General features: G+C 35.0%; 24 protein-coding genes, 2 long non-coding RNA genes and 20 other non-coding genes across 56 annotated transcripts; 18 read left to right on the top strand and 28 right to left on the bottom strand.

The window, feature by feature from the left end:
* Window positions 1-1,925: 1,925 nt before the first annotated feature.
* Window positions 1,926-5,080, bottom strand: LOC106713622 (store-operated calcium entry regulator STIMATE). Its single transcript, XM_014506458.2, has 6 exons — window positions 4,924-5,080; window positions 4,393-4,537; window positions 4,084-4,205; window positions 3,342-3,541; window positions 3,103-3,177; window positions 1,926-2,114 (listed from the first exon to the last, which is right to left on the bottom strand). The coding sequence occupies exons 1-6, from the start codon at window positions 5,045-5,047 to the stop codon at window positions 2,025-2,027; spliced, it is 756 nt and encodes a 251-aa protein (XP_014361944.1). The 5' UTR covers window positions 5,048-5,080; the 3' UTR covers window positions 1,926-2,024.
* Window positions 5,081-6,272: 1,192 nt separating this feature from the next.
* Window positions 6,273-29,132, top strand: LOC106713644 (heterogeneous nuclear ribonucleoprotein K). 2 transcript variants are annotated; one of them, XM_045681432.1, is made up of 11 exons: window positions 6,273-6,454; window positions 14,881-14,920; window positions 18,695-18,795; window positions 19,072-19,128; window positions 19,963-20,006; window positions 20,455-20,530; window positions 20,608-20,718; window positions 26,016-26,144; window positions 26,389-26,709; window positions 27,198-27,367; window positions 29,069-29,132. In XM_045681432.1, exons 3-11 carry the CDS (start codon window positions 18,706-18,708, stop codon window positions 29,109-29,111), a joined length of 1,041 nt encoding a protein of 346 aa, XP_045537388.1. In that variant the 5' UTR covers window positions 6,273-6,454; window positions 14,881-14,920; window positions 18,695-18,705; the 3' UTR covers window positions 29,112-29,132. The 2 variants fall into 2 exon arrangements, with proteins under 2 accessions (XP_045537388.1, XP_045537389.1); XM_045681433.1 differs by lacking the exon at window positions 14,881-14,920.
* A 1,605-nt stretch (window positions 29,133-30,737) lies between these two features.
* LOC106713613 (lysM and putative peptidoglycan-binding domain-containing protein 3) lies at window positions 30,738-32,028 on the bottom strand. Of its 3 annotated transcripts, none has more exons than XM_014506449.2 (3): window positions 31,932-32,028; window positions 31,594-31,774; window positions 30,738-31,396 (listed from the first exon to the last, which is right to left on the bottom strand). In XM_014506449.2, the coding sequence occupies exons 2-3, from the start codon at window positions 31,762-31,764 to the stop codon at window positions 30,836-30,838; spliced, it is 732 nt and encodes a 243-aa protein (XP_014361935.2). In that variant the 5' UTR covers window positions 31,765-31,774; window positions 31,932-32,028; the 3' UTR covers window positions 30,738-30,835. The 3 variants fall into 3 exon arrangements, with proteins under 3 accessions (XP_014361935.2, XP_014361933.2, XP_014361934.2); XM_014506447.2 differs by having other exon boundaries at window positions 31,860-32,027; XM_014506448.2 differs by having other exon boundaries at window positions 31,594-31,790; window positions 31,860-32,027.
* A 3,897-nt stretch (window positions 32,029-35,925) lies between these two features.
* Window positions 35,926-52,961, bottom strand: LOC106713635 (protein disabled). The gene is made up of 19 exons (XM_045681423.1): window positions 52,386-52,961; window positions 50,031-50,245; window positions 48,532-48,675; window positions 45,846-45,992; window positions 42,984-43,169; window positions 42,431-42,601; window positions 41,418-41,996; window positions 41,129-41,344; window positions 40,465-40,622; window positions 39,895-39,988; window positions 38,866-39,814; window positions 38,522-38,533; window positions 38,315-38,437; window positions 37,970-38,075; window positions 37,518-37,886; window positions 37,314-37,387; window positions 36,921-37,002; window positions 36,484-36,834; window positions 35,926-36,313 (listed from the first exon to the last, which is right to left on the bottom strand). The coding sequence occupies exons 1-19, from the start codon at window positions 52,453-52,455 to the stop codon at window positions 35,926-35,928; spliced, it is 4,434 nt and encodes a 1,477-aa protein (XP_045537379.1). The 5' UTR covers window positions 52,456-52,961.
* Window positions 52,962-59,485: 6,524 nt separating this feature from the next.
* LOC106713577 (N(6)-adenine-specific methyltransferase METTL4) lies at window positions 59,486-61,397 on the top strand. The gene is made up of 5 exons (XM_045681424.1): window positions 59,486-59,725; window positions 59,792-60,027; window positions 60,369-60,497; window positions 60,715-61,055; window positions 61,213-61,397. Exons 1-5 carry the CDS (start codon window positions 59,513-59,515, stop codon window positions 61,395-61,397), a joined length of 1,104 nt encoding a protein of 367 aa, XP_045537380.1. The 5' UTR covers window positions 59,486-59,512.
* Window positions 61,398-61,772: 375 nt separating this feature from the next.
* LOC106713598 (UDP-glucose 4-epimerase) lies at window positions 61,773-68,369 on the bottom strand. Its single transcript, XM_045681422.1, has 8 exons — window positions 68,196-68,369; window positions 65,372-65,625; window positions 64,933-65,046; window positions 64,002-64,178; window positions 63,116-63,296; window positions 62,675-62,763; window positions 62,220-62,412; window positions 61,773-61,881 (listed from the first exon to the last, which is right to left on the bottom strand). Exons 2-8 carry the CDS (start codon window positions 65,609-65,611, stop codon window positions 61,790-61,792), a joined length of 1,086 nt encoding a protein of 361 aa, XP_045537378.1. The 5' UTR covers window positions 65,612-65,625; window positions 68,196-68,369; the 3' UTR covers window positions 61,773-61,789.
* A 1,225-nt stretch (window positions 68,370-69,594) lies between these two features.
* Window positions 69,595-74,239, bottom strand: LOC106713602 (ruvB-like 2). Its single transcript, XM_045681536.1, has 12 exons — window positions 74,081-74,239; window positions 73,761-73,947; window positions 73,449-73,565; window positions 73,254-73,335; window positions 72,987-73,149; window positions 72,414-72,510; window positions 72,087-72,218; window positions 71,727-71,839; window positions 71,408-71,628; window positions 70,581-70,719; window positions 69,832-69,943; window positions 69,595-69,707 (listed from the first exon to the last, which is right to left on the bottom strand). The coding sequence occupies exons 1-12, from the start codon at window positions 74,084-74,086 to the stop codon at window positions 69,676-69,678; spliced, it is 1,401 nt and encodes a 466-aa protein (XP_045537492.1). The 5' UTR covers window positions 74,087-74,239; the 3' UTR covers window positions 69,595-69,675.
* Window positions 74,240-75,445: 1,206 nt separating this feature from the next.
* Window positions 75,446-79,967, bottom strand: LOC106713599 (trimeric intracellular cation channel type 1B.1). The gene is made up of 7 exons (XM_014506430.2): window positions 79,714-79,967; window positions 77,784-77,940; window positions 77,418-77,590; window positions 77,185-77,284; window positions 76,795-76,915; window positions 76,430-76,594; window positions 75,446-75,849 (listed from the first exon to the last, which is right to left on the bottom strand). Exons 1-6 carry the CDS (start codon window positions 79,832-79,834, stop codon window positions 76,439-76,441), a joined length of 828 nt encoding a protein of 275 aa, XP_014361916.2. The 5' UTR covers window positions 79,835-79,967; the 3' UTR covers window positions 75,446-75,849; window positions 76,430-76,438.
* Window positions 78,996-79,067, top strand: Trnap-cgg. The gene has a single exon. It is a non-coding gene; the product is annotated as a tRNA-Pro (tRNA).
* A 216-nt stretch (window positions 79,968-80,183) lies between the features above and the next one.
* Trnav-cac lies at window positions 80,184-80,256 on the top strand. The gene has a single exon. It is a non-coding gene; the product is annotated as a tRNA-Val (tRNA).
* A 1,676-nt stretch (window positions 80,257-81,932) lies between these two features.
* Window positions 81,933-88,548, bottom strand: LOC106713576. 3 transcript variants are annotated; one of them, XM_045681543.1, is made up of 9 exons: window positions 88,409-88,548; window positions 85,897-86,002; window positions 84,875-85,115; window positions 84,369-84,520; window positions 83,735-83,938; window positions 83,507-83,644; window positions 82,656-82,959; window positions 82,392-82,433; window positions 81,933-82,017 (listed from the first exon to the last, which is right to left on the bottom strand). In XM_045681543.1, exons 3-9 carry the CDS (start codon window positions 85,020-85,022, stop codon window positions 82,001-82,003), a joined length of 1,005 nt encoding a protein of 334 aa, XP_045537499.1. In that variant the 5' UTR covers window positions 85,023-85,115; window positions 85,897-86,002; window positions 88,409-88,548; the 3' UTR covers window positions 81,933-82,000. The 3 variants fall into 3 exon arrangements, with proteins under 3 accessions (XP_045537499.1, XP_045537496.1, XP_045537498.1); XM_045681540.1 differs by having other exon boundaries at window positions 82,650-82,959; XM_045681542.1 differs by lacking the exon at window positions 85,897-86,002 and having other exon boundaries at window positions 82,650-82,959.
* A 666-nt stretch (window positions 88,549-89,214) lies between these two features.
* On the top strand, window positions 89,215-94,130 carry LOC106716538. The gene is made up of 7 exons (XM_014510062.2): window positions 89,215-90,370; window positions 90,704-91,080; window positions 91,201-91,356; window positions 91,818-91,949; window positions 92,117-92,660; window positions 93,095-93,270; window positions 93,481-94,130. The coding sequence occupies exons 1-7, from the start codon at window positions 89,291-89,293 to the stop codon at window positions 93,899-93,901; spliced, it is 2,886 nt and encodes a 961-aa protein (XP_014365548.2). The 5' UTR covers window positions 89,215-89,290; the 3' UTR covers window positions 93,902-94,130.
* Window positions 94,131-95,592: 1,462 nt separating this feature from the next.
* On the top strand, window positions 95,593-98,940 carry LOC106716648 (calcium and integrin-binding protein 1). Of its 3 annotated transcripts, none has more exons than XM_014510201.2 (5): window positions 95,593-95,725; window positions 95,930-96,032; window positions 96,265-96,412; window positions 96,944-97,068; window positions 98,826-98,940. In XM_014510201.2, the coding sequence occupies exons 1-5, from the start codon at window positions 95,634-95,636 to the stop codon at window positions 98,934-98,936; spliced, it is 579 nt and encodes a 192-aa protein (XP_014365687.2). In that variant the 5' UTR covers window positions 95,593-95,633; the 3' UTR covers window positions 98,937-98,940. The 3 variants fall into 3 exon arrangements, with proteins under 3 accessions (XP_014365687.2, XP_014365688.2, XP_014365689.2); XM_014510202.2 differs by having other exon boundaries at window positions 96,974-97,068; XM_014510203.2 differs by having other exon boundaries at window positions 95,656-95,729.
* A 100-nt stretch (window positions 98,941-99,040) lies between these two features.
* On the bottom strand, window positions 99,041-99,811 carry LOC106716649. Its single transcript, XM_014510204.2, has 3 exons — window positions 99,728-99,811; window positions 99,453-99,562; window positions 99,041-99,238 (listed from the first exon to the last, which is right to left on the bottom strand). The coding sequence occupies exons 1-3, from the start codon at window positions 99,782-99,784 to the stop codon at window positions 99,085-99,087; spliced, it is 321 nt and encodes a 106-aa protein (XP_014365690.2). The 5' UTR covers window positions 99,785-99,811; the 3' UTR covers window positions 99,041-99,084.
* Window positions 99,812-100,107: 296 nt separating this feature from the next.
* On the bottom strand, window positions 100,108-100,947 carry LOC106716701. The gene is made up of 3 exons (XM_014510266.2): window positions 100,885-100,947; window positions 100,591-100,700; window positions 100,108-100,505 (listed from the first exon to the last, which is right to left on the bottom strand). Exons 1-3 carry the CDS (start codon window positions 100,945-100,947, stop codon window positions 100,352-100,354), a joined length of 327 nt encoding a protein of 108 aa, XP_014365752.2. The 3' UTR covers window positions 100,108-100,351.
* A 338-nt stretch (window positions 100,948-101,285) lies between these two features.
* LOC106711184 lies at window positions 101,286-107,169 on the top strand. The gene is made up of 7 exons (XM_045681479.1): window positions 101,286-101,458; window positions 102,634-102,810; window positions 103,693-103,892; window positions 104,586-104,771; window positions 105,002-105,146; window positions 105,289-106,512; window positions 106,632-107,169. Exons 2-7 carry the CDS (start codon window positions 102,663-102,665, stop codon window positions 107,018-107,020), a joined length of 2,292 nt encoding a protein of 763 aa, XP_045537435.1. The 5' UTR covers window positions 101,286-101,458; window positions 102,634-102,662; the 3' UTR covers window positions 107,021-107,169.
* A 2,663-nt stretch (window positions 107,170-109,832) lies between these two features.
* On the bottom strand, window positions 109,833-110,965 carry LOC106711186 (glycine-rich protein 23). The gene is made up of 3 exons (XM_014503436.2): window positions 110,951-110,965; window positions 110,466-110,508; window positions 109,833-110,161 (listed from the first exon to the last, which is right to left on the bottom strand). Exons 1-3 carry the CDS (start codon window positions 110,963-110,965, stop codon window positions 109,833-109,835), a joined length of 387 nt encoding a protein of 128 aa, XP_014358922.2.
* Window positions 110,966-115,257: 4,292 nt separating this feature from the next.
* LOC106711171 (glycine-rich cell wall structural protein 1.8) lies at window positions 115,258-117,021 on the bottom strand. Its single transcript, XM_014503414.2, has 3 exons — window positions 117,007-117,021; window positions 116,849-116,891; window positions 115,258-115,997 (listed from the first exon to the last, which is right to left on the bottom strand). The coding sequence occupies exons 1-3, from the start codon at window positions 117,019-117,021 to the stop codon at window positions 115,258-115,260; spliced, it is 798 nt and encodes a 265-aa protein (XP_014358900.2).
* A 5,606-nt stretch (window positions 117,022-122,627) lies between these two features.
* LOC106711180 lies at window positions 122,628-126,523 on the top strand. Its single transcript, XR_006756313.1, has 5 exons — window positions 122,628-122,662; window positions 124,660-124,855; window positions 125,201-125,322; window positions 126,114-126,232; window positions 126,388-126,523. It is a non-coding gene; the product is annotated as an uncharacterized LOC106711180 (long non-coding RNA).
* A 1,585-nt stretch (window positions 126,524-128,108) lies between these two features.
* On the top strand, window positions 128,109-129,403 carry LOC123721805 (shematrin-like protein 2). Its single transcript, XM_045681657.1, has 3 exons — window positions 128,109-128,198; window positions 128,310-128,352; window positions 128,438-129,403. The coding sequence occupies exons 1-3, from the start codon at window positions 128,109-128,111 to the stop codon at window positions 129,253-129,255; spliced, it is 951 nt and encodes a 316-aa protein (XP_045537613.1). The 3' UTR covers window positions 129,256-129,403.
* Window positions 129,404-131,764: 2,361 nt separating this feature from the next.
* LOC106711165 lies at window positions 131,765-132,075 on the top strand. Its single transcript, XR_006756307.1, has 2 exons — window positions 131,765-131,844; window positions 131,876-132,075. It is a non-coding gene; the product is annotated as an uncharacterized LOC106711165 (transcript).
* Window positions 132,076-133,330: 1,255 nt separating this feature from the next.
* On the top strand, window positions 133,331-134,772 carry LOC106711141 (tol-Pal system protein TolA). The gene is made up of 3 exons (XM_045681566.1): window positions 133,331-133,418; window positions 133,542-133,584; window positions 133,888-134,772. Exons 1-3 carry the CDS (start codon window positions 133,404-133,406, stop codon window positions 134,640-134,642), a joined length of 813 nt encoding a protein of 270 aa, XP_045537522.1. The 5' UTR covers window positions 133,331-133,403; the 3' UTR covers window positions 134,643-134,772.
* A 4,635-nt stretch (window positions 134,773-139,407) lies between these two features.
* Window positions 139,408-143,472, bottom strand: LOC106711157. 4 transcript variants are annotated; one of them, XM_014503394.2, is made up of 13 exons: window positions 143,377-143,472; window positions 141,954-141,993; window positions 141,669-141,698; window positions 141,359-141,388; window positions 141,253-141,282; window positions 141,116-141,145; window positions 141,000-141,029; window positions 140,838-140,864; window positions 140,383-140,406; window positions 140,129-140,164; window positions 139,812-139,838; window positions 139,655-139,708; window positions 139,408-139,486 (listed from the first exon to the last, which is right to left on the bottom strand). In XM_014503394.2, exons 1-13 carry the CDS (start codon window positions 143,389-143,391, stop codon window positions 139,455-139,457), a joined length of 405 nt encoding a protein of 134 aa, XP_014358880.2. In that variant the 5' UTR covers window positions 143,392-143,472; the 3' UTR covers window positions 139,408-139,454. The 4 variants fall into 4 exon arrangements, with proteins under 4 accessions (XP_014358880.2, XP_014358882.2, XP_014358881.2 ...); XM_014503396.2 differs by lacking the exon at window positions 141,669-141,698; XM_014503395.2 differs by lacking the exon at window positions 141,359-141,388.
* A 1,671-nt stretch (window positions 143,473-145,143) lies between these two features.
* LOC106711142 (probable Ufm1-specific protease) lies at window positions 145,144-146,586 on the top strand. Its single transcript, XM_014503378.2, has 4 exons — window positions 145,144-145,288; window positions 145,393-145,563; window positions 145,701-145,910; window positions 146,404-146,586. The coding sequence occupies exons 1-4, from the start codon at window positions 145,154-145,156 to the stop codon at window positions 146,545-146,547; spliced, it is 660 nt and encodes a 219-aa protein (XP_014358864.2). The 5' UTR covers window positions 145,144-145,153; the 3' UTR covers window positions 146,548-146,586.
* Window positions 146,587-146,992: 406 nt separating this feature from the next.
* LOC106711143 (dynein axonemal heavy chain 10) lies at window positions 146,993-188,048 on the bottom strand. Its single transcript, XM_045681658.1, has 80 exons — window positions 187,973-188,048; window positions 187,448-187,594; window positions 187,198-187,290; window positions 186,908-187,098; window positions 186,492-186,690; window positions 186,126-186,373; window positions 185,864-186,008; window positions 185,673-185,786; window positions 185,153-185,333; window positions 184,749-184,871; window positions 184,564-184,646; window positions 184,286-184,412; window positions 183,915-184,157; window positions 183,393-183,562; window positions 182,885-183,072; window positions 182,571-182,732; window positions 182,161-182,361; window positions 181,567-181,858; window positions 181,200-181,358; window positions 180,444-180,680; window positions 180,045-180,298; window positions 179,781-179,929; window positions 179,579-179,688; window positions 179,230-179,408; window positions 178,748-178,943; window positions 178,395-178,492; window positions 178,164-178,299; window positions 177,895-177,981; window positions 177,518-177,660; window positions 177,091-177,269; window positions 176,708-176,890; window positions 176,460-176,585; window positions 175,946-176,199; window positions 175,668-175,856; window positions 175,356-175,528; window positions 174,847-175,012; window positions 174,562-174,720; window positions 174,311-174,405; window positions 173,579-173,836; window positions 173,234-173,393; window positions 172,994-173,089; window positions 169,841-169,964; window positions 169,512-169,696; window positions 169,139-169,231; window positions 168,498-168,650; window positions 167,923-168,078; window positions 167,633-167,803; window positions 166,717-166,905; window positions 166,330-166,462; window positions 166,053-166,207; window positions 165,768-165,893; window positions 165,413-165,590; window positions 165,084-165,214; window positions 164,862-165,004; window positions 164,484-164,679; window positions 164,047-164,244; window positions 163,750-163,894; window positions 163,317-163,534; window positions 162,985-163,190; window positions 154,222-154,740; window positions 153,996-154,143; window positions 153,750-153,885; window positions 153,523-153,677; window positions 152,990-153,208; window positions 152,713-152,877; window positions 152,219-152,327; window positions 151,965-152,128; window positions 151,781-151,876; window positions 151,527-151,705; window positions 151,221-151,380; window positions 150,931-151,132; window positions 150,678-150,820; window positions 150,366-150,515; window positions 150,022-150,193; window positions 149,557-149,688; window positions 148,762-148,921; window positions 148,313-148,532; window positions 147,962-148,141; window positions 147,557-147,703; window positions 146,993-147,222 (listed from the first exon to the last, which is right to left on the bottom strand). Exons 1-80 carry the CDS (start codon window positions 188,018-188,020, stop codon window positions 147,076-147,078), a joined length of 13,344 nt encoding a protein of 4,447 aa, XP_045537614.1. The 5' UTR covers window positions 188,021-188,048; the 3' UTR covers window positions 146,993-147,075.
* On the bottom strand, window positions 167,415-167,487 carry Trnaa-agc. Its single transcript has one exon. It is a non-coding gene; the product is annotated as a tRNA-Ala (tRNA).
* On the bottom strand, window positions 168,792-168,864 carry Trnaa-agc. Its single transcript has one exon. It is a non-coding gene; the product is annotated as a tRNA-Ala (tRNA).
* On the bottom strand, window positions 170,032-170,104 carry Trnaa-agc. The gene has a single exon. It is a non-coding gene; the product is annotated as a tRNA-Ala (tRNA).
* Window positions 170,186-170,258, bottom strand: Trnaa-agc. The gene has a single exon. It is a non-coding gene; the product is annotated as a tRNA-Ala (tRNA).
* Trnaa-agc lies at window positions 170,339-170,411 on the bottom strand. The gene has a single exon. It is a non-coding gene; the product is annotated as a tRNA-Ala (tRNA).
* Trnaa-agc lies at window positions 170,492-170,564 on the bottom strand. Its single transcript has one exon. It is a non-coding gene; the product is annotated as a tRNA-Ala (tRNA).
* Trnaa-agc lies at window positions 170,645-170,717 on the bottom strand. Its single transcript has one exon. It is a non-coding gene; the product is annotated as a tRNA-Ala (tRNA).
* Trnaa-agc lies at window positions 170,798-170,870 on the bottom strand. Its single transcript has one exon. It is a non-coding gene; the product is annotated as a tRNA-Ala (tRNA).
* Window positions 170,951-171,023, bottom strand: Trnaa-agc. The gene has a single exon. It is a non-coding gene; the product is annotated as a tRNA-Ala (tRNA).
* Window positions 172,025-172,097, top strand: Trnaa-agc. The gene has a single exon. It is a non-coding gene; the product is annotated as a tRNA-Ala (tRNA).
* Trnaa-agc lies at window positions 172,176-172,248 on the top strand. The gene has a single exon. It is a non-coding gene; the product is annotated as a tRNA-Ala (tRNA).
* Trnaa-agc lies at window positions 172,327-172,399 on the top strand. The gene has a single exon. It is a non-coding gene; the product is annotated as a tRNA-Ala (tRNA).
* Trnaa-agc lies at window positions 172,477-172,549 on the top strand. The gene has a single exon. It is a non-coding gene; the product is annotated as a tRNA-Ala (tRNA).
* Trnaa-agc lies at window positions 172,627-172,699 on the top strand. Its single transcript has one exon. It is a non-coding gene; the product is annotated as a tRNA-Ala (tRNA).
* Trnaa-agc lies at window positions 172,778-172,850 on the top strand. Its single transcript has one exon. It is a non-coding gene; the product is annotated as a tRNA-Ala (tRNA).
* On the bottom strand, window positions 174,072-174,144 carry Trnaa-agc. Its single transcript has one exon. It is a non-coding gene; the product is annotated as a tRNA-Ala (tRNA).
* A 1,887-nt stretch (window positions 188,049-189,935) lies between the features above and the next one.
* Window positions 189,936-190,458, bottom strand: LOC123721784. The gene is made up of 3 exons (XR_006756309.1): window positions 190,385-190,458; window positions 190,237-190,297; window positions 189,936-190,035 (listed from the first exon to the last, which is right to left on the bottom strand). It is a non-coding gene; the product is annotated as an uncharacterized LOC123721784 (long non-coding RNA).
* A 4,877-nt stretch (window positions 190,459-195,335) lies between these two features.
* On the bottom strand, window positions 195,336-202,708 carry LOC106711145 (probable cyclin-dependent serine/threonine-protein kinase DDB_G0292550). The gene is made up of 4 exons (XM_045681659.1): window positions 202,594-202,708; window positions 198,945-199,115; window positions 197,835-198,805; window positions 195,336-196,598 (listed from the first exon to the last, which is right to left on the bottom strand). Exons 1-4 carry the CDS (start codon window positions 202,628-202,630, stop codon window positions 195,336-195,338), a joined length of 2,442 nt encoding a protein of 813 aa, XP_045537615.1. The 5' UTR covers window positions 202,631-202,708.
* A 10,902-nt stretch (window positions 202,709-213,610) lies between these two features.
* LOC106711179 lies at window positions 213,611-215,163 on the bottom strand. The gene is made up of 3 exons (XM_045681660.1): window positions 214,863-215,163; window positions 214,146-214,381; window positions 213,611-214,004 (listed from the first exon to the last, which is right to left on the bottom strand). Exons 1-3 carry the CDS (start codon window positions 215,067-215,069, stop codon window positions 213,611-213,613), a joined length of 837 nt encoding a protein of 278 aa, XP_045537616.1. The 5' UTR covers window positions 215,070-215,163.
* Window positions 215,164-216,198: 1,035 nt separating this feature from the next.
* On the bottom strand, window positions 216,199-217,631 carry LOC106711175. Its single transcript, XM_045681581.1, has 3 exons — window positions 217,427-217,631; window positions 216,908-217,143; window positions 216,199-216,607 (listed from the first exon to the last, which is right to left on the bottom strand). The coding sequence occupies exons 1-3, from the start codon at window positions 217,625-217,627 to the stop codon at window positions 216,208-216,210; spliced, it is 837 nt and encodes a 278-aa protein (XP_045537537.1). The 5' UTR covers window positions 217,628-217,631; the 3' UTR covers window positions 216,199-216,207.
* Window positions 217,632-241,223: 23,592 nt separating this feature from the next.
* On the bottom strand, window positions 241,224-246,184 carry LOC106711196. Its single transcript, XR_006756304.1, has 4 exons — window positions 246,160-246,184; window positions 242,128-242,246; window positions 241,645-241,732; window positions 241,224-241,300 (listed from the first exon to the last, which is right to left on the bottom strand). It is a non-coding gene; the product is annotated as an uncharacterized LOC106711196 (transcript).
* Between the last annotated feature and the right edge of the window lie 23,245 nt (window positions 246,185-269,429).

Below are 269,429 nucleotides of genomic sequence, written 5' to 3' on the forward strand. Positions count from 1 at the left end.
GAATTTAATGGGCCTTGCATAAATGTTTGTGACAATTGCCTTTGTATCGTCATCTTCAGTTATGTCAAAATTGGTATGAGATTTTTGGTATACTTTACAAATTTTAATACAAATTTTGACGATGATGATTTTTTTATATTACAAGGTGGCAAACGAGCAAGCGACCACATGAATTCGCCGAACGCGAGACGCACAAAAAGAGAATATTTAACCTTCCTATGCATCTCATCCTCGATCAAATCCACCTCTTCTTCCCATCCTTTCCTAATAAGAAAAGGGATGTGAAGGGAAAGAGGACTAAAATTAGGCACCACACTCATCACACGAAACGCGGGATTACTTCCACTTCGCGTTTGTCTTCTGTGGGGTCGTGGTATTTCACAAGTCAATTCGTGCAACAGATGTTGTTGTTGCTGGCATCTACCACTGTTAAAGTTGTCATAAATAATCGTGCTAGACCCAATGTTGCAATTCTTTATATTTGTGAAATATTAAAGATCTTCATTGAAATAATTATTTTCAACACTAAAATATGTTAGAATTATATATACCACTAATTCAAAATTAATATCACATAAGATTTAGTATAAGGAATGTAAAGTTTATAAAACATTTTTGGTATCTTTTATCATAGACAATGAGGTCCAAAATAATAAACATGGTTTTACATAAAATAGTTGAATACGAGAAAGCACTTCCTGTTTTCTGACTACCGCAGTTTTTTCACTTGTAAATCAATAAATTACTGTTTTTAACATACTTGGAAAGAATAATTTTCTACCTACTTAACTGTCCACAATTCCGAAACATCTGTACAACATAAAAAACCGTCTCTGTTTATATGGATGATAAGTTTGAGACTAAGTAAGTATTTGAACCATTGTTTAAACTGTTTGCTTGGTTATTTAGTTTTCCATATTTATTGTTAGTTTCCTCCATAGACATATGACATTGTGAGGAGTAGACTTTCAAAAGGAGACATCTTCATTTTCATGTTAATTTGGATAATTCTTTTTTTGCACTTATTTCACTCAGTCTTTATTCGATGTTACACTTTTATTGAAACAAATGGCACTCTAAATGGACATGTATTGAACACTTACTAATGTAAGTACACGCCATTTTAGGAACAATACCAAATACCCACAATAAAAAAAAGCATTACAAAAATATTTTATGTATTATATATGAAGCTGTGGCCCATTTGTACATAATTATATTTATATACATTTTCTAGCATTAAATGAGTATACAATTGTGAATATAAGATCCAATTTTCATTTAGCGTCTGACCGCGAGAGGTCGCTCTATATACACGAGTATTTGTATTTCCACTGGCGCTAAGTGGAAATAGTCACTAAGTTCTTTAATAGCATAACCAAATAACACAATTAAAAAGAAACCCATATTACTTATTATCCTAACTTATGTAGATATGCTTATATAAAAATAAACATACCAATTTGGGTATTTGATTATTCAGCAACATTAACAACTTATTACAAGATTACAGATTAAAAACGCTTACACATCTTAATATAACGGTGTTTTTTATTACACAATATCTTATAATCTTTGATATAGGATTTATAAAGATCCACTAACTTGCCCTAATAATTATTAAAAATAGCTGCAATGACTTGAGATGTAAAATATTTAACTTAATGAAAATCCCTTTGATAAAAATTACTAAGGAAAAATAAAAAAAATCCTTTGTTTAAATTTAATTCGGATACCTTTGCGATATGTTTAGTGATTCTTCGATATACATATATAAAAAGCGTTTTCTTTTCAATCGAATCTATTATTGTAGTTCGAATCGAATACAACTTTTTTGGAAACTAAATAATAATTGAATAGACTAAATTAAAAATCAATAGCAGTATCAAAAATACCCAAATATATTAAAAATTAAAATAGGAAAAATATTATGCAAAAAGGAACAAAGGCAAGTCAGTAATTTCGAGTACATAAGATAAGGAGATTGCCAATTAAGCCCGGAACATAATGGGCCTGTTATTGGGTCATACGTTGGCACCAAGCAGTCTCTCATCTGCAGATTGCTCCTCGTCTTCTGATCCAGACTTATCTTTCTTTATTGATTGATATCGTACCTGTTTAAATGCATTCCTTATAAGTTTCAACTCATTGACTTTGGAGGGGGAGGGGTAAGGAAAAAATAGTAAAATAAAAATTCAATAAAAATAAAAATATCAATTTTAGTTGTTTAAATGTAGTTTAAATTTTACTTCAAATAAACGTTTAACAGTTATTAAGATAATAAGTTAATTAATAATAATTAACTTATTAAGTTAATTAGTTAGTTAATAACAATTAACTTGTTAAGTTAATTAGTTAGTTAATAATAAGTAACTTACTAAGTTAATTTGTTAGTTAATAATAATTAACTTATTAAGTTAATTAGTTAGTTACTAATTATAAAAAGTAGCATAAAATAGATCAGGAAATATGTTCATGGAGATAGTGAATTAAACAAAATTAAATCATAAATAAATACATTTACAAGAAGACTTGTATAATGATGAATATTCAGTGTCATTCTTTTTGGAACAAACAGAGATAGCAATAGTGTTTCTAATACAACAGTCACGTCATTTGAAATTTAACAATACAAAGGACTAAGGTCCTTCGTACACAAGGCAATGGAAATCGTTAAAACTAATATTGTAAAGTTGCGTCGTACAAATCGCGTTGCGCGCACACAATGTTGAAGCATCGACGCGAGTCGTGTATTCGGTCATTACAGAGAGCGACTACATTTCAACTGTATAGATTTGGTCTGCCATTTTGAAAATAGCAGCGACTTTTTTTACGATCTTGAAAAAAATTGCTTTGTAAGTAATTGTCTTTGGCGATGACAGATAGAAATGTCGTTGACGCGCGCTGTGTATGAACCTTTAAGATATTCTATTACGTAAGTCGCTTAACGACTTAAATCGCCGGGTTTCAAAGATTTAGGTTGCCTTGTGTACGTAATAAAATGGCTTCAGTAAATTCTAATAGAATTTATCGAAGTTTATCTGCTAAAAGGTCAAGGAGTTGAAACTTGTAAACATAATTATATATGTTAATAGTACATACCTTAGTCTTTATCTTAGAACTCACTCCTCTCGGATGATACATTAGGAAATTATCCGTAACCCAGAATATCAATATCTGAAATAAAGCAAACCGTAATACATGTAACAAATTTAATTTCATTTTAATTTATTTTTAACTAAGTATATACAATTATGATTAACTTGTACAAATACAGTAATAATATATTTGTAATTCTACAATACATCTGTGTACAACAAGTAGAAGTTTAAAAAACTTACATTAACAAAGAAAGGAATGATGAGCATAACAACAGCGAGCTCCAAACGTGGATCGGAAACTGGCGAGAGTCGAAGTGTTGAGAGTACGGCTACCACGGGCGGAAGTCGAAGTACTAGAGCTAGTACAGATTTGGCAAATGTCGCCAATGCCGCATATAGAATACACTGGCATATCCATGCTGCACACATTGGGGGTTTGCCTGGAAAGAAATAAAAGTGAATAAAAACAATTTTAATTATTTTAAATCTAAACTAAGGGGCTCCCTTAGTGACTAAACACCAATCATAGTCATGGGGTAACTAAATATTAGTAACTTTAACCTCATATGTTTACATATATTTTGAAATTATTATAAATGTTAATTTTCTATTATTATAAATGTGAATATTTGGATGGTTGTATGGATGTTTGTTTGAAGATATCTCCAGAATGGCTCCATGGATCTAGCATAAATTTGGCATATAAGTAGAATAAAGTCTGGAAGAACACAGGTTACTAATTATGTTTTTTTAATCCTGCACAGGAGTCGCGGGTGACAGCTAGTCTTTATATATAAAGGAAAGTCATGTTAGTTACAATATTTATAATTCAAGAATGGTTGAACCAGTTTGGCTGAAAATTAAAGGGGAGGTAGGTTATGAACCAGGAGATGGACATAGAATATTTTTATCCCATTTTTATTTTTCTTTATTTTTTTATTTGTCCCGGTCAAAAGCTAATTTAAGATAAATATTGACTCACCATATTCTCCAAAATTTATAAGTGGAATATCATAAGTCCTGGCGCAATACTGAGCCAGTCTTATTCCAGCCCATATTATAAGCAAACCTAATGTTGAGTCCAACATAAAGTTCACTATATACCTGTAAGAATAAAATATTTTAAACAATAAATCACTTATGTAAAATGGATTAAACATATAAATATAATTAGCATATCTACTTAGTGCAAGTAAACAAAGTTAAGAATTAGTTGTTTTTGCTAGATAAAAATACATTTACAAATATACATTTGTCTAAAATGTATTTTGCAATTATATTGTATTCTTACCATGTGCATGGATTTCCTGTGAGATGTGGTGATAACCATACATTAGCTGCATGTATGATGAGGGCACCTAAACCTTGCTTTGATGTATCATAGAACCAGATCAACCATGGTCTTCTAGCATAGCGGGGTTCACAAAATCTTTTACCTAAACAAAACATCACTTATTAAAGACTAAATAAAGTTTATTTAGGATTTACAAGAAAAATACTGTTTTTAAATTAAGGCAAAGTTATTGTATTGCATTTATTTATTTATTAAAGAAATACATTTATTGTTATTATATTCCTGCTCTTAGTGACGTCTTAAAGTTAAATGTAGTTTAGGTTTTGAAAAAAAAAAATTCTGGAGAATTGTGAAAATGTTCTCATAGTTATGAGTAATTATGAATTTCAGCGATTCTATTTTTAAAGCATTTCAAGAAATTGAATTAAGAAAATTGGGTAAATTTATGAATTTAAGATTATGACATTGGCTCATTGGCAATATGTTGAACTTCGCAACAAGTAAAGGACAAAAGTGTCGCAATCTTACCAATTAGGCATGTAAAAGCCAAAACAGCTAGCAAAAACTGCATAAACCATCCATAAGTATCAGTTAGTGCGTCTTTGGAGCAATGAAGCTCCGACCAATAAATATAATCGGAACTGTTATTCATTTTTCATTTCTTATTAAAATATCGATGAAAAGAATCAAGAAGATTTTTTAGACAACAAAAAAATTTAACATATTTACACCAACGAGTAACTCTAAAAACTTCACATAAAATGATGTACAGTACAAATTTTTTCAGCGTTTCATTTAATTTCAAAATAAAAAAAGTCGTAAATTCGATTCGCTATTTAACTTTAACACCTGACATTTGACATTTGAAGTTTGGACATTTGTCAAACATAAACAATTCATTTATGCTTATATTTTAGCAAGGCATGCACACTAAAGTTTTCGCCGTGCAGCGGAAAATATTAAAATTTTAAATTGTAGAACAAAAAAATTGTAATTGTGTTCTGATTTAGGCGAATTTCAAATTCAAGAGTATGTTCTGCGTTTACCCTTAAATAATTATCACCACTACTGCTTCCAGTATAAATATTTTGTTAAATATTTGTATAGTCTAATAATAGCTTGCGGTAAAAGGGTTGACATATGTTTAAGCATAAAATAATGGAAAATGGGACACTGTATTAGTATTTTATGGTCAGGCCCTTAAAGTCCAAGTAAATGTAGGAAACATTAACATAGTCTATTAGAGCTTTTTATTCGGTGTCAGAAGTATGAAGTACCACGGGGAGTGTTCCGAAGAACTGTTTGGAACGATTCCTGCCGCCGAGTTTCGTCATCGGACGACCCGACAGACCGCCAGGTACCATCCATACCATCTGGATGGCTGGCATTCCACAACAGTGCGGTTCTCGCGAAATTTCTTGCCGCGCACGGCCGCGTTGTGGAATGGTCTGTCCTCGGCGGTATTTCCAAACCAGTACGACTTAGGGTCCTTCAAGAAGCGAGCGTATCACCATCTCAAAGGCCGGCAACGCATTTGCGATTCCTCTGGTATTGCAGATGTCCATGGGCGTCGATGAACACCTTGGTGTTCCCGCTGCTCGTTTGCCCCCTTCTCTTATAAAAAAAAAAAATCTTTTAATTAAGTCTATAAATTAAATAAAAATTTATGTTAAAAAAATCGATTAGTGAAAGCACAATACGTAACTTACAAATATTTTGAACATTAAAAATTAAAACTTTAACTCGAGAACTTCTCAAAAAAACAATTTAATGGTTAATTTTTTTCGAGCAATATTAATTATAACATTCCTAACATTCAACCATTCAACATTCAAAATTACCAAAAAATATTCTCGTTCTTCGTTCGTTCTTTTTGCTACCCTTTCCTTTTCTACCACTTGCTACCGTTGCCATTTTTCTCCCATTGCCGCCATTTTTATTATTTTGTGAATGTGAATCATATACCTATATCTAGTATATATGATATTTATCACGGTAAACTGAAAAAAAGAACTCAATATTGTTTAATTAAAGAACCAGGATACTAATAATAAGATTGGTAAGTATTTTTAATTGTAATTTTTAGGCGTTATTTTTTGTATAAATTGTGTTTTATTTCACGTCAAGGTATTGATTAATTTGAACCGGCTTTTTAGTCCTTATTATGGTTATGTTATGGGTACTATTCAATACTGTTTTATAAAATCATAACTCGTTCATGAAACAAAATACATAACGTTAACATTTTGTTGGTTATGTTGATTTGTAAGTTGTTCTGTACTTATTACTTTTTACCAAAACAATTTTATGGTTTTTACATTATTATAGGCATATATTATTTCGTTTAAATATAAAAATTTACTATGCAGAGTTTTACTTGTACGTTAACATTTAAAACATCCATAAAGAAATTTCATGTATTCACCCTCTATTTAAAAAGTACTTTTTAAAAATTTTACTTCAATAATTACAATTGAAAATGTTAATTTGAAATGAAAATGAATTACTTAATTTTAACAAACGTTTTGTCAACAAAACAAATTAATTATCATGCACTGTAATTTAGCTATGTAGTTTCATACAATTATAAAGTTGTACCAGCAAGTGCAAATCTTCATTTTGTTAGAAATTAACAAGCTACGAGAACATAGAAAATTAAGATTATACTTAAATTGTTTTGCTGTACCATATTATAATTTATTTTTGTTTTAAAACTAACCAAAAGACTGAGGATTAGTAAAGAAATTTGTATTCTTATCTTTAGTAGTAGTAGTATGTGAGATTCTTTTTATTTAGCTAAAAGTATGTTTTTCTATGATTCAATATTGTATGAATTGTTAAGTGTGAATGTAATTTTGTGTAATTATTTTTAAACAATTAAGTCTTTTTTGATCCAAAATATTGAATTAATTATAGTAAGTTAAGTGACCAATATCAGTTGTGTTTGTTTTGCTATTACCAGCAATTATAAATCACTGAATCCACTATAATTTATAACTTAAAGTTTGCTAGTTTGTATACTTAAGAAAGGAGAAAAAAAAACATAACTAGGCAATTACTTTTATAATTATAGCAGTTACTTTTAATATTAATCTTAACCAAGCTTTTTTAGTTAAAGTAAGCAATTGATATCCACTCTTTAGCAAAATCCATTGTACTATTTGTTTGACATCTGCTCACACCAAGGCGCTTCAGTCGACACTAAATTGAGGATGATTAAGCCTCCATCAACCACATTGGTTTAGTGTGGATTGATTCATACACATCTTTTAATTTGTTTATAGATATGTGTGGATTTCCTTACAATGTTTTCCTTCATAACATGAACATCAGATAAATTTATAATATATGAAAATAGGAATACACATTGGTACCTGGAGGTGATCACCCCAAGACCATGTATGGTCCAGCACTTAACCCGAGACTCAATATATAATGATATATGCAAACATATGGTAACAATACACACATAGTAATAATTATAAAAACGCATAAAACATTTTATATATTTTATTCAATAATCCATCAAACAAAGAACGTTGTCTGTGGGGACAATAAATACTGTCGCGTTATTTATTGGCTCGCGTGTGTTCATCGCACTTATGACTGCTTTTACGGTGTCCGCCATTTAATTTGAGCTTACATGCAATACACACCACATGGCCATTACATGCGGGCTATTGGAGAAAAAGTGGAGTCTAATTGCCGCCTCATCCCTTTCACCCTTGGGGGTGGCCGGGAGGTCCCAACAGCTCACCGGAATCGAAAGTAGAACGAAATAATTATAGGTGGTGGGTCTGTGGGGTGAGCGATGGTGGCCGTTCCCGCGCACCTAGGCCGACCGACAACAAACCGTCGCGCGGCAACTACTCATGACATATGCATGAGAGTGGCTCCGGCTAAGCCGAAGCTTGAATACACAAGGACGGGGAAATTACTAGAGACGAATATATAACGTAGACGAGATGTCTCGCCGCCCGCGACTGCCGTGCGCTGCGGCCCTGCACAATTACGATCACGAAATGTCCGATGCCTTCCCAGTTGGTACTATTTTTGCCTACTAACCACCACCACGGTCTTCATAAGTCATGAAGACCACCCCACAGTGGTTGTGCATCATTGTAAATTCCCTTTAATTCTTTACCTATCACGCAAAACATACCATTATGTGTAGATGCTTATGTCCTCGTCTATACGTATATAGTACAGACTATGTGGATGTTTCTAATTCTAGTTACCTATCCGTAAAAGACTATAAATCTGACATTTTAATTTAAACATTTTATTAATTTAAGAACTTTTATTTAATCGCAAAGCAAAAACTTCTTATTTAGTAATTTTATAGAAACTAGATTGCAACTTTACCGCCGACTGACTTAATATAAAAATCGAATCGTTGCTAAAATGATTGACTAACAATAATTTTAGCAATGATTTGATTTTAATTAATTCCTATGCATCGTATTTTCATTTATACGTTATAACTCGAATTAAGTTGTACATTAAATCCAAGAAAATATAAAACGAATTATAAGTACATAGAAGTAATATTGTATGATACATAAGTATCATCGGTTCAATGCACGATTCATCGCCGTGAAGAAGTTATGATCGATATAGCCATCAAATATTCACGCGGCAGCGGCTAGCAAGGAAACGGAATAGTTAACAGTTGTCAGAAAGGCCACGAGGGGTGAACATACCCCCTTTATCCTAATTGCATAACTACCTCATCAAATAGAAAAACTAATCTAGAAATTGTCCGATATTAATGAGCTGTTGACCTGAAGTATGGGCCGATAAAGGATAATATATATTTATTCCTTATAAAACCCTTATACAACCGATTAGTTTATCCTATTGACTGGTATGCAAATATCTTAAGTATTGTTTTTCATAAACAGTACAAATAAAAGGCGTCTTTTGTCCTTAATAGAAAACAATTCTCAACTGACTTTAGATATTATTCAAACTTTCGTGAGACATTATCGCTCACTGATTCTCGTCACTAGAGTCACTAGAGCTAGAGTGAGCGACGGGCCGCGTCCGCGATATAATACCAGTCTCATGCCCGAATACTGAAACGTCACTTAAATATGTAAGAGCGTCTTAAATTATAAGACCACGCTTAAACTCCAATATGCAATTTTCGTAAGTCAGTTAAAGACGCATCTCAACTTTGATGCCAATCAAATCGTACCATGCTTAAAGGCCACTCAATATCACATTTCTTATACTGGATCGTCACTCAACGACATTTTGCTGTCAAAAGAACTGTCATGTCGACTTAAGTACGCCAACAATTTAAGAGTGGTCGCGGGCTATCTTAAAAGTGAAAATCTAAGGTGTTAATATGTCTGCTTCATCATAATCATCGCATTCGGACAAATAAAATTCTCATGTCACAATGTTCGTTCCCGTATTCCTCCGAAATGGCTTGACCGATTCTCATGAAATTTTGTGAGCATATTCAGTAGGTCTGAGAATCGGCCAAAATGTATTATTCATACCCCTATAAAGTTTTTTTTAACTGCGCACGAACGGAGTCGCGGGCGACAGCTAGTATTTATATAAAAATGCCGACTGAACGAGAATATATCGAAATCGCAAATAGGTTTGTAGCGACATCTGTCTGCGCCCGCTTAAACTGCTTAAAAAGTGTCTTGATGATATTATGATTTATTAAAATTTTATTAATTTAAACTTGTCAAAACATAACGCCAGATGCTTTCCATTCTACAAAAGTATGGTCAAATTTTTTTAATTTTTTTTATTTAAAAATACTTTAAACAGAAAGGATATTTTTTAACAACCTTCTTTGATTTTTGATTATTTAGTATTTTTATTTTAAATTTCTTTACTATTTGGGAATGAACACGTCTTACAACTATAGGTTGTCAAAGCCATGCTGCGTGAAACGGATACGTAAAGTGAATTTTAAGAAAACGTAATCGAGAACAAGTATTTTTTATACACTCTTTGACAGAAAACAAAGGATGTTGCCATGACGTAAAAATAATACGTCTACTTACGGAATCACGCGCTTACATGTCTTGATTTGCGTTTGTGTATACCACTTAAATTTTGACGTCTGTTAAATTGTAAGCAATGCTTACGAAAGGAGATATTTAAGTAACGTTTCAGTATTCGGGTATCAGTCACCCTGATGAAGGGCTCCCGATGGGCTCGAAACTAGTCGGTGCCGACACTGGACATAATATGTGGTTGGCCGCTCGGGTTTTTGTCCTCCACTTGATTCTTCATGTTGATTTCATAACTGCTCAGCGAATATGAATAATTAAAAAAGACAGTTTATTTTTTATTCACTAAAGAAAAATCAATAGTATTCCTTAAAGAAATACGACTCACTACTTAGACGACGTAATAGCACGCGCGTATGTTACCGACTGTAGGCTTTCCTGCGTTATATCACACATTCTTTGTGGATAGCAAGCTTTATTTTAATTTATTTATTAATCGGTCAACTTACAGCTATCTTAAAATGACATTTTGATACTAATATAAACTTAAGGTTACCTAAAAGTTGTCACAGATAGGTAGAAATGCAGGTAATGAAATTCAATTATTATGTGGCCGAAACATAACCTCTACTAATGTTTAACATATCGATGTACTTTTATGCCCTTAGATAATTAATTCGTTTTAGATTCTCTAGTTGATGGCAGTTTTCTTTTTATATAACCGTGATTAGAAATTTCTGTATGATTTTAAAATGTATTTCCAATCCTTTGTGCAATTTTGTATTGTTTGATTCCAATATTGAAAATTCAGCGTTACATAATACATTCAGATTCCGTTTTGGTTATTGAAGGATTTTATTAAAAATAAGATACATATCGTGACAAAAATGATTCAATACAATGTGACACAAAAGCGAGTTTTTATTATTGACCATCATGATTTCCATTATTATACGTATTCCTTTATGACCCATAACGGCAAATAGAAAGATTTCGTAGACTTCTATATTGTAAATGTACGTTATATAAATATACGTTATTTATCGTAGTAATAATATCAATGCGAAAGTTTAGAAGAATGGATGGATGGATCAACTGATCTTGACGAAATTTGGCACAGATGTGGCATGGTCTAGAAGAACACATTGGCTTCTTTTTAAGTTTTTTTTAATATCCACGCGGAAGTAGTCGCAGGCGACGGCTAGTGCTGTAATTTTGGGAGTTGTTGTTCATCATCTCGCACATCATAAATAAAAAACTTGTCCCCGTTTAAAGGATAGGCAGAGATTCATTTTCAGATCTTCATTTCGTACTTCTTCGACGATTACGTAACTGAACATTTTAAGGTTAATTTTAACATACTTAATGGCCTATGTCCCCGTAGTGGGGCAGAGAACGTCCACAGTGCGTCCACTCGCTCTATCTTGGGATTTAATTTTAAGCCTTATTTAATACATTGCCAGAAAATAATAGTGCTATTTTTTAAATTTGCCATAAAATATTAAAGCACTAGGGAAAAATTTATCGGTTAAAACAAATGTTAGAAATTTTATTTAACAGATCAATTTATGATACCGTTGTTAGATATTTTGATATAGTCAGATATAAAGAGTTTATAAATTATTTACAAAGCTGAAAATTCCTGGAACAGTAAGTATTTTGTAGCAACTAGACATCTGTTGGTTCTCTGTCATTTGCGCGGAGTCGGGGGGTTTGCGTGCCACGGCGGACCTATTGAGACAGCCCACTCGTCTTAAGGGATACCACAAATTTTGTTTTTTTAAGGAAACTGCTTTGTGCGCAATTAGCATGAAATATCCTTTATGGTTTTTTTACAATGCATCTTTGCGCCTTTACTTTTAGTGACAGAAAAATCACGACTGTTGTAAAGATACATAAATAAATAGTACTCTTGTTGCTAGAGTAAGTGACAATTCTAAAATTTGTTTGATCCCTATCGCGATATTGTAATATGGTTATTAATTCGAGTTATCGGTAAACAGCATTCTCAGTAAATTGCGATTAACAAAGGGAAATTTAGTTCTATGGAAATGTACTTCTAGGCACCTTAGTCCATACGAGTCTAACCAGCCTGGTCTTCGTAGTCCAGTCCGGCTGTCGTGAACCGATTCTTTCTCACCGATCGCTGAATATTTCAGCAGCTGGCTAAGACAAAATTACAGGCTTGACTCGGTCCTTTGCCTGCTATTAATATACTTGATAAGGAAAAGTCGGTCTACAATTAGGTGAGGTTTGATTGCTGATACAAGTTGTGTTGTTCTCACGTTTCAATACTGCAGCATTTGTCACCTGCACGTTCACACAGCATATATTATGCCACATATGATTTTCATGAGTATTTCAAGCGACCTACTTTCCAAGATATTTTGACGCTCTCTTGGCCCTATTGTTTTCGGCATAGTACCCGCCTTATTACTTTTGTATTTATATCAATATGCATATTTTCATTTTGTTTGTTATCTTTAGAATGTGTTTTTCGTATTTTCGAGCTGCTATTTTTAATGCATGATTAAACTGATTTAGTTTCAATGCATTTAATTTTCCTTAGTGATACAAGCAGGTTGGTTGTTGAAATGAAAAGAAGTGATTAATATTACACAAGGATATTGTTTTGGTTAATGGCGAGAAATAATCGTTAATATTTTATACTGTTCCCTTTTATTTTCCCAGGAAGTGTGAGGGACAACATTATATATATTTTCTTTTATAAATGATTCAACATTGGAAACCCACCCTAACAAGAAGATAGACAACATAGTTTTAGTAATAAGGCTAAGTGGGCATTCCGTGTGACGGTCTCGTCGTAATATTGCCAATTACAATTTACTCTACTGGGGGACTTTTATGTTATGCAAATTCAACAGCTTTTTTATTTTAAAGGAAATAGTTAGGGTTTTTGACGCACTGTTGCTTCAATTAGCAATTGGATACTTCTTTACTCTACTACAAATGTCGTCTATCCAGTAGTATTTTTTTTTTTAATAAAAACGTCCAATAAATATAATGTCAAAGCATTTTGCGCGTAGAGCATGATATGGCGAAAGAACTGTGAGGGTTCTGCAAAATGGACATCTCTTAATACTGCCACATAACTATGAGGCAGACATGATGTTCATTGTACTAACTAGTTTACTATTCAACTTTTATACATGTTTCCTTAATTCAAATTAAATCTGATCCAATTTCAAAGACAGGAATATTAAAATCTTATAATTTCACTTTATGTTTTTGTTGACGGTCTGTTGCCTGGGTGACGATTGTCTTTGACGTCGTCGCCTCATCGGCGGGCCATTAGCTATTGACAAATAGATGCCCACATAGAACTCGTCGGTCAACATACAAATGTATGTACATACCCTTAACGTACATAGGCTTATGTGAGTTAAGCTTTAACCATTAAGTTGAACCCCGTCCTGACTGATCTTAGAAACATGTTGAACGTAATTAAAATAATTATGATTTATATTTTCTTTGTTTTCATCATTTAGACATTAATAATACGTTTTGTATTTCTGTTGATACATACATATACGTATATCTATAATCTATACGATTAATGTATCTCCACATTGATTGTTACAAATTTCGGTGATGAAGCTTTATTTTCGTAGAGATTTAGGTTTAAGCTAAACAAATTTCAAACCGTAGATTTAAAATTAAATACGTGTTGATGATGAGTCTAAACAACTTTGACCAGTGTAGTACATTATAGCAATTTATTCGAATGTTAATTTTGTAAGATGTAGTTGTAATTGTTTGTAAAGGCTTGACATATAAAATAGCGATCACGCTTGTCGTGATCAATGCATAAGTTGTCGCTATTTTACTGAGGTTTTAACTTTTAAGAATTTAATAAAACGAAGAAATGTATAAATTCTATAACAGCGACATATTCAAATGAAAGAAATATAACTCGGGTTTTCGTCAAGTTTTTGCGCGGCTTTAACAACCTTATATGTTTACTTAAGGCGATATTCTAAACGAGGCAAGATTTATTTAACCTGGCTCTCATTCCCGGCACCGAAGTGGATACAGTACCTCTCTCGGTGCTTTGAAATCGAAAGCAACAAAGTTTGCCGCTGTGTAAGAGCGGGGGTCGTCGAGAGCTATGTAGGTTGCTCGAGACATGGAACAGGGTGTCGTCTTGCGGTGTGACTCGTTAAGTCGTCGTTTCCGGGGCACAATGAGAGGCAGAGAGGCAGGGGTGGTATCGACGGGGCGGCGGCGCTGCGCATGTGCGACGCCGGCGCCCCGGAGTCTCGCGCGCCCTTACTAACGCTTGTGCGGAGCCCGACTGCTGCCAGTCGAAGCGCGCACGCCTCGCGGGCCGGTCACCTGCCCACCTGCCAACCTGCCCACTGGTGCTCAATCATGATACATTACGCGCTACTCACTTACAGTCATCACCATGTACGTGAGCGTCCATTAAATCATTCCAATAGGACAAAATGCGTCGATCTAATCGGCATATCTCTTGTTCTAGGTGCGATCAGCCCAGTTTAGGCGGCAGAATTGAATCATAGGTGAGTACTCTTTGCCCGCTCTTTTTGAATGTTTCCGAAATATTTTAGAGACCGTTTAGTCCCGCAATTAATTTATAAAACCTTCATAAAAAAATTAAATAACTTTATATTGACTTCACAACTTACGTATGTATATTTTGGAGGGGGAAAATTTTCAAGTGTTGAGAACGACAGATGTGTAATGACGAGCTCGGCTGGGTCGCAACGGTCGCCTCGGTAAGAAACGGTCGCAGGTGAGACAGATGGTAGTGACATTTGGCATACAGGAGCACATGAGTTTTTTTTATGCTTGTTCCCGAGGTTCGCCTTTGTGTCATGCCATGCACCTGTCGGCTCGTCTGGAACCCAATTTTATGTTCCAATCCTATAAAATCTTAAGTTGTATAAATGAAATGTTAATTTAAATTAAACTATTACGCTCGTAGTAGTGGAAGAGTCAGTTGACGTGACTGGCGATTTAATTATTGAGATGTATAGTGGCATGCGCGTGCTTACCGGCGTCGTACTCGAGCCAGTTTGGTCATTGTGGCAATAGGTGGTCCTTTGTGTCGGCGCTCCCGATGTCGCGGCTTCGATGGGCGTGCACCTGTGGGAGCCACTGACCTCTTTCACCTGCCACTAACTCTACCACATCGTTTCTGACATGTTTACATTGTGATAACATAGTCCATGTCTATTTCTAGACTAAGCCGCCTTCTTGTCTACGCGTTTTTAACCTCAAGTATTAAGAGTGATACATTTATAGTTTGTTTGGTGGATAGGAATTATGTTCCGTAGTACGAAGTCGTGACTCCCTTTCTTATAAATATTCTACTTTATGTTACCTATACTTATTTCATTTATGTTTTCTCTGTAAAATGCTTTTGCAACTTAGTTTTTTAATTTGTCTTCATTTAAAACAGTTTTATTCTCAACAGACACTCCAATTACACCCTTACCATGTTTCTGATTTTCTTCACGTGGAAGAATCCGATTTTATTTTCGGCAAAAATGAAACTGATAATAAAATTAAGTATCATTAAATGAGTTCATCTTTACGATGTTAATTGATTTTGTATATATTTATCTTACTTTCGTATTCATTCTTTTTATCTTTTCTTATCTCTAAAGACTATGAAAAAAGACACATAGGCTACTAATTATGTTTTTTGTTATTCGGCCAGAACAGAGTCGCGGACGACAGTTAGTATTTGTGTAAAATTATTGCATTTTAGGTAATATAAGAAAAGTGATTGAATTTCTTTAATGTAGCGTTTACAAACCTTTTAAGGAAATGCTATACATGCGCGCTCGTTTCGTGGCAGTTTCGTCGTAAAGTTTTCTGTCGTCAAATTGCTCGCTGTATACAGTACGGTATTATGTTGGTTTTTTAAATTACCAGACTACATATAAATTAGAAAATTACTTCGTAAAAATATAAGTTAATCCATATTTCTATATTAATCTGGTAATATTTTATGATTTTTTTAACCTAAAATATAAAGAATTATTGAAACCGATATACTTTACTGCATTTGAAATTAATTGAAAACTTCAATTCTGACTTATTTATCTTCATGTGCTGTATACGACTTATTGAAAAGGAAGTAATACATTTTCAGGACAAAAAATACAATCTGGGATAACTGTAGTTGATCAAATAATTTTGGGTATCCAAAGACAACAAAGGGACGCAGTTTATGGCTTCCCTTTTACGACATACGGGAAGTATGTTTTCACATAATATGTACTTAAAACAATTTTTTTTAATAAGTATACAAAATATTAATAAATTGTAAGGTAAATAATAAACCTTATGTAATACTTAATGTACTGAAAATAATGTTATAACGACTGAAGGAATTACAAAGGTATATTTTATACATTAGGTTGATTGTATCATAAAATGTGTATTACAAATTACTTAGGACAGGGATGACGAACCAATGGCACGCGACTCAATATTTTGGACTCAAAACGCCACGCGACACAATATTTTGGACTCGTAATTGATCAAAAAAATCATTATGCACTACGGAAAAATGTGTGACGTAGGTATATCATGAAAAGCGGACGCGAGTTATCCCTACGTTACGGAATGTTCCCTATAATAACATAGTCAAAATTATTTCATTTCACGTCTATAACCTAATAAACAATTTGTTAGAAAAAATGCATTTCGATACGTAAAGCTCATCGGACGTATCGCATCATACGGATTTTAATATACTTTGTTTCCTTAGTTCTAAATTACTTAACTTCATTTTAAAATAAAAATAGATTCTGTACATGCTTCTAGTAGCTTATTTCCTGATAGCTTTTTTAAAAAAACCTTAAAAAAGGTTCATAAATTTGATCCGTAAACAGATGAATTCTAACTTGGCTAGAAACTACGTTGTAGTGAATTATTAAATTTAAATATTATCGTATAATTTAATTATCGTATAATTTAATGATTATTAATAATATCTATATTACGCTGTTTCAACCCTAAAAGTTAACGGGCGGTTATATCAATACAATATTCATTTAGCAGTACTGGCTGTTTGGAAGTGCGCTGTTAACACGCTAGCCTCTGTGCCACTTTATAAGAAATATTTGACTAGATGGCCGGAATATAGTACAAAAGTATGCAAACCTTGGTTTTTAAAATAATTTGCGTAATTTGTTATTTTTACTGTTAATTTTGTTGCGTAAGCCTCTATGGCTCGTTGTACGCAACGTAACTCGTTGAAACTAATATTGTATGGTCGCGTCTTTGCGACTATTCTCGCGACAATCTTGTCAAACAGGTTGCGAGCGACTGTTTTTGGCGATGACAGATAGAAAGGTCGGCGACGCGCGCTGTGTACAAACCTCTACGACACGCGCGTGTCGCGGTTTTCGAAGATTTACGTTTCCTTGTGTAAGATGCGCCTACTAATTAGTCACGATAGACTGTGCAGAACAAAAAGTTGAGAAATCAATTTTATTCACGACTCTATTTAGTAAACAGGAAAAGTCTCTGAATTTTCCGTAAGCTTGTGAAATTTGTAAATTCTAAGAACGTCGGGAAAAACTAAAATCGATTTATAAAATATAGCTTTTTTTGCAAAATTATATTATACCTAGACAGGTATAATATAATTTTATAAAGAATTAAACCTTTCATTAAATAGATATTTTCCAAACAAAATATAATAGGATTACTTAATAATGGAGTTAATTTAAAATCCGTAATCCAAATTAATCTGTGATTACTTAAAAATGTATTATTAGAAAAAAAAATCAGTGTGAGTCAACAAAGTTTCCGAGTTGTGAGTATAATGAGGATCGCGCTTTATAATTGTTTGGCGGTAAACAATGAGGATCGATAGAGGCGCGCCCCACCGCCGCCGGCAACGCTCCCGCTCACGGCATTACTTGACTTTATTTCTATATTTTATAACTGCATGTGTTTGTACTGAAGATCATTCTCCAAGCCTCAATGTGAAAAGAAACTAATTGTCCTACGCGAGATAGAGGTATAAAAATGGAAATCAAAACAAGACATATGCTGAAAATAGGTACTTTTACGTCGAATTACCTATAGTTAAATTCATGCCATCTAGATCAACTCGCCATCTTGATTTGATTTATTAAAATAAGATATTTTAAATAAATTCTATGGTCCTTTAATTAAGTGTGTTGGCTAACACTATTTGTAGACACATTAACGACGTAGCGTATCTGGTGCAGAACACTTTAGTCCTTTTTTTTTCTTCCAAACTTCAACTTTGTGGCAAAATCCATTGTTTATGTCTGTGTTATTTGCAGCAGGCGGTGATATGAAGCGCGACGCGTACAGTGAAGACGGGCCGGTGCACAAACGGCAACGGCAGACAGACGATGAAGTCACCTTCCTCATACCTAGCAAGGTAACGTTTCTTTACTAGCAAATTTAGTATACGGTTTCTGTAAAAAACTACTGAAATTCACATAATTTTCTTATGTAATTTTCAATGGCTTGCATATAGCATGATTCGAAAGTAAAATTTCTTTAACATATGCTTTGTTTTCATTATATTGAATTGATTAATTTCCCTTAAGAATTAAAATAAAATAAATCAAATTAAAATGTAGTAGAAATACCTATGTATCTTAATATTGTTTGAATTTAAATGAATTTTAGCTTAATGTGTGGCAATCGACAGGTGGCGGGGTCTATTATCGGAAAAGGTGGCTCCAACATCTCCAAGTTAAGGAACGAGGTCAGTATAATCAGTATAACGAAATGAATTGATTTCCATTATTCGGTTTAAAAGAAGACAGTATCGATAGTAATTCAACGAAAAACCCTGATTTTTATTTTAAATATTTGCTTAAACACGCTTTTATGTACTTACCTTTTTATTTTAATCTAATTCCATTCCTTTTTTAATGTCTCTAGAGATGGTATCAATTTACCATGTACTAAACATTTTATTTTGTCTAGGGTCTTGAAGTAAGTGTATTGGTATAAGTATTTGAGTGTAACGTGATTTAATAGAATAACGATTTTCCGCCACAGGTTCAATGTTCCACCAAACTAAATGAGTAAAAGTATGGCTCGCTGGTTCCGATGGTTCGAACAGGCAACATTACTTATCCAACTTTTTTTATATCCTTGTCATAGAACAACTGTTATGTTTTAAAAGTAATGTAGAGCGTGCGCTGTGTCCTTTGGGGGTCACAGCGCCATGTGCCAGCGGCCACTGCCTAGGCTGTAGACAGAATAACCCCCCGGCAGCCAGTTACAGGTCTTTAACGCCCCCGAGAAACCTCTGTGGCTATTTATGCGACGTGCCCCGCGCCTCCTTACGCGCCTCTCGCCCATACCCGGATTGCGATTGATTTATTAACTATAAAAAGAAAGTATTAGATCCTTGAAGTATATGTTGTACTTACAAAATAAAAGAAACCTCGGTAGTCGCGATTCGTAATCCGGGCCTAGGGCGTAGGGCGCGGAACGGAGACGCGTGGCGCGCCGCTACAGCAAGTCTCGGTTGCCGGTCCCGCCCCGCCGCCGCCGCCGCCCCGCCGCCCCCCGCCGACCCGCCACGCAGTACAAAGCCTCTATAACAGTCCCCGATTGCCCCGGCCCCGAACGGTAAACCGACAAACTACTCTCAAACTTTGTACCCCAACTTGACACACCTTTATACAACCGTCAACAGTCAGGAGTTTGAGCAACCATCCGGCGTTAGATGCTTCACACGCCCCGTACCTAGCCATCACACAGCGGAGCTGCACGCGAGTTCTCTTTCAGCGATGCTTCCCAGTTCTGTGCCGTCTGACCTCACGCGCCGCGACTACTCCGCTACCACTAATCTTACGGAATCATTTATAGATATGTTTTCTCCTTGTTCAGGAAAACATCTTGACCTTCCTACTGTCGAAGTTGTACTCTCATCACCATCATGCTTTAATTTATATTTCGTAGCCCGGACACAGACCTCCCTGACCGTTGATATGTTATTTCGTTTATTATATTTATGCTAAGATTTTAATAAACGAAATATAGTCGGGTTTTTTGTAATGCTGTATTTATTTTTCAGAGTTCTGTCGATAAGTGCATCTGATATCGACACTATTTTGGAAATCGTGAAAGACATATTGCCCAATTTGGCCGATGTAAGTATTGTTATAAAGCAACTCCTCATAATCCTTTTTTCCTTTTACTTAATTCTAATACACTGTTAATTTATTAGGGAGGTTTGAAGGGTGGAAACGAGGATCTGGACATCCGTCTACTAATACATCAGAGCCGTGCAGGTTGCGTCATAGGCAAAGCCGGTGCCAAGATCAAAGAATTACGTGAGGTAAGTTCATAATATGTTACCATTCTAGATTACAATTTTTACGGACGGCCCCGTTTTTCTAGTTATTTTCGGTACCTATATTTGACTTGGAAATTTCATTTATTAACTGTAAAACTCTTACATAACGGAATTTTGTGAACGATTTCAGTCTTTATAATTTACGTTTTACGTGTAACCTAAAAGTAACAAAATATGTAAGAAGTATTTCATGTAAAGCTGGCCTTACTTTAAATGAACACATAAAGAAACGAAGTTACGTTTTTAATTGAGGATTCTCTTTATATATAATACATAAGGGCATATGTATCTCTTAAGCGGCACTCGGCACGGGGCACAGGTAACGAAAGGTGGTAAGCAGATGGTGTGCCGGGCCGCTAATCATCCGTCGAGCGATGCACTGTTACATGGAACGTTTTTTTCTATATACATAATGTAGCCACGTGTCCGTCGGGGATGAGGGGCAGATGTGAAAGCAGCTGCCATCATCCGCGTCTTATCTACATCGACGGATGTTGCTTAGGAATAACACGCTCTAAACAAAAATTGTATGAAGATTATTGAAGCTTACTAAAAGTCTTAGCTTGCGTTTCGAGTAGCGTCGTAGCCGACAAATCAAAATCTCTTTTATAGTCTTTTCCCTCATATCAGTCTCAGTATAAAAAGGCACAGACGTTAAATCGCTAATAATATCTACCTACCTCGTTTACGTTGCTCTTTGGATATAATATCATGTGGTTTTTTTTAAACATTTTGACATTTCTATTAGAGATATAGCTATTCGAATATGACTGTCTACTGGGATAGGTCTTTAAAAAAGCCTTTTACTAAATTTCCTACCTCATAATCATATAATTTATATATTTCTACAATGTAATTTTTATCCTTCTTAAATAATATATATATTTTTTTAATATTACACACTTTTTTTTGCTTTGGCTTGAATTCAGAATAAGTACAGGGCAGCGTAACTGCTAGTTCCTATGAATGTGATTTATCCGTCTACCATCTCATTTAGTAGAATGTCTCTGCGACGAATAGTTATGTCTCCTTCAAATTTGGCGCCGTGTCAAATACTAGATTGTTATGGCGATGAAACAACGGCTTTAAAGTCGGATTTATAAAGTTTTTTTTTTTTGTTTAATGTTAATTTAGTATAGTTTATTAATTATATTGATAGTTTATTTCATGATTTAGTTTTGCACTACTAACAAGACAGCGAATTTTCTGTTTCTGTATTTTCGTTCCATTGTAACTGCCTGTAGCATACGATACCGAGGGTTAAAGTTATTCTTGATTTCGTTTTAAGTTAATTACTAGTTTTATGTCTTGACTATGGCATGTTGTTAAAAAAAACAATAAATAATGGAACCCAAACTTTAGATATCTATAGAGTTTTTTGCTAGAGATAATTTGCGAGTTGATTTGATATAAATTGTAATATCACATGTTAAGGCAGCTTAAACCGTATTATATAAAGACAAAACATTAACGTGGCTTAAGTCCAAAACTCGGGCAATTTGTCATCGCGCTACTTTACCGAACAAACAGCATTAGACATCCGACTAACAAAGTGCAGGCCCCAGTGCGGATCAATTACCGAAAGCCAGACTACTACGGAAGTTTTTAAGTCGACCGTCTCCCTCGCAAAGTCTCGACGTTTTATTACGTAATCGTACTATCCGCCTATTGTCCTTGAAATTTTGATATAACCTTTCTATTTTAAGGATACAATAAGATTGGTTATGTCCTAAAATAAATAGTTTACGTAATAGGTACCACGGTTATTTCACACTGATTCAATAACTAAACATAAAGGTTTTTGTGATATGTCGCTCATTGAGAAGTTTCCTTTTGTTGTCCGATCAGCTGTTCACGTTTGATCTCTTTGTTCGATTGTATCCCATCACAAGAATTTTTCTCCTAAAAGAACAATGTCACTGAATTTACCTGCGAATCGTATATAACATAACAATATATTTTTACAACAAAACATAAGACGAAATGTAGTTTTTGGCTCATTTTACCAAGGTAACAAAAAATATTCTTAATATAAAAAGCTTTCATGATAAAACCTTAAAATCTCGTTTGTTTGAGATGATGAAATAAAAAGCTCTCGTAGTGTTTTGGTAAAATATGTCATATTTCTTGTCTTAGTAATAAAGTCAACGACTTTATCGGAGATTGCTATCATTCGGTCGTTTTTGGGGAACTATAATTAAACCATCAGAATTGTAGCAACTTAATTCGTGGCACGTTCTTATGTCGTTGCACAAGACCGCGCGTGTAGAGCTGTGTGCTGCCTACCCCGCGCGTGTCGGGCGCGGTGAAGCATTCGTGCGAGCGACGCGTGCGCCAGCTGCGGCGGCGCGGCGGGCGGCAGGTGCGCGAGCAGCCGCCGGAAGGCCGCACAAAAACGCGCGCACCTGGGCCCTACCCACTTGCACAATGCTCCGCCATGAGGGCTCCTCTATACAACGTTAAATAGACATTTCGAACATATGCCCCGCGGACTCAAAACTACCTACTACCGCTCGCTTGCAGGTAACAAGGTCCCAGTCGATCTGTTGTTTGCTCCACTTTTTGTCCAGCTTCCACCTAAGGCTTTGTTTATATTGGAGAAATCTTTGGTTTAGTCCTTAGCACTTTGGATTTAAATTACGAGAGCTAAATTAAATCAAAGAAGTACTTATCTTCTATCCGGTGTTTCAAAGGCACACTGTCACAATCAAATCTAGGTCTGGGCTCTGGGAACTATTATGGAAAAATTTAAATTGCATTAGCAACACCAACAAAGGACTTGTAAACTTGGCCAATTACTCAACAAGCTAAGTTAGTCCTTGAATGCTTAACTGTTTCAAGGCTTCTTGACAAGTTACGAAATGTGTATAGAACAAAAGTTGTTTGTGCTTTGTGTCGTAAAGGGTGGTAACACGTGTTGGTGGGGTTTCGAACGGAAGCGCGGCGCCGAGTTCCGGGCTCCGATTACTGGGAGACCACGTGATGGGAGGGGACTTTTTTATGGACCTCCTTCCACATCCTCTCAACTGTTGAGCAAAAAAAAAAACTACGGAAATGCACACAGATTGTGATTATTAAAAGGAAAATGTAGATTTAAAACAAATTAACATGCGCACATTTAAAGCATAGCATTTAACTGCAGGTACGATCGTAAATCGCATAATTTGTGATACTACAACATTTAATTAATAATTAGACCAAATTATATTTTGGATTTCACTAGTGACATAAGCAATAAATATAGTGTGTTAATTTCTACTCAAACGCGATCTATTATTTACTATTCTATTTTGTATTGAAATTCTCGATTTATTAAATATATATTTTAAAAATACATATAGAACTAATATATTTAAATAGGCTTGTATGTTTGTCGTAATGATCGAAGGGGACAGAGGACCGACGTCGCACTGACACCGGCAATTACAGGAGCACGCGAGCCGCTTCCGTTTCCGATCGACGCCGATACCGGCAGCTATATGGCTTCACATGACACCGCTCAGAAATACTTTTATATCGACAATATGAATATGTTATTAAACCACAATTAATACTTATACATCCGATCTATATTTTATGAACAACTCCTGATTTCTTGGTGATTTCTTACATATTTATTTTATGCGCAGAATAAAAAAAAAACGTAACAAATACCGAACAACACGTTCGGTATCAAGACTATTTCTACATCTGTGTCAAATTTCATCGAGATCTATTGAGCTGTTCAGGAGATAACTTCAAACAAACATCCATCCATCAATCCATCGAATCATTCGCGTTTAAATTGTTAGTAAGATGTCTTCTGACGTAAATATATGTTTTGTATTCAAAAAATATTTGAGAAAATGGAACAATATCTCTAGCTATCTAACATCTGCCTTTGTGCTAATTAAAACTTATTGAATAAGACATTCCGAAAACATTCGCTTCAAGCTTTCGCCTCAGCTGTCTGTTGCATTCTTAGGTACTTCAACCTTAGTGAAAAACCGCTACGTTCGAGTGTGGGTGTTGTCGGCGTAGGCGTGCTGCCTTACAAGTGTGGGGGTGGGGGTTATCACAGGTGTTCGCTATGACATCGTACCCTCACCTCATTCCGTCTCCGGCCACCTTCAGGGTCGAACGTGCTTTCGGTTCAGTGACGTGTTTCGTGAAATATATCGCGTGTTAGTCCGTGATATTTCTGTGATGGTTTTATATCATCGAATAAATTTAGTTTATTTCTTAAAGATTAGTTATCAAAAGTGAGTGTTGAATTTCTTAAAGTTTTAATAATACTTTTTAGTGTAGTTCGTTAGAGATTTTTAAATAGCGTTTTCTAATTATTCTAGTTAAACCTACCTCTCGATTGGAAGAGTATATTCCTTTGTCATTTCCCTAAACTTAGATTTTTGTAGTCCTCAATATCAATTGATTTATTTTTATGTTACGTAGTGTTCGTAAGTTTAGAAAAATTATCGAAATTTTTACCATTTTCATATATTTTTATAAATGTGTTTTAAGATAGAATGTTTAGCGATTACTTCGCTACAATATTTTAAAATAATAATGCATACAAAGTATATTAGGTAGTGATATTATTTTTTTTTTACTGTCGATTCATCCTTGAAGAAATTTGTTTTGTGTAGTATTGTTTGGAGTGTTTGTACGTGCCGTGTGTCGGTCGGGCCACGTGCTTCGGTCGATGGATCAACGCTTGCGCTCTTCAAACAACGACGTCACACGACTTACTCTTTATTACCTTCCAATTAATTATTATAACCTGCCAGTAGTACATTTGAAAAAACATTTTTACCGGCCAGTGTTTTGTACTTCTAATTAGTACAAACTTTTTGCTCAATTCGTGTCAGTCGCAAAGGGAGTCGTTGACCTCGGTGACCTAATTTCATTGGCGTTACCCAATAACGGATATTGTCCGCAAATTTCCAACTAACCCTTGATAGCTTTTGTACGTCTGACATCGTAATATATTATTGGATAGTTTTTGGAGACATTAATATTAAATAGATTGAATTTCAGCTGTCTGATTTTTTGTTATTGGTATTTGGATTTGAATCGGGCAGTTGTATTTCTTCATTATTATTTATTGTTTATGATATTTTAATTTCATAAAAGAAGACACAATGACATTTTTATATTTAAAGCTGCGCTTTGTGCTTCTATGTAAAAACGCATATGACTTTATTGAAATTATCGAAAGTTTGTAATTTTTTTTTTGTAAACAACAATTTTTACATATTCATGTTTCATTTAGATTAATCTGTATTCTTGTGTAATTGCAGAAGACGGGCGCCCGACTGAAGATATTCTCCAGCACGGCGCCGCAGAGCACGGAGCGTGTGGTGCAGCTGGTGGGCGGCAAGGACGCCGTCGCCGCCGGAGTGCGCGAAGTGCTCGACCTCATACGACAGGCGCGTACATACTGCTCATGTCTCACATTTAACATAAGGCAGTTTATTCCGAGGATTCGAATTTGTTTCGTACAAGGAAGGATCATAAAAAAAAACACTAAAGAGTAGGAAAATAATTTTGAGTTCTCTTTCTTCTTCGGTTATTTTGGTGTCGATTTCGACTGAGGTAGATAGATGGTGATACATACCTGAATGCATACTTATTTAAGAGTTGTATGAAAGTAGTTTTTATATAAAATTTCAGGTGCCAATAAAGGGTGCGATACAGAACTACGACCCGCACAACTACGACGACTACTACGCGGACGAGTACGGCGGGTTCGGGGGCGGAGCGGGCGCGGCGGGGCGCGGCGGGCGCGGCGGACCCCCCCGCACCCCCCGCGCCGGCCCGCCGCGCGCCCCGCGCCCCCCCGCACCGCGCGCCGCGCCGCCCGGCCCCCGAGGTGCGTTCAACGATTACGGCGGCCCCCCGCGCGGCTTCGGCGGACCTCCCCCCCGCGCCAACTTCCCGGGACACACATTCCCCGGACAGGAGACGAGCACGCAAGTTACCATACCCAAAGATGTGAGTGTCCGTCGCTAGCGGTCGTCCCGCAGTCTCGCCCGCAGACTTTACCGTCGACTTCAGCAACTACCTGTACCAGTACGACGTCTCTGCAACACACACTACACTGTCAATTTCTTTGTCATCTAATTATAATCATTTATACCTACAATTAGCAAATTCAACCTTAGTAATTATTTCTATTGTCTCGCTCTAAGGCATACAAATACACTAAAAACTTATCTACATAGGACAAGTTCAGGAAACTTCGACATAGAGCTTGATCAGTCATGAGTCAAAAATGTAGAAATTAACTCCAGCACAAAGCAAGTAACATTAGTATCCCCTCAGTCTGCATTCACGAGCACAGACCTCCCCCCACCCTGAACACAACATGCCCCTCCCCTTGCAGGATACCGGGCGATGTTCATCAGGTACGGTGAGTCACAAACAACCATAACAAGATGTAGTATAATAATATTGTAAGACGATGTTTGTATCGCCTGCAGTTGGCCGGCGCGATTATCGGGAAAGCCGGGTCCCGTATCAGAAAGATTCGCGCGGAGAGCGGCGCCGGCATTGAGATCGCGGAGCCACTGCCCGGCTCCAGCGACCGCATCATCACCATCACCGGCACGCCGCAGCGCATACAGATGGCGCAGTACCTGCTGCAGCAGAGGTCAGTTACACCTCACACCTCATACACACACACATACATACATACATACAAGTTGGATAATGGAAGCTGTAATGAGCCAATTTCATATCAAATGTCTTGATCTAACATACATAATTTAAATTTAAATGTACCATAAAAAAGCTATTTAGTCGCTACGTAATTACGTTGGTTTTTGGTCATTTGAATGTTAAATATTGTGGAAAGCGAAATATGTATATGCTTTTTTGTATGTTAAAGCACTTTGCATGTAATGCATGATGTGTGTATGTCTTACCATAAATGTTATAGCTCTTGAACACTTGTTTAATATGTATCTAATGCTTTTGTATTAGATATAGAATGCAAAACATATCGGCTGATCAAATATTCACGAAATTAAATTATTTTTTGACTAATTTTTCAATAGATAACTTCAAAATGTATGGTGGCACAGATTATGTTAGGATTATTACGAGTGAATTTCTTTATTTTTATATGTAATCACTTGTATTCCAAAATGTTAATTTTGTGAGGTAAATTAAAGGGACAAATGCATGAGTTCAAAAGTTATTGCTTTGTCTCTCTTACGTTATTAATTTTGGTGGTAACTCATCAGAAATATGTAAAGATGTTTATTTTAAAAGTATATCTTCAAAAACTATTTACAAAGTGATGTCCTAAATATTTAAGAGCAATAATGTACTGGAAAAAAATCTATAAATTATACTAGCTGTCGCTCGCGACTCCGTCCGCGCGCAGTAAAAAAAAATGAAAAATAGATATTGGCCGATTCTCAGACCTACTGAATATGCTCACAAAATTTCATAACAATCGGTCAAGCCGTTTCGGAGGAGTACGTTAACGAAAACTGTGACACGAGAATTTTATATATTAGATTTTACTTTATAATCTGTAGAAGGTATCAAGTGTGCCAACATACATATGTTTCAATATCCAATGGTAATTGTCATCATAACTAACACGTTGTTTTGGCAATAGAATGTTCCAAGAGTTCCCCGACTTGGCTCCAAACCGCACTAAAATTAATAGAGTTAATTGATGAGCTAATGTTTCAAATGGATCCAATGCTCAGGTAAAACTGTACACAAGTTTGTTGCTAGATATTTGTTTAGTAGATTATATGAAGAATATAGTATAGATATAGACTATTTAATTGGGAATCTAGACTTAAGTATATAGAGAACATTTAATTGGGAACCTAATCTGAATTTTTTACTAATTTATCCCAACCTAAGGCCTTAAATTTTTAATACCTAATTATAATTTATACTTACCGCTAACAAATAATTCACACAAAATTAAAATATAAATTTGTGTAAAACGGGATATTTGTTTACAAATTTTAGGCCTTGATTTGGAATTATATTGTTTGTTATAAATGTGTGCATAATTTTTGTATATTAACAATTTACTTGGTGAATAACAAATGTTTTAGGTGTGTTGCGTGTTTGTTGGGCGGCGAGCGACGTCGGCGGCCGAGCGTTGTATGGAAGACTAGTGATTTTGTTGTTTGTATGAATTAACAAGGAATCACTAATCTGCCTACAAAGCGACGGTACTCACTACGATCCGAATTGCAACATTCTGTCATATTTCATTCTTGTGTTACTAACTTGTGTTGTGGATTTATTTTATTTTAAAAATGTACTTAGTTTTTTTATGATTTAGTTTTTTTAATATTTAATTTGTTTTTTATTACAGTGTTCATGAGAGCAACCCGAATCTCGGTCGTGGCAACTTCTAATATTTAAAGAATATTAACAATTCATAAAATAAATTCAACTGATTTAATTTACAATTGTAAAATAATGAAATGCGGTCGTTTATTCTCTGCGGGTGAAACAGAGTTGAGGCTCATTTACAATATATTTTGTTTGTAATAAAACTAATTATTTTTAATATGATTTCTATAAAGCATTAAGAAATGTCTAAGAATAATATTTTTGAATTCATTCGTAAGAAAGAAGCATTTATAATAATTATTCAAGTTAATTGTAAGAACGTGTCAGTGGTCAATGGTTTTGTTACATTGATCTTCGTTAAGAAATAGATAATAGAATTTAAAATAAATAGTTTATTTTATGATTTTAGTATTTTCATTTTTAATGTATCCTGTTACTTTTATATAAAAACACTATTCTTGTGATCTAAACATCAAGTTCATCTACATATAGAGACGAAAACTTAAAAATTAGTTGCATGGAAAGTGTTCAATAATTAAAAAAAATCTACACGAACATTTACAGTTCGTCAATGTTAACAGATTCAAGTAATGCATATAAAAACAAATTGAATTTTGTTTTATTTTTAATAGGTCAGTAAAATTATAAGCAAAAACGAGGGATCGTCGTCAGATGGGCCTTGGTTGGTGATTGCTGGATTCGGAAATCGGAGAACCGTACTGTAGATGTGCCTATGTCCAGTAATTGATGACACAGGCTGATGTAGAGGAATTTAATTAAAAATTAGGTTACATTGTGGTTGCACTGTGACAACTGAGGTTGTCTGTTGAATTCCAATACTTATGTCCTTCTCATCTCATTGAAGTTTTCAAATACCAAGACATGTCGTTTTGCAAAGTAGGGTTACATGTTTTCTACTTAATTACTCATCTTCTTAAATTCCATTCTTTGATTATCAATGCAAACAAAATAGTCTTACAACATAGAACAATAGTACCCTTTGTAACTTCAAAGGCATGTATGATACTAGCCATTGCAATGGGTTATTTTCCCATAATAAAACATGTAATACCACATATTTCACATTCCAGTGACCTACTAAATGAAAATATATTTCTATCAGTTAGAATAAAGCTTTTTTTTTGTTTTAAAAGCCTTACATTAATTGAATTAAATATTATAGATGGTAATATTATTTTAATTGACCCATTAAGAAACTAATTATACAATGTTTCTCGCGATTTCGTCATGTAATTTATACCAGATTATATAAAATTCCAGTCAACTTCCTTAATTTCTTTTTCATAACATCCTTCTTCATCAACATACCCTGCTCCCTACTGTACTATTCAATGCATCTCTATCAGCCGTCATATTTGAATTCACATGCTTTTTATACAATCAATCCATCCATACTTTCTTTGGTCTTCCTTTACCTTTGTATACACATTTACATTACTTTCTTATTTATGTGATCATCTCTACAGATATGTCCATACCACTGACAAAACTTTAAAACATCTTCTAAATACACATTCTAATACTTTCTTGTCACATTTAAAAAACAAAAAATAACTATATCAAGTTTTGGTAATCTCAAACTTTTGATGGGTGTTTACAGATTAAGTAATAGGTTTTTTTAAATGAAACCAACAAGTCTTATAAATACTTTATAAGAATAAGGTTACCTTATTATATACATACATAGAATGTTAATGTTAAAATGTTTACTAAAATATATCCACAACTTAAAGCTTTTGATCAGATCAGGTCCAAAGTGCAGTCATCATGTGGGATGTAGAGATGTGTCTGTGTGCTTGTCTAGATAAAACATGACATATACAAGTGGTATCACAACACCAAGAATCAGCATGCAGCCAACCAAATGGAACCATTTCAACCCAAAGTCAGCACCATGTGACGTCAACTCCTTCACGACAACGGCCTCTACTGATATCTTTGGTTTGTTATTCGGTAACAACTGAGTATCTTCAGATATTGCATCATTTTGTTCAGAGTCCATATAAGGTATAACGGATGGGGTCAATGTACTGTTCAAAATTACAGCATTACAGTCTATAGCACAGTCATTTTCTTTAGAATCTGTTTTAGGTACATCTTTTAAAATTTCACTAGTGAGGCCATTAACAGAAGTGTGTTGTAGAATATTAGGTAAGTTAAGGTTTGGTAGTAATTGCTTTGATGTTGACGGTACTGGCTGACTCTCCTCTCCTGCTGGTATAAGCTCAGTGAGAACAGAGTATGGTGTCACAGGTACTTTTATTGTCCGTTTTGCAAATATCTCATTATCTTTGTGAATATGATTGATTCTTTTTAATTCTGAAATCTAACAACAAATTGCTTTTGAAATAGATGATACTTGAATATAAAAAGGTTGTTGTTTATAGATAATGTTATCATTATAATGTTCAAGAATTAAGTGAATGATAATTAAACATCTGAGACAAGATAAGCAACTTAAAAAGTGAAAGTGTCAGTCTCTGACTAAATTGAATATAATTATATATATGTTATATATCTTACCGAACAATAAAATCGTAGGGCGATCGCTTGCAGTGTATCTCCTTCTTGAACTTGAGCTTCAATAAAATGGTCTTGAGGCTTTATTCTGTGCAGTTGAATTTCACTATTGTATGAATCAATTGACCTGTTCATATTTACGTTATGTCCAAGTAATTCATCTCCATTGAGCATTTGGCGAGTTCTAAAATAAGGAGATACTAAATATTTTTTTAATAACTAGAATAAAGAAAGAAAAGCATTTAATAACATATTCTACTAATGCTTACCTTTGTTTCATTTTTTAAAACTACTATATAGCTAATGATAACTAACATTACCCGATATGAAAAATATTATACCTTAAGATTCCCAAATACTGATATTATTGTTATAAAATAATAAATAAATCAAGGAAAACAGCTGTTAATTTCAGTGGCGAAACATTTATGACAAAGAAAATTTTGACATTTGCCACATTGACAAGATAACTTCAACAGATAATATAGCACGCAGATCTATTAGTCTACACCAAACTGAACATTTTTAATTCCACGCCAAAAGTCAGTGATCCACCGACACTTTTTGATAATGCTATTTCTCAAATTTTTTAATACAATTTTAAACGGTTTTATCATCCAAATTGAATAGCATCAGTTACGAATTTATAAAAAAAATACTGCCAAATGCGCAATAAAACTTGGCAATACTTGTCTTTCCCTTGAATGAAATAATTATTTAAGGCTTAAACTGGAACAATATAGGTTTAATGGTAACTCTACAGTTAAGCTGGGGTTAATAATTTGCAGAAACGTATACGTAGCCGTTCTAACTTACATTCAGGGTTCCAGTTCCCGAATTCAATTTATGTGGCTTGATGGATACTCTCTTCCAGTTCACAGTTTAAAATCTCCTAATTAAAAAAGGCTCTTTTGTATATTTTTACTACAAACCGTAGTAAAGTAAAGAATTACACAATATACTTTAAACCCATAGGTACGCAATGTGCAAAGCGAAACGTTACCCTCTCTTTACCAATAAGTATTTTTTTTTTAATTTTGAGGTCTATGTATATTTCTCATAAGGCCAAACGAATAGACTAGCCCAAATGTTTTTTTTTACCTTAATTCTTTAACCAGTATAGTAACCAAAGGAAGGTTGATAGTTATAATTTAAATTGTACATTTATGTTGTTACAATTTTATTAAATTTTGAGTATTTTACACAAGTAAGGTACAGAAGATATAATACCTTTGGAACTGCGTCATAGAGGTGGTAATAATTGCACATTGTCTTTATTTTTCCTCTAGCTATACATTATGTACAAAAAATATTTATTAATATAAAAACTGATTTTATTACAATCACTAGTTTATAGGTAACATGAGGTTAATGCACACATTGTTACTATTCTTGTTATATGTGAATATGAGTCAGTTGAAATAATATATCAATATCGACGTACAATGTAAACAATATGACAAATATTTTATTATGATAAAATACTTCAAGTATAAAGTAAAATAAAACAAAATAATCCTTTGTAATAAAACATTACAAATAAATTAGTTTAAAATAAAATAACAAGTAATGATTTCATATAATAAAATAAAATTAAAGCAAATAGTGGCAAAATTATAACAAAATAAATATCACAGAAAATTATTTCTTTTTTACAATTGAGTATCATACATATTTTCCGCTTGGTGATAATGAGTTTTCGAGTGCCGCTACACTTATTAGGTTGTTACACATGAAGCATTAAAAAAATTAGGTATGTTTTTTTTTCAAAGATAATGGGATGGTAGAAAATTTTGTTAGTATTTCTATAGTTGTTACACACTTTAAGATCCGTCGATTGTCAAGTATCGTTTAATTTAAATCGAATGGCGTCGCAACTGTCAACGAAATTTTTCACAAAAGTTGGTCACACTGTCTCAAAAAATATTAAAACTGAATTAATTAAATGACGTCAGAACTGTGCATTACTTAAAATGAAGTGTACATTAGCTAGTAATATTTACAAAAGCGACAATTTAAAGCAACAAATTATTTACAATGATAATTAAATACGTATGTAGCTTTTAAATTATTTGTGCCCTAAAACTAGGTTCGTTACAGCAAACAGGTCACGCAAGAAAAAAGTAATTACTATAAAACATTATAATTATAAATTGTTATTTAATATATTTTTAATTATCTTGAATTATAAATGTATTTTCGTCGAATAGCTAATTGGAGCGAAACTGAAGTAAATTAATTTAATTATGAACGATTAATTTCTGCAATTCCAAATAAAGTCGTTGATGTTTTTTTTTTTATTATTAATACTAAAAAATATCATTTGCTTTAAATTTCTGATTTTAATTTAGTTGCTTTTTAATATTAAAGTACAATTAAATAAGTTTAATATGATGACACATGACACAAATACATTAATTTCGAAATTAGAACAAAAATATATAAAAACAAAAAGAGAAATCATAAAAATGGTAGGGCGTTGTTTTTTTTTATCACAGGTTGCGTCTATACTAGTGATGCAACGGAAGTGTCTTACCGGAACCAGAAACGGAAACAGATGTCAAAAACAAATTTTAGCAGAAACGGAAACGGAAACGGATGCGGAAACAGAAGTGTAAATAATAATAAAAAACATATTTACAAAAATATTTTTTTCGGTAAAAACAGTTTGTATTCGTTTTTAATTTATTAAGGCATTGGATATCGGTGTCCTTTAGGCTTCAATGTATGTATTTTTACTGCGCTGCAATAAGTTAAAATACGCGTTTTTTTTAATTTATTTTCAGGAAACAAAATTACACTATTTACAAATTAAATTTCGCCAAACCACTCGTGTTGACAAACGACAAATATATTCTAACTATATAATGATGATGATATATTACATGGTTATCACTTATTCAAAAGTACATCTAATAACTCGTAAGTATAAAATAGTCACATTTTGCCCCTTATCAAATTTTATATGGACAACAACTAGACAGTTTACTCCAGCAAGAGAAACTGATTATTTCAAACAGTAGCAGAAAATATTACGCGCTTAAATTCACAAAATAGTACGTAAACAAACAAATGCGACAAGTGCCGAAAGGCCGCGCACGGACTGCCCGTCTCGCGCCGCGCATTTGGATCTCTCACCCGTCATAAAGTTCTGTTTTATCTCCGTTATAAAAGTTGCGGAAACAGAAGCAGAAACGGATGTTGAAAAGCACGCGGAACTTCCGCACTTGCGGAAACGGAAACAGACATCCGTTGCATCACTAGTCTATACAGGTTACATTTTTTCATTATATATTTTGTGCCTAGCCTTAATAAAAATATTGTATATTAACGTTTAGCGAGTGTGTGAACTGGCTAAATATTCACATAAAAATGTTGCATGTCTCCTTATTAAGATTTTAATACTGTTAGTAATACAAATAAATGTGTAAAAAAAACTATTATTTTTTTAAATGACAAAATCAGTTTTATAAAATCCAATAATAAATAATAAACAAAATTAGAAATTAATTATTATTGTATATGTTTTTTCAAACATCTTGAACAGCTCAAGGTCATATGCGACGACGCAACGTCATCGCAACGACTCGTGCGATGTTCCGAGTCACGTACCGAGATATTTGAAAACCTCTATACCTAAAATTTATAAAATATCTAAAATTGTAGCCCTGATTTAGACTCTGTACCTGGCAATATTTTTATAAATATGAATTTAATACTATAGTGGTTGTATATCGTTCGCAATATTTTTATTATTATTTTATAATGACAGTTTACAAATAGAATAAGATAATTCAATATACAATATTGATGTAATTATTATCTTAACATATAAATATTATACTACATAACGAGATCCAAAAGTTATATAACCTAGATAACTGACATTATATTGAGATAAAAGATAAATAGTAAATTATAGGACATAAAATTCACAATTTTCTTTTTTATTTTCTCAGAAACTTTTTATGTTTATCAATTTTCGCGTACTTTATTTAAAATTGTCATTTACAATATGAAATTATATTTAATCTTCAGATATTATTTGGTATCAAACATGGGTCAGAAGTAATGGTTGACTCCAAATGGCATCTTGGAGTTAAGTCTAATTTAATATAAGTATTGGCAAGTATTACACGGTGCCTATTGAATTTTACTTATTAGTAGCAATGATATACGGTTGGCAAATTATCAATTGCACCGATTTTTATCTCCACAATGGTTCAGATTTGAACCAAAGTGCGGTTTAAACTCGTTTACCTAATGTAAACTGTGTGTTTACTGGTTTCAATGATTACGTACGATAGGGTTTCTAAGCGAAGATGTCGGGAGATTTCACGCATTGTCGAAGCCCTGGAAGTCTCCGGGCCAGTTCTCACGGCGAGCTGCGCGGTCCGAGCCCGTGCAAGCGAAGAACGCGTCACCTTCGAACGGATCCGATTCCCGGGTGAATATATTAACCGATTCCGATTTTTTTATGTCTCGATTCGATTGTGTCGGTGGTTTTGCACGCAGAGGTGGTATTTCACCTTCGTCTTCCTCAGCTATAGATGCGGTCCGACCTCTCGGCGTCGAAAGCGTCGCGAAATCGTCCTCGAACATGGATCTCGGCGACATCGAGTCGGAGTCGAATCGGAATCGTGTTGCGGGCGAGTCGCCGTCGCGCCGCGCGCTGCTCGCAGACACCGGCGATGCGGTCGTCTCCTCCGGCTCAAACGCGAATCTGTAATTTATAACTCAACTTTCATTACATCGATTTTACCGAAAAAAAATGATAAGCCAGAAAATGTGCTAGGAATGACAAATAAGATTTCTAAATAATACATTTAGTAGGAAACATCTAGCGTCCAGCGATTTAAATAAAAACTAAGCTGTTTTTTACGTCAAACTCACCTCGCCGCCTCTAAGTTGGAATACGGCGTCCTCTTCTTTGCGACGGGTGTGGGCGTGTCTTGGAAGTCGTTGTCAAACGGTGACGTGTGCTCGCGCTCGCGGGGAGAGAAGTCATTGGAGAATCGGTAGTCCCGACGAGCACGCTCCTCACGGCGAGCTCGGCGCCGGGAGTCGCGCGAGTCACGGCCCGACTCGCGCCCCGAGTCGCGGGAATCGCGGCCCGTGTCACGCGAGTCGCGGCCCGAGTCACGCGGGTCACGGCCCGGGTCACGCGTGTCACGTTCTGATTCACGGCGCGACACGCTGCCCGTAGCCGGCCTACGTCCCGGCCAGCCTAGTGTTGATCCATATCTGTAAATAATGCATCAACATTTAAAACATTTTTGTATGCAATTTTTCGGAACAATCAATTTTGTAAAATAATAATCTTTATTTACCTCCGGTCGTTTGGATCTTCGCTCTGTCTCATTTCTTGTCGTCTTCTTGTCTCCCTCCATCCTAACGACCCGTAGTTCCTTTCTGTAACGGAAGTAAATGTTTGTGTATCAATTTATAAATCGTAGAAAATGAGTTAGTTCATCTATTACCTCAGATCAGATACTTGTGTACGTCAACTCACGGCCTCGGCATACATATGGAGTTAATCTCTTTAATCATAATTATTGTCGGCGTGATTGTAGCTTACACAGGATGTTAGAATTTTCACAGGAAGAAAACTTGGACATCTATTACCCTTTGGGGTTATATTTCAGAGTGAATATATATAATAACACAAGAAAATTAATTACTACTGTGACATAGCAATGACATATTTGTATGTAGTTGCTCACCATCTCTCCGCCAGCGCTGCTCCGTCCAGCGAGCCCGCGGCGAGGAGCGTCCAGACCCACACCCGTCACTGTAACTGTAGTGACGTCATCAGTTACATTATTGACAGGCTCGAGTCACATAGCAATTATGTCATGGATTTTAACTAAAAGACATTACAAGTAAAAGACTAGAACATTCAATAAACCAACAAAAAAATTGCTTACTCTTCGTCCTCGTCATACGAGTGCCGCGCTTTTCTATGTCTATCTCTTTCTTTCTCCCTGTAATCCTTCGTCGGTCTCTCTCTACTTCGAGAATCCCTGTAGCTTCTTTCTCTACTATATGTTCTGTCTCTGTCCCACGTGTCGTCTCTTTCCCTGCTTCTGCGATCCCTCCTGTGTTCCCTGTGATCCCGCTCCTTGCTCACATCACGTCTGTCCCTTCCGCTACCCGAGTCTCTCCTGTCTCTAGCTGAATCTCTCCCATCTCTACTTATTTCTCTATCTCTCGCTCTATCCCGTTTGTCTCGTACTTTCTCCTTCTCACGCCCGCTGCCGGAGTCGAGACATTCTCGGGAACCTGATGAATTTTGCCTGGAAATAAAAAGGTTATTTGAATTACAAGTTATCACAATAATGACATTTCCTTATTTAGGTATAAACGAACTGAATAAAACCTTGAATCTCTGTCTCTATGCTTGGAACCCGGACGCTGCAAGCGGCTCACTGGAGGTGGCTCCTCATCCCAGGGAGACACGTCACGGGATGAGGATGACGTTTGCACTAAAAGTTATTATCAAATGATATAGTCAGTACAGGAATCTCAACTATATCTTAAAATCCTAGTGTCAACTTGTCAAGCTATGACAGAATTTAAAACTCTGAAGTAATGAATAAAAACCCTTATAAACCAAAAGGTGCCCTTATTGCCAAAATAATTCTGCTGTCCGGTATTTCGTCAGGATGGTTGTTTGATTTGCTTATATGTGCGTGTTCGTATATGTAAGTGTGTATATGCTGACCTATATGAGTGCGTGTATCATGATGGTGCCTGCGACGTGTGCGCGCGTGTGGCTCGGAGTCGCGACTGTCGGAGGACCACGGGGAGGCGCCCGCGCCCAGCACCGCCCAGCGACCGGCGCGCGCTCCGCCCCCACCGCCCGCCCCGACCACACCGCCCGCCCCACCAGCAGACACCACGCCCGTACCCACCACAGACACGCTAACGCTCCCACACTTTTCTACACAGTTACCAAAATAAAGGTTTAAACTAAATGTACGCATGTTATAGTTTCGAAGTTGTTATAAAGAGTGATTAGAATCATTCCAGATCTACTGAAAATTGACAATAAGCGAAATAATCGAAAAGCAATAATCGAAAAGTTAACTTCGTTAATCACTAATTCTTTAATTTAAAAGTTAACTTCGTTAATCATTAAAACGTTACTTTCTCGAAAATTTTACGCAAGTTAAAGTTAATCGTTAAAAGTTAACTATACCAAAATTATACCGCTTTTGGGGTCGAGAGAAATAGGTAAAATAAGCAGCTGTGGTCACACATCTTAGTCCTTACCTTTAGTATCTGGCGAAGATCCGCTGACGACGTCGCTGATGGAACCCGCAGATAGACGAGCGGACGGCTGTATATCTCTAACAGGTATGGTCTCCACAGGAGATTCCTTCTTCTCTTCAATTATCTTCTCTTCTTCTTTTTCTTTCACAATAGGACTCTTTCTGAATGCATCTTCCACGTGCGTAAACGATAGAGAGCTATTATCGATACAATCAAAGAAATCAGAATTGTCAAACCCGTCAGATCTCTCATCTGATTTCTTTCTTTCTTTTGGTACTTCAGGAGGTAATGATTCGAATTCATCTTGTGTTTGTTCTATGATAGTTATTTCACGCAATGCAGCGTATTTGTCGCTAGAACTTTCATGTTTGGGTTCGGCCACACCGTTGTCCCGGGGAGACACGCTACGTCTCATGTTTTCGTTTATTTGTAAGTTTTTCATTACTGTCTTAATATCCTCTATTTTAGCGTCGATCGGCTTAGGACTGACGGAATTTCTAAACATATTAAACGAATCCAATGTCAATTCATCTAGAGTTTTAAGAGGGCTTTTAGCTGGTTCTTTTTTTATATCCTCTAGTTCTTGATCAGCTTGCAGCAAATCGTCAATTCCTGTTTTTTCCTCTTTTCCGTCCGTTTCCGTCTGATTGGTTTCGCTTTCTACGGGGTCTAGAATAGATTTAGCTTTTAATTCTTGCGCTTGTATCTCTCTGAACACTGCATATCTATCGTATGACGGATTTGCTTTCTTCTCGAAGTCGTCAAAGTTAGCGACAAATGTCTCAGTGGATTCTGTAGGTGCGAAATTGTCTTCGAACTGAGGCTTAAACTCAGCAGCTATTGAGGTCAGAGATAAAACCGGTTTTTCTGCGGACGGCGCTGAAGGGGTAGGAATTAACGATACCGATTTTTCTTTCTCCACTCTTATTGACGGATCTACATGAATATGCTGTAATATTTATTTTTATTTTATTTTTCTATGAGATAATTCAAAAGTTAAAATAAACATATATTTATTAATATGCTTACCGCTCTCTCATTATCCGCTGCTAAATATGACCGAAGGTAATCTGTGAGCTGTGGCAAAGTCATGGAGGAGAGTGTGACGGCTGGCACACGAAGTCTGAAAGATTAGTTTACACGTTATTAGATTCATAATATATAGAATCGAAAAAAATTCTTTGCATTAGTTATAAAACCATAACCTTAAAAATTTACCGCCATGTTTAAAAATCAACATAATTTTGTCTAGAATGGGCTGACATCTGTCAAACTTTTCTGCTTCATTTTAGGGTTTTTGCATTCCTTTTTTAATTTTTTTTTATAAATAATAATGATTTAAAAAATACTTATTTTTGTTTTTTTTTTTTTTACTGAAATTTGACGGTAGTGTACGTGTATGTAGACTACAGTCCACAGAGTAATTTTATAATTTGTACATTGTACATAAAATAAAGTATTTTTTGTTTATCTGACTTATATTTAGTGTTACTTTCACTATTAACCATGCTATAGTGAGCAAAAGGCAATTTTTCTTCCTGGTAAAAAACTTTGACTTATCGAGCTGTAATTGTGTGTCAGTAGTGGGGGGGAGGGTACCTGGCGGCGAGGTCGTCCATGGAGCAGGTGAGGAGCTGGCTGAGGGTGATGTCGAAGCGGCGCGCGGCTGGCAGCGGCGGAGGCGCCGGCGTCAGGTACTCGTCCTCACTGCTGTTGGTCGCCGCAGACGACAACCGCGGCTTCGTGCTGCGGTCCGCCTGTACGCAACAAATATTACAATAACCTGGGAAACCATCTTATTTTTTTATTAAACTTGTTTGATCAATGTGTCAAATGATGACCTACACTTTTTATGAATGTAACAAACCTAATCTTAATAATCAGCCTCTTTGGAAACGTATGCTGTTGTTTTATTCTATGTTAACATTTCATTGCAAATGCGAAGGCAGTAACGCGTCGAATATATTTATTTTATAGGTTCATTGTTAAGTATATTTTATTTATAAAGAAGAAATATCAATTAAAAGAGCCAAGATTTTTAAATAATAGAGACATAATATCTTGAGCTCTTTACGGCTGGCTCATTATTTGCAGAGCGGATATAATGTTATCGTATTACATTTGACGATCATATGTCACTTCCACTTGGTCACATATACGATAAAGAAAAATCACATTAAAAATCGTTGGAATTTATGAATGACAATTGTAATTGTTTGATAAAACTCATACGTAACGCAATAATATATCACGAAGGAGTTACCAAAGGTTCTCTTTTCCGTGCGGGTCGAGGCAGGGGCGGGCCGGTCTCCGAGTCCTCGGCGTCCAGGTCATGTTCGTGTGGCGGACGCGGCGGAGGACGCGCCAGGCACACCTCGATCATCTTCTTGGGAGGCAGGGGTGGCGGCGGCGAGGGGTTCTCGCCGGTCAGCTTCGAGCTCGGCTGCGGCCGCTGACGTACCGCGCTCGTGTCCGTTGCCTGGAAATGTTTCATACTTTGTAAGAGTACATTTATACAATAAATTGTAGTAAAGGATTAAGCCTCGACGTACCTGTCTCTGCAGCCGGGGCGACTTGGGCGACGGCTCGGGCGGCAGCGTGACCTGCAGCGGCCCGTTGAACACGTTCTTCGCCGGTTGGGCGACCTCCCTCTCCATGGCGAGCTCCCTGATCAACTTCTGCTTCGTCTCGTCGATGAGCAGCAAGCTAGACTTCGGAAACTCCTGCATGCTCGTGAACGGGTCATCTTTGAAAGTATCCGAAAAGGGATCTGTGCTATCAAAGGGATCGGTCTCCGCGAAGGGGTCTGATGTGAAAAAGGCCCCGGAATACAAGGGCGGCTGGGGGGGCTTGGCGATCGCGACCGAGCCGCCCGAGTGGCGCGTCAGTGACGTCATCGTGGTGGGGGGGCCGTAGCCCTCGCCCTTGGCCTCGCTCGTCACCGGCACTATATCGGATAGGAGCGAGTGCGACGGTACGAGGTCTTTGAGCACTTTCTTTGGCGGATTTTTGAGCTCCTGAAAGAAGAGTTTTTTGTCAACGTAAGGTTTACTCCGGCCGGTGCCGAGTGGGTCTAGTTCGGTGAATACGTCGTAAGTGATCGAGGTGTCCGACGTTGCGGGCTGGGTCACCTGTAACACAGGTATTCTCATGACAATAACCGGCACTGCTCTGCCGCTCGCTCCCACTTTGTTAGTACTACGACGGCAGCAACGGGGACGTGGCATGCTTGTACACGGAAGCGACCGAGGGAGAGTGTGGGTTTACTTAGTCACATTAGGCGGTTCTTGACCTTCACTACGGAAAGCACATAGTTCTATGACGGTTCTAAAGATACAGAAACATACATCGTAATCAGTGGTCATGTGATAAGTCATGGAGCATGGAGCATAACAGTGCACTGGACTAAGCTACGGATGGAGAAGTTGACAGCATCATGCAGCAGACATCATCCCGTAGGAATAAATAAATACGTAGTTTTGACACACCTTTAATCCATGTATTTATTTATTCCATATACACATATAAACTACACAATTACATTGATATATTTTATGTTACTTACTGGTGGTTCGGGCAAGTTGTCGACGAGCGAGGCGGGTTTGGGTTCGAAGTCGCCGACGACGGCGCTGAGGTCGAAGGACATGGCGGGCGGCTTGTTGGGGCTGAAGGCGGCTCTGGCGGGAGTGCTGCGGCCGCGGCTGCTAGCGCCAGGCGGAGGCGGCAACAGCCCCTTCTGGAAAACGGTGATAACACAAATTTGACAAATCTTCACAAACCGACTGTTTAAAATTTAAAATCCAAATACTGTAATGACGGATACGGCCACGCTTCAACGCTAAAATTCCATTGAAATTTTAACGTCTGTCAGATTGCAAGCGGCGCTTACTATAATCTGACAGACGAGTGGGATAAAAAGTGGGTATTTCTATTTCTGTAAAGTATTTTTTTTTATTATTTTTCAATTACTAAGGAAGATCACACTACGAAGCAATAATGTTGTAAACCGCATAAAAACTGGAACTAAATTTACAACAATTTAAAGTGTAGGTAAAATCAAATTTCTTGCGACATATTGGTTTACATTTTAATTCATCATTGGCAAGTTCCCAACTTACCGTCGAAGGTGCCAAGAAGGAGTCGCCGAAGGGGTCGGTGGAGGGGGTGAGACCCTCGACCTGTGTCAGACCTCGCCGCAGCGAGCACAGCTCTTGTTCAAGGTCCACCAGCTCCGCCACTCCGCCCTCCGCACCGCTCTCACCCCCCTTCGCCGCACCACTAGTCTCCCCCGCTGATGATACACTCTGCGAATATTACATCAAATCAATTTTATTTCAATTTAAATATAGGTACATCTTGATGGTATAATGTTATTTAGATTCAGTAAAGATTTCAGATGTATGGATTTACGATAAAGAGGTACAAATTGTACATCCGGTTGTAATCAAATATCCCCGTCACAAGGTAGGCCTCCGAAAAGGCCATAGAAAATGTATTAATAGTTTACACCTAACTCTTTTTAGATGCTAAGCAATAAACAGACAAATTCAAACAAAAATAAACATTGATTTTCGAGAGCTGTAATGTTGCCGTAGTCCAGAGATTGAAATTGGCGCTGTTTCACAATTGGAAAAGTAAACTCAAACTGCAATAAATAGCGTAGTATTCAGTGCTGTGTAATTGAGCCTTTCTTTCTATCGTTGGACTGGAATAATTTAAAGTGGGCATACGAACGGCAACATCAGAACTTCCGAAAATCGATATTTACGTCTACATTGGCAAAGACATAATACAATTGTTTAATACTTAATATTATAGTTTATAAAACATGCCACGACGAATAGGAGCGGAGTAAAAATAAAAACTTCAATTACAAGTGCTATAATAGTGTTTAGCTAGTAAATACAGCAATTAGTTTACGCCTACTATAAGTACAATCAACTGCATAACTACGTTTACGTTTACATAGATTAAGAAACTTGTATACGTCTAAGGTTTCAAAAATATGTATACATGTATCCGTTCGTATACTACCGACTATGTAACTAACGTACATACAAATGTGTTTCTGAAATCGAAAGCCTATACAAGTTTTTGAAGTTTTTTAAATGTATAAATACTTATGCAGCTGACTGTACATATTGTAAATACAAATTGTTTTATCGATGTCAGGGCCGGTTTTAGTATTTCCTGCGCCCTGGGCGAGATTTTTGGATTCCCTTCCCTTTGATATCGGGGGTAGTCTTCCAAAGATATAGTATCTTAGAGGGACCGCAGGCGCGCCTTTATATCCAACTATGACGCCTGCAACGCATCCTTTATCCCGGAGCCCTGGGTGGTCGCCTCACCTGCACCCTACCCTAAGACCGCTACTGATCCATATTAAAGACAAAACTGTAGTGCATCGACCATACGTGAGTGGGATGAGAACAGGAAGGAAGACGATGGTGAAAATAGACGCGGGTTTCGTGAATTAAATCGTGCGAAAAAATACATAACACACTTTGAATACTGCAACAAACATTGTTTAAATTATTGAACAATGTTACTGCTCACGTAAGAAAATGTGAGAATTTATCAATTGAAGATATATAAGCAAATTAATAAATATGAAAACTGTCTTGAAAACGCCGCCCAGTATTTTTAGCCGACTTCAAAAAGAAGGAGGTTATCAATTCGACTGAATTTTTTTATTTATCAGGAAGAGCGAAGTGAACCCTACATTATTCCACTATGTTTACAATATTGTGGTGCACTTTACTAAAAAACTATTACACTTTCAGATTTAGGTCTTGGCACAGTAATATTAATTTAGTTCTAATTGTGTTATTAATCGTAAAAATTCTATTTCATACGCAAAAAAAAGACTATTTAGAAAATTAATGAAAAAATGAACAAATATACGTATAATATTTCAAATTAAAAATCTATACATTAATAGATATTATTATTTTAATTAAATTTGACAAAAAAATACATGATGATAATAACTTTATTTTATTAGGTGGAAGAAATTTTGACTATAAAATAGTGAAATTCTGTGGAACACTCAGTTTAAAACAGTCCTATACGAGTCTCCTCTCATTTCTTGGGAATTATTAATTTTCGTGAAATTAAAAAAACAAATCCTAGTAGATCTCACCTTATCTCGACTAAAAAATGAAAACTTCGGCGATTGAAGCAGCTTTTTTCTTGACATCTTCTATATTTTAACGTACTATATCACAGACAAGTTGTCACATTCGCACACCACACGTCGGCACAATGATAGCTTACTGTTTAATGTATTGACACTCATCATCCCACCGTCCGTACAAACAAATTCCTTTAAACCGTTGTCATACTGCTTTCAGCACTGTGACGCGACTTAAACACTACAATGTCGAACGTTTCGTTACGTCATCGTACATCGCTGGTCGGCGCTTGCGTGTTATATCGAACAGTTTCATTGCCAGCGGTCAATGGAACAAAAACGAATCGAAAACTTCTCAAACTTTGTTAAGCAGAATATGATATCATCGATGAAATCTGATGCTAAAGAATTAGATACGTCCCCATCGTCTTTATTAACTAGTCTATATTTTCTGTTTGCGTAAATCAATTATTATATTACAATACATGTAATTGTTACCTCAATTTATAGTTTTTTTTTTTAGATAATTACATGTTCTTAAGACTACAGAATCCAACTATTCAGATACATTCAGGCAGATTCATTTCTAGGTTTCTATTTTTTTTTTAATTATTATAGAAATGCTCTGAGATTCAGGTTATCATGACGTCACTATTGATGGATTGGGTATATAACTGTCGAAATCGATTATAACAACATCGAAAGGACTGGCAAGGGACAGTCGTTATCCGATTTTCATTTCAATCGATACTGTAATTGTTGATAAGCAATTTAGTTGGGACCTAAGGATTTGGTAGCCAAAGCCGATAAGTTAATTTAGTTGATGGAGGAAGAAATGGAAACATACCTTAACTTTAGTCTCAGCAGCTGTACTTGTATGTCTAAGAAGACTATTTGTCACAGATTTGCCTTCCAGCTGTTGTTTCGCCATTTCTACTTCTTTTTTCTTGAGTTCAAACACCACTTGAAATAGATCCCTCATAGCTATAACTACCTGTAACCAACCTCAATATGTCAATCTTACTAATATTATAAATCCGAAAGTTTAGATGGATGTTTGTTTGAAGATATCTCCGGAACGGCTCAACGATACTTGATAAAATTTGGTAAATGTAGAACATAGTCTAGAAGAACACATGGGCTATTTATTAAGTTTTTTTTTTATTTAATTCCGCGCGGACAGTCGCGGGCGATAGCTAGTTCAATATATTTAAATAACAAAGGCAGTTTATACAACATGTTAATATAAAGTAGTGATGCAACGGATGTCTGTTTCCGTTTCCGCAAGTGCGGAAGTTCCGCATGCTTTTCAACATCCGTTTCTGCTTCTGTTTCCGCAACTTTTATAACGGAGATAAAACGGAACTTTACGACGGCTGAGAGATACAAATGCGCGGCGCGAGACGGGCAGTCAATGCGCGGCCTTTCGGCACTTGTCGCATTTGTTTGTTTACGTACTTTTTCGTGAATTTAAGCGCGTAATATTTTCTGCTGCTGTTTGAAACAATTAGTTTCTCTTGCTGGAGTAAACTGTCTAGTTGTAGTCCATATAAAATTTGACAACTGGCAAAATGTGACTATTTCATACTTACGAGTTATTAAATGTACTTTTGAATAAGTGATAACCATGTAATATATCATCATCATTATTATCATCAGCTCACTATACATCCCCACTGAGGAGCTCGGAGCCTACCCCAAATTAGGGGTGACTAGGCCATAGTCAACCACGCTGGCCCAGAGAGGGTTGACTTCACACATATCATTAAATTTTTTCTCAGATATGTGCAGGCAGCATCACTATGTTTTCCTTCACCGTAGGAACGTCGGATAAATGTACATATCTAAATCGAAAAACACATTGGTACATAGCGGGATTCGAACCCAGGCCCTGCAGATTGCAAGTCAAGTGCTTAATAATTATATCGTTTTCTAATCTAGATTTGGTGTTTTTGATACTTAACACATTCACTGTTTACAAAATAAAAAAGGTAACAGCTGGGAGCCAAAACTTTTTATGGTGAATTTTTAATTAGTACTAGCTTTTACCCGCGACTCCGTCTGCGCGGAATAAAAAATAGAAAACGGGTTAAAAATTATCCTATGTCCGTTTCCTGGTTCTAAGCTACCTGCCCACCAATTTTCAGTCAAATCAATTCAGCCGTTCTTGAGTTATAAATAGTGTAACTAACACGACTTTCTTTTATACATATAGAAGATATCTGGGAGTGTTAAATTAATAATGTTTTTTGCATTTGAGCGCTAGGGATCATCATTTTGAGCGCTAGTGATGGCAATGGTTTGGTTCACTAATATGTAGATATTTTTTTCACGATCGCATTTCTGTGTACTAATATGTTACAAGATTTTGACAAAGTGAAGTTTTTCATCAAATTCCAGAATATTGAGTAAAACATGTAAGGATACTAATCAAAACCAGCTTTTATCTTCTCGGTTCAAGATCTTGTAACATTTCATACACACCCACACATACACACACTCATGCACACACATACAGAACATACATATGTTTAAATAATATACATACATAACATAAAGTTCAGCCTTAGCTTCATGTGATACAAGATATTTGTATGTTTGCCTTCGTACGACCGTGGTACTAATCACTACAACATTGTAAGAATTAAACTAATACTCTTTTTCGTTAGTTGACTATATTGCCAGAGTGGCCACACAAAGCAACATGGACTTGTTTCAAACGCCGGCGGCTTACTGGCTACTATAAAGTGAACGGGCGCCTCGGATCCGAGGGGAGACGCCGCTACTAATAACTCAGCCCACTCGGATCCGAGTGGTCAGCAGTGAATGTATTAATAAATAAATATATTTGTCGTTTATCAACACGAGTGGTTTGGCGAACATTAATTTGTAAATAGTGTAATTTTGTTTCCTGAAAATAAATTAAAAAAAACGTATTTTAACTTATTGCAGCACAGTACGAGTAAAAATACATATATTGAAGGCTAAAGGACACCGATATCCAATGCCCTAATAAATTAAAAACGAATACAAACTGTTCTTACCAAAAAAAAATTTTGTAAATATGTTTTTTTTTTAAATATTTACACTTCTGTTTCCGCTTCCGTTTCTGTTTCCGTTTCTGCTAAAATTTATTTTTGACATCTGTTTCCGTTTCTGGTTCCGGTAAGACACTTCCGTTGCATCACTAATATAAAGTAATCTATATTTATAAAATAGTATTGATCATCGTACAATTAACTTTGTCTATGCAAAGTGAAACTTAAATAGTAGTACTAGTAAACATAGAGTAAAGTTTTCTTTTTGTCTTTATTTGTCCACATTATCAGTTTTTTTTAGCGAAGACAATTTGTCTATGGCCTAGTGTATACTGCAATTATTCTTTGTTAATTGTAATACGTAGTGTATATTAGACAACCAAATTAAAAAGAGACGGACTTATAAATCTCATTCGTTTCGATTGGTTCAAAATAAATTTGACGTAATATTCTGGACCCTTTTAATTTTTTTTTTTAAATTACACGACAACTTACTTGACTAGCCGCTTTATCAGTCTTGATACCGAAGAACCGATGCCCTGTATCAGGGGAGCCAAAAATGTATCCAAAAGCACGGGAGTCCGTCATATCTTGCGCGATGAATGATATCTTGTGTACCGGGTGGTGATACAACGAGTCCTGGGAAAAATATTGTGCTAAATAAACTGGTAGTTAACACATTAAGTGCCACTATTTGTAAACACGCAAGGGTAGTCGGTGGCATTGAAAGTGTTAATAAAAAGACCCAATTGCCTATTTAGATACTCCGAATGACACATTACACTACATACCGTTGAAAACCAATTAAACTCCTGTCAGTCGGTTAATTATTGTAATTTCATTTGAAATGAAAAGGTTGAAAACCAAATTTGAAACGCCGCTGTCGTATCTTATTCTATAAAGTTAGCAAGTGTGTTAATTATTTGTAAACTTATTAGCGAAGTTTAAATGAAGTTTGGAAGGTCCGAGGTCGAGACGAAATTATATTATGAATATTATCTCATTCTGTCTAACAAAAAGCCGTTATTCGTCAGTAGTAACACAATATTATTTCACAACATTCACAAGTTTGTCGCCTGTTTTAATGTTACTATAATATTATTAATGCGGAAATTCAAATGGATGGATGTTTATTAGAACGTATCTCCAGAACGGCTTAACGGATCTCGGTGAAATTTAGTGAAGATGTAGAAACCTGGCAGACCTCATAGGCTATTAATTAAGTTTTTTCTCATTTCCGCGCGGACGGAGTCGAGGGCGACAGCTCGTATTAACAGCGACAGTAATTATAAATATACAGTATGGGTAAGAACATGAAACGATAATGTCTTGGCTAACAAAACAAAAGAATAAGATTGAAATAATTTACGAAGGGTAAATAATCTTATTTCCGTGTTCATTGGACATTGTGCAGTGATGACCTGCGAGGGAGCTCCGAACTTTATGAATATCCTTGTCACCTTGACGCTGCGCCGGCCACCGACCGAGGACAACCGTATTCTTTATTTATCACACAATTTCATTCAGAATACAATTATAAATGTGTTAAAATAAATTCGCTTCTTCTTCAGTAAAATCTATTAAAACAATATAAAATTATAACCTCTTAAATTTGTATCGAGTTCGTATCTTCATATCGTTAATGGAAACCACCTTAACCGACAGTAAAATGTTCTACAACCGATCATTGCCCAGAGCCGAGACAGTGCAAGCTGCATTACCTGCTTTAATCACCGATGACTTTCGAAAAAGACACGAATTAGGCCTGTAGCACACTGCCGCGAATGATAATCGAAACTGGAACTAAAGTGAAACGTAAAATAACATGAAAATGCAGCGAAAATGCAATGAAATGTTTGCTCTACCTTATATTCGATTTCGTACTTAAAGCTTAAAGGGAACCAAGGTTCGTTTCGGCTCAGTTTTGCCCTCGCGGAGTTCTAGACACTTTAAGAAAAACTGAAATGTTATCTTAATTTAGTAAGTTAAATTACCCCAGTTTTATCATCGCGCAGTCTCAATCCGTCGATGGCGACGTGGACCTGTATCCGCTGTTTGTGCTCGCCGGCAGCGCGGATAGCCATCTTGAGGTCGGCCAGCGCCTCTTGGCACATCCTGTCACCGCGCGCCTCCGGCACCTCCAGCACGCCGATCAGCTTCGCACGGAACGACACGCCCTCGCCCAGGAACCGGCCGGGCTCGTTCTTGTCTACGAAAAACATTACCTTTGTAAATACTTGTCACGGCTCTGAGTGTGGCTAAATACAAGTAAAACAGTAGAAGTTTATTAAAGATACAGTATTAATTTAAATCTAACATTGAGTTAATCTAACGTAGTAATATTAACATAATATTATCTTTAATCATTGTAATTAGATGTCATAAAACATCTTAAAAAACATGAATGTTCTTTAAATAAATTCTAGATTATTTTAACAATACAATAGTTTAATGTTCTTGAAAAATATTTCTTTGTAGATTATAAAAAAATAAATTAGAAAGTTATAAAATTATTTTTATACTTAAAACTTAATTTAAATTAAATTGGTTTTTTATTTGTATTACAAATACACAAAAAAAACACGTGCACGTGAAAAAGCATTCTGAGTAGGATAAAAGCATTGGTATAAGCCAAGCGTATAGACATACAGTATTAGATATTTATAAAAAAATTGTTACAATAACAATTTTTGTAATACCTTTGCTGAGAAGGCATCTAGATTCCGCCTTTTTAGGTGTCATTTTTTTTTAATTTCCTAACACTCGCATAGATGTCAAACCAAACGTAACGGCTGGTTGGAGTGCGAAATAAAACTGGCAAGGTATGTCCTATTTTGGTTCCTATTTACGGTGCATCATTGCCGCTTTAATTGAATATCCTGTTTTTAAATTTAGTATCTCCTGAGCTGGGGAACGATCCGGCAACTGTTTTGTAACACTCGTGACCTTTTGTTTTAAAGACTACAATTGCTCCTTTAATGTCGGCACAATAGCCAACACATTACACCACCCATGGACGGATAGAAAAATCAAGAAGATGACGTAGGTTATCCTAGATCCTAATCTAGGATTAGGATTAGGATTCTAGGATCTACGAGCTAGGATTATTCCTAGCTCCTCCTAATTTTCCCTCCACAATTAAATCAGAAATAAATATTAACACGTTCATTGCCACCGAGTGGCCTGGCGAGTTCACCTTCATACGGTATAATTCGTACCTTGGAACTTGTTAGAGTTTACAGCCACAAAAAGTTATTTTTAAATATAACTAATCTATTCAACCGGGTTATTATATTTCGGGAAAGAATACGCATCTAATGAGGCTTAAATCGGTTGAGAAGTTTAGGCTGCAATATACGTTTCATTGTGACCCCCTGTAACCTAAGATCATAAGCTGTAAACGGCTTGAATTCAAGGGTATTATTGATTGTACAAAATGTTTGAACGGAACAGAATATAGGATAATGTAAATGAATTTTGTCATATTTTAATCGAGACAAAAGTTTGTGTTGATAGGGAAATAGTTACAAATACTGAAACATTTCGTTTGTATAATAGATAAGAGATCTGATAAAGATAACACTTGAAAAACAATTAAGGTTTTTACTGCGTCGTTTGAACGGTTTCGACTCTACTATCATTTATCAGGATTTTCATGATGCTTTGTCCACATTTACTGTGGACTATCAGAGAAAAGGTCGGCGACCGAAATGATCACCGAGGCCAGACCACGGAGATAAACGCACAACGTACATTAAGACAATAAAATACCTCCTACGTTCATACAAATACTTCATTGTACTTTTGATATACGCACACACTTACAATTAATTTTCAGATATATACCAAACTACAACACAATGTTATATACATACATGTTATTGAAATACATATATAAGCGAACAGAGAGACTACGTGAAGGTGATGTACTCACCGAACTGCCGCAAAAGATGTTGGAAATGACACACCTGCATTATTCGATGTACAATCGTATTTACAAAGTGGCGCCCGCCGCACGGCACCGCCGCCCCTGGCCTCACAACACACCCTCTGTCCAAAACACCACTAATTATGACATGGCTCTAGCTCGATCCGTCCCCGCGGTGATTAGCGGCAACAAATGGACATTACGAGGCTAATGTTGCAGCCGAAACATGCACACAACAGAAATTAATATGCAAATAATAGGAAAAAAATACATATAATTCAAAAGCCGGGATGCGTCAACGCATTTATTACATTTAGCTCTAACTAATAACACCTCATGACCAAGGTAAAATGATGTGAAATTATATATGTAATACAGTTGAAAGTGTAAATAGCACATCGTAAGAATTGTACGGACTCACATTTGCAAGGGCTGGTTTTCTTACGAAGGGTTTGCATTGGAAAGTCAGTCGGTAACTTGTGATTGAACATCGGAAAGTCGACGGCGTTATCGTCGCGTCGATATCACTGAAATATAAAATAGGATCGTACACTGCACATGGCCGTGATTCTGCACGTAGCAAACACTGTCAGAAGACGTATGAAACATTCGATCTCCGCGACGCTTATTGATTTTCAGTGCGCCGTAATAGCCGCCCTAGGAACGTTCGCGTCACGATTTACATTTCTTTGAGACTGAACATTGTAACAACGTCCTCGTTAACTATTTTAATTATTAGCTAGTTGGTTACGTATTACATTAACAATTGCTTCTGTGGGCACAGGAACACAAGGCACCGGGCGCGCGGCCGGCACATGGGCACTAGGCGAACAGACACGCACACAGGCGCGCGCACCGCCTCTTTCAAGAGGGGTGACCGCACACACGCGCAACTCACGAACCCTTAATCAATATTCGCCCTCGAACACTAGTTTATGCAACTTTTTGTTACTACGAGAATGAAACTGCGTCTTTTAGGTGTACGTTCGAAATTGCAGTCGCCAGACATTTATTACGTAATATGATTATTTGACAAAAGATTCAAACAATAATGTAGATGGATACAAATTCATATTGGTCTAGAATATGTACTGGAACAAGTTATTTGAACCGGTACATATTCAAACTTGCTACTATAGTATTACTATATTACATTCCCTAAAAAAAATATTAATTAAGTATTATTATATACCTGCATGTTATAAAGTGACTGTGATAGTGATTTTTGATAGAAAAACATTATTTAATTTAATAATAATAATTTAGGTAGGTAGACATTGTGGTAGTGGTTGGACATTCATCTGAGGCATCATTATAAGTAGTGTTTTCAGGTTTATATAAAATTACATGTATGTATGGTTATATCATATGTAATCCTTTGATACAATTGCAAATTGGTGAATGGATAATAGAGATTTGTAACAATCTTCATTGTCTTGGTAAGGTTATAATCAAAGGTGGGCATTAACTCGTTAATCCGTTAATCGTTAATTAACGAAGTTAAAATTTTCTTTAACGGATTAACTTTTAAGTTAAATTCAAAAAGTGTTAACGCTCTTGTTAACTTCCGTTAAATTCTACTTCCGTTAATTTAGTCCGTTAATTGTTACAATAGACACTTATTGACGTGTTGTCATTTTATTTAAATTATGCATCAGGCTACATTCGTAAGTTCGGCTATGTTCGGCGACCGTCGGCGAGTTGAATGGTGAACGAGAACGAGAGAGAACAAGAACGAGCGAGTGTGATGCATGTTATACAATCAAGTCTATGACACGGTAATAATAATACCGTGAGTGAGAGAGATACAGTTATACACAATTCCTGTGACGTGACAAAGACAGGGATAACTATCTTCCGTCCCTTTCTGCGTACCAGGGTTTGGGGTTTGTTTGGAACAAAGGTTGTCCCCTACAAACAACCTAGGTTGTCCCTAACAAAGTTTGACATTCGTGCTATTTTTCGAAAATTGTGAGTACTTAGTGGCTGTAATTGTGCAAAAATATTTTGATATTACAGTTTTAGTAAGGTAAAGTTTATAAAACATGGTATACTGCTGTATCGTCGGTTGTAAAAGCCGTAGTCAGCGAAAAGAGAAAAACATAACCTTTCACTCGTAAGTACTGAAACTACGCACTTATTCACATGTATTCATACAAAATAAGGAAGAAAATACAAACTAGTTGTTCTTTACAGTCTTTGTAATAACTAATATGTTAAAATACGGGTAAAATCAGCTAAAATAAAATAGTATTTTTCGAACATTATGCGCCCAAACGCAGATGTCATTTGTGTCAAATAATATACTGTAGATCTGGGAAACTAACGGCCATATTAAACTTCTTTTCAAATTGGTTGGTTATTACCCGTAAAAATAATACCACCATCTTGTTGTAAAAATTACCCTGAATTTAGGGGAAATAAATTATAGTATGTATAATGTATATAAATGAAACAATTCACATTTTTTATACTATTTTCAACAGATTTCAAAAGGAGTTTTTAATTCTGGTGTATGCTGTGTTTTTAAATATTTGATACTTTCTTATCCCGTTGATTTTAAAGAATATGCTTTTTAATTTGTCCCATGTAAATTTTGTTTCTTAGAAATTACATTCAAAATAGTTTAATATTAAGTAGTTTTACATGTAGTGTTCACTGTAATGATATACAGAGTAATTTAAAATTATATGACTATAATATTGGTATGTTTTTGTAGCTTTTTATGAAGACTTAGGGCTTCGTGCATATCGAAGAAAAATAGGACATCGTTTGAATGCTCGTCTAATGGACCTAAGACTGAAGAGATGCCGCGCTTTGTTGAAGCAGTACGCGGGAAAAAAATATCGGGAAATTCTTTTTTTGGAGTCACTCAAGACATCCTTGATTAAGGCAGCCGCCGATATTGACATGGACCTCGTTCGTGCTGTGATAGACGACTGGCCGAGCAGATTGAAGGCCTGTATTCAAAATCACGGAGATCATTTTGAGTAAACTTTAGTGTCATAAGAATCTATGTTTTGTTAAGTTCATTTTGGTATATAAATGGTCACATAATGAATAAACTTGTTTCAATTATTTTATATTAAACATGTAACAGAATTTATGACCTGACTAAGTATTACTAAAAAAATCTGTTTACGTAATCTTAGTCACATAAACAAAAACTACGCATTGTTTTTTATATTTATTACGTTTATTAATTACAATTTAATTGGGAATATATAAATTGGTCTATATTAAATTATATCGTAATTATTCATTTTCGGGACAAAACAAATAACTGGTAACCCCAATCCTTTTACTTATATATAGGTATAGTCTAAGTACTCTCTATCTGTCCCTTACGGGTGAACGCGCATGCCATATCTATATAATTCTTCATCTGAGTATACAATACACCGAGCGGTCGGGATAGACGTGATCAAAAGAGTACCACAGAATCCTTGTTAGAAAATAGTGACGATTTAAACAAACTTACCTCTATCAAATATTGCGAAGTTTAGGCGCTAGACACCTTCAAAGTTTAATAATTATTTCAAATTTACACAAATATCTCTAAAAGTCTTTATTACATTTTATTCACATTAAAACTGGTTTTCATTTATTTAAAATCACTTTTTTTAGAAAAAGACTTTGTTATAAACTCTACATAAGGTTCGAAAACACTTTACTCTTAATACAATAATTGTTATACGTGAGACGCAAAATCTATTAAAAGAGATAAACTCTGCGTTGAATTGCAATCAAAATAATCGAGATTACTCTTCAACGTCGTACCAAAAATACAACTAAACTTTGTTGCAGACAAAAATGTTTATTTTAATGTTGGAGTTTAAAGACAACAAAAAATATAAAAAAAATAGTTTATGGTTCATTTGAAAAAGCATACAAATAGAATTTTTTTGTCATTGCGTAGATAAGAAACAAACAATGAAAAATAAATTTAAAAATTCGAAAGACGAAATGTGCACGCAATAAACGTTCCTCAAAAACAAAAGGGATTTAGGTGTTTATTACCGTCGTTTGTTTTTTTGGGGCTTGTTCATAGTCAACGAAAAATAATTTTAAAAACAACAAAAATATGAACAAAGGATCAAATGGACAGCCGCACAGAGAATGCGATAACGAACTCGATGGATTTATGGCCCCAACCCTTCTAATGGTCGGGGATGCACGTGCGCTGCGCAAAGACAATAGCGAAGATAATTTGTTTGTTTACAAAAAAAAGTATACGACAAAACGAGAAGGAATGAGGAAAAAGATAAAATAATTATGTTAGTGAAATAATGTTAAACTGTGTTATACTAAATTTAATATATGAAATGTTGCCACAAGTGACCTTTACAAAAAGACATCGATTTTATTACGTACTAGCTTTTACCCGCGACTTCGTCCGCGCGGAAAAAAAAATAGAAAACTGGGTAAAAATTATCCTATGTCCGTTTCCTGGTTCTAAGCTACTTGCCCACCAATTTTCAGTCAAATCGATTCAGCCGTTCTTGAGTTATAAATAGTGTAACTAAGGCCCACTGTCCACGGAGGCGTAGCTGCATAGACGCTTCAAAATACGCCGTGCAGCTTAAGCAGCCCAGCGTACTGATCTCTATCCACGAAGTGTATTGCAAGCGTACATTGTCAATCATTTGTGAGAGTGCAGACGGACGACGAAGACGTTATTTTGGCTTATTTCTACATTTGAAGTCGACGAAAAAGACGATTTTATTAGACCCATCCAATATAGAAAGAAATATCAACTGTAGATTTCTTTCGCCACCTCACTCCAAGCCTTTTCAGTTAAATCTTTTCTAGCATATTCAGCAAGATTAGTGTTATACAAACACGGATATTTTTCTATGATCTGAACAAATTTGGCAGCCGTTCCCGCCATTTTTTACAATAAAAATCACGTGCGCTCACTCCTTGTACGCGGAGGCGTACGACAGCCAGTACGGCAGGCGTCATGAAGCTTGCGTGCAGCGACGCGAGCGCGACGCTGCCGCTCCGTCGACAGAGTTACATTGTTTTGTATGTAAGCTGCAAGCAAGCGTACACCAAGCGTATAATGACGAATACGCGTCTATGAAGCTACGCCGCCGTGGACAGTGGCCCTAACACGACTTTCTTTTATATATATAGATATCGAAAGTTTATTTTAAAACTAATCGAATGTCGTTGAAAATAATTCAAAACCATATTCTTACTAATTAACTATAACGATTTTATAGGTGATAAGAAAGAGAGAAGACATCACCCGCGATCGTTTGTTTTCGTTATGTCGTGTAACTTATGCTCTATACACTGAGAGTAATTTAACTTGATTTAACATATAACAATAGATCGGACGATAGATCATTAGATGATAGAAGTTATCGAAGGCATCTCAGTTGTATGGTTTGATGCGTTGACATGTATCACTGGATTGGTTATACAGTTTATTTATCAATGTTATAATAAGTTTCCTCTGATGTTAGAAGTTTTAGTAATAAATCTATATTAATAAATAAAAAGTACGTAAAAAATGATAAGTCTGTTCGTGGGTCCTTAGCTAAAATAAAATAAAAAAATATTACCAAATTATACATAAAAATAAATGTTCAGTTGTTGGAGTATGAGCAAATGAATATCCGGGTGCAAATAATAACAGATAAATGTAAATACTGCACAAAAGTTTTGATTGTTTTCTTTTGAATATTATCACATGTCTTACTGTTTAATAGAAAATTTGTGTTGTCTAAATTTAGTTAGCTCTCTAATTCCGTGACGTCGGATTGTCGATAAAAAAATTGACTGAAAAAGTCCATCATTGTCAGTGTAGTATATAAGTGTGTGTAACTAGTGCATGCTATGTCATTATTATGGTACAGGCATTAGTACATCGCTCCTATTGTCTAAATTATATTTTAGTATTATATAACTAAATTATAGATAGGATTAGCGATCTCCCGAGATTTCGTTAGGGCAGTAAAAAAATAGCCTAAGTTCTATTGAAAGTCTCGACAAAATCGGTCCATACGATTCGGACATTATTCATATGGCCATTTCCCGCTTGCGCCTTATACTCGTAATATAAACAAAAATTAACTTTAACTGTTAACTTTAACTTGCGTTACATTTTCGTAAATTAAACGCTTTAACGATTAACGAAGTTAAATTTTTATTTAACGAATTAACGATTAACGAAGTTAACTTTTTGATTAACTGTGCCCACCTATGGTTATAATTAAAAAAATGTTAATCTTTGTTATTTAAATTTCACTAAGTAACTTTCTTAAAAAATAAAAAATAAAAATATAATGGAGTTTACATAAGACAGAAAAGATAAAATATTTTGGTGTTATCAATTCATAGAGGACACATTATGAACATTTCCAATAAGACATTGCTATGTGATATATATTTTTAACAGATAATATGTACAGTTAAGACCCGCAACCACATTAAGGGACATTAATTTTAATATTTATATATTTACTTCACACTGTTACATATTAAAACAAATTTAATAGAAAATATTAACAATGAAAATTATTATATAAACTTAAAAAAATACATAAAAACCTTACCATGTTTTCCTAAATATTTTTTATATAATTAATAAAGTTGAGTTTAATTTACACACAAAGAACGAAGTTAAGAATATTTGAGTAAATGATAATTGAAAAAATGAAAGGATATGTCAATAGAATGTGCATCAAATGTTTTCTTATTTATATATTAAAACATATCATAATTAAACGATATCGTAAAGAAAAATAAACAAAGGAAGACTATGAATAATGTTCAATGCTAGAAACAAATTTGGTCTTTAACTTGATTCTTTGCCTTGAGTTAACTTATGTATAAACTGTTACTTATTAAATATTAATTTAAGTATTATTTAGTGCCATACCTGATTTAAAATTCATCACTATTTATTCAAGTATTCAAACGTATTCATTAACACTTCTCACAAATAAATCGTTAGTTTTGTGTCGTTAAATCGGTCACTGAATAAACAAGTCTATCACTAAATGTTTCTGTTAATTTGTAAATAATTGATGTGATTTCAATGTATATAAATTAAATACAAATAAAAAATGGTTTCTGAGTGGTTGCTGTGTTTAATAAATAACTAATAAATATATGAATAAGCCGCACAACTTTACTCTCGATCGCTTCAAAATATATTCGATTTGATTTGACTTGAATGACGTTGACAGAACAGTTTTTCTGAAGTCTTTACTTAAGTCCACAGCTTGGAAGTCATACTGCTATTGTTGGTTTGACAAAGCAGTTTTCAGAATTGTGTTGGGAATTAAAAAACCTCTTCTAAATTCCATATGTACTCAAGCGTCACGAAAAAATCTTACATAGATTGACCGTATTGTTAATTTAAAACCAAATCATAAAATCAAGACTCATATATGTAACTTTTATGCATTTGCCATCAGCCATTGTCAAATCAAATGTCAAAGTCATACATTTCATTGACAAATCAAAACAACACAGCTCGCACTTTGCCCACTTTTTTTAAAAATTAATGTGAAGTTTTATACATTAAATAAAATGAGTGTCCTTTTTAAAAAGGAAAATTTCTGTGCACTCGATCACCAGGGTTATATTTCAAAAACATACGAGAAAGTAATTATTACACCCGATAAGTTTAAATCTTATGCTCTTGCAGGATCAATATTTTCAATATCTAATAATTTTACAAGCGATCTCAAAAGTGGAAATTCTAGAAAACGAAAAAAAGACAAAAGTATTATTAATCAAGAGGTACGAAAAATTAAATAGCTATAATTATTGTTACTTCATTTTTTCGATATATCTTTTTGTACTTAGGCATCGTCGGTACAAATAAAGTTTGAGAAATTTCTACAATTTATATCAATAGATGTTATTGAACATTTCAAACAGAACTACAATTTGGTAGATACTTCATCTGTAAGAAATATTGCAAAGAAATACTTTGAATCTACTATTTTTGAACATGCAAACATAAGTGGAGGAAATGATTCAAATTTGCCAGTTAAATGTAAAATTTGTGATGATTATTTCCTAATACCTCAAAATTCACGGTGGGTATCATTTTTATTAATATATTCAATTTGATACAGTTTAGAATATGTTATGGCCCAAACACAGAAAGGGCCACTTGAAATCGTCTATTTTAATATCTGACCATGAATATAGCACATTGTGACAATAGCAAGCAACTATGATACTCTGCTGGTGCAGCAACCCAAAGTAGTTAAACTTACTAATATTATAAACTCAACAGATCTTGATGAAATTTGGTATAGGTGAAGAGCATAGTCTGGAACAAAACATAGGCTACTTATAAAGTTTTTTTTAATTCTGCACGGACAGAATCGCAGACGACAACTTGTATCTATATAAAATTCTGTCTTTCTTTTAGATTTTTGTGTGGAGATATTAAAGATGGTTGTAAAAAACTTCATGGTAATAAATATAATATTGTGATAGCAGATCCTCCTTGGTGGAACAAATATATTAGACGGTTGAAAGCTGCAAACTCTAAGTTAAGGTTAGACGATTCACATTCAATTTTTAAGAAGAGGTATGGCAGGTCTATGCCAAATTGAATTTTGTATCTCTGTCAGCTCTGTATGCATAAGGATTTAATTGTATGTTATATTAAAGCATAACACTACAAAAATGCATTAAAATATTTCTATATATTAATAATTTGATGTTAAATAAGCTCTCAGGGAATGTTTATCACTACAGTAGTTTATTTACAGTTATTCTATGATGTATAATGAAGATATAGCAACAATACCAGTTACAAACCTTTTTGCTGATAACTGCCTTGTTGCAGTTTGGTGCACCAACTCACCAAGTAATGTGACTGCCTTGAAAGAGTTAATATTCCCTAATTGGGGTGTAGAGTATGTGACAACGTGGTATTGGCTCAAAGTGACCAGAGATTTGAAACCACTCTGTGAATTTAACACTGGATGTAAAAAACAGCCGTATGAGAGATTAATTATAGGGAAGGTTGGTGATGTGAAGAATATTCCAGAAGAAAATTTGATTGTGAGTGTACCAAGTGCATTACATTCACACAAACCACCATTGTTAGGTTGGTATGTTTTTTATATTTATAAAATTCAACACATTCAATGATTGTTGTATGTAAGTGAATGTGTTGGGTGAGTTGGTGGCTGTGAATGTGTTAAGTTTTGTTTACAGTTTATTTAAAATGATAAAATTTACTTATACATGTAATATATTTGCAGATATTTTATCCTCATACATAGCACCAGAGAAGCCTCAAGCTTTGGAACTATTTGCAAGATACTTACTTCCAAATACAACTAGTATAGGATATGAACCACTCAAGTGGCAACATATTTCACTGTTTGAAGTTTTAGATCAAAACAAAACAGATTTATGTGCTCTCAATGAGCAAAATTTGACATAAAATATCTATATATATAAAAGAAAGTCGTGTTAGTTACACTATTTATAACTCGAGAACGGCTGAATCGATTTGACTGAAAATTGGTGGGCAGGTAGCTTAGAACTAGGAAACGGACATAGGATAATTTTTACCCCGTTTTCTATTTTTTTTATCCCGCGCGGATGGAGTCGCGGGTAAAAGCTAGTTTTTATTAAATATCAAAAAGTGTGTCCATTCAGATAATAACAATTTAAATATGAAATAATACAATTTATAATAAATCTAAAATAAAAAATATAGATTAATACAATTTTTCAAAGTTAAAAATTAAGTCGGAAATATGTTAGGCATAAGATATAAAAGATAATTAAACATAATTATAAATAAATCATTTTATTATTTAAATATTAATTTTAGCTGTTTCCATTGGAAATGATGACAGTAGTTTTCGTATTTTTGGGATATCCATCCGGGTTCATTGTCTGCCATCGCCAGAAATCGGTGCCTGAAATTATTTTTATTTACTAAATTATCTATAACAACCAACACACAGTGACCATTTATAAATTAAGCTGACTTTAGTTTTTAACTTAATATTTGTTGATAATTGGCGACACACTGATCTTCATTATTAGACTGTATTTTTAATGCACAAACGACATTGTGAAAATTTAAATTTTATTGTACTTTAATCGGTATTTATTAGTTGGTTAACAGGGTTACGTGAGACTGTCCAGCGTCCTGGACTGTCTCCCAACCGGACCCTACACTAACGCCGGTACTGACTTTAGTATCTCGAAATACATGCAATCTAGACTGAGTCTTGGCTGTCAATATACTTACACATCTCTTCAATAGTATACTTTGTGGTCCAGCCGAGCTCATCCCTGGCGAGCGTGGCGTCCGCCCACATTGCGGTGATGTCGCCGAGTCGCCGCGACACATACTGTAGGGGGATTTTGGTATCCGTCACTCGCTCGAACACGTCCACTAGTTCCTTCACTGATACACCCTTACCTGTCCCTAAGTTGTATACCTGTGTACGAACATATTTATTTTTTACGATACAATGACACCTCAGATTGTGTCCGTTAGATGGAGAGCGAGTTGACACTTAAGGAATTCAATAGATGAATTAACTTGTAGCCAACAAATGAGGTCACGGAGTCTGTCATGCGAAGTCTATTTGTGACGATCGAAAAGTTTTTATTTTCAAAAATTTGTAGAAACGTTTTGATTCTAGATATTTATTATTCAAAAATAAAATTTATAACTCCGAAAGATGTATTTGCACAAACCTTTAAACCAACTTGATTATCATTCAATAACTTCAATGCAGCGACGTGACCGTTGGCTAAATCCATCACGTGAATGTAGTCACGGATACCTATTATACAAAGAACATTTTTAATACTTTCATTGACAACAACAACATAATCATGCCCGTAACCCAGAGGTATAGGCAGAGACCACGGACCATTTAATTTTTTTCATTTACTTTATGGCAATTATAAGTAAAGGGCGATTGTCAATAGGTAAATCTAACTACAAAATATTCTAGATTATCCATTTATTTTATAGGTATTCTGTAGTATGTACTTGTTTACTCTACCCTGTTACTTCGCACTTTAAAATCTTCAAATAGCTATTTCATAAATAAGAGTTTCAGGTTCATGTTTTGTTATTTCATTGCTGCCAAAGATAAAATGTATTTAAAAAAAAACTATATTGACATTTACCAGTGCCATCGGGTGTATTATAATCGTTGCCGAACACAGTGAGTACGGGTTTCTTGCCTAAAGCCACTTGGGCCATGAAGGGCATGAGGTTTGTGAACTCCTTGGTGGGGTCCTCGCCGATGAGCCCTGAGGGATGCGCCCCCACCGGGTTGAAGTACCTCAGTGATATAATGTTCCATCTCTATTCACAAAAAAAATACATTGGTCTGCGAAAAACGAAAGTTCTACTAGCATTTTTCTAAGTCTTAACAATTTAGAAAAGGAGAGAGAAACTTAGAGAAATACAGTCGAAAGATAATAATTTCGAAATTTTGATGCTTCTTTTTAGCGTATTTAAATATCAATCAAATGCGAAAAATCTTGTCTATCGAAGCATATTCGCTTGTCAATTTAATTTTCATACTAGATATATCACGGAAACAAAATATCCTTGACCTTAAAATGATCTACGGAACCGGTATTAATTTGTGTCTTTGGTCTGATTCCAATTCTTTACCTAAATATTAGTCGATTTGGAAAGCGTCGGAAACTTGTTTGATGAGTATTCTAAAGATGCCGAAAGATAAATCATTTTAATTGTGAAAGTAATTCTTATCATTTTATATCGATTTTTTATTAATAAAGATTTAAAAATCAGAATATTTTATACATGTATATAATTAACTTATTCAAAAACATAAACTTCAAAGGTGCGCTAATAACTAAATCTTTTGAAATAGTTACGACATAAGAATACGAAAATCTTACTCTTTTACTAAAGACATTATTTTTCTATAGTTAAAGGTAACAAACGAGCAAATGGTCACCCGACTTCGCTAACATAGCGAAGTGACCGTTGACAAGTTAAATGGTAAATGGTACGTTGACCTTTAATAGACAGAGATACCTTTTCAGCAGCGCTAAGATCTTTAAGCATCTCCTCGATGAAGTACTTTGTCCTGCCGTACACGTTGGTGATCTTCCCCGTGGGATGTGTCTCGGTGATAGGCAGATGCTCCGGCTCCCCATACACCGTGCAAGATGATGAGAACACCATTTGAAAACAGTTGTGAGACCTCATCACCTGTTAAACGAACAAGACATACAGACTCCGATAGTTTTTATAATTAATACTGTATAATGAACTAAATAATAACGATATTAACTTATTGATAGTTCGTCGACACCGACTAGTTTCAGGATCAACGGGGGTACTTTAGTGATCACAGGGCTAAAGTCTTGAGTGCTTTACGCCTTGATTTAATGTCTCATAAAAGTTGAAACACTTTTATTGATAATGTGTCGTCTTTTAGTTATACGACATTCAGCCGAGATTTATTGAATACTTATAACTCATTAAAATATTGTAAGATTCGCAATTATCCTAAAGAAACTTAAAATCACCGAAACGGCTTAAGGCTGTCAATATCGCCGCAAAACTATGTCAAGTACTTTATCGCCATGATTTTGAATTTCGAGTGTTTATTGTATGTGTAGGGATATATCACGTCATATTTCGTGAGTTTTACACAAAAAAAAACTATTAAAATCTAGTAGAGGTCATAGGATTCATGTGTACTAGTTAGTGGTGAGGTCAAATATTCAATGTTCAATTCCAATAAGAAAAATAATTAACAGAGTACATTTTGCAACTGAATGAGATGCTAAACACTAGTCGATGCCCTAAAAAGTTATTAATGAAGTAAAATCTTGATATTCGCTTTTAATAGATTTCTCAACTTTTTCACTTTCCGTTATGATGTATTGTAGTTGCGGCAGAGGTTTCTAATAGAATGTAATTAAAATTGGTGAGATTAGAAACTGTTGTTATATATTACCTCTAATAAGTTAAGCATTCCCAATAGATTGTTCTGATAGTAGAGAAGTGGCTGCTGCATTGACTCCCCGACTGCTTTCAAAGCCGCGAAGTGTATGACACAGTCCACTTCATGCTGGAATTATAAAAATATTTAATACAATCTTACCAATATTACAAATGCGAATGTTTAGATGGATGGTTGGATGGATTTTTGTTTGAACGTATCTCCGGAACGGCTCAACGGATCTTGATGAAATTTGGCACGGTTATAGAACACAGTCTGGAAGAACACCAAGGTTACTTATAAAGTTTTTTTTAATGCCGCGCGGACAGAGTCCCGCCGAAAACTAGTTAGGAGCACTTGTGCAATTACTAATAATAATTAATTTGCTATTTTTTTCCTAATAAAGTTGAATTTTTAACATACTTTATTTATATATTTTATTTTAACTTTGTACCTTGTCGAAGATGTCATTTATTTGCGGTTTGTCCAGTAGATCGGCTTTGTAGAAGGTGATGGTCTTGCCAGTAATCTGTTCAGCTCGCTGCAACGCAGGGGAACCTTGGTCGTCGCCTACCGCGTTTGCGAAGTTGTCTATCGCGACCACTTCATACCCGGCTTCGAGGAGGTCCACCACGCAGTGACTTCCGATGTACCCCGCGCCCCCAGTCACCAATATTGTCTTGAACCGCGTCATTATGTTTCCTTTTTCTAAAATACAATTTAATATTATGATTAAAAAAAAATAGAAAATGCCTTTCATCCTTCCCAAACTTTTGACGGCTATTAATAACGATCACAGAGGTCGATCCGAAATTATTCGATCGTCTTCTAAACAATAGATCGCGTTTTTCAATTACTGTTGCGAATAAAATACCGCTGATTAGCTAAAACGGTTCAAGATCGAATATTTAACGAAATATAATGTAACGAAACCTCAATCTTTTGTTTCTTTACTTTAAAATATTTAATGAGTACAGTCACCGACTTAAATGTTACGTCGCATTCGTATTAGCAAATTTAATATGCAAGCCGCTACTGATCGGCCGTTCTAAAGCAAAAAACAATGTACCATTTATTCGGCGGTAACCCTGAAGTATTTGTCACGTCCAAATATTGCAGACGCTAAGACGTTCACAGAAACGACTAATTAATAAACGTATGTATGTTATATGTTCGTCTCGTACCGATGAAGGGAACATTTGAATTTAATTGGTGAAACAACAAAACATATTGGAGTTTGTGTTCGGTTTAAAATTACGTGTATATAAATTTACAAAAATATCACTTAAAACAAAATCAATAAATTATCAAAGATAAAGTCATAACCAAGTTATTTTTCCTTAGTAGGATTAGTCACTGATTATTAAAATTTATCACAAGATATTAATTCAAATTATGAATAAAATCATAATAGGAGGTCATTTATCACTATTCATTGTTGTTTGTTAGGGAAAATCGTATTTTATTACGCACTGGTTGTGCACGCATTGATTGTTGTCGTTTCTCCAGCCGCTCTGTCTAGTTTTAACTATATGAGTGTTTTTTCGAAAGATTTCAATATAAAGTCTGTATTAAAATGTAGGCAAAGAGAAGTTGATGAAACACGTATGTTTAATCGTTTTATTAATGAGTAGTACAAATATGTATAACCTCAGATTCGTGATTCAAACGTCATGATTTGATCACACGTATCGTCGGTTCAAACTATGTCATCATTTACTTAGCACTAGAACAAGGTTACGTGACGATAGACACTAACAGGTGGACCGGATAAGCACTAGAAGGCTGATATAGACTAAATCGTAAATAGAAATTCTCACGTGTCGAAATTTTAACACACTTATTAGGTCTGGACTGGATCAGGTGAAAGAGTGTTATCGTTGTACACTAGTATTAGCATTCCTTTAAAGAATTCATACAGTCATTTAAAGTAAAAAGTTCTTAATATTATGCTTTTTAGTTCTTATTCCTTTGTAAGCTTTTGATCTACACATGTTGCAAGAAAATATATCCGCAAAACAAAAAACAGCCCGTCAGTGTTAAAGAAACTTTTATAGGATATTTTAGTCTGTTGTAGTCCTAATACGAAAACATTACCTTGAGTACACTTTATGTATAGCTAAGCATAAGATGTGATGCGGTTTCCAAGTATTATGGAGCTAGCATCCGCCATATTTAATTATTATTATTTGTTAAGTTTCTGGGAAACTATGCGAGCTAACTGGAATCGTCCGGTTTGTAAACGGGATCTCACGGTTACTAAGGTTTTTATACTTATTTCATATCCTCCCGTGTAGGACAATAACCTCAAAGATCATTAATTTTGTATCATGTATCTTTAAAACGATAGATTGTCCGGTCGCATAGCAAATCACCGTCAACATATTGATATAAAAATTAATATTTTTTTTTAAGTTACTTCACGAAATCATTTTTTTCATTATAATAAGGTATCAGATTATGTTCAGTTATTATGTAAATCTTATAATTTTAGAAAATAAGCTATTTCTAAGTTTATCGAAAATATAGATAACGATTCGTTTAAATCAGTTGCGCTTTTAAGTAATAACAACCTCTTCAAAACAGTATTTAATAATTTAAAATTCTACGTAATAATTAGATTACCATTAGAAATAACTTATAACTTAAGATCTTCTCCTTTATTGCAAATTTATGTCTAATAATGCCAGTGATTTCCTTCCATCAAATTCCGAAAGCTGCATTAACTAAGGTTTTAATAAAAATGATTCATTGTCTGAATCATGCTATAAACCCTTGCGACGTTGAATAAGGATATTTTTTTAAATATAAACGCAATAAAAATAAAACTAGTTATACCGATATTATGATCTCTTAAGTATTCGTTATGTGAATAGTGAGCTAAGTAGCACATTATCGCGTAGATTCCCAGTTACAATTATTATTTGTTAATAAAACCAGTAAGGAAATTGCATGGTTGTAATATTTGACTTTTATGAGACCATAGTAACAACGACCTGTTGTGTATTTATGAGGAATACTGCAGTCATCAACATTGTAATGGTAGAGTAACTTTGTTTCAAGAATGAAGAGAAATTAACAAAGTAAAAGGTGTAACATTTCCAAATAAAGTAAAAAAACATGATTTATAATTAAATTAGTCTACTTAAACAGTTAATTGACATATATTTTTTTATAAACCCTCGCATCGCATGGGAGATCAACAAACAAATCAAGCATAACTGTTTTCACACAATACTACCGTTCACTTTCATAGAACCGTTATCTTATAAACTCACCTATCTAATTTGATTTCCCATTAACGTCGTCGGAGTGCACTAACACTGAATTATTTGGAAATAATTAAAATAAATTGAATTTGTGTAGCGGCGTTAGGATGGCACGCACCGCGGACACGTCTGCCGCCGAGGACAACCGAGACGCGACGCGAGCTAGCGATGGCGTGATGACCGCAACGACGACGGTGACCACAGCTATTGCAAACTCGCGGAATGCATCACACCGAAAGATATTAGCGAACTTGAACATGGTTAACTTAAATTAGTAGTGTTGCAATTTCATTATTTTTTGCAGCTAGAAAATTGACGTTAATTATTTATTGGTTGGATCATTTTTTGTTATATTTCAGTGACAAAAATAGAACCTTCGTGGACTTACAAAAATTGCTGAATTGGTTATTGGAGATTTTTGTAGTACTAGTAGAAGTAAGTTCGTTTCTATGTAAGTGACGTCCGACACAGCCTCGGGATGACAGTGACCTCGCTTGTGTGTCTTTTCTAAGCTTAGCGCTCTGACTGTAGTTACTGACTGAAATACCGCAAGACATCTTCGATACGGCGACGCTGTTGGCCGGCCATACGTATATCGACTGAAAATAATTTTCTTATTACCTAAATGTTTCTAAAAGTAAGTGTTTTGTAACTTGGAAAATATTAATTACAACCTAATTCATATTTTTCTGTAAATGTAAGAAATGATAAATAAATAAAACGTTTGGTTTAACACAATACGGTTATTTAAAATTTTTGTTCAACCTATGGAAGATGTTACACTAAGTTAGCTGCAAGAAGGTATCGTACCGGACCTTGATTGTTTGCAGTTATTATACGCAGAATCGCGGCTTCATCGGAAGTTACTATCGCATTACACGTTATCTGATTATTGATTGGGTTTTTATTAAACCAAAGTTATTCATGTACTCTAAAACGTATTCCGATGGTATTTTTTGAAGATGGCGACAAAAAATCAGGCTACAGAAAAGATAACTATGAGTACAAAACTTAATAGGGGAAGGCAAAATACAGGATATAAGCAAATAAGATTTCTATTCTTTTTTTATTTGTTGTCATATGAAAAAAATAATAGAGGTAAAAGTTTTATTCAATGAACTTAAGAAAACTTAGCTACGAACAGTAATTGAGTAAAAAATGTTCGTTCCGTTAGTCGTTTAATATGTTAGTGGGTGAAGTTTCTGTTAACGATGTTAACTCTTTTTTTAATTTTTGCTAAGAATCATGTATGTAGTTATATAGATCGAAAGACGTTCTTGTACTAAATGAGTTCTATTACTGTTTGCCTGCGGGAGAAACGTGCGAGTAAATATAATAAATCAATGAAACAATTTTGTTATAATGAGTTTTTATTACATGTAAATCTTAACCGAAGAACTTAAATTTAAAACAAAATCATCCTTCCTGGAAAATTAAAATATTCTCCGTCGTACTTCACACTTGACAGACTTTTTCATATGGCAACATTTTATTGTGACACTTCCATTTGCTGCGGCGCGTCTGAAACAGATACAAAATAAATCGAAATACGAATTGATAAAAAAAAATTAAGTTAACTATAGTACGTTATTTGATCTAGCAGGGGATTAAAATTAATTATTATTTTATAAAAAAATATACGCACCACCTGCTCCATCATCAAACATGAACTCATCCTGGTATTCCTTCAAGAACTGCTCCGATCTGTGCTCATCCAGGAACAACGAGTACACCTTCTTCACATCCTCCATGCTTACCTGGACATATAATTTTACAATAGTACATATTTTTTTCCAATTACCATATAAGAGGAACATCAAATTCCATACACGACCGTTATGATATATCATGTTTTCAGTTTGTGTAAAAATTTTGAGATAGAGTTCAACAGACGCCAGAAACTACATCAGTTGTACGAATTGGTCGACTTGCCCGGTGAAATACCACAACCACACAGTAGACAGGAGAGAAGTGGAAATAATTCCGCGTACAGTCTGATGTCTGTGGTGCCAGAGGCCTAATTTTAGTCCTCTCTCCCTTCCCACCCGTTTTCTTATAAGGAAAGGATGGGACGGGGAGATGAATTTGATGGAGGAGATGCATAGGAAGGTTAAATGTTCTCTTTTTGTGCGTCTCCTCCTTCGTCGATTGAGGGTAGGCAATGCATCTGAAATTGCGAATGTTTATGGGCAGCGGTCGTTTCGCCATTTCGGCAAATTCGTGTGGCCGTTTGCTAGTTTGCCACCTTGTAATATATATAAAAAATATTTTGTAAAATGAGGGTAGCTAGATGTTGTAAAATAAAATGATGTAAAAAAAGTATTTCAACCAATTTTTTTTAGCATAATGTGAAGTTTGTTTACGGTTAAGAATTTCTGTTGGAAGAAGCTATACCTCAGTGGCCTTCCTGCGCTTGGCAACGAGAGAAGCGGTGGTGATGAGCTGTATGGCGTATCGCAGCGAGGTCTCTGTGGCTACTCGCGTTAGCACTGTCAGCGCGTCCCCGGACATCTGACAGTCCTCTTCCTCACATCTGACATATACAATTAAAGATGAGTTAATCTCTCAAGGTAGATACAGAGGCCATAACGTGTCATTTAAGTCAGTGTTACGGCATACAGTACTCATGACAAAAATTGTATTTCTAAATGAGCTTATTGCTTATATCAAATACTATTTCCAAGAAAGAAAGAAAGATAGAGAGGGAGACAAAAATACTATATGCAACTATTCTTGAATACTTTGATAGACAATTGACACTATGTTACTAATATTATAAACTAGCTTTTACCCGCGACTCCGTCCGCGCGGAATAAAAAAAATGCCCACAAGATAAAAAAGTTCCTATGTCCGTCTCCTAGTTCTAAGCTACCTCCCCATCAATTTTCAGCTTAATCAGTTCGACCGATCTTGAGTTATACATAGTATAACTAACACGACTTTCTTTTATATATATATAAGAGATAGATGCTAATGGTTGAATGTATGGATGGATGTTTGTTCAAAGGTATCTCCAGAACAGCTCAATGTATCTTAATGAAATTTGTATAGTTGTAGTCTAGAACACATAGGATACTTATAAAGTTTATTTTTAATGTAGCGCCGATAGAGTCGCGGGCGACGGCTAGAAATAAATAAATAAAAAAATTATTTGATATTGCAAAAGTTGTTTGTGTTTAGTTAGAAAGTTTTGTAGATTTTTTTTGGTGTTAGAAAATAACCTGATATTAAGTATCTCCTTAAGTTCCTGTTGTGAGTACGGCGTGGTCGGCACTATGATCATCCTGTCCAACAGATCAAGTGGTATGCCGTGTGGGCTCTTGTAGTTTGTGCCTCTGATCCTGGTGATGCCGCGGTTAGTCGCCATCATCACAATAGGTGCAGTCTCCTGCTCTAATGCACGGTTCAGGAAAGAGAAGCACTCTATATCCAGCATGTGTGCCTGAAAAGGATGGTTATATTTATCTCTGTTGCTATATGTAACTTGATTTGATAGTGGAAAAATGGCTAGTCAATCTGATACTAATTTTAGGAACTTACTTCGTCAATAAATAGTACTCCAGGTATCATCTCCGCCTTGCCCTCTTCTCTCCACTCCGCCACCTTGCTGTTGATCTGCTCGCGGATCTCAGACTTGATCTCGCCCGTATCACCTGAGAAAAGTTGGCCTAGTCATTTTCCAACTTTTGAAATAACACCGTCAAATTTCACCTTACGACATTACGATTCTTAGTAACCGATCAAAATTAAGATCATGTACCGCGCAAGATCTGACATAAAATGGTTAGGGCTGCTCACAATATTCCGTCAGATTATATAACTTGAGAGTTGACTTATATAAATAGTCTATTGCATGTAATATTTATTATATTATTTATATGTTGTGCATTATTAACATACCAGAGAATAAAGCCAGGAATCCATGTGTTCTTGAATTAATGACATCAACCTCATGCAAGGTCACTGTGTGAACAACTTCTTTACGCTTCTGCAACTCTCCTTCTGGGCATTGAACAAAGCGAGCTTGGTGACCTGGAGACAAAAAAATACAAATAAACTAAAAGCAGGTGTTTTGCGACAAGATATTAGTGACACACCCTGACATTGGTAAGTAGTCACAGATATTGAAGACAAATGGCAATTAAAGTTTTCCCAGATGTTAGCTTTAGCTTTTTTAAATAAAACATAATGACACTAGCATTTAACATAGATATGAGACATATATACCTGTAGCATCATAATCTCTGGCACGAGCAAAGCTTCTGCCGAGCTTGTTTATCTTGCCGGTTGCTTTGTCTATGGTAATGACATCACCTGCTTGTACCTACAATGATGATAAAAGAAATAAAAAGAGATAATAAGAGCGTTGGCGGCTCTGGGGTTAAGCACTTGACTTGCAATCTGCAGGTCCTGGGTTCGAATCCCGCCATGTACCAATGTGTTTTTCGATTTTCGATTTACATATGTCCATTTATCCGAAGTTCTTACGGTGAAGGAAAACATCGTTTAGCAACCTGCACATATCTGAGAAGAAATTCAATGATATGTGTGAAGTAAACCAACCCGCACTTGGCCAGCATAGTTGACTATGGCCTAGTCACTCCTAACTTGGGGTAAGCTCCGAGCCCCTAAGTGTTTGCCAAGTGTGTGTGGTTTTTATAATTTGTGATATTGAGGTTTTCATATATATTGGCAGCTTAGAGTACTTGCACAGAACACAATGTAAGCACAGATGACCTTGAGCACAAATAGATTTAAATGGCCCCTACATAATTTCTTCATGTAAGTACATATTGTTACCTTTTCTTTAAGCAGTGAGTCAATCATTTTGGTGCCCATGTCATAGTTAGTCTCCATGTCAGTTGTCTTGAGGGTGAGCCGACCAACACGAGCGCCTCCTGTGCCCACAGCTCTTTCGATCACTACTTCCACCACTTCCCCCTCTATAATCTCTGATTCTTCTCTGGAAATAGAGTTATTGATTTTATATTGTGAGTTTAATTTTTTGTAAGAAATAAAAATAGTATTTTTTATTAGGAAAAGTAGTTGTAATGAGGGAAGTCATACTTGATTCTTATGCCAATTGATTTTCTAATAGCCTGTGTCAATGCCTCTGTTTTACTCATTTCTAGAGAATAAATTTCTGAACCTGTAAAAAAAATTTTTAGTTTTTAAAAATAAATATAAAGCCAAAACTGCTATTTATCACAACTTAATTGCCTGTTGGCATGTTTATTATTAAATTAGATGCAGAAAACTTACCAGCCATACTAGTAAATGGTGTGTCAGGACCTAAGGCCTGCGCAAGGCCCATTGCAATAGCTGTCTTACCAGTTCCAGGTTGACCGGCTAAGAGAACAGCTCGCCCTGCTATTTTGCCTACAAACGAAAGTAATTTCATAACTTAAGCCTTTTTTATGTAGCTTAACAATTGAATTTTAATTATTCTTACTCAAAAACAAGTGAAACAAATGTAAATTACACATATTGTCTCACTTTTATAATAAGTGTCTAAAACATAACCTATAAATTACTGGTTTCTATAGTAACCTTTTTTGTTTATTCAATAAATACCTTCTCGAATCATCTGCAAAATAACACCGGCGGCTTTCCTCGCCATCTTCTGGCCCACCATTCCTTGAGACACTGCTCTTGGTTCCAAGGAATCATCTAAACCGAGTCCTCTTATGTGAGAATGGGCGCCAATTCTTTCAATGCGAGTTATGGAACGCACTTCTTGTACTTGGGCTGCTGCAATCGACTGTAACAATAATTCATAATTTGGCTTAATCCATACAAATGGGGCTTTTAATTTAAAATCTTTACATGATTTTAAAAATAAGGGGTTAGGATAATATTTAAAAGCCTGATTGCTGATCATCATTTAAACTTACCGCCATGTTGACTTTTATTTTTGTAACCAGTAAATGATATCTCCAAAACAACTACACAGTTACTTATTTTTAATTTTATTAAAACTTTATTTCAACTTTGAATTGATCAAACACTGCGAACCGCGACCAAAAAACAAAAACACATTGTGACACAAGTGACACCTTGTTTCAAATATAAGGTATAATCTATGAATGACACAATGCAATGTTGCCATTTGTTAATTTAGGGATGTGCGTCAAAGAGTTAATAACCGATGGATCATGAATGAAGCCGGTTTTGTGATTCGCCTAGGCAAATTGCATGTCGAACTTTTTGACAAAAGTGTTTTATTAATCACTTCATACGAGTACGACACAATTTGAGCTCCGGAATTTTACACATCGAATATTCGTCCAGATTCCATCCCTCGAAAGCCTCCAAAAATTTAAACCTACGTTTATACTTCGTTATTGTAGTCCTAAAAGGGCTATGCGGTAATAAGCGAGCGAGTAATTCAGTAAAAATGATATAAGAGAATTATTATCCAGCAAAACGTGATCAATGTGATATATGACGTCAACCTCATCCAAGGTTACCGTGAATAACTTCACGATAATATAATTGTGTTTGTTATTCGAGTAAAATTGGGTATCCTTGTAACTAAATAAAAAGGGCTACACTCAATTACACCTTATCCGGTGTCAGCATCGACTGATTTCGAGCCCATCGGTGGTTCTTTAGGATGAGTCTGGTATTACTTCGCGGCAGTCGTGGCCCATCTATCACTGAGAGTCTCAAAAGTCAAGAATAGCCCCCGATGGGTTCAAAATTTGTGTCGACACCCGATGAAGTGTACTTGAGTGAAGCCGTTTTTATTTAGTTATAATAACGTCTCACGAAAGTTAAACCGTTTAATGGTATCAATGTGTTCGGATATTATTTTTATAGCTGAAATAAAACTTATTCTTTAATAAAAACAGTTTAATACTTCCTTTGTAATTATTTAAATCAATACTGTCATTTAAAAATTTATACATTCTCGTAAATTATTTAGGTATTAGTCACATTTAAATTTTACATTATTTAACGAAACTCATGTCTCTCACTGCTTGCACCCATGCAGATTGATCAGGAGTTTCATTATTACAGATAATAAATAAAAAATCATGTTTACGGTACTAGGATTATTAATGTTGGTATAAATTTATAACAGACTTTAATAATCCTAAGATATTGAAAAGGAAGTCGAAAATATCGTAATTCGGTCGAATATTAAAACTTAACTTAAAATTATAAATTCAATGCTCGAAATTATAAACACAATATTTAAATATACAATAAATAAATCTATTTTACCATATCAGAAAATTGTAAGCAATTTCAAATCATTTACGTCATTATAAGATATTGCATTTTATTATTTAATACTAATTTGGCGTTTTTTTAACACTGGCAAGCTGTGCTTTTGGCTTTAAAAAATAAACCTTTGGACAATCAGGAACTAAAAAACACACACAAAGTTAAAATCGTACGATATCCCTCGTATAACTTAAGTAACAATCATATGACTAGTCAAACTTAAAATTAATAAAATTTAACATTGGTCGTTGTGCCATTTTTTTAAATGTTTTAAATATTTTTTCAATTTTTTTAACACTTTTATATTTTCTTGTTCTGGTGCCGATCCAATACAATAACGTGGTATAACCAACGCAATTGTATTTGATCGTGCAGAAAAATAGTCGCGATCTGTATTGTCGGTGTCAATTGAAGGCGTATTTTCATCGATCTGCGAACAAAAAGAAAACAATAAGTATAGCCTGTCCTGGAATATAAAAAACCCTCGCCGTATTGCACAGAAACATGTAACTAATTGCATTGCGCACATATGGAAAGTATATATCCTCAAAGGAAACGCTTGAAGCGTGTCTAAGCTGAGTTTTTTATATTCTTTGTCAAGCTGTAAGGATAATTTGTTTTATTCAGCTTACATAGCTATTTTATGTTATATATAACCATCATCAACCTGCCCTTATCCCTATGGAGGGTCGACACAGTATGTACTACTCCTCCATACATCTCCATCAGCCGTCATATCTGAATTTACCCCCTTCTTACATTCGTTTATCTAATATATAAAGTTCTCGTGTCACGGGGTTCGAACTTGAACTCCTCCGAAACGGCTTGACCGATTCTTATGAAATTTTGTGAGCATATTCAGTAGGTCTGAGAATCGGCCAACATCTATTTTTCATTTTTTTTTAACTGCGCGCGGACGGAGTTGCGGGCGACAGCTAGTGTTATATATAACCGTTAATTGTTATCAAGGTCTTATAGACATAAGATCATAAATTATTGAAGCAACTTACTGATAACCACTAATTAGTTTTCTTAGTATCCTTTGTTTCCTCCTTGGGCTGTCCCTTGCCGAGCAGCTTGGCCAGCGAGTCCCAGATACCGCCCATAAACAGTGCGCAGAACAGATTCTCGAACGGCACGAACGGATCGTGTATGCCAAGCAGAATTGATGACAACTACAAGAAGATGAAGAATTAAAAAACCATAGACCCGACTGATTGTACACCTTTTACACCCAGGGTAAAAATAGGAGTCGAATAACAACTCTCTCGTCAAAATTGTTTCAATCGTTTAAGCGGAGGACAAAAAATTCAGTTTAACCTATGCTCTTTATCAAATGTAATTCTTTATGTATATTCAAAAGAAATATCTATACCTTAAAGTAGACGAAGAATATAACAATGCCAAAGTAGACGAGGGCGTGAGGCGCTGAGATCAGATCCGTCTTTTTGTCCAGGACGAAGATCACTGAAGCCACCAAAGACGCCTTCGTGTAGCTAAAGTTAAACAAATTAACAAAAATATTTAATGCATCAAGAAATACTTTTTTTTTGTGACGGACGAGTCACTGTTTGCCTTGAAAAGGCATTTACAGTTTCATCGGGCTTGAGGTGGCCGGGCGCAGATGGCGCTTAGCCTAAACCTCGTTTAAGAGTAACTAGACTCGAGGGCTCCCTCAGGTGCCTCGGCTCGGGCTGTTACTTTATTGTTATTACCGGATTGGGAGAAATAGTATTAAATTAAACATTATTAATATATCACTTACAAGCTAGGCTGCATAGTTTCCATAGCGGTGGGGGTCCACGCCCCGCGCACCAAGCGCTCGAACAGCTTGGTAAAGCCAGCTCCATTGCCCTTCAATGTTCCTGCAATTGATGACAAAATCGTAAATTATGTTTTGTTTAATATAAATGCCACTATAATTTATTGGTAATTAATTTTCGGGTCAGTAAATGTTTACCAAATACAGTATTTTTTAATATTAAATTTGTAACATACCGACAATAACCATAATGATGTACGCGTTGGGGTAAAGTTTGGCGGCGTGGCTGACACCGTCGTAAACTTTCTTCGCGCGGTAGATCTCCTTCATGGCGGACGCTGTTATCTTCACTGGCAAGAACTTCGCCACTTTATAGCCCACGTCGAACGGCGTGTAGAATACAAAATACCTTTAAATAATAAAAAAACATACTATATTTTTTTTTTCAAGATCTTCCACATATTATGTACCATAAATAAGATAGGTTTGTCTCCGCTATTTGCCTACTACCATAGCAAATTTTAGTTTAAGTAAAGTAGTAGATAAGTAAGAAATGTAAAATTTATATTTTTAAATGTTATATTTAGTGCACGAAAGTTTACCATGTGACTGTTCCAATGAGAAGTTGTGGAGTGTTCTTAAGTGGGGCAAGGATAGGCTCACCGAGCAGGCCATTGGCCACCATCCCACCCGCGAAAATCACCAGCATCGTCGATAGCCAGCAGGCCAAAGGATGCTTACGGGAAAACGCTTGAGCCCCTGCAACAATGTTATTTTATGTCGACACTAAAGAAAAGAAAGTTATAGTACTATTTTTTTTCTAACAAAGAAAGCTACAGTCTTTAAAATTTCTTCATATTGCATAAAACCGATTTCACTTGTTGGCGTAATAAATCAACAAATCTTGTCGATTTTGTTACAGAATATGACTTGAGACAGAACCGGCAAGGTTGTTCGAATGAATCTTGCGATCAGTCAAGTGTTGAAATGATTGATGTTTTTTGGGCAGCGAAATAAAAAAGATAGTCTTTCTTGAAACAGAAATCATTTTAGTATTAAAACATATGCATTATTCGCGCCACGCATCCTTCATTTCGCGCCCAGTGGCTACGTGCTATTCAACTTTGACATTGCGTGGTAGCGCTAGGCCAGGCCTACATATTACTTACGATTTAATTATCAGGTATCTGTTTTTCCCCAAAACACATACACATATTATCTTGAAACTCATCGTCTTATTTAATTTATCTACTTCTATCTAAACTAATATTATAAAGAGTAAAGATTGATAACTTGAGTGCTACTAAAAACCATCTATAACATTTCTCAATCTTTAACGGGTTTCTCAGAATAACTCAATAGTTATTGACTTTAAGAAATACAATTAAAAATCGCACGTTATTTGCGACGTTATTTTTTGGTTTTAATATTATAAGTTAATTAAATAAATAGGCTTCGTTATCGGGAGAGTTTCATGTTGATTTAAATTGCCTTCTACAATATATAAATCTGACAAATAGTTTAGAAGATATCACTTTCTCAAACAACATAAATCATCAGCTCGCAGGAAGGGCGCTTCTGTTTTTACAAGATAAAAAAAAAACGGGACATCAACGGGAAGGGTATTGATAAGACAGAAAAGAGATTAGACGTATATTCTTTGCCACCCGGCCAAAGCCGGATCGCTAGTATTATTTAATGTGGGAAAAGTTACTAATTTTAGTGGAAAATGTCAGCTACCTAAAAGATACAATTTGGATGATTTCATAAATCTTTTAAATAAATAATTGGTAAATTCGTACTATACGACAACCGGCTCGTTGGTCTAGGGGTATGATTCTCGCTTCGGGTGCGAGAGGTCCCGGGTTCAAATCCCGGACGAGCCCAAGATAAGATTATTTTTATTCCACCAATTAAAAATTACTAATTAACGGGTTATTTTTGTGCCTCTACAATCTGTGGATCGAGACACTCGCACGAGAATTTTTTTTCATCGTTTAGTGTTTTAAACAACTATTTTAGTTATGCGCCATCTATCCCCCATAAGGAAAATTTGCACAGAGATAATTTTCATACAGTTATATTTCGAGAAAGGTTCTTATCTTAAACCTAACCTCTCATGATTAAAAATTTTATCAAATTTATAAATACAATCTAGGTATACCTAAATTATCAGATAAATTTAAACCGATTATTTCTTTATTTCGATACAGTAAGCGGTAAAACAATTTAAATGGTAAATTATATATTACTACTTCTTATTTAAGTCATCTGTTTATTAAATTGTAACAAAAATTCAAATAATGGATTTTATGATATTATAAGTAATGCTATTGACCACCGAGATCCTAAACTATTACAGTATTTAAGACGCGGGGAACAAATCTATTTTTAAACTGAATCGGTGCTTTTATTTTTGTATAGCGCTGCCACAGTACAAATTTACTTTCACATAGTAGCTATTTATTATACCAGGATGCGGAAGTTAATTGTATCGGCGGGATAGTTTAAAATAAATAAATGTACACTTACCAGACCCTAAATCTTCTCTGACTGCTAAGGCGCACAGTAATGAATGTGCAACATCAAAATAAGGATACATTTTCAACTTTATGACCTGGTTGGCCAAATCTAAGAAGGCTTCGGGATCCATGGTGCTTGATTTTTCGCAATCACACTATTTCTAATTAATTTTGGTACAATTTAACACCGACAATAAAGCGACACGAAACAACCGTGTCCGCGACACTTCGCGGGCGTTGTAGCCGCGAGACTGGCGAGGTGAGTTGGCGGGGGACGAAGATAGCGAACGAAATATTAATTTAATGCCTGCTTTGCCTGTTTTCTGGTATTGTTTTAATTGCTGGAGCAAGCAGCACTTATTTTTATTTTAGGTTATGTATTAATTTGACATAATATCTTCATTTATAAAATCTGTCAATTATTTTTTTAATGTTTAGGTCCTTCTGTAATAAATTTTACATTTGCGACCCTGGCAGTAAGTTTCCGTAGTGTAGCGGTTATCACGTGTGCTTCACACGCACAAGGTCCCCGGTTCGATCCCGGGCGGAAACAGCGTTTATTTTTAATTTTGCATTATTTTAACTGTTAGCAAAACTAAAAACGTTATTATATGACATTTCTTACCTCAAAAGCTTAATGATTTTTATTTTTAATATATAATGGAGCTTTGTTATAAATTGTTACTTTTAAACCAATCAAAATTTATAACAATTTGTTTCTTGTAATAAATGAAAACAATAAACAACACATCAAATAAAAAATAAATTAATAAACGTTACGTTTTCAATTTGTTCACTTTTAATTTACCTCATTGTAATAGTGGTGTAATTTATCAAAAAGGAATTTTTGGTATATTTCCTATCGATATATTTCCATTATCTGGCAAACTTTTTACTTCCCTAGTCCTTAAATCGTACTGGTTATATATAACTAAAATAAAAGCCGTTGATATGTATATAATATATTTTGTATTTTGAATACACAACATGCTTCGTAAAACAAATTTATTAAACAATATTTATATCTAAATGAAACATATAATGTGGACATATTTAAGCATACATAAATAAGGACGACTTGCACATAATTTCTCTTCAGTCTTCGTTTATTCGAAACACAGCCAAATAACTTTGGGAAAAGATGCGAAATGTATAAATTTTAAATGTCTTAGCATTAAAAAAATTATACGCAAACATACAAAAAAATCACATTATATATAAGGCACATTGGATTCAGACCTTGGATGCTGTATGAACATAAAAAAAATAACTCTCGTTAGATTAATAACTCTAATGCCACTAAATAAAATAAAAATATAAGAGATTCCTTTAAATATTGTATTTTAAAACATTTTGTCGACTCGGAACTTCTCAGATAAAAATGTAAGGTGTGGGACTGCACCTCAAGGTCAGCCAACAAAAATATTGAAACGCTCTACACTTGACTTGGCTATTTATTCAAGAAAATGTATAACTATATAATCATATGGCTATTAAAATATTTTTATAATGCATTGAATTGATTTTAGGAACAAAAAAGTTCAGTGCTTTAAATGTTTTATAAAAAACTTAAAAATTAAACTTAAGCTTAAAAATAGGAACACCAAACTTTAATATAAATTTATATGTCTAAGATAGATTTACATTGATATAGCCTTTAAAAATAACCAATCTACTTAACTAATAATGAATATGAGATATGAGCCGATACTTAAAAATCTTAAAAAACAATGATCCTTATAACTATATAAAAACAGTTCAATGCGACGGTGAAATCTCACTGTTGCAATAAGAATGAGGGAGAAAACAATATTTTTACATATAAAAATGTTTGTGCAGTGGAAACGCACCGTAAAAATACAAAAGCACATTATTTGTACAGATGTTTAGGATGTACAAGAGAACAAACATAACATCGAATTTTGTAATAAACGATGCTTAATAGTCACAATTAAAATTCTTAAATATAATATTTTAAACTACGTCAGTTTATAATCCCACTGATCATTTTAAAAACTATTCGTGAACATAGTGGACAATTTGATATATAATGTCAAGCCAAATAAAATAAATAATGTCCATTTCATTTGTAAGCTTTAATCTGAAAAAATTTAGCATTTTTTTAAGAATAAATAATTCGAATTGCAGTCTTTTAAATTATCTGTTTCTTGTTCATTCATGTGGTCAATTTCTTAAGTTACTAAAAAATATTATATCAATTGCTGCCAAATCCCAATAATGTTTAGTAAAAAAACTCTTACTTATTAAAATGTAAAATGTGTTGTGCTTCAAGGATTTCAAGGGCTTTCGTTTTCTGTAAATAAAAATAAAATAATATTAAATCATAGATATATAACTCACAGATACCTAATCCGGAGCATAAAAAAAAGCCAAAAAAAATATCTTTATTGGGATGAATTTCGAAAATCGATTCTCAAACATCAAACTTGTATGAAACACTACATTTATACTCTATACTATAGTCTAAACGTTAATTAGAAATAAAATTAATAATTGATGTAGCAACATTTATGCGATTTTGGTGTTACTACGATATTAAAAAATTTTACATTTATTTTGTCAATTAAATCTTTTGTTAATTAAAAAGTTTTTTACACAAAAAGTGTTGCCTATTTTAAATAATGATTTTAATGACATTTTATAAAAAAATACCATAAAATAAAATACCTTTATCTGAGCTCGGTGTGGTGTACAATTTCTTACCGTTGGCTGGAACAAAACATTAGACAGTTAATAACTTTCCTTCTGATTGCATCACCATTTTGACATTTTATATTTGTGGTTAAGAAGTACTGATATATGTAATTTTGTTTACAAATATTTATTTTTTCAAAATATATTTAGGAATACATAAGAATTAGTTTGACTTTGTCTTAATTTACATTTCTATTGCAATTTAAAAGTTTGTAAAAAATAAGCACTTACCCATACCAGACTTAAGTGTCGTAAGCCCTTCTTTATTATTGTGCTCCAAGCTTCTTTCACTTTGAAGTAATCGAAAACTTTCATCCTTTACCGACATTTCCGATGGTACCAAATTATCTTCTTCACATTTGCCCTCCTCATTTGTCGCAGTATCTCTATGGTTCAACTTGTCTATGTTATTATCATTGTTTGACGTATTACTTTGACAGCTGTCATTTTGATGTTTGCTATTATTGGTAATGTCATTTTGCACTACTTCTTGCTCGAAATCCGCATCGTCTGTGGACTGGTCGCTTTTTGGATTTGTCAACTGTAATATATAAACATATTTACGTATTAAAACACTCACTGACATACTTTCTTACACAAAAAAAAGGTTTAGTTACTGTTTCATGAGACATATATACATTTTAGTGGGATTAAAGGTCGGAAATAAAACTTACTACTAAATAAAATCTTACTAATAGTATAAATGCGAAAGTTTACATGGATGGATGGATGGATGTTTGTTTGAAAGTATCTCCGGAACGGCTCAACGGATCTTGATGAAATTTGGCACAGATGTAGAACATAGTCTGGAAGAACACATAACACACAACAAGAACACACTAATAAAGTTTTTTTTAATCCCGCGCGGACGGAGTCGCGGGCGATCCTTAGTATTTTATAGGGTCGTTAAACAAAAGTCTATTTTCTAGCTAGCAGGAAAATTCAAGGCACAGACCATAAAAATGAATACGTAGACATATAAATGAAGACACTTTCCCAACATAGTGTATGTGTGTCAAAAATGTTTTCAGTAGAAAGTGGACAAAATTGTTTTTTTTTTTGTTTCGTTTATTAATTAATAAATTCACCGTGTAGTAGCTGGAGTCATCATCGGAGTCAGCCTGCAGGTCGACCATCATCTTCTCAATGAGCCTCTCCATAGTCGTCTCGCTGGTGGTGGTCACCAGGCTCGCTTCCTGTCCACCATCCTTGTTGCGTTTCACAACCTCGAAGAATACATATTTAGCTATACACCTTCATCTTATTTACACTTAAAATTAAGCAAAAAAAAAACCTAGTTCTTAAAATGGTTTTACCAGGACTTCATCATTGTTGCTGACTCGCGCTGTATTATTATTATCGTAGTTGTGACGCCGTCGGAAGCACATGGTGAACTCAAAGAGCGACTGCACGCTGCTGTACCAGGAGGTGGGCTGGGCGGCGCTGCGCGAGCGTATCGCTCTGCTGCCCTGGTACTTCAGGGTCCGCAGGTAGCGACGCTTGCCTTGGATATATGTCACCTGGTAAGACGTTCAACAGTGGTAGACGCCAGTAGCAATAACAGATGTTGCACGAATCGGCCGCCTAACCCGGTGAAATACCACAACCACACAGAAAATAGGCGTGAAGTGGAAACAATTACACGTTTCGTCCAATGAATGTGTGTGTCAGCCTAGCTTTAGTTCTCTTTCCACCTTTTTCTTATAAGAAAACGATGGGAAGGGAATTGGATTTGACGGAAGGGAGACGTAATAGGAAATATCATCTTTCTGCGCGTCTCCTCCATCGATTAAAGGTAGACTCGTTGTCTTGCTTGCTTGTTTGACACCATATGAAATAAAATTTGTAATAACCACAAATTATGTTAAATCTATCCATTATCTTAAAAAACAAAGGTCTAAGATATTATTAATTCAAAACTAAATATGTTGATATCCGAACATATCTTACCACATCGGCTGATCTCAAAGGCGGTTTGCCCAACACCAAATTGATGAGAGAGATTGACTCCCTAGTGACTCGGAGTGCAACAAGCAGCAACAGGAAGAACACCCAGGGTAGGGGACGAATCAATTCTGGCTGTGGACCTTCATCTTGATCCACTGAAATTAAACGTAATAACAAGCTTCAGTCGTTTATAATTTGGTTTCACGGATCCTAAAATATTTTCGTTGTCTTGAAGCGCCACATAGATTACCTTACCTAATCAGTAGAATGAAATAAATTGCAAAAAACAGAAAAGTCACTTAAAAATTACCTTTATAAAAAAGACGTGAAAAGTAAAATTAAACTATGTTTCAATCACATAAATCTCAATTTTATTTGTAATTAAAATCTGCTCTATTCTTCGGCTTGTCTGTATTCAACACATTCTCGTATGATTTTTTCGTATGAAAGTGAGACCGCCAAACGATTGGCTCTAAAGGTATTAAAGAAAAAAAGGAAAAAATACTTACAGGGTGGCGGTACTGCCCATCGCGCGGTCTTCTCTATAGTCCACAGCAGTCTGTCGGCCTGACGGAGCAGGCTTTGTCCGAGACGGTAGCTGGCTGCGTATTCAGCTACATTGTGTAGCATTTCCTGTATAAATCCTAACACCTCCATAGTTTCTATTCAGTTGTGGTAAAGCGTGAAAGCTGAGAAACGCGATCCTAAGTATTTCGAATGTTGACCATCACAGCAATCAATATCTTACAGCTGGAAAAAAAGAATATCATTTTAATATTAATTTTTTTAATGAAAATGGTTTATATTCGAAATGAAATCCTGTAAAAAAAGTAGCTGAATAAGGTAATCTAATATTACTGGCGTGTAAGAAAAAACTACAACAAATTTGTTAGTGTAATGATTTTTAAAGCACTTTGCGGCAAATTATTGCGAGCGTGTATACAACTCGTAAAATTGTTGCTGCTACCAATCACTATTTCCCACCCCTTAACAAAAAAATAATTTGGAAAGATAAACATTTTAAAAATTGTTTTTTTTTCGACATTACATAGAGATTCCATTTTATGTATAGATAACGAGTAACTACGAAAACTAAAAAAAAAATTAAGCTAGTATATAGGTTGTAAAACCCGTTTTATATTTAAAAATTATTAAACTAGCTTTTGCCCGCGACTCCGTTCGCGTTAAATAAAAAAAATGATTAGTAACATTCTTCCAGACTATATTTTACATCTAAGCCAAATTTCAGCGAGATCTATTTAGCAATTCTGGAGATACCTTCTAACAAACGAACACCCATCTATCCATCCACTTAAACATTCGCATTTATAATGTTAGTAAGAAGTAAGATAATAAAATTACTGTTCATAAATTATTTTGAATAAATTTAATATTACGGAGTTAGTACTTACTATAACTTAACAAACAAATACGATAACATACCAAAGTACAAAAAGTCAATTATGAACCTTCAGATATTGACTGACCACTTAAATTAAATAGTAATTGTGCAAAATTGAATGTTACTCACAATTCAAGTGCGTGTCCGACGAAGAAAAAAACAGAGAGTGCATCGTTATCATTTATTTTTATTCCAATAATTCATCAGGGTTACCACTTTAGAGTAATAAAAAAAACTAAAAGCAAACAAAAAAAAACGTAATAAGGCAGAATGACTTCACAATAAATAGTGCGTCTTTACTATTGCTATAAATAAGCCACATACATGCACTAATATCATAAGAAAATTAAAAAATAGTTTGGTTATTGCTTCATTATAAGATCTGAAATACTCACTATGATTCAATATCTTTGATAAATAAGATACTACAAGATACAGTAATATAATACGTAAAAACTCGTATATCGACTTGGTAGTGTGCTTTTAATGCGAGCAAACGGCACAATTGACGCGGCAAAGGGCACAAAGTACTCGCAGCCACTTACCGAATGAATGACTCTATTTGATAATAACAAGTTTATCGTTTACCTATCTTTTGTACACATTGTCGTGCGATTTACTTATTTGAGGAGCAAAGGTTGAACTTTAGTTTACTTAACTGTCATACAAGTATTAAATTCGATTTTTGAAATTTTAATACTCGATTTTACTGTCAAAATATTAAACTGGTTAAAACAATAGTTAACACATTAAATGCCACTGTTAACTCGATCTGTAGCATTCAACATGTTAATAAAATACGTCTTTTTCGTTTGTTTCGAGTACTACAAAAATAATTATTTGCCGTCTATACGTCGTTTTTCGTTTACAACAATCAATCCCATGAGGTACTACGACATTTGTGGTACTGTGAATTAGGGGGAAAAAAATCGGAACCTTACATTGTTGATTATTCAAACAACCCTAGTCAAAGCACTAATGAGTGCAGGAGACATAAATATGTCGTTTTGACTTCTTTATACCTCGTTGATAATATAAGTAGCAAGGGGCATAGGTCGTTGCAATCATACAGAGATATCACCAAAGGAACATAATATACTAAATATAATTAATAAACACCATTCAAATATACATTGCGATCCGCACCTCATCTGTTATTCAAATTTTATATAACAAAAAACTGTCGTCATTGAAATTAAAATATGACTTATGTTTTGAATAACCTTTATTTATGTAAATTGGCAAAGATTAGAAAATTAACATTTTCTCGTAACGGTTGTCCGTAACATTGAATCTTTTGAAAATATCATAAATTTTGAAATGAAATTATTTATGTACTTATTTTTAATTTTCATATTTATAGTCTGTTCTTTTGCCATTCGTAATTCTTTAGCTTTTAAATATTAAATTTGTCCCTGCAACACTGGAGATAAATTACCAGCTGTATACATAAAACTACATTATAATGCCCAGCAAACTGCCTTAACTTTACCGGGGTAGTTAAATAAATAAAAATATATATATATATATATATATATCTTTTAAAATAGACTGGTAAAAGAAATTACTACCAATGAAAATGTTTTTAAATTTCTTTATGCCAAAATATTTTTTTACTTCTACTAGAATAAACAATTCAATATCTTTCTTTTAAATTATAGTACAAAGTATTACAATTCAGATGATTTTTAAAAAAAGAAATACAACAATTTCTTGTATAATTCAAGGTCATGTTACATAAAATTATAAGGTTGTATGTAGAATAACAAAAATATTTGATCATTGCAAATATTACAAAAAACAATTATATGATTTACATATAATGTAAAAATGATGAGACCTATTAGTTTGTCATTTATCACACCTTGACCAAGTCAGAGGCCAAAGTTGTAGTGGAATTATATACAACATTGAAATTACACATTTTGCTGTAAGCAATATAATATTTTTCAATTATTACTCCAAGTTTTGGATGAAAATAATTTTGATTTTTGGAAAAAGTTAATTTTTACAAATTCTTAATACTAATCCATCCTACTGTAGTATTTTAGATGTGGTTAGAAAACAAACATTCAAAGTTCAAGAATAAACTATTTCAGCCATATCTCACTCAAAAAATAACAAACAGAAACCATGACTTTATATTTATTACATTTGCTTGGGGCCTTACAAAGGTTCAGGAAATAGAATGTAACCAATTTTTACAATTCTAAAGAGGGTTAGGCAGTTTTAAATTAGGGCAAAGCCATTAAAGTTGTTCTATATGAATGTTATTTAAACTGTACGTACAAAACATAAATTAATGTATGTTTTTTAAACAGGAAATTACTGGAAAAAATCTAATTCGAAATTATACTTATTTTTGTCTGGATTTTAAAACGATTATTACTAAATTTCAAAGTTTTCACAATGATTTTTTAATATAAAACGACAGTACGGTTCATTAAAAAATATTTTATTAATTATTATACACCGGCACATTTAGACACCGGCATATTAGTACCATGCGTTACACGTAGAGAAAATACAAATGGAAGAGGAATTTTCAATTTTTAATGAAAGCAAACGGTTGTTAATTATGGAAACAGCTAAACAATTTAATACGAAATAAATAATTGATTAAACAAGTTACAAATCTCACCTGTCCACTTGTTGCGTGAACTGCTTTCTCGAAAAATATCTTAATGCATGTGTTATGTAAATAAGCTAAATTTTAACTAGATCCAAATGAAATGAGATAAAAGCGCAGTTTAAGAAAAATTAATCGAATAAATGTATATATGCAAAATTGTAATTGGAAAGCAAATTACAGAAAATCGTCTTCACTCTTCATAAAGTGCAAAATCCAAAGATTAAGTAAATAAACATTTTTTTAGATGACATAGAATGTCAAACTTTTTCACAGAAAATACAAATTGAAGGTCCTTGAAAGTTAAAGTTAAAGTTAAAAAATTCCTATAAATTTAATTGAAACTCTAGAAATAAATGTATGTTGCACCTATGAGTAAACCAAAAAAAACCTTTTTCTCCATTCATACTTTAACTGGCAAGTTCCTTTCAACACCGATTTCTAAGTCCTCCCAATTATTTTAAGTATTGATTCTTGTTTCATGTAAGATAATAGGTACCTTTTTTAATTTTATCGTAGACTTCATTGAGCAAAGAGAGCAAATCTCAAGAGTTTTACTATTCATTTTTTTTTCAATGTGCAAATTAATTATCTGTATTTCTGGCTCACTCGCGCCAAACAGCGATAAGCGCCAATTCCACTTCGAAGTATTATCATATACAATTACATACTCTTTGCTCTTTAGCAATCCCAAGCATTTTTTTTATTTTAATTTTCTTTTAAAGGGGGAACATGGCAGTGGCATAATAGAAAAGGTCATTTTGTTAGAAATTAGTGCTATGATAAACATGTGTAATTTTAAAGAATTATAATTTAAGAATAGCTAAATTATTGTTAGTTTTTTGTTTGACATAAAAATAATTTTGGTATTTACAATTGTACAATGTAGTGGTAATGGAATCCTTAGAAGACTCTAATTGTCCCTCAGTGAGTGATGGTTTATCCTTATATGAACGATATATGCGAAGTTTCAACGTGGTAGACAAATTTGTGGAAGAAAACAATCATTTAGAGCAAGCCGAAGCTCGGTCATCAAGCACTTACGATTACGAAAATTCCAACAGTGGGGGTAACATTGACTTGTCAGCTGCTATTCAAGCTGATGTAGATAAACATTGTCTAGGACTAGAAGTGGATTGCAATTCCTTGCAACGCCTGAATGATATTGATAGTTTCGCAAACAAGCCGAATTTCGGTTCTGTAGGTGATCGTCCTAAAGCGGAATCGTCCTGTACTTCTTTGTCGGGGTCATTGGTCGAGACCTCATCCGCGACAGCAGAACTTTGTCTTTTGAATGAAAAATCGGACCTCGTTGAGACCGACGGTCGCATTTCTGAAGACTCCAAATCTGAGAGTTTTAAACACTCCGTGTTTATAACCTCCACGATGGAAAATAGTAACAATGCAGTAGATAGCGTGCCAATGTTTCGTGATATAAGACATACTGAAAGTATTTTTAAATTACCAATAAGTGAGCTTTCATTTAATGGTACAATTAAGCATGTTCAAAAGTTGAAGCCCATTGTGGATCCCTTGACAGCCCTGAGCACTGTCAATACTGGGTTGGTGGGTTTGTCAGATAATAATGGGGCAGATAATACAGAATGTCTAGCAAGCGTTAGTGCAAGTGATCAATCTGCAGATAAATGCAGTTACCAGCAAACCAGTGATGTAAGTGATGACAGGCATGTATGTTATGCTGAGAAAATTGATAAAACAGCTGAAAGTAGTCGAGATTCTCAGTATGAAGATGCCAATTATAAAAAAGATTGTGATGCTTTTGAAGAGGGAAGCAATGCTAAATGGAATTTAGAACAAAGCTACTCATCTATAGAGACATCCTTTGACAGTGGGGTTAGGTCACCTGATATATTCACTGATGACGAAGAAGAGCCTAGTCCAGCTCCTGAACCATTCTGGAATTTTATCAAAGATTTTGAAACTTATGACAAAAAGAAAGTTAGAAAGATTGAGGTAATTCTGTTACAAAATTTTACAGTTATTATCAAAACAAAATAGGTCAACTTGTGTGTTTTATTTATCTATATGTAGCTAGTAGTGGGTAACAAATTATTAATATCTGTAATTGTAGTATGTTTTTTATTTCTTAACACTTTACTAAATGAAGACTGAAAGATAACACACTTCACATTTTATACCAAAATTCTTATATTCTAATTTACATTGACCAAAAACTTAAACTTTTTAAATACATTTATATTATATAGTTTGTCCTGTATTACTGTAAAAAGATAATTTAACCTAAAATTATAAATAAAACATTTTAATATTATTTTACTGTTATAGGAGACACTTCAAGGAATTTTACCACCTCCATCAGTGACAACATTAAAAACAGATGTCACAGAAATGCTTAAAAAGTATTACTGCTTCCTTCCCGCCTTTAATGATGATAATAAAATTAACACTTTGGAAGTTAATTCAATGACACCAACCAAGAAGGTTTCTTTCGTCCACATTCCAACAACTTCTACTGAATCTGATGAAATACAAGAAAATTCTTCCAACATAAATTCAAGGAAATGTAATAATAGTAACATAGAGACTTCTGAATTAAATACAAGTGTTAATGACAAAAGCATTGAATTGAAAATGTGCATGGAAATTGAAGTAAAAGAGACACTATGGCCAGATGTTATGAAGTGTAGATATTTTGATGTATAGTAAGTTTTATATTTTTATTTATGTACATAATAATTCATATAAATTTACAAATCTTTATAACCTTAATATTTATCCTAAATGTTGTAAGCAAGGATTCAATATAATTATTGTTATTACAGTTACAATGTCTCAAGCTATAGAGAAAAGTATGAACTTTTACTTCAACGCTACATGGAGAGGTTTGTTGGAGGTGAAACTGATACCAGTGTCAATATTTATTCCGGTGGATTGCAGTCCCCTAGTAGTGCGAGCAAGCGGAAAGCACTAAGACTTAAGTATGTTATTTGAAACACAAAATTTTTTATTAAACTATAATTTTGTAGCATGTTTTGAAAACAGTTTTTTAATTTAATGAGTTAATGAACTGAACAGTTCAAGTCGTTAACTACAACTGTAAATTAAGTAGTTATTACTAAATCACTCATTTGCATTAAATTTTAACTGATAAATTATTTTGTGAACCAAATTGTCTTGTAATAATGCTTAAGTTAAATTCTTTATGTTGTAGAATGTAGATTGTATGTTAAAACTAGCTGTAGCTCGTGTCTTCGTGCGGAATTAAAAAAATAATTAGTAGCCCATGTGTTCTTCCGGACTATGTTGTACCACTATATCAAATGTCATCGAGATTCATGCAGCAGATCTGGATATACCTTCTAACAAAAATCCATCCATTCTTCTAAACATTCACATTTATAATATTACTAAGATAATTGTTATATTTTAAACTATACAGAATGGCCCAGTTGAAGTCACCAGGACGTAGGCTCTCGCACTTGGCTCGTCGCCGGCAGGCATTCTGTAGTGCTGCCACAATCAATGAGAAAGCCCAGGCTTCCTCAGCTAAGATGGTGCTCATCGATAAGAAGTAAGTATCTTAATCTCTCTATTTCTTTTATCTCATTTTCCATTTTCATATTACCTTGAAGTTAATCCAAAACAAAATTGACTCAATGAATATTAAAAATTCTATCTAACATATAAGTATAACATATTTTCATCAACATCACAATAACTAAACAAATATCTTTGAAGTTTCTTCCCACACAGGAAGCTGATAAATTCCGCCGAAAGGAAAACACGACGTACGCCGAATAAAAAGACACCGACTCGCAGGACACCAGGCAAAAAGACATCAGCGGCGACCCCAAAGACCAAAAGTGGAGGGTCCAGTAAGAAGAAAGCCATGAGAAGGCTATTAATGGATACGGAAAGCTTATCCCGTTCCCAGCCAACAAGAGAAACATTGAAGAGGGCTCTGTTTGTTAGTCCTGAGAATAGAAAAACTATACCAAACACAGCTAGCTCTTCTGTACCGCACCAAACAAATAGATTCAGACGCGTACTATTTAGCTCCCCGGACCGTGCTGAGACTAAAAGTATGGATGGTACCATCAGCGATCATTTCCTTAAGCGTAAGTGTGAAGATGAACTGGACAATGGTAGGAGTAAGATAGCTAAGAGCTTGTCGTTTGGTGGCGATTCCTTCAGCGCAACACAACCCGTCCCGTTCGATCGTAGAGTGTCCGAAATATTGACCACGAGGAATTCAACTGAATTGAACGAGATACATAAAAAGGTTTGTATTCAACTTTAATTTTAATAATATATTATTAACTCGTTCACACTCAAGGGAAATATTTTTCCCTTCTACAAAAATCGTTCTCGATCGTTCTATTATTATTTAATAAGATACTTTTTTTATTGAATGTCAAAATAAAACGTATGTCCAAAGCAGCAAATGTGTTTCTGAATGAATAAAAAAGAACTGTGCTAAGTTATTGTAGCTAAAATATTGTGTTGTATTGGCATATTTAGTCTTGGAAATCTTATAGTCCTGTAAGGGTTAAACTGCCATAATGGTACCTCAACTAAATTACTAACTGATGAAGCGTTACTAATTTTTTTTTTTTATATTAAGTTATTAAGAATTTTACTTAAGTTACTGTGAGTGTTGTGTTAGTACAAATTTTATAGTTATTAGGTATAATACATATTTTTGGTATGTTTTAGAAACTTTTATGGGCGGTGTCGGAGGCGTTGCGAGCGCGAGGCTGGCGTATGTCATCGCCCGGCTTCCGCGAAAAGGCGGCGGCGCTGGCGAGGCTCACGAAGCGTCTCCTCACGCTGCCGCCGCATGCAGCCAGGCTCGCTGCACCAGCACTCTCCACATCCGAGACCATGCTCAAGTGAGTCCCTTTAATTATAATATACTACACATATTATAACAGGGACTGGACTGATAAAACAATGCACAGCCCAAATTACTTAGGCTTAGACTTGAAATTTTGTAGTTATCTTGTTACTTGATTTTTAGAGTAAATTTCCTTAAATTAATTTTCATCTATAGATTTTTACGCTAGTTTAGAATCTTTTGGATAAAAAACATATGTTTACAGATTAGCGCGTCAATATGTGTACGCTATAATCCAGGGTCGGACTGTGGAAGAATGTTTCCAAGACGAACAGATAAAGTTAGCAAATGAATCAAATAAAATATCCGGATACATTTCACCTAAAGCATATCATCAGATGAAGACGAGACAGGTGTCGGCCTCTGCCACGCTTACTTCGCAAATCAAAGAGAATACTTGCACGAGCTTGTCTATGAGACAAGAACAGCCAAAGAGCTCCTCGAAGAATATTTTGCAAGACAAATTAGTTAATATAGATTCCAATTCGAATAGCAGCATCGGTATCAGCATGCTTGATAAAGTTGGCTTATATAAATCTAATTCGATGCCATCATTCGAAGACGCCGCTAAGATGAGAGCAAGAAGACAAATTAGTTTTGACAGTGTTGATTTTCCAAAGAGGTGATGCGTCTAATGTGATATAAAATATATTTAAGATGTTTTTTAAGTGTGTTTATAAAATTGAGTGTTGTCGACTATTAATGTGGTAGTATGAAAACATTGACTTATGTTTAGTTATATTAATTTATTTGAAGCCATTCATTTTGGACACTTCAACATTTTTTTTTCGCTCTAGTGTTTATTGCCACATTGACTTTGTGGCCATAGCCAAATATATGTACTATTCCTTCGCACCTAAAAATTTTAGTAAATATGTATTGAGGAAAATATACAAAGATAATTTAATTCCATTACAAATTAATATATGTTTCAATATGATGAAATTATTTCCCAAAGCTTTTGTCTGTAGTTTGGTCATTTTGTGTCTTTAAAGTTTGACAATATATTGTTAATAATTATTGATATTTATACAATATCTATTTATACAATATATATTACCACTCATTCTATATCATTTTATTGTGCTCTGCTGTGTTGATTATTTATGTCATAGATTAATAATACTTCCAAAACATTAAGTACAAACCACTTATTCTTTGACATTTTATAAAAAAAATTGATCCACAAATTGTGTTATTGTGGAAAAGAGCTTTCTGCATGGAATCTAACATATTTAGAATGTGTTACTATTATTTTACTTTTAATATACGTGGAAAATATTCACATATTCAAAGTTTTTGAAATATAATTATTCAGCTTTTTTTATCTGTAAGTTTTGACATGACTCAATGACGAAGTTAATTAATGTAATTTTATGTTTCGTGCGTAAATAGCGCTTCCTTTTGTTGTATTTTCTTCAAAGTTTAATTTGTTTAATGCACAGACAATTGTCATTAATTTTGCACTTGCAACACTGTTTTAAGTTGTGATAAGATGGTATTCACTGTATTAGTACATATTAATGTGAACTGAAATATAATTTTAGTGTGAACTTGTAAACTTTTACGATGTAACTTCTTGCTACCACTGGGTGTGATCTCAGTTTTTTTTGTAAATGTTGTAGCTATAAATTATTTTTCTCGAAAATCATTTGTTTCACTTTATTTTCTTACAGTCGGTTTCCATTGTCGTAACACTTGTATGAAAACGAATTGCCATCACTTTCATTACCTTTGAAAGAAATAAATATTATAGAGGAATTTCACTGTTACTTGTGCTCGCGCTTTATATTACTGGATGGCAGTAATCAAAATCTTTTAATAGTTACTAATTCTACTAATCTTACTAATATTATAAATGCAAAAATTGGATGGAAGGATGGATGTTTGAATGTATCTTCGGAAGTGCTCAACGAATCTTAATGAAATTTGGCACAGCTGTAGAACATAGTCTGAAAGAACACATAGGCTACTTAGTAAGTTTTTTTTAATTGCGCGTGGATGGAGTCGTGGGCGACAGCTAGTTAATAATAATTAGCGTTAATTAGTTATAGTTCGTGGCTTGGTTATTGTATTAATTAATAATATTTCCTCAATGGATCCAAAAATATATATTTATTAATAAATTAATTTATTGCGCTAAAATTATTTGACAATTTTACCTACTAAGTCCTTGTTTTTAAAGTGTTCATTTAAAATATATAATGTGAAATTCTCAATGTAATATCTAATCGAATTCCTATTAAACAATCATCCGTAGTAATTGTTGATAAGATTTGCGATACGACGTAATAATAATTGTTCAATTCTGAGTAACGTACGACTTTTGTTCTTTGTTTTTTTTTTATGTAAACAAATATGGGTATCGGAGAGTCATATCCCGGTTTAACAGAAGATGTCTTAGAAGATTATACGACTTTAACGTATTTAAATAAGGGAGAAATTCTATAGTAAGTATGTAAGAATATTTAGGTTAAAGTCAATTATGCTACTTATAAATATAGTACATATAAAAAAAATATTTCGAACTGTATTTGTGGTTAGAAAGACTGAGATAGAATATTTTAAATTTAATAATAAAACCGTGAAAATGAATATTTAAATAATATTAGTATGTTTCGAATTGATTATTTAAATTGTAATTACGTTTTCAGTTTAATGAAAAAGTTTTATTCTATAGATCCAAATAAAATTCAGAACAATTATCATCACAGATTCGAAAAGGACCTTATTATCAAGAAGTTTGATGTTTTACAGGTAAGGCTGACCGGACGTTTTGTTGGAAATGATAAAAAGAATTAGAGAATTTTAAACGATTACATGTAATTAAATAGTGGCAAATAAGCAAAAGCAATGGTTCATAAAGCGACCACTACCCATAAACAAATGAACTTTGTTATAAAAATGTTTAAAAAAAAAATCCGCTATATTACCAACTGCCAGTTTTATCAATTGATAATTAGACAACCAAGTAATATTTTGCCCTCAGAATAACCCGTTCCAGGACCGCATATTTCACGTATTCTCCTCCAAAAATGATGATTGTTTCTCGTTTGAAGATTTGTTAGATCTGTGCTCGGCGATGAGTGCCGATTGCCCTACAGAGGTGAAGGCGGCTTGGGCGTTTAGAATATTTGGTGAGTTTTGGGCATATATTTTTTAATTGGGATTATTAGATAACTTAAAACACTAATAACTTCATCTTTGCAATTATAACTACATTTGTGTTTTCTTTCGTGCTTATAGTATAGAGGACATTTGTATATAGTTTTATAATATATTGACAGAATTGAAAAAAAACCTTAGTAAGTAGCCCTATGTGTTCTTCCAGATAGTGTTCTACATCAATAACAAATTTCTTCCAGATCCAGGCAGCCGTTCTGGAGATACCTACTAAGAAACATTCATACACTTAAACTTTTTAGTATTAAAAATATTAGTAAGAAGATATATTACTTATTTAATACATCATACATTAGCATTTAGTGCCAAATATATTAATACCTGAGAAAGTTGAGTGATCGCGATGAAGATGTTGCGTTCACTCATGTAACCTTTTAATAAAACTATTTTACAAAGATTAAGATCCGATGACATCATAAAGTTTCAAAAGTAATATGTTTTATTAGTTGAGTAGCTTATTTTAATATCAAATTTCTATTGAACAGATCTAGATGGAGATGGTCAAATATCATCAGGTGATATAAGTGAAATTCTCGATCGTTTGACGGGGTGCTCGAAGGACCGTTTTTATCGTCTCGACGCTGAATCAAAAACGAAGATTGCTAACGTTGTAAGTAATCTAACAAAGTCAGATTTTGAGATGTAACGTGGTAAGTGACGACTCGTAGGTTATAGTGGTGCACTTTATTGACTGGTTAAATATTAGAGTTCAAAGGCGCATTAAAAAACAACATACACACATCAAAAAAGTCTAAGCAACACATACTATTTCAAGTTATTAATCAATTATTTTATCATTTTTTACTAAGTAGGTAATACTTATGTAAACTTTTATGATCTATAGGACATACTGGCTGGTTGTGAAAAAAAAATCGAGTATCATTTGTTTTTTTTTTCAGAAATTCAAAAGCGAATGCATTTGTTCGAATTTTACAGCGTTTTCTTTGCTTGTTAAAATTTAGTATTCGGTATCAATTTTAAGATTCAAACAATAATTAAAAAAGTATTGAACAAATTTGAATTTTGAGACATTTTTTACGTTATGGAGCGACGTCATTTGAACGCAGATGAAATGCAGAGAGCTGTAGGGATGTTGCAAGCAGGAAGAACTCAATCTCAGGTATCTCGGTATTTTGGTATCAACAGAAGCGTTATTTGCCGTGTTCATCAGCGTTAAACTAACACGGGAGATCCTGCTGAGCAGCACCCATGTCGAGGAAGGTGTACAACAACACGGCAAGATCGATACATACAACTGACTGAAAGACGTCAGCCGATGTTAACCGCCCGAGAGATAGGTTTGAGGCTACAAAATTCAAGTAGTGTTGTTGTTAGCTGCCAAACTGTGTGAAATCGATTGCATGAGTATGGCCTACGAGCACGACGGCCAATTAGGTGCCCACCGATACGTCACGGGAATCGCGCTCGTCGAAATGAATGGTTTAGGGAACACATTATATGGACCCGGAAACAATGGGATAAAATTTTATTTTGCGGTGAGTCTCGATTTGGGTTCTAGTCTGATACTAGAAGGGTAAGAGTGTACCGTTGTCCTGGAAATACTGAAAGACTGAGGTGGCTTCAGGAAGTGGATCCGTACAACGACTTAACAGTTATGGTATGGGCGGGTATTATGAAGAAACGAAGAACAGAGCTCGTTTTTGTAAATGGTAACATGAACGCTGTAAATTACGTTGAGGATGTTCTAAGACCTTATGTCCGTCCATTCGCACAAGCGCTTGGCTTCGATTTCACCTTGATGCATGACAATGCGCGTTCGCATACAGCTTTGCACACACGGGAGTACTTGGCAAGGGAAAACTTCCTGGTATTGCCTTGGCCTGCACAATCGCCAGACCTCAACCCAATCGAGCATGCACGGGACATGCTCCAGAGACGTGTTTTAAATGACTTGGATGGAGTGACAACAACCCAACAACTGATGGACTTACTAAAATTTCATTGGGAGCAAGTACCGTAGGATCACATTAACAGTCTCATCGATTCTATCAATAATCAGTGCCAGCAAGTTCTCCATAACAGAGGATACACTTTGTATTAATTTATGCAATTTTTGTACAACCATTAAATTTTACTTTAAGTTTAGTTGATTAGGGCACCTTACTTTGTACTACGTACAAACATTCCTATCTCGTATTTATTGGTAATTAAGATTATTAAAAAGTAAAAAAAAAAAACAATTGTTGTTTAATATCAAAAAAGCATTAATAAATAATAAAAGTACGAAAATACTAAGGATTTAATCCGAAAACACATTGTAAAATTGAAATTTATATGTGTTGCTTAGACTTTTTTGATGTGTATACTATGTAATGAGATGTTAATTTCTATATAATTTAATTTCAGATACTTGACGAAATTAAGCTGGACAACACAGGCGGTATAGGTTTAAATGAGTTCAAAATCATCATGTCTCGAATCCCTGAATTCCACTCTTCCTTTTACTTCAGAGTATAAGCGTATCTATGTATATTTTTGTATTATCATTCATAATATTTTACTTATTAAAGTAAGATGTTATTAAACAAAAAAAAAATCCAAATAAAAATATCTTATCTGTAGTTATGATTTATGTGTGTAATAATTTGATTCGTTATTGTCAATTTTATCTGATGAAAGCTTTACAGGCCGCTTTATTGTAGCGGCCAGCGAGAGTGCGTCCGGGCAGGGAGGGGAAGCCGCTCGTGCGACCTCTATCTCCCGGCAGCACCACCGGCTGCTTGTACCTCACATGGCTTGATGGGAAGCCGAGGTACGTGCTGCAAGTGTAAACGAAGGTTATAGCTAACCACACGACCGCGCGGTGCGCAGAGGTGTATCTAATAAACGATGACCTTACAATATTTGTGCAATTATCGTCGACTAAACATCACTTTTATAGACATACACGAGAACTTTCATTTTCTCTGTGGGTCCAGAAAAGATAATTTCATCGTAAAGTAAGAAAAATTACAATAAAAATATTGTACGTACGGTGTCATTTCTGGAGGACATTGCCACATATACTGTGGGTCATTGAAATAAACGAGAGGATGACGAGAACTGGCTTCGCCTTTGTAAAAGCTTCTATGTCGCTGGCATGCCTATATTACAAAAGAAATAGAATAGTGTGTTAAGAATTCAATAGTATTTATCAAGTAAATCTTTATCTTCCCTAAGTGAACTAACGGTTTTATATCGAACATGTAAGGGCTCAAAGTGTCCCAGATTTAATAGAAAGAAAGTAATAAAAACGTGTGGATATTTACTTCATAAAAAGTTTCGATTTCATCCTGTCGTCTATTATCAACAAATAAAATGTCCATAGCTTAGCTTGAATTTGTAATTTTAAAATATTTGTATTTTGAAAAAAAAAAATGAAATTTTGAATCGTGTGCGCAAAGCCAGTTTGAGTATTGTGTCATGTCAATGTCAAAATTCAACCTTAGATTATATATTTATTATTTTTAAGGAGTTCCTTTGTTGAGCTATATATAATGAATCTATTCAAATGAGGTTCCATAAAATAGTATCTTCTCTTCAAGACCTAACCTAGTAGACGTTTGACTGATATGTGAAGTCTAGTTTCCTTTCCGCGAACAATTCATTTGAAGTAAAACTTCTTTGTTTATAAATGTAGATAGACAGAGTACTAAAATCGACATAATGTAACATATAATAAACTTAAATCTTACATAAAACATAGGCCCGTAACCGAGAGGTGGTATAGTAGATTTTTAGTTTTGTTTAATTCCTTTCGTAATAAAACGAATAAATAATCCATAAAAGTTTATTCAAATAGTGAGTACAAGCGAATTTTGACTACTTATGAAGACATGTCATGAGCACCGATGAATAATGACTTCTGATAAAATAAGCAATGAGCAGAACATTTATCTTATATATGCCTTGCATGACGGTTTATTATACCGTGCAGCGAGAGAACGTTCAGGAAGAGCTGGTATACCAGAAGTCCGTCCAGTTGAATGGGGTAAAACAGTGGGCTGTTTGTATCTTACATGATAATACGGATATGTTAAGTACGATCTGCGAAAGTAAAAACAAGATTGATGGTCCATAAATAGGGCTAGTATAATATTATTTTAATTAGTGGAACTTATTAGTAACTTACGTTGTCATTTCAGAAGGACATTGCCATCTGTACTCTCGTTCTTCGAAGTATGTTAATGGGTGATAGTTTTGAGGATTGCCTTTATAATAATTTCGATGTTTTTGGCAAGCCTGCACATTAAAGTCATAAATTAAGAAGCAATAATATAAGTTACCACATATAGCATAGCTCTTCGATTTGCCTCAATGCAGGTGCATGAAATTTTCTAAGATGTAGAGGTAATTTGAAATTGAGGAAATAGATGTTTGCAATAATGCACCGAAGCAAATATTAATAAAACAGTAAAATATGAACCTGAAAAAATGTATCAATCTCCTGTTGTCGTATATAATCCATGAACAATATATATTTCACCATGACGGTTTATCGTTTTGTATATTGTTCAAAATACTAAACTATAAAATAAATTACTGAATAAATTAATATAAAATTGACGTTAGATATTTTTTTTATACTCGTATTTAAAGTATTTGGCGGATGGTATGAATTTTGATGTTGCCAAGCTTTCCCATGGAAAGCTTGGCAACATCAATTTTGGTCTATGCCTATAAAATATTTCTTCTGTTTTATCTTGGTGTTATCTATATTTTTAATTATTGTCTATGGATTTACGTATTGTGTACGAAACGTCAAAACAAAATTCTTGATTTTGTTTTAATTTATTTATTGATATAACTTCAAGTCTAATTATCTTCTGTAATTCGCGGAGCGATATTTTGGAAAGTTGAATTTTTTAAAATTTATTTGCTATTCATAATTTGGGTCACTCGTTACTCTTCATATTTTGGGTGAACTATTTTTGTCCGTTCGTTCTACATTCGTGCGGTGCAATTTATTTTGACACCTAGGAAAAGTATGTTCCTGTATGGTGAGTCCCGTATCATTTTAATTGCTATCCTTCTCTGGTTAATTTAACGATGCGATCAATACAATATCCTCACTGTATTATGAAAAAAGTTGTAAATGAATTATCTGGCGATGTTTTCGTATTTGAAATGAATTTTAGTTCTTGTAATAAATACTACATTAACATCACGTAAATCTTCGTATTATACTGTAGATATAAATGTTTAATATGAACAACCTTTGATTTTGCTATATGAATCATTACTTTTACTATCTTATCAGAAAACATTCAGATATGTTGTGGCGCCATAGCAATAAAATGATACAAAAGTAAACTTATATAGGATTGCAAACTTTAAAAAATAATATAGCTTTATAGTTAAATTTATGTTATGATATTCCTCTAGTAAATGATGTTAAAAAACATTAGATTTAAGCAAATTACTGAATATAATTAAATTTCAGTTCTGTGTATTTGCAATAGGCAACCAGGATGTTTTAGAAGACCTGGCAATAAAACACAACATTCACAATCATTCATATAAGAATCCCATTAAATTTGAGTCACTATGTTATTGTATGTGATGTTTCATATTTATGTATCCCAACTATTGTATTTGCACAATGGATTTTATTGTTTGATTACAAATTCAGTTGTTATAGTGATTATAGTTGTAATTTTTAATCTTTTAGATCATTCACTGACTAATAAGTAAATTGATACATGATTGAATAGTTAAGCGACTTTCATTAAAATATTAATTACCAAAGGAACAGAGAAAACCCTTTTATGGTTAAATAATTTAAGAACTAACTAATTGAAAGCAGTGTTAAAATGTAGTCATTTTTGTAAATAAATAATCATCAATAATTTTATCACAGAATTCTGTTAATTAAGAGTATTTGACTCTCTCGGGATCTGCAAATGGATTATAATATTATACTGTTAGTAAATCATCACTATTATGTACTTAAATTTAATCTCTGCTTACCCCTCTACGTTATGTAGACAACCTAACCATGAATTCCTTCTCTTCTTATTATGGTCATGTGTTATTTTTGTTGTGACACTATAACAGTTTTAGAGACTGCAGCAGCATAAGCTATTCAATATGTCTTGGGGCAATGGTCACTATGCTATATTAGATAGCAGCTCATTTACCACTTTGTGCTAAAAAAAAAATTATCTTGTTTCAGTGTTTTTTCTATAACTGGGTGTTTGGGTGATGGTGATGAATGTTATGGCGGGCATGGGGGACACGGCGGTGGGCGACGTTGTGCCAACGTTGTGGCACCGCATAAAGGCTGTGCACATTCAATATATTGAAATGGAAGACTGCCCGGAGAAAATTACGTTAAAGAAAAAATTGGAAGGTAAGGTGTCTAAGTTGTAAACTGTGAAGTGTATAGTTGAAGCGACTGTTAATAATTTTTTATTAAGGAGACCTTATGAAAAGACTTATCTTTCCTTTTGCTATTATATGATAGTTTAATCACTGATCTTTAATTATCGTTTAGTATATAATAGGTCCTTAATTTTCTACATTTGCCTTCTACAGTGAGCGTCAAGTATGTCTGTCTTGTACAGAATTTTGTTCTGTGCTTATATGGATGGTGGTGTTCTCTAAACACTGGAGACTATTCTGTCTTCTTTAAGAAATTGTACTTATTTATAAAAAAAACTAATCATTGAGCAGAGTAAATCTAAGTGACAAGATATTAAATAATAGTGATATAATTCATTTTTTGTTTGTTGTATAAACAAGTTATATTTGTAAATATTTTATTGTTGTTGGCATTATTATGAATCACATGTATTGGTAATGTGTTACTTGGTAAAAATGTTTTGTATTGTTTGAAATGAAAAATTTCCAATGTTACTTATTTTTCACATTAGCAAATGCATAAAAAAAGGCTTGATACTTATTAGTAGATTACCTAAGTATTGTCCAAATTTATTATAGTATAATTACATAATGGTGAAGAATACAGAAATAAGAGAATTAACCAACATTAAATAATTTTTCTGTCAGTAACAAGCAACAGTAGTAAAGAAAGTTGGCTCGAGTGTTGGTGGCTCGGGGGTTAAGCACTTAATTTATAATTTTTTCGATTTACATAACCAGTACATTTATCCGACGTTCATATGATGATGATATGCGTTAAGTCAACCAACCCTCACTGGGCTACCTAGGTTGACTAAGGCCTAGTCTCCTGGTGGTGATGAAGCAGCTAACTTTGAATAATTTATTTCAGATTACATCATGGAATACCTATCGCTAGTACCACCGGAGTCTAAATTCAGTCTGGCTGCGACTGAAAGGGTGTTCCAGCGGACGTTAAATGAAATGTCTGACTTCAGTGCGTACCGCGCTGGTGTCGGCTGGGCGGCGATAGAGCGGTACGCTAACAACATCTGTACGCAGCCGTGGCGGAACGAGTTTAAAGTTATCAGAGTAAGTTGGTTCTCTGTACACTATTGTTCTATGACAGTTTATTACATTATGTGTGTTTTAAAATTGGCTTCTGAGACCAAAATTGCTGTATAAAACATATGGTCGTCCCTATTGCGATAACAATATGTCAGTGGTACTGCTGATGTACCACTGTTGAAGTGAGATGTGAGCATTACTTTGTTTCAATACAATAAGGTACTGTCGTGGTAGAAACTGATTAAATATTTAAAATAAAATAAAATAAAATTCATAAAAGTTATAATAAATCAAATTCTCGTGTCAAAATATTCGTTCCCGTACTCCTCCGAAACGAAACGTACTTGACCGATTCTCATGAAATTTTGTGAGCATATTGAGTAGGTCTGAGAATCGGCCAACATCTATTTTTCATACCCCTTTTAAGTTTTTTTAACTGCGCGTGGACGGAGTCGCGGGCGACAGCTAGTATTTTATAAAAATGTCCAAAAAGTCTAGAGGTACCAAAGCCTTAATTGTGGTTTAGGAAATCACCATCAAAGCTCTCACATAAAAACCTATAAATAACTAATTTTGTATCAACATTTAGGCTGATGTTTGAATATGTAAGGATACATATATATGAATAGATATTACCTTTATTTGGTGAATTTGTTTAGGTTTGAAGAGCTGATTAAAACTTCAAGTATAACTCATTTGTAAACATTCCGCGCGCAGCTGTACTCTGGTTTCTACAAGCACGATGTGGAGGCGAACCTAGTGGGTGCGGACGGCATGCTGCTTGCGATGGGCTACCGGCCCGATGAGCGATGCGCTGCGCGGCTTAAGATCGAAGAGCCGATTTCTCAAGCGGGGGCCTTCGCCGTCTCTATAGACGCCATTATTGCACACTGCGAGTGTCAGGTATGAACTTATATACAGGTTGGTATTGCCACACTGATGAGAGCTTTAACTGGGGGACAAAATGCTATGGGGCATCAACATCAATTCAAACAGCCCTCTCTATGCAATTTTTTGTACATTGATGAGGGTGAATTGTTTTGCGGGTAAATGTCTTTTATTATATTTGACTTGTACTAATAATCGATTTAGAAGAAAAAAGTGAGTTAATTCATTGTAATGTTATTTGTCAGATAATGGCGCAAGTGTTGGAGGATCTGCTGGGACGCGGCGTGCGCGCCAGCTGGCAGGATGTGGTGTACCAGCGCAAGGCACAGCTGGCCCAAGTGCATTCTGCGCCACTCGTTGCCCCTGTCGTAGCGGGATACTATGGTGACGGTGAGAATACTGACCTCCAAGGTCAAAAACAATTAGGCTAACAGACTATAGAATGTAAATAAAAAAAAATCTCCAATAACACGAATATTAAGTTGCTCCTAAGAAACTCAGACGAAATAATAGGATTCTATGTGTTTGCTAGATTCGGAACTCTACTCGAATATGGCCGTCACAGTAACGGCTGACACGCACCGCATCAACATGGCCGAGGCCCAGTACAATCCCAGTTTACCGCAGAGTAACAACATTTGTACAGACGTGTCGCCTATCGAGGAGCCGATGCCACCAATGTTACACCCTCCGTACATGATGTCTCCGCACATGGTGTACCCCGCGCCGCATCACATTAACGAAATGCCCGTCGCGGTGCCCGCATGCGGTGCCGTCATGACCCCGTACGGCCCGGTGCAATACTTCCCGGTGCAGGCGCCTTACATGATCCCCATGCCCGTGTACGCACCCATCAAACACGCCACCAACGTCCCCGTCAATGGCTACCCTCCCATACCGCAGTGCAGGTATCCCGCGGGGCCCACTGTACCCACCGCACAACTCATAGAACTGGACACGCCTTCCATTTATGAGAACGGCAAGTTTGAGAGACATCGAGATGAAGAAAGAAGTAACAAGAAGAGCGGCTTGCATCTCGATACACCTAAACGAACGTCGTCGAGATCGGGCTTCAGTGACGTCACGTTACCGAGTCTGCCGCGCTCCGACACGCAGCCCAATTTGAGCAAAGCCAAAGAGGACGGCATGGGCACTTACGAGAGCTGGGATTACGTGTTTAGGAATTTGTCGAGTAAGAATAACGATGGGGATAGCAAAAGTGGCTTTTCGCAGTCGCTCGATAGAGATTCGAGGACGTTAGATAGATTGGAGAGAGAGGAAAGGAGATCGAAGTATCAACCGACCACGTTGGATTTGGAAGACGGATTGCAAGCACTCAACCTCGATCGAACTTACGACGAGGAGATGTACAGGACGGCGAAAGTTAACGAGAATCTCATGCGGTTGAAGCAGGAACAGGAATCGAAGCGGGCGAAGCAGCTCGGCAAGAAACATGCGGACGACAAGAAGAAACGTCACTCGGCGGAGGCCATCGGCAATCCGAAAGCGGACGGCCTCATACCCACCAAAGTGCCTTCGGATAAAGTTAAGTTACTGTCAAAGAAGGAAATAAAAGACAGGAAGGAGGTTTTAAAGCAGCAGAACTCTATCAATGGGTCCGGATCGAACAATGCTGAAGTTAAAAGAGTGAAGAAACCAACAAAATTGGTGGCCGCCGAGGTCGAGAGGAATAACAAGAGCAAACCTTTAGAGAATGGTGTGGACAGAGCTCCACACCTAACGAAAACTGCTGCAAGTTAGTATATTAATACTTAAAAAAAATATTTTTTCGTGATTCTCATAGTTTCTAATTTAAAAATCATATTTCTATAGCTAATGAGTTTAAGTAAGGTAATTTCTATTATTATTTTACAGCATCCAGTACGCATCCGAGTTACGATTTAAAGGCTCAACTAGTCGTCACATTAGATGAGCCTGATAACATTCGTCGTTCCCCACCGAAGTATATCCATCAGAACGGAGATAGAGAAAGTGGAAACCTACACAATAACGAGAAAGATAGACCAAATACGGCAGAGAGCGAGTCAAAGAGAGACAAATGGCAGTGCTCAACATGTACGTATTTAAATAAATTATCTTTACAAGCTTGTGAAATGTGTGGTAAATCCAAACGTGGTCCAGAGATACAGCCTCTGACGTCCGGAGGGCGGGAGTGTCCCGCGTGCACTCTGGTCAACACTCGCAATGCCACCGTGTGCGATGCGTGCGGAACTAGCTTGCAACATTGTCCCACATACATTTAGAGTTACAAATTCTATGATAATGATTTTGAACCTGTTGCCAAGTTTATTCTAGTTCAAACCTCGCCCTTGAAGCAAATATAATAAAAAAAAAGTTACATTTAAATACGCTTGTAAATGATTCAAAATATTTAATGTTAACTGCTGTTAATTAACTGTTATGTTTTTAAATTATGCCTGAGGTTGGATCAAGACTGGTGATTTTTTTATCGCATTTCTTTATTTTATATTCAATGAACGCAGCTCTCTCAGCAGACATTTTATGGAAAAGGGCGGGGTAATTTATTATTTATTATTTTATATAATTTTTAAATCTAGTTTTATTTAGTTGCAACCCTGTATTTTAACAGATGGGGTTCCTGTTAGGCCTCAGGTTATCTGTTTTTATTTATTATAATTTTATAGGTTTCACACTTTAATGTAATAGTGTATCCCAACTTAAGACTCAAACTTTGTAACTAAATAAAATATTTTCTATTTCGATTGAATATTAATATATGTACTTTTATTAGTTGAAAGTGTGAAAAAATTGCAGCTAATATTTTGGTATTTATGAATTTTAATTTTGGTCATATTGACCAAAATATTGTTGGCGTTGTTGGACCAATTTGGTTGAGGACAATTCTTTTGCAAAGTTTGTGTATTTAGTTGGAATATACTTTACATAACTTCGAATATGTTGACATTAAATTTATGATATATTAAAGTTGTATCGAGTCATTTAAATATATTTTCTCGTTATTGTTAAATTTGCTCATGATTTTGTTTGTCTTGTAAAATATAATAAAAAATTATTAATTTATTTGATTACTGCAGCTTAGTGAGACAGGGTAATTGAAGGCGTAAAGAGTTATATGGGAAATTACTTTTACATATTTATTAATCGAGAACTATTAGCTGTTTTCAAAAATATAACTAAATTGATAATTGCTAATGTAGTAATAACGTTTATTTCGCCTTCGTAAATGCTTTAACATTGGTTGAAACTTAGATGGTAAAGTTTTTTTTAAATTATACGATCTGTGTATATAGTTGATAGAATCTGTAAATAATATAGTTTTATCTGTGGATTAATGCCCACATAGCACAGTGGAGCGCCTAACGACACGGTCATGCGTTTGAATTCAACTGATGAAAAATATTTGTGTAACGTATAAAAAATAAAAAATATTTGAATTCGGTTTGATCATATTCCCTTGTTATTCGGTTATATTTCTAAATAAGTTTTGTATAAATTTGATATCGATATCTCTTACCACCAATTTAAAAAAAAAATAATATAATTTTAAACTTGTATATACTGGCAATGTTTGAAATATATTAAGGGTTTTTTTTTAATAATTGATAAAACCAGTATTGTTTTTAAAATGGTGCATTTGTTAAAAATTTACGTATTATTACAAAACATAGTGCACATTAGCGGACATAGTGTAGACAATCAAAGCACTGAGGACGTGTATTTTTCTAATAATATAGATTTTTTTTCAATGGAAATTTATATAAAGTCGCTTCGTATTGATTTGCCTTCGGCTAGTCAGGTGAGGATTTTGTCAACGTTGAAATCATGGAATTATTCGGTTAGAAAGTAATGTCATAAAATAAATGCTATTGTTTTATCATACCGTAGTTTTATTTCTTTTATACATCGGCATTTAACAGAACGTAACCTAAATTTATTTATTTTCGTGATTGGCGAATACATTGTGTCATAATTTCGGTTTAAGTTTTGTAATATTAAGTATATAAATTAAATCCTTCTTTAAAACTACCGAAAGTGGCCATAAAAAGTTATGTTAATATTTATTTAATTCCATTTAATAATAATAATAAACTTATTTAATCCATTCAGAATGCTAACTTTGTACATTTATTACAAAATTGGTAGAATAATGAAAAAAAGAGGAAAACACTAGTTGATATAAAAAATACGGCTACAAACTGAATGTTTATATGTATTTGTATATATGTATACAAGATATACAGCTAATATATCTTATATATAAAATGTCCATGTCATAATGTTAGTTACCGTACTCCTCCGAAACAGTACTACCGATTTTTACCAAATTTTATATGTGCATTCAGTAGATCTGAGAATCGGCTACTGTCTATTTTTCATACCCCTATTAAGTTTATTTTTAACTGCGCGCGGACGGAGTCGCGGGCGACATCTAGTAATATCATAAAAACGTTAGGATGATTCATTTTGTTTATGAAACGAATGGAAAATTACTGAATTTTACTTTTTATGTTTTTATGCAAATTATATAATTTGACCTTTACATTACTTTTAATTAATTTTTTTATACATAATATAAACTTAATCTTAGTTTATTACGATAGAAGTATTATTTTTAGTTTATATATTATGAATTGTGACCTTTATAATATGACTAGACTCCGTCCGCGCGGAATTAAAAAAAGCTTTCTTCGTAACCAGACTATGTTACATCTATGCCGAATAACATCAAGATCTGTTGAGCCGTTCCTGATATACCTTCAAATAAACATCCATCCATCTAAACATTCGCATTAATAATATTAGTAAGAAGTAAGATTCATGGATAGTTTTAAATTTTTCATTGTTTTACTTATTATTTGTTGTTTCATGACAACATGACAGGGATGGCTATATCTGGTTATTTCATCTAGATTATTAAATTCTAAATATATAGATATAAGGTTATAACTTACACTTAAAAATAATAATTCCAATTTCTTATTAAAAGATGTATTATTAATCAGAGGTTAGAAATGTATAACATGTAGGGCATAAACATTATCTGTACAAAACAATGTTGAAACAACTTCTTTATTAATGACCGTGACCGTAACCGAATCCGCTGCCACCACCTAATCCTCCATGACCTCCATGGCCACTTCCTATTCCGCCACCGAGACCGCCGGAGTGGCCACCTCCTATTCCGCCACCGAAACCGCCGGAGTGACCACCTCCTATTCCGCTACCGAAACCGCTGGAGTGGCCCCCGCTATGTCCACCACCGTATCCACTGCCGATCCCTTGACCGCCAAAGCCACTTTGGCCATGTCCGCCTCCGCCACCCTGGAGACCGGAGTGACCGCCGAAGCCACTGCTTGAGCCGCCAAATCCACCGCTGCCGCCCCCGATTCCGCCGCCATAGCCTGAAAAATATTCTAATGTTAGTGTCGGTTTGTCTGCAGTGGCTCTTGTAGTGACTGTTAAGTCTAAAATAATGAGGGTTGGCAATATTAATAAAGTTTGAGTGTTGTTGAGTTCTACTTAGCTACGAGTTATCAACAACATACATAAACTTATATAATAACTAACTCCAGTCAAATTCAATCTTTAGCGAACTTTTGAAACGCCTAGCGGTGAATTGATGTATCCCAATACAGGTTTTTCGATTTAATTAATAAGACATTTGAATTTTATGTGATGTAAATAAATTAACGAAAAGGAACGTACCTGGTCGTGCTGATACCGCGGCTACTAAAACCAGGGCGACAATCTGAAAAATGAATAATAAATTATATAAGAAACTATCAAAGGAGTTATATTACAAATTAACTGACAATTTAATTATTGTTAAGGTTTGGTAATTATAGTAATAAGATTTTTGTTAAACTATTTCGTTCTTAAATAAAAAAAAAATGATAATCTATGGAAGTGTGAGATTTAATTTAATAGAAGAATTACTGAATCCACTTTTAGCTGTAAAGTTCTCGAGTATATGAGAAAAAATTATTAGTAGGTACTTTTTTATCTTTATTGCTTTTCAAACTTTATTTTTATTTTAATTTATTTAAAGGAAAACATTTACAAAATAACTTTATTTTAATACTCTAAAATGTTAAAAAATTGTTTGCACTTGATAACATTTTTTATGTAATGTATTTTTTTTTTACATAATTTTGATGCTTTTAATATTCTAAATAAATAAATGAACTTACCAAAATTTTTGCCATATTTATTTTATGATAACAAATTTGTATGTGTTAGACGAAGTACGGTCGCGAATGATGTAAATCTAAGGACCACTCGATGCTTATATACTGAAATGAGCTCTACCGACGATCTCCTGGTAACCTCGAGCGTCGCCAAAATAAAGTCTTTGTTGCTCAAATCACACGATTATTACGTTTCATTTTTAATTACATTTTTTTTGTCGTCAAAAAGATTATATGCCAATATTGTAGTAGACGTTATAGGAACATATTAACGGTTCATATTGTTGGCAATTGTGAATCACACACAATGTGTACCATAAATTGTAACCAAAGATTTTTTCATTGTCTTTTAATTAGAAATAGCTTTATGTACTTCTTTACCACGTTAACTTTAAGTGTATTAAATTTCATTCCTTACCGTTTATACTGTAGTTTGGTTTATTATTATTTTGACCGAAATTGTGAAGCGATCTCTGTCGATAAACATTCTTAGAAGGAGAATAGATATGGGAACATTCCTCCGTCAAATTTACTTCCCCTTCCCATCCTACCTTAAAATAAAAGTGTGGGGAGGTAAAGAAGAAATTAGGCCTCTAGCAGGCGTACTCGTTAGACGACGCGGAATTACTTCCACTTGACGCCTGTCTTCTCTGTGGTCGTGATATACCGGGTGAGCCGGCCTATTCGTGCAACAAATGTTGTTGCTGGCGTCTACCACTGTTGTTATTATGTTATTAAATAAATGTTGGACAAAAGGTTCATCTGTCATTTTTGGGACACAAATACGCGATAAAATTACAACAGCATGAATACAATATCTGCTTATTACTACTGTGTTGTTTTCTACTTAACTATTAAATAATTATAAAAAAAAGATAAGATTCATTCGATAATCGTAAAGGAGACGATCAACTTTTTCTAAGTGTATCGTACACCAAAGAAATAGGTATTGGATTTGTTTTGTAGTTGTGATTAATACATAAATTACACGCGTTGCAGGTAAGTAAATTATTTGAATAATTGTTTAAATTTGTGACCTTACTTCTTCTTCCTAGAGACCTCCATACGGTTAAACACATTATCTTACTAACATTATAAAAGCGAATGTTTAGATGGATGTTTGTTGAAGGTATCTCCGGAACGGCTCAAAGAATATTGATGAAATTTGGCACACATGTAGAACATAGTCTGGTAAAATACATAGGCTACTCATTATTTTTTTTAATTCTGTGCGGACGGAGTTTCAGAGACAGCTAGTGGTATATAAAAAGCATGTTTTTTTTCAGTTATTCAAGGATATAAAATGTATGGATAAGATTTTTTTTAAATTACCTATTTCATGATCAAAATCTTATCCGAGTTCAGATCACGATATGATCTTTAGATGATATGAACTTGTTTAATATAGGCTAATATAGGCTTTTCTTGAAGATCTTAATACTCATAAAGCTGACTTATTCCTTTCGGAGGGTCGGCACAATATGTACTAATCTTCCATACATTTCTATCAGCAGAATTCACTCATTTATTACGCAATTTCTCCATCCGTACTCTCATCTGCCTTCCTCTACATTTGTAGCTATCGAGCTTCAATCTTATTACTTTCTTGTTTATGTGATCTCAACAAAACGGAAAACAGGAATTATTTGCAATTCATCATAACATTTTTGCCTATGACGTAATACACTTTCTCTTAATTGGGGATAACAAAACATTTCACCAAGTCGAAGACTACGGTCTAATTTTTTTCAAGAGACATCAAGCTTTCAGAGTTGATAAATAAATATGTAGATTAATGTTTGCATATTACGTTCAGATATAATAAAGAAAAATATATATAGGACCCTTATAAAACTTAAATTAATTACATAGATTTTCTATGTAATACATACAAGTGCAAAATTGGTTTGTTGAATGACTACGTATATTTATCAAATGCCATAAATAAAATGGACCAAAAAACTATGAGATCACAGTTGCTGTGAACCATATCGTTTATTCAACCGTACTATTATTATTTAGTCGCTTAGTGGGTCTTAATCTCAGCAAGCATAGCAATTATCAATAGTTCTAACGTTTACAAGTTTTATGGTATTCGTATAAATATCCTTGAACCCAGAGATCCAAGACAAATTCGCAAATAAAAAAATAAAAATTTACCTGGTCGACCGGTTTTCTTCCGATCGTCTTAAAAGTAATTAAGCATTTAAAAGTAATAATATGAAAGAAACCTTTTAGCTGAGAATTATTGTTTTTTTTTTATTAGCATTAGGTGCCAAGAGCGACAAGCCTGATCTAAAACTGGATAGCGAAGTAAACGTTGTCCTGTCCATAGTTATCTTCTATAAGTTAGAAGGTGTTACCATGCATTGCCTACTCTAAAAGTACAGAGGAGAGGAGTTACAGGAAATATTTTCCTATCCTTTACAACTCCTTCCCGCCAATTCCACTTCCCCCTTTCCTTCTTACACCCTGTAGTGACCAACTAGCAATTATATGCTCTAGAAAGCACAGGAAAAAATATAGAAGTGTATTTTTATCTAGTTCCTTCATATTGGACAACTTTATAAATGTTAAAGAGGAATAGTAAAAATGCTTCGATAAGTAATAATGTCAAATCTCCTTGTACTCGTATTAGTGCCATACAAAGCACCATAAGACTTTTATCTTGAAGTCACGAAGAAAAGCCTTCTTTTATTTTTAAACTATCTTTACTGTAATAATCTGCGTATCGCCGTTTTAATTTGTGTCCTTTATTGAAGTACCCGAATTAGTTATATGACTCACTTGGGGGTTTTTTCCCCAGCATTGTTAAATGAATCAAAATTACGAAAAATAACAATTTTTCACACAAAAAATGTGTTCTTATTTCTTTCGTCAAACAACATAAGCACGTATCAGAGACAACCGGTATAAAAATAAAAAGATTGTTTTACAGTTAAACATTTTGTTCCAGAACCGAAGATAAGTGACATAACAGATCATCTATTGAAGAGGCTTTTGCCCAGTGCTTCACATAATTTGGAAAAGTTTTGTGGGTAAATACTGTAAAATTAGGTTACAATGGTATTTTAATGGTATAGAAATTCTCTATAAAGCAGGCTACAGATCTTCAGTTTTACTGTGGGTGTCGACTGAAGTCACACTTGTTATCCCTTACATTGTCTTTGAAGAGACGAGGACAACAATATGTATGGTTATATCACTACAGTCGAAACAGTAAAGAATAAGTATGTGTAGTAACAATTTTAGCTCTATTACCACCCCGGGAGAGATTTTTTTACCATCCCTTTTAAGGGGGAGGGGTTAACAGAGTATTATGAGTAATCCGCAGACCTGTGGCGTCTCTTCTATCCGGTGCCCTTGGCGGTTGTCAAACTGCGTCCTAACATCGACACTGTCAATGTTTTTTGATTCAAGTTTCATTATACATTAAACTGATATTCTGGGGTAAAGTGAACAATCTGTCAGTTCAGTTAAAGCACAAAGACGTTGTTGACTGACGCCTACACACGTAGGCGAAACTGTAACAATACAGTGGGGTGGGTCTAGCATGAATATTTGTGTCAATCGCCTTCATATCGTCATCGTCAATTGTGTCAAAATCAGTACGAGATTTTTGGAGATTGTTGTACAGTATGACAAATTTTGTCGATGACAATACGAAGGCGATAGTCGCAAATATTCGTGCTAGGCCGACAGTTCTCGTCAACAGCAGACGCAGTCATTAAGCTTTCTTCATCAACGTAAATCTTGATATTCTTTTAATTTATTGAACAATTGTGAACGAAATAAAAAAAGCTCAACCTTGGGGATATTTCGTAAACTTCCAAACGTTAAAATTGTAAAGTAAGCTTAGGTCTTATTTTTTAAGTGTCCTCGAAACTTGAAAGTGTAATTAGGGTACACTTTCATTTTACTTGTGTTTGGTATGTATCATTCATTAGCCTGTTAGGCATGTCCAGCTTCTCAATAGCTAATTTGAGCTTCTTATTTCAAATCTTTTATCAATGAAAAATAAAAAGTAATGGAGTTCAAACGTAATCTTAGCCTAAGATATCTTAAGGTGCTGTCGGCGTGCATGTTGGCCGTGGAATACACACAAACGGACCGACGAGTTATTAATAGTAGGTACTAATATTGGAACGATCCATCTTTTGGCTAAAACGTCTGGGATAATGACTAAAATTTTACATAATTATTACGTTAGTTTTAATGTCATTGAATTTAACATTGTTATTATTAAATTCTAACAGTTCCATTTTTTCTTATATACTATGCATTTTTGTACCTTAACATAATTCTGTTATTTAATAACGTTCATGGGCCCCGTGATTTTCTTCGCCACTATCACCGAAGTCTTCACCGCTGTACCCCGTGTTTTGACCAAAATAGCCACCGTGTTCGTATCTTTGCCCATGTCCGTGATCGAATCCGTGGCCCGATCCGTATCCGTGTCCATGTCCATGACTTGATCCCTTTTCAAATCCATGCTCCGATACTTGTTTAGATCCTTGCTCAGATCCATGACCGAAGGCGTGCGTGGAATGTCCGGTGCTGCTGCCGTGAGTTGATCCACGATCGGTTCCGAAACTGTGGCCGCGTTGTTCAACACCGCTGCCGTGCTCATCGCCCGCTGCCCTTGTGGCTTTGTGGGTACTACCTCTGGACATTGCGACTCCTATGCTGGTGCCGCTGTGCCTGTGGGGTCCGTGTCCATATCCCAATCCGTTAGGTTTGCGGCGTCCGCCTTTAGCGAGCGCCATGCCTACGCTGGTGCCGCCGCTGTAAACACTGTGTACTGCCCCGCTGCCCACTGGTGTCTGTCTTACACTGGTGCTTGCATGCTCGGTGCCGACGCCGACGCCGCTGCTACCTTGCCCTACGCTCACTCCACTACCACCGTGCTGCTGTCCAGTTTCAGCATGTTCCGTCACTGCACCGGCGACGTGTCCCACCCCGTAGCCGACGTGCCAGTCCACGTGTCCCTCGTGCTTACTACCGTATTCCTCGTGACTGATGTCTGAGTCTTCACTACTACTTCCATATTCTGTAAAAAATTACCTGTTAAGTGTATAAACTACATGTGTAGATAAAATTCTTCAAGAGATGGATACAGAAAAGTACTCATAATGTGTCGGGGCCTCGGTTTGAAAATGAGATAGCAAAAGACAAATCGGTTAAAACCGATCTTTCATTTCATGTGCTGTTTCATTACAATAATCCACGCCTTTTTGATCGTTTTAAAATACTATAACTTACTATTATGATTAATAAGATCTATGTATCAATTTATCTATTATTTTAATCTATGAATATAAATGCACGAGAGAGAGATGGTAAAAACACCAAACATCAAAGTATAAAATTTGGTTTGACAGCAAAAACTGCGTCCTATTGTACAGTTTATAATTTAAAATTTTGTTTTATAAATAATAAACATAATAAAGGAAAGGTAATTAATTTGAAACTGAAATGTTAAATAAATTGAAACAGCATTAAAATTAAAAATTGATAAAGTAATTGCTGTTGTAGATCTTCAAAAAGTAATCCCAAATTAAGTGACTGAATTAAGGCCAATATATATAATATATCATCATCATCATCATCATCAGCTCACTATACGTCCCCACCGAGGGGCTCGGAGCCTACCCCAAGTTAGGGGTGATTAGGCCATAGTCAACCACGCTGGCCAAGTGCGGGTTGGTTGACTTCACACATATCATTGAATTTCTTCTCAGATATATATCTAACTAATATTATAAAATGCAAATAATATATATAAAAGTTCTTCGTAATCTATTTGGTTAACCGCAATGTTGTTGAAATCGTATACTAAGATGTTTTTTCTGCATTTATTTCAAGTGTACACACTTTGAAATAAATAATTAAATGACTCACCAGGCCGAGCCGCTACCACTGAAACTATTGTTAATGCGAGTATCTGTAAAAAATCGCATTGTTTTTTAAATAATAATAAAATAATAACATATCCCAATTGCTAGCCGAAGAAATATATTTCCCTAGTTTATTGCAAGTAAACGTATTGATAAACTTACCAGAAACTTGGTCATTTTTATAAAAAATATCTTATGAAGTTAATGGTTACCTAACTGCAAGTAATCCCGAACCTATTGCCTCTCGGTTTATATAGTGAAGAAGCTGGAAATCCATCTATATGACTTGACCTCATGCGTTCTGGATTTTATAAATATACTGTCAACAATCCATGTTGCAGACAATATTGAAACTTGGCGAAAAATGAAATTGCCGTTTATTTTAATTGTTAATATATCTTTCATTCATGTAGTAAGTATTAATTAATAATACATGTACAATTGATAATGTGAGGTCGAAAATACTTAGAAACACTTATATTTTTACTCGAATGTAGATAAGATTGTCACTTCGTTCCATATAATATATTAATATATATTGTAAAAGTAGAGCTTGATTTGCTAAAATTTTATTGACCACAGCAGAACAAAAATGTGTAGAAACGAAATTTCTTTAACTAGTACTATATTTTTACAAGATGTGCGAATATGTACAGGAAGATAATAATAATCTATCTAATCTAATAAAATAAAGGTTCTTTTTGATAATTTTCCAAATTACGGTATTTCTATGAGAATTATACAATTTTATTGTTTTTAAAGTAAAGCCTTTTTTCATTGTAATCAAATTTCAAGTTTCGCTGCGACATGAAAAGTTGACAATTGCGACGTCAAGTATTGATATATTTAAAAACAAGATGCTGTGAGAACTGGTCCCTTGTTTTTAATTTACTATCAAAATAAATCAAATGAAAGCCGGTTTTTATACAGCGTTGGGGTTTTATAGTTCAATCAAGACTTCGGGATAGTAACATGCGTCAGAAGAAGTTTTTATAACATTTTTTATGAATGTGAATTTGTATCATTTAGTTTTTGTTATTAGAGATCTATAAACTTATCTGACCCGGTGGGTAAAAGTAACGCTAAATTATTATAGCTCATTAGCGTCCCTTTGTCGATGACAAAAAACTGTCACACGATCCTAACGTACGTAACTGGTAGGTGTGTCGTGTCATTTTTGTAATATCATTTTCTACTCCTAAGTACGAATATTTTACGTGTTTTCTAATACTAATTGCGAATTCAGTGCCTTTCACCGGGCCAGATATGTTTGTTGGACTACAATAGTTATTCATTACGTGTAGCATTTAGCTGCCAAGCATAGATCAAAATGCTTAAAAAATGGGACGCTCTGAGTGATATCGTCTTTCGTTTCTGCGGCTTCGCATTTGTTATTCTGATTTAATATTATAATTTTAGAATTTCGGATGATTTTGTTTAATTTGTAACATTTTGAAAGAATTTACCTTCGCATCTTTATAAGTGTTTTGTCAGTGGAAACCAGCACTAATTAATGACAATGATGCATATTTGTACTTCTTATATAAAAAGTATATTGTGAAACGTACATAGTCTGTAAGTTCAATAACCTTTGTTTTTGTTAACTCAGCTCCAATTACTGTTGGAGTTAATAATCGTTTGCTTTTTTAGAAATGATAAAGTTGTTTAAACTTTTACATTTGTTATCACGAATTCAATGGACATAATATATATTACGTTATATGTATTCTTCAAACGTGAGGAATGGTAATATTGTTGCGATACAGGTGGTGTTATAGAACTCTCTGTTGTGCGAAACTCGTAACATCAATTTTGTTCGGTGTAGGAAGGGGATAAATCCAGTGGTGTGCCTTTCTCGATACCAGGTTTTTTAGACCCGGTACTGCAAACTAAGGCAGTGGAGACACACCAATATACTAAGTGTATTCCGTACATTTCAAATTATTTTCTCAGTACTAAATCTAAACGAAAAAGAAACATTGGATGACCGTAGTACCAGAGTTTACATATTGTTCACAGAAAATTATTTCGTATTAAAATATTAGTATATAAAACTATTATAGTTATAATTAATTCTTTGCATGCGTCATAAAAAAACATATCTTGTTGGCTTTCCCAAGATATTATACTTTTCATCAATCAAACAAAACCATTGGTATTTCCTAACATATTAAATTATTATTATCATTAAATTGTTATTTATTTAAATCTTTTCTTTATAATAAGAATATTATTCTTTGATTATAAATAGGTTATAAGAACTTTATAATGTAAATAAAATACCGCTTGAACATAAGACTATCTGTTATTAAATTATACAACTATATAGTGATAAAATTGTACTTCTTTAGTAATCTTGTTTTCTGTTTATAATTTACATATTATAAACTAACTTGCTGTCGAACGAAACTTAATAAGTAGCCTATATGTTCTTGCAGACTATGTTATACATCTGTGCCAAATTTAATCCAGATCCGCTGAGCCGTTCCGGAGATACCTTCAAACAAACATTGGATGAAAACATTGGATGATTGTCCATCCATTAAATTGTCCTTCGGATGGCAACTGTATAAACTTATAAGTAATTTAGTGAAATAATATATTTATTACTACTGACAAAAACTAATAAAGTAAATACAAAAAGAATATAAAATTTTATATGTATTTATTTATACAATCAGTCTTATATCTAACACTATTTAATGATTCCATTGTTTGCGACTTGACTCATTAATAGCATTTCTTCTTATGTTGTTCTGTTGTGGATAATATGGGAAATAAGAGCCTAATTTTCTGTTATAAACCAAGTATGGTGGTAGACCTTGGGGTGCGTAACTTGATAGTTTTGTCGACCAGTTTCTATCGTATGCACCGGATGATGATCTGAGATTATTTGAGTTACTATTTCGTGTCCTGTGATCGTACACTTCGTTCGACATGCCATTTCTATACTTATAGTTATTCTTCGTTGCTGCTATCACAATGTTGAATAACACTGCCGACAGGATTATCTGAAATACGATAAAGATTTCAAATTATACATGTTTCTTTACAATAGTCTATTGTTGTTAAATTGGCGTGGCGTTTTTTTCAGTCGGAATATTAGAAGGGTAAAAAACATACGTCTGGATTATAAATTCAGACGTGTTAGGTTACCTGAATTTAATATAGACTTATTTAGTCATCGGAACGAGTAGAACTGGTAACCGTAACAATATACATATAATGTTCTTATACTTAACTGTGTTTTTATAGTTTTCGTAAATGGACAGTTAAAAATAACAGTATCAAAATTACAAAGAGAATAAGAAACAATTAATAAAGAGAAGGGAAGTATAAAAATAATTTAAAAAGTAAAAAATAATAATTTAATAAGTAAAAATTTAAAAAATAATAAAAAAAACAAATTAAAAAAAAAACAACAATAGTAATGCTAGTTTTTGGTACACCAGATATTGCCAAACATATTTTTTTCTAAAATACTTTTTCAAAATTTTTAGTGCTTTTGGTGAACATTCTGCTTTATTTATTCTTGAACTTACGAATCATCAACTCTATTTCTTGCTATCTTACACCACCTCCAGGTCTTCCGTGTACCCCAGGAGGTCCACCTAGAGAGCTTTGGGAATCACTAACGCTCCCATATTAATTTATTAATATTATATTAATAATTTTTAGAAGGAAAACTATTTACCTTAAGCAAGAAGAGTTTAATGGAATCCATTGTTCACGATGAATCACAATTAATTAGATTATATTGAAAATAAAACATTATAGTACGACATTGACGTGGTATCGGTGAAATGTTGAAGTAAGATGAACTTGTTCCTGGTCTTTTCATTTATATTGTCAATGTATAAACGGTCTACTTTTTTCGGAACAAAGTATAATGGAGTCTTCTATAATTTTTTTACTAGTAATTTAAATAATAAATAGGATAGCCATAACTGTGTTAATAAAAAAATTAGGGGATTTTGGATTTTCCATTATTTTACGAGCACACGTTTTCCTTCACAATTTTTTCACGTGTTAATTATAAATTATTATATATATTAGAATTATAAAAAACATCTTTGCGAAGCTATTGTTGTTTGGGTTTAGTTTTTAATTTTATTTTCATGTTATATATTTTTTGTTGATGGAATTTAAAATATCTTATATTAACTTATGCAGTTTAAAAACTGATTAGTTTCTTAAAATCAAGTAAAATATAAAATTACTGTAAATAACTTTAAACTACTCCACAGTTTTCTATTATCTTTATGTAGAGCGAGAAAATTAGAGCTTATTTTGAACGTTTACATTTGTGACACTAACATCATTCTGAAGCATCATTTCTATTGCTTTTTAACTTAAGAAAGCAAAACCTACTGGATCAATCGATGCCGAGTATTTGTGACCATTATATTATATTATTATAATTATATAAATAGATATATGGGCTCAATAATAATATCCTTTTGATCTTGATATAATTTTGAGGTAAAATAATGTAAGTATGGTTACTGAAAATTCGTATTATTATTTATATTTACATTCATTAGACATGGGCAATAAAGCAAGTTGTGAATTTAACATTTTGAATCAACTAGGAATCCAATTGTATATTGTTAGTTTTGCATGTAAATTGCAATTAACATCAAGGTTAATAACTACAAAACCAACAAGATAATGTTATCAATAGAAAAACAAAGAATTCTCACAAGATACAAGCGAGTGCAGCTGAGTCATTGCACCGTGGCCTATTGAACTCGGGTAATGTCACAGTTATGTCTGTTTGTGCATGTTCGCTAATTGAATAACAGTATGGGTGGACTAAATAATATTGTGCGATGAATTCTAGTTTAATTTGTCATATTTTCAAAGGTTCAGGTTCAGTTATATAGAAAATTGTTACGCAACAATTGGTTTTACAAGACCTTGTTGGAAAGTGGGAAAACAAACGTGTGAGAGAAACAATTCAATAATGTCGAAACAACGTTGTTGGAAAAGGTTTGTGTCCAACTTTTAACAAATATAGGCTAACTTACTTTCGTCAGAACCAAAAGCCTCTTGTTCTTTCTACATATTTTTAGAACTCCTTGGAAAATATATTTGCAATAATTCTTAAAAAGTCTATTAATTATCCTGTGTAAGAAGTTACCAAGCTATAAAAAGCTAAAAAATACTTAATTGCAGATTTGCACTTGAATGATAATAATAATAACTCCATTGTTTATTATTTCCTTATCTAACAAAAAACAACTAACAAAAAACGCCTGATATATTTGATCCGCAAATGTTTTAATGTCCTCAAATAAAACAACCAACAAGACCTACTGCCACCTGCTGCCGACACCTACGTCACCAACAATGTAGTAAACTGCAAATCTACCATCGCTTCATTGTAACAATCCTATCGTATTCAGGGAATCTGCTGGTATATTGTACAATGCGCAAAATTGTGTCTTGCAAAAAAACCTCTTTAGTTTTCTGTAACTAATTACTACATTTACCTGCAGGCACTTTACTTAACTTTTCTATTTTTTTATTCCTACTTACAATATCTCTTGCGATCTCAAAAAGGCACACGTAATTTACTACGTTCGAAAATGATTGAGTAACATTTCGTTGCGTTGATCTCGTAACGCGGGCCCCACCCGTGCTCTTGAGCTCAGACTTGTGCTGATGATGATCAAACGTTCAAAGAATATCAATTCGTCAAGTCCGCTAGTGTAACATTTTAGTGACTTAAACTAGTGCTGACTGTGTTTATTTGCCTATTTTTAAGTGACTTTACATTTTAGTGACATTGCATCTAATTGCAAGTGACTTTAAGGTACATTGTTGGTATACTCTCTAATTATATTTTCTATTTCCTAATAACATTAAATAAAGCTAAAAACAAAAGTAATGTGGCCTACATGCTTCAGAGATTATAACATCTAGCTTTAGCGAAAAGAATTCTGGATTCTTTTCACATCAAAGCAAATGTTTTACAAATTTACTTTTTTTGTAATATATTTTTCGTATAAAAAAATTTAACATTAAGACGATGTAATTGCTCTTAATATTATAGTAATTGAAAATTGCAAATAATTTATAAATTAATTTTCTATTATGGTAGCTGGAATGTTTCACATCCATATATTTTCCAAAGGTAAGTAGGTACCCACAATACTTCGGATTTTTTATTACTTACATTCGTAAATACTAGACCATCGACAAAATTAAATAAGGAATGTACTCTCACGAGTTATTCAGACAGTGCTACTAAAGTATGGAATGAAGTAATTTTTCATAAGAAAGCGGCAACGACGTCTATCCATATTAAATGATAGATTTCAATCTGATTTCACTATAAATCCGTATTGAGTATAACATGTATTACCGAGGGTTTCCATTAAAAACACTTGTACAAAAACCTACTGTTATTTAAATCTTGACCAGGAAAATAGAAAGCCTATCAGAAAACGCCTCACTCGTCTCCTTTATCACCTTTTATAAATTATGCAAAGAAATTAGTCCGGAAAAATATCCGCAACATGTGAGATGTTTTAAATTTCTGGTAAGTCTATACATTAAAAAAATGAGAGAAATTACTGCATATGTTTATACAAGTATTTTGAAAATGGAAATCTACGGCATTTTCCTCCTATATTTATTAGTTGTTAATTTGGATTTATTACAGGTAAGATGGAGTTCAGGGTTGCCATTCTTGTGGTAAGTCGTATATTAAGTTGTATTACATTATTATAAGTCTATAAAATTGATGTTTGTGAACACGAAATTTTGTAACATATTTATGTAACTACTCTTAAAGGTCAGTAAAAGTCATGTTGAAATGCGGATAATAATGCTTGGGGCATTCATAGATTAATACGAATTGAGAAATGTATAACTTGGCACATTTAAATATATTATTTATTACTTTTTCTCATAAGTTATGTTTGTTAAATATCGTAATATTATGACATCTTCGTTGTTTCCATGACTCACCCTATTTATTGTATACATTATACATAAATTAATTTAAAAAATTAGGATTTATTTAAAATAAATATAAAAAAATCTCGCTATTAATATAAAATTATATAGAGTGCAATTATCAATTTTTGCAATCCCCCAACTATTACTGGTTGAATCGTTTAAACAATTTTAACATGACTCAACATATTTGTTGAACACACAAATTCTTTCTTCATACATCTGACTCATTATTTTCATTACGAGTGTCAGAGTTGCCGACTGACCCATTGCTAGAGGCTTCTATTTGATCGACATACATCATGTTATTTCTCGGTTATTACGTTCACCGGCGCATGGCGTATATTAGAGATTATCAAACTTATTTTTCTCGTAGACGTAGAATTTGATTGGTTTCGGTAAATCCCCTTCTTTCTTTTTTTCCCCAAGTTTATTTCACGTTACTGTGTTTTCCGTGGACCCCCATGGGCCCAACTGGACCATTTTGGAAATCACTGGCATATATTATTTCAACCAAAGACGTGCAAATAAACAAATATAAAGAGGGATGTGTACGAGAAATAAATTAAGAAATTTTCGTGCCTACACGCCTTAAATCATTAAGCATAATTATTACTAAACACTTTATGAATAATTCATTTTGAATTGTGAAATGCTATTTTAAATTCGTTAAATTGAAAGTTTGAAGGCGGCTTATAAGGTAGCTGTATAAGTATAAGACATAATTTATAACTTAACTAACCTAGAAACCTTTTTAGTGAATAATAAAAAGCTAGAAGAAAATCACAAAGAGTGCGGTTGTTAGAAAGAAGATTTGCGAATATCTCAAAATTCATTTACTTTTTCCAGGTGGCGTGCTTATCGAGTGTGGTACCGAGCGTGCAGCCAGTGCCGGTGGTAAAGGTGGCAGTCGTGGGGGGAGCCTTCGGGGCCATTAAGGGCGCCATTAAGGGCGCGGGCGCCGCCAGCGCCGGAGCCCTGCTTATTCAAAAAGTCACCACCGCACTGAAAGGCGCTCTAGCAGCTAAAGGAGCCTTTCTTAAAAGTAAGGAACTCGTAATACTGATCCTCCCGAAGTCAATCCCCACAAACCACATACTTGATGCCGGAGGTCAATTCTAGTCCTTTGAAGGGATGGAAAGGGTAAGTGGATTGGGCGGGGAGGGGATAAACGGGATAGGGAAATGTACTTTTACCGTATGTTCTTTCCTCTGTTGTTTAAAGTCAGGCAATGCATCTACAACCTTTTAACTTATTGCTGATGTCACTTCGCTATTTTAGCGAATTCAGTGCACTTACACTTTCAACATCTTATACTTACTCTAAAAATAATTAAGTAACCACAAATGAATAGTTGTAATTGCTATCAGTATTCTGTGTAATGTTTCAGATGTAGCTTTAAAGACGGCAGCTCATGGGGTGACTTTCGGCGCAGGCGCAGCACTCGGCGCCGCGGTGGTCGCGCACAATCCACACGCTGAATACGAGGAGTCTTACATCGAACAACCACATGTAAGAATTGATTTTGACCAAGAACCCAATAGATTATCAATTTGGCAAATGATCCACCATCGAAGAGTTTTTTTGTAATGTTACTGTTGTACAGTAGTAGTTTAATGACATATTGTTCAAATTGGATCGAAGGCATTTTCGGAATTACTTTTTTCTATAGTTTACGTATAAAATTAAAAAATCTATTTCGTTGAGTTAAGATTTCAGTACTTATTTTTTCTTTATTTATGTTATCACTAACGTTGTTATGATTTAGTAAATCTTATCTCGATATTGTCGTGACTGGCAACTACATAAGCTAGGTCGGCGCCCTCATTATATAAATTATTCCATAAGTTTGTTATGATAAATTGATGTTCAGGAAAAATAAATACAAGTAAACAACAAGAAATATTAACTATAAATATGTCTGACAAAATAACATTCATTTACTTATTAACAGATTGTTGGAAAAATTGTCTAAAAATAAACGTTCATATACGTAGCATGTATAGGAACTCTATTATTTTTCTATATTAAAAAGTGGCAGAGTAAGCGGCCACCTCATTCGCCGAAATAGCGCAGCGACCGCTGCCTATATATTCGCAATTGCAGATGTGTTGCTTAGCTTTAATCGACGGAGACAAAAGAACGCAAAAAGAGAATTTGCCCCCTTCCTGTACGTCCCGTCCTTCGTCCAATTTCCGTAAACAATATTGCGGATGTTTATAGGCAGTGGTCGCTTCGCTATTTCGTCGAATTCATGGGTCTGCTTGCTCGTTTCCAAAAAACAAAATATTTTATACTTATAGGTTTCGCAAATTGACCACGGTTATTACTACGACCATCCGCATTCAGTCGAAACTCCACATGAGCCAATATACCATCAACAAGCCCATGCACCTTCATATCATGAGCCAACTTACCACGAGTACGTATAAACAGTGTTTGTTTCCCTGAATTTCCAGTTGTCCAAACATTTAATTTAAACCTAAACTCTAACTAAAGTTGCCTCAGTTTTTACTAAAGTGAATATTAGATATCACAATATTTTGTACCTAATTTTTTTATAACCTATTTTTCCAGGTATCTTCCCTTACAACATTACCATCATGAATCTTACTCCGAACCACATTACAGGTGAAAAAAATGTGTGACTTTCTTATATAAAAGTATTCTTAAGTTGTTAATTTGTGAACAATTATTACTAAGTCATATTAAATTGTTAAGAAAATTATTTTTTCTTTATTATCCTTTAGTATAATACACTAGAAGCTGCCCGCGACTTCGTCTGAACGGAATTGAAAAAAAAATCTAGTAATAAACATATCACTCGGGGTTTGTAAATCGGTTCAGTAGTTTAGGAGCCTTTTTAATGCAAACAAATAAACAATCAAATCTTTCCTTTTTATGATATTAGTATGGATAAATTATAGAACATAATGATATACAAAAAATATATCAAACGAACAACTACCTATATATAAAACATAGAAATGGTTATTATACAATATGATCATTGAATATCAAATACCTATAAACTTACAAATCTAGGAACATAAGCATAAAGGTATTACTAGTACTAAATATTATAATCTGTAGTCCCTCGCTGGGTACGAATTTGAGGCGAGCGATAAATACGATAAAAATTAAACGCCTATTGAAAGCAAATAGCAAAAATATTAAAACTAACAGCCGCTATATATAACACACATAAAAAAATACAGTCGAATTGATAACCTCCTTCTTTTTGAAGTCGGCTAAAAATTAATACAACAGTTATGGTTTTGTCGTCGTATTACCTGTGTTAAGAAAGTATCAGAATTGCTTTCATACTTCGGCCATAGGATGCGCTGAGGAGACGACAGTTTACAGAAATTTACTGTGGTTGGTAACACTGAAAGCAAAAGATTCAGCAGCCATTCATAGGCTAGACCAAGAAAAAGACCAGATTACCACCCAATTCTACATAGATGTGTGAGACACGCTGGAAGAAGTTCATTTATAACGATCCTGATGCACGAGGCATCGATCCGAGAAAATAAAAATACTGCTTTCTCGGTTAATACGAAATATGCACAATATATTAAGAAATAATTTGTAGCTAACATTATTTATTATTGAATAATGGAATGCAAGCGACACGCAACGCAATCACCGGTTTAACGTATAAATTCATTTTTTTTAAATTGTAGGCGTAATAAGTCTTGTCGACATGCAGTTTTCCTACTACATTTGTATTAAAGTAGGTCGATTTACAAATGCAGATTTACATTAAACAAATCCTTTGACCATGTACACGATGCATTAATTTGACTGTTTAATTTTTAAAAATTAGCAAAAAACGTAGGTACTAAAAGAAACAGACAATCAATACAAAGTATGAGAAGTTGAGAATAGTTAGTAGTAAGGTAGTTTGATTTGTTCCAAGTCGTTTCCTTACCCAAACTTTATTTCTTTTCAAACAGTTATAGAGTTCGGTGGTTCATTATAAAAAAAATTGTCAAAGCTAAATAAAGAAGAAATATTCTATGCATGTAGAGATTACCAAGCCAATAGCAAGTACAATCTTTACCTTAATTACTAAATAAGTATTTGAATGTAAAACTTTCCAAGTAAAGGATTCCGTTTTCAGTTTGTGAAGGCCACGATTGCCGTTAAGGGATGTGAACTATTGTCGGATGCATATGTGGTTTCTGTTCCGACCGCGCCGATTCTTACACCGGCTAATCATATTCAAATAGGACGCCCGTTTAGAATTGTTAATCGATTGTAATAATTTTTCAGCGAGGTATAAAAGCGCTTACATGCACGATAAAGGCATAATTGAAATCAACTTTATCCAGTGCACATCGCAGGCAGCCGAAACACAGCCCGAAGACATGTCTCGACTTACGGTTAGAACATTTTAATAACAAATTAAATGAGATACTGTTATATTTCCTCACATGTTTCTTTGTGGTTTCACGGTGAGTTGAAAATCTCCTAATTTAAAATTTGATTTCCAGATTTTCTTTATCCTCGCCCTGACGTACGAAGTTTTTGGAGATGGTAAGTGTAAGAGTATACAGTAGTTTTTGGCTGTAAGATGTTATTTTTTCTTTGTTGTATATCTGTGTTTTTCTTTCTGGTGTAGCTAAAGGTGCCAAAGATTCAAACGCTGCCGCGTCCGGGCTGTACTCGAGCATTATTGGTGGCGGCCTCGGCGGCCTGGGCGGCGGTATCGCGCCTGCCGTCGTAGCGGGCTCCGCCATAGGGGGCGGTTCCGGGCTCGGAGGTATCGGCAACGGTCTCGGAGGAGGAGCGGCACTGAACAATGCCGCCGCCGTGGGCGCCGCTCAGCTCAGCGCCATCCAAAACGCACAGGCCGTGCAGGCCGCCCAGATCGCCAACGCCGCGGCCGCCGCTATTCAGGGTGCCCGTGTCGCTGAGGCCGACGCCCGTGGCAGACAGGCAAACGCCATTCAAAACGCTCAGGCGTTGGACGCCGCACGTATCGCCAACTTGCAGCGGGCACAGGCCGCTGCCATTGAAAACGCCAGGGCTACGGAGGCAGCGAGAAGAGCGGCGGCCGCGGCCGGCCTTGAATTAGCCCGCGCCGCGGAGGCTGACCGCGTCGCTAACGCAGCACGTGTGCAAGCCATCGCTTACGCCAATACCAGGGCTGTTGAAGCCTCCCGTATCGCCAACGCCGCCCGCGCTCAGTCTGCTGCGGTGGCCACTAGCGCGGCGCAAGCGCAGGCGGTGGCTGATGCCGTGGCTAGGAACGCTCAGGAGGGTCTTCTTCTCAGCGGTGGCGGCAATACCGCTGTGGTGGGTGTAGCCCCAGCTTCGGCCGGTGTGGTGATCAGCTCCAGCGGTCTCGGTGGTCTTGGCGGTCTTGGCGGCTACGGCGGATCCTGGGGACTCGGCGGCGGTTACGGCGGCGGCTACGGCGGATATGGAAAACACTAAAATACTGTAGTGATATAGTACTCGATAATAAGATGTTAAGATTTCTACATCCATTTCGTCACGTCACTGAGAAATGGTTAGCGGCAGATACATTACAACTGGTTGTGTAAATATTATTAGAACTTAATAAATACAACAATTGCATCCATTACTCCATATGTCTTTATTTTTTACGGAAAATGCTGTAGAAGTAGTTGGGTCATTCGTGGTGTGGGAAAATTCGGAATGAATCACCTGTAAATTATATTAACAAAGCAGCTCATATACTATTGACTGTGAGCCTAGCACAGATTATTTGTTACAATAGCCTTCGTATCCTCATCTTCAATTACGTTAAAATTAGTATGAGATTTTCGGTGCTCAAATTTCAATACAAATGTAGTCGATATGATGACGATTAGTACTATTCGTGGTAGGTCCACAGAAATAGGAAATGCAATGATTAAAACACGTTCTAAAACAAACCGAATAAGAAAGGAATTGTTAAGTATTTATATATCGAAAATGGTTTAAAAACGTGAAAAACGAGGAAGAATATGGGATGAAACAATCGAAAAGTAAACAGTAAATTTACATCGACTCTGGTAATTTACAGTTTTGCATCAGTATTTTATTACCTTCAAAGCGAATTGCTCTAGACACACAAAAGTACTTTTTGTAACAAGCACTAAATATTACGGAATCATACAGACAATATAGTAAACAAAAAACAATAATGTAGCGTAAAGATGAAAGGGGAAAGGTCGAGATGCCAGCGCGCGGGAGATAAATCCCTCTATAAAAGGTGTACTCATCAACAAGTACTGTCATATTTTATTTACAATTCGAATCATTTACACTTTACAAATATGGCGTTTAAAGTGAGTATTAATAAGAAAATATTAATTTGACCTACCAAAGCGAATACCACGAAAATGGTTGTTAGTCATTTTATGTTTTGTGAAATGTGGTATTTAGATAATCCTTCACGAACCTTGGTAGCGTAGTCGCTTCGGGTCGCGGAGTATCGTGTCGCGTTGTAATACTTCACGTTTATCTTTAACTTAGGGCAGTATCTTCTATTAAATGAGGATTCATGTAATTTGTTCATATAATAAAGTAACTGTTTGTTAGCAACTCTAGAACATTTAAATTGAGCGATGTTTTCGATACAGGCGAGGAGACGCGAATCTAAGTATTATGACCCATTCAATAAGTATTTCATATATTTTAATTTTAATAACATCAGGGTTTTGTAATGTTTATAAAAAACTGTCCCTGCAACTCCGTCCGCGCGGAATATAAGTAAAACTTAACAAGTAGTCTATGTGTTCTTCCATACATCAAGATCCGTTGAGCCGTTCTTGAGATGCCTTGAACAAAAATTCATCCATCCATCCACCTATCTACTTAAACATTCGCATCTATATATATAAAAGAAAGTTGTGTTAGTTACACCATTTATAACTCAAGAACGGCTGAATCGATTTGACTGAAAATTGGTGGGCAGGTAGCTTAGAACCAGGAATAGGACATAGGATAATTTTTACCCGGTTTTCTTTTTTTTTTTTATTCCGCGCGGACGGAGTCGCGGGAAAAAGCTAGTTTATAATATTAGTTAGATGCTACCAGAAAAGACTCACCACTCCTAATAAAAAAGGCTTTATCAAAGCGCCTATTGAAAATTTGAATATTCCGAAGAATCACATTACTTGACTTTTTGGTATTATAAAAATATAATGTGCTATATATAAATAGCCTAGCTATTTATATTTACTATATTTTTTATTTTCTTTTACAGATTGTCTGCTTACTAGCTATGGTAGTTCTCATTAACGGTGAGTTAACATTAACATAAAACTGTAAACTGTAACAAATTTTTACAACTGAAGAATACAAATGAAGTAGATTTTAATAATTTTTGCCCATCATATCGGAAAATATCCTTTACGATTATTAATTGCGATATACAAGAGACTGTTATAGACATTAACTTCATAACCTTTGAACTATTATAAACTATCAGATAAACATATTATAATATGATGTAATGATAAACGTATGATGCAAATATTTTATAACAAAACAATGACTCATTACTTAGTATTTAAGTTATTAGATATTAGTGCTCATCTAATAGTTAACAAGTTACTTTTTGCAGTATCGAATATGTTAGTGTTTTAATTTTCTTGTGCTAGTTCTTTCAAGTTAGCCGATATATTTTTGAGTTTAGCTTTTAGATAATCTTTGTGTTTAGTTTAGTTTTTCGAAATAGGTCTTCAACTACTTATTGCAGTTGTTGCTAACTTATATATAAAATTCATTTCAGCATTTGCAATTTAATAAAAAAAATGTCTCATTTCCATTCAATCAAAAAATAAGGTTATTTTGCTGATTCAATTCAGATTTTTTTATGATATTGATATTTGTTGCGGTATTTCTTTAGTTTTTCTGATAATTTTAGCTCTATGGACCTTAACAACAAACATTTTTTTTAAGGTGCCCCATATCGTTATGGAGAAGATCAAGGTAACTACGGCAGTGGTCAAGGCAGACACAGTGGTAACTTTGGCCCCGGCGGCCAAGGCGGCTTTGGTCCAGGGCAAGGGGGTCAAGGCGGCTTTGGTCCAGGGCAAGGCAGCCAACAAGGATTTGGACCTAGCCATCAACAAGGATTTGGTCCTGGAGGTCAAGGGGGTTTCGGCCCTGACAACCAGGGCGGGTTTGGACACGGCGGTCAGGGAGCTTTTGGCGGTCAAGGTGGTCACGGACACGGTGGTCCGGGGAACTTAGGTGGACACCGCGGCGGTTACCAGGAGTACGGATATTAAATTATTATTATTTAAAAATAATTTCTTAAAATCATGTCGTACTATCATTTTGTATATGTTGTAACTTACTTAATTCTTTTTAAATAAAATTGTTGTACCAACTGCAAATATCTCTGTTTATAATCCTAAGTCCTCATTTTAATCCAAGAAACAATGTTTCCAAATAATAAGTAACACAGTGATGAAATAACGTTAAATTAGGACCATTGTGCGATCATTAAGTTTTTATAATTGTACAATCTTGTTCACAGTAACACACGTTGTAAATGCTATCAAATGCTTCACTAGTTTAGTTATGAAATTGTATATTAAATTGCATATTGCATATTAATGATTCAATTTGTGTTTAGTAAATGAATTGGGACAGTATATTCACGGTTCATTGCAATAATATTACATGTGCGTAACAACAGTTCGTGCAATTCAGATTATGCGCATTAATTGCCTTAGATAACTGAAACTAAGTCACTTATCCAGTCGACTGTCCTGTTCCTCTGCCGTAATGCCGCAACTTAATGATTTATTTATTTGTTTATTTAAGTATTTAGTTATTTATAGTACAGTTGATTAAGCAAAACTCATAAACGACCAGAGAACAGTCTTATATAAAATTGAATAGCCAAGACATTATTTTTAATTTCTAAAAGTCATTTATAAGATCTTAGACTTTAGTGTTGTCATCCCTAGTTAACATAGTCTCTGACCAACCACGTCAAAGAAATAAAAATTATTATTTTTTTAACAAAGAAGCTTTTATTATGTTCTTGTAAGTTAAAACAACGAAAAATAATAAAAGATTGTCAGATGTTAGATCAATTCAAACGAGCCCAAACTTAATGATGTTGTGTCGTATCTTTGCGTAGTTTTTATGGACACATTCCAGCTCCATTATCAGATTAGCACAAAGTCATCATAATATTACATTGTCATGGGATTTACACATGTATGCAAAATATCTGCTCAATCCATAACCGGGAAGTGGATCAAATTTAATTTGCAAGATTTGATAATAGACATTGAGACAAGTTAAACTAAATAAAAGTTTGTAAAAAAAGTAAAACCCTACACAAGTCGAGCTTTCGCTGCATATCGTATGACAATTCCTCGAACTGTACCATGTCATATTGCCACAAAGTTTTCAGATTTCCACGTGATGGTGAGAGAGGGATGAAAAGAATTAAAACAGGTAAAGCAGCATCTTGTTTGAAACTGCTCCGGTTGCCTGTTTGTAATTGCTAATTTAGTTTTCAGTGTGGTATAAAAGCGAAAACATTATTGAGGAAGGCATAAGCAACCAGCCTCACTCGGTGGCGCAACGTGTTACAACAACAAACCACGATGTACCGTCTCACGGTGAGAATATAAAAAAATATAATAATTCAACATCAAATAACCAAAGTGATACTATCACAAATTTCAAGTTGAATTTATTTTATTTGCCATGTAAAATGAAATAAAAATCTATTTATTTGACAGATCTTCTTTGTCGTCGCTGTGGCGTACGGAGTTCTTGGAGATGGTAAGAGTGACACAGTGAAATCATTTAGTTTATGCAAAACATCTAATAACAGTTAAATCGTGTTAAAACAACCTAAGCTCCGAGATAAATATCATTTGTATTCAGATTTATTGTAACCGATGAATGCCTGTTGCCTCTACTCAACAGCAACAAGTAGGTATTTTGGGGTGCTAAGTTTGAATAATAAGTAGTTACAAGTCAATATATCTTACAATATTTTTAAAACAGTAAAAAAGGTACACAGCAAAATCAATGTCTCTTCCGGGTTGTTGTTGTTATAACATTTTACTTTACTTTGCTCAGGGCATGGATTGGGCGGTGGAGCAATTATCGGTGGCCTTGCGCCAGCCGGCATCATCGCCGGACCCGCCGTTGTAGCCGCTCCTGCCACGGCTGTGACGAGTGGCGCCGGGCTCGGCAGCGGCACGGCTCTGAATAACGCGGCCGCCGTCGGTGTCGCCCAACTCTCCGCGTTGCAGAATGCCCAGGCCGTGCAGGCCGCCCAGATCGCTAACGCCGCCGCCGCCGGTATACAGGCCGCCCGCGCCGCCGAGGCCGACGCCCGCGCCCGTCAGGCTAACGCTATTCAAAACGCTCAGGCCCTAGATGCGGCCCGCGTCGCTAACCTGCAGCGCGCCCAGGCCGCCGCACTTGAGAACGCCAGGGCTACGGAGGCAGCGAGACGAGCAGCGGCTGCGGTCGGCCTTGAATTAGCCCGCGCCGCGGAAGCTGACCGCGTCGCTAACGCAGCACGTGTGCAAGCCATCGCTTATGCCAACACCAGGGCTGTGGAAGCCTCCCGTATCGCCAACGCCGCCCGCGCTCAGTCCGCTGCGGTCGCCACCAGCGCGGCGCAGGCGCAGGCGGTAGCCGACGCAGTAGCTAGAAACGCTCAAGATGGCGTGGTCCTAGGCGGCGGCAATGCGGCCGTGGTGGGTGTGGCACCTGCGGCGGCGGGTATCGTGGTGGAATCCGCGGGTCTGGGCGGCTACGCCGGCGGCTGGGGTCACGGCGGCGCCGGTTGGCAAGGTGGTGCTCTGCTGGTAGGCAAGCACTAGATGGACACAGGTCCGTACATAATGATAGAAAAAGCATAAGATTTCTACATCCATTTCTTAACTTCTCATAGAAATGGTTAGCGGACAAAATAAGACTGGTTTGTAAATATTTTTTATCTTTTAAATAAATTTTTAAAGAAATCATATCTATTATTAATTTGGAATTTGAAAGGTTACTGAACATTTAAAGATAGTTAATGTCCTTATATAATTATAAAATCTTTATAATATACTATTACCTATACATACCTTGCTCAGAAAAAAGAAAAAAATCAAGAGGGTAGTATATACAGAGTGCTGACATATGCAGAAACTTTAAATTATTAATAACTAAACCAAGAAAAAATGTGTTGAATTGCAAGCAACATATTCATTTATTAAGAGATACATAATTTAATTGCCGAAGTCATATATTTAATTCTTTTGTTCGTTATGGCCCATTGTGGCTGGCGGCTGTGGTTTGCCGTCTAGAGGCTTTGGGGGAGCTGACACCTTGGGAAGGTCGTGGGGTTTGGGCATCTCGGATTCGGGCATCTTCTGATGCTTTGCGCCATCCTCGTGTCCAGGCTCGTGCCCATCGTTGGGCATCGCGGCCGCCAGCACGAAAAGGCACATTACAATCTAAAAAAAACGAAATAAAATCACAAAAATCTACTATTTACTATTTATCGTACTAAACGTAAACGCAAGAAAAAATTATAACTAAAACGCGAAAACACAATATAAGTTTACTGCTTTTATTATATACATAACAAAGATGGATTGAATTACAAAAAAAGAATAACTCACTACGATACGAGACATGGCGGTGCTAGTGTCCTGTGATCGAACCTCGAATTAATTATCACACATATCCTGCTTCTTCTTTTATATAGCGCCCTGTCATCTTGTTCATTGTCACATTAATTACTACATTGATAATTACCAAAGAAGATGGACACATAAATAAAACAATCGTATTAATTAGCAGGGTGTGTGAAAATGCTATTGCAAGTTGCAAGTTTCACAATCAATTTATTTTTAATCTGTCTATTGTCATGAAGTTCTTTAGAAAAAAATCTAACGTAAATAAGTAGTTGAATTTGCTTTTTGTAAAAAATCGAAGTAGATTTAGATTTATTGTTAATTATAAGTACTTTTTAAATACGACATTTAAGCTGTTTAATTTCCTGCAATAAATATTACTTGGAAATCAAATATTACCAATGGTTCACGAACACATGGCGCCTACCAAAAAATTATACAACAAGCAAAATATAAATGACTAGCAATTCACCGGGATGTTGTCTGCGGAGAATTAAAAAAATCCAGTAAGTAATATATATAGTCTTTGTCACCTGGGGATAGTGTACCCATATGATAGTGTGTACCTATAGTGAATCCCAACAGTGAAAGACTTTAAAATCGGTTCAATACTATCGTAGCCTACTCAATGCAAACAAAGTATAGATTCTCTTAATAATATTAGAATATTGTCTATACGTCTGTATGTAATCATTACATATTGGCTTTGTCTTAGTATATATTAAAAAAAAAAAACATAATATACACAGAGTTCTGATAAAATATAGAAATATATAAATATCTGTCCGAGTGTACTATCTACTTGGCGTAGAGTTAAAGGCTTAAAATTTCTATTACTACGTTGGTGAGCACACTGATTACAGACTTGCTTAAAATATAATAAGATAATCAAACATGTGAAAGTGAATATTAATCGCTATTTCTGTTATGTGTAAATATCATAATGATATTTGGGAACTTAAAATATTTATGAATAAAACGCACTATACATTCTGATATATTTATTTATTGCGAATATACACATGGACTATAATGAACACATTTTGTATTCTTCATGTTAATTATTTCTTTACAGTTCTTACTCGTTTAATTATTTACCTCCACGCAAGTACGGCGAATCGTCTGTAATTAAATAAAATGGTTCAGTTCTCAAGTTCTCAACAGAATCTAAATTGAATGTTATATACTATGTTATGCTTCAATCATCTTTCCTATACAGATCAATCGATATTATCTCCGATGGTTATGTAATGTTATAAATGTTTATCGATTAAGTTCTTACATTTTTTGTACGGATAAGGTGGTATTTGGACTGAATCGTCGACCAAAGCGGGCCCAATATCTGCAAGAATTTGAAAAATGTTATCATATGTAAAACTATTCGTAAATCACATTAGGACTCTTATAATAATTATAATCAATTTAGTAACTAGTGGAAAGTACTCACCGATTTCTTCATAATCAGCGGGTGCAGCTGTAACAAGAAAATTAATGCATCTGTCATCAATTACTGTTATTCCCACCGAGGATATCGGAGATTACCTAAGTCAGAGGTGACTAGGCCATAGTCAACTATGCTGACCCAGTGCGGGTTGGTTGATTTCTCACATATCTTTCTTCTCAGATATATGCAGGTTGCATCGGACGTCGACAGAACGTCGGATAGTACATATGTAAATCTAAAATCGAAAAACACCTGGCGGGATTCGAACCCAGGACATTTAGATTGTAAGTCAAAAGTCACCCTGAGCCACTGACGCCTTAAAGATAATGTTGATCAATCTTAATTTTTGAACTCTTATTTTAGTTTTCAGATATCTCGGCAGCTATCTGCGGCGCGAGTCGCTGCGCAGAACACAATTTTATGTGTAGCAGGGCGTAGCGGTATGCGGTGTTCATTATCCTCTGGTCAGTCGAACAAATAGTGTACTAAACGATGTGAAGTCGGGACATGTTACTACTCGTAATATATTAATTAAATTTAATTAATGAATATTTATAATTTTTACTACAACTTACAAGTTGCCGCTTTATAGAAGTATTCATCCACTACAACTGAAACAAAAATATAATGGATTGTACATACTAGCAATTTTCAGCTTTTTTTACCTTGTCATAGAAAGTATAAGTATTCGAAAAAAAAACGAGTTAAATATTTTTATGTAAAAAGTTCATTTTGAAGATAACTTTTTCATCTAAATTGACTGCGCACGCGTTAAATCAATGTTGTTGTTATCGTAAATGTACTTACAGTTGTCGGGGTTATCGTTGATGACTTGATCTGAAAGAAGATACAAACGATTATTTTTATTTCGGAAAAACATGCATACATTTTTACCATCTATTTTTTAAAACACTAATTTAAAACATATACCTACAAATTTACCACACCGTTAATGACTTGGGTGGACAAAGAACACAATCCTTTTTTCTTTTTTTTTTGAGTTACATCAATTATTGAAAGATTAATTATTAAATGGTGATCTCGCTTGCAAAAAAACATTTGTTGAAGCCATCTATTTCACTAACATTATAAATGCGAACGTTTGTTTGTATAGTTCGATGAATGGATGGATGTTTGTTAGAAGGTCTCTCCAAAACAGCTCAACGGATCTCGATTAAATTTTTCTGGATGTAGAACATAGTCTGAAAGTACACATAGGCTTACTAATCAAGTTTATTTTATAATCCCGCGCGGACGGAATCGCGGGCGACAGCTTGCATTTTATATGTTCGATATAAGGGTCGATAAACGATAGTCTATTTTTTAGCTGGAAAATTCAAGGCATAGGCACATATAGGTATAGGACAAACGTAAATATAGTTACATTAAAACTTACCTACGAAAGGGTTGTGGTCCACTATGTGAACTGCAACACAAAGAAGTAGAAAGAATAAGAAGTCACAGTCACAGAAATAGACAGAAAATGTGAAGAAAGACAGAAATCTTTATACAGTTTTTAGGAATATAAATCTAGAATTTGTTTAGAAATATCGATAACATAACGTTTATACTGATTATTTTTATTTTATTTAGTATTTATTCACGACGAAAATAATTAAAAATTTTTAAAATTCCGCGAAACCATTCATTAGGTTCTTTATTTTTTCTTATTCCCATTTATTGTTTTTATTAACAACAAAACAATAGGGACAATTTTTTTTTTTATTATTTATTTTATTTCAATATTGTATGCGAAATTGGATCCAAGTGGAGGCAGACAATTAAAATTACTACGAATAGAGGAGCAGGTTTCAATTCTTATTGCAGGTAAGGTATGACTAAATGCTAATTACTAACTACAATTGCATTTTTCCATCACCTTCCATCACCATGTATCAAAAGAGGACCAATCGGTTTTATTCAACCTTATAATTTTTTGACATCAGTTAGAATTGCAGTGAAATTACACACATATTTATATTGTTTTAAAAGTTGCCTACCTCCTTGGCAGTTAGCCATAGCTAGTACAGCTAGCAGAACAATCTGGAATATCACGAGCTTCATGATTTTACTGTTTAAAACACACTGTTATTATGTATTGTTGGTGAACTGACTGATTTTGGTATAGATGTTAAGCTTTCAACGTTATCTATCTCGTGATAACGTTATCTGAATTTCACTTGAAACATGTTGATGCGTATCGATTTGATAAAACGGATTTAAACATAATAGGATGTAAAAAAGAATGATTGTTGTAAATTTAATTTTATATCTTTTTTGTCTAATAGATGGCGCTCTGCCAAATCTTTGAGTTTTTAAATCCCGATGGTAAGAAGTTTCTTTTTCAAAGTTCCACCTTTCGAACCTTTATTCATATTCTCTTTTACTTTTATATTTGATCTAGGTTGTAAATAATACACAGGAAATAAGTAAATCGTTTTAATGTTTTATAACAAAGTAACGGAGTTTTACAGTAACTGGTAAGTTATTTAACATTGTAAAAAAATATTTCTTTAACTTATTTATATTTTGAAGATGTTATAGTGCGTAAGGCTCGAGGTTGTCTACTTTCCTCCGCGAAGGTTGGGGTTGTCGTCTGAAAACATATAATAAGGTATTGAGAAATACCTAAGGATAATTAGATATTAAGAAAGCTCGCTCCCTTCAATTTGTCTACGGATATCGACACACCGTACGAAAAGATATCTCTAGAATGATAATTAAAAATAGAATATAGTTTTTATATGCATATCATCGAACTTACAATGTTTGCCAGCGGACGGGCGGTTTCCGAAGTCAACGTATGCTGGTCCATTGCCTAAAAAACAAAAAACAAAAATAAGTTAAACATTTTATATAACAGCTTGTTGTAAAACATGACTATGAAGTATACTGAGAATAAGATGAATAGATAAACTTACTTATTTGTTCATAGCCACCGTTGGGAGCTGGAAAATTAAGGACAAAAATATTATTACTTCAATATTAATTTATTACAATGATACTAATTATGTTTTTATATAATATATATTGTTATATTTAAAGTATGTAAATAAAGGAATATTAATAATATAAAAATAAATAATAATTATCCAATTTTTCTTATACTGAAAAGATAAAACGTTTGTCAGCGTTGTCTATAAAGTTAATTTACAAACTACATAATGTCAACTTGTTCAATCCGTTCTAAACGTAGTAGGTTCATTATTGTTATTTTACAGTATATGTAGTTACTTACGGTTGCTTGGTCTGTAGAAACCTTGGTCAACGACGACTGAAAAATTAAACAAAAATAATAATTTAAAAATTATTGAATCCATTACCTAACTTATTACATTCTCTAACTACTGAAAAAATATGAAAGTCGAAGAAAGACGTAAGATTTAAGAGGCGCCTGTAAGTAAGTAAGCGGCAAATCTTTCTTCGTACTGAATGATTAATTTTATGAAGAAGTAACTCAAATAAATATTTTTTGTACAAAAGCATACTTACAGCCATCGGGGTTGTTGAGTCCATCTGAAAATAATATTAATGTGAATATTAAAAGCCCAACAATGTTAAGCGAAGAGTTATTTAGATTTTTATTAGAATATTAATTATAGAAGTAATAGATATTATAAGTAAGTACATAAAACAAACATATTTTCAAATCATTTGCTTGTTTGGTTGAAGAGATTAAAGATGTTTGAGGTTTGATTTCGTTTGGACCGGTAAATTGTCTAGAAATTACATTTTTTTTTTAGTAATTCAACGAATATTGTCATGATCATTATGGGCTCACTACATACATGGACATAGGCAACCATAGACAACCACGCTGACCTAGTGCGGGTTGGTTGTCTTTACTCTTTACACACATCTTTGAATTTCTTCGCAGATATGTGCATGTTTCATCGTGATACTCTACATTCTCTAATTGTGTACTAACAACAACTTGTCAAACATACCTGACGGATTGTGATCCACAAAATGCACTGAAAGCAAATAGTTTTATTTTTAAACCACGTTTTACCTTTAGTTTATTAATTTTTGTTTTAAATTTATAGTATCTTTTAGTGTAAAAAATATAACTTTATTCATTTATATATTTTATTTGTTTAGTTACGAACCTTGCGAAGGGTCGTGATCTACCACGTGAACTGTAAAAAATATTAAAATTTAGATTTTACAGTTTGTAATTATTATGGTGTCTTTATTTGATTTATTCAAAAAAATTTAAGTATACCTTCACTAGGGTTATTGTCGACCACATGTACTGCAAAAAAATATATCTTTCATTTAGTTTTAAGAAATTTGTTTATTATTTTTTAATAAACTATAAATGTAGTATGTTTTACGAATATTGCTTAATTAATTACGAACCTTCTGATGGATTGCGATCTACAACGTGTACTGGAATAAAAAGGAAACTATTATGCATTTTATGAAAAAGAAAAAAAAGAAGTACGTGTAAATTACGATTAAATACCTTCGTAGGGGTTACGGTCGACCACGTGGACTGTAAATGAGAGAATGTTTGTGTAATAGACAGAACAAAAAGAAGAAATATATTTAAGAAAACACTATTAAATGTCTAGTTAAATACAAAATATTGTCACAGTATAAAAATTTTGATTTAATTAGGAAAGAATTGAATTACAATATTTTTCGAATGAACAATTTTTTTTTGTATTAAATCGTTGTTATTATGTATTTGTTTTTCTATGTAAGTAAATGTACCTATAATTATATACAACTAAGACTACAACATATGTAACTATAAGTATGTAACTATGTACCTTCTGACGGATTATGATCCACGACATGAACTGCAAATAAAAGAAATGTGTGTGAATGTCATCAGAATGTGAATAAATAAATGTGTTAAATATTGAACATTGTGTATCAAAACATTTTTCTCTTTAACATCTTTTTATGAAGCAATTTTATCGAAGGTTTTATTTATATTATTATTGTTAAATAATGGTAATATAGGTAAAACATTTGAATATATGTTTGTTATGTACTTTTTATATTATAAATTCTAAAGAATAGGAATGAAATGTCTTCGTAAAATTAAATACCTTGGGCTGCGGCAATGGCAACCAAAGCCAATAAAACGATCTGAAAAAAAAAAAGTTTTTTAATCTGTTATTTTTTTATATCTGTACCGATTGAATATATTCGTACGTGAAAACAAAAGATAAGGAGGTTACAAGTAAGTTATAGTGTTATCACTTAGATAAAATTATTTCGTTCCGTTATGAGGTCAGTCTGGGTCAACCTAAGAAATCAGTAAAAATAAACAAAAGTTAATTATAGTTAGATGTAGTCTTAATATGTTTAGATAACCTCACTAAAAAGGTCTGTCAACAATCATGAAGGTGCTTGTGTTCTCGTTTTTGTCTTTATTTAAATAACTGATCAAATACCGTGATGTTTCATTACAGAATAGTGTTATCTACAATTTTTTTTTTACCGTCAGTTTTCAATGACGAAACACCTTTATAAAACCAACATACTTTATAAAACCATGTTGTCATTCTTTGCAAATCTAAGAAATGTATACTAGTATATTGATTTTTTTCCAATTTCGGGAAAATGCAGTGTTAGGAAAGGTTAAATATGCTAAACTATTTGTTAAATTATTGCCATTTCTTAAAAAAAAAATTAATAATAATCCAAACATTTTTTACAAGCACAATACTGTGTTTTGTTTGTTGTTACAATAATTTGTTAAATGTCACGATTAATTAACTGTAACATTATTAAACTTGACTAAAAATTAAGAAATAAATAACAAACAAAAAGAAAAAGAGGTGATATACAATTTTACGTATAGGTAAATATTACCTATATTGTAAATTACTCCGGAGGCCTTTAAACTTTTAATTTTTGTGTATCTATATTTATTATCTATGTTTCGACAGATATTTCGGAATTGGAAATTCGCGGTAAAATTGATTGCAAATGTTTCATACAAGTAACTACTTGTATGTGTGTGTGACCTACGCATCTACTCGGTCAGAAATCGCCGGAGATGATTTCATATTCCAGACAAGACCTTATTCAATTAATCTTAAACCTCTCATAACCAATCTCTAATTTTATTTGTGAAAGCAATATGAAAATTCGCTCTTTGATTTTTCAGTTTCACATACAAAACTAACCATGAAGTCTTTTTCTTAATTCAACTATAATAATTAATACTAACGAAAATAATTTAAATAAATTTAGTAAATTGTAGATTAGTGAGTAAAAATTACGAATTAAAAATTAGGACATTAAGTGCGTTATTTAATATTTTTCATACGTTTATATTTCATTTGTATAATACGAAATATTTTTATAATAAAAAAATAAACCAAACATTGGAAAATATGAAAAAAAATCTATAGAAAAATCTCATGTATTTCACAAAATCAACTTGTCTGAAAAAAATAAATTTGAAGCACGGTATTAATAAAACCGTTTAAAAATAATCGGTAAAAAAATTAATGTACGTACCAAAGCGGTTTTCATTTTGGATAATTAAAAAAAATGCAGTACTGGATGAAATCTGATCACAAATTATATGTGTTTTATTTTGAACGATGTCTTTTATAAAGCTGCAAACCCCTCCGCCCCGCTCCGCCCGCGTCCCGCCTCAGTTCAAGGTCAATATTAGGTAAGTAATGATTAAATATCTCAAACAAATAATATTATTTTTCCTGTTCAATTACTGCTAAATTAACAGACGATCATTTTCCATGTATTTGGCAGTAGATAATATTTGTTTACGTGAAGTACAATTAATGCTACATAAACAATATTATTAACTAAAAACATGCTCTAATTAAGGACTGTCTAATTGTATTTAAGTTATTGTTACGAAACATTATATACTCATTTTATCCGAACAAAAAATAATAAGTAGTAATGTTTCGGTAACGAAAACCCTTAGTAATAGGTGAATTTATTTGGACGATATATTTGTAATGTATGTTTGTTACTAGAAAATTATTATTTATTTCAAATAATAATTTTTAATCAATCATAGTAAACAGAATTAGTAAAATATTAATATAAAATAAAATTCTGTTTACTATGATTGAGTCATTGAGAGTACGAATACCTATAATTATTCAAGCTGTATCCGGGATTCAGCATAGTATTGCTCAAACAAAGTCATCTTCGAATTGTTATCTTAAATATTGAATTAATTAACGAGCAAACGCAAACTTTACAACCCAAAATAAAATTACATAACAATGTAGGGACTTAAGTTGTTTTGTAATTGTGTGTATACGTGTGAAGTCATAACTTTGTGATAGTTGAATTTATAACAATTTTTATCTCAATAGTGGCATCGAAAACTTCTGAGAAATTTATTGTTATACAACAGTTGGACAAACAGGAATATTTTGTTAATTACGTAACATATGATACGAAGTTTTATCGGTTTGTATACCAAAATATAGTTTTTTTTTAATCTTTTAACGTCAATAAATTTTTTGTCTGTCCATGTATTACATTAATTTTACGTTTTCAGTTTTCGCTAGTTTCTTTTTTCTGCACATTTAGTATTGTAGGGCTTTATAGTTTGAGACATAAACATGAAGGTAACTTAAGTAAGTACAATCCAATAATAAAATATTAGTACTATTAAACCTTTAGTGATAAACGATTTAATAAATGCTAAGATGATTTACGACTCGCGATCTGCAGGAAAACCAGTTGACATTTAAATATTCTCACTTTAAACATCTTAAAATAGTTGTGCAGTGTGTGCATATTTAAGACATTAAATCTTGACCCGAACTCAAGTAGTTTTTTTACGGTAATCAATAAATCACATTTTTGTATCTAGAACCGGATTATATAATGCTCAATGTAATCAGCTTTAAATTTAATATTCTATGGATGATGACGTTAACAAGCTAGAATGACTGAGCACGAATGAACTTAATTTATATTTACTTTCATCCTAATTTAATATTTACTGTCCGCGCCATCGCCAATCGTTTGTATCGGATCTTATCCTTCTAATAAGGCTAGAAAATAAGAAGAGGGAAATTTACCACTTACGAAACACATGTACAATGAAATGTGTGTGATCCACCCTTTTTCGTTCAAGTATTTCGATTCATTTAAATTCAATGATAAAACAAAGATTATCTTTAAGGATTAACATAATTAAAGTAACATAAATTCAGATTAAACTAAAAACCCTAAAATTATAAAGCCGGACCGATTGTTAACTTCCTTTGCTTTTTAAAACTTAGTGTCGAGAAGTCAACGTCAAATGTCGACAAAAATGACAACAAATTTATTGACAAATGTTCATAATGTTTTGTCCAGGGAATCGGATAAGAACTGTTATTTAGTGCAAGGCAATTACCAATATTATCATTATGGTTGTGACGGTTTTGACGATAGGGTAACCTAAAATTTGACTATTCAATTCAAGCTAACTTTTACACGGAAATGAAGGAAGTAAGTGAGGTTAGGTTTGATTAAAATGATGGAATTATATTATTTTAGGGCTGGGGATGTGGGTACAGAACATTACAAACACTATGTTCCTGGCTAAATCTAAACTATAAGAATATAAATACAGTACCATCTATAAAAGAAATTCAAGAAATCCTAGTTGAATTAGAAGATAAACCTAAAAGCTTTTTGGGATCGAGACAATGGATTGGTAGTTTTGAGGTAAATTTAGATTTATTTTAAAGAAATACATAAACGGCTAAATTGTCTCCATTATATTGTTTTGCCGAAATGTGCTAAAAAGTTAAATGAAAATAAGAAATAAATTATTTAGCTCTATGAAAAACTATTATTTTTAGGTCTGTCTTGTTATTGACAAGCTGTATGATGTTCCATGCAAAATTGTTCATGTTAATAAAGGCGATGAACTGGAAAAAATAACAGATATTTTGAAGGTTCATTTTACTACTTTTGGGAGTCCTATTATGATGGGAGGAGATGTAGACTGTTCATCGAAAGGTGTCATGGGAGTGAAAGTCTCTGAAAGAAACAGCAGCCTTTTAATAGTGGTAATATTACCATTATTTTATTTATTTAGACTGGTTTAGGTGATGTTTGGATGAATTGATACTTTTGGAGAGTAAAAAATCAATAGATTTATTTACCAAGAGTGATCACATTCCATCATTTAGAATATAAATTATATTTTCAGTTTTTAAAATTACTAGCTGTCGCCCGCGACTCTGTCTGCGCAGAATTAAAAAAAAACTTAATAACTAGCCTGTGTTCTTCCAGACTATGTTCTACAACTGTGCCAAATTTTATGAAGATCTGTTGGGCCGTTCTGGAGATACCTTCTAACAAAGATCCATCCATCGAAACATTCGAATTTATATTAGTATGACAGCTTTTCCACAACTATGTCCACATAGAATTTTAAAAATTTAGTAATAAATTTAGCCTATGTTACTCAGTAATAGTGTTTGTATCTAATGGCAAAATAATTTTTGAGACCAGTCCAGTAGGAGTTTATTCATAATATACAAAATAATTTTATAACAGGATCCACATTATTTTGGAAAAGAGCAGTCAAAGGAATTCCTGAAGAACAAAGACTGGGTGAAATGGCAGCCATTGAATGACTTTTTGAGTACATCTTTCTATAATCTATGCTTGCCACAAGTAAAGGCAAATAAACAGATTTGAACAACTAAAATTTACAGAAAAATTATGAAGAAACAAAATAAAACATGTAATACAAAAATCAGTCTTTATTTCATCTCTATGAATATACAATTAATAAATTTATCAACAAATATTAGTTGTTAAGTTGGTAGTATTGACAATACTGTATTGACTAACGGTTGTTGTCTTTGTTATTCTTTTTGCAGAAATAAATAACTACATTTCTTTATATGGACATTAACAAGACAAGTAGTGACTTACAAATAACAAAACTTAAAGATATTTTACATATCGAGGGGTGAAAAGCCTTAGGTAAAAGCCTTAGGTGAAATAGCCTTTCACCCCTCGATATTATCATTTCATCACATTTTTAAGCTAACGGATGGTACAATGAAGTATGTATCGTTTTTGTTGGAATATAGTTTTTCTTTGTTATTAAACTGTCGTCTATGCGTTTTAACTCGTCATGCACGCGTTTACGACGCGCGTGTTGACACTACGCGGATATCGTTCCGGCCGCAGTGAACTTTTGTAGCTATGTGTAACTGTTCAGTCAGTGTTCATGATGAGGCAGACACCCTGCAGCACCCAGTGGCTAATGTGCTCAGCGGTCCACAGGTCCGACTCAAATACCAGACCCACACCCATAGCGTTACGTCGCTGCGAGGTTGTATACACCGGTGTGCGCAGTGTGTTCTGCAATATTAAGCTTACTTTTGAATTTTATTGATAGTAATAGCTAAGTAAATACTTCTTGTGTGTTAATAAATACTGCATTTCGTGACTCAGGTAACCGAAACGTTTTATTTACATTAGTGTTAAATTATACAAGGTCATTTTTTTTGAAGAAGTCAACGCGGTCAAGTGAACTCATCTTAAAGACAAATAGTACTTGATAGTTTGCTTAACATTAAGTATTTCAAGAAAACCTTTTATGAATTTGACACATTCCATGCCTCCATATATTTTTCGTATGAAAGTGAACTCGTCAGGTGAATGTCACAGCATGTGTTAAGTGCTCAGTGCTCACCTGCAGCTTGACCTTGTGCGCCTCAATGGGTATGATGTGCATGAAGGGCAGCTCCGTCACCAGCACCTTGGGGTGCGAGCGTCTCAGGCAGCCGTCCTCCAGGTCCCAGCGCGCGCCCTCCAGGTACAGCCCGCGAACGTAACAGCCCTGCACAAAAATTTTCCGATCTAAATATAATTAAGTAAAATATTAATTAATTAAATACGACAAACCAAATAACTTCAATTCATTACATTTTAATTTCATTGAAACGATAGTGTAGTGCCAACTGTCTTAAAAATACCAGCACTGAAAATCGTAACCGCGATTTTTGGTACCTCTTTATTTATACACAAATAATTGATAATTTAGTTTTGTAAAAGATGAGATAGTCACCAAAAGGTTCAGTATGAATGTTGTACTAACGGAGTCGGGACGCTGCTCTATGTCGGGCACGGCGGTGTACTTGGTGACGCGCGTGTACTGCGTGGAGCGGTCGAGCGGCCACACGCGCGCGCGGCACGTCGTCTGCACGTGCGCGATCAGGTACGACTCCGGCACGTGCAGACCCGATAGCCACATCACTATCGGCTCCTCCATCGTCGCCTGCACACAAAACAACAGATTATATAGTTAGGGCCAACAAGTACACTGTAGTTATCTTTGCTTAATTATTTATTGTTGTATCGATAATTTTGTTTTAAAAGCTGTCAGAATCACTTGTATATGGTCAACGAGTAAGGCGTGTGTATGTCTGTGGGGGGGAGGTATACTCACCCAGTCAGTGTATTGTTTGGTGCGCTCCATGAAGTGGTCCATCCAGCCGCCGAGACCCTTGCAGGTGGCGGGGGCGAGAGCGCGCCATACATTCGGTAGCTGCCCGTTGAACAGGCTGGAGGCCACGTTGTCCAGCACCGCGTCCATGCCGATCTCCCCGGCCAGTGCCTTGCGCAGCAGCGACAGAGTGCTGTGCATCTTGCTGATCAGACGGTTGAACCTGAACACAAACATGACTACATTCAGCTAGTAATCAAACTAAAGAACTGAATCCCTGGTCACCCAAAGAATTAAATTTGTTTCCCATTTAATTATCGATCGACAGAATACTTAATTAAGCACGCATGTATGTTATTCTGACAAGTTTCCGACTAAATAGCGTTGTGAGCGTCAAACGTCAAACGTCCTCGACTGTAAATGTATATCAGGATAGAGACACATGAGGCAACCTCTCGAGCTCCTGCAGCAGCACGACGACGGCTGGCGTGATGTTCATCTCGAACTGCTTGCGCACGCGCCACACCTCGTACTGCGCCGGCAGTTTGGCCAGCACGTCTACTGCTATGGAGTCGATGAAGTCTTCGCGGCTCATCGCACCCCCGCCCTCGCCTGCAACGTGCACACAGAATACCATTACAGTAAGAGAGAGGAGAGAAAAAGAGCAATCTCTTACAATAGTGTTATCAAGTCAGGACTATCATAATGGCCTCCATAAATATAAAGTAATGTTAAAAATATAACTATTACCTTCACTTTTCACTTGCAGCATGAAAATGATTTTATAAATAAGATTTATATAACAAAAAAAAAAAATTGTTACATCTATAAATTCCAATACTTACAATCTCGCTTTGTGACTGGCAGCACAAAAAAAAGTATTAAATATATAAAAGAGCACCGAAATAACTCATGTATAGTTTACTAATCGTTGGTTTCCGAGACCAAAATCCATGTATAAGATATATTATTATCTCAGATTTGTCAAAGATAATGCGAGGGACGACAAGGCAGAAATGTTGGTCTCAGAAAGCAATAATAAGTACTATTTAAGATATGGCTTCCAAAAAGAATAAATAAACAATTTATAAAATAAATTATTTATTTATTGGCAACGCTTAAAGTTTGAAGAGTGATAAGTGTTTTGCAATTCGTGTTCGTATACTTCGAGTGTCGAAAAGATATGTTAATGTGATTCCATATATGAATTGTTTTATTTGAGAAATGCAATGATTAAATATACTGACTTGTCTGCGGCTGCAGCTCGATAAGATGCGACCACATGTCGCGCACGGCCTGGCTGAAGTATCCGATCTCCGCATTGGGATGCAGCCCGAACACCTCCGGTGTGTTCGCCAGCGGCAGCGAGTCCACGAACTCTGATAAAAAAGTGAAACACACGAGTTCAATCAAACTTCTTTTGGGTAGATACTAAGTCAGTTATCTACACTTGCTAGAGTTCACTTGAAACATGCAAACAATTCTGACTTGAATTATAACCTCTTTAAAAGTCAAAAACAACATTTAACAAAAAAATTAGCCAAAATTTTTCTTATAATAAAGTTTAACAAGTAAAAAAGTTACGTGATTAGAAACGCTAAACTACTTTATTCCAGATATAGAGACTAAACGCCAACACTGTTTGGTTTTAAAGGATTATTTTTCGTGAAACAACTTCACCACTATTCCCTGTCTCTAACACGTTTACTGACCGATATATTCCTCTCGCTCGCCGTCGGGCGGTATGTAGTAGTCGAAGACGTCGTCGTGGTAGAAGTGGAAGGGCTGGAACTTGTCGAAGAGAAACTCGCCCAAGTACTCGTCCATGTAAGTGCCCACCACACGCCGGTCAAAGTCGTCTATCACTCGTCCGCCGTACATCACCTGCCAACATGTTACATGATGCCACCCGAGAGGGACAGAAAATGTTCTATTTGGCATAATCCTTACTAACTATACAATAAATGGTATTAAATTGAACTGTACTTTCTGTTTATTGTATGGTGTGTGAAATTTTATTAAAAATCTATTATTATTTTTTAATTATGGAGTTAACCTCTCCAAAGAGGTACTTGAGCGTGGCCCAGGGCACGACGCCGGTGGTGCGGTCGAGGTAGCACTGCAGGATCTGCATGCACACCACGAAGTCCGACTCGCTGAAGTCGTATGATATGTTCCACCCGATCTTGTCGTATTTGCGGCGCTCCTAGACGTAGTAGCATAAAATCTTTATAATATGTCATTCAAGTTGTATGAATATGATTAATGAGGTGCAATAAAGTTGTCTAAGTTATTAAATTGCAATGCTTCTCTTTAATATGAAGTATTTCAAATAATTATAGAATTCTTTATGGATTAGATGACTTACTTGTACGACAGCGTGGAAGAACGCCAGCACGTAGACGAGCTTCTTGAACTGTGGATGCGCGCACTCCTCCAGCGCGTGAGGTCGCATCTTGAAGTACGTGTTGCGAAGGTTCAACTTCAAGCCGTTAGGGGGCTCTGTCACCACTGATAGTCAACAAAACATTAAACAATGCCGTGAACTTACCTAGACCTATATATCAATTCATGCCTAACTAAAATAAAGTATTGTCAGTGTAACCACTTCTTCAGATTACCTTTAAGCGACCTCTGCAGTATGCCAATGGGGAAGGTTGGCGTGGGGTCTGTGGTGAGCCAGAGCCGGTACTCCGGGTGAGGCTTGGTCAGCAGCTCCAGTTGCTTCTCCAGCTCGCGCAGGAACGACACCAGCAGGTGGCAGTTCTGTAGGATCAGCCATTGTCCGTGCGATATCGCGCCTTCAAGAAGCGCTAGTGCTGCCTGTACATAATTATAAAAATACCCACATGTCCACATTAAAGAAAGAAAGAACCATGACATATCGATGTTAAAACATAGTTTGACTCACGCCCTCCTGCCCCTGTCCTAGAGAGAGGTACTTAAACTTGCCGCCGCCGAAGCCGCAGCGGTCGGCCAGCTTCATGAGGTCGGCCGTGGGGTCCGAGCCGGGGCTCAGAATGAATACCACCGGCGTGAACGGCGTCGTCTGCTCGAATATCATGTCGAGGCTGTCACAATAATGATCCAACTATATATTTTTTTAATTGATTTTTATTTCAACATCTTTGTTCTTCAATGTGAGGTGACAGAGTATAACCAGGTTACGCAAAATGTAGAATTATGATGTTAGTGATGGTGACAACTGGTGCCGCACCTGATGACAGGCGGCGTGATGTACTCCTCGCCGAGCGTGGCGGTGATGTAGTCGGTGAGGGCGAGGTAGATGCGGTCGACGCGGAAGCAGCGCAGCAGCATCAGCAGTTCAAACGGCTTCAATCGCTCCCGGTAACCATTCGGGATCTCGTTCGTCTCCGGCGTGTCGCTGTCGAACCACTGCGGGTAGTTGAAATTTCTTTTATTAATATATGTTGACTTCTATTTCAAATTTACTTAATAACAATAATGTACCTCTCGCCAATCTTCAAGCTTGGTGCGAATTTGGTCCGGCAGCATTGCAAACACTTCTGAGAAGTCTGTGCTCAGTTTCATTATGTCTTGCCATCCCTACAAAATTATAAGTACAACCGAAAAAAAAAACCTTTGCGTACATTTTTTCAATTTAATAAACCGAAATGCATAGGTATATATATACCTGTGACGGTATCCAGGAGGCTGGGCAAACAGTGGCGGCCTTTTCCAACGCGACGTTGCCCTTGATGAAGAAGTCGAGTTGAGCCTGACTTACGTTGCCCTCATTCTGCTCCAATTTTATGTTCATTTGGAAAGAATACAGCAGCTTATGACGCTCAAATATACCTGAATTATTTTCATATAAAATTTCTGTAGTCGCTTTAGAAAATAAAAGATAAAAAGACAAAAAAAACAAAACAGTTTCAGAGTACACACCGGTGCAGCCGTAGTCGTACACGTTTTTGGTGAGCATGTCGATGATATTCTTCAAACGTTTCGCGAGAATCACATTGGGCATGGCTTTTCTAAGCGAAAACGAAAACACCTGAAAATATTTTATAGTACCGATTCGATAGTTTAAGATAAAAAACTGTCGTAACAAAATAATGTTATGAAAACCCTCGAAAGTAAGAAAGTTCTCTTCTTTTTTCTAACATGTCTATATTGTATAATTATTGTTATTTCGCATTCGGTGTCGGCTGAAGTAAATAAGTGTCATTTTATATTTGAGATGAATTAGACATAGTTTCGTTTATGTCCCGTCCCTACTTAGGCCGAACCCGATTCCAGAATAACCATAATTATAAAGATTAAATTTTTTTTAATCAAAATCGGAGCATCAGGGGCGGGGCTTCGCTGTAAAACACATAAAAAAATACAGTGTAATAGATAACCTACTCCTTTTTGAAGTCGGCTAAAAATAAACTTACTTCAAGGTATGAAGAAAGTGAATACTGGTACATAGAATTGACGACTGCCATGTCTGATAACACAAAGAAGAGAATGGAGCCTCGCTTCGCCACAGGTCTGTATCCGTCTCGAAGTTTCTCAATGTCTTTTGTTGTTACTTCTGCCAGTTCCAATTTCTCCATTACCTGCAACGAAAGCATCATACTTTGTATGTATAAAATGTAGTCACTATTTTAAACATTTCACAAGTATTTCATAAACGTATCGATACGCCTTTTTTGCTAGAATCAGTGTTACCTCTGCAGCTTTGGCCTTAGTATTTTCGAGGGTATCGACTAGTTCTACATTATCCAGCATGTTGCCAGTCGACGTTGCCAGCTCTCTCAGCAGAGAGTCCTCCAGACCTGACAGAAGACTCTTGTTGGCACTCGTCTCCATGATGAGACTTTCTCGCTGTTCCTCTAAATCCGATCTTTCTGCGCGTACTACCACACTGAGGAGCTGGTCTTCTAAGCCCTGGAAAAAAGGGATAAAATGGAAATAAAATCAGCCGACTTATTGATTGCAAAAATCTGTTTATCAATCCAAACAGTCCTGACAAAACTAGACAGCTAATAGTTATTGCTAAACTCAAACTAAAACGGTTCACATTGGTGAATATCTGGGAAGGAAGAGCATATATATCTACCCCTTGGTAGATATACTAAAGAGAGAAATTAACAGTATCAGGACCCTTTATAAGCGTTTGCTGAACAAGATAATACAACCAAATAAATGCTGAAGATTTAATTGAAGAGAAACATAGAATTTTAGAATTGATATAGATTTACCTGCACAGTGACGGTGTAGTTGATGACGACTGCCTTAGCGTATGCGGCAGGATTGAACTGTGGGTTGGCGAGCTTCGTGGTCAGGTACAGTCGGAAATTGGGGTCGTAATCCACCTCCGAGCTGCCCAGCAACACGAATGTACGCCCGCCCTCCACTGACAATATCATAAACGTATGCAATTATAAACATCATTCTGTTTATATCATTTCGAAATAATTCAATTTACCTTTAATATTTTTCTCAAGAACATTATCGACTACTGGATCTATGTATTCATTAACATCTTGGAACAAAACTGGTATTCCGTATTTAATTGCCATCTCCAAGTGCCTCACGAATTGTGGGTCGTTAAATGAGAGAACCTGAAAATACATCAATAATTCTCAAAAGCGTTGAAATTAATATTCACATAAAACCCATATTTTCTTATATTAAAAAAAGATTAATTCTTAATATTTTTCCAGATATGTACCTTAAGGTTGTTCTTAGCTTCTTTTCTTTTGATCCAGGTGAGTGCTTGTGTCTGCGGGTCGATACAGAGCGGGAAGCGCGACGCTCGCGTTGTCAGAATACCGTTCTGCACTGACAGCTCGTCCGGAGGCAATCCTTCCGAATTCCAGCTACAATAAACAACAACGTTCTCTGTCTATATCAGAAAGAGACGATATAAAAAATTTAAACGAAGGAAAGTATCGTACCCGCTAATCTCCACTTCATTGGTTAAATTCTTTTCAATCGTGAAAGGCTCCGTGAGAGGTATGCCTCGCTCCTTGACATCCCCGAGCCAGTCCTCGTATATCATTGTTTGCCTAAAGGAGAAGGAGAACGGCCCGGCGTAGCTCAGGAACGACGCCGCTAGCAAGCAGTTACCGATCAATCTAGACTGCTCCACGTGCAGAGCCTTCAAGTCCTCCGTCCATCGCTTCTGTTCACTGGATAGACCTGACATCAGCTTATCGGCAGCCACCAGCCGTCTCATCATTATGTCGGTCTCCTCTTGCAACTCTTGTCTTCTCAACATCGCCGTATCATATCTCTGGTTAAGACCGTCCAAAGTTCTTTGCAGTCGGTCGATCTCTCTGTTCAAGGAGGCTAAATAATTCACGGCTTCCGTGTACTCCTTTTCGAGGGCTTCCACTTTGTCCTTTTTGGGTTTTACTTCCTTATAGACTGCGCAGTAACCCAGTACGGCTATAACAAACTTCAAAAGACCATACCTGCACAATATTATATTATTTTAACTAAAATTATGTTTCTAAAATAGCCTCCAGTACGGAGAGAGTAGAATAGATTCTGTTGATGAGAATACCTTGACTTCTGGAACTTTCCTCTTCGGTTACAACGGACGGCCGTCCGCTGTAAGAACTTTTGGGCGAGTGACCCCGACACCCCGCACAGTGTGCAGGCGCATCCTCCCCGCACTTCAGACCCCTTCGCCGCATTAGTCGCATAATAATATAATCCTACCAGATCAAACTGGCGGCTCGGAGTATGGCGCGTTTGCAACTACTATTATTACTATTACTAATATTTAATATTAACATTAACATACTCCCCCCCATTGAAAGTTTAACTTTCAATAGTTTCTTGGGTTAATAATGGGCATATTTTCATTATAGCCCGTCGTAGAATTCCTTTTGTTGTTTGGACATCTACAACTCTGCAGACACCGTCAGCTCCAGGATGCAGTTGCTTAATGCGACCGACGATCCATTTCATAGGTGGCATGTTGTCTTCCTTGATAACGACGAGATCACCGACCTTATATTGCTTGTTGTGAGTTTGCCATTTGACTCTTCTTTGCAGCTCAGATAAGTATTCAGTACTCCAACGTTTCCAAAAATGTTGTCGCAATTGTTCTAGAAGCTGGTAGCGATTAAGAGTAATCCTCTCCGTCACAGGTGAGGGAAGCGACGTTAGCGATCGTCCAATCAGGAAGTGGCCTGGCGTAAGTGGATTTAGATCCGATGGATCAGCTGACAAAGGGGTCAAAGGACGCGAGTTTAAAATTGCCTCTATTTGGGAAAATAACGTAGATAATTCTTCAAATGTTAAATTGGTATTACCAGCAATTCTTTGTAAATGGAATTTTGCTGCCTTTACACCTGCCTCCCAAATACCACCAAAGTTCGGGGCATAAGGCGGGATGAACTTAAAGGTGATACCTTCTTCCCGCGCAAATTCGCTAACTGACTGGTTACAGGCTTGGGTCATTCTGTTCAGTTCACCTTTTGCGCCTACAAAATTTTTGCCATTGTCGCAACAAATCAATTTGGGTTTTCCACGGCGTGAAATAAACCGACGGAGACAAAGTATAAAAGCATTAGTTGTTAAATCACTAACGACCTCTAGGTGTATTGCCTTCGTTGAAAGACAAACGAATAAACATAAATAACATTTAGATGATTTAGCACCGCGACCTTTGCGATTTATGATTGAAAAGGGCCCTGCAAAGTCAGCACCACAGTTCTCAAATGGAGCAGCAGGAGTCACTCTAAATTGAGGTAAGTTACCCATTATTTGTTGCAATGGTTTTGCTTTTAATTTTGTACAAGTTATACATTTGTTTACAGTAATTTTAGCTAATACACGGCCACCTGTGGGCCAAAATTGTTCACGCACTGAACTTAATAATTGTTGGGGACCACAATGAAGTAGTCGATTATGTTCATGCATGAAAAGAAGTTTGGTAAAATTATGTTTAGAATTGATCAAGATTGGATGAATCTGACTGTATGAACAATGAGATGCATTTTGAATACGTCCTCCAACACGGAGAACTCCTTCCTTATCTAAAAAAGGGTTAAGTGACACTATATTTGACTTACGATTTAATGAATTTGTATTTTTTAAAGTATGAATGTCGTTTGGAAAAGATTCTCTTTGGGACAATTTTGCTAAAATTATTAACGAATTTTGTACTTCATCGGTTGTAAGTTCACCAGTCTGACGTGCTGAAGGAATAACTTTACAATTTTTTATAAAACGAAACACATATGCAGTTACTCTTTGTAATTTAGACAATTTGGAATAATGTTGAAATGGTATTACACTTTGTTGAATTTGTACACTACATGCAACCTTTGTTTCAGGTAAATTTAATTCAAATTTAGTTGGAGGCCAATCAACTTCATCTTTGGATAGAAACTTGGGACCGTTCCACCAAAGTTCACTATTGCTGAGTACTTGAGTGCTGACTCCCCGAGATGATAAATCTGCAGGGTTCTCAGTAGTAGGGACGTGTCTCCAAGAGCAATCATTTTTTGTTAACTCACGTATTTCTTGAATTCGATTACAAACAAATAATTTTAACGTTTTAGGTTTAGTTTGTATCCACCCTAACACTATTGTTGAATCAGTCCAAAATACTGATTTATTTATTTTGACTCTAAGTGAATTATTGACTTTATTGTACAATCTAGCACCTAATAAAGCGCCCATCAATTCTAAACGAGGAATAGTTAGTTCTGGTTTTAAAGGAGCTACTCTAGCCTTTGCACAGAGTAAATTTACTGAACAATTTCCGAATTTGTCTATGGATTTTAAATAAATACAAGCACTATATGCAACTTGAGATGCATCTGTAAAGCAATGAACTTCTATAGAAATTGGAGATGGACACAAAACATGCCTTGGTATTTCAATATTAGCAATATTCCCAATATGTGATTCAAAATCAGTCCAAGCTTTGTTTATATCTACTGGAATCACTTCATCCCAGTCTAATTTTAGTTGCCAAAGTTTTTGAAGAATAATTTTGGGAATTATAGTGCAAGCTGAAAGTAAACCTAAAGGATCAAAGATTTTACAAGATTTGGATAAGATTGTTCTTTTAGTTATTTTTGTATTTACATCTTTACTTGTAGAAAATTGTAATATATCTTTGTCCGGAGACCAATTAAGACCTAATACGGTTGCTTGTTTAGAAAAATCTTTGGTTTCATATGTAATATTTAAATTATCAAAAATGTCTGGTGCATTTGTACGAAATTTTCGGAGAGGAAAACAAGCCTTATTTAATGTTTGGATAACACCTGTTATAATATGTTCTAATTGTACCTTTGAATCGGACCCAGTGTTCAAATCATCAACGTAGAAGTCATGCTTTAAAACTTCTGCTACTGCCAAATCAGAACACTCTTCACCGAGTTGCACTAAGCATCGGGTACTTAAGAAGGGTGCCGAAGCTGTCCCATAGGTCACTGTGTTTAGTTGTAATGTTTTTAAAGGCTGATTTTCCTCATCTCTCCAGAGAATAAGCTGAAGATGGCGCTGAGACTCATCAACAAGAATTTGGCGGTACATCTTTTCAATGTCTCCTGTAACAACATAAGTATACACATCAAAAAAGTCTAAGCAACACATATAAATTTCAATTTTACAATGTGTTTTCGCATTAAATCCTTAGTATTTTCGTACTTTTATTATTTATTTATGCTTTTTTAATATTAAACAACAATTATTTTTTTTATTTACTTTTTAATAATCTTAATAACCAATAATTACGAGTAAGGAATGTTTGTACGTAGTACAAAGTAAGGTGCCTAATCAACTAAATTTAAAGTAAAATTAAATGGTTGTACAAAAATTGCATAAATTAATACAAAGTGTGGTCTCCTCTGTTATGGAGAACTTGCTGGCACCGATTATTCATAGAATCGATGAGACTGTTAATGTGATCCTACGGTAATTGCTCCCAATGAAATTTTAGTAAGTCCATCAGTTGTTGGGTTGTTGTCACTCCATCCAAGTCATTTAAAACACGTCTCTGGAGCATGTCCCGTGCATGCTCGATGGGGTTGAGGTCTGGCGATTGTGCAGGCCAAGGCAATACCAGGAAGTTTTCCCTTGCCAAGTACTCCCGTGTGTGCAAAGCTGTATGCGAACGCGCATTGTCATGCATCAAGGTGAAATCGAAGCCAAGCGCTTGTGCGAATGGATGGACATAAAGTCTTAGAACATCCTCAACGTAATTTACAGCGTTCATGTTACCATTTACAAAAACGAGCTCTGTTCGTATGTTCTTCATAATACCCGCCCATACCATAACTGTTAAGTCGTTGTATGGATGCACTTCCTGAAGCCACCTCAGTCTTTCAGTATTTCCAGGACAACGGTACACTCTTACCCTTCTAGTATCAGGCTAGAACCCAAATCGAGACTCATCGCAAAATAAAATTTTATCCCATTATTTCCGGGTCCATATAATGTGTTGACTAAACCATTCATTTCGACGAGCGCGATTCCCGTGACGTATCGGTGGGCACCTAATTGGCCGTCGTGCTCGTAGGCCATACTCATGCAATCGATTTCACACAGTTTGGCAGCTAACAACAACAGTACTTGAATTTTGTAGCCTCAAACCTATCTCTCGGGCGGTTAACATCGGCTGGCGTCTTTCAGTCAGTTGTATGTATCGATCTTTCCGTGTTGTTGTACACCTTCCTCGACCTGGGTGCTGCTCAGCAGGATCTCCCGTGTTAGTTTAATGCTGATGAAGACGGCAAATAACGCTTCTGTTGAACCAAAATACCGAGATACCTGAGATTGAGTTCTTCCCGCTTGCAACATCTCTACAGCTCTCTGCATTTCATCTGCGTTCAAATGACGTCGCTCCATAACGTAAAAAATGTCTCAAAATTCATATTTGTTCAAAACTTTTTTTAATTATTGTTTGAATCTTAAAATTGATACCGAATACTAAATTTTAATAAGCAAAGAAAACGCTGTAAAATTCGAACAAATGCATTCGCTTTTAAATTTGTGAAAAAAAAAAACAAATGATACTCGATTTTTTTTCACAACCAGCCAGTATGTCCTATACATCAAAAAAGTTTACATAAGTATTACCTACTTGGTAAAAAATGATAAAATAATTGATTAATAACTTGAAATAGTATGTGTTGCTTAGACTTTTTTGATGTGTGTATTTTGGCGAAAACGTAAAAGAATCGAAAGCAAATCATCTTGCACTACTGGTCCAACTAATTGTATATCATTAAATGATTTGCCGGATGAGGTTTTACAGGAGGCATCGAAGACCACTCTTAATTTTGTGCTTTCACTCTGTTCACGTATAACAGCGTGATGTGGTAAATAGTAACCGAATTTTGGACTTTGAATTTCTGTTAAATGACCTAACCTTTCATACTCATGAATAAAATCAGCATAGTCTTTTTTAACATTAGACAATTTGGTCAATTTTCTTTCTAAATTTGTAAAACGCCTTTTAGCAATGGCATATGAATCACCTAAAGCATCTTCAGGTTTTTCAGATAAAGGAATTGTTACAGAGAATCTACCATTTGGTAATCTTTTAGTAGTTTGTATAAAATGAGATTCACATAATTCCTCATCTTTGGATAAAACATTAGAGTGGGAGGATATTTCTTCCATTTCCCAAAATTTGGCAAGAGATTTTCTAATCTCTTGAGAAAAGTTACACTTAACATTAGCTGATAGTTGTGTTGAGCCGGTTGGACCAGCAACGAGCCAGCCCAACTTTGAACTTTGGAGAGTGGGTTTGTTTCGCCCCGTTTTAATTAAATTGGACTCAACGATATCCCAAAACACATCTGCACCTAACAGAATATGTATTTCAGAAGGACGGAAAAAGTTTGGATCAGCTAAAGTAATATTGGACGGTAAGTTAATTTTAGTTGTATCTACTTCTACACTAGGAAGAACACTAGTTATTTGTGGTATAATGAAACATGACACATCTATAGTAAATGGGCTAGATCTAGACTTTATTGTAATATTACACGATTCAGAAACTTTGCTTACAGTATCATTAATACCAGAAATCAATATTTGGTTTTTATTAGAACATGATAAATTCATTTTATTTTTGGCACTTTCAGTGAGAAAAGATGATTGACTACCACTGTCAAGAAGAGCCTTGCCAAGGTAAGTTTTATTTGTTTTAGAATCAATGATTTCTACTTCAGCGGTACAAAGTAACACTTGATTTGATATCCTGGTAGATAATGAAACTGGAGTTGAAACAGAACTAGAAGTATTAGGATACTCATTGGATGAATTTGAAGGTAAGTTACTATTATTAATAGAAGGTAAATTATTTTTTGTATTCTTACTATTTGGATTATTATTTGCATTATATCTGTGTAACAATGAATTATGTTTTTTCTTACAAATTCTACAAGGCCCCAATTTACATTGAGAATGATGATGACCTTGACGGAAACAATTTAGACATAATTTAAACTTAGTAACTTCTTTAAATCTATCTTCTAGGGTCATCCCTTTGAATTTATCACATTCATAGAGAAGATGACTTTGTTTGCATAAAATACATGATTTATTATAAGCAACGCCAGAAGATGAACTTACAAACGACTTAGTATATTTATTTTCCTTTGGAATTTGTCTTTCAAGTTTGGAGACATCACCCTTAAATTGTACAGTTTCCAGAAAGTCTGCACGGTTCCTCAAGAATTGGAAAAAATCTTTGAGCGTGGGAGAAGTAGTTGACTCACCCCTACTTTCCTCCCATTTGCGAGCTGTGACACTATCTAATTTTGAAGTCATGATATAAATTACTAAAGTGTCCCAAAACTCAGTAGGCTCCTTTAAATTATTTAATGACTTTAAATTTTTTGAATATGTATCAATCATAAATCTTATAGCTTTGTAGGATTCTTTTGGTAAAGGTTCAAATTGAAATATGGCCTTTAAATGATTGTTTACTAAAATTCTTTGGTTGTTGTACCGATCACAAAGAAGATCCCATGCTAACTTATAATTGTCTCCGGAAAACTCAATTGACTGTATTACAACAGCAGCGGCTCCCTTTAGAGAATTACGCAAGTAATGGAATTTATTTATTTGGGGAATCATGTCTACTTGGTTAATAAGAGAATCAAAAGTGTCTCTAAATTCTAACCATTGTAAATAGTTTCCATCAAACACTGGTAAATTAATAGTCGGCAGTTTAATATTTAAATTGTTATGAACACAAGAACTCTGAACTGAGCCTTCATGGCTGCATGAACGATTAGCATTAGATGTACTATCTATAATCATCTGTGTTGTTGCAATTAGACTACAAAAGGAATTTTCTATTTTTTCTCTTTCTTTAATTTGAATTTCTAAATTATCATCGCTAAGTGTTTCTATTTTATTTTGAACATCATCAAACAAATCAAATAAATTTCTAAATCTTTCTAATCTTAATTGCAATTCCGAACACATAACCGCAGTAATTTTTTTTGGTTCTATGAGTTTCATTGGTTCCAAATAATTTTGATAAATAGTTATTCTTGCTCTTATTTTTGACCGACTTGAAATTAACGTTCTTAAATCTTCTGCCATTGTAATTTAAATATTTTGGAAACAATAATAAAAAAAAATAAAAGGTGAACAGAACGGAAATAAATAAAAATCCCAAACCGTGCTGGCCGCGCGTATATGTTACGCAGCGGCTCGACCTGCAACCAGCAGCAGCTCTGCAGCAGCTGCACCAGCGCAGCCCGAACTCCGGTGATTTCAAAAGGCGGTGCGCAAGCAGCGAAGCCTGGAATTGTCCGTCAAATAAAATTTAAATTGAGTTGACCTTTGTGGACTTTAAAGGAATAGAGATCGACTAGCAAAAAAAATAGTTTGGTTACGCTTTACGACGAAATAAACAGCAATACAAAGTGCAATTAGTACGAATTATTTAGTATTCAAATAAGTAATATAAACTTTTAAATGGACTAATTGTTATTTGCTTTTGGAAAATGTGACATTTCGGAAATCAACTTACGAATTTGGAAATTAATTAATCGATTCGGCAATTTATGCACTTTAATTTATAAAAAAAGGAAGGTAGAAAAATGCGTCGTAACAATGGAAAGTCTAGAAACTTCTTCTAAAATATTTTCTAATACGACGGTAGGAAAAGAATTACGTCTGGTTAGAATATTCCAATACTACGATGTTACGATATTTTTTGCCTAAAGCAAGAAAATAAATTATTTGCACAAATAAAACATTTGTTAAAACGCGTGTTAAAATTTAGAAAAAAGACCACTTCCCTTTATGGCTCGCGTCGTCGATGTTCCTTTGGCTGTTTGAATCGTCGTTACCGTTTCGTCCCTTCGCGATGTAAATTGATTTACTTTTGTTTGTCCATTGCGACGAAGGGGTCACTTTCTGCCGTCGATCACGTCGGGGTCACCATAAATGTTGATGAGAATACCTTGACTTCTGGAACTTTCCTCTTCGGTTACAACGGACGGCCGTCCGCTGTAAGAACTTTTGGGCGAGTGACCCCGACACCCCGCACAGTGTGCAGGCGCATCCTCCCCGCACTTCAGACCCCTTCGCCGCATTAGTCGCATAATAATATAATCCTACCAGATCAAACTGGCGGCTCGGAGTATGGCGCGTTTGCAACTACTATTATTACTATTACTAATATTTAATATTAACATTAACAGATTCATAAAACAGCTCACCCAGCTTTACTGATCTGCTGCATGGTGTCGAGCTTTTTGCTCTTTTTCATGTGTGCCTTGACGGCCTTGACTTGAGCCTGCGTGATCAGATCGCAGTTCATCTCCTGCAGGTTGCGCAGGAAGTTGGGATCCGCCATCATGCCCTTGGCGCCCTTCCAGCTCACGTCCTTAATGCCACGGATGATCACGACACATTCACACACCACCTGACCATGGCCACAAAAATTGTTCATTATTTAAACATAGTAGAAAAGAGAAACTGATGTTTAAGTTAAGAAAACTTAAACTGCTAAAATCCTATTTAGTAGATGGGATAGACAGGCACAGTTCACCTGCACGGCCTCCGGTGGGGTGGCGAAGGAGCGGATCTCAGTGATGTCGTTCTTGTCGAGGTCGGCGAGGGCGAGGCGCGCTGCCTCGAGCGCGGGCAGTGCGGCCGACAGCGCCTCCTCCGCCTCCGCCTTCTCCTCTGCGATCACCTCGCTCTGCTGCGAGATCTCCGCGCTCTTCTCCGCTGCCACCTGCTGCTTGCCCACAGCCGCCTCCGTCGCTGCGATATGTCAAACAACTTGTCGATTTGTGTCTCAACTGTGTCCACTAAAGGTTATCTACGTGAAGGATCACTAAAATAATAACATTATAACTGATATATTATAGCATTGGAAGGTGAATTAAATACTATACATTCTGAAAAGTTGTGAAAATCATAATTAAGAAGAACACCATGAAATCGACAAATACAAAAAAAAAAAACAGAAGTTTTACCAGTTGATATCTCCTTGAGCAGAATCTCACACTCGTGCGTCTGCTCGGCGACGATGACTTTCTGCACGGCTAGCTTGGCGTTCAGGTCCTCTAACTGAATATTGGCTTCCTCTATCTTCAACAGGCCGCCTTTCAAACGTTCGCACTGCAAGAATCAAGAAACTATTGTAATCTATTGATGCATGTTTTGGAGAATAGACGATAACAGACAAGAAAACTATAGAAACATTTCTTGATATATACAGCAAGATATAGCAAACAATTGTACAATTTGTACCATTTATATAGTGAGGTAACCTGTGCGACAATGAAGGCGTCCTTCTCTCCGAGCAGCGCGATGTAGCTGGTGAGGAAGTCCATGTAGTGCTTGGGCGTGACGTAGTTGTTCCTGCGCAAACGTGCGAGGAACTCCGCGGAGTAGACCGCCACAGAGAGGTGCACGTGCACCACGTGCTCCACTATGATGCTGCGGAACTCGTCCGGGATCTTTTGCACCTGTATGTACTTACATTTCAATACTGACCTTGTATCAGTCTTTCCTCGATGAGGCTACACAGCAGCTTAAAAGTGGTCAGATTCGTAAAGATACGGAGAGAAAAAACACAATTTAGAAGAAGAATGCAGAAAGACCAGTAAGCTGTATAAAGACAGAAATATCTTAAAATAGTCATGTAAGAAAAGTTAAAATATTTCATCTGACAATTTCATTACATTTAACATATTTTTTTACTTACATCAGCTAGGAAGACATTAGCGACGGCGAGCAGAGCCTGCTTGGGCCAGGGGAACTGCCAGTCTATGGTGGTGTTGTTGACGAGGCCGGGGAAACTGCGGCACCGGTTGCGCAGCACATCTCCACTTGGTGACATCGAGAGCACAACATGCAGGTTCTGCAGGCATTTGCTGCAGAAGTAGTTCCACACCGCGTCTCTACCAACACAAATTAAATTATAAATTCCTGAGAAAAAAAGAGCAGTTAATATTTCTACTGTTGTACTGATGTGTCCCTTAGTGTAGATTTAGTATGAGAAATCTAAAAAAGTAATTCTGAGTACTAAAAATTCGATCTGTATAACACAACTAGTTTGGGAAGACATGATGTATGTACTGACTTGCCGACCCCGTAGCCAGCGTCATTACTCTCGTTGCGCAGCGCGTTGATGATGGCGTCTTTCTCGTCGTCACCGAAAAGCGCGGGGATCATACCAATCATAAGAATGTTGTTGATGAACTCCAGGAAACCTTCCTCCAATATCTACACAAGAATTTTATAACTTACATTAAGATGCCAAATCACTAGACTCTAAAACTATAAATCACAAAAATCATTATACTTGTGCCGCTGTGAAGAGGAAGACAGTCGGCTTGCCGTCCACGCCGAGCTGGTTGTAGAGACGTTTCATATCATCCTTGAATGTGTTCTCATTGTAGCTGCGAGTTATTACGATCTCAAAAACATCGCAACCTGCACAGGGTACACAAAGAAATCAACAAAAAGCATCACTAAAATTTCAAAACTTTTCTCGGAGACTTCTAGTTAATTCTGGTATCGAACTCAGATAAGAAAGCTCCCAGATAAGAAAGCGTTGCTTGACAAGTTTTGAGTATACCATGAGGCGACTGAAGGTTTAAGAGTTTGGGGTCAGGGTGGAGACAGACGTACCTGCTGCGAAGGCGGCGAGGCGGCAGATGGACTTCTTGCCGGAGCCGCCGACGCCGACCAGCATGACGTGCCCGCGCTCCATGCGCAGCACGCGGTGGGTGCGCGTCAGGTGCTCCAGGCAGTCCTCGAACAGCACCACCGACATCTTACCCACGCGCTCGCTGTACTCGTCCAGTATCTGGGTCACACACAAACATACACGATCTACTGGCGAATTCCAACTTAATTAATCACCCTATATTATGAACATTCATTTCGAATTCAAAGTCATCAATAAGACGAATTCTGAGCCACTAGCTGCTAGAGCAATAATATCTGCCACCTTTCTCTCATTTCAACCTGAAAGTAGACGTACCTCTTGGAACAAGAAGTAGACGGCCTCGTAATCCAGCAGGTCCTCGTAGTAGCGAATCTCCTCCTCGTCCAGTGCGTTGCGGTAGTCGCCGAATAGCATTGGGTCGCGCAGTACGTACTCCTCCAGCTAACATATGTACTGTTTATTTATTTGTTGACCGCAATTCTCAGCTATGGTTTAACTAAAAAACTAACTGACATTTTTCAACCTGTTACAAGTTAACTAAATCTAAGTTATATTGTATTTTAACAAGTATTTTCTTTGATGATATATTTATCACGTTACCGTCAACATATGCTCCTGTTCCTCCTGCTCTTCTTCCATAACCTCGGTCTCTTCAGGCACCGCATCGGACTTAGCAGGTTTTTCTGACATGAATTCTACAAGAAAAGATATTTCTGGTATTGAACAATATGGTCGTTTTTGTAAACGATACAGAACTACAACAATAACGCCAATATGTTAAAGTTTAAGGTTACCGATTACCTATCAAGAGATACGAGCTTGGGAGTTACCTAGACTGATTAAAAGAAATATTAGTTATTTAAAACAGCGACGTTACCATCTTCCTCCTCTTCCTCGGGATGTCTCTCCTCCTCCTCGGGCACCACAATTTCCTCAAGCACGACTGGCTCCGCCTCGGGGAAATATTTCACAATGTGCTCTTGAACGTGCGACCGCATCAACTCGTTCTCCTGTTGTTTTCGTAATTTTACTTTTAAGATTTTAAATCATAACAAGAATCTAATCGGGTAAGGATGGTACTTAGTACCAATTTATAACTAGTACAGCAGTTACATCTTCATCTGTTTGGTGTGAATGACTTGACTGACTACAGCATAAACTTCTGTTTGTTGCGAATCTCAGCGCAGCCTCTGTCTATCAAACAGATGCTGCAAATTGTCATGGTGCAGTAGATGACATTGCGGCACCGGGAGGCAGTACTTACCTCGGTGCTGATGAGGCGGTCGCAGATGACGCGGGTGAACTCGTTGCGCCAGCAGCGCAGCACGGCGCGCGGCTCGGCGAACATCGGCGGCCGCGTGAGACACAGCCCGGCCGCGATACGGGACAGGTCGCGCAGGTTGAAGATGTAGTGGAACTTGGCCGGCGTCGGCGGTAGCTCTACTATTATAATCTATAAGGACGCAATAGCTTTGATGAACACTTCGTAAATAAACTTTGACATTTAATAAAGCGGAACTGGTGGCATTTAGCCGACTAATTGTGTGAGAAATATTTTTAGTGGTGCACTTCGCCGACAGCTCACATACGTGAGCACCGACCTTTTTTTTCACAGGAGAATGTTTTATGCATACTGCCCCGGGGGGGACGCGATAGTGATTTTAAATTCTCTTTCGGATGGGAAGCATACCCACTAAACCCCTCTGTTCCTCCTACGCATTGTGGTGAGGTCAGGGGCACCCTTGCGCTTTCGTCTACACCGACATGGCCAATTGAGGTTAAGTACTCAACTTAAAGCGCTTGTTTACACGAAACATCTAACCCTCTCTAAATCTTAACTAAGTTAGCTGCTAGCTACACTAGATACATAAATATTAAACTTACTTTTAAATATAATAATATTTTTTAAATGTAAATGAATATTTGTAATATAATAAATAAACAATAAATAAAAGTTAGGTTTGGAGGCGCCGGGTATCGATCCCGGTACCTCTCGCATGCTAAGCGAGCGCTCTACCATCTGAGCTACGCCCCCTATGTGAATGGTACATATAAACTAGTTTTGGTACAGCCTTAAAAAAACCTTCAAGCAACTTTAAAGAAAAGAAAGGCTTCAATGAAACAGTATAATAAACAAGCTCTTGACACAATCTTTGTGTCAGTACTAAACCGAGGGCAACCTTATATAAATCCAGTGTCATCTGCACGATCTTATCGACGATGTCCCGGATCTCGTCTGCGAAGATCTCGAAGTGTCCGGAGAGGATGGACACGTAAATGTGCTGCAGCGTGCTCTCCGACGGAAACTGCAGGTTGTACACTGAGAACATCGAGATGAAACGCGGATCTACCTGCGAAACGAATAAATACCTATAACTTTCTTCAAATAAAAAAAAAAACAAAGGAAATATCAAAAAAGAATATTTTATAATTTGTGTGTAGACAGTGGAAATCCACTATAAATACTAACGTCGTTCCTTCCGCCGCCAGCCTTGCCCATGGAAGCAAGGAAGCCGATGTCCTTGAGGTTCTTCCAGTTGAGGTCCTTACCCCGGTCGTAGAATCCCTTCCTCTCAAACAAGAGCTTCAGCAGTGCTATCGGTTGCTGAGTGCCGTATGTGTCCACCTAAAAATGGTACCAATATAAATTACAAGCAGACTTAATAGATAATAATGTCAAAGGAAAATTCGTAATATTTGTAGCTAACTTAAATCAATATCACAGAGAAACTTTTCTGACAAATAATTCATTGTCATTTTATATAAGAAAAACTAGCTGTTGCCCGCGACTTCGTCCGCGCGGAATTAAAAAACTTAGCGTATGTGTACTTTCAGACTATGTTCTACATCTGTGCCAAATTAGATCAAGATCGTTGAGCCATTCTGGAGATACCTTCAAACAAACGTCCATCCATCTCAACATTCGCATTTATAATAATGAGCTAAGATTCGTCTTAAATTGATCGGTGAATGTAAAAGTTCTGTTTGTATAACACTTAACAAGCTTTTTAATATTGCATTATAAGTAAAGGTATTACAACTTACAATAGGCATATTCATGTCGTCTATAAAAACCAGCATCTTTTTGCCCACAGGTGGGCCAAAGGTGTCCTTTGTACGTTTCTCTACTACCGATTCTAAGTTCCGTTGCACGTCCATTGAAGATGTGCGCGATGAGAAATTCATTTGTTGAATAATCTAGTAAACACACAAAAGAAAACCAATAGATACTGTGTATTTTGCTCAAAGGTACTAAGATCATATTATGAAAGGAATTTTTTTTATTCCAAGTCCCACCCAAGTCTTTAATTTGTTTTGCAAAATAAAAAAAGAAAGAATTGGAGGCGCCGGGTATCGATCCCGGTACCTCTCGCATGCTAAGCGAGCGCTCTACCATCTGAGCTACGCCCCCCGTGTGAAAGTATAAGAAAAAAAACTACAACTCGAACAATAACTATTTAAAGGTCATTTTGACGTCGACTTTCAACTGTCACATTTCAAATCCGACGACGAGATATACAACCAGCGTATTCAATTACCGAATACATGTACCTAAAATCCTTTTTTATATATTCTAATACGTACAGTAAAATGCCATTTAATACCGGTAATAAATAATTTAGATTACAAAGTATTGACTTATCGTAAAGATCAACAACGACATGAAGATTATAGAACATGCTCACGTATTTATCTGCGGGAAGGCCGTGCAGATAGTTAGTGATAATAGCGGTCTTGGACGTGCCAGTTTCGCCCACTAATAGAACTGGACGTTCCACCTGCAAGGCAATTAATATTCCTATAATTCGAGCTAAACATTTCCTAAAACATCAAAATTCTAAGTAAACAAATTATTATTTCTGCATCAATAAAAATAAACAAATAGACAATTCATTGTAATGTTTTATTCTCAATCTATACAAAATGAATCCTTTTTGTTTTTAAATCTACTTTCAAGAGAGGCAATTTTACCCAGATAGGGGGCCACCAGTTCGTAATCCTATTTCGTTCCTATGAAGATAGAACGGTGCGAGTTTTTGTAATGTAAGGTATACTTACGCTCTCCATGATCTTAATGAGCCAGGTGAGCCTCAATGTGTCCACGGTAGGCACCAGGATATTGGGGAACTTCATCTCCCGGTCGTGCACGTACGCGGGCACCAGCCACTCCCACGCCTCCCAAGTTTTCGTCGACAATTCCAAGCAGTAATCATATAGCGACGGGAAACCCATCGGGAAATGTTCTGTTTAAACAATTTATTTTAAATTCATTTAATATGAACAAGTTTTTTATTTTGCTTTTTATTGGTTTTATCTCATACATCCACATAATAAGTTTTAAAATCATTGTAACTGTAATTTGATTTATTTTCATAAAATAATCGTACTTGTTGTAGCCTTTTTCTCAGGATTGTCTTCTACTAACATCATCGGACAGGCTTTCTTGACGTATCCATCGAAATCAAACCTCCCATTGTCCACTATACACGCACCCAAACTGTTGTACATTGACTGTGGAAAATATTGTTATAAGAACGTACCTAAGACTCAAAAAAAATTATAAAATGTATAAAAATTTTGGAGGCGCCGGGTATCGATCCCGGTACCTCTCGCATGCTAAGCGAGCGCTCTACCATCTGAGCTACGCCCCCCGTGTGAAAGTATCCTTATAAATGAACAACATAGTGCAACCTGAACCTTTTTGTGTTTTGTAAAATATAAAAAGAAAACTTTGGAGGCGCCGGGTATCGATCCCGGTACCTCTCGCATGCTAAGCGAGCGCTCTACCATCTGAGCTACGCCCCCGTGTGAAAGTATCCTTATAAATGAACAACATAGTGCAACCTGAACCTTTTTGTGTTTTGTAAAATATAAAAAGAAAACTTTGGAGGCGCCGGGTATCGATCCCGGTACCTCTCGCATGCTAAGCGAGCGCTCTACCATCTGAGCTACGCCCCCGTGTGAAAGTATCCTTATAAATGAACAATATAGTGCAACCTGAACCTTTTTGTGTTTTGTAAAATATAAAAAGAAAACTTTGGAGGCGCCGGGTATCGATCCCGGTACCTCTCGCATGCTAAGCGAGCGCTCTACCATCTGAGCTACGCCCCCGTGTGAAAGTATCCTTATAAATGAACAACATAGTGCAACCTGAACCTTTTTGTGTTTTGTAAAATATAAAAAGAAAACTTTGGAGGCGCCGGGTATCGATCCCGGTACCTCTCGCATGCTAAGCGAGCGCTCTACCATCTGAGCTACGCCCCCGTGTGAAAGTATCCTTATAAATGAACAATATAGTGCAACCTGAACCTTTTTGTGTTTTGTAAAATATAAAAAGAAAACTTTGGAGGCGCCGGGTATCGATCCCGGTACCTCTCGCATGCTAAGCGAGCGCTTTACCATCTGAGCTACGCCCCCGTGTGAAAGTATCCTTATAAATGAACAACATAGTGCAACCTGAACCTTTTTGTGTTTTGTAAAATATAAAAAGAAAACTTTGGAGGCGCCGGGTATCGATCCCGGTACCTCTCGCATGCTAAGCGAGCGCTCTACCATCTGAGCTACGCCCCCTATACATAAAATGTACAATTTCAAGTACTCACACGTATAAAATAAAATCAGTGATACTTTCACTTCAGTTGTGTTACTGCCGAGGTTAATAACAAATGTATATACGCACTATTTGGTTCATTTAGACTACACATCTTATATATATAAAAGAAAGTCATGTTAGTTACACTATTTATAACTCAAGAACGGCTGAATCGATTTAACTGAAAATTGGTGGGCATGTAGCTTAGAATCAGGAAACGGACATAGGATAATTTTTACCCCGTTTTGTTTTTTATTCCGCGCGGACGGAGTCGCGGGTAAAAGCTAGTTTATAATATTCTCTATATATTTATAACTAGCTGTTGCCCGCGACTCCGTCCGTGCGGAATTAAAAAAAACTTAATAAGTAGCCTAAGTGTTTCATCAAGACCCGTTGAGCCGCTCCGGAGATACCTTCAAAAAACTGTAAGAGGCAGATATAATTCGCTTTAATATCACTGCATGTAATAAGAATCATAACAAAGCGAAATTATTTAAGGGATAAAATGAAAAGGGAAAGACGACCAGACTATTAATGAAAGAGTTTTTTTCTGTTTACCCTATTATGCATTATTTCTGTAACAAATGACTATGTTTTTGTTGACCCACTGTTAAAAGTCAACGAAAAATTACTGAAATTACAGATTTTTTTAAACGTGATCAATTTGTAAACTCTGTTAGGTAAACCAGTTACGTGCAAGTTCAATGAAAGTATGTGCGTAATATTGCGGTAGCGCCCGAGGCGTGCTGTGCGATGAATGTCAACTCAGCAGTGCCCCAGTTCGAGCACGCACTGATTTTACACAAGGAGAATGTAATCGTGAGTTTCCACTGTCGAATATCTGCACAAAAACAAATTGTTCTCTTATTTAAGTTCATGAGCGGGATGGATGTGTTTTTGTAAATGTTTAGATAACATTCTCATTACAATAAGTACGCACTGGTTTTATACTATTGCCTTTTCGAATAAGGCTTCATATGGGGGCGTAGCTCAGATGGTAGAGCGCTCGCTTAGCATGCGAGAGGTACCGGGATCGATACCCGGCGCCTCCAAACCTACTTTTTAATATTTTGTATTTGACAATAAGGTTCAGGTACTATACTGTTCATTTATAAGGGTACTTTTACACGGGGGGCGTATCTCAGATGGTAGAGCGCTCGCTTAGCATGCGAGAGGTACCGGGATCGATACCCGGCGCCTCCAAACCTACTTTTTAATATTTTGTATTTGACAATAAGGTTCAGGTACTATACTGTTCATTTATAAGGGTACTTTTACACGGGGGGCGTAGCTCAGATGGTAGAGCGCTCGCTTAGCATGCGAGAGGTACCGGGATCGATACCCGGCGCCTCCAAACCTACTTTTTAATATTTTGTATTTGACAATAAGGTTCAGGTACTATACTGTTCATTTATAAGGGTACTTTTACACGGGGGCGTATCTCAGATGGTAGAGCGCTCGCTTAGCATGCGAGAGGTACCGGGATCGATACCCGGCGCCTCCAAACCTACTTTTTAATATTTTGTATTTGACAATAAGGTTCAGGTACTATACTGTTCATTTATAAGGGTACTTTTACACGGGGGCGTATCTCAGATGGTAGAGCGCTCGCTTAGCATGCGAGAGGTACCGGGATCGATACCCGGCGCCTCCAAACCTACTTTTTAATATTTTGTATTTGACAATAAGGTTCAGGTACTATACTGTTCATTTATAAGGGTACTTTTACACGGGGGGCGTAGCTCAGATGGTAGAGCGCTCGCTTAGCATGCGAGAGGTACCGGGATCGATACCCGGCGCCTCCAAACTCATTTTTTACGCAAAAAACAAATTGAAAGGAATTTTTACGTCGACTCGTTTCTAACGTTAACGTTCAGGGATTCATGACTTTCTTACAATTTTTTTGATATCTTTAAATATATAAGTGCATATAAGATCATTTACTTACCACCATGAAGACGCATTCGACGACCGTTCTGTCAATCTCTTCATTGACCTCAGTGTTGGGAAGCAGTCCGCTAATCATGTAGCACAGCTGTACCACCTAATGACAATGTCAAGTGATATGGCGATGAAAGCCTACTCTTTGGATGGATCGAAATGTCTAAATGTTTAATAAGATTTTTGTGGGATGAGTTTTGTATGGAGGAAAATTAAGTTTGTGGCTATTCCCTACGGGTAATGTTACCAGATTTAACGGCGTCTGAGGCACGATGGTGGCGAGCGGTGTCTGCTGCTGCAGGCCGAAGAGACCGAACACAATATAGTTGATGGCGCCCGGCACATAGTGCTCGAACAGACCTGACAGCTGTTCGCGCTCCTCGTCATTGCTGCGTCCGCGCAGCCACCTTACATGCAACATAAGTAATGCTACATAGTGGAAGACCAGTCAGGACTCATGTCCTGATCGGAGCTAATCTTGTACATTAAAGGGTTACTTTAACATTAAATTTTTGATTAACATTAAACCTCTCATCAATCGGTCTTTCCAGCAAAACTTTCAATATTAATTAGTTCCATGATAGGCTCTAACCTCTCCCAGTAGGGCACATAGCCCAAGTTCTTGGGGTCGACGAAGACCATGCCGGCCCGGGAGACGGTGGCGGGCGAGGCGTAGTTGAGGTCTCCGACTTCGAAGAGCAGCGAGCAGTATGGCGCGAGGCGGATGCGCTCGCCGTTGGCCAGCGTCAGCAGCCGGTTGTCGTCCATCACAGAGTTCATGTTCTCTATCCACAGCGCGTCCACGTCGCCGTCGAACAACGAGTACCGACGCTCATCTTTTTCTGCCGGCCTACAGACACCAATAAATTTCAATACATTTTGTATTGGTGTGACCACACTAATTCCCTTTTGGCGCACAGAAAGTCTCATCTATATCCGTATTGTATTTAAATGTATTGGTACTTAAAATATTTTAATTTAATCCAATATTTTCTAATTTACAAAAATTTCAGAACAAGAAAGAAGTTTATTGATTATCATTTACGGCAGTTTTCTTTCATTTTAAACTAGAAAAAAGTAAACTTTGGAGGCGCCGGGTATCGATCCCGGTACCTCTCGCATGCTAAGCGAGCGCTCTACCATCTGAGCTACGCCCCCGATTGAATGAAAATATAAAAATTAAGAACAATTAAAAAAAATTGTATGTCGCATTTCTTATAAAACATTCTACTGCAGGTATTTATTATGAAATCGTATCGTGAAGTTGTCAAAGATATGATATTTTCATTGGTGATTTTTGACAATTATTTGAATAAACACTCACCTGTTCATTTCGCGAAATATTTTCGAATACAGACCATCAGTCCAGTCTCTGGTCACTGGATCAAGTATACCGTACAGCTCGATCACTGAACAAGCCTGTCACAAACACCTTAAATGTAAATCCATATTCCTAATATTCCTACGAAATCAACGGAAAATGGGAAACATCCTACTATTGTATTACCTTAAATTATACGTAAGTATAATATCTGAATAGACACAAAGATAAAACGATTGAAAATTAAAGGTAACCTTGGGATTGAGTACAGTAAGCTTAGTGGGCGTGCCGAGATCTGTCTGCGCCTTGACGAGGGTGTCAAGTATGACGGTCTTGCCACCGCCTGTCGGCCCCACCAGCATCGAGCAGTGCCGCGTCATCATCGTCTCGTACAGTTGCACCACTTTGTCCACCTTACACAGATCCATTAAAAATACCAATCATCATTATACAATCAAAAAGACGGCAAAAGTAACGGTGGTCCTTCGAGTCTCAAAAAAATGAATAAATATTAAATACCTATCATATGCTCAGATTACCTGATGCGGCATGACAATGTATCCGCCGCGCTCGAGCACCACAGTGACGGCGGCGTTGAAGTCCGGGTAACCGACGCGCGGACACTCCAGCCCCGGGAACAGGTCCTTGATCAGACCCAGGAATAGCGGCACGTCCTCGAACACGAACTTCGGATGGTTCATATCCCTGTCAACAACTTGCCAATGTCAACACGAGAATTTTAGAAATAGCGAAGCGATTACTTCCCATAGACATCCGTAATCATAGATGCGTTGTCTACCTTTAATCGACGGAAGAGGTGCCGCACTGTAAGAGGATATTTTCCCGTCGAATGCTTACCCTCATCCATCTGTTCCTTTTTCCATTTCCATCCTTTCTTTATAAGAAAAACATGAAAGTGGACTAAAATTTTCGACATGCACATGATCACATGATAATATGAAATAGAGGAAACTTATTTGAAAATTAAGGCGCCATCTCATTAACTGAGTAAGTAAATTGGTAAAGCATAACTTTTCTGATATAATACCTGAGCGCTCTCATGAGCACCATGATCTCGCTGAGTCCGGGCGAGTCGCGGCGCAGTTTGCCGGCCATGCGCAGTACTGCGGTCAGCGCGCGCAGACCCCAGTCGTAGTGCGACTGCTTAGACAGCTGCTCGCGTGCCACCTTGTACAGCACTGTCATCTTTTTGGCCAGCACCTGAATACAATTTATCATATTTAGATTACTCATAGAACGCAGGACAAAACCAAACAGAATAGCCAGCGCCCCTAAAACAATGTTCTCGGAAGTTAACAATAAGAATATAGGAAGTAAGTAGGCTCATATTACAACTTACCTTTGCCGTAAGAAATCCGTCAGAGAAGAGCGATATCTGGCAGATCATCTCGAGGTCGGGTAGGATGCAGACGACGGGTCGGAACAGCGCCTTCACCGACTCCGGCAGCTCGGTGCGGCCCGCGTACCCTGGGTTCATAGTTATGAAGATGCCCACCTTGCTATCCATCGCTATCTCTTGACCCTCGAACTAGAAATAGGACAAAATTCCAAAAACATTAATATATATATAAAATCGAGATACATTATAGAAAATTGTAATAACTTGATCACGCTCACCGTAAATCTCTTCAGCTTCATAAGTAAAGCACTACGTATACACTGCAGCTGTGTGGATATAACGGAGAGCACGGATATGTCTATCCTGTTAAACTCGTCGAAGCAGCCCCAGGCGCCGCACTGGCAGAGGCCGGCCAGGATCTGGCCCACAGCGCGGAAGTCCATGCCCTCGCCGCAGTTGGTCACCACGCACAGCAGGCCCAGCGCCTTCGCCAGGTCTTTTGTCGTTTCCGTCTTACCGGTGCCCGCGGGCCCTAAGTATATTTACAGATAGCCAGTATTAAGCGCTACAATATTAATTTGAAATACTACAATTATGAGTATAAACTTCATTTAAACTACTACAAAATGTGTGGTTAAATAAAAGCTTTGTACATGACACTTTTTTTTTAATTCAGTTCTGAATCAACAAATAGCATAAGATTGAAAACAACCCCGTCTAGTTTACAAACAATACCTAACGAGAGGTTTACGTGTAACTTTTAATTTTTTAAACTGTCCGTATGTATAATACCTGCGGGTGCGCCGCCCAGCTGCATGGTGAGAGCTTGTGTGATGGTGAGGTATATGCGATCAGTTAGAGGCGTTATAACCAAACGACCGTTCAAACCCATGTATTCGTATCCGTACTCGAACAAACCTATAAATTAAAACATAGTAAAGGTACAACGTTACCGTCACCCTTTCCACCAAAGAAAGCAATGTAAATCGCTTATAACCAGGCTTATGTAATTTAACAGAGCGGAAAAGAAGATATATAACCGGTGCACTGTCGTATCCAGAGGTTGTCGTCTCGCTTGAGCCAGTAGAACCTGAGCTGGCTCTCCCACTGGAAGGCGGCCGCCTCTGTCACGTTGTCCCGCACGAAGCCCTCGATGATGTCCCGCGCGTGCACGTCGATTGTCGTGATCGTGCGGAACTTCAGACGGTCGTTCGACGACAAATCTATTCAGAGTTAAGAACTATAACTAACGTACTATATCCGACAGTTAGGCACACTTTAGTCAAACATATGTTTTAACCCTTTGACCGCCGATGATTAATATTTTGGACTTTAAAACGACTTCCAGTGTAAATATATTGTTATAAGTTTGTCACAAAAGCCTATCAGTCAGTTTTATTTAACTGTCATCTCAGTCACGTACCTTGTCTGACTTTAACGACCAGTCCGTCGAGTTGCTGGTTCTGCTGGGCGAGGTGCTCTTTCATGGCGCGCTTGTTGCCTTTACGTATGCGATAGAACGTCTCCTCCGTCTCCGCCGTCCACCACACGCCGTTGGCCGCCAGGCACACCATGCCCTGGTACTCCATTATCCATTCCGTTCTGCAGAAGTTGAAATATTTTATCGCGTTACATGATATCTGAGGTCAGATGACGTCAGATCAAGCCAGATTGAGATCATTGAGGCTAAAAAACTTATGCATTGAAATAAACTAAACAAGAACATATGAGGTCAACTGTTAATTAAATATTTTGAAGTAAATGTTAACGTTTACAAAAGAAACAAAAAAGAAAAAAACTATGATTATTTCATTTGTTGCCTTTTTCATTTATTTTTTTGTAATACAAACCTGGGTACGTTCCAATTTTTCCCGTAGTAAAATATGGCCTTTTTGGTGATAAATTTGTTGGTCCTGCGCATCTCGTTGAGAACCAGGTTCATCCAGTCCTCCACTCGGCCTTCCGTATACACGATGTTGCGGAAGTCCATTATCTAATACAAATTATATTATTGAACATGTTTTATTATAAGTACAAACAAACAAGCGGTCACCTGCTGTCCTGGTTCTTGTAATACGAAGTATCCAAATACTTTGCTTCTTTCTTTTTTACGGTTGTTTTCCGCAAAATATCTCGTCATAAATACTTTTTTCGTAAAGTTATATTTTATTAAAGTGGATTTGTAACTAAAACATTTAGAAAAATACATAAATGTGTACGATATCACCTCCCCTTCGGCTGATATCATTTTGGCGGCAACGGGTCGATTGGTGTGGTCCACGTACAAGTCCAAAGCTCGAATGTTGTCAAACATCTGGAAACATTTACCGAGAGTTTTCACTGTTGAAAAGCTCGTAAAAACATAACTATGTGAATTTTTTCACGCAGAAGAAAAAAAGACATGTTTTTATACAGATTGTTGTTTTAATTACATTAAGTTAAATTTGTTAATGGGAACGCACGTTCACAGCTGCACAGTTTCACTGATGGATTTACCTTGATCATATGCTCTTGAACACAGCTACATTCACTGCTGCCGAGGATCGAAAGCAGTTCATCAGTCGAGATGAAAAAGAATCTTGGAAATATGCGTCTTTTGGAATCTAAATAATCGTTTAATGATTTCTGACATCTGTAAAGAAAATCAATGAACGTTAATATTTATTTTAGAAAAAAAGTAAATATAAAAATATTTGTATGAATTTATCTCATGTCAAAAAATCTTACTTCTGCAGGCCGAGCCCCAAGTTGACAAACTCTTCTAATCTGCCACTTATCATGCAGCAGTCAACGACGTTTAAGCGCTTTGCGGTGTCCAACATAATCTGTGACAAGAAATAGTTAATTTGGACAACAAATTCGACTGACCCGTAACGCTTATGACACTCAAAGAAAAAATAAGATTGAATGACCCCTCACTCTTATAATCGTTAAAGCTAAAGACTTAAAGAGATTACAACACGACGGACTTTACCAACGTAGTAAAGACCAAGTGTTCCTTTCAGCGACATAGTTTCTCTTAGTGTATATTAAAGGGACCCCCCCTTAGTAACCTCGGTTGCGGCAGTTAGTGAACGTACCTTTCTAAAAGCTCTATCGATGTCATCAAACTTCTTGGCCTCCTCGGGAAGCTGCGTGCGGATGTCACCGCCCACGAAGATGCCCTCCAGGTAGAGCCACTTTCGTTGTGTCGCCAACCACTCCTCTATTATCTCTGATATCAGAGATAGTCGCCGCTCCCACGTCTGTACCACTGTTAAGAACGGACCTATAAATCTGTAAAACAATTAGTAATTTTAATAATATTTTGTAGGTAGTGTAAGTGTAAGATGATTATATTCTTACATACACGAATTAAGAAGCTCAAAAGGAGTGATTCAAAAGAGTTAGCTTTGCAAGAAAACCTGACATGTGTTGACAAAAATACAGTCGAACCTGGACTGGCGATATTTTTCTCTCTTATAGAGATTTCTCGCTTATCCAGGTTAGACGATATTATCATCGTTTTCGATAGAAATATTTTGGAAATGAATTTAGTGATGATATCGTATTGTGTACTGACTGCGAGGCGGCCATGCCCTGCAGCGTCATGGCGTCGTCGTCCAGCTTGACGACGATCTCGTCGCAGGGGTTGAGGGTGTAGCCGCGGTCCTCTCCGCGCGCCGAGTGCCGCGACACAGAGAACATTATGTTGGCCCACGTGTCCTGCACCTCCTTCACACCGCGCTCGATAGCCAGCTCCTAGCATTACGAATTCTTGATAACAAACTTTCCTCCAACTACCTTTCTAAATTTGAAGCGGAGCTGAAGTTCTAATAGCCTAATGGTTAAGTTTACGGTCTACCTATTTTAAAGTACAAAAGAAAAAAATAGTTAGAAACTCGTGCGTCACGAGACAAATATAAACGAACCTTTATAGCATGGTTGACGATCTCCTCGGCCACATCTTGGTATTTGTGCAGTTCCATAGCGAACATGTTCTCTAGAGTGAAACGCTCCGGCGACATATCGAAGTCCTGACCTGGATTTTTCAAGTTTTATAAATAGTTAAAACTGTTTTTACATATTAATTAAGGAAAAATTTCTTTGACAAATAATTTTCTGAATTCTTACCTGTTTTGTGCATCAGTTCTTTCCAGTGACGTTCGCGCATCGCTTCATTCTTAAGCGACACCATCAGTGGAACTACACCCTTAAATTGCTTCATTTTAAGGTCTAGCATCAGACCCACGGGAGTAGACCGAGCAGCTTTTGGTAGTTTGCTATTTGAAAATAGTTACAATGGGATATGTATTCTGTTGAATTTTCTTGCCCCTTTGTATCATTCGTATATTTAAAGTATTGTTACTCAAATTAGCTTAAACATAATTAACTTACCGATATTCTTTAAAGAATTGCTCTATACCATCGACAAGTGCTTGTGGGTTTAGATTGACCCAAAGAGTCTTGGCCCAGATCTCTCGCGCGTACTTCTGTGCTTTGTATATCTTGTAAATCAGCTCCATAGCATGGAAGTCAGATTTAGCGCGATTGAAGTTCGAGAAATCAGCCAGAGGATTGTCAAAGAGCTGTTCTGCAGCTTGAAGATTTCTCTTGCGAGATTCTAGCTCGTCGAAATACTTCGTGTATTCCTGTTCAATAAATTATGCAATTTAACATTACCGTAAATTTCCTTTGCTAAAAAACATATTTTCTCACATGTCTAAGTGTTTCGGCAATGGAAACTAACCCTAACATAATTGGTAACTTTTAATATAGTAACAATAAAAGTCCTACCTCCATCAATACAAGACCTCTGTCCATGTCTTCACCTATAGTCCCGGGTCCTTCGCTGTCAAACTTTTCAACAAAGTCATCGAGCTCTTTGAGGAACTTCGATATCTCTCCTACGTTCAACTTTGAAAACTTCTCCTTGGTCTGCTCGAGAGTATTGCCGCGGAACAAAGACGATTGGTACAATGAACCCCAAGAAGATTCCAGATTTTTTGCAAAAAGGAGATCATCATCTGCCACCTGTGAGATTAATATTGGAATTTAAGATACGCCTCTTTTCGTCTTTCTTAATTTAATTAATAAAAACACATACATATTCGTAACACAATAAAAATATATCAAAAAAATTCTTCAAATAGAGCGTCGATGGCTCAGGGGTTAAGGACTTGACTTGCAATCTGCAGATCCTGGGTTCGGATCCTTCCAGGTACCAATATATTTTTCTATTTTCGATTCACATATGTACAATTATCCGTTCTTACGGTAAAGGAAAACATCGTATGTGTGAAGTCAACCCGCACTTGACCAGCGTGGTTAACTATGGCCTAGTCACCCCTAACTTAGGGTAGGCTCCGAGCCCCTCAGTGGGGACGTATTATGATTCTTCAAATATCTCGGGGCTGATCTTGAGTTACGCGCTACTACATCTACCATTATGTTCTGCATAGCAACTCGTACGACGTTCAGAGCCAGGATATTTCAAAAATACAACGTATATGCATACTAGTGTTTCGTCGTTGGTAACCTATGTTTACCAACCTCGATGCCGTGCTGCCTCAGCATGTGGAATATCTCTTGCATGCCTCTGTACTTCACCTCCGCGGTGATGGTCATCGCCTGGACGTGCGTTATGGTCGCCATCACCAGTTTGAAGTCCTCTAAGCCTTTTATGTTCATATTCATTGTCATACGGAGAGACTGAAAATATTAACACAGTATTATACTTGACGACTAAAAATTGACTAACGGATTATATATAGTCTTCATTCATAAATCTGTTTTGAGATTAAAAAAATGTCAAGTATTATAATTTTACCTTACGGAGAATATTCGAGAAAATTAGGTAGCTTAACATCAACCTATATATAACTTGACTTTCCAGACATTTATAAAAATAATACGTTACCTCAATTTGATTCTTGAGATCGTACATGCTCATTCTTGTCTTAGAGGCCAGACACTGTCCTAGTATATTCTTCCAGTCCTGCGCGTGGTTCTGTATCTGTTTGATGATGGGGCGCAGGTTGACGCGGATCGCGCCCACGTCCACGAACTTGACGTGCTCGTCCAGATCCGCGATTATATCCTCGAAGAAGAAGAACTTCTCATCGTACTTGTGTATCTGGTCGGTCTTCTGTGTGTATTTCTCACAGGATAAATGTTTGTCGAACGCCCACAGGTGTTGATATTTATACCATCTGCCAAATGGCAATATTAACTCAGATTTATAATAAACTAGCTATCGCCCGCGATTCCGTCCGCGCGGAATTTTGAAAAAGAATGTAATAAATAATAAATATCCTATGTATTCTTCCAGACTATGTTCTACATCTGTGCCAAATTTAATTAAGATCCGTTGAGCCGTTTAGATCATATTTTGATTGCTGATGCTATCTTCAGTTCGGTTAAGCTTAATTGCTTTATTGCGATATAATGCCAAAGGCAATAACATCAATCTTGTTATGTCAGTACTACAATACGTTATGTGGTAGTGACTAACTTCTGTATATAAGCGTGTATGTCCTGGGTGAGGCGGTACATGGTGTCCTGCAGCAGCAGCGTGATGTCGTTGATGGAGGCGACACGAAGCACGTCCTCGAAGAACGAGAACACATAGTACTCGTTGCCCGTCGCCTCCGCGATGCGTTGCGGCGGGCACGGCAGGCACGTGTTGCGCATCCAGCGTGGGAACGCCGTTAGTCTGAAATAACCTTGATATTTACTAAAATGATGCTCAACATTGATTTTTGGAATTGTTTCAACGGTGGAAAATAACATCATAATTGCAGTAAATTATCAAATAAAGAGCTTCATGAGGGAAGTAGAAACAAAAAAACTCAATATAATTGATATAACTAAATAGGTTATTGCTGCTACTTTGACCAGGTAACTTATCAGAAATTTGCCAACCTGTTGAGAAAGTGTTTGATATCATATCCTAGTATATTGCAGACTTCGGCGGCGGTGGGCCGCATGGTGATGTCCGGGGGCACCAGCACCGCGTCCACTTGGAACAGAGCCTTGCGCTCACTCAGACATTGCTGGAATTGCTCCATGTTCTCCAGAGTTAGTCTGATCAGGACAACAAACCCATATTCATTGAAATGAATGATCTATATGAATAAGTTATTGAATGAATGATTGCGTGGATATATGATTGAATGAATGAATTAAGTTCGAGATTACACGAAATATTATTTTCAGCTAGTATTTAGTTTACGTACTTAATGAGCGATTTAAATATCTTCTGTTCCCAGTGCATGTAGTATGAGGCCATGACTTCAGAGCGGCCGGCGCTGGTGCCCAGGATGAGGTATTCCAGCTTCATCAGTATGGGGCCGATGCGCTCGTACAGTCGGGACAGCATCGTTACGCGGTTGTTGCGCTCATTTGCAACTTCCACGAAAAATGTCTAAATAATTGATAAACTTTATGCACTTCAAATAAACAAATAAAAACGTTATTATAAAAAAAAACTTACTCTGTTCTTTGTCATAGTCTTGCCTGAGGATTTTTAATATCACTCCAGATTCAAACCTTACATTAAATTTAAGTCCTTTCAAATTATAAAGAAGATCGTATAAAAAAAATGATTTAGAAATTTACACGAGATAGTTATTGGTCATTCGACTAATTTTTAACCATTGAAAAAGAGTAAATTAACACCAACTGTTTTAACTAGTCATTTATAATAAACTTATTAACTTCAGAAAAGTAAAATTGACAATGTACCTTGCAGGGATAAAGCCATGATGAATCTGGTTCCCCGGTGTCTGGATTCACGTAGTTCTCAGGCTTCAACAGTGGGAATAGATCGAAGAGTTCTAATTGATCTATCAATACTAGGATCTCTTTTTCCACCATTTTCAATTGTTGGTACACTGCTTGCAAGGAATTTTGTCCTAAAAGTTATAGGACGGGGATATTTGACCACATATTGCGTAGAAGTTCCTTGTAGATGGTACGAATAATTTGGGATTCGCGAGTTTTAACGAGTATGTGTGATTTTTAGCGTAATGTGCAGATTAGCTATGGATAAAATATTAATTGATCACTAAGTTGAAACCCTTACTTTCTACTAAATTTACACTAAGGGACTGCTGAGGAACCATGTAACGACTATGACTGCGGCAGTGTGGCTTGAACGCTAAGCGTTTGCATTTTACTTATCGGATCGTATCTAATCTTTCGTCGGAGTCTTCGTAAGGTCCTTTCTTAGTGATTAATTAACGATTGAGTGAGGCTCTTAAATACCTTTGGTGATATCAGTGATGTAGTCCTTAATCCCAAGGGCGTTCCAGGTGATCCTGGTGAGTCCGGGCAGGATGTGTCGCTCCATGTCGAGCAGGTGCCGCTTCATGAGGTACGTCTCCGAGGGGCTGAGCGAGCTCGTGTTCACATTGTACCGACTTATCACTATCTCTAGTGATTCCAATTCATAGTATAGCCGGCTCTTTTGCATCGCCACATCACGAATATTAGATGGGAGGTTGAACCCTGATGAATGGTCAACATTTTTAAGATAAGTTATTACTTTACTAGTGTGAAATTTATAAGATTTGAATGACAATGTATCAAAGGATTGTTGTCTCTTTATTTAAAGCGAAACTGAGAGTGATGACTACCTAATTGCTCCATAAGTTCAGCCTCTTTGAGAATCATGAATATCTTTTTATCGAAATTTGTATGGAACTCCAAATCGTATTCTTGCATTAGTTTATGTACGGTGAGATCCCGCCATGTTACATCCGTCTGTAAACAGAATATGAAACTTTTTGGGTACAAAAAAACCTTTTAATTACTAAAAATTCATTCTCCAGAATAATGGAAAATTTTACTTTTATTCTCTTTGCTAACTGTATAAAAGGATGGATGAGTATTGAGTTGCTTTTATAATAATTACCAGTCCCTCTTTGGCCAACAGCGACATAGAGCTCGGTGAACGCACATTCTCGTAGTGCTGGCCCGGGATCCGCATTAACATCACTGTAATAAACAACAGCTTATTAAATAAAATATTTTGAAAACAGATTTATAGTACTTTATAGTGAGTTTGCAATGGTATAAATACGAACAGTTTTTACTTACGAGCTTTGTCTCTACGTCGTTTTTCGGCAATCTCCTTATTAACCACATCGACAGCGGCCAGCGAGGTGCGCGAGGGTTTCTTCTTGCCGCGGATGTCGGCACCTTTCTTTGGTTGAGCTATATCTGGAGATAAATCATAAGATAGCAATCCATATTTGTCTATGCAGAGTCACAAGATTTATCGCCTTGTAGTTCTACAAGGTACCGTCATATTGTACAATACAAAATATATATACTTCGTATGAAGTTAATAGGGCATAGATCTAAAATATACTCACCATCTTCGATATACGCAGCTTGAGAAAAAAAGGTTTATTTCTATCAAATTAGAGTAATAAATATCACTTAAAGATTAATTTAGTAATTAAATTGTTAACGATAAATAAATCCCAAAGTTAACTCACCGATTCCCGATTTAAATTTAACTTGCAATATATTTTTCTTCATGACGTTATCAACGAACAATGAGGATGCGTCCACCCACTCCTTGAACTTGGCATCCTCATACTCCTTGATCAGCTTCGAGAACGCCTTGTATTGATTGAAGGCTTCCTTCTTCTGCTCGCAATCGTTCAGTTCTGGTACCTAAATGCAGAAAATCTTACAAATTACTACTAAACAATTAGAAAATTTTAAGGCTTTTATTATGTTCTTGTTAATTAAAAGAACTAAAAATTTTAATAAAAAAAACTAGTCGTCAAGAAGATTCAAACGAGACCGAACTCGATGAAGTTGTATCGTTTCATCTCGATATGTCCACCTTCGCGCACCATCATCAGATCAGCACTATGTCAATATAATATTGCATGAAAACTTCCTCAGTTGAATCAATAACCGCGAAGTGGATTAAACTTAATGTTCAAAATTTGATGATAAACATCAGGACAGGAGAATAGAGTAAAACACATCTATATGCAGTAATACCTTTTGGAACTTCATAACGGGCCGTTTCATTTTGATGAACAAGGCGCGTGCCCAGTATATGGCGCCAGCTACTGGCGGGTGGTCGCGCAGCAGTGGAGGGTTTTTACGATAACGCTACAAAAATAGTTTTAAAATAAAAAAGCCGGCCATGTAAAAAGAGTTATTTGTTGTTGGTGTCTGAAAAGAGTTACCGTAAATTTATCCTCAACTGAGGTGATCTCTTTGATGAACTGGCGCATGATGAGGTCGAACTTTGTCGACAGTTCTTGACGGATCGCCTCTCTTGTGTCGAACTCTAAGAACTTTAGAAGTACGTCTAGAGCTTCGTCTGAAAATCTAAAACGTTAACAATAGTAGTTTTGAAAACCACAATTTCATGTCTCACTTAATCTCATCGTAAAATTAATATTGATTCGCAGTGAATTAAAAGAATGCTGTGAACATAAGCTTTACCTTAAATTGCCAAAGCTCTGATTGATATAGTTCTTGGCCTCGTCTTCAAGATAGCGAACTTCCTTCCAGAAGTCAGACATGATGACGTCCCAGTTCTCCTTGTTGTCAAACACGAACACGCTGAAGTCAATCGTACGTATTGGATATACCAGCCGCTTGACGCGCTTGCGCACGTCATCAATCTGTGTCGGGTCGCTGATTATTGACTTGAGCTCCGAACCGAATATTCGCTCAAAGTCTATCAGGACCTGTATGAGTTAATGTGACATATGTCAAGAAATTTCTTAAAGGACGGTTTTGTTGACCAGTGTAATGTCTATCTATTTCATTATATCTATCATCTATCTGTTGGTATATGTAAGTGACCTGTACGATGTCGCCGAGGTCGCGGGCGACGGTGCCGATGTAGTCGGTGGTGTTGAAGAGCAGCGGCTGCTCGAACTCCCAGCGCGCACCTTTGCCGCTCAGCTCGATGTTACGTCGCGTCTCCTTGTACAGATCGTGCCACGTCTCCATTATCCTCTGACCGGTGCGCGCCAATGATAATATTTCCTCATTGCTTTTACTAAAAGAAAAAACAATTCTATTGGACCAGACGAAGAAGTATCAAGTCGTATATTTCATTAAAAAGAGAAATAACGACAGATGAACGTCGGATGCGACGCGCACATGTGTAATTACATGTTAGTTATGGTGGAATTCCTGTACTGCTTCTGTTAAATCGTGGCGGATCAAACAAATAGAAAGAATATACCCATTGAAAGTGTGGAAATAAGGCTTACTCAAATAACTTATGTACGTCGAGGAATCTCTCGAGCTTGTTACTGAGTCCCCAAGAGATCCTCAACATGAGAGGCACCATGGTCTCGTCGGTGCGGTAGCCCTTCGACAGCACCCACACCATAAAGATGCTTTCCATCAGCTCCGGCATCACCTCGATAACTTGCTTCAGCGGAGAATCGTCCTCTATTATCTAACAAAGCAAACCACAACGAGTTACAATATATCTTACAGTATATCAGTCAGATATGCTTACTATACAGTCTTTACTCAATATATTTGTATAACTTACATTAAAGAAGCGCAGCAAAGTTGAGAGGAATTTTAAATTGTCTCCGGCTAGGTTATATTGTTCTAAAAGTCGTTCTTTATAGTTAGAAAAACTCTGAAAAATAAAGAGAAAATTACGAAAGATTCTGAAAATTAAAAACGTCTACTAACTATTCTGCGAAGTAATTTTATTTTAAAATTTTTAAACATTTTTTACTTGTTTTAGAATTTGAATTTGTAATCGTAGTATTCATATAAGAGTAGTCATGTACCTCAAAGTAGGGAGACTTGACTTGCTCGATAAGTGATAGTATCTTGACGACTGTGGGCTGCTTGAGCTGCTCCACCAACAGAGAGAGCTCCGCGTCCCGCTCGCGCCAGTACTTGTACTCCGCCACTGGGCCTTTGCCCTCGCGAGTCTACATACATTTTATAAATAATGCAATAATATCAAACTCTTTATTGTCTATTCGAAGTTTGAGGCTCTTGTAATATTGTTGATTGTCGCGTTGCTCACGCTCCGTACACGCAACGTTGAGTCGTTTATTCGGTCAGTACAGACATGGCGGCTTTATGTCATCTGTATTTTGCTCCGCCATCTTGAAAATTGTAACAACTTTTCACAAGCGACTGTCTTTAGCGTTGACAGATAGAAATTTGGCCGATATAGTATTATATTGCGGAAGTCTTAGCGACTAAAAATGCAAGAATCGAAAATTTACATCGCATTGTGTACGATGGACCTAAGTGAGAAGCAAATTTAATTATTTTTGTTACTAGTTACATTTGTTACTAACTTTTCCCAGGCATGCTGCGATAGTGTTGTCGATGTGCGTCTGCCACATGTCCACGGCTTCTTCGAGCTGCGCCACCAACTTGGGATCCAGCATGCGCACTTCTGATCGCTCTTCGTCCAGCAATGGTATGGTTGGCATTGGCAGCTGAATCTCACCTTCGATGTGCTCTATGGTCCTGAATTTATTGTAACGGCCCTAAGCACTACTGGAGAGCGCCAAGGAATTTTAGCACGAACGAGTATGAGTCCTTTAAATGGCGATATGTTAACAAATCTTACTAATATTAGGTCCTTACATATGAAATTGGCGTTTTGTATGGGAGGAACAAAAAGTCGAATATTTTTTAATATAATATATTTAATTAATCAAAGTATGAACCATTATTTTCTATGCACTTTTGCCATCTTATAGGTAGTTCATTGATCCCTTTACTAAAAAAACCAGTCGGACGGGAATCAATAAAATCTTTGAAGGCGATTTGGACTGCCCCATCGGAGTTGAATTTTTTCCCTTGCAAGAAGTTATCCAAATTTCGAAAAAAATGGTAATCTGTTGGAGCAAGGTCCGGGGAGTACGGAGGATGTCTTAGACTTTCCAATTGAAGCTCTTCTAATTTAGTAGCCGTCTGTTGCGCAGTGTGTGGTCTAGCGTTGTCGTGAAACAGCAGTGGCGTGGAGCGATTGACCAGCCTAGGTTGTTTAGCCGCTAGCTTTTCCATCATGGTTTGCAATTGCTGACAATAGACATCAGCCGTAATAGTCTGGCCAGATTTGAGAAAACTGTAATGAACAATACCGGCACTAGTCCACCAAACGCTTACAAGTAACTTTTTTGGGGTTAATTTTCGCTTGGGGCAGGATTTGGCTGGCTGGCCAGGATCCAACCATTGCGCTGAGCGCTTCCGATTATCGTAAAGAACCCATTTTTCATCACAGGTAATGATTCGGTTTAAAATACCTTCATTATTGTGCCGGTTTAGTAATGTAACGCAACAGTGGACGCGCGTTTGCTGGTTTGCTTCAGTCAACTCGTGAGGTACCCACCTTTCAAGCTTTTTAATCTTCCCAATTTGCTTCAAGTGAATTAAAACAGTTTTATCACTAACATCGCAGCCTGCAGCTAACTCGGACGTGGTTTGCGATGGATCCGCTTCCACAATAGCCTTCAACTCTTCATTATCAACTTGAGTCTCAGGCCATCCATGGGGCTTGTTCTGCAGATCGACATTTCCAGAACGAAAACGTTGGCACCAAAAACGAACTGTGTTTTCTTTTGCAACACGACCGCCATACACATCATTCACCCTTCGAGTCGTTTCCGCAGCACTAGTGCCACGGCGGAACTCGTACTCGTAAATAATGCGATATTTTAAGTTTTCCATTTTGTAAAATGAGTGACGCAAACAGAAAAAAACAGAAGAAAAAAAACAAATGAATGACGGTCATCGAACCACAAATACATGAGTCTATAGCTGTACAAATTTGAATTTGGAATTCCTTACCAAAGAGGAGAAGTTCGTGATTAAAGTGGCCAGTACAAAAAACGCCAATTTCATATGTAAGGACCTAATATTATAAATGCGAAAATTTAGGTGGATGGATGGATGTTTGTTTTTTAGAATGTATCTTCGTAACGGCTCAACTCATCTTGTTGAAATTTGGCACTGATGTAGAACATAGTTTAGAAAAACACATAGGTTCTTTATTAACTTCCTTTTTAAATCTCGCGTGGACGGAGTCGCGGTCGACAGTTAGTACCTATTATTCCTGAAATTTTCACATAACCAATATTCTGTTTATAAATGGAATTCAAATACTTTTTTGGTTCAAAGTTTAAATCCTTTCCTTCTAATTTATTATACGATATAAATAATTAAAGCAGTACTTATTATAAGTAGGTACATATTGACCAGAAATCCTAAATTACCATAGTTTAGAAATATATAAAATGAAATACCAATCAACAATAGCCACAAGTTCCTGTATATCAGTGATGACTTCTTCCGCCGTTGACTTCTGTTTGTCGTTTACTTCACCAACGTGCTCTATTTCTGCGCTCGAGTCCTGTTAGTTTGATAAAATTACCCAATTTCCAGCTCTGCTCGACAAAAATACCGATCAAACCAGATACGTTTCGTTACTAATACAATCGTTATACACTAAAACTACATTAAAGTAGTCCCTTCTCGTAGTTTTAACACTAAGCGACTGTTAACGGACCATTAAATGAATCTAATTGTGGTAGTGAAAGATTAAAATACATACAAGCTGCATTTTACTAATCCTTTGCATAGCTGAGTCAGACGTACTGCGCATACTTTTCATTCTGAAATGAAATCGTATCATCAAAATATGTCTAGACATTTGGGAAAATTTCAAAGTCAACATTTTGGGTATAATTAAAAAAAAAGACCTTCTTTCAGCATTTTCACCCCGTGCTATGTTAGACATTCTTCGGTAATCCGATGGCCGTAGATAATTAACCTGAAATCAAGTGTTATACATTTCAAATATAGAGCCCGTCTTTCAGTTCGTACACAATTTGTGTATAAGACAAAACAAAAATCTTGGAGGCTCGAAACATCGTACGAGTCGCTGCGCATAACATAATTTTAGATGTGGGGGAATTGTGTGAAAACAATCTTGAGCAACTAAATAGAATGGCACAGATATTATCTGTGAGGATTAACCTGTGAGGCAGTCTCGTCCATCTTGTAGTGGGCGCCGGCGTAAGAGATCTGTCGCGATAAAATGGCGTGTGACGATTCCGCGTTCAACAGGTTCACCTCGCGGAACTGCTTGTTGAACAGCGGGATGTACATCTGCAATACAAACATACTTATTTCAATAATAAAATAAATAAAATAAAATAAGCCTTTATTGCTGTTTAACAAGATACTATACTTAATCTCTAAAATATTAACCATAGAACTTAATCCTTATATTAAATTATGTCTGTATCGGCAACGGTTTGATTTTCTGTAACAGCTTGTCTTTCGACAAAGGCCTCCTCTAAGTATTTCCACTCTTTTCTGTCTTTTGCGACTCGGATCCAGCACGGTCCCGCTAACTTTTTAAAATCATCCTCCCAACGCTTAAATTGTCTACCTCTGTTTCTGTGACCATCTCTCGGGTACCATTCTGTAATTAATTTGGTCCATTTCTCGTTCTTCTCTCTTATCATATGTCCCGTCCATCTCCATTTTAGTCTTCTGTACGTAGAAGTTGCGTTCTTGAACTTAGTTCGTTGTTTTATTTCCACTTGTCTTATTCTATCTCTTCTCCGTACTTCTGCAACACTCCTTTCTATACCATTTTGGCACACTTCCAGCTTTTTATGTTGTTGCTCTGTTAATGCCCATGTCTGACAACCGTACGTCAGGCAGGGTAGTATGCACATGTTAAATATTTTCCTTTTTTCAGACATGGGCATATCTTTGTTTTTCATCACCTCACTGAGAGACCAAAATCTTTTCCACGTGTTTGCAACCCTACGGTCTATTTCTTTCTGCATTGTTTGTTCTGTTGAAACCATTTGACCTAAATAAATATATTCGGTTACGTTTTCTATTATCACGTTATTTACTTTTATTGTATAGTTGTCTGTTGTATTACTCATTATTTTAGTTTTGGTTGTGTTCATCGTAAGTCCGGCTTTTGCACTTTCATCCGATAGTTGCTGCAACATTTGTTCTAAAGTTTTTGGACATTATTTATTTTTTATTTATTTCAATACAACACTTAAATTAAGTACTGGAGGCCTAATATTAGTCCCCTATCCCTTCCCACCTTTTTCTTAAAAGGGAATGATGGGGAGGGGAAGTGGATTTACTGGACGCATAAGAAGGGGAAATATCGGCTTTCTGTACGTCCACTGCTCCATTCTTTAAAGGTAGGCAACGCATCTGCAATTGCAGATGTCCATGGGCAGCGGTTTTTTTCGCTATTTCAGCGAATTTAGGTGGCCGATTTCTCGTTTTCCATCTTATAATATAAAAAAGTAAACATAGAAACGTCAAATTCAATAAATGGCGGGAATAACCATGTTTTTCAGTTTATTTTTGAAAATTTGGCGATAAAATAAATTTATTTTGTAATATGGAGTGCAGATTGTCTTTGGTGAAGGGTTTGTATTGGGGCAAGATGAAGATGATTATTACACGATGAGTCACATCACTAGCTGAGTAAACGATCTAGACGTGGTTCAAATTAATGTAGTTTTAAGATAGCACTTTGATAATTAAGGATACAGTCAAGGATCTGATATAGCATTGGTAGATAAAATAAATAAAATCTAACTCACCTCTTTCAATTGCATGCTCAAGCTCATCAGGACTTTTCCAGAAGCGCACCCAGTAATTATATATTCGGGCATTTTAAGTTTAGTGATGTAATCGTTTTCCGCCAAGGGTATGGCGTCTGGTCCATGGCGCAGGAAATAGAAATAGCGACGATTACGATTCGCCAATTTGGGGTCTAAGGCCCCGAAGTTCGGTACGAGCTTGGGATACTTAATAAGTCGCGGTACGGGTCGCTGAAAAATCGACAACAATTTAGTAGCCAACAAAGGTTGTAAAAAACTAGTAGAAAAATGTAACGTTTAGCAACTTACAACTACGGTGTAGAACTCAACGGTCCCGTCCACATATGGGTCGAGGTCTTCGGGCGCTGTAAACACACATTTTATGCAACTTATTGACAATAAATTGAAGTTACGTCAATTTCACGTATTGCACCAAGTAAAATTGATTTTAATGTTCACTATTAAAATGTTATAACAAACAAAACAAAACTTTTGAAAGGCAAAATATCTCTTCTGAACTGAAAATTTTAACTGCCTTCGTCAGTCGCGATCTTTATTTTTTTTTAATATTTTATTCTTTATTTTATTATATTAACAGTTATAGTTATAGTAACTATTTTTAGAGATGCGAAAGAATTCTTACGTGGTGGAAAAGAGTACATGTCTTCGGTTGGCTGCGTCTCCTCTGTAGCACCTCGCAAGTCTATAGACGTTTTGGTCTCGTCCTCACCTTCCACAACTTCGGTTAGAGCAGCCGCTGTTTCTATCTCCGGTACATCTCCATAATATTAAAAAGTCAATTTTAAATTACGGCATTACTCACATTAGCTAATATCTGATCAGTTCCACTGACTTGCTTTGCAAGTTTAAGAAAAAAAAAATGCCGCTTGGAACATGTTGATAATAATAAAATGCTAAACATGGTGCATATTAACAAGTGTTTGATGTTGGCTGTTTTTATTTTTTATTATTGGAAATTAAAAAAAAAAAACTATGGCATCCTTGTTCATGGAGCAATTTCCATTCTTTCCATTCTTGTGCCATTCTCTTTAGCTCCTGATATTCTGGATATTCTTGGACTTTCTCTTTATTTTTTAGACCTCATAAAATAATAAAATTGTAAAAATTACCTTCAGCATCCGTTTCTTCTAACTCTGAAAATAAAAGCCAAATTTAAAATTTTGTTATAATATTTCATGTGTTAATTACAGAAATTAAAATACACTGTTTGCCTGTCTGAAGTCTGTTTGAAGTCTGTTTGAAGTCTGAAGTACTGAATCAAATGAAATCAGATCATTTGCATATATGAATAACCTATAGGTTTTTAAAAAAATTTCCACAAAGAGGATGTTCTTAACATCTTTTTGTTATTTACCTTTAGATTTAACCTTAGCAGGTTTAGCAGGCTTGGCCTTCTTTGCTGGCTTTGCCGGCTCAGCGTCTGCTACCTGATCCCCCTTTCCTTTTTTGCCTTTCTTCTTCTTCTGGACCGGTGGGGGCACAAAAGGTGGAGGTGGTTTTATCCCTTCACAGAAAATAAACCTAGATATCATGCTTTCTCTTTAAATAATAACTTAGAGTATTATTATATCATGATGAAATTTGATTACAACAGCTGAATTTTTAATAAGAAAATTTCTTATTAATACAGATTTTATATTTAAAATTTCTTAAGTCAGTCTTCATAACAATCTACTTATTTATAATTAGAAATAATATCATAAATAATAACAACTTACTCCATTCAGTAAACTCTTTATCCTCATGTATTAGTTTGTCAACAATTATCTTGCAAATGTAGAAAGTTTTCTTCTCCAACGCTAATTCATTTGGAGCCATTGGTATTGTGATAAATTTTGTGAAATTCATCTTAACTTCATCATCGTCAAACATATTGTAGAATAAATCTTCATCATCTATCCCAATATGTGTAAGGATCCTGTCCTTAAACCATTGCACTCTCGGATCTCTACGGAGGTCCAGTTCAACCTCAACATCTTCCAGAGACTGTGAGATGCTTCCGTCGATCAAATTCCGTGACATCTAAAAGCAATATTGCACGTAACACATTACTTTTGTATCATTTTTGTAGTAAGTATTTCTAAAAACACAAAATGTGCATGCCATATTGTACAGGAAAAGGTTACATAAAATTCACATAATTTGCAATATATAAGTCTAAAGGCGTCACGTCACCACGGCTTTCATATTGATGTTAGTACTGTAATGGACTGCTACTAGAAATCTTAAATCACACACTTAAATTGTGAATCTCAAATTAAAGCACTTCTAGCACTACTAAATAAACCCACTAAGCAGATATATAGTAATGAGGTTTTTTTCATTTGAATTTGAATAATATTATCCTTAACTAATATACAGATAATTGGAATAGATACTTACATTTTACTAGCAATCGATCCCCAGAACTGGTTTCTAGGGATTGTTTACAAACAAAAGAATAACAATGCATATTGCCGGTTGCTGCCATAGCAACGAAGTTTTCTTCGCAACTGACAGTGACAACTGACAAAAAATAATTTTTGACATTGACATATTTTCAAATATAGCCTTTCGGCAAAACTAAAGATTTGACCAGTATCAAAATTAAAATATATTTTTTATAACATAATTTTGGAAAAAATATTTTAAGAACCAGATGAATGTAAATATATATTTAAAGTTAATGTAGCTATTGGTTTAGACTGCCGTTTTGACACTTGTTACATCTATTTTGTCAAAGAAAATGTAATGAATGAATTATGTGTCAATATAAGTAGCAATAAGTAGTGTTGATGCAGACGAAACACACCATATATGTAATTTTCTATGCCGTCTCTTACAGGCCCAGATAAACTTTTCGCACTACAATAATCCTGAAAAGGTATGGGTTGATACAGTAAAAATACAATTGTAGTAAAATTTACTTTAATATGTAAATTAAATTTGGTAAGATTTAAAGTTATTTTTATTAAGTAGGTTTATTTATTTACAATTTAATTCTATTAAGTTGATATGGGCAATATTGGAATAATACTTAGTATTTTACGTTTTTAATTAATTATTTGAAAGTAAACTGCCGCACAGGGCGTTCTTTTAAGTATCCACTAAAGTTATTATTTTCCTCTAAACCTTCTACTCTAGTATTAAAATTATTACGTTGACTTTCTTGTGTTGATATTAAGTTACCTATCGATAACTGTGGGGCAGAATAAGAAGAAGGGCCGTCATATAAAGTGTTAATACTTTCACGCTGTTTTTGAGATGGACGAATAATATTATTAGCCAAGTCCGTGCTGTACGTGTCTTCATTAATGTTATTATCTGTTAATTCTATATTATTGATGTTTTCTATAGGTTTTAATTCAGTGAGTTGATAACTTTGTGGTTCGTTTTGGAAAGATCCTTTTTCATTTTGATTTTCTGACGGAATAAAGTGAAAAGTTATAAGATCGGGATAGTTATTGTTCGGAAATTTTTTCACGCTTTGCTTTGCTGCTTGCCCGTTTGTTACAGAATTACCATCGTTAAGATTGGAATATAAATAGTAGGATTGGTCTTTTTTATACGTAACAAATTTATTTTTGTCCGTTGGATGTGGTATTGTCCCAACAATTTTGTCTCGTAGCTGGGCTGTTATACCGGTTCCTGTGGTAAGGATATTGTTCCGAGGTTTTAGTTGTGGTTTTTCAGAAGGTACTTCTAATCTCAGAGGTGAATTAATAGTACCTTGAGTTTTAAAGATGTTAGCATTAATATTTGTAGATGTATCAATGTTTTTAGTGATACTATTTTTCGGAACTACAATACGCTGCGATTTGACCTCGTCTATATCAGATTGAATTAAAATATTCGATTTCGCAGGATTTGGTGCGTTAATAATTTGACGAGTCACTTCTGGTACAGGGTATTTATATAATTGTCCACTGTATATGGGTGTATCTGTATTTGTATTTGATCGAGAGTCTGGTATAAAGGGATTCAACTGTTTGTTGTTTGCTTTTGATTGCAATTTGTTATTTTGTTTTTGCGCTGTTAAATTTTGCATGTATTTTAGAAAAGTGAGTTTTTCATCCTTATTTGATAAGTATTGACTTTTTGTATTTGATACTGATGCAGTGTTTGCATTATTGAAGTTTTTGTTCGTGAATTGAGAAGCTGTCAGCTGAGAAATGGTATTTGAAATGCGTCCTAATTCCTCGTTGTTCACTGCTTGGAATTGAGGTGGTGGCGATGTTGTGAGCGTTTGTACATTGTCTTGAATTATGTTGTTATATTTCTTTGCTTTGTTGATGGAGTCTGTCAGCAGTGAAAATACTAGAGCCTGTGAAGCAGAATGATTAAAATTTTCATTCCAAGTTAATTTACCTATGGGTGTGAAATTAGTATTTGTAATATCGTTTTCTGTGTTTCTTAATACTAAATAATTGCTATTTCCTGTTTTTAAAATTTCTAACTCAGCATCTTTAGGCGTTTTAAAAATGAAATTGGCAATACTTTCGGGAATGGTAATTTTTATGGATACTGTTCGTTCTATTGTGGGTAACATCGATTCTTTTAAGAAAGGTAGTTTAGTATATTTATTACTATTTTTATAAATGTCGAAAGTTTCCATTGGCGGCTCTAGTTTATTTGATGGGATAGCCACTAATTTTATAGGCTTAGGTAACGTTTCAGGACTTTCTGTTAATTCTTCTTTCTCATTTGAGTGAGATTCAGAAGGTAAGCTGTTAAAAGCTATGGAATCAAGTTTTTGGTAATACTGACCAAAGTTTTCAGGCGATTCCAATCCTGCAATTTCATCGGTATCGTTAACAATTTCATTAATAGTAATGTCAAGCTTTTCTTTCGACAAATAGTCATAAAAAGAAAAGTTCTTATGATTTATGTTACTATCCGACACACGACTAGTATGTAAGGGGTTTGTGTCTCTGATTCTGCTTGATGTAGCATAATCTGTTGTTGATTTTGTTTGGGAGGCAAGGGATTCAGAATTTTGATATCGTGAAAGTTGTCTTAAAGAAGATTTTGGACTGAAATATTTATTTGACCGTATGGAAGCTGATTCTGTAGGCGGTAAATATTGCCTTGCAGAAAGATTACGACTATCTGGTGCAAGATACTGACGAGATGCTTGAGTCGGTTGAATAGTTGTTGATGTTAATAATGGTTCTTTAATTGAAGGACGTAAAGTTGTCGCAGATACATATAGAGGAGAACCCTCTTCGTCAGTGGGTGTGATTTCAAATGAGGGTTCAGTAGATTTATCATAATTGTACCCTGCAGTTTTTGGTTCTGGAATATTTTCAAGTGCTACCGACTCTGATAGTTTATCATAACTGTACGGACCTTCGAAGTCTAATTCTTCTTTTATAGACTTGGTAGGTTCATAAGTGTAAGAAGTCGGATTTGCAATTAGTTTGGCGTTTTTAGTTGGTTTTAACACCCAAGTCTTAAAAGTTATTCTGGCTTTAGGTTGGCCTTGTTTCGGTTCTTGGACGAGTCTACTATAGGTTAAAGTTTTTGTTAATATGGTAGGAGGTACAATGTCACTACTTACCAAGCTCTGCTTCACTTTTTCACTTGTTTGGGTCTGGTTAAGTTGTGTGGATGGTTGTCTAGATGTTTCATATGTATATTGTTGCTTGATTGGATGTAATAGACTCACGTTATTACTGATGTTATTCTTTTTGTCTTTATTCCTAAGTTGATGAGCATTGTTTCCAAAGGTCCGTGTGGCTTGTAATGTGTTGTAGCTATTCCTCGTTTGAACATAATTAAATTCATTGTTAGATTGAGCACGTTGGGTATTTCTGAAATTGTTATATCTTTGGAGTTGGCGATTTGTTTGGTCGTTGTTAAAATTATTCATACTTTGAGTATATCTGTTCTGTGTCTGTACTTGACCCGCATGACCATTCGATATCATTTGTTCACTGGAATTACTTTGAGAGTTTATGTTTTGTATGTTTTGAGTATTTAATACTTGACGCTGCAAGATTTCGACATTTCTCACAGTGGTTGGTGAGAAAGTACTAAAAGTGGGAGGAATGTACTGTGGATTAGATGTTGAGGCAGCAAATGATTCTGAAGGTGGCCTATACTCATTCTGTCGTAAGGCTACCTGAATTGCTTTGGTTGGAATATAAATATGACTCGGTGCTCTCTCAGGAGGAGCAAGCAAGGCACCGTTTGGGAATAGTTGTCCTGAAGGAGGTTTGTAACTTTGCATCACTAGTAATTTACTTTTCATTGTATTCGTGTCGAAGGGATTACGAACAGGATGTGTTAATATGTTCTTTATATCCTTCATTAACTGTGGTCCTAATTTTAAGTTCTCGAACTGGTCGTTTTTATTTCTAAGTACTTCATCAGAGTTCTTGCAGTCAACATTCATCCACCAGTCACATACAAAAACAGCTTGATTAAATAAAGTGCCGTTGGGACACAGAAATGATTGAAAGCCATAAGTAGCTCCAACTGTACACACTCTGAAGACTTGGCAATTTGTGTCTGTATCAGCATAATAACCTGTAAAAAATGTAAGTGTTTAAAACTACATTCATAATGATACACGTGTACTAAAATGTTATGTAATTTTTTTTTCATTAGATTAGAAATTTCAAGTTTTTTTTTCAAATTATTTCTCAAAGTACTACATTTGTCTTACCGGGTTCCCTTCCGGCGCAAGAAAAGCTGGTGCGTGGTATAGTAGCTAATGTTGGGTAGTCGTTGCCGGGCTGGCCAGGCACGGCCAGTCGGATGTCCCAGCCATGGCCGTTGTTGTGTGGTGCTTGCAGTAATCTACTGTTTTGAGCGTTACTAGCACAGATGATTGAGACTGGAAGTAAAATATTTGAAACATTAAAACGCATTGCAAAATACTGTCTTTTCACTGTTCAAAGAAGTTATTGTGACAGATGATGCAGAAATGTTTATAGACCTCCTTGATAAAGCCAAAAGCACTCTTTATAAAAATTATCAGGAGTAAAATTCTAAAAATAAGCTCCTAAAATTATGATCCTCATTTTGGCCACACTAACTAGTGTTATAAAGGGAGCCAAAACTATACTAACATCTTTTAAATTAAAAGTATTGAACATTTCTCATGAGTAATTCACAATCAAGTCTGTTGTCACAATACTATGTCGCAACCGTATTGTAACACTAGAGAAGACAGTTCACATAGTTTTGTCGTGTTGACATTTAAGGGGCTATTGAAAAAAACGTCTAAATGAACTGCAAAGTGCATACCCCAACTCACACGTTAACTTAAGTAGAACTTTAAATTGGTTGTCAATTTTTTTACTTTTCTTGGGTAATGGAGGTAAAAATCAAGGTAACGTAGTGCCTATAATAACTAGGTCGACACGATAAAGCCCGCCATAGACTTTCAGTTTTACACAAATTTTGCGTTACTTTATGTTGACACAAAAATCAGGCGTTAAGTGGAAATAAGTCTGCGTAGCGTCTGATGAATGTGAACTTGTTTTTAATTACTTAAACTAAATTAACTTTGAGATAATAAATGCTTACGCTAACTGTGTTAAAACATAAAACATGTTACCCGGAAAAAAAAGGAAAAATTACAAGTCTAACTAATCCAAATTTGTATGAAATACAATAGCCTAAATCTAAATTCCGTTATTGACAAAAGCCAGAAGCGCTTTATCGTAAATAATCGGATTGTTCCGAATATCACGACAGGCCTAATTGTAATCGAGTTACCGTCAAACGGTAACTTTTATGTTGACTTTGATAGATAGCTTTTGCCGACGTATACCTACTGGTATATCTATCCCAAGCTTCAATATTGAATTTAGGCCGCGGTGCTTTTATTGATAACAAATTGATTGGCTTTGTTTCAGATATACAATTCGATTGATTTTACGAAATATTATGATATTATATGAATTCGAAAGCTTCAAGCTTCAAGAAATTTTCTTAAATAAATATGTTTTCAGAATGTTTTGATCTAAGTTTTTTTTTTCAATGTAACAGTAATACAAAATAACCAGTACGTAACTTATAATACTTATTTGCTATGATAGAGTAACGTTTTATTCATGGCTACACATGTAAATGATAACTAATTGTACTATAATACATATAAACTAGGTGTAGCTCACGACTCCGTCCGCGCGGAGTTAAAAAAAAACTTAGTAGTCTATATTCTTCCAGACTAGCTTCTATATCTATGTCAAATATCATTTTTTGATGATTCTTTGAGCCTTTTTGCAGATAACTTCTATTAAACATCCATCCGTACATCGAAATATTCGCATTTATAATATTAAAGTAAGATGTACTTAGGAATCATAAACGTGAAATTTCACCATGAAAACATTTGTGTTAATTCAAATTGGTAGTTAGTAGTTACGTCTGTTTTCAAAGTGCTCTCTCAGAGGCAAAATAAAATGCAACAAGATTGAACGTTACATGTTTTGTTCTGGTGTTAAATACGTAATATGTATAATGATAATTATTCAGGGTAAATTTTCCCCGAAGCTCGTTTTTATTGCGTAAGTATTAAGATAAGTGAGACTTGAGTGAGATTACAGCCCACGCGAGACAAAGAGAAGCTCATTCCATCTCGCCGGCTGAATGTACTCGCCTAAACGATATTTCTTCCGAATACAAAACAGAAATGTGGGCATCATCTTTGTTGCTTATTTAATAAAGGGAAATCTCAGATCCACAAAACAAGTACAAAAATACGCTATAGTTTCTTGTAGAAATGGACTTGGGTATTATGCATATGCATGTTAAACATGTTTTCAATGCCTTATCAATTAAAAAAAAATGCATGGGTTTTGCCTTTTTTGCGTTGTGTTGCATCTCGATACCTATATTCAAAAAGATTCATTAAAGCATTATCTAAATTGTTTCGATCGTTGATACGTGTATGTGTAGTAACTAATAACTTTAGCCGCTTGCTTATCTATCCTGTAACTAAATATTATGATACTGAATAATAAAATAACATAAACACAGGGCAATATTCACCGTTACGAAGCTATGAGTATGACGCCTAGTTGTAATTGAATATTATACGACACAAATACTTCGCGGATAATTTACGACGTTATTAAATATCCAATATATGAGAAAATACGCATCATTCAGTCGTTAACAACTCTAATACCGAGCTTCACATATTCCAGGCCCTTGCACATAAATAGAATAGAAACTTCGCCATGAAAATTCACACGTACGTTAGAATGACGATGAAATTTTCCAAACAATTATTTTTGGTTAGTTTCTTCTTTGTCTTTTGTTATCAGTCGGGGTGGATAGGGTAGATCAAAGTTTAACAAGCGAATTCCAGCGCGCCTTTGATGTAAGCCACGAGATGGGATCGATATCTCTGATTGAATTTGATCGACGTTCATCGAACATTTTTCAACACAAATTTACTTAAATGAATAATAATTGTTTCTTCCATTAAATAAAAATATTGCTAGAATCTGTTTACATCATTATCATCATCATGTTATCTGTAAAATTAATTTTGTTTGATGGTAATTTCTGATAATTATTTTATTTAAAATTACGCATTTGATTAACAAATTTATGCAAATTAATTTATAAAAACCCAATAGTCAATTTGTTGGTGAGTGTCAAGTGAATAAGATCACCAAATATAAAATCTTACTAACTTAACTAATTATAAATGCGAATGTTTGGTTAGATATTTGTCAGATGGTATCTTCAGAAAGGCTGCATAGATCTGGATGATGGGTATACCATAATATTTTTTGATTGTAGAGACTAATGCACCTTTTTTTGTTATAATAGAGCAATGAAATAGAGCTGAGAAGATTATTTTTTTGCAACATGCCATTGAACCGGCTACTATTGTTTGTTATTACAACGTCTCGATACTTGAGTTTAAAGTCATTGTTTTTTGGTTAGTCTGTTCCCATTTATTGTATTTGCTTTGTATATAGACATGGACTTTCCTTCTATGTAAGGAAATTGATATGATTATGTTTTTTTTGTAAGTAAATAAACAGTTTTAGGATTAGTCTGTAGGATAAAAAATATTGCAACTTATTTCTTCTTCTATGATTTTATGCTATCTTTTGAAGTCTGTAAAAATATATGATAACTACTCATAACCTCTTTTAACCCAAACACTATATGAATTAAAAAAAATATCAAGTAAATCAGAAATATTCAAGAAAGAATTAGTTAATTTATAAGCCTCATGTTTTATGGTACGGATTACAGAACATACGAGTAAAGGCGTAGGTTCGAAGCCGCTAAACTATTCAAAAAATTATCTTATATTTAAAATAATACTTTATATAACTTACCGAATAAATATAAGCTTTTTATTAAAGGCCCTCCCATGACCACTATTCACTTAGAATTCAATAAATACATAGAAAGCTAATTTATTTATAAAAATCTGTGAACACAAAATTTTGCAATGAAATACCATTAGCTCGAATCCTTTGATGTAAAATAGGGGAACAAAATGAATTAAAAGCCTTTTTGCTGAATAATACAACGGAGAATTATTCCCCGCGGCAACTGTAATTCAAATGGTGGGTTCCGTCAAAGAAATGCTGTATAAGCCGACGCCCTTCCAAAGCGTTCATTTGTAAGAAAAATGGTAACAAAAACCTATTCACATTTCGCCGAGTGTTTTCGTCGATGTGTGGTTAATGCGGCTTCAACTCCCTTTCGTTGGATACTACATTAAATATTCCCTAAAAAATTCATTCAAAATGTAAAGAAAGTGTTATATTTAAAACCTGTTATATTTGAACACTGTATGCCATTTTCCTTGCAAGATTGGATAATTAAAAATAATGCGTCTTAAGAATTAACAAAGCAGTGAGAAATTTGACTTAATCGCGAATTATCTTTTCCTTCCTGTTTATTACCATTACCACAATCTTAATTTGTTTTAGACAAATATTTCTAAACTCAATTTATACCAAAAGAATATCAGCAAAGAACCTTCTTTAAAAGATTAGCATTATTATCAATTTACTAGAATATAATTTATTATGCAAAATTGCCTGTGCTTTTTTGAAATATTTTTTTAATATGATTTTGTATAAGTAGACTGTGAAACCTTCTTTGTCAGTATTATATTTTCTGTATTAAAAGCTATTAACAACAACGAAGGCAGAGACCACGGATCTCCATTTGGCTCGATCCTGACACACCTTCTCCCGCTCCCTCTCCTTCTTCTTCTACATTCAATGATCTTATCTATGCATCTACGCATACATGCACGTCGGTTTCTTAATACCGCCCTTCTTAAGTATTTCATAAATCTGGATGGTATACCTAGGTAAGTCCGTTTGGGACGGCTCCGACCGACACTTCCACTCATGTTCGTGCCATAAATTTCCTTTGTTAATCTCCTTTATTCAATGTGTCTAAAGCATCTATGAATATATTTTTCAACTCTACTCTCATCATCCTCACAATTAACGTTGTGCAAAATATAAATATGTACCGATTTGTAAATACAGTTATTATATAAATATGTTTGTGTAACGTATGTCTGTCAAATTCCCTTAATATTGTCATGGGAATGTTGATAAGAAAATCCATTGTTAGCATCGACAGTTATTGCAGTTAACCCACCTACAGATAATTACATTTGAAATCCATTACACGTAATAAGACTGGGATTGTGCAATCAATATTGTCGAGAAAACTATGGCGGTTTGGTAATTTGTAACCTTTTTCACTTTATCATTGACCAGCGTAGTAACCCCAATAAGTTACATATATGTTTTACACGTTGTGTAGAAAAGACACTCTATAGATATACCGCTGGATATGTCGCTGTTTGGAAATGACAGTTATTGTTTCGTACCGACAGTCGCCAGTTGTAGTTAGTGTCGGCTAATTCTGTCTCTATTATTGATTCGAGTTTCTGATAACGCTACCAATTGCTAAGTCGCAAAATGGCTTAAATGAAATAGGCATAGGGTTGCCAGGTCGCCAAACCTACTAGCTGAATAGAACAGCCAGTTTGACCGAACATTTGGGTAGAAAGGTAGGATATTGTTTCAGCATTAATAGGTACCTCGATACAGATACGTGTACAGATGCGTGTGTATGTACGTATATTCAGAGTAGACAATTCGTGACTACAGTAACAGAGGTGTAGTTCACGATATCTGATAAAGATTATATGTTTTTTACCACATAACACTGCTATCAACTGTCGTTTGTTACAAAAGCGATAAGAAGTTATGACTGTTAAGTCTACGATTAACATAGTATTATTGTTATCATTCTGCACATAAAAGCGGAATTAACATAACATGTAATGTATAACGACTGTTTGCCATATTGTTTAATCACTGTTCGCTGATGCCAAAGAGATTCAAAGATAATACGTATAGAGCGGACAATACGAGCACTTTCCTTTAGACACTTTAAGCATCAGTCGCACAAAAACGGTATCTGTCGCAAATGTCAAACTAGATAATATTCGAAACTCTACCGATGGTGAAGTTTTATAAGCGTACGTTTTGATTGTGGCGTCAGTGCTACAGTTTTAAACCGCTTGACCGGACTGGACCGAAATCTACACGTCCAGCTTCGATCACCACTATGTACCAATGTGTTTTTCGATTTTACAATTTCATATTAGTGTATCCGTCATTCTTAAGGTGAAGGAAAACATCGTGACAACCTGCTGCAGATTGTGTAATTACAATGCTTAGGTCTTCTAAATCTTTACCTTAAACAAGGTTTATAAAACATAAGAGAGATATTTGCTTGAATATAATTTAAAAACAAGTAACGTTTAAATAGTTTTCAACAGAGCCAAGTATTCCGAACTTTGAGACACGTCATAAAGTGGCCCTGATAGTCGGCGCCAGTTGCGTGCTATGGTCGCTTCACAATCTGAATTCAGTGAATACAGAATATTGTCAGGCGTGCCGGGAATATTAATTATGTCGGCAAACAGCGTTTGTACCGCCCCTCCTCTACTCTGTTGCCCCAGCTTGTGTATCCAGCGAGCGCCTTGTCTAGACATGTTCATTATCTCTGGATACTGCAAATAAACAAATAAAATCATGCAAATTGAACATATTCAACAAAACTCTTTTACACAGAAATAAGGTATATAAATTTGTGTTATTTGTGGAATAAAGTACTGATAATTTTAAGGTTATTAAAATTTAATGTAAGGTTAAATACCTCACCATTTTGCGATGCGTAAACCGCATGGTAGGTTCTGTCGTACTGAATTGCATCATCTAGGTTTAGCCTTTAACATGACCTAGCTATACTATTCTATACTAACTAGTTGAATCAGATAATATTTACCGGATTCCATTGCTAGTTTATCAAGACACTACTTTTATACTTTTTATTCATCGTTTGTTATATTGTTGTAATAATTTGAGCCAAAATAAAATTGAAAAGGTATTGTTAAGTTTTTTTCTAACCACAAATAGTAGTATTAGCAAATATCGTATAGTTATTATCACAGGTGGGCACAGTTAATCGAAAAGTTAACTTCGTTAATCGTTAATTAAAAAATTAACTTCGTTAATCGTTAAACCGTTAAATTCTCGAAAATTTAACGCAAGTTAAAGTTAATCGTTAACAGTTAACCATACCAAAATTATACATACTAATTTCACACTTATTGTGGCGTCACTTGTTTAAAAGTTAGTTTTGACTCTACATTTATAGAATGTACACATTAGTATTAGAGACAAGTATGAATGCATTATAGTATATTTCATACGAGTGCGGAAAGCCTGTCATTGCAAAGAGTTCCGACAGTTGACAGTTGGAACAAGTTGTAATGACAGTTTCGCACGTGTACTAAACAACTATTTTTGATACAGTTGCGAAAAAATGAAGCAATTTAATAGAATAATAAAATCACAATAAACTCAACTAACTAAAATGTTTGGAAAATGGCGCCAACCGTAAAAGAATACCAACATAGATTTTTTTGTTCACCCATTCTGGGTAGGCAAAGGGAACTATGCCCAAACAACCAAGTCTTCAGTAGATTATTTTTATTGATATGAAATGAAAATGGAATTTAATTAGATGAAATAAAATGAAAACTAACCTAATTCATTGAATCAAATCATTAAATCTGATATTGTAACAAATTAGGAGCTTCTTTTTAGAAATATTTGCATGATTCATAAAAACTTCAATGATATTTTTGTAAAAAAATTCGTGGTTGGTTTTTCTTTTTAATAGACATTATTTTGACAGTTGGGAAAGAGAACGTTTGGAAAAGCTAAAGAAAAAGCACGAGTAAAAAAGTGTTTAAATACAGTTGCTCAAAAAGTTGCGTATTGCAGGGATGAAGAGCGTTCGGAATGTGGGCTATTACATATTTGGGTTTTTTTTTATAATAAAATGAAATATACTATTTTGAACCTATTGATTTTGTCCTGTTGGTCACGTCTTTCCCGGACGCTCTGATGCTTCACACTTGCAAGTGCGAACTTCACATATATCAATTATCAACTCTTTGTTCACCTTTAGAGTCGCCGACAGTCGCCCAACATAGTTGAACTTACGAGCGTGGCGTAGCGCGTAATTTAAACAAAATGACAGGACGTCTCCAAGTTTCTAATTTAACGATTAACGGACTTTTATTAACGGAAGTTGAGTTTAACGGAAGTTAACAAAAGCGTTAACACTTTTTGAAGTTAACTTAAAAGTTAATCCGTTAAGCAAAATGTTAACTTCGTTAATTAACGATTAACGGATTAACGAGTTAATGCCCAGCTCTGGTTATTATACATTCTTGTTATGCTGAATATTAAAGACTACAAAGGATTGTAAAGAAATGAAGTGAAGATTTCATTAGTTTTACAATTTTAATTAAGATTTCCAGTGCGTATAGGCAATACTCCACAATCGTCGCATGGGGCTAAATTGATTAATTCACCTAAACTAATAAAGACTCAAGTGTTGTCAATTTAGTACTATTAACTATTTTTGGATGTATGTATGAATAGATGGATTTTTGTTAGAAGGTATCTTCAAAACGGCTGCATGGATCTCTCTGAAAATTGGCATAGAAGTAGAACATAGTCTGGAAGAACACATAGGCTACTTATTAAGTTTTTTTATAATCCCGCGCGAACAGAGTTTCTGGTGACAGCCAGTAATACTAAATTTATTACTTTGATTGATTCTAAATTAAATGATTTAAATCAGAGAATCCCAAAGGGGTCGGTATCGAACTTAAAGCATTGCTAATTCTCACTCTGTCTTCTTCTATTGACCTTAGTCAGAATTAAAAATAATGATAATAACAATAATTGATCTTAAAAGTAGATAATTTGGCGATGGGTGTCTGTGGAAACGGTTCATTTTGGAACAGGGGGGTCACTTGTCCAAAATAGTTTGGGGATCCCTGATTAAAATGGAAAAAAATACGATTCGGATTAGCAATACAACAATGAATATATTTGATTTTGTACATAGAATATCATATTCTTAAGATACTTATATTGAAATATATACTTTGCAGCTCAAGAACACTCGCTGATTGGTTTTCGCTTCAATATTGTAATAGCAAAGTTTGTTTAAAACTTTTTGATTAAATGCTCGCCGCGAACACAATTATTGACTGGATTTAATTCTGCTGTATTTAATATTTTGATTCTACAAAAATTAATTTGTGAGGGTCTTTTCCTTTGAGTCTTTTTAAGTGGATAAGATACAAAGTAAGTAAAAAGTGGCAAAAAAACGGCTTCTTTTGTCTTATCATATTAATTGTTAGTTACTTCATAAGTTGCAATCCTAATTAAAACAACTGCGACACCAATTTAACTTCTTTGGCGGGTTTCGGGGAAATCCCAGCCCTTTTCGAAATCCTTCACTCAATCTTTGTATCAATATAGTAAAAGTGTAATTTGTTTAATAAATATTAGATAATCTACTATTAAATTTATTTTCTTCATTCCCATAAATTTGGTAAACCCGTGTTTTTTTTTACTTCAGTATGAAATAGTTCGCTGAACGGTGAACAAGGTCGTTTTATAAAATCCTTTGATCAAGGTTGGTCCGGTCGACTGTAAGCGTTTATCTAGTCCAGGGCTGTATTGTTGTAGTTATTATCATTAAGAATGGTAAATTTCAATGAATAAAAACTAAACTAACTAACTAGGGTGACGCAGTGACCCAAAGTGGGCCTTGGCCTCCGACAACAAAAGTCTCCACTTTTTCCGATCCCGCGCCGTCCCGACCCAATCTCGGACCTGTAGGTCCCGAAGATCTCTATTTACCTCATCCATCCAGCGATATCTGGGACGGCCAACTGGGCGCCGACCACTCGGTCGTCCCATATATGCGCGTTTGACACCACGAACATCATCCATTCTTTCTAAGTGGCCGAGCCAGCGGAGTCGTTGCGCTTTTATCTCGCCAATGATGTTGGGCTCGGCCACCAGTTTCTCAATCTCAGTGTTTTTTCTGATGCGCCACGTTCCATCCTCTTTTTGCACTGGCCCTAAAATTTTTCTTAAAATTTTCCGTTCGGTGACTAGGAGTTTTGCTTCTTCCTTTGCAGTGAGTGTCCAGGCCTCACAGCCGTACATTAGAATCGGTCTAATTACCGTTTTATAAATGCGGATCTTGGTGCGCCGGCTGAGAAGCCTGGACACTAATATCTTGTGTAGAGCTGCACTACAACGTAGGGAATTTTGCACTCGAATTTCTATTTCTTCTTCACGAGTGTTTTGATCCGTTATAGTGCAGCCCAGGTACTTAAACTTTTCGACTCCTTTGTAGGTAAGGTTAGCAACTTTGAGGTCTTCTCTGGGTATTCTTGAGCTTCTGTATCGACGCATGTGTATATATTCTGTCTGCTCGTGATTAATACTTAAGCCAACTCTCTTTGCTTCCCTATCCAACACTTCCGCTGCTCTCGCCACCTCTTCTTTTGCCGCTCCTAGTAAAGCAAGGTCATCCGCGTAGCCTATCACCCAAATTTCAATGAATAACTTTCTTAAATATTTGGTTTAAATTATAAGCTGTTGTTTAAAATATTTTAATAACTACAATCTTTGTGGTCATAACATAATCTTTATATATATAAAAGAAAGTCGTATTAGTTACACTATTTATAACTCAAGAACGGCTGAAGCGATTTGACTGAAAATTGGTGGGCTGAAAAAAGCTTAGAACCAGGAAACGGACGTAGGATAATTTTTACCCCGTTTTCTATTTTTTATTCCTCGTGGACTGAGTCGCGGGTAAAGGCTAGTACTTTATAATTTCAAAACATTTAAAGCGTTAGGTATATTTTTAATAGCTTATTTTACAAAAAAAAAAACACCTTGTGACATCTTTTTTCTCTTTTTTGCTGTTATTCAAAGACTTTATGATGAAGTTTTTATGAATATTTAGTTAAATATTTATAAGGATTGTAAAATATTTTTTATAAATATATTACGGAGGAGTCATTTCACACCATTCAATTTCATCAGTATGTTCAAATCCTAATTTCTTATATAATTTATAAGCAATTTTATTTCCTTCTACACAAAATGCGACGACATATCGCTTTTGTTTTAACAAGATATTTGCTATTAATTTTAAAACTAATTCGCCATATCCTTTTTGTCTATGCTCCTCTAATGTGTACAAGTGACCAAGAGCTCCCATTTCATTGATGAAAACCCATGCAATTAAGTCATTTTGTTTGAATAATCCGTATCCTAAGTTAGCTCGGGTAAGAAGATCAAAATACCAATGGGAGCTGTCATATCTATGCGGCCAAGTCGAATTAAATAAATCCACATATTCAAGTGTCAGTGGTTTAAACGTAAATCCATCTGGTAACCTGAAATTTTAAAAAAATATTTGTACAAGAAAATTTCCTGAAAATTTCAATTTAAAACTTGTAATTCGTATGATGATAAAAAGTATTAAAAAATTGTTAGGTAAATCTCTGAAAAAAAAAATGGGATAAAATACTTGATTGTTTATTGGAAACTCACTCATTACCTAATATCCTTAAATAATGGCGTATCTTTGTCTAAAATAAATGTTTCTGTCCGCGTAAAGACGGTTTTCATATTTTTCTCCAAATTAACTCTTCTGACGCAGTCCATTACATGTTTGGGTGCAAAGGGCACTACAATTTGTCGAGTCCAATCTATCAATTTGCTAGTCATTAGTGCCTCTTCCACATTGCTTGTATCATCTTTTGGTGTCTGTATTACGATTTCATTGAATGTTTTCTGTAACAAGTCAATTGTAATAAGTGGACAACGCTTGAGTTGGACTTCGGGCTGAATAGTACACTTTTTTTTTATAATGAATAAACTAGCGCTTGACCACGATCCCATCTGATGAAGTGATGATGTGGTCGAAAGATGATACTCTCTAGCTTTGTAAATGCCTATTCACTCTACTCTTGAATGCGCCCATGTTGTACTTGGACGGAAAAAGTGACGCCGGCAACTTGTTCCAAACCTTATTACTGACGTGTCAAATTCCGTGTACCGGGAGCATTAAGCTGAATGAATTGTTTTTTATGTTTGTTGTTATAAATATTACAGTCGCGATGACGTCCACGCGGAATAAAAAAAATCTCGTAATACTATAAATATAGCTTTTTAATAAATATAGAATTTATCAAATCTGTTTAGTAGTTTCGGAGCCTATTTTAATGCAAACAATTAAATCTTACCCCTTTATTTATTATATAATATTAGTATAGATACATGATATAAAAATAGTTAAAAATTTATCAAATTGATTAAACAAAAATTACAGAAAAAATTGAGAGTAACTTGAATTATGTACTTAACAACATATGAAAGTTAAATAATAAATAAAACAGTTATATCGTGCAAGTACTTATGATACATAGTTGTAAAATAATATACAGTTATAATTCAGTCAACTGTATTGTTTTTATTGCTTTAACTTAGTAACTATTTTAATTTATTGGCTGTTTTTACCTTGAGATTAAAAGCGACCATTCCGTTTGATGGTTCTCCGTAAGGACAGTACACTTTGAATCCATAATCAATACCTTGTTTTAAAATGTATTCCATGTTTTCGAGAATAGTAAAACCTGATATACTCCGCGGCCAGTCCGATTTAAAAACAGCTTTTAACTCTCCCCACCTTTCAATTGGCAAATAAACTAATGGGTCCTCACTCATGCTAACTTTGCAATTGAATATATTTTTTTTTTAATCGCGACGCGCAGTCGTCCGGTGCGGACAACAGACAGAACAATGCTCTTATATTGCAACATGTGGTCATATTATTGCAAACAATTATTGCTTATAAAAAAAATAGTTGTCGCCCGCGGCTCCGTCCGAGTGGATTTAAAAATAAAACTCAATTAGTAGCCTATGTGTTCTTCCGGACTACGTCGGTAATTTAGCACTACATCTTTCCCTTCCCGGCTGCAGAATAGAACTAGAATGTTCTCAATGGCATAGAAGTAGAACATAGTCTGGACTCTGGAAGACCATATAGGCTACTTATTAAGTTTTTTTTTAATCCCGCGCGAACGGAGTTTCTGGTGACAGCCAGTAATACTATATTACTTTGAATGATTTAAATGTAAAAATACGAATTTGATTAACAATAAAACCTTCTTTGGGCGGTTTCGGGAAAATCCCAGCTCTTTCGAAATCCTTCACTCAATCTTTGTATCAATATAGTAAAAGTAATGATTTGTTTAATAAATATTAGGTCATCTACTATTAAATTTATTTACATTTCATCATTCCCATAAATTTGGTAAACCCGTGTTTTGTTTTTACTTCAGTCTGCAATAGTTCGCTGTACGGTGAACGCGGTCGTTTTATACAATCCTTTGGTCAAGGTTGGTCTGGTCGACTGTAAGTTTATCTAGTCCAGACCTGTATTGTTCTATTTATTATTATTGAGAATGGAAAATTTCAATGAATAACTTTCTTAAATATTTGGTTTAAATTATAAGCTGTTGTATAAAACATTTAATAATCTTTGTGGTCATAACACATAATACTTTATAATTTCAAAACATTTAAAGCGTTAGGTACATTTTTAATGGATTTAAAAATAAAACTCAATTAGTAGCCTATGTGTTCTTCCGGACTACGTCGGTAATTTAGCACTACATCTTTACCTTCCCGGCTGCAGAATAGAACTAGAATGTTCTCAATGGCATAGAAGTAGAACATAGTCTGGACTCTGGAAGACCATATAGGCTACTAATTAAGTTTTTTTTAATCCCGCGCGAACGGAGTTTCTGGTGACAGCCAGTAATACTATATTACTTTGAATGATTTAAATGTAAAAATACGATTTGGATTAACAATACAACAATGAATATATTTGATTTTGTACATAGAATATCATATTCTCAAGATACTTATATTGAAATATATACTTTGCAGCTCAAGAACACTCGCTGATTGGTTTTCGCTTCAATATTGTAATAGCAAAGTTTGTTGAAAACTTTTTGATTAAAACACAATTATTGACTGGATTTTAATGACTGACTTTGATTCTACACAAATAAAAATGTAAGGGTCATGTAAATGTAAAGGTCCTTTGACTCCTTTCAAATGGATAATATACAAAGTAAGTAAAATAATGCCAAAAAAGTCTTTTTTTTTTGTCTTTTCATATGAATTGACATCATTGGTTACATTACATTGTGTAAACTTTAAATTGAATTATTTCTTAGGTTACAATACAATTAGCAATGCAACAGCTGCGACACGGATTTGCCTTCTTTTTCGTGTTTTCGGGAAATCCCCGCTCTTTTTCCTAATCTCTCACCCAATCTTTGTATCACTATAAGATATGTTTAATAAATAGTGGATTATCTTCGGGGCGGTCAGCTAACATATATTTATTTACATTTCTTCAGTCCCATGTTGTTAAACCCATATATTTTTTTAACTTCAGTCTGAAACAGTTCGCTGAACGGTGAACAAGGTCGTTTTATACAATCCTTTGATCAAGGTTGGTCCGGTCGACTGTAAGCGTTTATCTAGTCCAGGGCTGTATTGTTGTAGTTATTATCATTAAGAATGGAAAATGTCAACGAATAACTTTCTTAAATATTTGGTTTAAATTATAAGCTGTTGTTTAAAATATTTTAATAACTACAATCTTGGTGGTCATAACATAATACTTTACAATTTCAAAACATTTAAAGCAGTACCAACCGTTAGGTACCTACATTTTTTATTAATAACTTATTTTTACAAAAAAAACATCCTGTGATATCTTTTTTTCTCTTTTTTTATGTTAGTCAAAGACTTTATGATGAAGTTTTTTTGAGTATAATTTAATATTTTAGTTAAATATTTATAAGGATTGTAAAATATTTTTTAAAATATATTACGAAGGAGTCATTGCGCACCATTCAATTTCATCAGTACGTTCAAATCCTAATTTCTTATATAATTTATAAGCAATTTTATTTCCTTCTACACAGAATGCGACGACATGTCTCTTTTGTTTCAACAAGATATTTGATATTAATTTTAAAACTAATTCGCCATATCCTTTTTGTCTATGCTCCTCTAATGTGTACAAGTGTCCAAGAGCTCCCATTTCTTTGATGAAAACCCATGCAATTAAATCATTTTGTTTGAATAATCCGTATCCTAAGTTAGCTCGGGTTAGAAGATCAAAATACCAGTCGGAGCTGTCATATCTATGCGGCCAAGTCGAATCAACTAAATCCACGTATTCAAGTGTCAGTGGTTTAAACTTAAATCCATCTGGTAACCTGAAATTTAAAAAAAAAAACATTTGTACAAGAAAATTTACTGAATATTTTAACTTAAAACTTGAAATTCGTATGATGTTAAAAAGTATTACAAAAAATTGTTAGGTACATCTCTGAAAAAAAAAAATGGGATAAAAATACCTAATATCCTTAAATAATGGCATATCTTTGTCTAAAATAAATGTTTCTGTCCTCGTAATGACGGTTTTCATATTTTTCTCCAAATTAACTCTTCTGACGCAGTCCATTACATGTTTGGGTGCAAAGGGCACTTCAATTTGTCTAGTCCAATCTATCAATTTGCTTGTCTTCAGTGCCTCTTGCAGATTGCTTGTATCATCTTTTGGTGTCTGTATTACGATTTCATAGAATGTTTTCTGTAACAAGTCAATTGTAATAAGTGGACAACGCTTGAGTTGGACCTCGGGCTGAATAGTACATATATACTTTTTTTTATAATGAATAAGCTAGCGCTTGACCACGATCCCATCTGATGAAGTGATGATGTGGTCGAAAGATGGTACTCTCTAGCTTTGTAAATGCCTATTCACTCTACTCTTGAATGCCCCCAAATTGTACTTGGACGGAAAAAGAATGAATTGTTTTTATATTATTCTTTTTCAATAAATATTACAGTCGCGATGTCGTCCACGCGGAATAAAAAAAATCTCGTAATAAATATAGCTTTTTAATAAATATGGAATTTATCAAATCTGTTCAGTAGTTTCGGAGCCTATTCAATGCAAACAATTAAATATTACCCATTTATTTATATAATTAGTATAGATACATGATATAACAATAGTTAAAACTAAAACTAAAACTTAGTAACTATTTCAATATATTGGTTGTTTTTACCTTGAGATTAAAAGCGACCATTCCGTTTGATGGTTCTCCGTAAGGACAGTACACTTTGAATCCATAATCAATACCTTGTTTTAAAATGTATTCCATGTTTTCGAGAATAGTAAAACCTGATACACTCCGCGGCCAGTCAGATTTAAAAACAGCTTTTAACTCTCCCCACCTTTCAATTGTCAAATAAACTAATGGATCCTCACTCATACTAACTTAGCAATTGAATAATTTATTTTTAAAATCGCGACGCGCAGTCGTCCGCTGCAGACAACAGATAACAGAACAATGCTCTTATATTTCAATATGCGGTCATATTATTGTAAACAATTAATGCTTATAAACAAGTTGTCGCCTGCGGCTCCGTCCGCGTGGATTTAAAAATAAAACTCAGTTAGTAGCCTATGTGTTATTCCAGATTATGCTTCACAACTATGACGATTTTTTATAAATTCGTTGATCTGTTTTGTACATACTTTCAAACAAACATCCATACATCTAGACATTTATACACGACACTTCAATTACTGTGGGTGTTCATTGCCGAAACACTTATTGTGGTCTCCTTCATTATCTTTCAAACAGAGACAACAACATGTTTGTATGTTAGTGTTTTGGTAATTAAAGTAATTTTTAGGATTCTCAGTAGCGATAAATATGGTGACCTAAAATTCGTACTCACTACATTTTATATATAATAGTATCGTTATGTTTCGCTCAGAAAACGTACTATTTAGATATATAGGTATATAGGTAGGATATATATTAGGTAGGTATATGATCGGTGTTTGAATTTAACTTGTGTGTTTTATTTAACTAGTCTATTTGACACTTGTGGTGTTTTTATTTTTTATAGACATAGATAGTTGTTGCAACAAGGTTTAACCAACATTAATGCATTTGTTTCTGATATGACTGCAGTATATGCAATATTGATGATTATCCGGTCCGCTCTATTTAGAATGTTCTCAATGGAAATGTTTTAAAAATATTTCTAATACCTCTATGTATAATAATAGACAATCATCTCTCTGTACTCTCTGCACAGTATGTACTCCTCCATATATCCTCTATTAATAATTAAATAGCACGGTTTAGCTCACGTGTCTTTAGGTCTAGGTACTAGTTTCAGACCCGTCGGGAGTTCTTCAGGGTGAGTGAATTAACCCGACGGGTTGAAAACTAATCGTTACCTAGACCGAAATACACGTAAGTTAAGCTGTGCTATATACTAAATGTAGTGAAATGTCTCACGAAAGTTTTAATAAGGTATTGTCAATCAATCATCATAATTTAAGTTTACTTCTCCACATAATGAAATAATAGATAATTTTAGTGTTTAAGCATTTTATTTCTTTACAATGATGACCCAATAATCGTAGCCGATATTTTCGAATCCTAATTTCAAAAGTAACTTTTGCGATTTGCAATTATTTTCAACAGTATAAGCTATTATATTCCTTCCTTTCTTTAGAATATCGTTGCAAGCGTATTTTGTGATTAATTCACCATAGCCTTTCCTTCTGTATGGTTCCAAACAAAATAGATGCGATAGTGAACCTGCGTCATTAACAGTAACCCAAGCCATTGGTTCGTTATTTTCTGTTGAATAAAGAACGTATGTGCTGTCGTTTCTCATTAATATTTCAAAATATTCCTTTGAACTTTCACTCGAATACGTCCATGTTTTATCAACTATATCGATATGTTCAGGTTTAAGAGATTCTATGTAAGTATTTTCTGGCAAACTGGAATGAAAATTAATTAGTTTTAGTATGAAAATAATTTCTTGACTGACTTATTTGCGCGTATGTGAACACCTGGACCTTAAACGACTGAATCGATTTTGATGAGTGCCATGTTATTTGTTTCCTATTCTTCTCCTAAGTGTCATAAATACAAAACACATAATGGACGTAGGGAAAAATCTTCCCAATTACTTATAAGCAAGTTAGAAGGTAACTTTCCATAGTTTTTTTGTAAGTCAGAATTTTTTATTCAACAATTTTTGTTACTCATTCGTGAAAAGTTCATAAAATGTTTGTTACCTTATATCAAACGGGATGCACGTTTTATTCAATAAAAACGTAATTGCTTTATTTTGTTCGTAATATATTTTGACGTTTAGCTTATTTGATATCTTCACGAGACTCGCTGTGACTTCAGGGCTCGCAAACGGAGCCATAATATTTTTACTCCAATCTATGATATTTGTTGATAATAACGCTTCTTCTATTTTTATAACATCTCTCAAAGGTCTTATTATAACTTGAATATCGTCGCCCTGGATAAAGAGTAAAATATAGTAAAACAAACAGATTAAAATAATTGAAAGAAAATCTGAAATCAATATTCGACCCAAAAACATTTACACTTATTCACGGTATTTTTATAATAGTGGGTTAAAATTTAACCAATCTTAAAATCGCATAAGAAATTGAAAAACATGTCCTATTGAAAAGCGATTGAGAAAGCGATAAAATAATTTTTGTATTTAAAAAAAAAATTAAAAATAATTCAGATCTCTCTCAAGAATCGATTATTGATTTCAGTCGTTAGGAATCTACCTGCACTGTTACTGCCACCATTCCATTGTTCATGTCTCCAAAAGGACAGTAAAGTTTGAAGTTAAATTCTTGACTTAATTTCTGGCAGTTTATACTGGTGTCTAAAAGACAATAAGCGGCCGCTCCTTTCGGCCAGTCAATGCTAAACAAGTCTCGGAGCCGAGGCCATTCAGCGACCGGTATTTCGACGAGAGAGTCCATTATACTGCGATTGTGATAAATTAATAAAACGTTAAAATAAAACAGGATGTAAAAATTTAAATAAATTTTACAAATATATTAAAGCAACCATTTAATATATATATATTATTGACGATAACATACCATTAAATATTTAATAAAATAACTCAAGGTTCGAGTTCAGAATTGAGACGAAAGATTTTATAGAAACTTTTATGATATTGAATGCAAAACATCAAATACGTAGAAATAATGAGGTAGTTATTTTTTTACAGTCAACTTAAAATGTCTAAAGTATTGGTAGACTAGAACGTTAAAGTAGCAGTCACAACATTAAAAATAGATTGAACAATTATAAATAACTTACATTTTTTTATTTATTTATAGTATGTTGTATTCTTCTATTCAGTTAAATCCGAGAATTAGTGATAACTAACGAGATTTCAGATCTGCGTGTAATTTATATAGTAAATAAAAAAATATATATAAATGTAAACTAAAGTGTATTTTATGCACAAAACTAAACTTCCAATTAGATAGAGACCGAATTTTATCTGATAACTGTTTCAAGCTGCCTGATATAATATAATGTTGGTTATTAGCGTCGCGATTTGTTTTAACCTGTTTGACATGTGACGCTATCTTAATGTTGCCAGATTCACTGTGGGTTTCGGCCGCAATGACGCATATCGTCATCCCTTACATTAACTTAAAAATACACAGGCAATAATATGTATCAATACGAGTCTTACAGGCGTTAGTTCTGTGTACCGAGTAATAAAACAATTGCGAATAAAATGTATCAGGCGCTTTACTGTTATTTGTATCAAGTTTTTTTCTCCATGTTCACGCTTGAACTTCGCGCCACGGCGGAGCCCGATAGTTGCACGTCGTGAACACAGCAGCGGATGCGAGAGCTGCGAGCGGCTCGCGCAAAACTTAACTTCGTTCGGCTACCCTCCAAAAAAAGCGCTTGGCGCACGTAATTAATTTTGTTTGCTCAACTTATTGTAATCTTTTCATAATCTTTAATATATTTTTTATAAACAAATTTTGGAGTCTTACTTAATCTCCAACATCCATAATTATTGTTATTTTTATAAAGAAAAAGGAAATGCATGCAAACCCATTAGTTTAAAATTACTTACTACTAAACTTATTAAAAAAATACTTACCATATGTTTTGGTGATAAAAATGATTTCAAAGATAACAAACAATATTAATCTCTGAACTGAATCGAGAATGTATATGTAATTTATCAGAAATACGTAATAAAGAAGTAATTTAGTTGAGGTACGTTGTTTATGAGTTTGTCGAGCAAAGTAATGAGATATTGACGACGCTGTTCGATAAATTGAGTCAGCAGCCATAGCAAAACATGTACTTTGTTCATTAGTAATGTTATTAGCACAGTTTCTAAGTATTGATTTTGTATAAAGTGCTAACAACAAAAGCTTGAGGTCTTTAGACGTTTTAATTTATGTTTTATGAATAAACAAGTGATTGTTTGTAATTACTTCCTTTGTAGAAAAAAAAGGGTAGAGTTTACTGATTTCCATTGCGGAATCTAAGTAAACTGAACGCCATACATGGCGGCCATTACGATAATACACCTTTTTTATTTTAGTTATTTTGTAATAACTGCGAGATAAAGTTAAGTGACTTTGTAAAATGTTATATTGTTATGTGAGAAAAGTTTTTGACGGAAACATTTTAAAATTTACAAATTTTACCGTACATTAAAGTTTGTATATGGATGTGCCTCTATGTCGCCCTCTGCTCCTATGTTAATGAAGTATGGTTCAGATAAATTGGGACATAAGTCGTTGCCTAGAATTCGTTTGCTTTTACATATCAATTTAACGCTAGAAGAAAATATTGCATTAATATGAACAATTGTTATTAAGACGTAGTGAAAGAAAGTGCTACGTAACCTACAAGTCAAGTTAGCGACGCAGCTCCGGACTTGGCGAGATGCCAGCGGCTTGTTTAGATCACTTGTAGCTAACTTCAGTCTATAGACATGAGGACTACTTCACGTCCGCTTCTATTTCATTTTGTCGATTTTTAAGATACGATAAACATATGTGTGTACTTTAAGATATTACTATTGTAAAATAACCTAAAAAACTAATAGATCCTTTGTTAAGGTGGTATTTTTTTTTAATTTTCAAGAAAAACTATAGCTTAAAACTTGCAATATTTGGAGAAATACATTACTGCTAGCACGAGACAGAGGTACTGTGTGAACCAATTAGGAGCCTAAATAAAATAAACTATGACACTAACCTTTAGAAGCAAACCCTAACATCAAAAGGAAATAAATTATAGGACCGATTCAAATGGCCACCTTTAGTTGTCACGAGTCACTGGTCAATTTATAACTTCTATTAAAAGTGTTTTAGTTATATAAATAGTTAACTATCTTTTCCGCTCGTCGATCAGTAGACGTTGAACAAGATAGAGCACGTTCATTTAACAACGTCGTTCATATTCTCTCGGGCTATGTCTTTGTATGTGGTTGTCTTGGTTTTTAATTTGCCACAGTGCTACCGAAGTGTTCGCCGACAAATAGATTTAATTTACTAAATCGATTACTTGAAGTATATACTCGTATTCGCTTCTAAGCAAATAGAATAAGGTAAATTTGGTTCCTTTTGTTTCATCATAACGGAACCATGAAAGCTTTTCTAATAAAGGCATACAAACCCGAAAGTTCGTAACATTAGTACGCTAGGCAGCTTTTACAACAATCATTTTATTCTGTTTGCCTGAAACTTTGATAATAATGAAATTTTACCTGTTAATAAAATTTGTATTATGTTTCCTGAGATGTCCGAAGTCCTTTATGAGAGTACATCGCTTCATTCCTTCCGGTGCGCCCCAACTCACGTCACGTGACAGCTCCGCCAGCGCCACTACCGACACTAGCGCCTCTAGCGGACCTAACCTGCAACTCCAAAACCCGGGAGCACGCCACCAAGCCACCACCTTGTCATTGTTCGACTCATAACCGAATTATTTTGGTGGAATAACCGCCAGAAAGCCCTTGTCTGGACTTCGGACATCTCAGGAAACATAATACAAATTTTATTAACAGGTAAAATTTCATTATTATGTGTTCCGTTCGATGTCCGAAGTCCTTTATGAGAGATCTGTTTGTTATCTTCTGGTGGCTTGTGAAATAAGAACGCAACAATGTGATAAAAACACTTAATTTTTCGTTAAAAAGATCGTTAGAGGTATTTTGATCACTAATCGCAATTTAATCGATTCGGATGATTTGTATTACTAACCCGGAAAAAAGAATATCTTGATACAAGTAATTGAAAAAGCGATTGCTCCAGTTTTGCTCGGCTATGTAGTACATATATGCTTAGCCATTTCGTGGCATCATCGTCATTCTCGGGCTCGGAGCCCACCGTAAACTAGGGACGACTAGGCCACAGTCAACCGCCCGGCCCAGTTCGGCCTGGTTGACTTCACGCTATCTTTGAAAATTCTATGCAGATTTTCGTGGCATCGAATATCCGTTATGCAGTTGCCAGCACTATTTTCATTACATAAATAAACAGAAACGTCAAAGTACTATCAGACGAAATTTAACTTACACCCAGATAAACATGTGAATATGTGAAGCTCTTTCGACATATTTAGCAAGATAAGTGGTCCTGAATCAGTCTTTATAATAATATATTATCATAGAAAACAATAACTTACTCAAACAGTGATAGAAGTAAAATCGTTATTTTCTAAGCAACACGTAGCCATTCGTAAAGCTAATTCGTGAAACTTTAGTTACGTAAGACTTAACATGACAAAAAGAAAAGAAAGAACAAAATAAGATTTTGCAATGTTTAAAAGTCACTGATTTGACTTACATCCCCGTTTTGATTATCTGTTCAAAGAGTAGAATAACTATATTCAAACTGTTAGACGGGGAATTACAAGATTGTCGGTACTTAGCATAATTTGTATTATGAACAAAAAATTATTTCAAGTTAAGCGATTTAGGACATTCCACTTTCAGTTAGCTTATTTTAGGTAATGAAACGGCTAAAAAGCAATCAAAACATCTTATCAATATAAGAACACCTATAAATGTATGTTTTCTTATATGTACTGAGATCATATCACAAAATAAAGCTAATCTATCAAGCGTTACAGCCCTTCTAGGGGCTAGGTTGGCTCATGACAGTGTGTCGGTGAAACTGACCCAGAGGGCAAACCATCGAAAATCTTTTCTTCTTCGGATGCTTGAAAGGTTTCCATCCAGAGGAGTGCCACAACATATACATTTTTCCGTTACTGTCAAGTGTGTGTTAACGTATGGTATAAATGGTAGCAGGGAAAGCAAAACTTTTCCTGACGAAGTCGTATTCCAAAATCTATTGAAAGAGTCGCGACAACATCTATTCGAGTGTAATAAGTCGGCTGTATTAAAATTTGTTAAGTAGCGAACCGTTATTACCGCATCAGTTTTGCTGTTGTTAAGCTTAATATGCCCTGCGGAGCCTTATTGGTCTGGTGAGCGGTGAGGAGCCGTGAAGTACTGTCCAACATTGAGGGACAAGTACGATGTCTAAAACTTTTTGCTAGAACCGGAAAATACTTTGTCAAACCTGAAGGCTCTACAATTGTACTGTCCTGTTTGAGGGAGCAATACGTGCTATCAGGTCGTTCACCAGTGCAATTACACTTGTCAATCTCTGAAGGTATACATAACGTAATACTGTCCCAGTTTGGGGGAGCAGAACAATATCTAAAGCAGTTCACTCGAGCCAGAAGTACGCTTGTCAATCTAAGACACCTTACAGTCATACTGTCCTAGCTTAAGGGAGCAGTAGGAGCTTCGAGATGCTTGACTAGTGCCTGAAGTAAGCTTTTCAATCGCCGAAACGTCGCGAATACTACTGTCTGGGATTGGGTACTGTCCCAGTTTGAGGAAGCAGTATGAGTTTCCATGCTTTCTTTAAGGAAAAACAAGCGTTTGTCGCGCTACAGTTATTGGCAATGCAACTTTCCCCGTGGGGTGATGAAAGTCGCAGAATTGAACATCCTAAGAGGCAGGGCCAGCTCAAGAAGTCAATTGCCAAATGCTAAGCGATCCCATGTCATCTTGTCCCGGGCAAACATTTTGGAAGTCTTGACTTGTTTTACGTGTCTACCGAAACACCGTAATCGTTTTAAATGAGATTGGCTAATGTTCTTCTATAACTGTCAAAGGCGACGAGCTTAGGCTACCGAGATATTAAAGCTACTATCGTGTAAAAGCGCTTGAGCTTGCGCTTAAGCAGCGATACGCGCACATTACGTAAAACTCTGCGTTTATTCACAATCAAGAAGTCGTTCAGGTATTTTAGTTGACGTAAACCGTGGTTGCGAAAACGGACGACCGGCAAAATTGACAGATGTACACAGCATCGGTGCAACTGCAGACACGTCATCCGCTAACATATGTGACGTAATGGATTAGCAGAAACGAAGGTCAAGCTTCAATGACAACCGCAATGCACAGTACAAGTTAATTACAACGTGATCTTAAAATATTCACCTTAAAAGCCGAAGTGTGCAGTCTGCGCGACCTAAACGCCATGAAAATATTGAGCCATCGATAAGCGACAATAAATTTGTAGATATCGAGCATATCTGTAAGGAACCCGAATACTTAGTACCACAAACTATTTCGTATCAAAATAAAACTAAAGGTTGCAACTCGATTAATTGACAACATTACTATGTTAATACTTTAAGATAATGTTCGCTTTGTCTGTTGTTCTCTGCTACTGAGTGTACAGGTAATAGCGGGTACTTCTAAAATTGGAGCTACAATGGCATGACTATCGTTCCATTTTTTTTTTTTTTTATATTAAATTCTTACACAAATGTGTTCAAAAACTAGTTGATATGATTGTATCACTTCTAGTACAAAGAAAAATCTATATACATATAGAGGAAAGTCGTGTTAGTTACACTATTTATAACTCAAGAAAGGCTGAATCGATTTGACTGAAAATTGGTGGGCTTAGAACCAGGAATCGGACATAGGATAACTTTTACCCAGTTTTCTATTTTTTATTCCGCGCGGACGGAGTCGCGGGTAAATGCTAGTAAAAAATTTATTAAAGGTGATTAATAAATAAAAGGTAATTAACTATGGTTGTTATTAAAACTCTGGATTTTACATGGTGAGATTGCGCCAGACAGCCACCACAAATAACCTATAGTCACCTTGTTTTATCCTAATCCTATTTATTGCCCCTCCCCCTCTTTCTTTTTCGATAATGTCAATATTCGCGACTGTTTTGAGTTTCACACTTGGTACGATTTAGAACAATAACTTCTGAAAGGGGGGTCCAATGACAGCTATTAAAGTAATTTTCATGCAGCTATTCTTAGCAACTCTAAACCGGGTGGCGACTCATTGCATGGCATAGACGTACAAATAACTTATTTACGAAGGTTAATAATTTGACCGCACTTTGCTATAGTTATTACTATGCCTCTGTATCAGGCGTATGAATCATTAGACAGAAATCTATTTAACAATACGAACAGCACGTACGCGGTGCGAGTTTAAACAGCTACAATGACAAGAATGTGTAGCGAACCTAAGAGGGCGTGTCATGGTGAGCACTGCCAAAAAGGTATCTTGACACACTATTTTATAGCTTCGTATATCGTAGCACTTAAGGTTGTGTAATTGACGTACTAAAATTCGTCCAGTACGGTAAGGATTATCCATTTGAAATAAATGTATTTCAATAAATTAACATCTTGGAAACATATGGCACGTAGAATATATTTAAAAAACAAATGACATGTTAACGATCTTGGTTCATTGCAAATTTCGTTATAGACGATTATTACACATGTACCTTGTAATTTTCTTTTTATTTATTTTTTGCTAAGACGGTGTATACTTTTTCGGTTTGAACAAAAGAAACACTATGAAATAGCCTTTTCGATTAAGATTATACTGTAAAAACCAAGATAACAGTGAACTTTTTTACTTGTAATGACATTTATTTAACTAACTATTCTATAATATCGAACTATTTGCGAGGTAGTTGGCTTCGAATTCGGCAATTCGTACGGAGTTTGACACGTCTCAACGATTTCCTGATTGTTACAATACGCTTCAGTAATCTTATAATGTACAAATTGACACGTACGCAACATAAAAATAATGGAAGTTAATACTTCGAAGTATTTCAAATAGGTCAAAGAACTAGCGTTCCGTAATGTGTAACGTCAACATAAGTATGTAAAACGACATCGATAACGATATAAAATTTGAATTTCCTCCATGATCTTTAGTATGGAGATAGCGAAGCTGAAGCCGCAGCTCACGCAAGGTTCGAGCATCGCTATCGTTAATGCTCGAGCTGCATTTGGGTCTTCGAACCGCACAAACGTCTCGAGGCTCCATCAGAACTTACTCGTTTCGTCCATTTGTTCTGCAGCATTCGGCAACGACGACTTTCCCCGTAGGGTGATGAAAGTCGCCAAGTTGAATACCCTAAGTGGCTGGGCCAGCTAGAGGGTTCAACAGCCGGCTGTTATACTCACGACCGTCGAAGTTTTCTTGTAGACTCTTCTATATCACGTGACGCACTTCTTCAAAATGTTTTAACTTATAACTTTGTAATAAAGAACTTTTTAAAGAACTATTTGTTTGAAAACCTAGGGACGACCGTTCGGTTTGAAAAACGACGCAACAATGACAAGGTGGTGGCTTGGTGGCGTGCTCCCGGGTTTTGGAGTTGCAGGTTAGGTCCGCTAGAGGCGCTAGTGTCGGTAGTGGCGCTGGCGGAGCTGTCACGTGACGTGAGTTGGGGCGCACCGGAAGGAATGAAGCGATGTACTCTCATAAAGGACTTCGGACATCGAACGGAACACATAATAATTTATTAACGTGACACGAATAAATAATTTGTTATACTTATAACTTCGAGTTAAATTTAAAAATATTAATTTTACTTCTGACTAGCGGTCGTTCGCAACTTCGTCAGCGCAGAATAAATTCATTTTCTCAATAAAATTTTTCGACATTTTAAAATTGAAGTGTCTGTAACTCCAGTACAGATTAATGCTGCATTCTGGTCTTGATAGAATTATTACATCGATACAAATTAGGCCCTAATGCAAATAATCTTTGTTACGTAATGTTAGTTTGATAAAACAAAAAAATGCTTACAGTAAAAACATTGTTTATTTTAACATCAATAGCAATAGTTTTGTAAAGGTTTATTTTCGTGTCAAACAGTTTCCAGAACACACGATTGTGTGGCTTATGATTGACGGCTATTCTCCCTCTCTCCCCCTACTTCGTATTGTCGCCTCGCATTTGGAACGAAAACGTTTAGACACAACAACTGCTACGCCAGCTGAAACAATGAAGGTTGCAGACGGATCTTTGTGTGCAAAATTTCACATCGTCTGACTCCAGTGTAAATGTTTAGAATTGTGGATAGAGTTTTATAACAGTGCGACAGTCTGTTTATAGTTTTTTTATTACTTTTCTTTTTAATGAATAAACTAGTGCTTGACTACGATACCTTATGTTGACATATATGGACTTAGTTGACAAGTATAACTAAGTATAAAGAAAGTAAGTACTATCGCCCAACGCATACGGTACCTAACAATTAATGAAAAGGTTCTACCCTGCGAGCACTATGGCAATATGTTTAGAAAATCTCTCGCAACACACATATGGATGTTAACGACTAATGAAACTGCGCCCCAATGTCTGTAAGCCACAACCAGGCTACCTTTTAGGAGATATTTCGCGTTTGTTCGACGAATAAGTCAGGTACAGGATTAATTTCAGACCCATGAGGATCCTTCCTTAGGTAATCGAATATAATTAATTACTTAATGATATAGTTTTATGTTGTTAGTTAATTTTCGGTAACTCTAAATTAAAATAAATACTGGTTTGTAGGTTGTATGAAAGTTTTCTTCATATATTTTGGAAAGCACTGAAAACCGCAGAGTCGCACGTTTTGCGAAATGTACATGGTACAACTGTTTAGAGAATAACAAATTTTCCACAGGTCAGCGAGCATGTCACGGGGCGTTGCGGTGCAATGAACATGTGGTTTGCTGAGTCCTCGGCAATACCATGTCTAGAGGTTGAATTTAAATAAAATTATCCTATATTTTTCAAATGCATGAGAATTAATTATTTAATGTCGTCATATAATTTTGTTTATTATATCGCAGCGATCGCATCCCGCAAGATGGACCGAGTATTTGGTCAAGGTCGCGGAAGTATCCTGGATGTGGGTACCACAGGACCGATAAGAAGAAGAAGATATCCAAATACTAAAGGTAACGAAATTAAATTATTCCATCTTTGTTACACAAACCCCAATTACTTATTAAGATAGTGTCAGTTGATCGCGTTACAGATTTTTTTAGTTTGAAGTTGTTAATATTTATTTTCGCTAACATGCATAGCGAACGTATGGGAAAATGATGCAAATGGATTTTATTAAATTTAAACAAAGCTAGCTAAATATTTTCGAAGTTACAGCACGTTTTAATACACTGAAATCTCTGGGGAAATTTTATCAAATATTGTTATAAATAACAAGCGCCGTGTGGGACACTGGTTTATTATTATAGAATTTAACAAAACACAAATGTTTTTACCTGCCGGAAGTGTAATATTCTAGCCAAGTATAACTTATATATCTATTACATTAAAACCTGTAGAGTAATCGACATAACCGATTCTGAAGAGTGAGGTGTCGAGAATTGGTTTTATTCGGTAGGATTCTGAGGATAGGCAGTTTTATTGCTTCTTAATTTAATTAAAACATATTACGCATTTATGTTGCATGTAATAAGAGTTAATTCCTTTTTATGAATTTAATATAAAATGTTTTAGTACATAGTAGATTCTGCTTCATTACTTTTGTTTGAACATTTTTTTTTATTTAGGTCGGAGATTGTACACTTATATTCGATAGAAACTTTTATGCCGACGAAAAGCAATCATTCATTCTCTGGCATAATTTATCACCTGCGTGGATAAAATTCCTCGGATGAAAGATTGCGAGTGAATCTAAGTTTTTTTCCAGCTGACGGGAGGATTATGTTATTTGGGATATTATGCATGGATTTATTTTTTACTGTTTAGAATAATAAAATTTACCAATCACGTTATAACTATTTAAATATCAATAGTCAGGTCTATCGTTTTCTTTTTAAACATACTCGTATATTGACACGATTTTACGATGAATGATTTTGCTGAAGATAAAAACAGAATCTGCAATTTCGAGCCACAGAAATGAAGGTGCAGTCTGTGCAGTCGACCTTCTATGTCTTAAGAATGAAACTGCGTAAAAACATGGCGTGCTGCGCTTGCCAAGTGCAACTGTAGTAAGCTCTCTGCCTAGCTCTTATGTAGTAAATCAACTGAACTGTGTCAAAAACACGGGAAGTACTTAGAGATATTATCGTCGATATAAATTTGAAGCAGGGACAAAGCCCATTTGGAATAAAGCCAGTTTAGAAAAGCGATACAAGAGCCCGAAACTAATGAACTGATCGTAAATCACGATCTAAACAGTTAATAAATTCTAGTTAATCGTGTGCAACTTTAAACAAATTTAATTATGTATTATTTGCCTAAACTTTGTGTAGTTCATGAAGGGTGTTAGTTTATTGGTTCACTGACCCGTCAAATGCCTGTTATCAGTAGTTATCTAGGCTGAGTGAAAATGTTTTATGTAATCAAATAAAACTCGTGATTTTATACAACAAATAAATATATTTTCCATTAAGTTCCATGTATAAATTTTTAAAATTATCTTTTAAATAACATCCATGACAACAATATATCGATAAATTATTTTACAATGTTTTTGGAAGTTGAAAACTTGAAATCACAATGTTCCTACATATATAATTTATATAATATAGTTAAGTTACATATATGCTTTATGTAATCATTAAATATATTAATATGTGTATACGGTATACAATACTTTTATAATTTGGTATAATAATGTAGGTACATCGTCTACTTTACATTACACATTTATTTATTTACATAAAGAGATGGTCGGTGCGAAATAGCTATCCGATTACGAACGTCATTTATTAAATACATAAAAGGAAAAATAATTTTAAAATATGGCTTCATGTACAACATACGTCACTATCACAAAAACATCGAATAATGGTCCACAAGACTTCTAAAATTATTCCATAAAGTAACCCACGCCACACTATAACATATAAAAAAATACACACTATAAAAATAGAGAAAATGATACTGTAACAATATTTGAAGTTCCAAATAAATAAATGTCTTTTGCTTAAATACGTCACAATTAACTTAAAAAATGTTTTTTAGGTGATGTTTTTAATTTGTTATCGTGGATTTCCACTACTAAAAAATTGCATTAACCTTTATGTCAGATTTTTGGAGAAAATGAAACATGATACGTTTATACTTCGGGCAGTTAAAACCGAAAACAATAGGTGAAGGGCTATTTGTTTTAAGCGACATTTTTTTGCGATATATATATATATATGTGGGATCGTTATTGAAAAAATACTTCAGTAAACTGCCAAGAAAACACTTTAATCTTATTCAACATATCGTAGCTTCACAGAACATCTTTTCTTAATTAAATCTGACAAATGTCATCTGTCATATAAAATCGTACTTGCTAAAAAACTAAACATGTAAAATAATTGAAATAAAACCTCCTTTTTCCACACGGCCATTCCTGCTCATTCATCTGCCTCAGATGAATCATCGTCTTCATGCCCAATCCAGGGCTTCATGAAGTCTGCGGAGCTTGTGGTGTTGATTGGTCCTTCTTTAATGCCAATCTTCTTCAAATTGTATCTCTCATTCCGGTTTTTCTTAGTAATTTCATAAGGTCCAAGAAATTTGGGGTACAGTTTGCTACCTTGGCTAAACTGAGTTTTCTTTATGGCTACTAAGTCACCAACATCGTATGACTGAGCGTCTCTTCTTTTCTTATTATAATTTCTGACATTTTCTTCTTGTATTTTCTTAATAGATTCTTTATCTTTTTCTCTCAGGTCTTGTCTTTTCTCATTAAAATATTCTCTGTTAATTAGTTCCTTTGTCTTTGCTACTCCGAAATGTCCTTTTTCATGATTCTTCCGTATAATTTCATTTTGCATCTTCTTTGGCACAACAATCAATTTAGCTCCATTCTTCATTTTGTAAAGTATGTCGTTAGTTAAAATATAATCTTGGTAAGGTTCTTTTCCTAAAATCTTCTTTAACAGGTGGATATGTTCATCTTCATTTTGTGCTTTCTTTAAGCGTGCGGTTGTCTCGGTAAGTATTAGACACACAGGATGGCGGCTGAGTGCATCGGCGTGCTTCATTCTCGTTGCTTGTCTGTGTTCAATCTCATAATCGTATTCTTCTAACAGCAACGCCCATCGTGCGACACGCGGAGGTAAGCCTTTTTTCTTTAGAGTCATAGTAAGCGCAGAGCAATCGGTAACTATCTTAAAGTGTATACCTTGTAAGTAGACACGAAACTTTTTAATAGCCTCTGCAATAGCCAGAATCTCCAGATAATAGCTGTGATATTTCTTTTCCGCTGGTGTAGTCTTTTTGCTCATGTAATGAACAGGATGTAACAGATTGTCTTTAGGACTTCGTTGTAAGAGGACAGCTCCGTATCCGTCCGCGCTAGCGTCGGTGTGTACTTCTGTTTCTAGCTCGGGGTTGTAAATTTGTAAGACAGGTGAGCTGCAGAGTATGTCCTTGAGTCGCAAAAAAGCCTTTTCACATTCTTCATCAAAGTTAAATATTGCATCTTTTTTCAGTAAATCAGTCATTGGTTTGGCGATCAGGGAATAATTTCTTATAAATTTTCTGAAGTATCCGGTTAACCCTAAAAATGACTGTACGGCTTTGACATTTGTAGGTTTTCTGAATTTTGCTACTGCCTCAATCTTCACTTTAGATGGTCTCACTTCATTTTCTTTTATGATGTAACCTAAGTACTCTATTTCTTTTTTCATGAAGTGGCACTTCTTCCAGTTAAATTTTAAACCAAACTCTTCAGCTCTTCGTAAAACTTTTTCTATTTTTATGAGTCCTTCTTCTTCAGTAGTAGCTGGTAAAATAAAGTCGTCTAAATACGTTAGAACTGTGCCATCAGCAATGAGATCATGGAACACGTCGTTTATAAATCGTTGAAATACCGATGGCGCTGTACAGAGTCCGAAAGGCATTTTCATAAATTCGTACTGGCCTTGTGGTGTGACGAAAGAGGTATACTTTTGACTTTCTTTATGTACATCAACATGCAGAAACCCATTCTTCAAGTCAAGGGATGTAAAAACTTTAGCTTCTTTTAATTTGTCAATCTGGTCTTCGATCAGAGGTAGTGGAAATCTTTCTTTAATTATCTTCTTGTTAAGACCTCGGTAATCCATGCAAACTCTGCGTGATCCGTCTTTTTTACCAGCCAACACAACAGCACATGCAAAATCAGATTTACTTGGTTTTATTATTTTATTCTGTAACCATTCCTTGATTTGTGTGTTAACAACTTCTGCTTCCAATGGTGATAAGCGTCGTGGGCTGTGGAATATTGGTGTTTCATCTGTTAATATTATTTTCAGTTTCACATTACTCTTCTTTACTTCATTCGTCGGGTTGTAGTCTTCAATCAACTTCTTAATTCGTTCTGAGTATCGTGAATCTTCAATGTCATAGTCTTCAATAGCACTTGAGGTCTCAATAGAAAGTGCAAACAGTGGTATCTTCTTCATAAATACACCATCTGTGGTGAAATTGACTTCAAAATCTTTCAAAATAGGATTTCCTATTATTAGTTTTACCGGTATAGTATTTTCTTTAACTATGTGAAACTTGACATCAGCAAAACCTTCATCAATTTGTATTGTAGTGATAAAAGCTCCTTCTGTAAAAATTTGTCTTCCAGCTATACCAGTTAAGCATATCGACGAATCGGCTTCACACTTCTGAACACCTTCTTTAATTTGTTCGAATTCATTTTTTGTGATAAGGTTTACATCGCTTCCAGTATCAATCAAAGACAACATTTCTACTCCGTTAATCTTCACTTTCTTATAAGGCATCTTATCTTCTTTTTGATCCTCCTGAATATTCAAAGTTTTATTAGGCACTTTAGTGCATTCATTGCCTTTGTGACCAAATTCATTGCATCTGAAACATTTAATGCCCTTGGTACAAGCCGGAGATTGATGGTCAAGGTCACCACAATTAAAACATCTTTTCACATCGGTCTTCCGATATGGTATGTTTGTCTTGACTGGATTTGAGTTACTACTCGGCTTAGCATTATTTTTTTTTCTGAATTCGCTATAAATGTCTAGCTTCTTACGGAAATCTTTTATGTCGGATGCACCATATAAAATTACTTTATTTGTTTCGGTGTCCCGAATGCCGTCGATTACATATTCTATCAGAGCAGCGTCTTCAATTTTTCCATGTAATGCTATTTCTTTCATTGAGAGGAAGTATTGTTGAAAAGTTTCATCGGTCTTCATTTTACGAGCAGCAAGCGTCTTATGGATCATTGCACTATTTAATTTAGGGCCAAATTCTTCTTTTAGTAATTTCTTTAAGGTTGTATAGTCTTTAATTCTTCCCACAGATCTGAGAAATAATTTTGCAGTACCACCAAGTAGTCTCTTCGCATAGATTAATTTTTCGACCTTCGTCCATTTCATCAGATCAGCAGCGTCTTCAAATTCATCGAGAAATTCAGTTATCGGGTAAGTATCATCCCCAGTAAATATTGTCATAGACTTTTCCAAATCTTTGAAGGAAATATGCACTTCTAGCTCTTCATCCTCATCATTTTTAGTATAATCTTCAGTATTATTTTTTTTAGGAGGCATCTTTTTAACTTTAGGTAAGGAAACCCGTCTTCGCTTTGTACAAAAAGATAATTTTCTTGGGCTCATAGAATAACGTAGTCGTCAAATTCGTAATCGTCGTTAGTCTTCAAATCTTTAAAATAACGAAAACATTATTTATTCGCGTCCCGAAGTCTTCAATGAATTATCTTACCGCATCCCGAAGCATTCGCCTTATAAAAATATTTCATCAGCGGCCCGCAGCATTCGATACCGATTGAGCAAACAAAGGAATCGAGCGAGTGATTTGTATGTCGCGTGGTGCGTATGATTTCTTCTTCAAAACTCGACAATCCACTTCATATTTTAACAATGCGCTATCCCGGACGAGCCCCCAATTAAGTTGTGGGATCGTTATTGAAAAAATACTTCAGTAAACTGCCAAGAAAACACTTTAATCTTATTCAACATATCGTAGCTTCACAGAACATCTTTTCTTAATTAAATCTGACAAATGTCATCTGTCATATAAAATCGTACTTGCTAAAAAACTAAACATGTAAAATAATTGAAATAAAACCTCCTTTTTCCACATATATATATATATATATATATATATATATATATATATATATATTCAGAATCAGAAAAATTCCCTGATTCTGAATATATATATATATATAAGTCAAAATCGCAAAAAATGTCGCTTAAAACAAATAGCCTTTCACCCCTCGATATCATTAATATACTTAAAATAAAAAAATAAAAATTACAATGAATACAGCAGTCAGTCAGTTATTATATCGTAGGACATACAAACAGACCAGTTAACTTCACAGTCTTTATACATTTATTTAGAAGCCTTGTATTTAAAAAATATTATTATTAACATTTTTATTCAGGACTCGATAATGGTTGTGCGTTTTCAGTTTTCAGTTTGCTTTATAGCCGTGATTTTTATCTGTGGCAAAAACAATTGTCCTCCTTATTATTTTATTTAAATAAAACAAGGATGGCAATAGTTTTTGTACATTTGTTTTGAGTCTAAATACAGTGGTATCGGCAATAATCCAAATATAATAACTTCTAACTAAATTATAAAATGCATTATATAATTTTACAGTAAAAGTAAATAGTAATTTGAAAAATAAAATGTGTTAATATAATGATGAATTTTAACTCAAACGAAATTTAATAAACGTTCTTAATTAAAGAGTTTTAGCTTGTTGTCAATATATAAAATTGGTACCAATAAATCCGTTATCTTGGACTTTAAAAATATTGACTACGTATAATGCATACTTGAGTCGATTAATGTTTTGTTTCTTAAAGTAATAATTTGATTAGGTATCTATAATTTTTAATATTCGTTTAGCCAGTCACCCTTCAATGATTATCAAGTAAAACTATTTTTATTTCAACAAAGAGTTAACCAATAAATATACTATTGAACTATTGTAAGGATTCGAATTTAGGAAGCCGATATCTTTCCGAGACTGGTATAATTTCATTACGCACGTATACTACTTAATACAAGGAGTTTCAATTAATACGAGTAATGTTCATACAAATTACACTATCCATATATTGGAATTATTTTTATATATCTCTTATAATATATTTTAAAGGTATAAAGTACCGTTGCTTTAGTAGTTGGCACTATTTGCGTAAAGTACATGACATTTATAATGTTAAAACGTACAAAGGAATACACATTACAAAATATATATTTATAAATGGTATATATATTAAATATACGGTGATTTACAATCACAAACAATAAACAATAGCACAAACATAATTAGGTATACAAAATTTACTGAAGACTTAATTTACGTGAACGATCATGATTTCAAAAAGTGGGCATTGAAACTTTTTTGGTCTAATTCCAATTTGACAACTTTTATGTTTAATAAGTATGTGGTTATCTGTATGTATATCTGTATGTATATTTTCCATAAAATTTTACTATATAATAAAAGGTACAGTAAGGATGTAAGAAAATAACATTAATAAATAAAATAAACTACGATTTGGTATGTGACACAATATATCCATAAAAAAACTAAATAGTTTTGATTGACATAGTTAAATAAGTAAGAATAATTTTACTTTATAATTTGTGGACGGACGCCTAAGTTTGCGAGTGTATTGTGGAACGAGAATTAATATAATTCACATAAATTAAGTCTTAGTACAATAGGACATTCTTACGCAATGGAATAAAACTACGAACACCTAACAACATCTAGATTTTTAAAACACGAACATCAAAATATTAAATCAATATTTTTTTGCTAATTTAAATGTAAAGATGACATAAAATACATATAATAATTAATTATAAATGGCATTTGTTTTTATTTATGAAGTTTTATTACGTTTCTCATTTAAATATTTATTCTAATTCCTTCTTTACTGCTAGCTTAGCTTAAAACTATATTATGAGAGCAATTCATATAAATATAATTAATAAAAACACAAAGATTTAAAATGGTTCTATATGCTGAACTCAACACAATATTTCCAGTTAAAAGGAAGTCTACAAATGTATAAAATTTCAGTCACACTGAAATTAGCGATGTTTTAAAATTGTTTCATACTTGGGCTGTAACTTATGAACCTTTTAGAAGGTCGAAGTGATTGATGGAGAAATGTGTTTATATGATGACCCTGTGTCAATCATGGACTGCGACCAAAGTATCCACGAAGAGCCTTTAGATCGATTTGGTTTCTATCTAATTTTTTAGAATCTTTTAGCCTAACGAACGATATCGTCCATACTTAGATTTATTATTTATTTTTACAAAAAATGCTAATAAATTTTTACGTTTTATAGAAATTTGGCAGTTACGGTTTAGTGAACAGGCGAAGACTAAGGTTATCAATAGTGTAAAATGAATTTAATCACATACTAAGGAGTCGGAATGGGTCCGCTAAGCTATACCTACAGTGGACCCTCTAACTAACATACGAATATCTATATTTTCCAAAAGAATGTTTAGATTTAGAATTGCATTGGCGCGCGCGCGGTGGCGAGAAGGCACGGCGTGGGGAGCGCGGCGGCTGCGGCGCGGCGGCGGGCCCGGCGCCGCCGCGCGCCATCAGAGCGGGAAGCAGCGCGCCGAGCGCCGCGGCTCGCTGGCCCCGCGCCGCCGCCGCGCTACAATCGCCCCCACACTCGTCGCTGCGGAGCTCGCCCGCGTGCTCTCAGCCTCATTTTCACTACCACCACCCATACCCCCGCCACACAGTCGCTCGGGCTCTATGGGTTCGAGTTTATGCATAGAAGGCCTACTCGATAATCTCGCACTGTCCGCTGTCAGAGTGGATGCTGGGCGCTCCGGGGCATTTTCCAAGTCTATGCGCCCGAGCTTTAGAGCTAATGCGTACTCGGAACGTTCGATCACGCTTGGTTCTTCAGCAACGGTCGTATCTGCGAGAGTCGAATCTGCCGCTGCGGAATCCGCTCGAGGAGACTCGGCCTGCACGGCTAGATAACGTCGGGTCCCGGTCGAAGATGGTGACGTATCCGCAACTCGGCGCTCCGGAGTTGCGAATACCGAATCCGATGCCCAGCTTCGTGACTCCGAGGTTTGACGCATGGTATCATCGACGCTTCGTTGCGAGGTGCGACGACTCGCACGCGGACTTTCGTCATCGATAGGTCGAAAGTCCAGGGCGCTCAAGTCGAATGGACCCACTCGACGCCTCGAGCCATCTCGTCTAAAAGAAGGTCTATGAGATGTAAATGCTGCATCATATAATTCGCAAATGCTTGTACGATCGGAGTGCGGTTCCTCGTATAAAGTTAGATTCCGTGTCTCCGTGGCATCAGATGGAGTTTCGTCACGATTTGAAGTAACTTCACTCCTTTCAGATATATCAAAAGTGAAACGGGCTTCGAATCTATCGGGGCTAAGTAGTGGAGCGGATCGAGAACAATCTTCTGACGTTTGTGCACTGCCTTCGAGAGGTAGAGGCCTTAGACCGGCACGACGCGGTGACATCTCTTCAGAGTCCGTGGAACGATCTGACCGCGGTGCATGGTATATTTTACGGCGAGAAAGCGTCGGCTGCGAACCGCATGGTGTGCGTTTACAACAAGTTCTTTCATGGCGGACATCAGAGCCGCTGCTTCCCGTCGATTTTGAATGCGGAGGACGCCGTCGTCGATCGTCTTCCCGTCCATAGAGTGAAGTGAAATCTTCAGAACAAAATTTTTCGAATAGCTCTTGCGAACTGAGTCGCGTAGAACCGGTCGCATTATAGAAGGCCTCGGTCGGAGATCTATCAGTTCGATCATAAAGTGCACTAGAACTCGCTCGCTTAGATTTATCCATCAAACCCAATTTATAAATTTTTGGCAATCGCCGTTCAAACACACCCTGCGATTGTGCCCGAGAAGGTCCCCGGGGACCGAACATACCATCCCTCCGGTCCAGTACACGGTCCGCGGAAGCGCCTCGCATATGTGGGTGTGTTTTCGGTAGAGGTTCGATAGGTGGAGAGGTGACGAACTCTGGTTCGTATTCATCTTCATCTTCTTGCGTTTCGGCGGAGGGACCTGAACGCTCAAATGATCTGCGACATTCACATTCTACATCGTGTTCATCGCTTACGTCTCCTTCGTCGAAAGAAGGAGCACGCGGGCCGTGACCAAACACCCGGCGACGCTCCTCCGCTGCGCCTTCTTCGTCTTCGAGGCGTATGGAGCGGCGCAGGGGCGGTCGGTCGCGGCGAGGTCGACGCGGTGCCTCCATCGTGGCGGCGTGCGGCAGGGGTGGTCGCGATGGAGTCGGTAGAAGGCGGTCGAGCGACAAGCCGCGCCTGGGCCGCGGCGGGCGCTGAAGCCGCTTGTCGCGCGGCGGTGCCGTCGGACTAGTTTCTTCCGGCGTAGTGGGTAGTGCCGCACCGCGTCCAAACTCGATGAACCAGAGTTCGTCTTTTAATTCACACTCTCACTTTTTTTCATTCATGTCCTTATTTAAGTAATGCAGCACGTAATGCAGCACGAGATCATAACAGTATTTGTACTCAGTCTGAAAAATCAAAAACAAGAATAAATAACAGGTTATATTTATCGCTTTCGAGTTATGTTTATCACTCACCATGTTCTCGACGAGTTGCGGTCGATGTCGGCGTACAGTTTTGACGGCCTGGAACACATCAACTTCGCCGTGTTGAATAACTTGTTCGATGCAAGCGTTCGCCGCGCAATACACTCCCGCGCGACTCCTACCATCTCTACAAAATTACATTTTTAATTGTACAACAAAAATATTTTTATTACGTTAAAAGCGATGTCCGAAAATTTACGCACGGCGAGACAACGCAGACAGGTCCGTAGTCGGTACGCTGCCGCCAACGCTCGACCATGTTCATGAGCTCGACCAGCGAGTTGGTGGAGGAGGGCACCTTGTGTCCCATAGGCCAGCACGTCAGCTGGAACAGCTGAACGGTCTTCGGCGGCGCCTTCACACCGGCCATCAGCTCCGTCAGCGATACTATCTACAATATAAACAACGAATAAAAGCTTTCATAGCAATTAGCACATATTCAGAAAACTAACGAAGTAACGTAAAAGTAGGAAAGCGAGCAACACAGTTAAACTTATTAAAAAGTAAACAAGTTACAATAAAAACGAACATTTACCTTTTTGTTAATTCTAAATATCCAGGTTTTAATGTTGGTGTAATGATTATGGGAAACATGATCGATAGTAAACACTGGACCGTACTTCTTAGAATGGCGTCCTTCTGGCCAAAATGGTGGATATTGTTGCTAAAATATTAGTAAAAAAATATAATTTCCGATAATTGTAGGTAAATTTTACAAATAACATAAATTTACTGGTTTACGTACAGAATTTTTCGGAGGAACGCACAATACGACAACAGCCGCGCATTCGTAATCGTACACTAAGGACCAAAACTCTCCTTGAGTTCTTATTAAGGGCCATTCGGTAACTATGTATTCACGGGGCTTCGTGTAACCCTGAAAGTTAAAGCAATTACGTATATTCGACCCAAAGTTATCATTTATCCATCATATCAACTATTTTACTAATCTTATAACTGCGAATGTTTAGATGGATGGATGGGTGGATGTTTGTTAGAAGGTATCTCCAGAACGGCTGCATCGATCTCCCTGAAATTTGGCAGATGTATAGGACTTAGACTAATAAAGTTTTTTAATCCCGTTCGGACGGAGGCGCGGGCGACCGCTTGTTTAAATATATTTTATACTTACGTCTACGAATACTGCGTTGATGTAATCTGTAAAACTGTTCCCCTGAAAGGATGTCAAGTACGGACGAAAATTATCAGCTACAAATAAGAAAAAGAGGTTTAATAACATTAAAATGTTTAAAGACAAAGTTATTTGTGATTCCATTGTTACTTACGTGGCACGACTAAAACATCCCTATTTTTCTCCCTGTTGTCTCCCCGATGGCCGCCGGCACAGTCGCCGATCGTGAACCGAGGAGTCTGTTTGCAAATCTGTTGATACTCCTTTTGGTATTCATTCAGTTTGGTGACGGGATCCCTTTGAGATTTCTGCTTCAGTCTTTGTGAAAGTTCCGAAACTGGAAACCATGAAATGCCGCAAACAACATGCTCCTCCAGTGTATCGTAAACAAATTTGTATTGTTCCTGCGGATAACATTGCTTGTACTGTAACATTTATTAGATCATTGATAATATTTGGGTATACAATATGTTAATTTTATCACCTCATTTTCTATAAGCCCCTTCCGAGATTTTCTCAGCTTCTTTAGATATCCGTAAACGTCAAAGCTGTCTTCTTCTTCTGCCAGTTCTAAATTAGCATCTATGGCTAAGTATACGCCAGATCGTCCTCCGCCGTCACTGTATATGAAACGAGAAAGATGTACTCAAAATGTTCTGATGGAACAACCGTTTGTTTAATAGTCGCTAAAGGACTTTTAAGAAACCATTAAATATCTGTGAGTGCATAAATTAACTAATAAATTATTTTGATTCTTAGTTACTCACTTGCAGTGCACTACCATGGGCCCGGCGGCGGGGTTAGTTGCTAATCTACGTCCCACCACGGCCCGGACGCGGCGCCTGAACTCGAGCAGAGCGTTGCTGAAAGGACACGTGTGGGAGTGCCATTGCGTGTAATGGAACTGCAAAATGAACCGCTCCTCAACCACAACCTGTATCAAAATATGAAGTTTGTAACGCAATTTAATAAGTGTATTTAAAGATGAGGCAACAAAAAATAATTTGCCTAAGCGCCTAGTAAACGATAAAGTTTTACGTATTTTTCAAATAAAAATTTAATGGTCTTTGATTAACACTTTCTTTAATTTTTTAAATGAAGCATTAATATCGTAATCGAATGAATTTGGTAAAAATATTATAGTTTTCCAAGCGCTTTAGAGCACTTTATCCCACTGAGAATTAAATTGAATAGAAAGAAATTTTATGATTACATTTTTTTCACTTTTATAGAGTCTGAATGTGCGAATGTGGAAGTTGGCAAGTTCTTCTTCTTGGACGATTCCAACGCTGATGTCTCCGTAGGTTTCGTCTTTCTCTTTGTTTGGTGGCCAGTATTGAACACACATGACCTAAAAAAAATAATAACGAAAAAATAATGAATGAGGATATTTGTAATTTTAGGCTAGAATAAAATGGATTTTTTACCTTTATAAAATCGAAGGTTTTAGTCAACATGACAATGGCAGCCGCACGCTCCTGCCAAATCATTCGCCAGAAATCTACTACAGTCTCCTCAGTTGGCCCCTGGGTTACTATGTATGCATTTGGCTTTAATATACTCTGTAGAAGAGAAATACGTCTTTAGTTCTGTTTTATGTATTTTTTAGCCGACTTCAAAAAGAAGGAGGTTATTAATTCGTCTGTATTTTTTTATGTGTGTTACCGCGATGCTCCGCCCCTGGTGGCCCGATTTCGATAAAAAATATATTAATCGAAAGGGTCCCATTTTTTTGTTTTTATAAGGTGTATCTTGTAGCCTAACTATCTTAATCGACTCTAAAAAGAGTGCTTTTATTCGTATCCTTTTTAACTGTGTCAAAAAATATCCTGGCTCATTTTTAAATATCGATTGGTGGTTAATATTAACAGCATCAGTATTCTCGGTAGAAAAATTAATATTACTAACGACGGACAAAAAGTTATCACGTTAAGTATATAATTCTGTTCAAAACTTAAGTTATAAAGTAACAAGAACTAAAGTTTTTTTTCTCGTATTAAAGTATTAAAGTTCGTTATTATGTTTTACCAATTCTTTACAATAAGCCGGAGCAACGCAAGCGGATAACAAGTTTAGAAGTCAACTTTGCAAAGTTATTTAAATTTTAAATCGCTTCGGTAAAGATTATAACATTTTGCATAGATATTGCTTCAAATCGATTGACTTTACTACGAAATATTTCATCATATTAATTTTATATATGAGAAAGCTGTATGAATGGATATGTTGGAAGGTATCTCGATGAAATTTGCAAAAGATGTAGAACGTAATCTTCAAGGACACAGAGGTCTATAAAGCCTTTTTTAATTCCGCGCGGACGCAGTCGCAGGCGACAGCTATTTATGAAATAAACGTTAAAAGATGTGAGGCCAAGAATGTTTTCTAAAGAATACATCTCTCAGCAAGGAATGATTGTTAACTCTAAATTTCCGAAAGTTCTAACTGTTAAAACAAAGCAGCTTATATCATAATAGCACTTGATGTAATACTTACATCTATATAGGAAGCATTGATGTAGTCGGAATCCGGTTCCCTGTCCACCGTATCCAGTACCACTCTGTTGTAATCGTCTGTACAAACCGACATATTGTTTAAAATAAAACAAAATTTACAAAACCAATAACTTTTTTTCTTTAAATCGGGACGACATCTATTATTATCGTTAACTATAAAAACTACATTCGCTTTTTAATTTTTTCCTTTTGCAACATGATTTTCAGATAAATTCATTCACTGAACTTACTTTGAACAAATTGAGTGGAAAGAATAAAATTTTATTACTTTATAATCTACATTAATGTTCGTTCAGTTTTATTGAAAAATATATCAACTACTATATTACTATAGCACTAAATTAAAATTTAAAGAGTTATTTAGTGAAGTTCTAAACTAAAATAAGTACATGTTTACTTACAAGGTAATACTTTCTGGTTTTGATTTTTATGTAGATTTGTTTTCTTTGTTGCATGACGGCAAGAATGCGTTTCCACCTTCACTGCCATCTGTAGGCATATAAGGTAGTTTAGTTGTGACTGCTACACAAAATAACGGCGCAGCTAAACACGGCTAGCCGCTAAGCTAGTGGCAACAGGCACTTAATGTCGGTACAAAATGATAAAACAAATTGTGTAACAGTGTATAACAAACAGTCGTTGGTCGTCTATTGTTTCGAGATTTTTTTTTATATTACAATGTGGCAAACGAATTCATGTGGCCGCTTACCACATTAATTCACCGAAATGGCAAAGCGATCGCTGCCTATAGACATCCGCAATTGCAGATGCGTTGCCTACCCTCAATCGACGAAGGAGGAGACGCACAAAATGAGAATATTTAACCTTCCTATACATCTCCTCCTCCATCAAATCCATCTCCCCAGCAAAAATGCAGCAGGTACCTGAAATTCTAATTTGTAAAGAACTGGAAATTTTCTCCTTTGCTCGCAAAGCTTCGGGAAGTTCTTCAACTCGACGGGGCGATCCGGTATTGTTTCCGATATTGATCCGTTATCGTCCACTGGGGAAGAGAAATGTTCGTTATCTATACAATAGGTTATGTTATTATAATAAAAATTGTATATTTTTTAATTACGCATACAACTACAATTAGTTCTTGCTACCCAGTGATTTCATACAACGATTTTAATTAGTAATTGTTTGATGTTTTGTAGCTTTATTTACAATAGTAAAGTATATTTAGCTTGATTATTACTTAAAATTATTGGCATTTATATACGTTTATAATAAAGGTCACAAACGAAAAGCTTGAACAGAGCCGGATATCCAAAAATACTGAAGTATTTAAAAAACAACAATCGTTATTTTCATTGAAAATGACGTAGGAATACAACGGGACATGTGTCTACGACACTCCTCTGACGTCATTTGGCGCGTGCAAACAATTGCCAATCGTCACTCTATGCCTTTATTAGCATAATATCTGTCCAATACATTCTTCCCTGCATGTTCTCTACCGTAGTTTAAGATAATTACATTATTATGAAAATGTATTTCCATCACTTTCTCTTTCATTGACAAAACAGAGACAATAAAATGAATAAATTCTACGCTAAGAGGGATTAATTAAATCGTAATTTTATTTAGATTAACACTGTATCTTCAATTTAACCGGATAATTCCTCTTTTATTAAAATAGAGATAGTATTATGTCTCTGTTTTCTACAGAATATTGCAAATTTTTATATAAGTGTTCAGACAGAGCCACAGAAATGACAGAACACTGGAGGCTTTGTTCATCTGGTTATATAAACACAATAATATATTGTTAAAACACTACAATAAAATTTTTAATATTCATAGAGTTGTCAAAGCGAATACCGAACGCTACTGTAATAAATAACTTGTTACGAAACGTAAAAATTTGTTACCGATGCCAATTTTCTTATGAATGGCGCGAGACGACGAAGAAAATGATGCATAAAAATAAAAGACGGCGTTATCGAGTCGATGAAAGTACACTACTATGAATAAATAAAATGTTCTGATTTAATAAATAGCGAAAACAGATAAATTTTTGGTGAAAAAATGTAGGCGACAATTTTAACAAGCATGAAGATACAAAAGAACCAATATCAACTAATTTGTATAATATGATCACGCCAAATGGTTTTTTGTTTTATCCGTTTAGTTTATGGGAATTAGTGCTGTATTGTTTTCATTTTCTATTTTTATGAGACTGACAGGGATGATTATGTATTCGTACAGAAGTTTAGAAAATGGAAGCTCACGATTTTTAGCTCTCAAAATTTGGTTGGAAAATAATTCACAAACTCTGAACTGCTCTAAATTGAAACTCGCTTTGAACTTGAGATGGATTATTTAAATACAGTCAAAACCGTTTATGGCGACATCGTTTAGAACAACATACCGGTTAAATTGACCAAAATCAAAGGTCCTGGCTGAATGTTATATACATATCTTTCCTATTAATACCTGTCACCGGTTGTTACAACTATCGGTTTTTACGACTCAATATGAGTAGTCCCTTCGATGTCGTTATAACAGATTTTGACTGTATTACTATTTTCAAAATGGGATTTAATCACTGAGGTGTTTTCATATTACCTGAAACACAATTTCATCGTTAATATATAAACACTTTTAAAAGCTTTAATTTGTTAAAGATTTTGTAACCGCCTGTGGTTGCACCGGTGACATGAGCTTCGGGATACCGATATGTTACACCTCGATAAGGGACGATTATTATAATTAATTAAACCCCAATATTTCACATAACATAAAATGCAAGATTCGTTTGAACATTTTTATTTGTATTGTTTTTGTATATCACATTAGTATACATTAAAATCAGTATTTGTGTTTCCGTCGTTTTGATTGGCTTACCGATTAATTGGGATGAAATTTTTGTTTCGGAAACGGTAAACACCCGTCGGTATTTCTTATTCAATTACTTAAGAATAAGTAGAATTTAATTTTAATCTACAATTTGAAGTATTATTAAATTAAATTTAACTTTTTTTTGACAGTTTGATTCATTACATTTAAATGTGATGAAAATGTACTTTACAATAAATATAAAGTACTTTTTGTCACTTTACAGACAAAAGTGTAGCCTAGAAAAATGAAAATGTTGAAATCATGAGAATATATTCAAAGAATACTTAGAATTTTTCGCAGCAACATATATTCTTGCTGAAATTCAATTTGCAAAAGGTTTTTGACTACAGATAGGGGAATGCTACGTTGCTACGATGCTACGTCGCTACGGTCGTGGTTGAAAGCTCATCTCTATCGTAGCAAAATTGCGTAGATTCACCAAAAAGACGTTTTTGACATTTTCATAGAATGTGATTCCGATATTTGTTGATTTTATTTTCGAAAAAGGTATATACAATTTACATATTTTATGTTATGATTTTGAGCATGTATTTTGTAAGATCTTGACTTCAAATTTTATGTATTTCGTGAAATGTGTTTATTTCCACAGAAAAAAAAACGATAGAATACATAATATTTCTTAAGACATAAAATAATTAAATCAATTTAGTTCGCTGTCTGTCTGTTCTAGCCTGATTCCGAATATTTCTTAGTTTCAAATGATTTAAACATTTTCCTTCAGTTTGTCTAAGATTCAAGGGGAAGAGTGTTTTCGCGTTAAGTTGAAGGTGATGTGTTACTGTGTCCTTATATTCGTATCATCTGCGACTTTCTGATCTTTATTTAACACAATAAAATTAAAGGTTTTAGTTTTTGCATGTTGTTGTTTGTTGATAAGAACACATTTTTGTTTTTTGTAATAACGAGCGTATCTTGCCGTTAAGTATTACAGTTTGGCGAGATAAAATTCTTTGTTAAATCTTTTTGTATGAAAAATAAATAAATAAAAAAAACATTAATAATAAGATATACGAAAGGAAAATAAAATTATTAAAACTTTCTTAACCATCTTTATTAAAGATACTATAAAATGGAGATGCTACATGTAATATCTGCCAACTGCTCAAGTTAAATATTTGATCATTTACTAATTTTCGAAGACGCTATTTTAAATTTTATTAATAGACTATGTTCCTCACTTACAGATCAGTAGAAATAAAACAAGATAAAGCAGGTTCTTCGGCTGACGTCAATCACAGTAGTTCTTGACCCATGTATGCTAAGATTTTATCAACTTTTATTCATATTTCTAACATGTAAATAAAATATATTCGATATGCAATAATAAAAAAATAGGTATACATTTTATTCAATCCATTTTCGTTGTTATACCTACTCCATATGCTTATTATTTGGAAAGTTATGTTTTGTAAAGATAATGATTAAGTTTTCTACGTTTACTACGAAGCTGATGTTAATTGGCTGTGACTATATCTGTTACAGCTCTACTACAAGCGAATGTTAGAACTTAAACAATTCTAAAAACAGACGTACACAACAAGCAATGCGCTGTTTGATAAATTACGATTTGTAATTAATTTTTAAATTTATTTTACAATTTTAAATCCAATTTTTAAATCGTTTTGATTTAATTTATGTATGAATATTACGGAATTCATACTTATCTATTTAAAGCATAGAAATAGTCCATATTCAGTATGTACCAAATGTTTACCGCCATTACGAGAAGAAGCCTGTAATGTTTATTTCAAAAGGCTATTTTTTCACCCGATAAAATCTTACATTTCTTTTTACGAAATGATTCATCTTATTCCTTACCCTTTTGTTCCGCCCATTGCTATAACCAATTGTTCTAATTCACTGAGTAGATTTTAAATTTTTTAGAAATGGATTATTCATTTTGTAAATGTCCTATGTTAATTACCGTCCTAAATTACGCCCGCATTTATCGTTCTACAAAGGCAGCAAATGTAAGCATTAGTTCTATACTAGCGTTTAAAGCTGGCTTTGTCCCTCTAAACACAAATATCGGCACAAACCCGACAACTTACGCTCTGGTCTAAACGTCACTCGGTCTGTAAATAATAAAACCATACATTATTTTCCTTTATTAACCATTATGACGTTGTTAGTGTTATTTTTGTCACTTGTCATGAGTTATTGTTGTCGTTTGTCATGAAGCATGACATTTTGAACCTATAACCATGAATATTGTTACATGAAATAGGGTAAAACTTACGACCGTAATTAGATGTACAGTCAGCTTCATAAATATAGTGGCAGTCAAGATATCCAAATATATAGGAACACCTAAAGTGATCAATTATATAAGTACAACCAAAGTTATCAAATTAATTGAAGCATCCACTCTGCTCAAAAACACCGGAGCGTTCACATCGTCATATATATGAGTACATTCAAAGTGCCCATAATTATAGTTACAGACATAGCGTCAATAGTAACGAAGCATCGAAAGTATGCAAAAATATCGTAACATTTGCCAAAATTGAACTCTATCTCTATTTACTTAAGATACACTTTGAAATATACTACTTCTGTTAAATTCATTTGACGCTTTGTATCAACATAATAGGTTGTCCAAAAAGTTCGTTCCGATTTTCAATAGGTATCTTAGAATAGACCCGAATATATTATAGGTACAATTATTGAAAACATATGACATGTTTACATAACACATACATACTGAAAAGCTTAACTTCAGCCATATTTTGACAAATGGTAGGACACGATTCGTTCTTTTCTATCAGTTTTATAAAAACTGATTGACTTAATTTTTGCCGAAATACATAAGACTTTTTGCTATAAAATCGAACAAATATAATTTAAAAGACGTATGCCAAAACTTTAGGGCCTTTAAAATTTCCCTTAAAAATGGGCACGAACTTATCGGACAACCCAACATTTTTCTTCTTATTATTATAACGCTTAAAATTTATAAATTTACGATACATGACAGATACCTAATCTACCTATCTATATATATAAAAGAAAGTCGTGTTAGTTACACTGTTTATAACTCAAGTTCGGTCGAACTGATTTAGCTGAAAATTGATGGGGAGGTAGCTTAGAACTAGGAGACGGACATAGGAACTTTTTATCTTGTGAGCATTTTTTTTATTCCGCGCGGACGAAGTCGCGGGTAAAAGCTAGTAAGTAATATCAAATTTTATTCTGTCACAATATGTGCTAGTTTCAGTGTTTTACTATTTTCGCCGCAGTACGTAAGTTTAATGGTTCGAATCCCAGGCTTACAAGGTTTTTATTTTTCAATATTATCAATATATGAAAAATCTAGTAATTTACTTAGAATATGTTTTTTACTTAAGAAAAACAATTTTAAATTTTAAATTTTGGGGTAATAAATATTTAAATAAAATTAATAACGATTAGGTTCGGCCATCTATACAACTTCTGTTAAATTAATTGACAATTAGTATCAAAATATTTTTCTCTTACTGTTAGGTATCTTCAGTCCGGTTGCAGTTGAATTTTCCAAGCATAGATTAATTACACGTATTCGATGTCGCCAGTGACAGTCCGCGCGGAATTTAATGACGAAACTTACAATAATAAACGTGAACAATAAAAAACATGCTAATGACGTCTCCCAAATAATTGTTGCGAAAAAGTTCAATTTTATATAACGCTTTGATAATAAAATTAAAAACCTTAAAAATGTAAAAATAAGCTTGGGATTCGAATCGCCAAAACTGCGTATTACAGCGAGCAGTTAAACCGTAAGGCCAAACTGGCATATATGGTGACAAATTAAAATTTGATATTGCTTATCTATCTCGTACCTATCTGTCATGCGGGACGTAAACTTGAAGTAAATAGCAAAAAAATGTTTTGATATAAAATGTCAAATGAATTTAACAGAAGTAGTATATTTCAAAGTGTTTCTTAAGTAAATAGAGATAGAGTTCAATTTTGTCAAATGTTACGATATTTTTGCATACTTTCGATGCTTCGTTACTATTGACGCTATGTCTGTAACTATAATTATGAGCACTTTGAATGTACTCATATATATGACGATGTGAACGCTCCGGTGTTTTTGAGCAGAGTGGATGCTTCAATTAATATGATAACTTTGGTTGTACTTATATAATTGATCACTTTAGGTGTTCCTATATATTTAGATATCTTGACTGCCACTATATTTATGAAGCTGACTGTACAATAAAAATGTTGTTGCCGAAATATATTATTGTTTTAGATCTCAACTAAATTGCTTTTGGAAAATTTTTAAACTCGATTCAAAATTGTAAATACACAGCGTAGCTTACATTTTCTGAAAAAGAATTCATTAGTAAATAACTCACAAATAATTAGATCACACATAAAATATAAAATCAAAATATTTTGAAAAGTTCAAATTAACTTTTTAAACTATGTAACATTTATAAAATTAACTTAATATCGTGAATATTAAATTTATTTATAAATTCACGCATATTTATATTTAATAATAATAAGCATATTACCGCCTTACCTTTATCATTGAAGATGTGCGTTACATGGAACAAAAGATACAATTGTTAGTATTATACATAACATTTTATAAAAAACAAATTGCCACGTGAGTGGGATAAGGCCATGATGATGACACCTTCCTTAGCTAGATAAATATTTGCACTACTTAACAATGGATTTCCATGCCAAAAAATACCACTACAAACTTGTAACCCCTTATATTCTCATTGTAAAAATAAAAATAACAATATTTTTGTGACGTGTCTCGGCTGTGGAAGTTTTCCTTCTCAGTAAAATCTATCAAAAGAACTATCATTCTTTCAAATTCGACGCAAACACGCTGCTAAATGTATTAAATATATTACACGAATACGATCTTGTTTATTTGAAAAAACTCCGCTGGATTTATGAATAAAACAAAATCGTATCCGGCTTCTTCGATTGAATTATATTTAGTTTATATTTTTAAGTACAGCTGCGTGTTGCACGGGGAATGCGGTTTTGCTAATAATATAGCGATGTTGTGAATATTTCTATGCAATATTAGCTGAAACCGGCATTTGCTGTAAGCCATGGTTAAAATAGCCCCAAACGCAACCAATTGAAGTCAAATAATTTCATAGTGTAACAAAACGAAGAAAGAAATGTAGTTTTCTTACAAACAATAATTGCATTTTTTTAAATAAAAACGACAAAAGTTTTTGAAAAAAGTGTGTTTATAAAGATCCTTTATTCAAAGTGAAAGGCACAAATGAAAAACAAACTAAACAAAGTAGGGTGGATATTAAAATATCCTAAAGAAGCAAATTTAATTCATCAAAGGTTACTTTTAAATTATCCTCAACGTCACAAAGACTTCACAGAAATGTCTCGGCTTTACATCTACCTTTTTCTCGTGGCTTGTTATTATCGGATGTTTTATATTTTTTTTACAATACAACTAAGTATTTTATTATGTGGAGATACTGTTTTTTTCCTGACTGTCAGGAAATTTTCAGTCTAAATAATTCTTAAAAACACAGATTTTTAAAAAAAATTTAAAGTTATAAATTATACATTTTTCGTATGATTTTTTGTTATAGAATTAAGATAGTGCCTAAGAAACCTACATCATGTACATATTATACTACATCATCAGCCTATAAACACCACATATAACACCCCACTGAAGGGATCGAAGCCTGCCTTAAGTAAGGGATGACTAGGCTATAGTCAACCACGCTGGCCCAGTGCGGTTTGGTTTACTTCACACATATGTATCTTTGAATTTCTTAGCAGATATGTCGTAACGTCAATTACTTGTACATATTTTGTAAATCTACAATCTAAAACCACATTGGCACACGGTGGGATTCGAACCTAGGGCCTGCAGATTACAAGTCAAGTTCTTAACCTCTAAGCCACCGACGCTCTAATGTACATATTTGTACCTTTAAAAAGCTGCGTATAGACGGCTTATTTTACTACTCATAGTTTTTTTATGAAAATAAAAGTTAATAACGTGGAAATAAGTTATGTAAATTTAATAAGTTGGATAAGCTGAATGAAAAGGTGCGGGGTGTACACGTATTGTTGTCGAGTGGCTCTCGTGACGAGCGTCGGCGCCACGGGGGAAGGCATGTGTGAAAATATATTCCAGCAAGAGAATTTTTAATTTATTATTTCAATGCTCTTTCTCTACATTTTTATTAATAAAGTTGATGTTTTTAATAACAAATAATTGCTATTAAAAATAATGGTGAAACATCTTTTAAACCAAATTCAATATCATCAAATGGCAAATCCATCCCCGGTCTTACTTCCGTTGTAATTGTGCAAAAACATAATGTCATCCCTTTCATTCTACTTAAAACGGTTGTCATAACAACTAACGGTTATCCAAAATACCAGACCACAACCACTTTTGTAACGTTGTTATTAAAAGTTTTTACTTGCTTGATAAAATATGAAATGTCTAGCTATAAAATATTAGTATTCCATCACAGTAGACATCAACAGCCGACAAGAGGCTGCCCGGAGGAATGAAACAATTTTGAACAATGATCAAGGACACGTTTTCAATATTGCTTTATTTATTCGTGCGTAGAATCAGTACTTCCTACGTTATTGAAAACGGAAAATATTGTTGAGGGAATAATTTCAAGGAAATAAATCAGAACGATAAATTTGGAATTCTTTTATAGTCTTCCGATATTACAGAATGCTTCGACTAACAGCTTAAGAAATATAACATTATATATTATTTGTATAACGTGCAAGCGGCCACCACAATTCGCCTAAATAGCTAAGCGATCGGTACCTTGCCTCCCTTTAATCGATAAAGAAGAGGACGTACAGAAAGATTTCCCTTTTCTATGCATCCCCTCCTCTGTCAAATACACTTGCCATGAGTTGCCTTTACTTACAAGAGAACGATGGGAAGGCAAAGAGGTTAGTCCTCTTTGCCTTAGGCCTCCTCCACGCATACTCATCAGACGAAACGTGGAATTGCTTCCACTTCACACCTTTCTTATGTGTGGTCTTGCAACAGATGTTATTGGTGATGGTGTCAACCACTGTTAAAATAATTGGTTTATTTGATCTGATTGACTAAATACTCAACTCTTCATTTTTACACAATCAGTAAAAATATAACGGTTAATAATGTTAATAATAAATTGCCATAACATTTGTATAAAAACAAGTTGTTTTTTCATAAGAGTGAGAGGAATGACTATATGTTTGTGAACGAGAGTTTTGAAACTCAACAGTTAGAACGATTATTCTTTTGTTTCATGTCGATGAAGCAATAGAAAATCAATAGTACTAAATATATCAATAGTTCAAAGTGTACCCTCTTATGAAAGAAAACTTTGCTAATATCTGGAAGCATATTGCGAGTTCGTCGGAAACCAAAGCAAAAGCTCTGTTGAAAGAGCCGCTTCTAAGAAACTATTTCCTGCATCTTCAATCCCGCTATTCCTTTATTATCCACTTGACCCCGTTGTACTTCCTTTTGCAATTTTCAACTTGTATTCCATTTATGGCTTTTACACTTTAATAAAATTCTACCTATATTTTATTGCGTATCAACGATTTTATATTTCATACATAATTGTCATCAGAATGTCAGTGAACTTTTAAGATTCTAGCTTAGTATTTGATAAAAACATTTTTAGGTAGCATATTATATCTTATAATACTCCTATTTGTTAGACACCGAATATGTTAAATTGTTGAATATTCTCGACATTAAAGAAGTTTTAAATTCTAGTCCTCATCCCATCGCTATCTTTTCTAACAAGCTTTGATTTCCAAATGTTTACGAGCTACGGTGACTTCGCAAATTTAGCGACTTTAATTGGCCACTTGTTCATTCGTAACCTTCTGGTATAATAAAAAAATAGCAGATCTTTTACCGTTGCTTTAGTATTCATAAAAAGTTAAGAGTGAACGATGATAACAATTAAACTAGAATATTTCTGTTTATCTCTGGTATCCAAAGGCACCTTCCGGAAATCGAGCAGTCGTGATCATTTCGAAATAGCACAAGGAGAATAACAGATGACTAACCACAAGGTGCCTTAACCTTTACTGTTGAAATTTTCGTGTAGCGTTTGTGATAACAGTAAGCCAAATTACGAAGTATGAGTTGTCTGACCTTTGGGATACTGCCAAACACAATTAGCCGAGGTCCGCTTTGGAATTTGGCTGACACGAAGTTCTTTGCTCTCTTCTCAGATATGTAAAAATTTATCGTTCAACAAATACTATAGTTAAAAATGACTTTATTACGATTTTGAAATTAACCGTTTTCACTGCAAACACCTATTCAGAATTTGCAGTAATGTCTGTTTTTTTAATGAGACAATTTACTTTATTCTTGAACCTTGAATTAAGATTTTCAGCCAAAATCCTAAACTTTGCGATGATAGCAATATAATTTATATTTTTTGTTGTAAGAAAATATTGTAAAATGTACTCCTTACAAATTATCGTGATCTGTTAAGTTTAATAAATTTTTACTTTGACTAAAAAATATGCATAGATGTGAAAGTGAAAAAAAAAAACTTATGAATACACTCTTTTAGTTATACATCCGTATGTCAGTATAGACATAAAATGTATATCAAAGTTTATCTGCACTGGTATTAAGTTTCGTGTATTTGGCACGCACGGTACCACGGCACCCATTGGTGGCATCTAGTTTATTCTATTTGTATAAAACTCTAGCGTTCCGTTTACGTGACCTGGCATAATAATATCAATGTTTGAAGCGAGCTTACAATAAAAGCTTTTCAAAATCCTATAGAACTGCATTTTGATTATTTGAAAATGGAAAACATTCTTTTTTGTTTTTAGCCGACTTCAAAAAGAAGGAGGTTATCAATTCGACTGAATTTTTATTTTTATTTTTAATTATACTCGAGGTTTAGCTCACGGTCGACTGATATTCAGGTTTTCAATTACCACACAATCATGGATGTCGGTTTTATAGGAGTGTGTTGGAAGGCGTCATAGTTCAGTGATTACACATTCAACATTAAGCCCGCTTCATACGTCCGGTTTCAACTGAAGAGTTGAACTGTTCAGTTTAAACTAAAGTCCCTAGTGCGTACACACGTTTAGATTTATCAGTTTTAATATAATTTCACTTGAAGTAAGACTACAAGAAAGAATTTTATTTATGAATAAAATACATCATATTTGAATACTTTTTAACAATAAAATCAATGAATTTTTTTCAATAGAATATCTAGACTTTATCAATTATACGAATTTCAACTTTTGCAATTTAATGATGTTATTTAATTTGTATTCTTCCTACGGTTGTTTTTTTATTTAAAAAATCGCCTTGATTTTTTTCTATTTTTATAAAGCATTCGACCAATGCAGCGGGAACGATTTACATTTTACCACTCTTAGTGACCGGCACGATGGTCACTGGTTTTAATTTTTCACAATCTTACATAAAATCTGAAACAACGTATTCTATACTCCTTATGGTTTAATATCTTAACGGCCTACGTTAAAGATACTAAACCATAAGGAAATATTGACTTTTATCTCCACTAGCAGTCAGTCACGACTCCGTCCGCGCAGAATTAAAAAAAAATATTAGTACCCTATTTGTTCTTTCAGACTATGCTCTATATCTGTGCCAAATTTCATCAAGATCAGTTGAGCCGTACCGGAGATACCTACAAACAAACATCCATCCATCCAAACCTTCAAATTTATAATATTAGTAAGAAGTACGATGTCTGTTTAAAATGAATACATGATGATGATAAATCTAAATAACAAACAAACAAACAATACATAAGCTTGTCTGAATAAAGCGATGCTGGCGCCGCGTACGGCTTAGAAAGTAAACAGTTAACTGATGGCTTGGTTTACGTATATCACATAAATCGCTAGACCACCTCCTGTGAGAGATATGGTCTATTTTCACTTTCCTGCTAGCGTACTTGTTTCATGCCGGATATTGATGGCCAGCTATACTTGATCGAACCCTAAGTTAAGTAAACTATTACAATAACTTAGATAGCTTGGAAGAATCTTTATTAATTAATAAATAAAACGAAAATTTGCACCACTTTTTAAAAAAAATTGCCCAAAAGGATGAAATATTAAGGTTTATGAAATAATAATTAAGGTATATTTAATAAAAAAATCTGGATCTGGAGCGCACAATGATTAAACCAGACAAAACGTAAATATAAACATAAAATCGGAATCAAAAACTATTTCGAAGCAATATCTTTTAATCTAATACAAATAATATATGTAATCTTAATGTTAAAGTATAAAATAATTTATTTATCTTTATTTCAAAGTAAGATGAATAAATTTAATATGTATATAATGTATGACTAGTATATAATATTGTCCCAGTTTGTAATGAAATGAACGAGCAATGTTCAATGCGACCTAATAAACAAGAGGTGGCCGTCACAGTGGCGACGTTTTGCTCCATAACTACACATAGCACTCGACGAAGTAGGTCAGTCAAACATCTCCGATACATAGCAGAAAGATATTATGGACTATTATATTAAAATGGCGACCACATAGGGTGATCGCTTAACGAAATTAACTCTACGCAGTAACACATTAGTATGTTTACAATATTATATAAGAAATACTTACTAGATGAAGATAATAATTATTAACATTGCTTTTAAAACTATTAACAAGCTCAAAACTTGTTTTTTTTTTGGGAAGAATCATAAGTCATTTATTATTATTTCTATATCTTCAAAATTATGTGAATTTGTTTTTTTTTTTTTCATTTAATATTGAAAAGAATTGAAAATGAAAAGGACGAAACAACTCAATTGGTAAAGATAAGAGCAGTATTTTGGTGTTTCCTTTTTGTTTCTGTTTAGTTGCTTTTTGTAGGCCATTTGTAAAATAACCCAACCGGCGCGTTGTGGAGAGAAGCGTCTTTGAAATGTCCTTACTCTTTACTACGAGTAACAGACCCTTTTAGCTAAAATCAACACGCGAGAAAAATCCTTTCTTTATTTTAAAAGCGTAGCGTTACATACTCGTATCTTCAGAGTTTTCATTGCAGGATATGGGTTGATCTATCAATTCGAGAAATATATATAATGGTACACATACGTATTATTTCTAAAATATATGTAGATTGGTATAAGAAGTAGGTACTAAAAATTTAAAGTTTATCTGGAAATTAGGAGTTCTGTTATTTAAACAATTTCTCAATGGTATTAATGCTGTTTAGGACATTCAAATTCGACAGAACGACGTAATATTATCCTTGATTCAAATACTATTGAAAATGAAATAAAATCGTATTTTCCCACATGTTTCTAGGAAACTATGAGTATACTCCGTGTTTCAATCTCGGTTTTCTTTTGTTATTCTCTTGACCCGGTTATATAGTACGTTCTACAGTTTGTTTTTATAAAACAATTTTAAATTCATTCTAAATTTAAGAATAACCTTAAATTTATAATTTTAATTACTCTCATTTATATGTATCTATCAAGAATGTGAAAAACATGGTAATTTCCTTCATAAAAACGTAACTTTTTCAATTTAAATATACTTAAATATGACATCTTATAAATGTATTACCTAAAATCGAATGCAACGGAAATGAGAAATTGTAACACACATATCTAAATAATTTTGCTTATATAAGGTTGTAATCACAGATTTATGGAAGACATTTTTGTATCATCCATTAAAAAACTTACTAAAACTCTCCAATATAAAAAATAAATAACATTACCAACTAGTTAAATGTGTAAATATAATTTTCCATTTCTATTAAATACTACTATACGTAAATGTGGAGAAGATTAGCCCGGGACAAGGAAGTGTGGAAGAATCTAGGGGAGGCCTATGTCGAAGGACAACCTGACAAGGAAACTGGATGCTGAAAATTTTGTTATGTACTTATAATTGTTTTGTTTTAGTTTTATATAAGATAATAATTTAAGTTAAAAAAAAAAAAAAAAAAAAAACTGGTCAGTGAATAAAGGCTTATCTATCTATCTATCTATCTATCTATACGTAAATGTAATTTTTATGCAATCAACTGTAAAAATATATACTAAAGTTACCAACAGAATTTCAACTCAAAATATTTGTACAAAGATCATTTTAGTTTACTTCTGCGTAGTTGAATAATAAAAAAGTATCCACAAGTTAGCTGACACTTTCAGTCCGTTGCCTATCGACACAATAAGATAAATTATTCTTCTAATAATTATATTTCAAAGGTGTCTTCTCCAGAACATTTCTAACAAAGGAAGGGGCCGGTGTCAGTTGCAAATTAGCGCTCAAAGCGACGGTTAACAAGCGACAAAGAGTCAGGAAGTCGTTCTGAGCACCTGCTAATTAAGCTTGCCGAGATGTCTATTATCAAGATAAAATTAATAAAATATAAGATGTCTAATGTTTGAAAATTGGAATTCTTTATAGAGTTCTTTTCTTTAGTTTGTAAAATTAAAAACAGTGAACCGTTTTTCTTTTGTGGTGTCCTCTCACATTTTTGTAATTTAGAAACTATCGCCGGTTCGGACTACATCGGGTTCTTCGAAAAGGGTAGTTGCAATCATTTATCAGTCACGCAACCGTTATTCATATTTTGAATTATCTTCCAATATTGTTTTTCTTTATTCACGTCACGTTTCGGCGGTATCGTGACTGTTATGTGTGCACAGTTTTAATTAATTTCGGATTCGAATTAACTGAGAACAGCGTAATAAGGATCAACTCAATTGAGTCTTGACAGAATAACCAGGAACTTGCAAGCAGTAAACGGGTAGTTACAATGGTATTGAGGTAAATTTACCATCTTATTATACACTATTTTAGGTATAGCGATATATGGAGGAGGACACTGAGGCCTGCACCTATGACTTTGAGCCGCCAAGATATTTGAAAAGAACTGTACTATGTACTCATAAAGATCCACTTACCTTCAGCACTTGTTACCTAACACATCGTTAAACTCATTATAAATATGTGCGGTAAATTGAACAGAAAGAAAACATGTCCTCGTTAGTTAAATTATGGACATGTTTTCCGCTCATTACATTAACAAAATTTATTAAAATTAAATTATGGATTCGGATGGTCGTAAATACTACCGTTTACTTTGTTTTCTTGTAATTACAAGCCGTGAAAAATGCTACATCGCCATTTAAAATAAAACTTAATTAGTAGAAAATAACCGCGTTGAACCAGTGCGAGTTGGTTGACACATTTCTTTGGATATATTGACTATGGCCTATTCACCCTAATTAGGTAGGGTTTGTTCCCCTCGGTGAGAACATACGGGTACAACTAGTGCAAATATAAATTATAATTTATTAACTACTAGCTTTTACCCGCGACTTCGTCCGCGCGGAATAAAAAAAAATGCACACAAGATAAAAAAGTTCCTATGTCCGTCTAGTTCTCAGCTACCTCCCCATCAATTTTCAGCTAAATCAGTTCGACCGATCTTGAGTTATAAATAGTGTAACTAACACGACTTTCTTTTAAATTTATAGATATAAAAATTCAAAAAAGCTACCATTAGATAACACCAGTAAAGTCAAAGAGAAAATTTACAAACTAAAAGTAAGCAAATATAATTCATGTTTGTTTTTAGAATTAAAAAGATAAAATCTTAACGTATCGTTCAGATGAAATGCTCTTCATTTTAAATTACTAAACTGCGCGGAATATTTTGAGGGCGAAAGTGGTTTATTATTTTTACTATAAATGCCGCATAAAACTTGACACATTTCGCGTGAATTTAACCTTGTAGAATTTTTTTTTTATATCATAATTAAATATCTCTCGATTAAATAACATAATTGTAACAAGACCCATTGAATTTAATCCTCATTCATAGAACATCATTCAGTTTATAATTTTTAATTGAATATACATTTATTTAGAATTCTTAATGACAGCAAGGCCAGCAGTATTGAATGGCTTCATTGCTATGAACTCGATTCAAGGCGCTGAAAACAGATTTATTTCTTTGATAGCGCATTCAAGTGGCCACCTCAATACTTCTCGACGTTTTCAGATAGCGTAGACGTAAACACTTCAGTTTTCTTTGTTCAGTTTCTGTTTTAGATACTTTTATAGTATTTCTTAATTTGTAAAAAGATTTTTAATTCAGGATTTCAATGATTTCGGGGTTTTTTTAATGTATTAATTTTAAATGATATATTTTAAATATTGAATGTATACCTACCTATACCACATACAGTCCATTTTTTAACAAAAAACTCAAATAAATATCATCGCCGTTAAAAGCCTCAGTAACAAAACGAATGCATATCTTTGCAGGAACATTTTTGTACAGAAATATTGTTATGGTTTTTTTTATCTTGCGTTAAGTTCCTTGGGTATAAATTGATTTCCGGGTTTCAGTAAATTTGGCTAAAATATTGAATGATATTTAATGGCACTATATAGAAATTTGAAATATATCCAACATTTATCAGTTTAGTTGTTATTCCTGTTGCTTTATCAAATCTAATACAGTTAGTGACGTTCGGACGCGGTGCAGCGTAATGGAAAATTCTGCCTACATCTGGAACGCGGCTATTTTAAGTCCGTGCACATCTTAAGTAGGTACTGGAATCCGATTTAATTTCTTGAAGATGAAAACAGATCGAATATTAATAAGGATTATCAGACATACACTTAGTAGCATTATTACGGCAGCAACTTTCTATGAAATTCCTTTCAATATAATGATAACTGTGCTCAATTCTGGGTTACTCTATTTTATAATTTAAAACACCGCATCCTGAACAAGTTTATTTTTCAATATTTATTCTACAAATTTGTGACACATCGTTAATATTATTAGAGATTTATAAGAATTTTTGTTACCTAAAAGATAACTACAGATCTACCAATAGACTTCAGCGAATCGCGATAACTTAACTAATATTTTTCAGTTACTACATTTGGTAAAGAATTCACACAGTATTTACATCTAACCGTGCATTTCTGAGACCAAAATCTCCATTTAAAGCATATTGTTATCTCTGTTGTGTTAAAAATAATCACAGGCATGACGATGTTTAATACAGTTTTAGGTCTCAGAAACCCACTAAATGCTAGAAAATAATACAGATGTAAACAGAAAAATTATTCATACTGAACTAGTTAGTAATGACATATACAGTAAATTATACATACCAAAAGAAATGAGGCCACTGTTGAGCATGATGAGTTTCATGCTGTTGGGTATCGATACCAGGCTGTTAGTCCCTGATGTGCGTAAGTCCTTTTTCTTGGCCTTTTTCTCCATGTCGTACCGCGGGGCGGACCGGGATCGATACTTCCTTTGGCTGGTTGCCACCGACGTACCACGTTGACCAGTACGCGAAGACATTACTATAAGTTTTGTTTTACTATTGATTTAATTATCTATGACTAGAGAAGTATCGCGATTAATACACCGTCATTTGTCTATGCACTTTTAAAACACCGTTTAACTTTTTAATTATTATTATAAATGACTTATAAAGTTAAAATTATTTTACACTTATATTTCACAAACACTTATATAATAACCTTGTACGAATTTAGTGCATTATCAGCTTTCATCTAGTTAGTACCTGAAACAAAATATTTGTTATGAAAACATCACAAAACATACATCTTAAGGGAAATTCATCACAAAGTAGGTCAAATGAAGATATATGATAGTAAACATCCTCTCTACTAACGCAATGTAAAACATATATTAAGGAAAAACAAGTGAGTCACGGTTATTTCGTGAATTAAACAAAAATACACATTACGATGAAACGAAAAACAATATACAGTTTGCAATTTATTTTTAAAACTGTTGCAAAGAAGGTTAATATCAGAGATATAATTCGTTATTTTTTTTTCGTCTATTTATTCTCGAACTGCTTTCAAAGTAAACTAAGGCAGCAACACACCCAGGATTTGTTCAAATAAATATACGAACACTTAAAAAAGACTTGATTGCTGGTTAATTGGATACCTTTTTATAGATGAAAGTGTGTTCAGAATTCCAGTACACTTTTAAGTAAGAATACGTAAGACGTAAGGAAATAAATGGATTCTTTATTATATCAATATTTTCCTATGGATACCACGACTTTCGAAATTCTACTGTGTCATCGATTTCGTAATCCATTCCTATTTCTCTGGGTCATATTCGTATTCGCTTTTATCTTTGTAATACAAATAACCTTATACGAGTAAAATACTGCTCTATTTACTGGAAAGTGATTAATTCGTTTGAGGGAAAAGAAAATGGAATGAAACCTTTATTGTCTAATACAAAACGTTCCTCACACAAACAGATTAATCCATTGTTACATTAAACGAGAAACTTATTTATAGGTTTTCCTGTTCGTCCGCGTCTCTCTCGGTTACACGGTCCTCGCCTTATCGTGAATTCATAAGGAAATGATTTTGATTTTTTTGTGCTTGATTTGCCACTGTTTGCATCGCCACTTACAACTACAGCTGACTTAAAGTGGAATAAAGCAGAAGACGCTTAGCCTAAACACGAGAAAATCACGAGTGATTTTGGTGTAACTACACTTGAAGGTTTTCACGGTTCGGGACGTTACTATGCTGTTATTGTTACCCGATTGGATAATTTTGAACTTGATGTCAAAGTTTTATTTGCAGTAGACTGGTTAAGGGTATAGACTACTGATAACTTGATCATTCACCATTTACTAACGTCAATCAAAACTAGCACATGCTTTAAGCTCAGACAGGAATAGTTGATAGTTATCTTGAAATGGTTCTCTTCACTGATTTGGATTTTTTTTAATAAAGTTTAATTTTATTAGAATGAGCTACGATTTCTATAACGAGAATTATCAATTTTCATTTAACACCCAAAGGTAATTAACCTTCACACCATGATTTTTCTTAGATGAGAAAGTGTTAACTCTGAATGAGCGGGGATTATGGTCAGTCAAAGATAAAACGGATTGAGATTGATGAGCCGAGTAATTAGGCTTCATATCTACGTCTCAAAAGGGTAGAAGTGACGTATTCAATTAGGGAAAGATAAAAAGCCTTTGCCATCTCAAAGCGCTTAGAGAAAGAATTAATTCTTATTTAAGGCGATGTCTTAAGAAAACAGATATTTTATGTATTTATGAAGCAAATTTGTATAATGAACTTTCCTATATGTCCTATAACTCCTTCTTTAAATGTTTAGATGGATGGATGTTTCTGTGAAGGTATCTCCGGAACGGCTCAACGGATCTTGATGAAATTTTGCACAGATGTAGAACATAGTCTGCAAGAACACATAGGTACACATACTAAGTTTTTTCAAAATTCCGCTCAGACAGAGTCGCGGGCGACAGCTAGTTATGCATACAGTGAATTATGTGAACGATCAACACAATCAACAACTAACAATACGAAAAAATTAACAAAAACAGTTTATAATTAACAAATATAATTTCATGATGTTTTTAATGGAATTGAGCGATGTTGAAAATGAATATTCCGGAAAAGCATATAATGATATTTGCTCGCGAAACTCTTCATTCATTTACATTAAACATAACAGAATCATTCATTCATTATCGAACATAAATTTTAATTTACTGCGCCAATAGAGTTATGGATAAGGTTCTTTAACGGACAACTAGTCGTGGGTTTGTATATTGCCATTAGATAACTGTGTGGAACTAAATCCTAGCACAAGACTAGAACGTAGTTAAAAAAAATTTTTAAGCGTCTAATCAGAATCCGTTTAGATTTTGGTGTTGAGTTTATTTATAAAATAGGCAATTTATTAAGAAAAGATGTTTCGCTTTTCTAAATATAATAATATTTTTTATTAAATTTTGTTTATTTTACTAAGCCTCGTCTATCGCAGTCGCTTTCCCTTAAGCTTTGATGTAGCTCTACTAAAGTACAAAGGGTACTTACAACTTAATAACAACTCTGTTGCTTTGATAACATGCTGTAAAAGGGCTTTTAAAAATTTCAGTGAAATTTTTGAGGTAATTTCGTTATTAGGGATAAGAGCTTGAAGGCAAATTAAATTGACGATCAACAAAATAACGCCTACGAGTTAGGGTTTTCACCTATCTTGTTATTTAAAATTTTTGTTAAAAAAAGAGACATAGAACTTTTCACCATCTTGTATTTTTCCAAATAAACTCATTTATTACTTTTAATGTAGATTTCTTTTTAAAAAGATTGCTTGATATCAAATCTCTATATAGTATATTCACTTTATCTCAAGTTTTAAGTACTTAAAATATACGGGAAAGATTGATAAGAAGCCGATTAACAATAGTTAAATGTTCATTGTAAATTATAAATTGCTTGTCTATATATATATATATATATATATATATATATATATATATATATATATATATATATATATATATATATATATATATATATATATATATATATATATATTTGCTAGCTTTTTCCCACGACTCCGTCCGCGCGGAATTAAAAAAAAACTTAATAAATAGCCTATGTGTTCTTCCAGACAATGTTCTACTCGTATATGTATGCCAAATTTCGACGAGATTCGTTTAGCCGTTCTGGAGATACCTTCAAACAAACATTCATCCATCCATTCATCTAAATATTTATAATATTAATAAGATATAAATACTAATTTACTTTCACTTGAGAAACTTCAATTATATTACGAATTCTTTGAACTGCCTTTAATATCTACATCAAAGTAATTTTTGATCCGATAACAACGTTTCTAGAAAGCCTTCGTCTTATCATATTATTATATTATTTATAATAAAGTGGTACATTAAATGGATTTTTTTATCAGAAAATAAAAAAGGTTTCGCAAAAATAGTACCAATTTTTGTACATATTTGTATCAGTCATTCTTAAGGACCTTAAGACTTTTATTATATAATATACAGAATATTTGACGCTTATTTTTAGAATGAATGACTTTATACCCAAACAATTATTAATATAAGGAAAACTTTTACAAGATAACATTAAAAAAAAGTTGTCTTGATTGTTCATTATCCCTTTTTGAGCTTTTCGTGGTGTCCGAATGGGTACGTAGTTATATCGCTCGTTTAGTTTGATTCGTTCGAAGGGTCTGGCTGTAAGGGACGATATACTAGCAATTCAATTACAGTCCGATAGTAACAACTTAGACGTGACAGCGAATGAAAATGTCTTTATTGCTTAGTGAAGTGGTAAAGCTTTTGTATTGCGTTTGATTGCTTCATTGTCGGAGGGAATGTACTTTGTGACGCTTTCTTCTTTTATATGCGTGTTAAGTTTTGATCATGTTTGGCCTATAACAAATGATTAAAGGCAAAACGATTGGAAAAATTAAACAAAATATTTGAGTACTGATTACACCTTTATCGTAGGGTAGGTCGACTAGCTAAAGAATCAAAGCAAAGATTCTTTTCGGTAATATAATATTGATGATCTGTATTCAGTTGGAATATGACGTTAGATAATATTCTATTCCTGTTTCAATCATTAACTATTATAATGATAAATTTTGATCCACGTTGATATGCTTGATGTGCTTTAATTTTACTTTTAACTTTCGAATAGTTTTTAAAAAGAATTTAGATAAGCAAAGCTGAAAACTTTTGAGAGCAGATGCCCTAAGCCGCAGAGAGTGTACCGACTCAGCTGGTAATGGTATAATTATGCTAATTCTTTGGCTACACTACAAAATAATGTATGAAACTTGCTACATTAGAAGGAGTTCAAAAAGTACTAGGCGAAATAAAAATGTTTGTACATCAAGAACAGATTTGAGAACCATCATCTGATTTACTAATTAGAAAATTTTACGCCGTGTTCCAATTTAAAATATTGAATTCTTTAGTGAAATAAAAAAAATCTTTAATAGAAATCTGTCCGCCTAAGATAATTTTTTTTTTCGCTAAATTTGTACAAAAGTATCACAATGTCAGTGTTCTTTTTCACTTTTAATAGAAGTCTGAGTTGGCTTTTCTTATTGTTGGAGGCGTATGTTGAAGGAAAACTTGAACGTCTAGCTCGGCTATCTACGAAATAGCTTCATAGTACCCGACGAATGGCAAAGATACTTCGTGAGAGGTCTCCGACGAAAATGCTTTGAAATAAATTACAGTAGCAACTACGTCCACTATCTCTCACTCCTCTTTAATTATCTTTCAGTTTCTTTAAAGAGATTACCTTAATAAAATAAAATAAATTTTAAATATATTACACAATTTATAGAAAAATTTCTTTGTGGTCCCTGGGGTCCTTTGCGTAGAAATACGAAATGTGTCGAGAAAATCTTGGCGAGCATTTTATATTAATTGCTTCTGGCTGCGAGATTAGGTAATAAATAAGCTGCCGGTTACAAGACCTCTGTAATTACCCTCTCTTTGATTAATATGCCACGATTAAGTGTTAGTCCTCAATGAAATATTGCTGGCAGTAAAATTCAATCAAATTCTCTTAATTATATTAGATTATTGGTTGACCAACGCATTTTTATATTGAGCAGGTTCTATTAATGTTTTACTAAGGTTTTTATAATATATCAAGTAAATAAATGAAATCAAACGTCAAAAATAAATTCATAACTGTCACGGAAAATTAAAAAGATATCGTAAAACGTTTTCCGTATATAACAAAGATTATATTTTGTCATTCGAATGGCCACAATTCTCGTATTTATTAAAATAGCTTTCATTAATTTATATATGATTTTTTATTGCTTTGGCTAATTGAAAATGTTTTACTCCTTTAGTGTTTCTACATAATTAAAAATTAAAGTATTCATTCATTCAAATGTACAGTTTACTGTCTTCAACATTAACAATTCTTACTTTATCTATATATATAAAAGAAAGTCGTGTTAGTTACACCATTTATAACTCAAGAACGGCTGAATCGATTTGACTGAAAATTGGTGGGCAGGTAGCTTAGAACTAGGAGACGGACATAGGAACTTATTTATCTCGTGTGCATTTTTTTTATTCCGCGCGGACGAAGTCGCGGGTAAAAGCTAGTAATATTATAAATGCGAAAATAACTCTGTCTGTCTGTCTCGCTTTCACACCAAAACTACTGAACGTATTTAAATTGAATTTGGTACACAGATAATCTAATTCCTGAGAAAGGACATAGGTTACTTTTTAACGCGAAAAAATGCTTTTAAGGGGTTGAAAGTGGGAGTAGAAATTTGTATGAAAGAACCGTCATTCTTACAGTTAGTAACTTAACTTATTTTTAAGCTTTTAATATGACAAGTAAATATGACATTCAAAGTTTGCAAAAGTATAACCCTCAAGGTTGCAAAATAACAATAAAGAATAGTGGGTATATTTTTAAGAACAATTTGTATGGGGTTATGTAAGATTCATGTGAATGTTTTGTAAGTTTAATATGTACTATATTTTACAATTTTAAATAAAATAATCAGCCTAAATAATTAAAAATGCTAGTCGAAGACAAAATTTTACGCGGACGAAGTCGCGGGCACAGCTATTTAAAATAAAACAATAACTCAGAGTTATGCAACGGATATCTAATGGAAAAAGTTTAACTATATCGCCTCAAGTATATACTGTGAAGAGTAAGTTGATAAGTTAAGAGCGCACGGGTAGTTGCAGTTTAGCTGTCGAGACTTATACATAGCTGAGCAACATTTGACGCGATAATGCTTTATAAACTACGTAAAAGTTTGCAACTATAGCAACCTCGATGAAGTATTTAGTTAGCGAAATATTTCTGCACCGGCGAGTTATTTTCAAAGATATAGCTTAAGGACTTAAAACTAAATTTGAACGCGATATCGTTAGTCTTGTTATTGTTTCATTAAGTTTATACACCGGTAACCTAGAAAATAGGTAGCGTTCGTATTCATACTTACCAGTTCTGTCGTACCTTTACGAACGTTGCCATTTTACGAATATTTTATGAATTAAAACCTTTATACTTTTGTTAAAATTACATCACTATTAAAATCCAGCTTGAACGTTTATTGCTTACTTGTTCTGTATTCGGTGCTTAGATTCAGTATTTAAAGGGTTTAGTCTACTTAAACTTTTTTTTAAATCATAATGTGGCAAACGAGCAAGCGGTCACTTAAATTCGTAGAAATAGCGACGAGAACTCTAGCGCGTTTCCTACTTTTAGTAGACAGAGGAGGGACAGAAAGAGGATATCTCCCCTTCCCTACTCCGTCAAACCCTTTTCCCTTTCTATCACTTCTTTAAAAGAAAAATGTGAGATGGGAAAGAGGACTAACATAAGGCCTTTAGCATGCACAATCATCGGACGAAACGCAGAATTGGTTTCATTTGACGCCTGTTTTCTGTCTAGTGTCTTAACAACTGTTGTTGTTGCTGGCGTCTACTATTGTTAAAACCTTGTAAACTTATTAAACATTACTATAAAACCCTAATAATAATTTCTTAAATATATGATTTATTTGACTAATATATTTTATTTAAATAAATAACCTTATGTAATGTAATATAATATAATAAAAATAAATAAATGTAATGTCAGAGATAAAATATCGTTAAAAGCAACTTTTAGATCGTGACAATGTTCCAGAAAGTGATATAACGACTGTCGGAACAGAAGTTTTCTTTGAAGTAAGGCAAACTGGTTACTGCTAAAATTACGGGATCATTACTGTCTTCTAACTTGTCACCTTATGACTTCTAACTTTATCGTATTCTATATACTTCTTTTATTTCAAGCACTACGGTGTTTATGAACTTTGAAATCACTGTAAATGTAACAATTGATTTGAAAAATTCTTATAGGAAATTCAAAGATAGTTACGACTATGTTACCTTTATAAATCGAATAGCAATTGTTTAATAGTACAATCGATCTCATAGACATTTCGTAGATATATTTTTCATGAAGGTATTTAATATAATACGACGTCTCATAACACACATCCTTGTCGCTTTGTTAGCGCGCTTGTTATCTAAATATAAATCAATTTTAGTCGATCACAGAGTGTCCGGTTCAATAACCCGATTACTCTTCACGCTCTATTGGACTCAACTCTATTAGCACTTGAGATATTTTACATGGTCATGTAGTATACTTGTTAATGTATATATTTAAACAATTACGAAATACTGAAATTTATGATGTTATGTTTTTAATTTAAAAGAAAATAAGTAATTAGGAACTTCTTTAATTAGTATTCTTAATCGATTTTCATAACTCTAAATCGGAAACGATAAAAACGTTAAAAAAACCTTGTGAATATTTTATAAATAAGCTCAAAGCTTTTCCTAAGACGTTACAAAAAATCACATTATCGGATTGCTTCATTTACCAAGGCATAGCTTTGAGAAACGAAATTCTTCACGTTAAATTGCAATTAACTTCAATCGCTAACAAGAAATACACATAAAAGTCTTCACACTTTTAAATGAAAGCCGTTATAGAAAGCATTTAATGGAGCCATAGAATAATGAATAGACGTAATCAAATCTGTGTTCAGAGAATGGAAGACCGAGAAAAGCAATAAATGAGTATTGAATATCAATATTGACTAGAACCGTTAATGGAGTGCAGTAACTGAATGCTACATGAAATATAATGGAATTTCTACAGGAATAATTTCTACAGGCATCGTAAAGTAGAACAGTATTGAATAATATACGTCCCCGGATATAAACACTGCTTCACAAAATATACAACGCTGTTGCTACTCTATGTACTAGTGTTAAGTTAGAATAAGTTTAGCTCTACTAGTAACAAGGGCAAATGACGCCCTCTTTTTTACTATGCTGGGGTTAACAGGGTTATTTGAGACTGAATAATTTTCGCAAACCTGTGGCGCCCCTTTCTGCCCAGCGGCTTGGGCGGTTGCCCAACCGCGCCCTACCTGCGTTGCGCCCTGGTTAGATTAACTTGCCATGTCTCATACAATAATATCAAACATTCTTGGCTTTGCAAGAAAAATTTCAGAATAAAGTATTGATATTATTTATATTTTGAAGCATTATTTGGAAATATAATTTAATAAATTGCAGCACATTTTCGCTCATTAATAAAAATAAATCATGTCTTTACAAATTTATTTTAAATAGTTTTTAAGTCTATTACACTATATTTATGCATTATATAAGTGAAATAAATTTTCAAATAGTCTCTTTTTGCTATTTAAAAACAATATCTAATTACATTAGAGTAACAAATATTTTAGATAGACCCTTATAATTTGAGATGTTTATAGATTTTCGTATAACCTAAACAGTGTTAAGACCACAATAACTTTAGAAGTAAACAGTACATTCGCAAAGTAAACGATTTCCAGTTACGACTTACAAACTACGTGTAATTAAGCTTTGCAATTTGAATGAAACAATGCAACAGTTTGCGGGTAAAGCTTTCATTAAACTTTACTAATTGGAAGACATTGCATGTTATTTCTATGTTTACAAGCAAACAGTATTACCCAATATTAAAATAATCGAATTATTAAGATTTATTTTTTGTTATGATCGAGTAGAAATAATATTTTAAAAACTTATGAAGCCGAAAAGCTCCAGTGAACAAGTTGATTACACTATCCCCAATTTTAAATAAAAATTACTTTGATCACCATGATTAGTTAAGTTCCTATAAAAAGAAACTAAAGTTTTTTTAATATTAAGCGCCTTTTTTTCATTATATGAAGCCGGTCTACAAACTCAAAGTTAATGGATGAAGTTTTAATATTATGATTATTATCTTCATATTCTTACGTACATGAAAATAATTTGCCTTTGTGTATAGGATAAGTGAGTTCAACTCGGAGTAAAATCATTTATCTCAGCCTATTCCAATACATTAGAGAAACATAAGATCATCTACCTAGAAGTATTGAAATGTGGGACTAATAACTTATGAAAGCGGTCAGCTGAATGAAAGATGGTACAGAGCTGTTATACTATTTATAACAGAATGTTTAGTGGCCCTAATAAATGTACCTCCAGCAATGAATTGAGACATTAATCTAAGAGTTCGAAACTATCTCGACCGATTTATCCGGATTTCCGTAACAGAAATTCCACGATTTACTGTTTGCTTTAACAAAGCGAAGCGCCTGATACGAAAAGGAAATCGAACTAATATTTCATACTTATTCAAAAGCAACTAAATTCCAGTTTACCGTTGAATGTTAACATATTCTTTACACGAAATACACGCATCCTAATTTTAGATACTTTATTATAAAATATAACCACATTCTTTCATTATATTGCAATGGGAATTCAAAAATGTTTGTACATTTGGTTAGCAATAATTAAAAAAGCCGTTACACATATTTCAATATTTATAACAATCCAGGCATGCTTTCGAATTTAATGACAAGAAT

The sequence above is a fragment of the Papilio machaon genome, chromosome 16 (genome assembly GCF_912999745.1).
Source record: "Papilio machaon chromosome 16, ilPapMach1.1, whole genome shotgun sequence".
NCBI classification, from domain to species: Eukaryota; Metazoa; Arthropoda; class Insecta; order Lepidoptera; family Papilionidae; genus Papilio; species Papilio machaon.

Coding starts and splice junctions, on each gene's coding strand:
- LOC106711186 (XM_014503436.2), bottom strand. Junction 110,162..110,465: donor CGCGGTATCAGCACGACCAG/GTACGTTCCTTT, acceptor AATATTTTTCAG/GCTATGGCGGCGGAATCGGG.
- LOC106713576 (XM_045681542.1), bottom strand. CDS start 85,022: ATGGAGGTGTTAGGATTTATACAGGAAATGCTACACAATGTAGCTGAA. Junction 83,939..84,368: donor CTTTGAGATCAGCCGATGTG/GTAAGATATGTT, acceptor ACGTCTTACCAG/GTGACATATATCCAAGGCAA. Junction 82,960..83,506: donor ATGACTCCAGCTACTACACG/GTGAATTTATTA, acceptor TATATATTACAG/TTGACAAATCCAAAAAGCGA.
- LOC106711143 (XM_045681658.1), bottom strand. CDS start 188,020: ATGTGGCAGACGCACATCGACAACACTATCGCAGCATGCCTGGGAAAA. Junction 175,013..175,355: donor GTGCTCATGAGAGCGCTCAG/GTATTATATCAG, acceptor AGTTGTTGACAG/GGATATGAACCATCCGAAGT. Junction 153,678..153,749: donor TCTTGAGAAAAATATTAAAG/GTAAATTGAATT, acceptor TGATATTGTCAG/TGGAGGGCGGGCGTACATTC.
- LOC106716538 (XM_014510062.2), top strand. CDS start 89,291: ATGGAATCCTTAGAAGACTCTAATTGTCCCTCAGTGAGTGATGGTTTA. Junction 91,081..91,200: donor TGTAGATATTTTGATGTATA/GTAAGTTTTATA, acceptor TTGTTATTACAG/TTACAATGTCTCAAGCTATA. Junction 91,950..92,116: donor ATGGTGCTCATCGATAAGAA/GTAAGTATCTTA, acceptor ATATCTTTGAAG/TTTCTTCCCACACAGGAAGC.
- LOC106711142 (XM_014503378.2), top strand. CDS start 145,154: ATGTCGACAAAAATGACAACAAATTTATTGACAAATGTTCATAATGTT. Junction 145,289..145,392: donor GTGACGGTTTTGACGATAGG/GTAACCTAAAAT, acceptor ATATTATTTTAG/GGCTGGGGATGTGGGTACAG. Junction 145,911..146,403: donor ACAGCAGCCTTTTAATAGTG/GTAATATTACCA, acceptor ATTTTATAACAG/GATCCACATTATTTTGGAAA.
- LOC106716701 (XM_014510266.2), bottom strand. CDS start 100,947: ATGGTGAAATATATATTGTTCATGGATTATATACGACAACAGGAGATT. Junction 100,701..100,884: donor AGATTGATACATTTTTTCAG/GTTCATATTTTA, acceptor TTTAATGTGCAG/GCTTGCCAAAAACATCGAAA. Junction 100,506..100,590: donor TGTCCTTCTGAAATGACAAC/GTAAGTTACTAA, acceptor TTACTTTCGCAG/ATCGTACTTAACATATCCGT.
- LOC106716648 (XM_014510201.2), top strand. CDS start 95,634: ATGGGTATCGGAGAGTCATATCCCGGTTTAACAGAAGATGTCTTAGAA. Junction 96,033..96,264: donor AGAAGTTTGATGTTTTACAG/GTAAGGCTGACC, acceptor TTTTGCCCTCAG/AATAACCCGTTCCAGGACCG. Junction 96,413..96,943: donor TTGGGCGTTTAGAATATTTG/GTGAGTTTTGGG, acceptor TCTATTGAACAG/ATCTAGATGGAGATGGTCAA.
- LOC106711171 (XM_014503414.2), bottom strand. Junction 115,998..116,848: donor AGTGGTAGCGGCTCGGCCTG/GTGAGTCATTTA, acceptor AATTTTTTACAG/AATATGGAAGTAGTAGTGAA.
- LOC106711141 (XM_045681566.1), top strand. Junction 133,585..133,887: donor GTACGGAGTTCTTGGAGATG/GTAAGAGTGACA, acceptor TACTTTGCTCAG/GGCATGGATTGGGCGGTGGA.
- LOC106713635 (XM_045681423.1), bottom strand. CDS start 52,455: ATGTTCAATCACAAGTTACCGACTGACTTTCCAATGCAAACCCTTCGT. Junction 37,887..37,969: donor CATAGAGACAGAGATTCAAG/GTTTTATTCAGT, acceptor TTTTATTTCCAG/GCAAAATTCATCAGGTTCCC. Junction 36,835..36,920: donor GAAGATCCAAACGACCGGAG/GTAAATAAAGAT, acceptor CATTATTTACAG/ATATGGATCAACACTAGGCT.
- LOC106713599 (XM_014506430.2), bottom strand. CDS start 79,834: ATGGATCCCGAAGCCTTCTTAGATTTGGCCAACCAGGTCATAAAGTTG. Junction 77,941..79,713: donor CAGAGAAGATTTAGGGTCTG/GTAAGTGTACAT, acceptor ACATTGTTGCAG/GGGCTCAAGCGTTTTCCCGT. Junction 76,916..77,184: donor GAAACTATGCAGCCTAGCTT/GTAAGTGATATA, acceptor GTTTAACTTTAG/CTACACGAAGGCGTCTTTGG.
- LOC106711184 (XM_045681479.1), top strand. CDS start 102,663: ATGGTGATGAATGTTATGGCGGGCATGGGGGACACGGCGGTGGGCGAC. Junction 103,893..104,585: donor ACGAGTTTAAAGTTATCAGA/GTAAGTTGGTTC, acceptor TTCCGCGCGCAG/CTGTACTCTGGTTTCTACAA. Junction 106,513..106,631: donor CCTAACGAAAACTGCTGCAA/GTTAGTATATTA, acceptor ATTATTTTACAG/CATCCAGTACGCATCCGAGT.
- LOC106711175 (XM_045681581.1), bottom strand. CDS start 217,627: ATGGACTCTCTCGTCGAAATACCGGTCGCTGAATGGCCTCGGCTCCGA. Junction 217,144..217,426: donor TGGTGGCAGTAACAGTGCAG/GTAGATTCCTAA, acceptor CTCTTTATCCAG/GGCGACGATATTCAAGTTAT. Junction 216,608..216,907: donor TGCATCCCGTTTGATATAAG/GTAACAAACATT, acceptor TTTTCATTCCAG/TTTGCCAGAAAATACTTACA.
- LOC123721805 (XM_045681657.1), top strand. CDS start 128,109: ATGCACGATAAAGGCATAATTGAAATCAACTTTATCCAGTGCACATCG. Junction 128,199..128,309: donor AAGACATGTCTCGACTTACG/GTTAGAACATTT, acceptor TTTGATTTCCAG/ATTTTCTTTATCCTCGCCCT. Junction 128,353..128,437: donor GTACGAAGTTTTTGGAGATG/GTAAGTGTAAGA, acceptor TTTCTGGTGTAG/CTAAAGGTGCCAAAGATTCA.
- LOC106711179 (XM_045681660.1), bottom strand. CDS start 215,069: ATGAGTGAGGATCCATTAGTTTATTTGACAATTGAAAGGTGGGGAGAG. Junction 214,382..214,862: donor TGGTCGCTTTTAATCTCAAG/GTAAAAACAACC, acceptor GACTTGTTACAG/AAAACATTCTATGAAATCGT. Junction 214,005..214,145: donor CCATTATTTAAGGATATTAG/GTATTTTTATCC, acceptor TTTAAATTTCAG/GTTACCAGATGGATTTAAGT.
- LOC106713577 (XM_045681424.1), top strand. CDS start 59,513: ATGAGTGTCCTTTTTAAAAAGGAAAATTTCTGTGCACTCGATCACCAG. Junction 60,498..60,714: donor GCTGCAAACTCTAAGTTAAG/GTTAGACGATTC, acceptor GTTTATTTACAG/TTATTCTATGATGTATAATG. Junction 61,056..61,212: donor ACACAAACCACCATTGTTAG/GTTGGTATGTTT, acceptor ATATATTTGCAG/ATATTTTATCCTCATACATA.
- LOC106713602 (XM_045681536.1), bottom strand. Junction 72,219..72,413: donor CAGAGATTATGATGCTACAG/GTATATATGTCT, acceptor TTTTGTCTCCAG/GTCACCAAGCTCGCTTTGTT. Junction 69,708..69,831: donor GTTTGATGATGGAGCAGGTG/GTGCGTATATTT, acceptor TATCTGTTTCAG/ACGCGCCGCAGCAAATGGAA.
- LOC106716649 (XM_014510204.2), bottom strand. CDS start 99,784: ATGGACATTTTATTTGTTGATAATAGACGACAGGATGAAATCGAAACT. Junction 99,563..99,727: donor AAATCGAAACTTTTTATGAA/GTAAATATCCAC, acceptor TTTGTAATATAG/GCATGCCAGCGACATAGAAG. Junction 99,239..99,452: donor TGTCCTCCAGAAATGACACC/GTACGTACAATA, acceptor TTACACTTGCAG/CACGTACCTCGGCTTCCCAT.
- LOC106713613 (XM_014506447.2), bottom strand. Junction 31,397..31,593: donor CCCTACGATTTTATTGTTCG/GTAAGATATATA, acceptor ATTTGTTGTTAG/ATTTCAGAATTAAAAAGAAT.
- LOC106711145 (XM_045681659.1), bottom strand. CDS start 202,630: ATGGGAGGGCCTTTAATAAAAAGCTTATATTTATTCG. Junction 199,116..202,593: donor AAAAAGCTTATATTTATTCG/GTAAGTTATATA, acceptor TTTTACTTCCAG/TCTCAATCATCTGTGCTAGT. Junction 196,599..197,834: donor AAAAAGTGAAGCAGAGCTTG/GTAAGTAGTGAC, acceptor TCTGCTTCACAG/GCTCTAGTATTTTCACTGCT.
- LOC106713644 (XM_045681432.1), top strand. CDS start 18,706: ATGAAGCGCGACGCGTACAGTGAAGACGGGCCGGTGCACAAACGGCAA. Junction 20,719..26,015: donor AGATCAAAGAATTACGTGAG/GTAAGTTCATAA, acceptor GTGTAATTGCAG/AAGACGGGCGCCCGACTGAA. Junction 26,145..26,388: donor TGCTCGACCTCATACGACAG/GCGCGTACATAC, acceptor ATAAAATTTCAG/GTGCCAATAAAGGGTGCGAT.
- LOC106713622 (XM_014506458.2), bottom strand. CDS start 5,047: ATGAATAACAGTTCCGATTATATTTATTGGTCGGAGCTTCATTGCTCC. Junction 3,178..3,341: donor TCATTCCTTTCTTTGTTAAT/GTAAGTTTTTTA, acceptor GCTTTATTTCAG/ATATTGATATTCTGGGTTAC. Junction 2,115..3,102: donor GTTCTAAGATAAAGACTAAG/GTATGTACTATT, acceptor GCATTTAAACAG/GTACGATATCAATCAATAAA.
- LOC106713598 (XM_045681422.1), bottom strand. CDS start 65,611: ATGACGCGGTTCAAGACAATATTGGTGACTGGGGGCGCGGGGTACATC. Junction 62,413..62,674: donor ATAATCAAGTTGGTTTAAAG/GTTTGTGCAAAT, acceptor GTTCGTACACAG/GTATACAACTTAGGGACAGG. Junction 61,882..62,219: donor GTATACTATTGAAGAGATGT/GTAAGTATATTG, acceptor AAATAATTTCAG/GCACCGATTTCTGGCGATGG.
- LOC106711157 (XM_014503394.2), bottom strand. Junction 141,699..141,953: donor TGCCATTGCCGCAGCCCAAG/GTATTTAATTTT, acceptor TTTTATTTGCAG/TTCATGTCGTGGATCATAAT. Junction 140,865..140,999: donor AGATCACGACCCTTCGCAAG/GTTCGTAACTAA, acceptor ATTTGCTTTCAG/TGCATTTTGTGGATCACAAT.